Source organism: Mesoplodon bidens, assembly GCF_964165515.1.
Source record: "Mesoplodon bidens genome assembly, chromosome: 14".
In the NCBI taxonomy this organism is placed as follows: Eukaryota; Metazoa; Chordata; class Mammalia; order Artiodactyla; family Ziphiidae; genus Mesoplodon; species Mesoplodon bidens.
In genome coordinates this window covers 62,138,948-62,427,305 of record NC_138170.1, presented here as the reverse complement: position 1 = coordinate 62,427,305, position 288,358 = coordinate 62,138,948, and the positions used below count along the sequence as shown (strand labels likewise).

General features: G+C 39.2%; 2 protein-coding genes across 3 annotated transcripts; one reads left to right on the top strand and one right to left on the bottom strand.

Moving 5' to 3' along the window:
• The first annotated feature begins 52,474 nt into the window (after positions 1-52,474).
• RASGRP3 (RAS guanyl releasing protein 3) lies at positions 52,475-128,323 on the top strand. 2 transcript variants are annotated; one of them, XM_081254162.1, is made up of 18 exons: positions 52,475-52,885; positions 84,919-85,051; positions 88,089-88,280; positions 89,297-89,394; positions 91,204-91,271; positions 91,803-91,934; positions 93,363-93,510; positions 94,948-95,121; positions 95,506-95,622; positions 97,604-97,879; positions 105,836-105,913; positions 109,572-109,685; positions 116,276-116,391; positions 117,994-118,141; positions 122,873-122,909; positions 125,181-125,306; positions 125,653-126,017; positions 127,330-128,323. In XM_081254162.1, exons 3-18 carry the CDS (start codon positions 88,211-88,213, stop codon positions 127,336-127,338), a joined length of 2,076 nt encoding a protein of 691 aa, XP_081110288.1. In that variant the 5' UTR covers positions 52,475-52,885; positions 84,919-85,051; positions 88,089-88,210; the 3' UTR covers positions 127,339-128,323. The 2 variants fall into 2 exon arrangements, with proteins under 2 accessions (XP_081110288.1, XP_081110287.1); XM_081254161.1 differs by lacking the exons at positions 52,475-52,885; positions 84,919-85,051; positions 88,089-88,280; positions 89,297-89,394 and having other exon boundaries at positions 91,021-91,271; positions 109,569-109,685.
• A 13,936-nt stretch (positions 128,324-142,259) lies between these two features.
• On the bottom strand, positions 142,260-157,555 carry FAM98A (family with sequence similarity 98 member A). Its single transcript, XM_081254842.1, has 8 exons — positions 157,401-157,555; positions 154,156-154,304; positions 151,859-151,993; positions 148,185-148,369; positions 147,094-147,174; positions 146,419-146,535; positions 144,162-144,329; positions 142,260-144,066 (listed from the first exon to the last, which is right to left on the bottom strand). Exons 1-8 carry the CDS (start codon positions 157,451-157,453, stop codon positions 143,401-143,403), a joined length of 1,554 nt encoding a protein of 517 aa, XP_081110968.1. The 5' UTR covers positions 157,454-157,555; the 3' UTR covers positions 142,260-143,400.
• Positions 157,556-288,358: the final 130,803 nt, after the last annotated feature.

Sequence of the window (288,358 nt, the reverse complement as noted above, 5' to 3'; positions counted from 1 at the left end):
AAACCAAACTGTTTTTGCCCAGTGGGGCCACCAACCCACTATCTGGTCAGAATTGCAAACACAATCTAGAAACGGGTGTGGTTCTTTAATGAAGTTACTCACCCAAAAGATGTCTTCCAAACCGAACCTCCAAAACCGTTTGTTTTTCCGCTGCAAAACTAAGCACTGAAGGTCGGCAGCACCTCACCGCTGAAAGCCAGGGATGGTGCCAGAGCTAATGGACGAGGCGGCTGCTGGGACTTGTCCACAGGTTCTCAGTACCTGCACGGGGCTGAAGAGCCATGGGCAAAAGGTCCATCTGGACTTCCCTCCTGGACTTGCCCTCAACAAATCTGTTACCAACTCAGGTTTGTTTTGCCTGACGCACAGCAAGCCAAAATACGGAGACGCAGAGGTTTGCAGCAAAGAGAAAACTTGTTCGCAAGGCAGCCAAGTGAGGAAACTGGAGAACAAATCTCAAATCCGCCTCCCAGAGGGCATGGGCTCGGAGTATTTGAGGTAAGGAGTAAAGAGGCAGGCAGCGTGAGGAACCTGGTGGGGAGCGTCGGGAACGTGGGGAGCGTGAGAGGCGTGGAGCGGTGATTGGAAAAAGGTGCGGGAATCACGGTAATCATCATTCTGCGCAGGCGTAGCTAAACTACAGGTCTGTGTACTTTCAGGTCACCAGGTGGACACTAGCGCCTGCCCAGTTGAAGGGTCAGTGGTCCCATCTCGTCTTAACCAGCTCAACTGAAACAGACACAGCTGACTCCAAGTTTCTGGAAGACACCTGGGCCAAACATCTTACTGTTTAAGTTACTTGCCCCTTGGAAGACATGTAAGTCTTCTGTGGCAACAATTAAAACGGCCTTGATAGGTCAAGGCAGGTTACAGGTGAATTGGATTTAACTAACGATTACCCTCCGTTTCATCACCAGCTTTCACCTATCTTTGAGAGTGTAGGACAGCCATTGTTGAAGGAGTAACACTTATCTTCCAAGGCATTTATGAAGAGGGTTTTTCTTTTTTATAGATGACTAAGCATAACTAAAACATGCAATGCTTTCTTGTGAACAAACACAGAATATTGAATAGGACTCTGATTATCCTGATGCTTCCTCCCCACATGCTCCCCATGCCCACACATGTATTTACATAAGAATTCACTGAAGCCTGCATGAGAATTCCACCCCCTCCCCAAATACCCCTGAAGCCAGGCACACTCAAAGTGTGGTCCTCAGACCAGCTGTATTTCCTGAGAGAGCTTCAAAAATGCAGAATCTCTGGCCTACAAACAAGATACCCCAGATGATTCCTCTGCATATTAACTTTTCAGAAGCACTCTTTTAAAGAAGTGGGTTTTGTTTGGCTGTGTATTGGAATCACTTGGGGAGCTTCAAAAACTGATGGCCCTATTTCCAGAAGTTCTGATTTAATTGGCCTGGGGTGCAGTGGAATTCTTAGAACTGTTACTCTTTGAACGATGTTCCTTATCTATAAAATAAGGATAATGATACCTGCCCCTTACTACTTCACAGGAGTGTAGAAGCGATCAAAATAAGATCATATAGAAAAAGCTTTACAAACCAGGATTCATTGTGCGCAGATAAGGAATGATTATTCGTTGCCCCATGTCACTAAACACTTTAAAACCTTGACTCTTCTACATGATCCTTTTACTACAGCAAAGAATTAGTCTGGATTCCTTCTTCCCTCTTCCCTTCCCAGCTGCTTTCCTCCAAACCCGAGGCTTTCTTTTGATACACTTTCATTTAAACTCTCCACGTCTCCAGGATCTAGAGACCCTATTCCTTGCCCAGATACTGAAATAATTTTCTGGAGGAAATGGCTGCAATGGAGGATCAGAAACAAAAGATCTTGGAGGGTCAAACTAGAAAAGTTATATGTAAAATTTAAGAGTCATCTAAACCTTCTGAAAAAAAGGCATCGTATAGCACAGGGAACTCTGCTCAATATTCTGTAATAACCTAAGTGGGAAAAGAATTTGAAAAAGAAAAGATACAGGTATAAGTATTACTGAATCACTTTGCAGTACACCTGAAACTAGCACAACATTGTTAATAAAAAAAAAAAAGCATGGGATTTTGGAGGCAGAATCTATATTAGAAAGTGTGGGAGAAAAAGGGAATTAATCGGAGAACAAAATGGCTTTAGCTGCACAAGCTGGGTAAGTGTCATTTGAGACACAGTTTAAAAGTATTCAATTTTCAAGGATTTCTTGGATCGTCTCTTCTTTGGAGAAAAATGGCCACACTGACCCACATAATCTGAAGTGTACCTGAGGCTTTATTCTCCCACCTGAATGGGATCGTGAGATGTAGCCAGGGCCCTAGGAGGGAGGCCCTGCCATCAGTGTAGCTGAATCCTGGTGATTCAGTGAGAATAGGCCAGAAACCTTCTACCACCATGTAGAGTGAGAGGCAAGCAATTCCTGGATAGCATGGTAGGCTCGGTCTGAGAACACCCAACCTGTTTTCCTGGGACACCTTTCTTCCCAGCAAGGCCATGACACTGAGCTTGAGGACCAAGAAGCTGTGTGACCAAGAAACAATGTGTTGAACAGAAAAGCACTCAAATCATTCAGTGCAATTGCCATTCATGATTTTCAAGCTCTAATTGCAAAATTACTTAGCTGGACAAGGGCCGGGACACCTTTGGACTACTTTCACCTTTGTTCACTGAATTGAAAACACTGCAGTTTCTGCAAATTGTCTGAGAGCAGTTAAATGTCCTCCAAAATCTTCCCAGCCTGGTTGATGGGGCAGAAACTCACTTCCCAAGGGATATCACTCCTTCCCTCCTTTTCAAATCCTCCTTTGCATTCTCTTCATTAGTTCTCTGGACCAGTGCTGTCCCATAGAACTTCCTGCCATGATGGGAAGGTTCTATATCTGAGTTATCCTGTATGATAGCCACTAGCCACATGTGGCTATTGAGGACTTGAAAATTAGTTAGTGCAACTGAGGAACTGAGTTTTAGATTTTATCTACTTTTAGATAATTTTATCTAAATTTAAATAGGCACCTGTGGCTAGTGTGGACAGCACAGCCCTATGGTCTGACCATACACTGGCCCTCACACTTCACGAGGATCCATTCTCTCCCAATCCCCTCCTCCAACCTGTGGTTCCCCAGTGAAGTACTAGGCAGAAAGCTGTTTATGGCAAAGGAAACAATGTCTGTGGCTACGACAGCCCTCCAAAGCAAATTTACAATCAATGTTTAAGAAAAACAACAAACGAACTCACATAAATCATCTTGTCTTAGCTTCAGGGAGCACCACACACATTTCACTTCTGCCAAATATAATCAATCATTTTTGGCATAGCAGCAAACAGGGGCAAGAGGAGGATTACGGAGCCCTGAACCCCGGAGAAAGAAAGCCAAAGATACCTGCCAAGACAGAAAACTCCATCTCTAGCTCCTCTGGCCATCATTGCCATAACTCAGGTGTTCTCCAAGTGTGGGCCCCAAACAGCAGCATCGGCATCACCTGGAAACTCATTAGAAATGCAAATTCTCAGCTCTACCCCAGACCTACTGGACCAGAAACTCTGGGGCTGCAGCTCAGAAATGTTTTAAGAAGCCCTCCAGAGAATTCTGATGCATGATAATGTTTGAGAATCGCTGCCATAAATAACCGTCTGTTTGGTGGGCAACAGGTGCCCACTAGGCTCCAGAAATCATGGGACTTCTTTCAAGAAGATCCTATGCCCAATGAGCTCCCAGGCACAGATCTTGAGATAAAAGCTCAGTTTCATTCTCTTTTTCCTATTTCTGCCCCCCAACCCACCAGCTTTTCCTCAATTAACCAGCCTGAACTTCACCCCTCCAAGTGGACCCAAAGTAAATGCCTTTTTTCTCACCTTATCCAATAGTATTGGATAGTATTTTATTTACTGATGGTCTACAAGAGCACTCCACTAATTATTTTTCATACATTTCACATTTAATCATCATAACAACCCTGTAACCTAAGTATTAAGAGGTGTTGCTGGAGCTGGCCATTACCAGCTCATGAGAGCTAATCGGGCATATCTTTTCCCAGCTCACTGGTGGCTGGAAACTGGCCATGGTGAGAGTATTTACACCAAAGAAATTGGCAGATGGAGAGCAGATTATTAAACATTTACCAGTGCACCACTGAATGATCCTTTCTTATAAATGAGGGAAACAGGATCAATGAAGTTGAGTTGGCCAAGATTGCATATATAGGAATTTTAATCCAGGTCTTGTAACTCCCAAATCAGCCTGTTTTTCTTACAGGGCTCTCTTGGTGATACCTGAGTTTGTTTCAGTCAACTGGGGGGCATCCAGAAGGCACAAGGCTCCACCCTGGTGTAGGGCAGAAAGGGCTGTATCAGCTTAAACTGATAGAATTAGGTGGGGTGGAAGGGAAATGTATTAATTAGATAACAATAAACCACACCTTTGAGGACAGCCTTAACTATTTTTGAAATCATTCCCCTTTAAGAAGGTCTTTTATGTTTAAGGTTTTCTTGGCTCCTCTCTTGGAAAAATTGGCCACACTGACCTGCAGAAATCTCAAGTTTAACTGCGGATTTGTTCTCCCATCCTGAACAGGATCTTGAGACACAGACAGGGATTTTGATAGGGATTGTGCTGAATGTGTAGGTCAATTTGGAGAGCAATGCCATCTTAACAATATTAAGTCTTCCAAACCATGATCATCAGAAGTCTTTCCATCTACCTAAATCTTCTTTCATTTCTTTCAACAACTTTAAGCAGTTTTCAGAATGTAAATTGTACATTGCTTGATTAAATTTATTCCTAAGTATTTTATTCTTTTTGGTGCTAATATAAATGGAATTGTTTTCTTAACTTCAATTTCAGTTTACTTATTGCTACTGTAGAGAAATACAGTTGTATTTTACATATTGATCTTATGGGCCCCACTCCCAGCAAAGCACCTTCTGCCACAGTTGCACTAACTATCCCTGTCTGTGCCATCTCTTTCTGGTCTCCTTTTCCAAACATTAAAACTGCTACTTATTGATCCCTTCTTCTGTGTCAAGCCTATCGTCTGATTTTCATGAAGCCTTACTCCATCTCCATATTATAGATGAGGAACTGTGGCTTGGAGAGATTAAAGAAAGGCCCAGGGTTCCACAAGGAATATTACCCAGAGCATCAGCTGAGTTCCCAGCCCATGCTCCCATCCATCATGTCTCAATTGCCCACAGTCTTGCATACTCTTGCTTAGGAAGAAAACATACACTCCTCAGTTTACATCAGGAAATTAAAATGGGTGTAGGGGATATTCTCCTGCAGAGTCTCTTAGGGCAAGCCTTTTATCAGACTCCTGGTTACTTAGCATTAATGAGCCCCAGGTCACAGAGGCTGAAGCACAATGTCAGGCTCAAGGGTATATATCTCCTCCCATTCATTCATTCCTTCATTCATTCCCTCAATAAAGATTTTCTGAGTACTGCTATGTACTGGCTGGCATATGAGTTGCTAGGATCCAGCAGCAATCTTATAAACAACATTCCTGCCTTCATGGAACTTCCATTCTAGTGAGGGGGCAATAATAAGTATAACATCATGCTAGTAAAAACTCTCTAAAGTTAGATGGAGGGCGATGGAGACAGCTATTTCCTGTAATAGCAGGGAAGGCATCTCCTGGGATTATATTTCAGCAAAGGCCTCAGTGAAGTAAGGGCATGAAAGGCCTGCAAATATCTTGGGGAAGGAACTCTTCTGTCTTAGAGGAAGTACAAAGAACCTCAGGTGGGGGTGTCTGGGGAACTTTCGGGCCAGCAAGGCCAGTGTGGATGCAGTGGAAGGAGCACCGGGTAGAGCAGTAAGTGATGGCTTCAGAGAGGCAGAGGGAACCCTTCTCCTGTAAGAATTATGGAAGTTTTATGGAAATTATGACTTGACTTCTCAAACAGTGTACAACTCTAAGTACATACATTGGTGCAAAATTAAAACCATGAGTGTATTTTATTTCCAGAGGGGCTTGTCTAGGAAGCCTTCAGTTCAGAGGCATAGAACAGTCAAATGCAGTGCCCTAGCACCTAGGAAGCACAGATTTACTTTATTTGCTCTAACAGCATACATCCTCCCCACCCCATCCCCCAATGTACCCATATTAAAGATGGAAGAGCCAACAATGTAGAGAGGAAGTAAGGAAGGGTGGAGTAAAAAACAGGAAGACAATAGCAATAATGAGATCTCCTAGTGAAAAGAGCATGGAGACACAAACATCAGAGCAAAGTGGAGGGTTTGCACTAGAATCCATTAATTTTTTTCTTCTGTTTACTGTATACGGTCGGCCCTCTATATCACAGGTTCTGCATTCTAAGATTCAAGAGTTGAATCCTCTGGGATATGGAACCTGCAGATACGGAGGGCCAATGGTCCTATGCCATTTTATCAATGTATGAGGCATCTGTAGGTGTCCTGGAACCAATCCCCCACAGATATGGAGGGATGACTGTACTAATATCCAGTGAAATATTTACTTTTACTATATGTATGAGTGTGAAATGGGCATTCTTTCACATTTATTTTCTTGCTGTGTGTTTCGTACCAAGTTTTAACTGACTCCTTTTGCAACTGTAGAAGAAACTGTTCTTATGTATTGTTTTGCTAGTTGATTTGTCAGCTTTTGTAAAAGTTTATTCAAATTTATCTCACGTTATTAACTTTTGGTTTCCATTATTTGTTGGAAGAGTGTATTGATATCTATTTATACAGAATTCCATGTGGGATATGGGATTTCACTTACCAGTAAATTTGTTTTGTTTTATAGCCTACTCAGTACCAAATGTCACTGATATATTTCTTTTTAACCATGTGAATTTATTTTTTTTCAGGATTAGTAGAATATTCTTGCATAATCAAAACCAGTGATTTTCATCTGGATGTCTGTATATTGAATACTATATCTACAGAACCTCTTTAAAACTCTCTTTAAAACAAGTAAGATGAAAACTATTTCAATTTTTTCCTCCACATTCCCATCTACCAAATTTCCTTGTAAAACTGGCATAAGTTATCTGCCAGTAAATACAATATATATTGAGCTTTTATTGGATGCCAACTGCTTACTTTGGTCTTTACATCCTTATGAATTATATAAGCAGAGTTTGCACAGCATTCTCTGGAGGTGGTTTGGGGTTTTTGTTGTTGTTGTTGTTTTGTTTTTGGTTTTTGGTCTGGGCCAGTCCCTGGAAGCCAGCTGCTCAAGCCACTAGATACAAGCAAAGCCCTGTAGTCTCCTGAGCCCCTACCCATTGGCATCTCTACAATGGACTACAAACCTGCAGGAGAAAGGAAACAGATCTGGGTGGTGTTTGTTTTTAGTGTCAAGGAATGACATCACTGCCAGAGATTATGGCATTGGACAAGCTGGTGTGTGGGCTTGGATTTACAGCACAGAAAGGTCAAACTTTGGTTAACAGGACACATTGTTAGTACACAGAGAACACTATATGTGAGTTTTAAAAGTAGGAAACATTAACGCTTTTATGAGCTTTGTGTAAACTAGATGGTGTTTGTCAAGGCCAAAAAGTGTGCTTTATATAAAACTTACATGATATGCTTGGGCCAATTTTTTTCTTTTATTCTAAATTTGGTGATAATTTTCTTTTTTCTTCTCCAGTAGGCAAAGGCTCTTGCTGGGTTAAAATCAATGAGTTGGGCTTTGGCCAATTCCCTTATTTCCCTGGGCCTGAAATAGTCAATATAGGAGCTCACAGTTAAAATGTAGGAGCTCACAGATAAAAAATGACTTGGAAATGTCCAGTAGGGACTGAAAGGTGAATCAGTGATGTTCTCTCTCTATAAGGGTGTGTAAAGGGGCAGAGCTAGGGAGAACAGGGCAGGGGTTTGGGGTGTCATCAAGACAAGTGCTCTAATGGGCCAGATTCTCCCAACATTGAATACAGTCTCAGAGTAAAGTGGTTGCTCTGGAAGCGTATGATCTTCTTCAGGACCACAAGAGGACAAACTGAAGTTATTACTTTAAAATCAGAAAACCATAATACAAATTTCATGGCAAGTTAGCATCGCAGTTTAGTCCCTAAGCTTGAATAAATGGCATTTGGGACTTTGCAGTGGAAAACAGAGATTAATGATGGGCTTTGAACCATCTTTATCTGAGAGCACCACCACTGGATGGCAGTAACAATCCTTGGAGTTCCCCCCCCTCTTTTTTTTTTCCCTTCTACTCATTAGCTAGTCCATCTTGTCCACTTACAAATGCCATGCTTTTAGAGTTAACTTCTACCAGAACACCTTAATGTGATATGCTTCTGACTTGCTAGGCTAAAGTTCAAAAATAAAAAAATTAAAAAAGGAAAGATAATTATGTGTACTGTGGTCAAAACAGGATACAGAAATTTGGATGCCCACAAAACTCAGGCAATTTCTCCATCATTTAAGGTCAATACTCAATCACTATGTCATTTAAAAATCAAATTAGGTCCAAAGTGATGAGATATTGTTTACACAAGGTCTCATAGGGACTTCAAACTTCTAAATGCTAGGGAGAATAATGGTCTCAAAAAAGGACACAGGAGTTATATCTTCACTTGTTACCTTCAGAATTGAGCAAAAGGTTATTCAGTCCCTAGAGTGGACTTTCAAAAGAGGACTCACAGGCACTCAAAAGTCTCCATATCCAAAACTGAACTCATTATCTTAACTTCCAAGGTTACTCATTAACTCATTCATTTACTCAATAAATATTTATTGAATACCTACAGACCAGAGCTGAGTGCTGGAAATATAATAGCACCCAAGGGAATCAGAATCTCTGAGAATGGTATGAGGTCTGGTCATTTTACTTTGGTAATTTTTAATATTGATGTAAATTCAAACTTACAGAAAAGTTGCAAGAAGTGTATAAATAACCTCCATAGTTTTTACCCGGGTTCGCCAATTGTTTCCATTTAGCCCTATTTTCTTCTTTCTGTCTGATCTTCCACCTCTCCATGTACAATTCTTTTCTAAATCATTTGAAATTAAGTTTCAGATATTGTGTGCCTTTATTCCTGTTTTTGTCCGTGTGTTTCCTAAGAACAAAAACATTCTCTTATGTAAACACAATATATGATCAAAAATCAGGAAATTTAACATTGGTACAACCCCATTATTTAAAAAAGAGTCCATATTCAAATTTCATCAGGTGTCCCAATGTTTTTGTAGTAGGGTGGGGTTCCCAGGAAGCAAACTCTGGGATGGAGATCAGTGTGCAGAAATTTTTCTAGGGAGCACTCTCAGGATGAACACTGTGGAAAGGGAGAGAAGGAAGCAATAGAAGAAATTGCACTGTAATGTGGTCTCAGCAAAGGCTAGGCTAACCCTCTGGGGACCCTGAAGCTCTGATGTCCTTTAATGTCCTGAGATAAGGTGAGGGATTTGGGCCTTTATATTATACATTGACCAGTTATTAGATCTGAGCTGCCCTGGGGAAGGAAGCATGGGAACTTTGTTCAAGGCAGAACTCTCCAGCTTATAGTAATTTTTGATGACTGTCAGCCAATGGTGCCCTGAATAGCTGGAGGAATAAGTCCTTCAGTCTTTAAGGAGACAGAGTGGCACATCATAGCTTCCACTATGGTCCACCATTTGCGCTACTCAGATCCACTTCATATAAATTCTGGGAAGAGTTCCTCCAAGATTCTGTTGGATCTCTTTTCTTAGGGGAAATGGATAAGAAGGTTAATAGGATACATTATACCCCTGGCTGTAAGCAGCTGGAGCTCAAGCACTTGGGACCACAACTGATACTCATCATCTACTACCCATTCTAGATTGTCTCATTCTGAGCCACTGTCTTTGCCAAGTAGATGTTTTAGCTGTTGGCAAGACCCAGATCTTCATTTCTGAGGCCTCTGAGCTCCTGATCTCCATGCCTTTCTTAAGTATTACTGCTGTGTTTATCCATTTATCATCAAGATGAGCAAGGAAATGTCAAGAGGCACTCCAGTGGATCAGGAGGATACCATCACATTCTTCTCTGTCCCATTATATAGAGCAGCCCTCCTCCTTCTGATGATCAGGGTCCTCACTGCTACCTGGCTAGTCAGGTGGCAGCTTCAGAATCCCACATGAGCATCTGTTTTCTTGGACCACTCCTACCACTGTTGCAGGTTGAGTTTCCTGGGAAGCAGACTCATCGCACGGGAATTGCATTAGGGAGTGTTTTGGGGAACCATGTCTGTAGAAGGGAAGAGAAGGAAGTGATATTAGGTAGAAGAAGAAAATGGATTTTCAAATTCAGCAGACTCTCCATCTCCTTACAATCTTGTAAAGTTCTACTGTTTAAAGGTTTTCATTAAAACCAATCACATCAGTGGCATCAAGTAGTATCACTGGCACTTCTAGCCTCAATTTCTTGGGGAGCCTGAATTAGCTCCCCAAAGAATGAAACATTGGATGAACACCACAGAGATGAACATCCCTGTCAGGGTTTCCAAAATCCTTTTATTCCTCTGCAGGAATACCTTTTATTCTCTGAATTCAGTGGTTACACTTCAATAGGTTTCCCATAAAAATATTGTTTTTATTTATGAAATCATTTATCACTGGGATATTCTTTGGTAGGATTTTTCAGTAAGGTTTTTTAAATGCCTCACAAAAAAAGCAGTTCTTTGGGAATGTAACTATTGAAATAGAATCTAACAAGTACCATAGATGGAGACATGTTACAAACATTTGTACTTTCACCCAAATACATGGCCAATCTGTTCTAATATTTGTTTCTTCATATCTTCAGCAATGTTTTCTATGTGACTTCACCAAAAATGTGCTGACAAAGCAATGCTTTTGAGTTCGTTGGTCCTTTGTTTTATAATTACTTCAACCATCTTTTACTGTGGCAGGAAGAACCAGAGACACTGATGGCTCGTGGCTTTTGTTCCTTAATTGTAAAGTGGAAAACCTCAAAAGAGGCTTCTAAGCAATTATCAGTAGGTTTCATGAGATTTGTCAAGAACTGGGTTTGTTCCACATAACTTTAAAAATCTCCAAAAAACTGCTGAAGTTTGTCTTCCTGCTCTGAATGCTTAGCTTTTAAATGTCTGGTTAATCACTGGAATTCATATTATTAATAGATAAGATCTCAAGACATAATATGCTAGCCAACTAGGGAGAATTTTATCATGAATGTATATGTCCATTAATGTAAGTCGATGTAAATCCATATTTTAAATGGTCTTCTTGATAATTTTAGATTTGGAGGGACTCCTTCTTGCTGTTCTAATCGCATTATCATTCTTTTTTTTTTTTTTTTTACCATAATGCAGCTGACTTGTACTCAGAGTAGAAAGGTTTGCTCTGCCATTTTCTTTAAGTTCATTTTGCTGTTATCTTTCTTTCACCAGTTACTTTTTTGCAGAAAGCTTTTTAAACCATTTTTCCAATATGAGTGTTAACCTAGTTAAAATGAGATATTATCTGAAAATCTCCTTACTGGGCACATGTTAATGGAATGTCTGAAGACTTGCTAGAAGCAGTCAATTGACTGAGGCAGGACTGTCATCTCTTTGGCACTTTTTCCTCCCTTGGATATCTTAAAACCACTGAGGCTTGGACATTATAGCAATTAGCACATGCTGATGAACGTAACATCAATGACAAGTTTGAAAAGTATAGGATCCTGTGAAGCCATGTCTCCCCATTCTGAATTTGTGCAACTGGTTTTTTAACCTCAATGCAGAATTTTACCTTTGCTCCTATTAATTTCACTTTCTGTCCTTTGTACCTTTACTTTAGCCTGTCAAGCTCTTTTGAGATTCTGATTCTGATTCAGTATGGTTGCTATCTCTTTCAAGTTTGCATACCCTCTACGTCTTTATTTACAACTTTAATATACATATTAAGAAGGATATTTCTTTAAGACAAAGATAAAACAATACAAAAAAGCACAACTTCCTTCTGCTCCAGTTGCTCAGCCCCTTGTGGGGTGGACAATGGCAGGATGGTGTAGTCTGTACTCTCCACAGTGCTGCCTACCAGGGCACTTCTGCATTTCAGAGTCAGGCAACAGGAGTCAAACAACTCTTTGAATTTGTGTTCTCAAACTCCTCCTGCAGATCAGAGCTAGAGATCTTCAGAATTCTCTCCCCATGTTTCTAATCACCAGGCCTGCCCTCCATTTGCTCATGATTCCCTTGTAAGAGAGACATTTGAATAAAAGTCTTTCCCAGATTTACCTTTTACTGATTTTTTTCCCAATTAGGCAACAAAATTTCATTTTATTCACTGATATGTCACATAGATTATCCAAGCAGTTTGAAGCCAGTACGAGAGAGGAAAAAGGGAAGATTCTAGGATGACACCAGATTTCTGGCTTCAGTGGCTGCATTGAAGAAAGCTATTGCTTCTCACCTACTTCCCATGGGGAAAATTGAATGAAAAAGAAATGGAATCCAATCTTGAACATGATGAGTTTGAGATGCCCAGGAACATCCAAGTGGAGATGTTGAGATGCCATGAGATGGACCAGTCTAGAGCTGAAAAGGTCACTGGGATTAGTACTCTGCAATGTTCAGGTAGTAATTCTGAGGACACATTGAGTAAGTGCTCTCATAACTTCAGTCTCAAAGCAATTCTGGTCCTTGCAGTAAACATGGTGGTCCAGAAAGAGCCACAAGGCAAAAAAAATCCCTCTTTTCCAGGTGTGTCTTACTCTATGACAATAGGTAACACACATTAGGAATATTTTGCAAGCTGCCTTTGGAATTCATCAACCCCAAATCTAGACAAATGGAGATTGCTACCTGAAGAGTTACTTTCCGTCCTCAACCTACACAACTCCAGGGGTGAACTGCAAGCCACAATAGCTGGTTATGGTCACCACTCTCTGCTGCCACCTCCAGGTGGGCACATAGTCATCCATGTATTGTGCTGGGGCATGTCACATATATGGGGACTGGTTTGAGCAGCACACACCTGCTACTGGGAAAATGAAGCTGGCCAGGCCCCACACACAGAGATCAGAACAATCAGTGCCCACCTCCAGGTTCAAGCCATAGTAGAATCAGAGGCTCCTAACAGCATCAAAATTTCCATACGTGACTTGGGGGTAGCAATTCAGCTGGGAGGGGGAGCTAAGGAGTCTGTCATTAAGCTGCTTTTGCATAACAAACATCCTATTTTTACTTAGTTTGTATGTGAATTTGGGATGACTTTGGGTGTGGAGGCTAATGGATGTCATGGGAGCTAATGGCCCTCTTAAGACACCCTTTGGTGCTATGACTTGGACCACCAATTCTGCTATGAAAACCACGCCATAACTTAGGGATCCAAATAACCTATTAGCCAAAGAACTCTCAGACTTCCATATACCTTCCAGACTTCCTTGTTCCTTCTCAACCTTAGGATCCTTACCACATCTAATTCTTAGCAAGATGCTTTCCTCATTGAGAGGAAAAATTGTGCCTCTGCACCAGGAGAGCATCTTCCTGTTACACAGCACTTGACCCGTGTGCTTGTCCAGTAGGTAGTTATTGTTAGAATTTGAGGTGTACATAGGGAATTTGATATTTAGATGGTTTAAAGCAGGGGTCCTCAAGCCCCCATCCGCAGCCTGTTAGGGACCGGGCCGCACATCAGGAGGTGAGTGGCGGGCGGGCAAGTGAAGCTTCATCTGCTGCTCTCCATCGCTCCCCATCGTTCGCATCACTGCCTGAACCATCCCCTCCCTTTGCCCCCCCGCCCCTCTGTGGAAAAATTGTCTTCCACAAAACCGGTCCCTGGTGCCAGAAAGGGTGGGAACCACTGGTTTAAAGGTCATCCGGATGGTAAGTGGCAGTAGAATTTGAAGTTGGGTGTGTCTGGCTTCATAGTGTAGGCTCTTTCTACATTTTCCATGCTTTCTTTCCTAGAGCATGACTTGGATGAGCTTCAGAGCCACCCCAGCATACACAGCAGAAGAGGTGTCTAGTTCTCCAGATTGATTAGTTTAATGTCTTGGAGGACACCTTCATATAAGTTCTTGACTTCCTTCAGGCCATCTCCCCAATCCTTTTGGATGATCCTGGCCTATTCAAAGCATTAACCATGGCCCTTCAGAATTTCTGATGGCTCTGTATTTCGAATCGTGCCTTTTGACACTTAATTCTAATGACATCTGTGCCCAGAAAGCAGAGACCCACAATGCCCCACGGCCTGCCTCAACCACTCCAGCCCTAGTAAACTATCACAGTGGGTTTTATCAAAGATCTGCCCATCTCCCAAGTCTGCAGCAAATTTTGGAGGTGGTAAATATCCTTTATAATCCCCAGTCTTCATCCTCTGACCTCCTTCTCATCTACTTTCATCATAGTCATTTGTTCACCAAAGATGTAGAAAGATTATCTGATATGACAGTGGCTTACAGTTCTAATCTGGCTTAAGAGAGCACACCTCCCTGGCTCCCAACACCCACAGCCAGAAGGCCAAATTATATCAACTCAGTTCTGGAAAACGCCTCTGCTTCTACATCCATCTGTCTTTGCTTTGCTCCTTCCTTCTGCTTTATGATCTCATTTCTTAAATCCAACCCCCAATTTTGGTGTTTAGACTCAACTCTCCTTGCTCTCTTTTTCTCAGACCTGACACTTTGTCATTGGACAGTGTTTTAAAAATGGCTCCTTCATCTTAGAAACAGAAAGTAGCATGGTGGTTACCAAGGGCTTGGAGGAGGGTGGAAAGGGGAAGTTGTTGTTTTAAGGGTATAGAGTTTCAGTTTTGCAAGATAAAAAAGTTCTGGAGATCTGTTTCACAACAGTGTGAATATACTTAACACTTCTGAACTGTACACTTAAAATCTGTTAAGATTGTAAATTTTTTTTTTTTTTTTTTTTTTTTGCGGTTCACGGGCCTGTCACTGTTGTGGCCTCTCCCATTGCGGAGCCCAGGCTCCGGACGCACAGGCTCGGCGGCCATGGCTCGCGGGCCCAGCCGCTCCGCGGCATGTGGGATCTTCCCGGACCAGGGCACGAACCTGTGTCCCTGCATCGGCAGGTGGACTCTCAACCACTGCGCCACCAGGGAAGCCCAAGATTGTAAATTTTATGTTAAGTGTTTTTTACTACAATAAAAAAAATGCAGGGGCTTCCCTGGTGGCGTAGTGGTTGAGAGTCCACCTGCCGATGCAGGGACACAGGTTCGTGCCCTGGTCCGGGAAGATCCCACATGCCGCGGAGCGGCTGGGCCCGCGAGCCATGGCCGCCGAGCCTGTGCGTCCGGAGCCTGGGCTCCGCAATGGGAGAGGCCACAACAGTGACAGGCCCACGTAACGCAAAAAAAAAAAAAAAAAAGCAGAAAAAAAATTTTTTTAGCACCCAGGAAAAAACAAATGGTCCCTCCAACCTGATTTTTTCTGAGAGACACAAATTAAATTTGCTACAAATTTGAACTTGTTTTAAGGGAAGTTTATGCTATAACATGTATTCCAATATGGAACCTTGATGTTGGCTACGGCTATAGTCAGAATTCATGCAGTAATTATATAACTTGATCCTTTGGATCACTCTCTTGTATTAGTTAAAAATATATGTTTTGACCCCTGGATCATGGGTTCTCAAACTTCAGTGTGTAATAACAATCACAGGCTTATTATATATGCATATTCCAAGTCTTACCCTATGCCTACAGAATTAGAAATCCTCTGAGTCTGAGGAAAATCTGTATGTTAAATAAACTCTATATTATGTTGAAACAGGCTGTCATTGAACCACAGTTTGAGAAATTCTGCTTTAGAAGGTATGCTGCATTTAAGGCAAGGACCAAATATTTAATTTTATTTTTTCTTCTATGGGCTCAGTCTCAGAGATTTGTACTTAGTAAGGACTCCCATGTGGTTGAAAAAATACAGTAAAGAAAAAAAAACATTTTTCTGGACTTGTCCGAATAAAATACAATCTGTAGCATGTGGTTTATTTTAGAATTAATTGTGCATTAATATGTATTTGAGCAAGCCATATAATGAGCTATAATGTGATGTTATCTCCAAAAATGTGGCTTTAGTGTTTAGTGTTTTGAAATCCAGACTCTGAGAGACTCTGATCTCATATAGCTCTAAAAATGTCATTTCCTTTTTGAACTTTTTATCCCACTTCAGCCTCTAGATAGAAATGAAGCATTCCTAGTTTCAACTCACTTGCAACTTTCAATGTGTTCACAAGGAAGTATTGGAGAACATTTATAACATTCATTTCATCGTGTAGTCTGTCCACACAAGAATAACTGTGAATATACTTTTAAATACCATATACTTTAGAATTTAACTTTTTGTCTGAAGAAAAAAAGTGTCATTTATCTAGTGAGCAAAGCAATTTGGAGTTGCCTCATTCAGATTAAATTCATAATTTTAATAGTCATTTACATTTATGATATCATGAGGATGTGCAATGACAGTCTTTTTACTTACAAATTAATAAGACAATTTGTTCTTCATGTTCTGGAGGATTTTTGCCCATTAGATGGATGTTTAGATAAATGTCTGTGAAGGCTCTATCTAACCCTGAGAATCTGTGAATTTATACTGCCAAAGTAATTTTTGATACACTCAATATTACTTGGATGTAACGTGAAATGTAATTTGTTCCCCACAGAGAACATAGTTTTAGCCCAAAATTTGCCTGTACAAAGTGAATTGCCTAATAGTTTTATCTTCATGTATTTTTAGAATGATGTCATACTTTAGAAATATAAACATTCAAGTGGAAAACCAAACATTGGATCAGATAGTAACACCCCAACTGATTTGTCTTTTAACTTTTCTAAGGGATTAAGCTTTTATATATGCTCTTCCCTGCCCCCACCCCCGTTTTAAGGTTTCAACAGTAACACAATGGTCACCAAACGCATTGTATGAATACAACCAGGATTTGTGACATTCCAAAATGTCTTGAGAGGCTTGAAGGGGCAGGTCCAAAGTCACAGAAGCTTAGAACTAAAAGGACCTCAGAGTTGGAGCAGAAGAACATTTAGGTTACTGAGTTGCTCAAGAGTGTATAAGGGTGGAGAGATGACCTGCTTCTCTGTTGAGGCAGTGCACTTCCCACTGCTTTGAAGGAGGAAAAATTAAGCAGTTGTTTTGTCTGTTCTTCCTGTGGATAACACTGTCCTCACTATCCTTTAGAAATCCACTTGGTATTATGTCTACATGTTTCTTCTTTCTAGGTTGGTTACCCACTGTGGTAGACAAACTCTAGGGTGGCCACCATGATCCCCTGCCTCTTGGGATTCACACACTTTTATCCCCTTCCCCCCGAGTACAGGCAGGACCTATGACTTCCTGCTCACTAATAGAATGCAGCAAAGGTGATGCAATATACATGGTTATGTGTATATGATGACCTTACACATGACTATAAACCAACTTGATAGGAGACTCTCTTATAGTCTGCCTGGCCAGACATGACATAGCTGGGTCTACTGATTCAGAGTCTTACAAGGATGCAATCAAGTTATCAGCTGGGGCTTTGGCCTCATCTGAGGCTTGACTCAGGAAGGAGCTGTTTCCAGCTCATATGGTTGTTGGCAGCGTCCAGTCCTTGCATGTCGCTGGATTGAAGCCCTCAGTTTCTTGCTGACTGTTGGAGGGAGGCTGCTTCAGTACCTTGCCACGTGGTGCTCTCCAGAGGCAGCTCACAACATGACAGCTCGCTTCTTCAAAGCCAGCAAGGGACAGTCTTTGGGTCACATTGGCTACAACCAGAAGACTCAGTTATTTTATCTTTTTTATTTTTATTTTTTTAACATCTTTATTGGAGTATAATTGCTTTACAATGGTGTGTTAATTTCTGCTTTATAACAAAGTGAATCAGCTATACATATACATATATCCCCATATCTCTTCCCTCTTGCATCTCCCTCCCACCTCTCTAGGTGGTCAAAAAGCACTGAGCTGATCTTCCTGTGCTATGCAACTGCCTCCCACTAGCTATCTATTTTATATTTGATAGTGTATATATGTCCATGCCACTCTCTCACTTTGTCCCACCTTACCCTTCCACCTCTCTGTGCCCTCAAGTCCATCCCCTATGTCTGCTTCTTTATTCCTGTCCTGCCCCTAGGTTCTTCAGAACCATTTTTGTTTGTTTGTTTGTTTTGGGTTTTTTTAATTCCATGTATATGTGTTAGCATACGGTATTTATTTTTCTCTTTCTGACTTACTTCACTCTGTATGACAGACTCTAGGTCCATCCACCTCACTACAAATAACTCAGTTTTGTTCCTTTTTAGGGCTGAGTAATATTCCATTGTATATATGTGCCACATCTTCTTTATCCATTCATCTGTCGATGGACACTTAGGTTGCTTCCATGTCCTGGCTATTGTAAATAGAGCTGCAGTGAACATTGTGGTACGTGACTCTTTTTGAATTATGGTTTTCTCAGGGTATATGCCCAGTAGTGGGATCCCTGGGTCGTATGGTAGTTCTATTTGTAGTTTTTAAAGGAACCTCCATACTGTTGTCCATAGTGGCTGTATCAATTTACATTCCCACCAACAGTGCAAGAGGGTTCCCTTTTCTCCACACCCTCTCCAACATTTATTGTTTGTAGATTTTTTGATGATGGCCATTCTGATTGGTGTGAGGTGATACCTCATTGTAGTTTTGATTTGCATTTCTCTAACGATTAGTGATGTTGAGCATCCTTTCATGTGTTTGTTGGCAATCTGTATATCTTCTTTGGAGAAATGTCTATTTAGTCTTCTACCCATTTTTGGATTGGGTTGTTTGTTTTTTTGATATTGTGCTGCATGAGCTGCCTGTAAATTTTGGAGATTAATCCTTTGTCCATTGATGTGTTTGAAAATATTTTCTCCCATTGTCTTTTCGTCTTGTTTATGGTTTCCTTTGCTGTGCAAAAGCTTTTAAGTTTCATTATGTCCCCTTTGTTTATTTTTGTTTTTATTTCCATTTCTCTAGGAGGTGGGTCAAAAAGGATCTTGCTGTGATTTATGTCATAGAGTGTTCTGCCTATGTTTTCCTCTAAGAGTTTTATAGTGTCTGGCCTTACATTTAGGTCTTTAATCCAGACTCAGTTATTTTAACTTGCTGCATCTAATTGGTGTGAACTTGCACCCCATAATTTTTTTGTGTGTGTATGGTATGTGGGCCTCTCACTGTTGTGGCCTCTCCCGTTGCGGAGCACAGGCTCCGGACGCGCAGGCTCAGCGGCCATGGCTCACGGGCCCAGCCGCTCCGCAGCATGTGGGATCTTCCCGGACTGGGGCACGACGAACCCATGTCCCCTGCATCGGCAGGCGGACTCTCAACCACTGCGCCACTTGGGAAGTCCTGCACCCTGTAATTTATGTGAGGATTCTAGAGCTTGTGATTGCGTTCACCTTGACAACATCAATATAAACTCAATTTATACTTTTTTCATTAATTGTATAATCATATGTTTCAGGGGATTATGGAGTATACTGACTCTATTATGAATTCAAACTAATCTATTGTGTAAGCAAGGAACCTGTATGAACTATTAAATCAGCAACCAACCTACCACTTGGCCTTCACTAGACTAGAGTGTCTGCCAAAGCAATAAATTTTACCTTAGATAGGTAAATCAATTTCACTGCCATGTTCTCTCCCCTACTTCCTTCCCTTCTTCTTTCCAAATGTTGCACAAAAATGTTATATTTGGTCACCAATGCTCTTGGAGCCCATGGCAATCTCCCTCTGTCTTCAGAAGTGTGCCATGCACTGTGCCTACAATGATCTGTTTTCTTTTCTGCATATTTTCCTCCCTGTGATGGTTTTGCTTCTTCTTGCCTCCACCAGTGATTAGCTTCACAAACCACCTCATGGTTGAGTCCAAAGGTTTTTCCCCCAAAGAACACACAACTGACAGAAACAATAAAATGAAAGTGTCCATGTTTTAAAATTAATAAAGACTTTTACTACAACACCAATTAGAATTTCCTTTAGTTATTATGACATCAGATTTTAGTCTTGACAAAACTGATAAGCTCTAGACATTCATAACTGGAGAGTTTCAAGATCATTTTTTTAAAATCATCATTACATGGAAACTAGTGCTGTTTTATTTTAGGTGCATGGCAAACTGACAGAATAACAATCCAGTCCAAGGCCAAATCCATTGAGGGCAGTCTAATTTAGATTTCTCCACTGAATTTAAACCAAGGCTGGGCTTCTACTGGGAGATACTGAGAACTGCTTCATTTGTGCCAGGATTACTGTAATTTTGCAAGGTAAATTTAACATTATTAGGCTAAGTAAAAAATAAACTACTGATGAACACAATTTATGGAAATTAATGGAAAAGGTTCACCTTTATCTCACTAAGTCTTCTAATTCCTTCAAAGAGTTGTTAACTTTTATATTTTATTTTTATAACATAGAACTCCTTCCTGACTTTCAACCAGCTTTTCAATGTTCCTGCTAAAATTTAGAGACCCATCCTTTACTGATGTCCTTTTGATTAGTCATTCCAGCAGCTCTGATTTATTTTTATTAGTATGATACAACAGTTCAAGTCAAAGGAACACAGTTCCCCACAATTTGGTAATACCTAGAACTTCTGCACTTTGTGAACGAAGATAGGCTTTTTAAAAAAATACCTGCAAGGCATACAGGCTCAGATACATGCAGTGCATTCAGGTCATTTGAGAAGTAATATGCAGACTTCTTTCACATTTTCCTTGAGGACTTTTGCTTGGGTTTCCTTTATATTGTATACATTGAAATTCTTTGTAGATGACTGCAATAAAAAAATGTATTTTCCTCCACTTGCAAACCCAAAGCAGTTGAAGAAATTTGTGCATTACCTTTCCTTGCGAGGCCTTTGGCTTTTTCCCCTAATGCCTTTTAAGAGCGTCTATTGTTAATTTTAGATTAAGAGTACAGAGCCTTTCTGTTTCCATAAATGTTTTAATGCTTCATTCCTCGAGATGGGCTATATGGGGAGCTCTATGAAGTTGTTCTTTTTGAGAAGTAAAGTATTTCCCCACAAAAAGAGAAGGAAAGTTTCCAGAGAACAATGAAAGCCTGGTAATTGTACTCGGAGTTTCTTAGAAGAGTTCATTCTTCCCACATGGGAGGATGGTTTTGCTCCCAGAAACTTATTACCCCGTTGCCAGTCACTTTTCTGCCAAAGTCAACTCATGTACCTTTTAGCCACTTCAGTACACTGCAGCTGTTATATCCTGACCACCGTGGACTTCCTTCTTCCTTTCTGCTATTACAACGAGGTCATTCATTCCTTTCTCTCTCTCTCTTTTTTTTAAAAGAAATCTTTTCCTCCCCATCTGTGCCTGGGATGCAGATACTGTTGCTTTTCCCTCACCAGCTGGGGCTGCACTCATTGTTCAACCTATTGTTTCTCAAAGATAGGGCTTTGCATTAAGGCTACGAATGGACAAAAAACGGCTGGCTCAGAAAACTGTCATCAAATTACCCAACAAAAATAGGGAGTGGAATATTTTGTCTGCATTTAGAGACTTTTCTTTTAATTTCTTCATATTTTCTTTGTTTTGTTTTATTTCAGGTAGCAACGATTTTCAAACATCCACATTAGTAAATTCTGCTTTGAATTTATCCATTTTAATTACAATTAACCCCAAATGAGAGATTGCTTTTGTCTCTCCCTTAAATACCATCAGCTTGCTCTTTCCACTGCTTTTGCCTTGCTTTAGATAGCTTCCTCCAAAGTAACTGGGAAATTAGTATGTCTTTTTAACCTTTATGTGTAAGAACTCTTCTAGCCTTCTAAATAGGAGTCACGGCATTAAGTGTTTAAAGTTATCCTTATTTTTCCATAAAATAAAATCACTTGTCTCAAGCCCTTTTATTTTCATTCATTTTTTACTTATTTTAATTGAGGTATAATTGACATATAACATTATATTAGTTTCAGGTGTACTACCTAATGGTTTGATATTTGTGTATACTGTGAAATGATCACCACCGTAAGTCTAGTTAACATCCCCACCATTCATAGTTACAAAAAATTTTCTTTCTTGTGATGAGGACTTTTAAGATTTCCTCTCTTAGTAACTTTCAAATATGCAGTATGGTATTATTAACCCTTGTCACCCAGCTGTACTCTCAAATTCTTTTTAGAGGGTGGGATACTAATAAACAAACAAACAAAATAATTCTATAGGCTGGTGCTTCTCATACTTTAGTGAGCATGAGAACCATCTGCATCTGGAATTAAAATACAGATTGCTGGGCCCTGCCCTGGAGGCTCTGATCAAAGTGCTACTGATGCTATTGATCTGTGGACAGTGCTCTCAGTACTCAGCCCTTCCCCCGCCAAGAGATTCCTGGGTATTCCAGTGTTGCTTCTTTTTTTTTTTTTTTTTTTTTTTTTACGATAGTCCAGTGTTGCTTCTTAAAGTGTTACCCAATGTAAACCAATGAAAAGAAAAGCTTGTTGAGACGGTAAGTGTATAATGATTGACAGATAGATGATGGATAATAAATAGATAATAGAATCCTATGAATCCTATGTTATTATTTATTACTTAAGTAATAACAGTTTTAAAAATTCTACCTTTTAATAAGTTTTTAAAGCATGGCATACCCAGTATAAAAGTTAAAAGAGCACAAAATATGTATATCAGAAACTAAACTGTTCCCCCTTTCTAGATCTCCACTCCCGCTTTGCAGAATCAAGCATGTTTAAGTATCTTGTTAGAGTATGTGCACTTAACATTCTGAAAGAGGTTGAGAATTGCCCTCTATCAAATAGTCTATGCCAGTTTACACTCCCATCTACTATTATACGGATGCTTATTTCTCCACACTTTAATGGTAGCATACAATATCCAAAATTTTGATCTGCCATTCTGACATGTGAAAAATGACGTCTAATTTTTCTTTTACTTTGTGTTGCATATAATTATGAGAGAAGTTAAACAACTTTGAGTAGCAAGACTGTGGACAATCTATTAATTTAGTGCAAATAGCTGACTGGCTTATAAATTCGATGTCATACTTTCATCCAAGCAAAAGTATCTGCTTTTCTTGTTCACCTGATATTTTCCTTTTGTTGAATCTTGCTTCAAAAAGTACTGCTTCACCTCCTTTTGAATGAAAAGAAACAACTACGGTAACCCCCCTTGTCTGCCCCTTTCCTCAGTTCCCCCGGAAAATTTGATTTATTTGGCAATCCTTTGAAAAATGATGGCTTAGATGTAGATTTTTTTATGGTCTATAGAAAATAATACGTCTCTAAACCCAAGCTTTGCTTATGAGAAATGACAGCTTATAGCCAAACTGAGGTTATAGGAAATCAAAGAAAATATTGACTATGGTGCACACACCAAAGCTGAATTTTCCTTAACTTGTTTATTGGTATTCACTTGAAAGAAACACACACACACACACGCACACGCACACACACACACACACACACACACACACCCTAAGACGGCTTTTTGAAATCAAATGTATTTCCTGCCTTCTTCTTTCCTCCGGACTCTTACGACCAGCCTATTTATAGCCCAGGAAAGGAAAAAGCTCCGCTGGAGGCAGGAAAACTAAGTTCAGAAAGAATAGGAGGAAGTGTGCCTGCCATTTAGCCAAACAACCTTTAATTCAGTGAGCTCAAAGCTTAGCAGCTTCGCTGTCGTCGTTAGGCATAAACAGCTTGCAAATTCGAATTTTTTACTCTCCCCATTTTTGAACTGGATTTGGGCAATGAAGGTGAACGCAGCATTTTAAAAGAGAGAACAGGAATCTCTAGGTGTTTAGATACGTGGAAGAGAAACTTGTTAGGGGTTGGTGAAGCAGAAGGAAAGAGAAGATTCAACAGAGGGATGAGCTTGAAATGATTCCACACCTGCGAGTTAAGGTAAGTGTCCTTTTTAAGACCGTCTATTGTTGTGTCTACATGCATATTACGCACTGTGGATATTAGCCCCAGACGGTGCGTATAATTTGAGAGCGGACACTCATGAAGAGCTCATAAGCTTTGCTTATATCTCTGAAAAAATGTGGAAATCAGCCTCACTTGTGACATCTTCGGTTTTTAACAATAATGTTTTTAAAGTAGTTTTTTCCTTAAGATAGCTTTATAGCCACTAAGTTTTCTTTGATTTGATTATCACCAGGGGATTAAACAGTATACATAATTTCATTGAAGATCATTTTTGAAAAATAATTTCTTGATATTTGTCTGTTTTTCTACCCTTTTCAAAGTGCTGATGAGTGATCCATATACCATTTTGGGGGGATCAATACTGGTTTAGAATACATTTAATAGAGAGGCCCTCAAGCAAAAGTGGTCTATTTTAGAAAACTTATTTTAACTAAAAATTAAATTTTATATAAAATTATGTGAAAATTAAATTTTTTTTAATACAGAGCTTCTCCTGAACATTCATTTTCAGACCAAGAAAAACCCTCTAGAAGCACAAAAAACAGCACTTAATAACAGCTCCAGTGATAGAAACTGTTCACAATAATTATTTACATTTAAGTTATTATTTCAAAACATTCATTCAACATATATTTTCTGAGTGACCTGAAAAAATGTCCATGGGTTTGGAAGTGGAAAGGTCGAAACGGAATGGATTAAATCTGAGAGCAGCTGATGCTGCCCACAAAAACCTGTAAAGCTCCTAGAGACATTCCAACTTCTGTTAACGTTCTTTGCCATCAAACAAGTACGTTTGTTTAGATGATGCACCATATTTGCATTCACCGCTGATAATATCCACATTTGTGTCCTGGAGAAACGTGATTAATGTTACCATGATGTCAAACAAAGGAATAAGGTTCTGGTGGTTTATTGAAAAGGAAGAGCCAAAGGAAATGTGTTGCTGTTATTTTGGCTTATCCCAGTTTGAGACTGGTATGTTTAGAATCTGTCTTAAGAAGATAGCAAAGCTAGAAGCCAGAAAAGCTGAGCCAGCCAGATTGCAACTAGTGCAGGAGGCCAAGGCTCAGTTCTGTCTCAATGTGGATCGCATTGGCTGTTCTCTTTCATGGAATAATTTAAGGGTTATTTTCTTCTGATTAGAAAATTATAATTCATTCCATGGAAATAGCAAAGTATAATATTCTTGAGTAGAAAGAGCAATATTTCCTAGTTAAAATTAGGTTGTAAAAAATAGAGCGAAATAAAATTAATCTGGACAAATATGATGGGTCTGAAGAAAGAAATAAAACACTCTTAGCCCTTGTTTCCAGGATGTTCCAGTGCTGCAAAGTCCTGAATTCAGTGCTGAATCCATTTTATTATTTCCACAAAGAAAAGTCTGAGGTAACCTAATTAATTGCTACTCCAGGTGCATCAGCGATAGGGACATTGCTTACAATGATCCTGATTTCTGTTCATGTTGAATCTTTCCTCTTATAATTTCAAAACAACGTTCTCACTTGACACATTCATATGTTTACATGATGAGAATAAAAATGTTTTAAACACTATTGAAGGTTTAAATAATAGATAAAATAATGAGTTACGTATTTTATTCTAAGAATATGTATTTTTTCACTTTTAAAAGTCTGTTGTTGGTCATTGGTTTCTGGTTGCCCATAGATGCTTATAAATGTATCCATGAAATACCAGTTATTTAAAATAGGTTTCTTGGGAAAGGCTTAATAGTTTCATAGCTTTCTTTTTTTTTTCTTTTTTTTTTTTTTTTTGCAGTACGCGGGCCTCTCACTGTTGTGGCCTCTCCCGTTGCGGAGCACAGGCTCCGGACGCGCAGGCTCAGCAGCCATGGCTCACGGGCCTAGCCACTCCGCAGCATGTGGGATCTTCCCAGACCGGGGCACGAACCCGTGTCCCCTGCATTGGCAGGCGGACTCTCAACCACTGCGCCACCAGGGAAGCCCCATAGCTTTCTTGATATATTCTCAAGCTCCTGAGAATACAGTACATTATTAGAGTTAGCTAATTCTGAAAAAAAAAAAATTGCCAATTTTTTTAGCTTCTCTATTAATTAAATAGTCATTTATTTCTTCATTTCCTGCATAACTCCTATAATCACTATGTGTTTACAGGTTGCATAGTATAGCCACCCCGACTCTCACATAGAAATATAAGTGAAATCAGATTACTCTTCAGATAGAGTGGAGTTTTAAGAAATTTAGTTACCAAATGTAATCCACAACTTGTAGGATGTATTGAAGGGGGGGTGTGGGGAGAAGCATGCCAAGGCCAGGCAGCCATACCCACCTGGCCTGATGCTATGGAAGGAGGGGGAGTTGCAAATTGATTTTCGTGGGTCTATGAGCACCTTAAATCCAGATTAGTGGCCTCTGGATGTTCTCTTTCTCCTGTGCTCGCATCCTCTCACATCCTATATTACAGGTCAGCACAGCACCACACCACCAAAGCATATTTGTTAAGTTCTCCTACTTATAATATATTCTCTACCTTTGATAAACTCAACATTTACTTGGAGAGTGGGAATTATACAGAACACAAGGCATCCTATATATGGAACCAAATGAATGATGTAGATAATAAGTACAGATAAGGAAGACCTGATCCAGGCAGGCTTCATGCAGGGATGAGGCTGAGCTGAGCCTTGAAGGAAAGAGGGAGATCTGATGGGTATGGCAAGAGATAAGAGCATCCAAGACAAGAACGGAGCTGTGTGCATGGGAAGAGATAGGAATGTATTGATACTTGGGCTGCTGGATGAAATACAGGATTCCCACTGAAATATGAATTTCAGATAAACGACATATACTTTTTCTAGTAAGAGTATGTCCTATTTCACTGGTGTGTATGAGGCGTATTGCATGAGACATACTTATACAAAATATATTTGTTGTTTATCTGATTCACATTTAACTGAGTGTCCTGTGTTTTTATTTCCTACTGGCAACCCTACCAGGGAACTCTGTGTCAACCACCTTGATAGGAGCAGGGGCAATGCCCATACAGAACAAGAGAAAAGCATCTGGAGGAGGTTGAAGTCAGACTGCAGTGGGACAATAATGCCAGACTAAGGAAGTTAGAATCTAATTTGAAGACACTGGGGAGCCACTGAGGATTTTGAGAAGGGAAATGACATCAATAAGATCTGCCCATTTAAGGCAGGACCTTCTGGGGCAAAGAGCAGGTCACCAAGGTCTGGGTGCTGGTGACAACAGAGAGAAAGAAACCAACCAGATTGGAGACACATTAGAGAACAAATCCCACATGTTTTGTAAACAAATTGGATATGGTTTTAGGAGGAGAAGAAGTATTAGAGAGGATATTATGTTTTACTTAGAGTCCATTCAAAGAAATAGCCAAAGAGATAGAAGCAGGTCAGGGAGTTAGTGAGGGAAGCAAGGATTTTATTTTCAGACATATTAAATTTGAGGTGATGATGGGATAATCAAGTAGAAATAGTAAGTGGACAGCTGGAAATGGGAAACAGCTTAGGAGAAAGATGAGGGCTGGAAATAATAACAACGGCCAACATTGATGGAGAATTTTCTATATGCCAAGCTTTTTAATATACATTCTCTTATTTCGTGCTCAAAACCACCTATGGGCAGGTTCCATTGCTAGCCACATTGTATAAATGAGAAAACTAAGGCTCAGAGAGGTTCAGTGACTTGTCCTTGATTACCTAGCTAGAGACAGAAAATGGAAGCCAGGTGTGCATGAGCTCAAAGCCATGTACCCACTCATTCCCGTGGAGAATGTATCTGCTGTGGATTCACTTTCTCCATCTGCAAAGATCTAAGGGCACAATTGTTCATGCTGTAACCCAATTTTTGTTTGTTTGTTTGTTTTTTGTGGTACGCGGGCCTCTCACCTTTGTGGCCTCTCCCATTGCGGAGCACAGACTCCAGACGCGCAGGCTCAGCGGCCATGGCTCACAGGCCCAGCCGCTCCACGGCATGTGGGATCTTCCCAGACCGGGGCACGAACCCGTGTCCCCTGCATTGGCAGGCGGACTCTCAACCACTGCGCCACCTGGGAAGCCCTGTAACCACCTTTTTAACCAGATGCCTGGTCTTTGTTCCTCACTGCGGTAGCCCTCACAATTCTGCACCTTTTGGTTAATCTCTCTGAGGAAATGGGAATAGTTTATACACAGAGATTTTCTTATTGATTTTACTTATTTGTATATTTATTACTTAAATTGTTTTTCCCTTCAGTGCCTCATTTTTAGATTTCTCCTCGGTTATCTTATGAAATAAAGGTTATACCATACCGAAGAGAAAACAGGACCAAGAAGGGTGTTAAACACCTCTCCCTGTCCTTGGCTTCCCTCTAGTGGCAGAACCAGGTAACAATGCTCAGCCCAGGTCAGGGACAGTGCAGGTAGCCACTAGAAGCAAACTCTTTAGGAAACTAAGAGGTCACAGAATCACTGCAGAATCATCTGTGGGCTCCTAAAAGGTTTGGAGGCTAGTTGTGCTAAAAGATTCTGGAAAAGGACTTTGTGGAGTTACTTAGACTTTTACAGCTGGCTGGCCCAAAGGGCATTTTGGATAGGCCCGTTTTAGATTTATCTTAAACTTTGTAATCATTGAAAATATTTCACTTGTTTATCCTGTTAGGAAAGTACATATATCAAGCTTGGTTATTAAATTTTTAATGCACATCTGTGCCTTGATTGTTAAGAAATTTTCCTAGACATTTTATTCTAAATATTTATTTCAAAATACACAATATTTTTTCTACTAAAAAGTAAATAGTCTGGGGCTTCCCTGGTGGTGCAGTGGTTGAGAATCTGCCTGCCAATGCAGGGGACACGGGTTCGATCCCTGGTCCAGGAAGATCCCACATGCCGTGGAGCAACTAAGCCTGTGCTCCACAACTACTGAGCCTGTGCTCTAGAGCCTGTGAGCCACAACTACTGAGCCTGCGTGCTGCAACTACTGAAGCCTGCACACCTAGAACCCATGCTCCACAACAAGAAGCCACCGCAATGAGAAGCCCGCACATCGCAACAAAGAGTAGCCCCCGCTCACCCAACTAGAGAAAGCCCACGCGCAGCAACAAAGGCCCAACACAGCCAAAAATAAATAAATTAAATAAATAAATTAAAAAATATATATATATATATACATAAAAAGTAAATAGTCTATCTTTTAGGAATATATCCTAAGGAAATATTCATAGATTGAGGCAAAAATGTATGTAAAGGAAAGTTTATCTATTTGAAACAGACAAATTTTGGACAAATATACAAAATAAGGGAATTGCCAAATAATATTCCACAATATGGAATTACAAATAGCCATTAAATTACATTAAAATATTTAATGGCTTTGGAAACTCTTTGTAGTAAATGTTAGGTGAAAAAGAGAAGACAAAAAATTATGTACATGGTGTGATCCCATTTTCTTAAAAATATAAATGTATATATGAAAAAGAGTTAAGAACTAAAAATTCGTACACCAAAATGTTAACAATAAGAATCTCTGGGGCTTCCCTGGTGGCGCAGTGGTTGAGAGTCCGCCTGCCGATGCAGGGGACATGGGTTCGTGCCCCGGTCCAGGAGGATCCCGCGTGCCGCGGAGCGGCTGGGTCCGTGAGCCATGGCCGCTGAGCCTGCGCGTCCGGAGCCTGTGCTCCACAACGGGAGAGACCACAACAGTGAGAGGCCCACGTACCGCAAAAAAAAAAAAAAAAAAAAAAAAGAATCTCTGGTCAGTGAGGTAATGGTGATTTTTATTTTCTACTTTGTCTCTGGGATAGCATATACTACTTTTATTTTTTATTTTATTTTATTTTTTTAATTTTTATTGGAGTATAGTTACTTTACAATGTTGTGTTAGTTTCTGTTGTATAGTAAAGTGAATCAGTTATACATATACATATATCCCCTCTTTTTTAGATTTCCTTTCCATGTAGGTCATCACAAAGCATCGAGTAGAGTTCCCTGTGCTATACAGTAGGTTCTCATTAGTTATCTATTTTATACATAGTAGTGTATATATGTCAACCCCAGTCTCCCAATTCATCCCACTCCCCCCACCTTGGTATCCATAAGTTTGTTCTCTACACTGTGTCTCTATTTCTGCTTTGCCAATAAGTTTATCTGTACCATTTTTCTAGATTCCACATATAAACAATATTATACAATATTTGTTTTTCTCTTTCTGACTTACGTCACTCTGTATGACAGTCTCTGGGTCTATCCATGTACTTTTATAATCAGGTACAAAAACCAGTATGTTTTGAAAAAGTGGAAAACTAAGTCCCAGTGCTCTAATTGTTTGCTGTCATGGCTGACAGTCAGGTTTGTGCTAATTCAGCCCCATTTTGGCTTCTTTGCCTAGTAAACCACTGTATCCTGTTTGTGACAGCATAATTCATTGTAATGGAAAAGATTATGATGCACTAGTCTGGTCTATGACTTCACTGTATTCATGGGCAACAGGAAACAAAGACAGACACTTGTTTTTTTCATAATTGTTTTAGCAATAATTGACAATTGGAGGAAATGAATGGCAGAAAACAATTATGGGCAGACAAGATGGTCAGCAAATCAGACTGGGAAATGCAATGAAGCCTGTCTTAGTTCTATTAGTGTAACAATTTCAGAACATTACAAAGATATCGTTTTGTTTTCAATCTACTCCTGAAATCACTATTGTTTTTACCAGCAGTTACACAACTCTTTGCTGGCAGTAGTGACCCCCAATGTGTTTTTAATTCAGTAAGCTGGTAATCCCACATCAGTGATTTGGGACTGAATTTTTATGTATGTTAATATTCAGTGTCAGTATAAACTTCTCCATGTGCATGACGTGTCCAGTTACAATGCTGCTATAATAATAACTAGCCCCCTGTTGCCCGTACACAGAATCTTAAAAGTTTTGTTTTCCATTAAATTTTAAAAAATCAAATTCACGTTTTTATTTTCTGTGAAAAGATCCCTTGTCTTCATTTTAACAGCAATGGTGGGGGAAACCAACAATAAAAAGTCAAAACAAGTGAATTCATGATTCACTCTCCTGTTTCCGTGCTATGAAATGAGTACAGTTAACAACGACTGAGATGAAAATGAAGGATGTGTTATCAACTGGGAAAGAGCTAAGTAAGGCAGGTACTACGTGCACTGCAGTGACATTTATCAGTATCTCAACCAGTGACTTGTGTCCTTAGACATGACTTAACTGTCCTGTTGGGTATTATTAAAATGCTTTGTTTGGGAAAACTAAACATGTAGGGGCTGCTTTAATCTTTACTCCTGGTCATATTCTCCTCTGATTAGCCCAATTTGGAGTAAAATTCTGCAGCAGCTCTGACTTCCAATCTGAAAGACTAATTACTGGTCATGCAATTTGTTGGGGAGGCCTCTAGACCAAGCACTGTCCAATAGAAATATAAAGTGAGCCACAAATGTCATTTTATATTTTCTAGTGGCCACATTAAGGAAGTAAAGAGACAGGTAAAAATTAGTTTTAAGAATCTCATTTGTTGAACCTAATATATACAAAACATTATCATTGACATGCAATCAATATAAAAGATTGTTAATGAGATATCTTACCTTCTTCTTTGGTACCAAGTCTTTGAAATCCAGGGTGTGTTTTATGCCTGCTACATATCTTGGTTCAGACGGGCCTCATTTCATGTGCTCAGTGGCTTAAGGTGCCTAGCGGCTACTGGAGTAGGCAGTGCAAATCTCAACAGCAGAGCTGCAGTGCTACGCAGTTACATGAATGGCATGTGAAGTTTGGGCTGTGAGATTCTGCTGTCTGCTCAGGACTCACAGTCTTCTTTCTGATGTACTCAGCAGGCCACTCTTACATGTATCAAATAAAACTGAATCACTGAAAGGCAAGCAAAGGATTGACAGTTTCTAAGTTTTGGCCTCTTAGAACAGTCCAACTGTTCGTTGGACCAACTGGAATGCTGCGAGTAACGATGGATTTTTCAGTTGAGAATAAGGGTAATAGAGGTTTTAAAAAACTCTCAATTTTTGAAATCTGGGTTATATGATTATAAGAAACTTTATTTTATCATGATGTTTCCAAGTGAATTTAGACATGGTAACAGATATTACACAGCCTTAAATGAACTTCTAGAAAGCATTATAGATGTGCTCTTAATAATGCATAAAACTTAGTACAAAGAAAGAAATCTTTAGCAATTCACTCACTCACACACACACACACACACACACACACTTCTTCTACCATTGTGACCATTTCTGATGTCTTTTCTGCAGTCTGCATTGTCTTATTTGAAGGGTAGGAAGTATGCTTCAATAATCTTGTATAACTACTATGCCCTGGGGACTCTCATGCCAGTCAGCTGGAGTGACAAAGATAGTTCTGTGTGCTAAGTATGGAGATACAAAAATAGAACCAATGGAAGTGGATAAAACTAAAAGACACTGTAGGTTCTTAAGGCCCCGCCAATGGCAAGAGACCTGGAAACAAGGGCTTCTGAAGTCCTGGCAAGGAGTCACAGCCAACTGAAATCATCATATTTTGGGTTCATTTCTTATTCCATGAAGGTTTGATTACAGAGCTAGATTTAAAGCAATCAGAAAATTCTAAAATCAAAATAAAAGTTAAAGACATTTAAAATGTAAATAATGATCATCCATTGCGTGATATACAAATTGGAAGTGTTCCAAAAGCTTGTTTTTAAGAATGTTCTTGGCCCTCTGAATAAACTTTTCATTTTTCCCATAGAAGCAAAGTTGTAGAGTGACTAGTATGTGCACCTAAAATATCATATCTCATATACTTACAATGAAATCATTACCGTGTATTTACAATGTATTCACAATGTATTACATTAAATTATTATGCTTAAATCATTATAATTTATTATAAATGTGTATTAATTATTAAATTATTCCAATGCATTTACAATGAAATATAACTATTAATGTATCATCTCTACATTAATACATTATACCGTGCACTAATACTGTTAATAACTACATTACATTTATATGTTAATAATACATGAATAATTAACCCAAACAGAAAAATAATATATTGAATCAACTTACAATCTCCATCTACCCAAAGCAAAAGCACTGATAGAGAATCTAGGAAGTGCCAGGTGCTCTATCAGATGCCGGGACAAGCATAAAAGATAAATTGTATTTATTTTGTTTGCTAATGTCAGTAGGAAAGCAACTTCACTGGAGAAGAATGAGGAAATAGATGGAATTCTTTTCTCAGGAGACGGCCTTATTATCTGCGTGACTCTTAGGTGGCGAAGGCCTTTTCATTTGTGTCTAATTTTAACTTCTAAACTTTGGATTCTCCTTTTTTTCCCCGTCCTTAGGACCGAGTACCTCTAGCGCTGCTCTTCAGTGTGTAGCCATAATTAGGAGGTTTTTTTGGTTCCTAAATAGGGCGTGATTTTCCTAAGTCACATTTGGCAGAGAGGTAGAAGAGAAGGTAAGAGAAAGGTTGCTGTGAAAGTGAATGTAGGGACACCTGAGGAAGAGAATTCTACAAACTTGCTCCGTCCTTCTGGGGGCGCGGGCGGGGGTGGGGAGGCAGAGCACGGGGAACCAGGACCTGGATCATTCTCTAAATTTTCCTGTGCAGCTTCCAGAAGGGGAAAAAGGAGGGGAGGGAGGCGTGTGCAACTGACCTTTGCGTGTGGATTGTGCTTTCCGAGTCAGTCTTTCATATCTTCGTGAGCGCCATTAGCTGTTGGATCCTGCAGATACTACTGCTGCTTTTCCTTATCACTAGTAAATGAGGAGCAGGTGGCAAGGCTAGGCACAAACTGGTCTTTAGGCAAAAGGTCAAGAAGTCTGGGTTGAGTGGGGCCACCGATTGATTTCACAAATCAGCAAGAGAATTCAGGGACATACAGGTGAGTTGAGATTATCCCATTCCTTCCTTACCGTCACTATTGCTTCTATGTTTTTTTGCGGTACGCGGGCCTCTCACCGTTGTGACCTCTCCCGCTGCGGAGCACAGGCTCCGGATGCGCAGGCCCAGCGGCCATGGCTCACGGGCCCAGCCGCTCCGCAGCATGTGGGATCCTCCCAGACCGGGGCACGAACCCGTGTCCCCTGCATCGGCAGGCAGACTCTCAACCACTGCGCCACCAGGGAAGCCCTATTGCTTCTATGTTTGCTCCTTTTCCCCTTATTCAAGGACTCACTCCAGCTGATTTCCTTCCCTCAGGGTGCCCCCTCCCCACACATTCAACTCTCCACACGCCTGAGAGCAGTTTCGTCCCTTAGTATTCTCTATCCTCAGGGATTGGTTCCAAGACCCTTGCTGGTATGAAAATCCTCAGATGCTCAAGTCCCTTACGTAAGATGGCATAGTGTTTGCGTTTAAACTACACATCCTATACTTTAAATCACCATCTCAGATTATGTGTAATACCTAATACAATGGAAGTGCTATGGAAATAGTTGCTAGTGCATGGCAAATTCAAGTTTTGCTTTTTGGGATCTTCCGCAAAAAATTTTTTTGAACCCACAGATACAGAAGAACTGACCAGCTGTAATCTGTCTTGGGGGTTGTTGTGACTTTGTTGAATTAACATTTGTTAAGTAGAGCCCCAGGTGTAGGATGGTGAGCAAAACAAAAGACCACAAGAGAAATTGAAATGGAGAGGTTTACCCTGGGGGAAGTACTCAGCAGCCCTGGAGAGGGAGGTCAAGGCAGGGACAGGACCTGGGGCACACGCTTATATTAGGGTAGAATCCGTGGGTGGAATGCTTTGGGGTTCCTGAGCTAAGGCTCAATTCAAACCAAAAGAAGCAGGGTTTTGGTAAGCTCCACGTTAGGAGTTTGGGGCTCCTAACTAAGGGACACAGGGCTCTTGGAGGTAGGGGAAACTTTGATCACAAGGGTTATTGGGGAAGTCATATCAGGAAGTTAACTTACCTGTGACTCTTCTGGCTGTTTTCTAGGGCATGCCCTTGTATGAGGGGCGAGTGTCAGTTTAAGGCACCCAGAGGGCCACTTAGCCGAACAAAATGGATGCCGAGGCAGCAATACCATGGAGTAGCTTAGCTAAACACTCGGCAGGCAAACTGCTTGGGATCTTAGCCAAGTTGCAATAAATGGAAATACATTCCAAGTAGCGATAGTGGTTATAAGAAAAAAAGTGTATCTCACAGAAGCACAAGAAATGAAGCTGAGACTGGCAGGGGCCTCCCTCCAGAAACCAGCTGATAAAGGGTCTGAGACCTGACTGGAGAACTTGATGGTTCCTTACCTCCACTCCTCCTGGGAGGTTCTGCTTCTCTCTGTCTTTCTCTGTCTCTCTCTGTCTCCATCTTTCCCTGCTTCACCATGCACAGGGAGAAAGAGGATGTCCATCAGCTCCTGTTTGTCCTTTTTGTTCAAGCACTGATAGCTCTAAATTCCAAATTCTCTTGAGAAAGAATCTAATTATCCAGCTGACCTATACCTGCCTCAGGTGTCAATACCTTGTCTAGTCATTTATGGCCTTGGGAGTGGGGGGTCACTATACTAATCCTGAAGATGGGGGCAGTTTTAAGCAAAGAGGGGCTTGAGCTGGGACCGCCAAAGCTATTTCTTACACACCTGGCATTCAGGTGTAATAGGGCGTCTTATTTTTTCTGACCTCTCTCTCTCAGGCCCTAACCAATGTGTCTCCTAACTTTCCCTGAAAGTGCCATGTATTTTCTCTCCCTCTAGACTTTCCTGTGCTGATCTGGCCAGCTAGAGTTATGCCACCCCCTTCTTTTCTCTCAATTCAAAGCCTGCATATGCTTCCAGATGCAGCACAGATGTGCTCTCTTTGATAAAACCATCGCTAGTCTTCTGTGACATCACCTCTTCTGAAATACTATAACACACTGTCTCATTGTCTAATATATTTAATCACATGATGTTTGGTGGTATTCTTTCATTTATTCAGCCATTATTTGCCTATATAGTTAATTTTCCAGGAGTTCCTTCTCTCATCGACCTAATTATGAATTCCTTGAGGTATGAGCCATGTTTTGTGCTTTGAAAAACTCCCTCTGGAGTAGGTCAGTGTTCATAGAAGCATTATTCACAATAGCCAAAGAGTGGAAACAACCCAAGTGTCCATCAACAGATGAATGGATAAACAAATAATGGTGTATACATATGATGGAATATTCTTTAGCCATAGAAAGGAATGAAGTTCTGATATATTCTACAACATGGATGTGTCTTGTAAGTGAAATAATCCATACACAAAAGGAGAAAAATTGTGTAATTCCACTTACGTTAAATAACTTGAATAGGCAAATCATAGAGACAGAAAGCAAGTTAGATGTTATTGAAGGCTAGGGGCAGGGATGAGTGGAGAATTCTTCCTTAATGGTTATAGAATTTCTAATCTGGGTGGTAAAAAACTTTTGGAAATAATGGTAATGGTTGCACAACATTGTGAATGTAACATCCTTCTGAATTGTAAACTTAAAAACGGTCAAAGTAGTAATTTTTTGTTATATATATCTTACCACAATTAAAAAATAATAATAATGTAATATACCCAAACCAATGAATTGTATGGTATGTGAATTATGTCTCAATAAAGCTATTTTTTTAAAATTCCCTCTGGAAACCAGATACTATGTATAATAAGTGTGTAAGTAATACTTTTATCATTTGTTGTGAGTCATCACGACATTATAATTTGTAATGAGATTTGTTAAGACACAAATTTAAATGTGATAGAGGAGCAGATATGTCAATCATTTTTATCTTTTGTGGAGTACCTGCTATACAGTATTACACACCAATATACTAATTTTATGTTTGGTGAAAGAATGAATAAAAATATTAACAAGGTATACAGAATTTCTACTCATATATGTATTTTTTTCCACCACCAACTTACCATCACTGGGGTTTCATTCTTTAGGACTGAGACATTGTTTTCCAAATACCTGCTTTTAAGACATAATATATTAAAAGAGAAGTTGATTTGTGAACTAGATTCCTGCTTCTCCATTCTCTGGCCATTAAATAAAGCTTTATGCTCTTTCAGTCTCAAAAAAAAGACATAATATAATATACTATGTAGGTAAGATGGAACATTGTGCAGCCATGGGACAAATCATGTTTCAGAGGAATATTTGATGACATTGGAATCTTTGAGAATATTTATTGACATTGGAAATATTTATGATAAATTAAAAAGGCAGACTGAAAATCTATATGCCCATTTTAAATTTTATAAAAGATAGGAAAGATATTTATTAGTTAGTTACCTATTTCTGTGTAACAAGTCATTCCCAAACTAAGTGCCTTTAAAGAGTGGATTGCAATCAGGTGTCAGGTGGGGTTTCAGTCATCTGAAGACTTGATCTGAAGTAGGGACTTGAAGACCTACCTTTGAAGCACATCATACCCATGGCTGGCAGGTCAGTGTTGGCTGTTGGCTGGGACCCCCCCAGTTCCTATCCTCTTGGATTTCTCTGTAGGCTGCTTGAATATCTTCATGACATGGCATCTGACTTCCTTCCGAGTGAGAGATCCTTGACGATGAAAGCTGGAATGCTTTTTATGACCTTGCCTTGGGGGTTACACACCACTGCTGCTCTTGTATTCCAGTAGTCATGCAGGACCAGCCCTGGGTCAGCCTTTATTCAGCAAGGACAACACAGGGCACGTGAGGATCACTGGGGACCATTGGCAGGTGACCACAAATATACACTGAAATAAAAATTTTAAGAATGGTATGATTAGAGCTGATCTTATTTTTCTTTGTGCTTTTCTATACTTTTCATTTTTTTTTATGGTGAACATACATGATTTTTGGAATCACACACAGTTTATTTTTGTGTATGGTGTTAGGGAGTGTTCTAATTTTATTCTTTTACATGGAGCTGTCCAGTTTTCCCAGCACCTCTTATTGAAGATGCTGTCTTTTCTCTGTTGTATATTCTTGCCTCCTTTATCAAAGATGAGGTGACCATATGTGCATGGGTTTATCTCTGGGCTTTCTATCCTGTTCCATTTATCTATAGTTCTGTTTTTGTGCCAGTACCATATTGTCTTGATTGCTGTCACTTTGCAATATAGTCTGAAATCAGGGAGTCTGATTCCTCCACCTTCATTTTTTTCCCGCAGATTGCTTTGGCTATTCGGGGTCTTTTGTGTCTCCATACAAATTTTAAGATTTTTTGTTCTAGTTCTGCAAAAAATGCCATTGGTAATTTGGTAAGAATTGCATTGAATCTGTAGATTGCTTTGGGTATCCTTCAATTAGTTTTAAGTCTTCAGAAAAATAGTTAAAAGAAGTTGAGTCAGGGAGCATTATCTGATCCTCTTATCTGTGTGTGTAAACACACATACATACACTCATATATACATACTCTTACACTCATACATACACATATCCTACACCTGTGGAACTGAATGGATTAAAAATGGATCCATCTTTTTTGTTTGTTATTTAATGATAGTCTTTGTATTTTAATGGTGAATTCAGACAATCAACACTGTGGTTATTGAGGTATTTTTTATTTTCTATTTTCCATTCTTTTTCTCTCCTCTCCTGCTTTCTTTTGGATTTTTCAAGTTTTCTGTATTCCAATTTCTCCCCTCTAGTGTTTTGGGAGTTATGTAATCTATTTCTTTTCTTTTATTAGTTATATTTAAAATTTTAAAATACATATTTGATTTAGCAAAGCCTAATGTTAATATCTTCATATTAACATCTTCCAAATAACATAAAGAAATCTTCTTCTGAATAACATAAAGATCTTAGAAACCTTTAATTCCAATCTCAGGCTCCCATCTTTTATGTTCTTACAGTTGCAAATTTTAGTTCCACTTTTTATAAACAATTTTGTTGAGGTATAATTGATATATAATAAATGGCATATAATAAAATATATAATTTGATGTCTTGACATATGTATACATCCATATGTATCACCACAATAAACATAGTAATCAACCCCTTAAAAAAATACTGATTTGAGTTCACACACGAACATACCTGATTGCATGTAAACTTGTTTTACTTAAGGAGTTCTGTTGCTTCTGGACAGAAGTAACTATGATAATCACCATTCATCCAAGCCCACTAGGCATTCTGCTAAGTGCTTTACATTAATTATTTCTCATTTCTTTATTTATTGTCTTTAATTTTTAATTATAAATGCACTGCGAGTTTATTATAAGTGAATGTACTCAATATCAAAATGAATAGTATAAAAGAGGAAAGACTTGCAATCCTCTTTTTTTTTCTTCAGAGTAGATACATGTTTATTGCTTGTTGTCACCGCAAATATTTTCTATGCATTTGACAACATAAACGATTGTAATAAAAATGGGCCTAGATACATTGTGGGGTTGTTTTTTGGCTTAAAACAGTAATCATTTATGCTTACTGTTTTTTGCAGCTTGCTTTTTTCAATTATTACATCAAAGCCATCTTCCCATCCATCCTTCTCATGGCTGCATGATTTATTCAGCATTGATAATACATTGTGATTATTTTGATCAATCTCCCTTAATTTTAGGTTGTTTCCCTTTTATTATTGTTATTACAAGTGTTGCATTGAACTTGTCTTATGTATATCCTTGTTCATTTATTGAATATTTTTAATAGGCTAAAAGTCTGAAATGCAAAACAATGCATTATTTCCAAACCATATAGCCACCCTTTGAGTTGGATATTATCATTTCCCTTTTGCAGTTGAGGAATCTTACACAGATCTTCCTCTACTTACAAGGGGGTTATGTCCCAATATGTCCATCGTAAGTTGAGAATATCGTTAAGTGGAAAATGGATTTAATACACCGAACCAACTGAACATCATCGCTTAGCCTAGCCTACCTTAAATGTACTCAGGGGGCTCCCCTGGTGGCGCAGTGGTTGAGAGTCCACCTGCCGATGCAGGGGACAAGGGTTCGTGCCCCGGTCCGGGAAGATCCCACATGCCGCGGAGCGGCTGGGCCCGTGAGCCATGGCCGCTGAGCCTGCGCGTCCGGAGCCTGTCCTCTGCAACGGGAAAGACCACGACAGTGAGAGGCCCGCGTACCGCAAAAAAAAAAAAAAAAAAAAAAGTACTCAGAACACTTACATTAGCCTATAGTCAGGCAAAATTATCTAACACAAAGCCTATTTTATGTTGAGTATCCCATGTAATTGATTGAATACTGTACTGAAAGTGAAAAACAATGATTGTAGGGGTTCAGAATGGTCGTTAAGTGTATGGGTTGTTTCCCCTTGTGATTGTGGGGCTGACTGGGAGCTGCAGCTTGCTCAGCATCACTACAGAGTATCGGAGTGCACACTGCTAGCCTGGGAAGAGATCAGAATTCAGAATTCAAAGTATGGTTTCTACTGAATGCATATAGCTTTCACAGCACCATAAGGTCAAAAATTTGTAAGTTGAACCATGGTAAATAGGGGACCGTCTGTACTTAAAAGGGTTAAGTGACTTAGCTAGTGAGAGGCTGATGAGGGTATGAGAATCCTGATTTCCCAGTTCTCCAATGTGCCAACATCCTCACCACTCACCGCGCAGCCTCTCCTACTAGTTTGGAAAATGGTTAAAAAAAGGCAAAGTTTATTAATGTTGGAATTGTCAAGAAGATTACTGGGGATTTTCAGCTAATAGTAGTCCTATGGAATTAGAATGCAAGGGACATATTTCAGGCAAATTTTAGTTTCACTTGGCCCTGCAGTTGAGGACACTAACATAAGAGTTGAGGGGCTATTTTTAGCAGGTTACTTTTAAGCATCCTTGGAGGGGTTGTAAAATAGCCTGTCTACCACAGGCTGCTAGGAATTGCTTGCCTAATTTTTTGTTCTGAAGGAAAGGACACAGACCATCTAGGCCAGTAAGTTGGGTCCAAAACTGGACTCATGTTTATTTTACATAATAAGCGTGTTCTTGAATAATATGAGTTGAATTTTGGTTGGTTGAATGCCATTTTTTTTTTTTTTTTTTTTTTTACGGTACGTGGGCCTCTCACTGTTGTGGCCTCTCCCGTTGCGGAGCACAGGCTCTGAACGCGCAGGCCCAGCGGCCACGGCTCACGGGCCCAGCCGCTCCGTGGCATGTGGGATCTTCCCGGACCGGGGCACGAACCCGTATCTCCTGCATCGGCAGGCGGACTCTCAACCACTGCGCCACCAGGGAAGCCCTGAATGCCATTTTTAATGCACCAGGGGTACACATATTTCTTGTAATCCTGCAATGAGTGGCTTTCTAAAACAAAGAATGCTTTGGTAATGTGAACAATTTTCCCTTAATTCATGTTGAATATAACTTTTTTTTTCCCTTAAGGCAGGCAACCCTATGCTCAGTCATCTGTGTCTTAGAGTGTGTTGGCTGGTATAGCCATATTAGTTAATGGTAATGTGGAATATATATGCTGTTAAAATACAGACTAATATAGTCCAAACTCTCACTCCAAAGTCCCAAAGTAAATGACATGGTGAAAGCATATAAATTAGAAGAGGTGGTTTGTGATAAATACCCCATGCCAGAAGGAGTGTAGTTGCAGACCTTGGGTGCTCCTATCCTTATGTTTGGATTGTGGGCCCCATTCCTGCCTCACTGAGCTGGCATGTGGAAGAGGTGTCTCTTCAGTTACTATGGCCACAGTCCAGAAAATAAGATAGAAACAAGTGAGGGTGCGTGAGACCCCTTTTCACACTAGTACCATTGCATGCTTTGAAAGTATAGTCAAAAATTTCTAGTCCAACCTTAACATTTTTGTTCTTTTATCAGTTCACATTTGCTCATACATTTTTAAAAATCAATCAGCAGTTGATTCTACAATTGGAATGTCCTTTAGAGTTCATGGAATTTTTGGTGTATGCAGATAATAAGGATTAGCCAGAGAGAAATAGACTCCAGCTTTTAACTTTGGCCAATTTTAGTCAATTTGGCTTAAGATGCTTTGGTTTTTTAAAAAAATATTATTCTACATGAAAAGCAGGCAAATATCTTCAATACAAGTGATTTAGTTAATATGCCTGGTAGGATAGGATTCTGAAAATGAATAATGAATAATTTTGATGCTCTAAGTTGACATTTATCAGTCTTTTAAAGGCCATGACTCTTGCATTGCTTTTAGTTTAGTCTTGGGAAAATAACTGAGAATGCATAGTAAAATGAATAACTTTGCAATGCCAACAATCCCAGTTTTGGAGATCTATACTCTGGAAATAAAAGCACCAGAAACTAAGATATATGTGCTAGAATGTTTAGTGCAACACTGCTTATAGAGGCAAAACACTGGGAGCAACTTTAGTGTTCAGCAATAAGGTGAATTAACTATAATATAACTACACTGTGAAGGAGTATGAAACTATTAAAAAGAATAAATTAAATCTGTATTATTGATCTTGGAGCCAATATATATAACCATGATACACTGTTATGGGGAAAATCAAATTACAGATTAATTTTTTAATGGAAAAATAAAACCCTACATGTGTATGTATGTACATATGAGATACATTTCTCATAGGTGTGTGCTATCTCAGTGAGAAAGAGGGGTTCCATAATAATATATTTTCTTTATGTGTATCTCTGTATTGTTTTACTTGCTACAATGAGCATTATTGCTTTTTAAGTTTAAATATCTTATAAATTAAAAAACACACAAGCATCCTGTTTTTCTTATTTTGTAAAGGGAAACAAGACCATTCTTCCAAGTGATAATGTAGTTTTTCTGACCATTAAAATATATATTTAAAAAGAATTTATAGGCATTCAGATACCTTTTGAAGCCTCACCATTTATGTTGCTTTTCAGCTGTTTTAGCCCATGCTCTCCTGCTTTGATCTCTCACTACCATGTGTTTATTTCCACCAGCCAAGAAGCTTTGGCTGACCTTCTTACTTCCTATGGTTGTATTAAGGAAACAGCACCCACCTCTCAGCTCTGACCCCTCCCCTGCGCTTGCCTCTCAATTTGAGAGTTTTACCACAACATAAATGGATCTACTGCCTTTCACTGATAAGAATGGCAATCACCAAGAAAAGCCCTGAGAACAAACACTCCTTGTTTAATTAAAACATGAAGGAAAACTAGAAATGTCCCTACCACTTTTTTATGTGCTTCTAAAAGGGCTTTCTTAGTTTATTTCCTGTGATCTGCAAATAAGAAAACCCTGTAGCAAGAATATTAGATCCTCATTCCTCGGCAGGTTCCCACTCTGATTGTGGTTGCCTTTGTGTTTTTCCAGGAAGTCATAAAAAAGAATATCTTATCCAAAGGCTTTCTACACACAAAGATTATAAGTAAGGCTGAGATGCAGCCAAAAGTTTCAGCAAATAAAGTGCAAGTAAACCATGGCGATATTTAACCAAGTGTATGATAAAGACAGTGATACCTTAGGAAAGGATATGGAAATGAAGTTAGAAGCTCAGGCCTCACAGATTTATAATCTACAGGTGCTGATGGTTGGATTAAAACTTGAGCAAGCAGTTTGGCACTAAAGACTGGAAAACAGTGTGGAGAAAAGGGAACTCTCTTGCACTGGTGGTGGGAATGTATATTGATACAGCCACTATGGAGAACAGTATGGAGGTTCCTTAAAAAACTAAAAATAGAACTACCATATGACCCAGTAATCCCACTACTGGGCATATACCCTGAGAAAACCATAATTCAAAAAGAGTCATGTACCACAATGTTCACTGCAGCTCTATTTACAATAGCCAGGACATGGAAGCAACCTAAGTGTCCATCGACAGATGAATGGATAAAGAAGATGTGGCACATATATACAATGGAATATTACTCAGCCATAAAAAGAAACGAAATTGAGTTACTTGTAGTGAGGTGAATGGACCTAGAGTCTGTCATACAGAGTGAAGTAAGTCAGAAGGAGAAAAACAAATACCGTATGCTTACACGTATATACGGAATCTAAAAAAAAAAAAAAAAAAAAAGGTCCTGAAGAACCTAGGGGCAGGACAGGAATAAAGACACAGACGTAGAGAATGGACTTGAGGACATGGGGAGGGGGAAGGGTAAGCTGGGACGAAGTGAGAGAGTGGCATGGACATATATACACTATCAAATATAAAATAGATAGCTAGTGGGAAGCAGCCACATAGCACAGGGAGATCAGCTCGGTGCTTTGTGACCACCTAGAGGGGTGGAATAGGGAGGGTGGGAGACACAAGAGGGAGGAGATATGGGGACATATGTATATGTATAGCTGATTCACTTTGTTATAAAGCAGAAACTAACACACCATTGTAAAGCAATTATACTCCAATAAAGATGTTAAAAAAAAAAAGACTGGAAAACAGGACTTGTAGTCAGCTGACTGAGTTTGGATAATATGGTAAAGTGAAGAGCAGAAGTGATTAAGTAGAACATTGACATTGTTTAGAACTATGCACAATTTTGAGCAATTGGATTTGGTATCAAAATATTGTGGCTATTTATAAGTATAACCATGGTGTAAACATAAATTCATTCATTCATTCATTCATTTAGAAAGTGTCCACTGAGCATCATCCTCCAGTTCAGGCCAGTGGGCTGTGGTGTGAACCCAGGACAGCTTAGCTGACTCAGAAGGAGGCCAGTGTCTAACAGGAGCAAAATAGCAATGAGAGGATGGGAAGAAGTGAGGCAGAGGGGGCCTATAGTTTGCATATGAGAATAAGAGGGTTTGGAGTTTCTCACTACGCTTTTCCTATGATTCCTAGGAAGATCAAACTGTGCCCCACCTCTTGCACTTAGCTATCACACATTTCAAGAAAAAAAATAAATATAAATATTTTCTTTGCCTCATTTATCACTGAATCAGATTTGTATTTTATGCTTTGAAATAGCAATGATGCTGACCCTTAAATAGAAAGGAAACCATAAATCTGAAAACTCCCCTCCTATTATTTTCTACACACCAAATGATTCTCAGAATAATGCACAGAGGCGGCCTCAGGGATTTTATTTTAATTAATTTATTTATTACTCTAAGCAACCTTTTTCAAGAACTAAAAGAATTGTGGAAACAGCAGTGACATTTTAGAAGATTTAGATTTAGTTTAACTTTACCATGAGTCTGTGGTTTCTAGGGGTGAGATCTTCAAAGACTAATGAAATTTGCTTTCAAGTCAGGGTTTTGAAATAAAGCTATTGGGGGAAAAGTTATTATGTAAGTAATTATGCTAAGTAAGGTATTTTATGCCGTGAACGCTTAATTCTCCTTCCTGGGTTATTGAATACAGCTTCAGCTAGAAATCTAGTGTAGTCTAAGAAGCTATGCTAAGAAGTCTAAGAAGCTTAGATGGAGGGAAAAATGTTGCCATAAAGATAAATTTAAATGAATTAGATTGAATAAATGCAACTATACTAATATGTAATGTGTTTTTAAAAAGTAAATGAAATTTTATAAAAAGGAAGAAGAAAAGAAGAGATAGTCAGGAAAAAGAAGGAGACTGAAAGTGGAAGCCTATTTTTAATCTGGACTGATTTGTCCAGAAATTTGCGAGTTTCTTCAGGAATGGTGCATAAAAGGGGGGCGTAGAGGATGGGGTGTGAGGGCATCTTCTGCTGAGGCCTCCTCTGGTGAAGACTGTCCTCCTTATTCATTCTCCTCTTTATTTTTCTACAGCCCGTCTCCAATTTATGAAAGGCTTCGGTTCCAAAGGTTCACTTGTGAATCAGTTATTTGGAACTCAAGATGTTTTTAACCCACAGAAGCAGTATCCACAGAAGCAATGTTATAAATGTTATAAATGCCACTCAGTCTACCTCACGACCACTTAACCAATATCACTGGCTGAAATAGTGCACATTTGCAATGGACAATAGCGGCAAACTACTGTGGTGATGCCAGTAGTTAGCCCCCAAAGTGCAATACAATTGACTTGGCTGTTGTGCTTGAGGATACGCAGGTTTAACTAGAAAAGGACAAGCAAGTCTATGAAAACTTCTATGACAATAAATCATTTTGTGGGGTAAATGTGCAGGGTTTGGAGTCAGACAGGCAGTCACATCCAACTGTCTCCGTTGCTGCTTTTATCTGGGGATAATAACAGCATCTCCATAGAGCATTGCTGTGAGAATTAAAGGAGCATTTTTCAAAGATGTTAGCTTGTTATATACTGTTAACAGTATATTAATATAGTATGATATCAGTTTGGCCAAAAAGTTTGTTCGGGTTTTTCTGTACAATGAAAAACCTGAATGAACTTTTTGGCCAACCCAGTACTAATAGATACTGATTGTTATGATATATAATTATCATTATTCCTTATATATGGCTTTCTACATGTTCCACTTTTCTCCCAGAGACATTACAAGCCTTGAGAGCAGAGATTTTTGTCACGTACTTTGGTGAATCCCTAAATGCAATGCACATTAAACACAAGACACTGTATTTTCTCATTTATTGACAATGATTTGCTTTGTTCAAGGGCTTTGGAGATTAAAAGCTCTACTCTGATTCTTTCACAATTTTTTTCTTTCTATTTGTTACAGGCAGGTAGCCAGCACAGCTCTTATAATTGATGGTGATTCGGTATTTATTTTGGCTCACACATGGTTCAAGGGGTAGAAAAAGGGAAGAACAAGAGGGGTAGAGAAAATTCCCCATGATTCTTAGACAAATGTTGGATGAAAAAGAGAAAGAGAGAAAGGACACCAAAAGTATACATATCTGAGAAAGAAATGATCAGGTAGAATTTACTGAATTCAAAAAATAAGAGAGTAATGTTGCCTACAATGTCCCCTGAAAAGAAGGTGGGAGTGGGGATGCAGCATGGAATTAGTACCTCAAGTTGACCAGCAGGTGGTGTGTCACCAACTTGGAGCAGCTTGTTTGGAGTTTGGCACAAAGTAGACGGATGGCTGGGCAGCTTTAGGAGGGGGCAGCTGGCAGGGGCTGGTTCATGCTACCTGATCATGCGTGCATGGGATGGATACCATTTGGGAATTTCTACTTATGGGAATGCCTCTGATAGGCACAAAGGCCCATCAGGATGTCTCTGAGAAACTGAATCCAAGGTGTTCAAGCCAGACCATGTTTCCCTCTTCTTCCTGCAACTTTTGAACCTGGTAGTTCCATCACTTCAGTGATTTGCAATATTTATTGCATCCAGGACCAGCAGTAGAGAATAGAGACTTAGTTGAGAGGAAGTGTCTGGCTTTGTTAATGGATGGTGAGGCTTTCCTGCTCTTGGTCCTTTTTTCTTGATCATATTTCTTGTCAATGGCTTTCTCTTCTTTGCGTAGATGATTAAAGTACTTAAGTAGACCTATAGGTCTATATCTTTTTTCTTATATAAAAAGATCTCATTTGAAAATGAACAACTGATACACATTTGTCATGGAAACAGTAGAAAAAAGTTGATAAGCATAAAGAAGGGGGAAAAATTGCATGTGACCCCAACTCCCAGAGATAACCACTATTAAAAATTTGATATCTAAAGTTTCAGACTTCTAGATGTTCACATCTTTTCTTAGAAAAATGAAATCATACTGAATAAATTGTTTTGTAACTTGTGTTTTTCACTTAATCTATGCCAAATATTTTTCTACATTAATATATTTCAACATTATTTTATAATGATTCCATAGTACTACTCTTATGAATGTGTTATGATTTATTCTACTTCTGGCACATAGATTGTTTCAAATTTTTCACTAGTATAAACAGTGCTGTGAGAAACACCCTTATATATGAAAATCCATATTATATTTTTGGGATATATCTCTAGAACAGGAACTGAAGAATTAAATATTATACATATTTTTTAAAGTTTTGCTACATATTACAAAATTATCTTCCTCAAATGTTGTAAAAATTTATACTCTTGCCAGCAGACTCTGTTGGTGCCATTTTCCAAACCTCCTGCCAACACTGGGAAGTATCAAGTTTCCATCTTTGTCACGCTTATAGGTAATAAATGGTATACTATTATTGTCTAATTTGTACTCATTTTTAGAAAACTGAGTATTTTTCAGATGTATATTGGTCATTTATATTTCTTCCCTTGTGAACTATTTATAATATCCTTTGCCTAGTTGTTAATTACAAATGCTATTCATATGTTAAGGCTCTTAAACCTTTAACATAAAGGTTTTATTTTTTAATCTCATTTTGTCACTTGTGATTTAATTTTGGCTATGGTGGGCTTATTTCTGACATACACAAATTTTACATTTTATCCATTTAAATAGTAATTTTTTCTTTATGGTTTCTGCTTTTATGATCATAGAATAATTTTCATGATAAAAATATTTAATCATGATTAAAATGATTTTAAGGTTATAAAAACAATCACATCATTTTCTTCAAGTTTGTGGTTTTATTCTCACATTTTACTCTTCGGTTCACTAGGCATTTACTTTGTGTATGATGTGAGGTAATAATTGGATGTTTATTTTTCCTAATAATTAACTATTCAACAAGTTACTGAATAATTTTTCCCCACTGAGTTTAAATACTGTATTTAACAAATAAACATTTTATTATAGTACTTGTATTTATATTTCTGGGCTTTCTGTTCTGTTCCATTGCTCTGCCTCTTTTGGCATCAGTATCAAACTTTTAACTCTTGATTTTTTTAGCCTATTTAATACCTAGGACTGCCCCCCTGTTGTTTTCTAAAAATTTCTTTACCAGTGTCAGTTTTTTATTCTTTCAGATAAACTTCAGGATTTCTTTTTTAAGCAGTTCAAAAAATCTCTTTGAGATTTTAACCAAAAATTAATTATGTTTATAAATTAAATAGGGGAGAATTGACATCTTGACAATGTTGAGTCTTCTGGTCCCAGAAAATTGTATAACTCTCCATTTATTGAAATATTTCTATTTTCTCAATAGAGTTTTATAAAAATGTTTAATATGTTATTCACTTTTTTTGTCATTCCTAGAAATTTTTTTTTTGTTGTTACTATTATGAATGAGGTTTTTTTTTTCCCCATTATGTTTCCTATCAGGTTTTGGCTGTTATGTGGAAAATTCTATTAATTTCATGTATTTATTTTTTAACTGTTCACCCCACTGATATTTCCAATTATTTAAAAAGTTGATTCTGTTGAGTAGTGATTATAACATGTACAAGCTGGGTAATTTTGTCTCCTGCTCTCTCATAATTCTTTTTTGAGCTTCTTTTTCTTATCTGGTCCAGAATAGTATGCTAAATGATGGTAGTGACAATAAGCATCCTTTTCATGTTTGTTTCTGATTTTAATGTTAATACTTCTAGTATTACACCTTTAGGTATGATGCCTGTGTTTGGTTTGAGATACACAATCTTTACCATGCTAAGAAAAATTCTCCTATTTTATTTTTTTTAAATTGATATTTAATTTTATCAAAAGACTTGTTAAGATTACCTATTGTGCTAAACTGAAAGCTTTTTCCCATTGACATATTTATGTCACTATGCTAGTGCATTCTTTAATACTGAGATTTTTTTTTTTCATCTCAAGGGTAAACTATGTTTATACAGGAGGTTAGTCTGTGGTTTCCTTTATTATGTTTTATCAGTTTATTTGTTTGTTTTAAGTCAAGGGTATTATGTTAGCTTTCTGCTAGTTTTGTCCACTTGAACATTTTATATAGCCTGGGAATTATCTGTGGCTTCAAGCCCCAAGAGAACTTGACTGTGTAAGTAATTTGGACCAAAAAGTTTTCTTGGAAACAAGTTCTCAATAACTTTTACTTTTTTCCATGATTATTGATCTATTGTTTTTCAAGTTCTTTTTGAGTCAGTTTGCCTCTAATTAACTGTTTTGGCTTTGTGCACACTTTTTGGTATGTGGTGTTCTCATTATTGAAATCTTCTAAACATTCTATAGATGTTTTTTTCTTCTTTTCCAGTCAATGATTTTTTTAAAGAAGAGTTATAAAAATGTTCCAAGAGCTTGGCTCTTTTCTAACTTACACTTTTGTAATTGTTTTATAGTTTTACTATAGCATGGTCATAGAATGTGGACAAAATAATTTCTTTTGGGGGGAAATCACTTAGGATGGTTTGATGACCTAATATAAAATGTTTTTGCACACTTTAAAAATTATCTTTTCTTAAAGGAGTAGGCAGAAAATCCTTCTCTTTAATCATTCATTTATTCATTCAGCATGGTTTCAGCCATGTGTCTCCTATATGTCAGGCATTGTATTAGGCGTTGCAGGCTATAAAATGAATAAGTCATATGCTTTCTCTAAGGTAGTCAACGTTTAGATGCAACATAGATACATGAAGACCTAATTATAATACAGAGTAAGAAATGCAACAGCAGCAGAAAATACAAGAGAAAAATTCAAGCCCAGTCATAGGTTCTGGGAATATGAAGGTACCAAAGACATCACCATGGCCCCTGAGAGGCTTTCATTCTAAAAGTGTAAAAATAAATAAATAAACTGAAGGCAGAGACAGGCTTTTGGAGGCAAAGCGACTAATTAGGAAACCACTATAGTCATTCAGTAATAAATCAAGACATATGAGAGATGTAAGAAAACACAAAGAAAAGAGGGGATTTTCACACTTAAGGGGCAAGTAGAAGAAAAGTCCATATAGGAGGCTGAAGGAGGTAGGAGTAAAATTTTATGGTAGTCTCAGGAGAACATTTGAAACAGTTGGGTCAAATGCAGCTGAGAAGTCGAGTAAAATAAAAGCAGAGCCAATAGGCTTGGTGTTTGGTGACTTGGGGAAGGCAGTTTCAGTGAAATGGATGGGAGAAGCCAGACTGTAAGCAGGTTGAGACTTAACTGGGATGCGAGATGATGGAGACAAGGAGTATTTCCCCAGAAGCTTAGTTGTGAAGGGAATGAGTGGGTTAGGGCAGGAATTAAAGAAGCAAAGGATCCTTTTTTTAGGAAATAGAAAACCATGAGCATATTTAGATAATGAAGAGGGTGAGCAGACAGAGAATGAAGGCACGGTTGTTGGTAAAAAACATCCTAAACACTTAGGAGTTGCAAAATTAGACACAAACCCAGGGGGTGGATGGCCTCTGATTGGAGGAGGGCGACTTTTTTTGAGTTGAAGGAAATGATTGGTACCTGGAGACAGTTTGGGCAGGGAGGTGGGATCTCAGCATTTCTTCACGAGGCTGGAAGGTGTTATTGTAGAACCTTCTATTACATTCCTGGACCGGGAAGTTCCCGGGTCTTGGTCTGCAGTTGACAGTTTGCTTCATAGGTATGATTCAGGATCCATCTCTTCCTCTCTGCCAAAAGGAGAAAGGCATTTCTGTGTTTACGTTTCCTGAGTGTTTTTTTCTATTGGTTATTGAAGGCTTTCTCTCTTTTGCTAACGATGTGGTATGCAACAGATCCTCAGAACAATTAACAAGTCAATTGCAAATAAAGTAACTGATGGATGCCAAAAGGTCACAAAAGTTTCTGTAGTTACAAAGTAAAAATAAATCAAAATAATATTTTAAATCTTCAATAGGCCTCCTTTTCTGTTTCTGATTAATGATTGTCATATCAACATATGAAGAAAAAATGTTTATGAAGCTGACATGTATTTTAGCACATTGTATGTTGATGTCTTATTTCTATTACTAACTTTGAACCCTTAAAAAGAGATACATTTTGAAGCTTGTAAAAAAAATTTCATTTGTACTTTGGGCTCTCACATGTTGCTAACAAGTGAATCCCCTGAAAGACTGGTAAGACTGAGGGGTTTTTAGTCTTTTGCTGTTATTCTGGAAAAAGAGTCTATCTTCTGTACAGAGGGAAACTTCTGGTTTGATTAACACCGTAAATAATTATGAGACAAAATCCAGATATGAAAAATTGCCCACACAGGCTCTTCTATTGAGTAAGATCTCACTTATTAAAATCAAAGTTGAAAGTTTAACAGGCTCATTATGGTTCAGAAATCCCCTGGGACATTTTAACCTTTTAAAATCTTTTTTGGATGTTCAGTTTGCCAAAAGGGCTTACTCTCTCTGTCGTATCTCCACTCTACCCTGCTTGGGCACTGATTTGGGGAAGTGTCACTCTTACTACACCAAGAGGTCAGATACCCAAGGTTAGATACTACCCAAAGTCAGATAGTTTAAGGGCTTTCTTGGGAGAGAGGGACGAATAGGAAGTGGGGGTGGGGGTGGGGGGGGTGGGAAAAGCAGCTCAGGTGAGAAGCATGAATCCAACAAAGCATTCAGGATGGTTTGCCACTTTTGTGAGCAACACAGGAAACAGCAGGCTGGTCCCATTTCCTAGCATACCAAAGGGGGCAGCAGCACATCTGTAAAGTGCTTCGTAAATTTCTATAATTTCTGTTTCCACTCTCATTCCCGGGCTGGTAATCTCAACAGCGCCCCCAAATGTTGACACAATCCAACAGATAACTATGCGGAAGTTTGGTCTTCAGCTGCCTGAAATCATTTCCATTAGCTCTTTAGATTAAGCTGCGTTTTTGCTATTCCTCATTAACCCCACACACATCTGGCCTTCAGCATCACTGGGCACAGCAGCCCTGTCCTTTGAAACTAAACCTAAGCATCCTTAGGCTGCTAGTCTGCCCTCCTCAGAAGAGTCCACTTAGTCTGTGGCTCTTGCAACAAACTGGAGGCTGGGATGCTGAGAAAACGAAACCAAGATGCAGCAAAGTAAGTGGCAGATTGATGTAGTCTAGGGGCACCTGGAAAGAAGAGCTGCTGCCACCTGCTGTACTGCCTGGGGTTCCTTCTTCCTGCTGTTCACGTGTCCCAATGAAAACCTGAGGGAGATAAGAGAGCAGATGGACTGCCAGCCCATCCCTCCCAACGCCCTCCCCAATACAAACACGTCAACTTTCCACTTGCAGTGACCTGCTCTCCAGGGTGACCCAACAGCTGTTTGGATTTTGTCACTAAAAGAAAACAAATTATGGAATGTACTGCTCTACATGCTAATGAAATGGCTGAGCCAGCACAGGGGTTACGAGAAGGTTTGTGAATTAGGAGAATAATGATCTTCAGTTTCTGACCTCCTGGCATGCAGCGGCATTTATCAGGAGGTGCATGTGACTGGTTAAGACACAGAGCCCCAGCATGAAGGAAACAGCTGCTCGCAGAGTGCTCTGGCACTTGGCAGCTGAACAGGCAGGGTGCTGATGTGAGGAATACCGCGCCCAACCGCCCCAGTAAGTAACTGGAGAACTTTCTTCTGTGTGTGTGTCAGTGTGTGTGTGTGTGCGTGTGTGTGTGTGCATGTGCACACGTGTTTTGCAAGCTACTGACAATTTTTAATTTTGATTTTGATTTCCTTCTGGCACTAAAGGAGGTATTTTATTTGTTCCTGTTCCTAATAACCATTCGTCTTTTTACTGATTTTTTTTTTTTTTAAGAAACTGTTCTTTTCAGCAACATTGTTTTCTAACTTTAAGGATTAGTGAGGCATATTGCTTGATTCCTATCTAGGAAACAGCGAGTTTATTTCCTGGTATTCGGAATTTTTATGGTCCACGGTGTTTTAGGTTCAAAGCCAAGATTCAGGTTACAAAGTAGAGACTATTGAAGTGAGTTGATAACTAGATTTGATTTTAGTCAGTTTTATCATTGAAACTTTTTTTTTTTTAACCATTGAAAATGTTGTTTGAGAAATAGCTTGTGAATCAATTGTATGTCTGACTGGACCATTCCTAGTCAATTTTGAAGATTGTCTCATTTAACTATGTGTAAAAATCTGCAATACAGAAAGCTAACAAAATAATATTTAGATTAGCAATTATATTTAGATTTTAGGCATGTTTTCTAATTCATTGAAAGATATACTTTATAATTCTTTTCTTCTCATCTTCATTACTTTACAGCTTTTCTAGGTCACTTTCATCACTTTACAGCTAAAATTTTTAGTTGTCCCTGGTCTTCCTGCTTTTAGATACGGGGAAGTTCATGTTTTTATGATGGGCAGAGTCTTTCTTCCTTGTTTATGACCTGGATTATAAAGGTGTTGTCTGAAGCCAATTATCAACCCTAGGGTGGCGGGGGGGGGTTGTCCTGGCATCCAAAACTGAGAGGACTTGTTCTTTCTTTGGTTCATTCGGCAGTAATGGAGCTTTCTCTTGGGAAAGCAGCGAAGCAGGCACAACCCTGGAACAAAGCTGTTGTTCACAGGCTTTTGTCCTTTCATGGTTTTCACCAGACAGAATGTTTAAGAAGAAAGGAAAAGGGGAAAGGGAGAGGGCAGAACCCTGCATCAGTGATGTGAACCTCTGAAAGTGACAGGCCTCTGAATCAGACCCATGGGGGCAGGTAACCAAACAAGTTCACTTTTCTGGATTGCCTGGACATTAAAGAGGGGGGCAGAGAGTGGTGTTTTGGTTTGAATTCTGACCAAACAGTTATTTTGCTTGTGAGAAACCCAGGGCACCCTGAAGTGTGCTTGTTTCCCCAAGTTACTGACAGATTGTCACATAGGCTCAGGCTGTACAGTTTGCTTGCAATTTCTGCCTGCTACATGGAGGGAGCACTGCTCTCCCTGCACCCCTGCCACATCTCCTCATATATGGAGTATGAATTGAAAATGACACGCTGGTTCTATCCAAGTTTCCCTCAGCATGGTTGGTCTTGAGTTGCCACATCAGCCAAAGATCTGGAATGGAAGCAGATTCAGATGCCTGGCTAGTCTGGCATTGGGAGGTTTTTCTCCTTCTTTCCCTTAAAATGCAGGATTCACAAAACCTAGAATGTCCAGTGAGAAAATAATATTTCCAACTCTTTTGTTCCTCTTTATACCAGTTGGGCGAGGTCCTTGGGTCAGCATGTGGCCACGTGGCCCCGTGAGTTCCCTGTCTGACTGCAGGGCACCGGCTGCCCAAGGGGCCATTCTTTAGGGAGTTTGCTTCTGGTATAGTTTCCTTTTTTCTGAAGGCTGATAGTGGAAAAGAACTCTCAGGTGAAATTTTGTCTCCAGAATCATAGAGTCACACACCATAAAACTGAGAGGGTCTTAATGGCAATCTGAGTATCCTTTGAATTATAAAATATCTTGACCTTCAAAATATTAATATCAGAATAACAGAGATAATTATTTTACATGCAGATAGTATGTCCATAGAACCAAAGCTTTTAATTCGAGGATAGGAATTATAGAATGCACAACTTAATGCCTTCATTTCAAAGATGAGGAAGTTGTAGAACATTTTTCTGGGTCCCAGTGCTAGTGAGTGGTAGAGCTTGAAAAGAGCTCAAGGCTTCTGCTACTACTACCATCATAATATTAACACTAATAGTTATAACTTACACTTATTGTGCACTTTGCCAAATGATGTGCTGTACAAGTGTATTTATGTTCATATAATCCTCACAACAAGTCTATGTGCTTTATATAATTATTCCAGTCTTATAGCTAGAGAAACCGAAGTTCAGAGACTGTAGCCACTCAGCTATACGTGACACAGGCAGAAGTGACACCGAGATCAGACTCCAGAATCTGCACACATTAAACAAATAAAAGTGGAGCTCCTATGCTAATCTCACACATTGAAGCTTAAAAGCTCATGAAATGCAAATGAGACTATTTCAGCACAATACAATTAGACACGCAACGTGTGTTACGGCCCTTTCGAACTCTCCATGGCAGGAAGGGTGAGGTTTCCCCTTGGGACAGTCCAAGCCCAGGCTATGTAGCAACACTGACTGGCAGCGTGTTTTTCTCCGTGAGAGTAGTTCACTGATGGCCCTCACATTGGTCAGAACAGCAATTGAGAGCTTTTTTATTTCCCAAGAATGCACTGCTCTCGCTGCCCCTGCTGGCCTTTGCCTCGGTTTTTCCTGTCACTCCTTTCCTTTGGAGGACAGCTACTCCACCCATGCCCCACCCCAAACAGCCAGCTTAGTGGTGATAACACTAGTGTCAGTCCTGTTCATTGTGTGACTCAACCTGGAAGGTTGGTTGTCCAAAGAGGCTGTTGTTGTTTAGGACTTAGAAGCAACGCAGTCCTTCCCTCTCTTTGCTCTGTTTGTTCCCGGCTGTGAGAGAGGGTTGCTGGCCAGGGGACTGGGGGTGACGGGCGGGGGAGAGGAGAGATGTGCTTTTCTCTGCTGACTGGGAGGCTACCTGCACCTGCATTTGTCTGGGTGCACACTCCTCCCCACACCTGCCCCATAGCTGAAGACTGACCTTCTCACTTGTGGGCCATGAACCTGGGGCTTGCCTGGGTCATCAACCAGAGACAGAGCCCTGAGAAAAACCTACTTCTCAAACTCTTCTAAAAATTGAATTTAACTCTCTGTATTCCTCCATGTGGTTAAATGTCAAAATGAGGGCTGGCGATGAGAAAGAGCACTGAGTAAGTAGCAGAAGGGTCTTTTGGTTAATCAGGAGGAAAGTTTAGTAAGCAGAGCATTCAGGCATGTCTTTGAGAAAGTCTTCAATGTTTTTTCAAGGCTGTTATAACAAGATTACACATTTTGAAGACCAAGCTATTTGTAACAAGAAGAGGGAATTTTTCATCTACTTCTCACCTGCCTGATGCTTCTAAACCTAAGCCCAACTCAAGAGCAGCCAACAATACAGTCTGCTAACCCAGAGCCACTGGAAATTACCTCCAATTCTTAGCAATTGTTGTGGTGCAGTGGGTGTTATATGGGCACTCGTGAGATGGATTTAGAATCGCAGCAGAATCCACAAGTCATACTCCAGACCTGGTTTGAAGCAAAATAAAATGATTATTTTTGTGGGATCTTTTATAAGGGAACAAATTTTGCGATGCAGTGCTTGTCTTATTTATTTATTTTTTTGCCAGCTTGTGTTCCAAAGAACCTGTTCCCAAAGAGTTAACTCCCTTGGGTCCCACTTTCTCTTTGTATTGGTTGCTCATGCGCCCCCGCCGCCCCCACCCCCCACCCCAGAGTTGTTTAGCTGTTTGTGTGTCACATTCCCATTGTTTTATGGATTTGAAAGTCTGGGTTTCTTGCTTTCAAATGATCACAGTAGGGTATCTCTGGAGTCTGTGGTGTGTATCTGAGTTCGCTGTGCTTTCATCTTTTTTGAGCCCATCAACTCTATTGAGAAGACAAACTCCTGCATTTTTATGGAACTCTTCCAGTATTAGACACTTTTTTGCACGTTGCCACAATCCTAAGAAAGAGGAGAGACACTGTTACCATTGTTTACAGTGAGGAAACTGAGAATGAGAGAAAGTGAGTGACTGATCCATGGTCATGGGACAAAGCCCGACTAAATCCCCTGTCTTCAGACTCTGAATAATATCAATGGAATTGTTCTTTGTGATCATAGAGCTATGATCTGTGTTATCTTCTCACGGGTGAAAGGTAAATGGATGACTGATTCATGATGTGCCATCTCACACATGTCAATGATGATGTTTCCAAAGCCTTTGGATATTTGGCTTCAGAAACAGGGTCAGCTTGGTTACAGACACAATAATATTTGCTTTGGTAATATTTGTAAAGGAACTTAGTGGTCATTTTCCTACCCTGCAGACCCAATGTGGTTAAGTTGGAGTCATATCGACCTTGGCATGATGTAATATTCAGCTTTTAGAAGGGATCTTGTTGTTTTTTGAGATTAAAAAGTATAGTCTGACGTCCACTGTGCACTCCCCTTACCCAACAAAACCATCAGCATTCTTGGAAGTTCTGCCTGGTTATAGTACCCTTATTCCCATGGGAAAATAGTGTACTCTGACCACCAGGAAGAGAGTCCCTGCCACCATTTCCCTCTGCAAAGTTATCTGCCCACAACTGAGAGACTCTTAGCTTGCTAGACTAATTGAGAATCTTCACTACTAGTCAATTTTCTGTTACAGCAATCCAGTCCATTGTATAACAGCATAATCAGTACATTGGCAAGGCCCTAAAAATGACAGGGTGTGTTGCCTGATGATTTTACAGTGCAGCTGCACGTTATGATGGCTAGGGCTTAGAGGCAGAGGATGGGGGAAACAAGTGAACAGCTTTATGACAATAACAGCTATTATGCTTTTTCTTTCTAAAGTAGCTTTTTAAAAATATGGGTGTGAAAAATATCCTTCTTCAAATTTAAAAACTCCTGAATAATGTTTAATTCATAAAATGACTTGAAGAGCATTTTTCCTTAGTGATTACAGTGTAATAATCAGAACTTTCTGCACCTGTCAAGAAGAAAAAAGGGGAAATGTTTTTAAAAGAAAAGAAAAAGATGAAATAGTGGGTTAAAGGCTTACCTTCCTGTGTTATAGTCTGTGGAACCTGAAGTAATATAAACTTAATGCCCCTATTGTAAGTGGAAAATTCAACTCAATATATGAATGATTTACGTAGCTGCAAATATCCCATCATCTTTTAGGTTTCTCTGTGATCAAACTGGTAATTTTGTTTTCTGAAGGCTTCTCTATTTGCCAGTTGCTGCCTTATCTTTGCCCTTCACTTAGTGTTGGTTTAGGTGAACCTATCCCTATCTCACAAAATGTTCCAAGACCCTTGCATAGATCATTATGCCATTGGCTTACTTTAGTATTATAAGCATACTCAGAGTTTCGTCTTTGAATGTGTTCCAGGTACAATGTTTGATCGAGAACTAGTAAGGAGGGAAAATATCAATAACATGGAAAAATTAAGTTCATAGTTAATTACAGAACTTCATTTTAGTCACCACTTTGCTGATGTTTAATTGTTGCAAAAGTCACAGACAAGTAACTACATTGGAATGTGTCTAAGTGATTTTAATTGCTTCTCTTTTCCCCCTCTGAGGTATTTGTGGTAGAGATTTTAGCAACTGATGAGCTGGCTAAATGAAAGGAGAAGAACTCAGGCAAAGGGTCCATCAATCAGCCATGGAATCAGACTCCATAGTTTTTAAAAACAGAAAAGAAAAAGGGACTATTTAGTCACTCCTCTGATTTGTTTTGAGAAAGTAATATTTTTCCTTTCATCCAACAACTCAAAATGGGCTGAACCAAGTTTCCTTGGAGTCTTTTACTTAAGTTCACTTTGGGAATGTTCCACCTAGGTATTCCTTTTTAGGAATTGACACACTGTAAAACCACCCTGGTTTTGCAGAACTCTTTAGACCTAGGATCAAGGAGCTAGGAAGGACTAATGTTGTTTTCCAGCCACACTAACAACCTGCCCTGTAACTATGAAGAATGAACGTTCCCAAATCTCCAGTTAATATAGATTTCTGGAGCTCATAAACTATGCAAGAATTTAAAACAGTCTTAAAATAGAAGAACTGAGTATAATTTCCATATTTGATTCTGGAAAACTAATACCATGAGTTCAATTTGACTAAACTTCGGATTCTGCTCCACTTAACAGTTCTGCTTTTTAGAAGTAGATAGAATTTCATTTATGCATGGAATGACTGCCATTCAAAATCCTATAAGTTGACAGAATATTTTAGAGATCACTATTTTTTTATGGCTAGGACAGGGCTCAATCTTAATGGTGGTGCTCGAGATTTCTCTGTGGTCTCTTTCTGTCCCCGGTCACGTCACTCTGATTCTAAGATGAATCTGTCTCTTTCTATTTTCCTTCTGTAGTAGGCATTTAAACTGAATCTGCTGCTGGGAGAGGAAAGAAACTGGTGTTTATTTTTACAACACCCAGAGGCAGACACTACTGCTGACCCTTACAGAAGAAAAACTAAATTTCAGGGAGAATGAGGGCCTTGCTCAAGGTCACAAGGCAGTAAGTGGTAAAGCCAGAATTCTGGCCCTGGTCTTCCTAGAAGCAAAGTGCATGCCTTTTCTATTCTATCACACTGTCTATATCATTATGTTTATGTTAAAAACTGATGCTCACTATGGAAAAGCCATTCTATGGAGTCTGGATTCTGCTTTTCTCGTCATGCCCAATGCGTAGCGATTTCCATTAGAAGCATGCTGCAAGACAAAGAAACATCCTAGGAATCTGGATTCAAGATTGGATTCTGCAGTCTCATCCTGTTTCCATTGTTGAGGTGTTCCCTCAGCTGTGGTGCTCTGTACACTGGCCAGGTTACCCCTGCAGAGCTAAGCCTCTGGCAACACTCAAAAAATATTATACTGTCTCAGACAATGACAGGTATAAAAAAGATCATAACTCTAGGACCTGGCTGATTAACCAGCAGTGACAGTTTGCTTTACATTATGTTTGGTTTTTACAAGAAATGACACGATATTGGCACCAAGATGGCAATTACATTCACTCCATGAATTGTTTCTTGGGGCCATAGTTACAAATAGATAGAAGGGCCAAGCAGAACTTGAAGCAGGAACAGTGGAACATATTTCACCTTATTTTAATTCTCCATGTTTTAGAAGAAATACCTTCACACTCTCTTTGGAAGATGCAAGAACTTTGATTGACTTAAGCCACTGATGGTGTTATTGTGTAAGAATTAAGGCTTTATCTTTTTAGCTACAAGGATGACTGAGAAATGTGTCATGCATAAAATTCTGCAACTATTTGGAATACTGTCTCACATCAAGTTTGTGGAAGAGGCTAAGATATTTGAAAAATGGTTTAGGGTTGTAATCCTCATATTTGGAAACTTCACTCAACCAGAAGTTATCAAAACCTCACTAAGTACATTCTAGTTTATGGGACCTCTTACATGGAAGTCAGAATTCACATTTGGGTGACAAAAGTAAAGAAAAATCCAAACTCTATTTTCCTATGATTCATTTGGCAAGTATTTTTAAACATATGCTTTGCACTGCATATTGCACAAACATAAATAATGGCACAGACTTTACAGGACATTATCACTTAGTTAAGCACATTGATATTTTAAAAAATTATTATATCAAACATCTTACAAATATTTTTCTATAAAAGAGGTTTGTACAGTGTTCTATAGACGTCTGGAGAAAGGAGATGACTATATCAGGGTGAGTCAGGGAAGGTTCCTTAGGGTTGGTGACATTTGAACTGGGTATAAAAGGATAAGTAGTCATTGTTCAAGAATAAAAAACTATATTTTGAAAGATTCCTTTCCAGGAGTAACATGTAACTTGGTAGAGCTGAATCATAGGGTACATGTTGGAGGAGGAACTGGATAAAAGGCTCAAAGATAAGGTAGTTCCCAGGTTAAGGGTATTCTTTGCCCTTCTGAAGCATTTAGATATTTTTGAGAACAATTTAAAGTTAAAAAATATTTTTATTATAGAAAATTTCCAACATACACAAAAGTAGGCAAAATTATGAGACCCCATGTGTTCATTACCTGACCTTAACAATTTTCAATAGCCAATCTTGTTTCATTTATATCCCCACCCATGTTCTCTCCTTCCCATATTAGTTTTGAAACAAATACCAGACATTTCATCATTCTACCTGTAAATATTTTAGTATACATTTCTAAAAGATAAGTGCTCTTTTGAAAAATCCATAGTACCATTAATAAATGTAAAATAATTAGCAATAGTTCTTAATGATTATTGAAGATTGTCAAGTAAAGGAGTGATATGAATATATTTGCATTTTGGAAAGAAAACTCTGGAAGCAATGAGGAAGACAGGTTGGAGAGAAAAAATGCCAAAGGCCAATAGAGGACTACAGAGATGAATATGAATCAAGCCAGTGGTGAGGATGGAAGAATTTTCAGAATGTTTAAAAAGTAAAGTTGATAGTTCTTGAGAGCAATTGGATATGCGGATGAAGGAGAGGAGGGAGTTGAGAAAAATTTAACTTGTGTTAAACTTGTGTTAACTTGGAGATTTTAAACTTGTGTGGTCAGCATATGAATATGCCAATAACTGATGTAGTGTGGGGATTCCATGAAAAGAAATTTAGCCTGATTCTTCATTAGCCAGAGACTACTGGAAACAAATCCAAAAATATTTTCTTATTACCCTCAAACAAAACTTTGAGACTTGGACTATTTGGAGTAAGTTTGATTGCTCTACCTTAAGAAAGTCATTAGCAAAAATTGGAAAACATCTAGAGAATAGCATCTAAAATTCTCCAGGGGAGAAAGGAACCACTTGGACAGCCTGATAACTGACACCTCTTTGGTTTACATATGACTGATAGTTATAAAATCATAAAGGCTAATGAACATGACTTATTCACCAAATCCCCAAACACTAAAAGTTTGAAAGATGTGAATTTAAAAAAATGGAAGGACCCAACAAATAAAAGTCCAGGACCAGATGGTTTCACAGGTGAATTCTACCAAACATTTTAAGAGGAGTTAACACCTATCCCTCTCAAACTATTCTAAAAAATTTCGGAGGAAGGAATACTTCAGACTCATTCTATGAGGCCAGCATCATCGTGATACCAAAACCAGACAAAGATACCACACACACACACATACAAAATTACAGGCCAATATCACTGATGAACACAGATGCAAAAATCCTCAACAAAATATTAGCAAACAGAATCCAACAACACATTAAAAGGATCATACACCACAATCAAGTGGGATTTATCCTAGGGATGCAAGTGTTTTTCAATATCTACAAATCAATCAATGTGATATACCACATTAACAAATTGAAGAATGAAAACCATATGATCATCTCTATAGATGAAGAAAAAGCTTTTGACAAATTTCAACATTCATTTATGATAAAAAAAAAACTCTCCTGAAATTGGGCATAGAAGGAACATACCTCAATAAAGGTCATCTAAACACCCATATATAACACACCTCAGCTAACATATTCCACAGTGAAAAGCTGAAAGCATTTCCTCTAAGATCAGGAGCAAGACAAGGATGCCCACTCCAGCCAATTTTATTCAACATAGTATTGGAAATCCTAGCCATAGCATTCAGTCAAGAAAAAGAAATAAAAGGAATCCAAATTGGAAAGGAAAAAGTAAAACTGTCACTGTTTGCAGATGACATGATACCATACACAGAAAATCTAATGATGCCACCAGAAAGCTACGAGAGCTCATCAATGAATTCGGTAAAGTTGCAGGATACAAAATTAATATAGAGAAATCTGTTGCATTTCTATACAATAACAACAAGCTATCAGAAAGAAAAATTAAGGAAACAATTCCATTTAGCATCACACCAAAAAGAATAAAATACCTAGGAATAAACCTACCTAAGGAGGTAAAAGACCTCTGGCTGAAGGAAATCAAAGATGACACAAACAGATGGAAAGATATATGGTGTTCTTGGATTGGAAGAATTAATATTGTTAAAATGACCTTATTATCCAAGGCAATATACAGATTCAGTTCAATCCCTATCAAAATACCAATGGCATTTTTTTACAGAACTAAAACAAATAATTTAAAAATTTGTATGGAAACACAAAAGACTATTGGTGGGAATGTAAACTGGTACAGCCACTGTGGAAAACAGTAAGGAGGTTTCTCAAAAAATTAAAAATAGAACTACCGTATGACCCAGCAATTCTACTCCCGGGTATATATCCAAAAAAACACCCCAAAAACACTAATTAGAAAAGATACATGCACCCCAACGTGCATAGCAGCATTATTTACAATTGTCAAGATATGGAAGCAACCTAAGTATCCATCAACAGATGAATGGATAGAGAAGATGTGGTATATGTGTATGTGTGTATGTATATGCATATATATAGTGGAATATTACTCAGCCATAAAGAGGAATGAAATTTTGCCATTTTGCAACAACACAGATGGACTTGGAGGGCATTATGCTAAGTGAAATAAGTCAGACAGATAAAGATATGATATCACTTATATGTGGAATCTAAAAAATACAACAAACTAGTGAATATAACAAAAAAGGAGAAGACTCAGATATAGAGAACAAACTAGTGGTTACCAATGGGGAGAGAGAAGCGGGGAGGGGCAATATAAGGGTAGAGGATTAACAGGTATAAACTATTATGTATAAAATAAGCTACAAGGATATATTGTACAACATGGGGAATAAAGCCAATATTTTTAATAACTATAAATAGAGTATAACCTTTAAAAAATTGTGAATCACTATATTGTACACCTGTTAACATTAATATTATACACCAACTATACTTCAATTTAAAAAAGATTAGTTGACTGTAAAAAACATAAAAATAAGATATAAAATAATGGAAGGAACTTTTCACACTTTATGATGAAAATGTTCAAACAAGAAGTTGAAAGAATTGTATAGTGAATATCCATCTACTGCCAATTCAATTTTACCATTAATAATTTACTGTTTGCTTTTTCACATATCTATCCATTTATTCATTCCTCTATCCATCCATTGGTCCATATTTTTTTTCAGTATTAGTTGTAGACAGCAGTACACTCCATTCCTCAACATTTCATCATACATATCATTACTGGAGTTCAATATTTGTTTATGCAGAATTTATATTTTACACAAGAGAGATTAAATTTATACATTTGTTTTGCCAAAAGGAAAGGCTGTGATTCAAGAAAGATTAACAAAATTCATGGCTGATTGTTACTGGGTCATTAATGAAAATGAAAAGCTGTTTGAGAACCTCTTGATCCCCAAAAGTTGCCATATGGAGCAGACACACCCTCCCACAAAACAGCCTTTGAGGCACTGTCAAGTATTGACTTGGCCAAACCACCTGCCTCTCAGTAAATGTTAATTGGATTTGAATGTGAAAAAAATGAGACCCAGAAGCATAAGCTATTTGCCAGTAAGTGATAGAGCTGGTAGGAGAATAAATCACCTCTAATAGTTTCACATTGAGCATCACTCCCTGCCTGGAACAACTCTGCAGAGTAACAAGGGAACAGAGTGGATGATTTATAAGTAAAAACTGTAATACAGGCAATGCATTCTACATAGAATCATCCTGAGATTATTCAAGGGGAGCCAGTATTTGGACAATGGGAAAGGAAGTGAACTGTTCTCGCAAAATAGGATTCTTTATTCACATATTGAAAAAAATGCCTCTGTTCATAAATATTTATCCTCTGATATCCTCCAAAAGGAATTAAAACAGCTTATGATAAACAGCAAAAATAAAATAAAATGAAACAAGCATCAAAATATGACAGTTAGTAGAGTGAGGAAGAAGTTTAGACTTAGAAAGCTTTGAAATGTTGTAAATTGAATCAAATTCTGACATGTTAAATCTTGCCAGTTGGTTCAAGAATTGAAACTCAAGCTGAGATGATGTCTAGAAGATGTGTTCGTTCAAATGTTTGTTGTTGCTGAAGATATTTAAGATTCATTTGAAAACTGAAAAATTCAGTCAAATAGTCAGGCATTTGTCTACACAAAAAACAGACATTCTGATACTAGAAAAAAATTTTAAGTATTGATTGACTTTTTCAGTTTCCATTTTGATGTTATGACATCTGTCTATATCAATGGTTCTTAACTAGGAGCAGTTTTACCCTCCACAGGACATTGGGCGATGTCTGCCGGTTTGGGGCTGTCCCTATTGGGGGTGGGAGTGGAATGCTCCTAGCACCTCGTGGGTAGAGGCCAAAGATGCTGCTAAACATCCTACAATGCACAGGCTGGACCCTTGCAGCAAAGAATTATCTAGCTGAAGTATCAATCGTACCAAATTTGAGAAACCCTGATCTATATGAGTCAGTTACAAATCTTACTCTAACATGCCTTCCAAAAACTTTAGATTATTTACACATGACACTTCTTCTCCATAACTGCTGTTGAACAGTAAGTAGTGACAACCTAATACTCTTAATGAAATGCCACTGCATCATCACCAGGGCAAAAATAAGATGTAAAATGACTAGTCATTCAGAATAAAGTTCACGAAAAGCCAAGCTGAGTGGTTCACAACACAAGCTGACAGCACTCTTTGGTGTGCAAGAGCATCAAATGTTGTCAGGCAAGAATACAGATATTTACCTAACAGAGCAGTATTCCAAGGAATTAGGGCCTCGTTGTTTACTGGAGCAGGAAAAAGAATCACTAGATCCTAAGTCATGGGACAGTTCATCCTGGGACATCTCCCTCTGGGATTTGAGGAGTTCATTTCTCTCTTCCTTTTCTCCTTTTCAAAAACTCAGGAAGGAGATCTGAGGGTATTGGAAACAGGTAGATTAGATAAACTCCTGCTGCCAACCTGATGATTATATGCCTCTGATTGATGTTATTCTCCTTCCTCTTACGCTTACCAATTATATATACTCTACCTGTGTTTTCAACCATGTTCTCCTTCTTTCTTCATTCTTGTTACAACTGGCACCCATGCCCTCATCTTCAGTTATCTCTTCCTCCTTCTGAATCTATAACGTCTTCCTCTCTACTAGATCATCCCCATCAGCATCCCGGTATGTTCCAGCAACTCTCATCTTATAAAAAAAAAAACCCTGATCCCCACATCATCTGCCAATTTCTCTTCATTCTAATCCTAGACAAACCCAATAAACTCACATTCTACACAAGCTGTCTTTGTTTCTTTACCCCCCATTCACTCTTCAACTTACACCAGTGTGGCTTCTGCCAACAGCTCTGCTAAAGCTGCTCTTGTCAAGGTTACCAGTGATCTCCTTGTAGCAAAAATTTTAAAGCAGATAGTTTTCCATCCTTCTCCTATTTGACCGCCCAGTAACATTCAACATAGTTGATTGTTTTAACTTCCATGAGCATGTTCTTCTCTTGGCCTCATGGCACAAAATGATTTGTTTTCCTTCTACCCCTCTGACAACTACTCCTTAAGTTGCTTCCTGCTTTGCCTCTTCTCTCTGACCTTTAGATGTTAGAATGCCTGAGGCTTAAGCCCGGGCTCTTTCGTCCTTTCTCTTTATACTTTCTTCCTAAGGAATCTGAACCATTCTTATGGCTTAAATGCTATTCATATGGGGTTAACTCCCAATTTTAAATTCCATCTCAGAACTTTTCTTGGAGCTCCATATTTGTATAAATAATAGCTTCTTGAGACCTGCACACAGGAGTTTCACAGGCATGTTAACATTAAGGCATCTTAAGCATTGGATTTCTTCCAGTATACCTTCTCTCCATCCAGTCAACCTTCTCTAACTTGGCAAATGTAATTATGATCCAGCCAGTTTTTCAAGCCTTTCTTTCCCTCACATCTTTCTCTAAATTAATCTCTGGGTTTCAGCTCTTGGCTTAAGTATTATCTCTTCAAAGAGATCGTTCCTTACCACTCACCTAGAATAATCCCTCTTATTCTCTAGTTTACCATCTGGTTTGGATTTTCATTCATAGCTTTTATAACAATTTGTAATTATATACCAACTTGTCTGTCTATTTGTTTGACGTTGGTTTCCCTCAGTAAATTGTACACTCCACTGGACAGGGACCTGATCTGTTTTATTCGCCACTGGATACCCTGGCCCTGGCATAATGTCTGGAAGGTAGAGGTATGTGCTCAGTTGATATTTGTTGAGACAATAAAGGACTCGGGATTGGGATACTGAACATAAAACAGACTCTTTTTCTTTTCCTGAGAAGGTAAGAATCAGGTCCTTTGCTGTTAGAATTATATTTTTAATTAGATTAAAATATAGCATTTAAACATCACCCAGAGGGGGTAAAAAAGAGAAAAAAACAAGATATTTAATAAATGCCTGTTGATTGATGGATAGATTAACCAATTGAATATTTACTTAATTTCTTTGAATTCCCATTTATTTAGTTATAACATAGAAATAATACTATTAATTCTCTTTTCCAGAATTATTTTATAGGGCAAAGTTAGATTATTGCCCTTTAATCTCCTTTGAAGAAAGACATTAAACACGTACAAAGCCCCATTTGATATGGTGCAGAGATTACACATACTATCAATTTCTTTAGTCTGAGAACTGCACTGCACTAATGTCTGAACTCCTGTGGTTTGTGAGCCAACAAAATGTCATCGGTCTAAATCGTTATACGCCCTATTTGAAAGGACACCATTTGACAGTGTTTTTGTGAAGTGGCTAGAATTATATCATTGTCAATGCAGACTCAGAGCACTCCTCTCGGCTGCCCTGCCCTGTGGGAAGTGTCTTATGAAGCTGGTGGACCTCACAGAACAGTGCCTACCCCCCACTTCCCTGGCTGATGGCGTCTGACCAAGGTACTGAAGGGTAATGGAGGTGAACGAAGTGGTATGAAGGAAGCAACTTCACAGGGAGGAGTAGGGGTAGTATTTCTAGACCTTGACAGGGGCATAGATGCCTCTGCAAAAAGGAAACCTTATGTTTTTAAATTGGATATTAAGTCTAAGATGGCTCATGGACTCTTGGGAGGGTGTGAAAATTTCTGTATCTCACATTTTTGTGACTCTAAAAAGCTGGTGGTGAGAATCAGGAAATAATGTTGTGTTTCCTCTCCTTCCACATTAGGCAACTTCATCTGTTTTAAGATATAAAAAAATGACATCAAATGGTGCAACCTCAGGGAATACTGATTTTCCTGTGTCTTCTGAAATCCTCTAGGGCAATCATTCTCTGTGTGTTGGAGCAGTGGTTCTTTAACTTTTATTGATCACAGGCCCCTTTGAGACCCTCTCTCCAGAAAGAAGCTCACGGGCACAAAAACAAAATTCTGCATATGATGTCAGGGGCTCACGGGCACAAAAACAAAATTCTGCATATGATGTCAGGGGTTTTACAAATCTCTGATTCTTGGTTAAAAGCCTTGGTGTGGACTGAATTGTGTGCTCCCAAATTCATATGTTAAAGCTTTAACTCTCAATGTAACTGTATTTGGAGATAGGGCCTATTAAGGATGTAATTAAGGTTAAATGGGGCCTTAGGCATGGGGGCCTAATCCAATAGGGCTGTGTCCTTATAGGAAGAGACACCAGAGCTCTTGCTCTCCACCATGTGAGGACACAGCAAGAAGGCTGAAAGCCAGGAAGAGAGTCTCACCAGGTACTGAAATGGCAGCACCTTGATCTTGAACTTCCTAGCTTCTAGAACTATGAGAAATTTCTAAGCCACCCAGTCTGTGATATCTTGTCATAGCAGTAGGAGCAAACTAATACAAGTCTCTATCCTAGAAACTGCTCTTCCCCTCAAAGTAGCTATGTTTATGGTCACTGATTCATGAAGGAGTGGAGCTGGATGAGGGGCTCCCCAGTGAGCAAACTTTCTGTGTGTGGGAGAACTGCCCTGAGGGGTGTGTGGGAGCCTGGAAGCACAGGGACAAGATCAGCTGGCAGCACCAGGCCTGGCTCTCTGTCTGCCCTGGGCTTCATGAGTCCACACTACAGAGCAAAGTATGAAGGCCATGCAGAAGGATGATGTGCTCTTATGCTGGGCTTGGACATTTTCTATAGGTTCTCCTTCATTTCACTGGGCAGTTTGTCCATCTGAGCCCAGAAGCCTCCTTGAATTTCTTTCAAATATTTAATAAGAGGCAGGTATCCTCCTGAATATGATAATCCCTTTTTGTAAAGTAGAGAAATCTTTTCCCCCGGAGTTAAGATTGGAGCCACCTGAACCAAAAACAAATTGCTGGGAATGTGGGAAGTATTTGCTCCATCATTATCCCGCTTGAAAAAGCTGCTGCTGTCTGATGTGAGTGGAATTTGAGGACAAGGACAATGAGAGCTGCAATTCGTAGACTATTTGGTCCCAAACCTAGGAGAGCAGGGGCAGAGTCTCAAAGCCTGTAGCGGTGTTGAAGAAGTGAGTTTAGACTGGGGGAGTGGAGCATGTGCAGCTCTTTTCTAGAAGACTTAAAAAGAGAAGTCAAAGTTTGAGTGACCAAAGGTAACCAAGAAAATATGTGGGGTTCCACGTGATAAGAGTAAATGACTGGACAGGGTTTAGGATCCAAGCATCAGAGCCAGAGAGCCAGCTGTGCCAAGATGAATTTTGAGTTCCAAGGCTCTACCTTTTCAATTTCACCTTCACTACACATCTTTACTCATCTCAGAGGTACCCAAAACTGCTTCTGATGCCCAGCATCCACCAACCTGGGATTTAAAACCTCCATTATCATTTTAGACCCCTGAATACAAAAATTATTTTGACGAAGGGAGATGATTAGGTTGGAATAGTTTTTGCAAAATCAGAGTCAAATTCCCTTGAAATCAGACAGGTGAGCAGAAAGTCCACATCATCAATGCTGATTCATTTCTCCATATCTAAATGGCAAAAGAGCTGCTTTGTATCAGAAAACTCACACTTTCTTAAGCAGGTGCATTAGTTCAAAATCTGCCTCTGAAACATGCACTTTTTATGTCCCAGGGACCCCACCCAGTATGAGCCTGGATTCTATGGAAGCTCTACTGTGATGGCATATTTTCCTTTCTCCCATTAACTCACTGTTTAAACTTGGGCAAATTATGTTATCTTTTTGGTCCTGGGTTTCTCCTTTATAAAGCGAGGCTGTTAACCAGATAAACAAAAGGTCCCCTTGAAAAGTGGAAAAACATGTCTCTGTCTCTCCTGCACCACAAGCTGTTTTTCTATTAGAACTACAGAGTTTCTCTGAATAGACAAAAAAAGCTCCATCAGAAGACTTGAATGAGCAAAATGATGAAATCAGGTGTTTAGAGGCTAATCCTTGCAGCTGCACTGACTAGTAAATAACCCTCCCCTGATTGCTGGTTTCTTTCTTTAGAATCATAAACAACAACAAAGGAAGAATACCAGCTCAACTTGTATAGTCCCTAGTCATCCAAGTGACTCATTGTCTAAGTGCCGGAAATGATCTTGGGAATTATCCACAGGAAATTATCCTGAGAAGTCCATAGTACCTCTGAGTTACTTGAATCTGACAGGGAGGAATAAGCGGTCACTAATTGTAGTTAACAAATCCAAAGCAGCAGAGAGAGGAAGTGGGAGAGAGTGAAACTAGATACTTACTGTCCTGTGAGGAATCTGAAAATGTATTTGCCTCTAAGCATGAGTAGGTACATATTTTTTGTATAGCTATCCCAGTATACATTCTATTTTCCCATAATCTTTCCAGAATCTACAAAGTAAAGTGTTGAGAGGGCATTGGCGCCAAGTCCCATGCTCTTTGGGACTCGTTAGTGAACATCTGTTTTGTTAATTATGAGAACTTTTCTTTTTTCATTTCTTTTTTTTTTTTTTTTGGCTGTGCTGTGCAACTTGCAGGATCTTAGTTCCCCGACCAGGGATGGAACCAGGGCCCCCTGCAGTGGAAGCACGGAGTGCTAACCACTGAACCACCAGGGAATTCCCCAACAACTTTTCTGTAAAAGAAAAACATAGAAATCTGTGGAAATTGAAAAAGTTGGAGGTCATCTGGACATTTAAAGCATATTATAAGTGGAAATAAATAAGAATTTATTAGCCTGACCAGCCTTGACAAATGCTACAGAAATCCCCAAACTTACTTTCTTGCTTGGGCAAGGGTTTGTCTTGCAGTTTGAACCTACTTTTTGAATGGAAATAGGCCAGAAGGCATAGTAGTGGGCTTGTGACTCTTCCTTGTCTAATCCAAAAATAGGAACATTGTGAAGAGTCCTCCTTAGCATCTGTGATGTCACGGGGCAGCCTGGTGGGCCTGAGGTAGGGGCTTGCAAAGGCAAATGTTTGCAGGGCCAAGAAGATACTGGAATAAGTGATATGGATTAGGGACAAAAAGAATTCTCTTTGGGACAAGTGATATTTCACTTTCCTCTTAAGTGTACTAAAAAAGAAAAGGCACATAGTGGGATGATAAATGGCCATGACACTTGGCCTCAGATTGGGGAGCAACAGAGGGTAGTGGAGACTTTGGGGAATTGGGTTGCTACTCAGTTCCAAATACATGTTGCCTCGTGGGAATGCAGCCCTAAAGCCGGTAGATCTGATGTTTCCACAAGAATCTAGAAAACTGGATTGTTTTAAGTGGGAGTCTGGGTTTGTACATTTTTTGCAACTTTTGTGAGAGCCAATCCTGTGTGAGCCTAACAAAAAAGTACATCTATGAGTTAGATCTCTGTTTAGGAGGTCACTATTTTATAACCTGCAGATGCTGAGTGAGGAAGAACTTGTTAACATACACCATCTTCACTCTGGAGAAAAAGCTAACACTTGTGGTTTATTATTTGAATGTCTTTAAGTAGACTTTCTCAGATAAAGGGAAAAATGCAAAAGAGAAGGACATTTGAGAACAATGTTTATAATGTGTATACAGCCACTATAGTTTCATATTTAATTGCTGTAACATCAGAGCTAGAGTCCTTGGGTTATTACAGGAATCATGATTTTTGTTAAGACCCACAAGCATATCTATGTGGGATATTGCTGATGTCAAGCATGACATCTGTTCAGTCACCTTGGTGTGAATATGGTTCTCAATAAAAAAAACCCAAAAAACTCATTGGAAAGACTCAGGTTGTTCCATATTATAATGAAGATATGGAGGTTTGGATACATTATAAAACAGATGTTTGGCACTTTATAGACAACACATTATTGAATTTAAAACTCCTTATCCAAAATCAAAATTAGATTTTAGGAAAGAACCTATAATTACTGAAAAACAGAAACACTTTTACAAAACCTGGACTCCCTTCACATTACTTTAGATGCATGAAGGTACTATATTTTGGTCTTGAGCATTCTTTGATTTTTCAGTGAGATACTGCTTCAGATATTCCAGTACTTTTTGCTAGTCATTGATGTTTTTATCGTGGGTTTTTGCCTTTATCTCCCAAACCAAGTTTTACTACATTATTATGGAGTGGTAAGTTAATGATTGATTTAAACATTTTCTTTTGTATTTTTCTGTTTTTAAAATGCCTTAACTAATTTGTGTTGCATTTAGTAGTGAGGAAGTATCTTTTTACCACGTTCTTGGTGAATACCTTCAAGTTTTATGTGACTAATAGTTAAAGAGGGTCTAAGGTAAATAAATAAATACATGTCCAGTCTCCTGGACTAGAAATTAGAAGCAAAGAAGTCACTGAATATAAGATATTGTGGTGAGATAAAGACTGGCAAGGGTATAAAACTGTGTGAACATGTAGACTTGTGAAATCCCCACAAATTACCACAGAAGCCGATGAGGTTCTTGTTCTAATTTTAGCACCCAGCTCGGTTTCACTTACTATTTCAACTCTTCAACATCTTTCTTGTGACAAGTAGATCCATCAGCAAAACTTCTGGTGGAAATGTTTTTGTGTAATACCCACTCTCAAGAATTGTTTTTGAGGGTATTATTAACCTGACATTTATTTCCATTCTGCAGAAGAATGAATGCAATGTCAAGACTGGGATCCCATTCATGACTCATTGGTACACACGAGATACTGCTGGCATTTCTATATGTATTTACTGAACTCTCCTGGTCTCTTTGGGGGCATGTATGTGTCTTTGTATCCCCTTAAGTACATATCTTATGTGCTTGATTAATATTTCTTTAAAAAATAGACTGTAACTGACAATAAAAATATAATAGGTTGGGTTGTATGTCTAGAGACAACTAGGTCTATCCTTCCAAAATAATGAATATTAGAGTAGGTAGCTGATTACAGACTCTTCATTTTAAAAATTTTGGGGACTAAGGCACACTTGGTAGAAATGGAATTTAAACTAGTTCTCATTTCATTACTCAAATTTCCGGCCTATGCTGCCTTTCCCCCTTTTTTTCTTTCTCTCTCTCCCTTTCTCTTTTTTCTTTCTTCCTTCCTTCTTCTCTCCCTCCTCCCCTCCTTCCTTCCCTCCCTTCTTTCTTTCCTTCCTTTCTCTCTCCTTATCACTCTCTCTCTTGCAAAATTTGTATATATAGGTAAGACATATGTGACTTATGCGTTTGAGAGAGATGAAATATATAGGACTCATTTTATCCCATAAGTTGAAGGCACTTTTTGGTTACTTGCCAGGAAAATAATAAAAGTAGCTAACACTTATGAGAATATACTATGTGCCAGTGAATAAGCACTTTAATTGTATTAACCCATTTAATTCTCATAACAACCCTCCAACAGAGATACTGCTATTATCCTACCATATAGAGAAAGATACAGAGACAGAGTAAGATTAAGTAACTTGCCAAAGGGCACACAGCTAGAAAGCATAAGAGTTGAATTAGATCCCAATTGTCTGGCTCTAGAATCCAGGCTCTTAACCATTAAGCTATACTCAGAAATCATTAAATTAGTAAAATGTGTTAGCCTACACAGACTCCCCACAGGAAAAGGCTACATTGGATTATGTCACATAGACCATCACAGAAGACTTTTTTTTTTTTTTTTGCAGTACGTGGGCCTCTCACTGTTGTGGCCTCTTCCGTTGCGGAGCACAGGCTCCGGACGCGCAGGCTCAGCAGCCATGGCTCACGGGCCCAGCCGCTCCACGGCATGTGGGATCCTCCCGGAACGGGGCACGAACCCGTGTCCCCTGCATCAGCAGGTGGACTCTCAACCGCTGCGCCACCAGGGATGCCCCACAGAAGACTTTTTTATTGATTTTTATGGGAGTATGGTTGCTTTACAATGTTGGTTAATTTCTTGCTGTGCAGCACAATGAATCAGTCATACATACACATATATCCACTCTTTTTAAGATTTTGTTCCCATTTTGGTCACCACAAAGCACTGAGTAGAGTTCCCTGTGCTATACAGTAGGTTCTCATTAGTTATCCATTTTACACAGAGTAGTTCTGATCTTTAGAACATGGTAGTCTCTCTCCCTCTCTCTCCATGTTTGTTGAGTGAGTAAATAAACACATAGGTACTTTAAATTTAGTTTTAAAACCTCACCATTCTGTTGGCATTCCTGCTTTTCCACACCTATCTGCTTTTTTCAGTGTCATTTTCTTTGCAGCATTTTCTTTTCAGTGTTCTTTTCTCTGCTCAGTGCAACCTCACTCATGCTTCAAGGCACAGCTCAATTCTGTGAGTCAGAACTTGTTTTTACTTCTCTCATGACTCTTTCATAATGCCCTGTGTCATAATTTCTGTTCATGTGTGTCCCCTCTTTAGACCCTAAGGTCTCTGAGATCAAAATCTGTACCTGATATATACTTGTACCTCTGCCATGGTGTTAATCACACTGTCTGACACAGAAATAAGTATTTATTAAATAGATGAGAAAATGACTGGAAGAAGTATTTGGTGTATTTTTATTCTCTCTAACATAAATCTGTGCTACTACAAATCTGGAGGCATGTCTTGAAATTCCATTATGGGCATGTTAATATAAAAGAAGTAAATTCATTCAATAATCAAAAGAAAAAGTTTGAGACAAGAATAAGGTTAAAGATGAAAATTGGAGAAGAAACAAATTTGAAGTTTGAAGACCATGTTGGAAGAATCAGATGGCAGAGAAAGATAACCATATAAAGATAACAGACATACTTCAGTGTTGGGGGCTAGAAAGACAAGAGACAGGGTCTAGTTCTTAAGAAACTACTGGGGAGACAGAACCATTCAGTAACATAAATCATACAAAGCCTAAAGGAAGTCAATACGTTGAGCACAAAAGTCTGCCTGGAAGAATTGGGAGGGAGGAGGAGAATTCAAGTAGGCATTTGAGAAGTGAGTATGTGATTGCCATGCAGACATACTTGGGAAGGAGAGGCATTCTAAAAAAAAAGAAAGAATATGTGCAAAGCATGATGTCTTAGTTCAGCCTGCTATAACAACAGTATCATAGACTGGGTGGCTTAAAAAACAAACCACCTTCATGAGTTACTTACCTCCCAAAGACCCCATCTCCCAATAACATCACATTGGGGATTAGGGTTTCAACATATGAATTTGGGGGAGACTCAAACATTCAGTCCCTATCACATGGGCACTATAAAAAAGAAGTTCATTTTACAGCAAAAGGTAAAGCAAGAGTTAAGAAAGAAGAGTGAGGGTATGGGTGGACAGAGTGAGAGTCATTCATGAAAGGCTTTGTATGCCAAGCAAAGACTTTAGATTGAGTCGATAGGGGATGGTGGAAGAATTTTGGATAGGGGAGTTATGTGATCAATCCGATAATTTGGAAAGATTGATTTGGCATCAATAGAGAGGAGAGATAAACAGGAGGTAAGAGTCAATCTGGAAGCCTGACAACTAAGCATTGCAGTGGACCAGGGGAAAGGTAATGACAGCTTAAACCCAGGAGTGACAGTGGAGAGGAAAAGAAGTGGAGGTATATGAGAAACTGTCCAGGGATAGATAATCAGACTTGGACATGGAGGGATGATGAAAGAAGGTGCCAGAAAATCTGGGGTGAGTCCCAAGTTTCTGGCATGGAATATGGGAGAAAGGTTGAGCCATAAATCAAGGAAGGAAATATAGGAGATGTAGTGGTTTAGGAAAATGAAGAGGGCATATTTTTTAATTAATTAAAAAGTGGTATAATTCACATACCATTAGAATCTACATTTTTAAAGTGTATAGTTCAGTGATTTTGAGTATATTCACAGGTTGTACAACTATCATAACCCAATTCCAGAACATTTTCATCACCCCCAAAAAGAAACCCTGAACTCTTTGCAGTCACTCCCTATTCTTCCTTTCCCTCAGCCCCTGGCAACTGCTAGTGTATTTTCTGTCTCTACCTATTGGATTTACCTATTCTGGACATTTCATATAAATGGAATTTACAGTGTATGGCTTTCTGTGTCTGACTTTCTTAGCATAACTTTTAGAAGGTTTATCCTTATTTAAACATGTGTCAGTACTTCATTTCTTTCTATGGCTAAATAATATTCCATTGTATAGATATACCTCATTTTGTTTTTCCATCGATCAGTTCATGGAAATTTGGGTTGTTTCTACTTTTGGGCTATTATGAATATCAATGCTATGAATATTTGCGTACAAGTTTTTTGTGGACATAAGTTTTCAATTCTCTTGGGTATATACCTAGGAGTGAATTTGCTTGACCATATGGTAACTCTATGTTTAAGATTTGAGGAACTGCCAAACTGTTTCCCAAAGTGGCCGTCTCATTTTACATTTCCACTAGCAATACATGATGGTAAGATATGAAAACTTACCCCAACATTAAGTAAAACTTATCCAAAGTCACTCATTAGTAAAGAGCGGAGCTCAAACATGCCTCTCTCCAGAGCCCACTCTGTCCTCTACAGCACACCACACAGCGGGAGTCCAACACAGAGGTGGTGGTTGAATCTGTGGTTGTGGATGAGTTTACATGGAGAGTCTGAGGCAAAAGGAAAAGGCGTAGAGACCTGCGAGCCCTCAGCAGTAGGAGAAAGGTCTGCATATCAGACTGGAAACGTGTGACCTGAGGCACAGGAGGAAAATCAGGGAAGAGAAGATTCCAGGAAAACCATCCAAGGGGAGAATTTTAGGGAGGGTGTGGTCAAGAGGTAACACATGGCTGCTGAGGCTTAATCTAACTTCTGACAAAATGCAGTGACCTCTTCCAGAGTCTTTTTGGAGAGGTGTGCGGGTGCGGAGTGGAGGGAGAATTGATTTTGGTGGTCTGAAGAGGGGATGAAATAAGCCAATGCTACTTGGCTGTGAAGGATGGGAAGACAGGAGAGATGGCCAGTGGAGAGCTTGTGTTCTGTTTTTGCTTGAGGCCAGGAAAGACACCTCCTGTTTACTTAAACTGCTTGTTTTACAACTGTGTCAACAAAATCCTTGTTCCCATTTCTTTGCCCCCTCTAACTCTTTAACAGTGACTTTGTGAAAAGCTATTTTCCTCTCCCTCTATCTTTCTTTCTCCTCCTTTGCCTCTCTAGATCTAAAAATACCCATTAGTTTCATGTTTCTAGGAGTTACACAATTTCTGAAGGGTAATTTGGCATATAGGGAACCAGTGCTGTCAACCTCTGAACTTCTTGAGAATTCCAAAAGTTCTTTTCAGTATTTTTGACGGGTCTCCACTGACCTCCTTGTCCTCCGTCTGTAAATCTACTAGTAATCCATTTATAATATTGTTCTAATGGGGAAATATATTCTAAATTCTGAATAATGACTTTTCAAATATAGTTTGGGACATTTCGTAATTTTAGGGCTTCCTTTTTTTTGTTGTGTTAAATGCCCTTAAAACCTTTTCAAATGAAGTCTTTTTTTCGTTCTGATGTGGAAGGCAGAGTAATGTTATTTCTCTCATGTTAGGGATGATGAGAGTGAACCTTAGAGAAAGTAAGGTGAAATTAGTTAATGTCCTAAATGGGAGGAAGAGAGATATCACCATCTCCTGAGATTTGTTTTTCCTTTTAGAGAAAGGAAGAAACGTTTGCTGTAGGAGAAAAATCTGAAATAAAAGAGAATGACAGAGTCATTAAGTGGCGCCTTCTAATTATAGGCTTCAAGCTGTGTAAACTTAATTGAGAATACAGAAATAATTTAAAAAGCATTTTGGGGGGGTTACTATATTTTACTTTTAATTGGTTCCGATAAAAAGTGTGGCTCCAAATCCTTGATTCAGAAGTAATTTCAAACTAAGAATTTACTATACCATAAAAGAATGCTTTAAACATACTAGTTTCTGAACAAGAGCAAAATGTTTTCACTTAGATGATAACACTGTACGGTTTCACTGGACAAGGAGAAATTAATATTACATTTTCAAGTAGGTCAGTATCTATGTATACAGAAATTAGCATCAAAATGGCATAAGAAATCTAGTTTTTAAAGCCTATCAGTGTCAGTAGTAAAATTAGATAAAATAAATAATAAGGATGGTGATAATAAAGCATTGTACAGTCCCTATCTTTTTGTGGTGCATTCATTTACTTATGCCTTTTTTTTTAAGCCAAAAACAGTTCAGAACTCAATGCATACCTACCCAATCCCAATCATTTTACTCTCACCAGCTCTTATTCTAATATTGTCTTATGTGTGTTCTTATTCTTTTTTTACATGATGATAAGTTTTGATAGCAGATTGGTAATATCTATCCTATGCCCAATTCTAAAATCATGCTCAGATATTTCTAGCCACTTTGCTGTCTGACACCAGTGAATTTAGCTGGTATTTTCTGTTTTAGTTTTGTGACCCATAAAACTTAACACTCTCAGGTGTCTCCTCTTTGAGGAAGTCTTCCTAGATCTGTTTGGTTGAATTTGGTCCAACTCCTATGCTCCTACACCATCTTGGGCATGTGTCTCTGACACTGGACTTAACAGGCTCATTGTTTTATAATAACCAGTTTATAATGTGTCTCCCACACAGGGATTTGGGTCCTTGTGAATAGCTCTTTACGTCTTCAGCTCATAGCACAGTGCTGAACATTTAATAGGTATTCAATAATCATTGGCCTTTTAGCTCAATCAAACAAGCACCTTTCTCTGAGAGCATGGAGATACTTTTGAAAACAATCTTTCATTATGTTAGTGCTTCTTGCTGCATTCCTGTGTAGCAACTTAGAACTCAGGTTTTAAAATCCATTCCTGGTATCTTCAGAGACAGGCATCTTCCACTCCCAGCTCCAAGTGGTGATAGGTGAGCGAGAGATTTTGTCCTCCAGGCTGTGTCTTCTGTTCACATTCTCTTGCTTCTTAGAGGTTTTCTGGGTAGTGTCTTCATTCTCTTGGAGCCTCCTTTGTGTAGATTCTGTCCCCTGAGATTGTCATCTGGCCCCAGTGGGAGGATCCCGAGTTTTACTTAACCCATGCCAAGTACTGAGAATGTCCTCCTGCTCATGGTGGGTACATAGGCATGAGGATGCTAGTGCTGATACTAAGTACTAAATGGAAGTCAATAACTAGCTCAGAGCTCATCTCACAAGGCATCCTTTCATTTTTTTTTTTTTTGGTAACAATTAAATAGCAAAGTTTAGCTGCATTTTATTTATCGCTGGATTTCTGGGGTGGGGCCTAGCCTTCCAAAGTTCATTGGGTACAGTGCTCAGCACAGTGACTAGATAGGAGCACTCAATAAGATGACTTCCTCCTTCTCCTTCTCCTTCCTCATCATCACCATCATCATCATCATCATCATCAAACTCACTCTGAAGTAAATGAATAATCAAATGATAAGGGAATGTGACTTTATTTCAAGGCGTTTGGAACCAGGTCCTCCAAAGTATTAGTGCCACAAACAGGATTGTCATGAATATAATATTGGCATCTTCAGGAGAAGAAAATGTTGATCTTAAAAAAAACAAACAAATCTATTTTCCCAAAGTTTAAAATGTTAACTTCTGAGCTAAGCCTTTCCTAGTTATGGGCCTTATTTGGGGGATATTATTTACAATTTGAACACTGGAGTTGCCGTAGTAGCCATAACCCTTCCGTGTAGTTGAACGTGTCCATCTGGAAACCATCTGATTGCAAATGCCTCACATGTGTATATGTTGGTTCTCTTCCATGTTCGGCTACAGCCAAATGCCAGGGAAACACCTCCTTGGCTGGACTTTAGAATTCCATTGTATTTATTACTAGAGCTTCTTCAAGACTTTAATTTCTCATTCAACTCATGTCAGGTGGCTGTAAATGTGTTAGTTTGGTTGCCAATACTAAATACTGTTAACCAAGAAAAAAATAAATAAAATGCAGTTTAACCTTGTTACTTGTTACCAAAAAATGCAATAAGGCCTTATGAGATGCGCTCTGAGCTGGTTATTGACTTCTGTTCAGTGTCTGGTACCAGTTAGTCCCTGAATTGTCAGGCTTGCTGTACTAATGATGGTTATTCATTTGCAGACAATAGGGCCAGTGATAGAATGCCTAGAAGCTAAGCAAAGGGAATAGTAAACATTTGTTCTAAACAATGCCTAGAAATTGATCTAATAGGCAGCCTTAACAACAGCTAACATTTGTCTGGGTAGTGGAAAAAAATATAAATTTTTGGAGTCAGATGGGCCTAGCTTTGCAACTTAACTGGTAATATGATATGGACAAATAATTTAACCTCTCTAGGCCTCAATTTCCTCCTGTATGAAATGGTGAGACTAGCACTTAGCTTTCAGGGTGTTATAAGATTTATATAATAAACATAATATAGGTAATTAAAACATAATATAGGTAATTTCTCCAACATCATGTCTATCACATTATATGCCACCAACAAGTAATATTTGTAGAAATTATTGTTTTCTAAAAGCCAGGACAATGTTGATTATTAATGCTCCATTAATTTAGTAAAAGCTTTTTGTAAGAAAAATAAATAAACAACAAGAACTAACAATTTAAAACCCAGAAAAACCTCATTGTTACATTAATTACACCCATCTAAGGCAAGAATGAAAAAATTACTTTTAGATTTGAGAAATTCAGTATTACCCATGGCTATTCCCTCCTGTCAGCCTTAAATAAACTTCAGGGATATTGCTCCACTATCCATAAATGTGGGGTACTTTCTTCTATGGGTCACCATTATGGCCCATTTAGAATGTTTTAACTTTGCTGTAAGCACTGGGCTCATTTTCTAAGTTCATACTATCCCAGTTGCTTTGTGATAGAATCAACCTTGATAGTGCTGGCAATGAGACTGTGACAGAGCACGCTAGGAAAAGTAACTGATTGAAGGAAATAAAATAGAAAGATAAATTCAAAGAACTGAGAGGTGAAGTTGAAAGAAATGAGAAAGAAGATTAAAACAAGACCAGTGTAGAAGTACCCAAAGAATGCATAAAGAGTGAACAACAGTAATGTATCTTGTGATTTATGACCTTTTAAAAAGTAACAGGTCGCCTCCCTGGTGGCGCAGTGGTTGAGAGTCCGCCTGCCGATGCAGGGGATACGGGTTCGTGCCCCGGTCCGGGAGGATCCCATATGCCGTGGAGCGGCTGGGCCCGTGAGCCATGGCCGCTGGGCCTGTGCGTCCGGAGCCTGTGCTCCGCAACGGGAGAGGCCACAGCAGTGAGAGGCCCGCGTACCGCAAAAAAAAAAAAAAAAAAAAAAAAAGTAACAGGTAATGAGGGCATTGGAGACTGTGCATGGTGAGGCAGAGATCCAGGAATATTGGCTGGGAGGGTAGAGAACATGGGAATAGTGGCTGAGGTTGAAGTTGCCAGAATGAAATATTCTGGAGCAAGTCAAAGGATGGGAGGTAAATTATTTTTTTATTATAATTTCCCGTCCAATAATATCTTCTTCTTCCACATTTCAAGCAAAGCTAAGTGAGACTGGAGCAGAGACTCATGCCCTCATTTGGAAATCACCTAGAAAATGCCAACCATGCTTCAGCTCTGAGGTTCATACTTACAGAAACTTATATGACTAGACTCTAACAACAGAAACTCAGAATTGCCTGGTCCATACAGAAGAAACTTGCCATGTGGCTTGTTCCAGAAAAGTTACCTTAAATAATTTCAGAAACATGACACAAGTGAGTGATGTCACCCTAGGAATAAGGAACACTAAACTTCCTCTCAAAACACACTCCAGAAGAAGAGAAACATCAGCCTTCTACTCTGGATGGAAATAACCCCAATACTTCTGGTTTCTTTCTTCTGCTCTTCACATCTTTTGTTTATTTTCTCCTCTGGATAAATCTCAGATCTGTTTCCATCAGACCTTCCAGTGGATGACCTTATCTCCTTCTTTTTAGAGTAAATAGAAGTCACCAGACAGGAACTTCCTTGACTTCCTGCTATCAAAAGGATGAATATACCTGTATCTATACCCATTTTTTCCCTCTTTCATGCTGTTACATTGAAAGAGGTGACCCTCTGCTTTATCTAAGGTAAATCCCTCCACCTGTGCACGGTCTATCACTTCTGTCCTCCCAGAGACCTTGTTATATAAATTCTCTTTCTCCTGCCCCTTAAATTTCCCTTTCCACTGATTCTTAGCACTTAAACATGATCATGTAACAGATATCCAGAAGCTAACTCAACATTCCCCTTAAGAGGTCTCAGACATCTCTAACTAAACACATCCAAAAGTGAATTCATCCTTTGCTGCCCCCTCCATGAACTTAACTACCCCTACCCCCATCCCTCAATTTCTCAATCTCAGGGAAATGGCTCCGTCACCCAACCAAATGTCTAGCTGGAAATCTGGAAATTATCCCTGATTCCTCCTTTCTGCTGATTCCCCATAGCCAATAGATCAACAAATCTCATTGGACCTATCTTCAAAATATATTCTGTGACCAACCACTTCTCTCCATCTCCATTTCCACACACTGGTTTCTCTTGCATGGATGGTTATAATTGACCACCAACTGATTTCCCCACCATCAGTGTAGGTCTTTACTAATCTCTCCTCCATACTGCAGATGGAAGGATCTTTAAAAAATCCAAATATGATCATGCTGTTCTCCTACTCACCTTTAAAACAATGGTTTCTCATTGCCCTTCAGATAAAGTCCATACTCCTTAATATAGCTTACAATACTGTTCATGAGCTATTCCTACCGACCTTTTGGTCTCATCTCTTGTCTCATTCAATACTTCAGTCATTCTAAATGTCTTTTAACTTTTCTTGATTACCATCTTCTCACCCACACTTGGCCTAGCTAAAACTCCTCTGGCTCCTAGACTGTATTAGTGGCCTGCACCTTCATAGGATACTTTATGGTAATTACTTGTTTTATTCTGGGCTGGAATATAAGAGCAAGAATTGTGTTTGTCCTGCTCACCAATTTATCCTTCTCTTTGCTTGTCTGCAACTTCCTCTACCAGTCACTCTAGTAGCTTGCTTGATATCTGGTGTCTAATAGGTCCTCAGTAAGTATTTGTCAAATAAATTAACTGTCTTTCATAGTTTTGTCATTTCTCTTACTGAACTCAATAATCTTGATTCTCCTGTGGAGTCTCAGAGAATATAATGACAGCACTTTTAAAATCTCATGTCTGTGGTAAGAAAGGAAGATTAAGCTTGAGTGTTGCCAGAATAACAAACGCTATGACACCCTAGTTGTTAATCCTTAAAGTGTAAAGGTTTGTAATAATTACCACTCATTTTAACAAAGGATTTAGGCATTTGGAGAAACCCCATGTCTCCATATGAAGGTCATATGAATGTAAGAACATACACATGGTTATTTATCTCTACAGACAATATCTGCCATTAGGAGGGAAGAGTATTCAAGAGTTTTTGTTTGTTTTTTCTTACAATAGAGATAGTGCTATAGACAAGACTATCTTTGGAAGTTCTAATATGGCCAATATAATTTCAAAACTATTTCTTGAATAGATATAATATTTCACTTTATACATTGTGCAATTCTAGAGCCAGGAGCAAACTTTGCTGTTATTTTGGTGTGTTTCCTAGACACTGTCTGGGAATTTAGTCTACAACATCTCTGACAGTCAGTACCTTACTTTGGCTTGAGCACTTTTGGGAATGGGATTCCATTGCTGATGAGGTCACCTGCCCCACTACTAGATGCCCTAGTGTCACAGTATTTTTTCTCCTATTTCCTTCTCCCTTCTCTAAACTAACCTCTCTCTTTCTGTCACTTCTAAATGTTGATCTTCTACTTCACCTTAAGTCCTCAACTTAAAAGCCTTTAAATACTGGAAAGGAAGAAGAAGTGTGGACAAAGGGAGACACCTTCCCGAGCACCCAATGTTTTGCAGAATTGACAGTGGGTACATTTATGTTACCTCACTAACTTCTTAAACAATCTAGTAAAGTAAGTAGCGTTAATGGCATTTTACTCAAAGTAGTAAAATTCTCCCCATTTGTCTATCTAATGTTGAAATCCAATTTTTAAAAATTTCTATATGTTCTGAGTCAAGAACCTGGGATGTTAATTAAGATCTGTTCATGTATAGTTTCATGGAATTGGCTCCTTTTCACTATTTCTAACACTGAAAGCATAGTTCTTATTGTCCTAGGCAATCTCACAATGTTTTTGAGTCTTCACCAGTCATGTTAATGGTCTTTTTGCTGCATGAAGACATCATGGCCTTTGGAAATCACACCCAACAGAACTCTATTGCCCTTCTGAAGTGAGACCTTCTCTCTTAGAAATAATTCAAGCCCTGGGGAAATTTTGGCTTATTGCATCCTTTTCAGATTTGTGAGAAAATGTTTATGCTGAGGAGCAATAATTTTCAGTGCAGCCAGAGCATACCTATCAACACAAAAGCAACTCCTAAGCCATCAAGAGACTAAACAACCTGGACTAAAATAACATTGCCATTCTTGTTGAGACAGTCAGGAGTGATTTAGGGTCAGAGCTTGATGGTCACCACAACAAATTGTTTTAGAGATTTATTAACATTCCAAAGTCAGTGTTTAGAAATTCTTAATGAGTAATCCACCCATAGAAGTATATTTGGACTAAAATAGTATTTTACACTATGTGTATAAATTTTGGTTTGGTCACAGATCATTTTTAATAGGCTGAATGTTTTAAAAACAATTTGATCTTAAAAATATCATGGCACCAAATAACTACTTCAAATGTATTCTCTTTTTAACTAATTTTGTGGGTGACTTTAAACAAAAACCTCTTATAATTGAAGGGTTTTGGAAATGCTTTAAAACAATGTGGATTATTTAGTGTTTCTATTATTTAACTCTGGGGATTTCTTTCTGTTCTTTTATCAGGTTCTCCAAAGTACTTATTATTCGAGTTGGGTAAACTAGTTCAGCAGACTGAGTCCCCAATGCATTTTCCAGTGTTGATAACTGCTCTTAAAATACTTTCAGACCTGGATATCTACCTGTGTGAGACCAGTAAGTAAGTATTTCTTTAAACTATTTTAGATTATATAAGAAACTCACCAAAATAATTATGCCAGAAAAACTAAAAGAAACATGTCATGGTATTAACAAGAGTCCTTTGGATGATGAGATTATGGGTAATTTTTTTTCTTTCCTTTTTCATTACTGTTGTATTTTAAATGATGAATGTATATTGCCTTTGCAATAAAGAAGCTTTACTTTTGAAAAAGCAGTTGTAGATACAATAATATCCACACATATGAAATGAGATCTCAGGTACATATGCAGGTGACAGAATGCTAAGCAGAGACACAGACACATCTACTGATTGAAGAAACAGATTGCAACTGGAGAGGCCCACTTGGCTCTCAGGTACTGGCTTCTTTACAGATTACAAATATAACTCCAAATATGGTGACAGGTCTTTGGTGTCAGGTTATTTCTAACCTCTTGTGGAAAGTCAATATCTTCCCAAAACAAATTAGCTGAATAATTTTGGGTTTGACCTGAGAATTAGTTTAGTTACTCTAGGTTGTTTGGTTCTAAGTAATACATTTACTACTCAGTAACAAGAATTAACAAGATAAAAAAATGCCTGTTTATACAGGAAGGTAATCAAACCTGTCAATTGTCCATTGTTGACTCCCATCTGCTTACTTGTAATTCTTGGGATTGACAGAATTTACGTTAAGGAAATCAGAGAAATGCTGCCCCAAAATGTCCTGGAAGAGGTACCAAGTTCTTATTATGAATAGAGTATAGGCAGATCCTATCACATCTAGAAGGCTAGCAGAAAGTCTAGAAAACTTCTGTCCCAGTGATGTTTACTAAAAGCTAGTTTAAATAAGTAAAACAAACTAAAAAACAATCCCTTAAAATGTTATAGTATCCACTCATACAAATATATACATATTCAAAGACAAACTTTTTACCATTTTTATTTTATTCTTTCTTTATCCATCCATCCACTCATTCATGAGTTTAGCAAATTCTTTTTTGGGTATCTTCTATATGAGAGGTAAAAATCTTAGCAGTTGGGCAGTACACCAGGGAACTAACACAAAAATTCCTGCATTCATGGGGCTTACGTTCTTAGTGCTAGAAAGATTAAAAAGTAAATAAACAAGTAAAATATAGAGTATGTCAGATGGGAATATGTGTTATGAGGAAAAATAAATCCAGTAAGAGAGGTAGGGCATGCCAATTGGGAGGTGGGCTTGGAGGGAGAGTGTTTTTTTAAATTATGGTGGTCGGGAAAGGCCTTACCAATAAGGTGACTTGGTTAAGAGATGTAAGAGTTGGTTCTAGACAGCTTTAATAGTCCCCTTCCAGAAGTGGGACAGCATTGACCCAGTGTTTCCGTTATTTTTATGACACATGAAATAATACTCCTTTTGATTCTCTAAGAGTAGTACCTTTAGCACAAGAGTATGTTTGCACCTGATTTATACAGCTGTTGGACAGACTCATTCAGATGTCACTCTTCAGTAGTACCACTAAACTAATACAGCCACACATATGGGCCTTAGTTTTTTTTTCTATTCATTCACGTGTTTGCCTTCTGAAGTTGACTATGAGCCCATTGAAGGCAGGGGTGAGACAATGATATGTTCGTCTTGGCAGCCTCAATGCCTTGTCTAGTGCCTAGCAATTGTCAGGTGCTCCATGACTACCAGTTGAACAAATTAACTTTGAGAGTAAAATCGACATTGACTTTAAACTGTTCAAGAGTGAATTCCCAATGGCCACGTTTACCTCCTAAACTATCCACAGTGGGTAACTGTCTTACATCATGATGACCTCTCAATTTCTCTAAGCCTTATATGGAGCTGGCATCAAGGACTTGCTCTGTAAAATAAAATGATGGTATGTTTCCAACAGGGATACTTTCGGTATAAGCATCTCTTAGAGGTTGTTCCTAATCCCACTTTCCCCATGACAGTGCTATAAAATGGGACAGCTGTCATGCCCACATTTTTCTACTACCTCTGTGACAGATAATCTGGTTTATATCCTTTCTCTGAGATGGTGTGGAGTGCCATTTTTCACACAAGATTAGGGGGCAAAATTATGACAGCCTTATGATATCCCCACTTGGGAGAGCAATAAAAGGGAAAAAGGGAAGCCCAAAACTTTATTTTATAATGGAGTCCTGATTCAAGGCCATAATAATTGTATGGTTTTCGACTAGTTGCTAAATCTGTGTGAATCCCATGACCTTGTCTGTAAACTGGAAATAATAAACTACCTTACAGTATCTTTATGAAGATCAAGTTGTATAATATATGCAAAGCATTTGGTGTAGTGCCTGGTACATAATGTGGATGTTCAATAGATTATTGTTAATATTTTACTACTATTAATAATACTGTTACTATTAGAGAAGTTATGCAAATAAGATTTTTTTTTTACCAGTTGTTGAACATTTACATGATCCCTGAGGATAACGCTCATCAATATATTTGCTCTTTAAACTTATCTCCCTCTATATACTTGTAATAATATTAAACCAAGTAACGTTTATAACAATGTACTCTTGAATGTCTTTATCACTTAAGAATATGAAGTGTAACATGTTGTATCAAAAAAATTCTTCAGGGCTTCCCTGGTGGCACAGTGGTTGAGATTCCGCCTGCCGATGCAGGGGACACGGGTTCGTGCCCCGGTCCGGAAAGATCCCACATGCCGTGGAGCGGCTGGGCCCGTGAGCCATGGCCGCTGAGCCTGCGCGTCCGGAGCCTGTGCTCCGCAACGGGAGAGGCCACAACAGTGAGAGGCCCACGTACCGCCAAAAAAAAAAAAAAAATTTTTTTTTCAGCTGCTAAATGGGATGGTATTTAATAGGGAACATTTCCGTGGTTTCAGAGCATCATACATGCTAAGGAACAGATTCGTAGGCATTTTGCGATCATGGTGGTTCACACAATCTCTGTCACTTTGATGCTTTTCTTGCAGAAATATAGTCAGTGGTCATTATCTTTTCAGGTAGGAAAGGCATGCTTTAATGGATGGCAGAACTCTAGTCTGATATTTTTTTCTTCTTGTTTCTTTAGAGTCTTGAGACTCTAGGACAGAGACCACCACTAGGCACAAACATCACCTGCTTGCATGATCATGGAGATGGTCTACATGATGTTGAAAATGCCCCTAGTTTTTTGACAACGGCTAAATAACCATGGGGTCAAGTGGACTTGGGAAAGCGGCAACATTAGATGAACTGCTGAGCACTTGCATTGAGATGTTTGGTATGAGCCTTTTCTCCCTTCTGTACATCTTGCTACTCTTACTTCCCCCTGTTCAGATGTAGGTGTGGCTGTGGAACAGAATTCAATCTCCATACCTTGGTATTTAAGGCCTTTTTGATTGACCCCAATCTGTCTCCCCCGTATCACTGCCCTCTGCATTTCCTTCCCTTTACTGCCCACAGCTGATACCCCAGCCATACTATTCACTTAATGTTTCTGGAACATTCCCTGCATCTTTCTACCTCAATGCCTTTATCATATTACTTCACTGCAATTCTACTTCAGAGCTCATTTCAGATGTCACCCTAGATGTTCATAATATCATTCCTAATCTCCCCTGTCAGGAATGCTGATTGCTTCCTCCACTCTCCCACAGCCCTTTATGACTTTCTTATGGTACGTGGTATATGCTGCTGTGATAATTTCTTGGTCTTTTGGCTTAGACAAGAGTGAGTTGCCCAGAATGCTCCTGCATTCTGTCTTTGTGTATATGTCTTGTATCTCCTACTAGGTTGTATACTTTACAGCTATATGCCTTTTATGTTGTTCATCTACCTCAGCATTTTGGATTATTCCTTTTACAAACAGAGTCACAAAGGAGTTGTTTGTTGAACTGACTGTTATAGGAAGAGTTAAACCAGACAGAGAAGGGTTGCCAGATAAAATACAGGATGCTCAGTTAAATCTGAATTGCAGATGAGCCACATTTTTAGTATAAGTATGTCCTAAATAGTGCATGGGACATACGTATACTAAAAAATTATTTGTGGTTTACTTAATTCAAATTTAACTGTGTTGTGTATTTTTATTTGTGAAATTTGGCAACCTTACATCAGAGGAAGGGTGAGACCTACCCACTTAATTTGCAAGGAAATACCAGCAGAAGTAGGAGGAAAATGATAATTGGGTCTACAAGAAAATTTTGACACTGATGTTTCTCTACTGATATTAGAAAAAGAGAAAAGTAGTATGTACTGTCGTCTCCTCACCTCTCATTTTATTTTATTTTTTAACAGATGACAATGGAGAGCTGAATAATAGTTATTTGCCAAGAATAGTTCTACTTATGCACCGATGGTATTTATCTTCCACTGAGTTGGCAGAAAAACTTCTCTGCATATATCTTTTCAACTACTGTGTAATTTTTACAATCATAAATCAAGTTCTGTATTTAGATAGAGTGTCTAACCACAGCCAGTAAATTAAGATGAATAAACAGTCTTCAGTCAGTTATCCAGCTGTTTTGTGAATATATATAGATGTCTAGACAAAACATCTGGATGATTGACCAAATAGTTAACTATCCATCTGGATGTTTTGGCTCTGCTTGGAAATAATCACTAGATATAAAATGAAACAGGAGCTGTAGACTGGATGTTTCTAACTTGTCTTAAATATTTCTGCTGTTAGTGTAATGAAAGAATATTTAACACTGATTCAAGAGCTAATTTATTCCTTTTAGGAATGCAGAATGGTGGACCTAGAGGATACAGTTTAGACATATGGAAATGCCAGCCAAAATAATATGATCTGGCTCAGGCATAAACACCACCTAAATTTTCACATCTTCTCTTGCTGGCAAGACACAAGAAATATTCTAGCAGGTTTATTACAATTTGTTAATTGATATTAATTTTAAACTTTCTCCTGATATAAAAGCAAAACAAAAATCCATAGTTAGAAATCCCATTCTATAATAAGGGCTTTTAACAGTCCACCACTTTTGTACACGGTACAGTCCTAAAAGGTAGTTAAGAACCAAATGACTGAAAATGGCTACAAAACAGTCACACATTTATACAGAGGTTTTATTCTCCAAGATCTAATGTTTATTATATAACCACTAATGTTGGTTCTTACAGTCTTTGCCGGCTGCAAGCCAAGGGGTCCTGCAGATGAGTGAGAAGCCTTGCAGGACAAAGGGAGCCTCAGAGGGAGAGGGTCCATTGAGTACTATTAGGGCCAGTGTGGCTTCCATCTGCTTACTTCAAGCTTCCTCCACTTTCTACTTCTTTCTTCCAACATGCCCTCAACCTCGGGGCAGAAGGGGATGTTAGAGAAGATAAGGGGACATTCACCCTGAACAGAGGTCCCTGGAAGTGAGCAAAATACTAATACCTAGTGGTCCAAGGATTCCACAGGTCCCACTACTGAAGGGCAGTACATAGAGAAGGATGGAGGGAACTGCCTCAGTCTGGTCCACCCGCCTCAGGATGCAAACACTGTCCAAAAATGTGCCCACAAACAGCACTCTCATCATTAGCATGTCTGCTGCTATATGAAACACAAATAGAAAGGGATATTTAGGCACAGTAAAGTTTAATATCTGAAAGTACAGATTGTATGAAAGTTGAAACTGCCTATGAATTAACATTTCTTTAGATATTCCTCCCTTTGGATTCCTTGCTCACTGCATATCCATGGTGCCTGGCATATAGCAGGAGCTCAATATATGTTAGTTAAAAAGAGTATGACTAAATAGACTTGAAACTAAATCACAACACAACATGTGTATTAATATACCCAAAAATGACATTTTCAAATACTAAAGAAATTAGAGTACTTATATAAAGCATTAATCCTATATATAAAATCTTTGTGGCTAAAATGGTGTTTTTATGTACTATTGGTTGGTAGTATATTTGTAATTACAGTTGACAGTCATCACTTGGTAAGTGCTCAGGAAGGTAAAACTAATTTTATAAATGGCTTCTCTTCCAGACCAAAACAGTACATCCCAGAGCAATAATACATTGTGTCAATTATTTAGCGCTGATGTCACCAGAACACACTTTTCTCTCCATTTGAACGTTCACATAACCCTAATATTCCTAGTATGGCCCTCTTATTAGGAATTCATCTAAATTGATCAAACAGCTGCAGGTCTGTGCAAAGGAACGTGCAAGGATTTTTCTTTAACTAGTGTACGTATCGAAATGCCAGTGGAGAAAGCTGTGATGAATTTCGATTAAAGATCTGTTACTTCATCAGGTAAATATTTATGAATTTAATTGTCTTGTAGTTTCTAGTTCTGCAATTGTTGACAGTTTCCTTTTCACCATACAACAGACCAAGCCTGACAATAGAATCGACTCAAGTCCCCCTTTTATTGATTTTATTAAAACTGGCCCTTCTCTGTTCCTGGGAGTAGAATTCATCTTTCTTTTGGACTGTAGATCAAGCAGTGTCAATGTGCAGCTCTTAGAAAGAGTACATTCATTTTTTTCTACTCCCTCATCATGCACATTCCCACCTACTTGCCATGAATTGGGATAAGGGTTTCTTCTCAGCAATGGTTCTGAAGAGAGAGAAAGAAAGGCTCAGGGTGGGAGTGGTGGATTTGAGTCCTTGATTAAAGGCGGGAAGAGAGAGACTCAATGTGATGGATGAGGGATGGGAGATTGCTAATTTGGCTTGTGGTCTTGATGCATTGTTAAATGTAATCTGTAAAATGATACCATGGTTTCCATAGAAGTCTAGCTTGAAATCTTCCAGTTGTCAAAAATACTTGATGCCTTTCAGGTACTGGATTCTGAAGTTTCCCGCAGAGTTTAATTTGGACCTCGGTTTGATCCGTATGACTGAGGAATTCCGGGAAGTAGCTAGTCAACTAGGATATGAGAAACACGTCAGCCTCATCGACATATCCAGCATGTAAGAGTGGCACAAGCTTCTTTCAAACATGAGTCCACGGTTTGAGGGAGGGGGTAGTGATGACCCCACTTAACCTCCACCCATACCATTTCAGAATCAAGGTGTGCTTCTCTGAGGAAAGCTTTGGTGCAATGAGCACAGTCCCATCGGACAGAGTTTCTCTCTCCAAGCTTCAGTTTCTGTATTTGTAAAACGGGGATTGTACTTTCTCATGGGGTATTATGATCATCCAATGAATACCTGAGATAATATGTGAAAGCATTTGGCACATAACAGATACTCAGTACTTGGTTACTGAATCTAGTCTCCTATACCCTTGCCACTCATAGTGTGGTCTGTGGATCAGCAGCATTGGCATCACCTGGGAGCTCAACAGAAATGCAGAATCTCATGCCCCACCCTAAACCTGCTGAACTGGAAACTGAATTTTAATAAGATCCCCAGCTGATTCATATGCTCATTCAAGTTTAAGATGCTCTGAGGTCAGCCTGAGGCTGTACAAATGTTGACCATAGTAGTGCCATGAACTGGTTAGCTCAGTGATTAGGAACTTGGTGCTAATTAGGCTAGCATTTTATATTGACTAGCTAACTTTGTAGACAAAACTATTTTAGGCCTGTGAGTATGGTTATCCATATTGCAAATATGTGCTCTTGTGTCCTAGGCATTCATACTCTAGTCTCTTTTCCTAGAATACTTCTTCAAGAGTGATCAATGGTGAGTGATCAGGAGTTATTAAGGATGTTGTTAAAAATAAGGATTATTCAGCCTGACTCCTCTACTTACTAGCTGTGTGATCTTGGGTAAAATTTTAATCTCTCTGTGCCTATATTTTCTCATCTATAAAATTGGAGTAATAGTAGTATTACCTGGTAGAGTTGTTGTGAAGATTTAATGAGTTAATACTTGTGATTATAGTGGTGCCTAGGACATCTAAGAGTTTGATAAATGTTTATATTAAAAAATACAGTTTATTCAGATTATTCATTCCTAGTAAATCAGAATCTCTGGTAGTGAGGTCTAGGTCTCTGTCTTTATAACAAGCTTTTCAAATAATCCATATGTTGCTGAAGTGTGAGAACCAGCTTTTGATGGTTTCCATCACCACCTATATATTGATAAACTCCAAAATTTATATACCTAGCCCTAACCTCTCCCTCATGATCCAAACCTTACTGGCCACAGGAAATACCAAGTAAGGGATTCTGGATGAATCAGTGCAAACCCACACTGTATGGAAAAACAACTCGAAATTTATATTCTATTGGCAATGGGTCAGTGGTTTTCTCTTCAAATATGAAGGACTGGGCGTGTATTTTGCACAAGCCCCTGGAAGCAGGCCAAGAGTTACACAGTCAGTAGGTTAATAACTTCCATTGAGTGAAATGAGCTTTCAGCACATTGACCAGACTCACTCTTCTTTTATAGTCCTTCCTATGACTGGATGAGAAGAGTCACACAGAGGAAAAAAGTATCCAAGAAGGGAAAAGCCTGTCTGCTCTTTGACCATCTGGAGCCCATTGAATTGGCTGAGCACCTCACTTTTCTGGAGCATAAATCTTTTAGAAGGATCTCAGTAAGAAACTGGACATTTATTCTTCCAAGGATAACAACCACCATGCCAACTTTACCAAGAGCTGCATTTTCATACTCTGAAGTGTTGGCAGCCTCTGTCACTGTGCTCCACTGGAAAAGTGCCCTTAACTCACAGGAACAATCCTTTTTAACCAAAGATAAATATTATCCTGTCTTTATTTTATGGCTCAGGAGCTATATTTCTGTTGCTATTTTCAATGTCTCCTTTCATAGGATTAAAGCATGATTTTCTAAATATTCAGTGGAGATTTAACCATTCAAGGTTTATTTAGCTTCGTTGACTTCTCCCAAGTGAACATGTTTAGCTGTGCCCTTCATTTTGGAAGAAGAAATATTTATTTAGGTTGGGATACGTATAAATGCCTGATTATGGATATAGGTTGAAATAGGAATTGTAAGATTTCAGGAGAATCTCAACATCAGGTTGTTTCTTTCTCAGGGATGGATATCCTGGATTAAATTTTTCTTTCCTACTCCTCTGCATCCTTTTTCTTCCTCCTGACTGTGATCTCTTCCTAGCCACCTACTCACTATCCATTTGTTATGATATTTCCACAATGGTTCACAAACAGCCTTTGTCTTTGTCTAACCAAGCTCTGGGGAAGTCACTCCTTCTTTTCCAAGATGCCAAAGAATGAATTACGTTATTGCTTGCAAATAAGAACATGAGGTTAGAAGTATGGATTTCTGAAAGACTGATTCTTTTCACTAAGTAACCCTACTTGGTGAGGACCTTTTGATTCCCCACAAGCAGGCCATGAGAGGGAATGCCCTGCTCTGTTTATATGGTAGGAGGCTCATATGTATCTGATGACATCCATGCTGACTTCCTGAATATGTGTCAGCTTTGCCAAAGAGCAGCCTTACTCAATTTCTATTTTTTCTCTTTTCTTCTTGAAAACACATTGCAAACTTATTCTGACTTGAAATTATGATATTTATATTCATTTCCTCTTCTTTAATGTATGCCATTGTATCTCGAACTTGCCTGACCATTGGAATCACCAGTAGTGGGTGAAAAATGGAGATTCTTAGGTTATTCCTCTGGAACAGTGATCCTTTAGGTCTGACATGTTCCCCAAAACCAGTATTTTAGCAAATGCCCCAGGTGGATCTTATGATCCAGCAAATTTTGGACTCACTGGAATATGACTTTGAGTCTTGTCCCTTCCTCCTCCCATCAACACTGTGGTGTGTAATAAGTGTGCGTCTGGGTGTGGAAGAGTGAAATGCAGCAAAATGACATGTTAAAGATACAGATATATTCAAACTTGTAAGATGCCGTTATAAATGTGAAATGAAAGAAATCGTTATGCTGTTGTGAAACATTATCTCACCTCTTCCATGCAACATTCTAATTTATAATTTTTTCAAAGACTCCATTATAATTCAGAGTCTCTGAATCTTCCTTTACTAGTTCACTGATTACCAAAGCTATGTCATCCATGGCTGCCTGGAGAATAACCCAACCTTGGAGAGATCTATTGCTTTATTTAATGGAATCTCTAAGTGGGTCCAGTTGATGGTTCTTAGCAAACCAACCCCTCAGCAAAGGGCAGAAGTCATCACAAAGTTTATCAATGTTGCCAAGGTATGTATGTCTGTTAATTAGATTGGGATTCTCAAAGGATTCTAGATATTCATTCATGCTGTTGAGAAAAGTCATTGAAAAAATTTGGGGTTCACAATATAAAAGCCAATTAAACTACCCATAAATGTCTAATGAGCAAATATACTTCTCTCATGCAAGAAGATTGCTTTTAATTGGCCATATTTGGAAGCATTTAATGTAGCTATTTTTCTGTGTAATGATTGATATATTTTTCTAGTGGATTTCATTTGTACTTCATTTTGAATTGATACTATTTTCCCTCCATCCTTGTTGTTAAAGTGTATGACTTCATCTGTACCTCAAAAAGGTCAGAATAATTCAAAAATTGTTACAAAGTATTGAAGTTAACCTTTTTTATTGCAGAAGCTCCTTCAGCTCAAAAATTTTAACACCCTGATGGCAGTGGTAGGAGGCCTTAGTCATAGCTCCATTTCCCGGCTCAAAGAGACCCATTCTCATCTTTCTTCAGAAGTTACAAAGGTACAGTGGATCAGATCATAAACCAAGTAAAAAGTTCATTTGTAAGTTGTTTGGGGGTAGGATGATCCTAACAAATGTCACTCAGAAGGGGAAAGTTTTCTTCTTAGACAATAGGAGGTTACAGCCATACCACCTGGAAAAACAAGATTATAGGTGGCAGCAGTGTCCTAATAGGAATGCTTTGAACACCATTAACATATTGCAGTTGTAAATATTCAAAAAATATGTGTTTGGTGCTTACTATGTGATAGGCATTGTGAAATACATGGGGGTTACAAGGCAAATATGACAGAAATCATTCCTACCGTCCCGTCCTCAAATGAAGTCATTGAACACCTGCTCTCTTCATAGTACTGTGTTCAACACGGTGGAAGACACAAAGGAAGGGGGGACAGAAAGAAATCTTTTGTATAGAAAGCCCTCATATTTATAGCTCAGTTTTCAGGGATAAAAAAAAAAATTTAAGCAATGATTGTTTCCCAAACTGAACTTTTTCTGCCATATTTATTTCCAGACCACAATAATATTTTTCCTTATTGAGCAAAAAAGAACATTTCATCCTTATGAAAAGATTTCCTTGTAAGCGTGTACTTTGCTATATCAGTAAGGACACTTTCAGCTGTAAGTTAAAAAAAGAAAAATCTTGGAATTGCTTAAACAATAAGGAAATGGATCGTCTCACATACCTGAAAGTCCAGAGGCAGGGCCAAGTCCAGGCATGGTCTGATCAGAGTTCTGGCTCAGTTGCTCTGTATTCCTCTGAGTATGAGGTTTTTGTTTTAGTTTTAGTTTTTCATCGGATTGGTTTCCCTCCTGATTGGGCTGTCTGCAGCAACAGGAAAATTATGCTTTCTTGTTTATGAAAGTTAGAGATAGGGAAAATCTCTCTTCAGCTCTGCACCCATGGAATAAAAGACCTTCTTTTTTAGACAGATTGGACCATCCCAAATCACATGCCCACCTCTGGGCCAATAACAGTATCCAGAGGAATACAATGTACTGATTGGCTTAACTCTGTGTTCCTGAACCAATCACAAACCAGAGGGATGGAATTATGAAGATGGTAGATCAGAACCCATCCTTGGATCTGGGCATGGAAACAGCATCATCCGAGACACATGGGAAAGAGTAGACTGATCGAAAGTAGACACATGGGTCTATTGGGAAGGTATGGCTGCCGTTAGGCAACCAACAATAGCTTGTGCATATAAACAGGAGAATATAAACCACAGAAGCACTGCTGAGTGACCTCAAACACTGCACCCTTTCCAAGTATAATGGGGCTCATTATGTGTTTCATTTTCCTTTAGATTAGTATTGAATTTCCAGTAAAGAACAAAACATATTTTAAACGTTGTAAAGAATAAGAATTCAGTGGAGGCTCATATAAGCTTGGAACCACCAGTATGTCTTCAAAAATTATTTATTTGAACTCCTCTTTCTTACAGAAAAGAAAACTGAGGTCCCCAAAAGTGAAGTGACTTGCTTAAGGTCACCCTCCTAGTTAGTGGCAGAGTCCAAAACCACAGCTATCTCACACATCAGTATGACTATTCCTACCTCATACTGGCCCCTTCAAGTTATATCTTGAATGCAACTTTCTTGGAACAACTAGGAAATTTTAATATACTACATACTTCAATACAATATATGCCTGTATTTGTGGACTGTAATATTTCCATGAATTACAAAATACTTATATATACATGATGCTATTTAACATCTCAACACCCCTAGTAGGTAGGCAGAGGTGTGGGCTATTTCTCTTTTGCCGCAGAATGGAACAGGCTGTCCAACTCATAGCCAAGCCTAGTACATTTTTCTAACTTTCTTTTCCCTGGTTAATATTTCCCTGCATCAATGTTGGTGCAACTGATACTTCTTTCAGTAGGCGAGGAATTTCCTAGCCACACACTGTTGGGCCTGAGGGTGGGCAGAAGGGAAGGCTGTTTGAAAATACTACTTTTCCATCTGTTCCCAGAACTGGAATGAAATGATGGAGCTGGTCTCCTCCAACGGCAATTACTGTAATTACCGCAAGGCCTTTGCCGACTGTGATGGCTTCAAAATCCCAATCCTTGGCGTCCACTTGAAAGACTTGATAGCAGTCCATGTCATTTTCCCAGACTGGATGGAGGAGAACAAAGTGAACATTGTGAAAATGCACCAGCTCTCCGTTACCTTGAGTGAACTGGTCTCCCTACAGAATGCCTCTCACCACTTGGAACCCAACCTGGATTTGATCAACTTGCTCACGGTGAGTCCAACGGACTGGAGTTTGTGCTAATAACTCTCCTGCACCTCACTTCCCAGGGTATGCAGGAAGATCCATGCCAGCACTTCACAATGGGGGTGGGGGAGGGGTTGAATTCAGGGTCAGTAGCTGGGAAGAAATCTCAAAGGATGAAGGGAGGGAAACTCACACCTGTAACCCAAGCGACTTGAGACACCAATCTCCGAGCAAAGAAAGTTCCCTTTGCTTTGAGGGTTCCAGTCTCCGCCTCCACGGCTCTGGTTTCTGCAGTTCTTAGAGAGGCCCTCCAGCCCTGTCCTCTGCCTCATCACACTCATCTAATTCATCACCTCCTTCTATATGCCCTCAACTCATCGGCTTCTCTTGATCCTCACTGCACTGCTGTAGTTGAAGCCTGGAGTAATGCGGGGACCTCCTCTGAGATCTCCCTCCCCGTAACCCCCACCAGCCTCCCCAAACCACCAGATGCAGGTCCCAGTCTGCCACTGGAGCCCTTCACGACTTGTTTTCTGACTATCAGTTTCTCCTCGTTTGTTATCACCCGACCCCGCATCACACCTGCCTTTGAGGAATGTGGGACTTATACTTTCCACCACAAATTGCTGCCTTCTACTTTCTGGCTTTGCATTTTCTTGGAAAATTCCTTCCTTACCCACCCCCCAATCCCGCCATGACTAGCTTAAATTCAAAAGCCTCTGTCTTTCTGGAGCATTCTCTGTTTCCTTCCAAAGCAGTAAGGCATCTGTCACATGTGTTGCCCTTGTACTTTGTACTTTCTTATCTATAGGAGGTATCACTTGACATTAGATTTTTTTTTCTGTTTACCTGCCTTATACATCGCACCTCCCCAGCACCTCTCATAGTATTGCATAACATCTTAACGGAAAAACCTGAAAGAACTTTTTGGCCCACCCGATACCTGGCATATTTAGGAGCTCAGCAGATGAACTGGGTGCTGTATTTAGGAGTGGGTTGGAAGAAATTCACCTACTGCTCATACGTTTTGGCCTTGACAGCACACACCATTAGCTGGTCTCTAGGTCCTAGCACTTTTAGACGCACAGGTGTATAGTAGAGAACATTTCCCATTGGCTGCTTCTTTGTCAGGGGGAAAGAGGCATAAGCAAATTCTCTCACCCTTGCTTAAACAAGTGGAGGAGCTACTTCCTTGTTTGGGTTTATGACACTGTAGCATCTGAAACTTGGCTGCAACAGCGAATTAACTACTTTCCTCCAGTGGCCATGGGGAATGAAAACAAGAACCCCTCTGGAGCTCCGAAGGGCTAAATCCTCTAGGACTGCTGCATTGGGATAAGAGTGCAGTTCCTAGACCTTCTCACAAACTGTTCCTGGAACACAGAATTGTTTACTGGAGAACCCCTAGGTGTAGGTGATAATGGCAGCTGCATTCTTAGTGTAAAGCAGAAGTATCCAACACACAGAAGCACAAATCTCTTGGGGTTGAGTTTGTGTAACAAATAGTAAACACACAGACATTCTCTATTAGGGTGGGGGAACCTCACAATAATCCAGACAGCTGCCTTTATTAACCATTTGCCATGTAAATCTGTTTCCATGAATAAGTGACCAGAGTTGCAGCCCTAATCAGACTATAATCCCACAGCCACAGGTGATGTCTGCAGACCAGTCTCGGGGGGTAGCCTAGGCTCCAAGTGTCTGTGCTCAGGCTGCCTCCACAAGCTGGGGGAGAACTTCATGAGCAGCTGCCTATGCTGGGCAATTCCTCATCCGGATAAAAGATAATGATGGGGTAGGGAAAAGAAATTTGAATTGTAAATTAAGCAGGCAACATCTGGACAGATATTTGAGAAATACTAAAGGATTTTGAATGAAATTTTGGGGCTGCAGATGGAAAATCTGAACTCCAGAAGTAAAAGCTAAGAAATAATTCCTTTTTTGCTAGAAACGAAAGAAAAAAGAAAAAGACTCAATCTCTCAGTCTCTCTGTGTATCTCTCTCTCTCTCTCTCTCTCTCTCTCAGGAATTGAAAGAAAATTTAGAAGCCACCAAGCACCATATTTAGTCACAGCAGTGTTGTATAGTATAATGTAATATAGTGGCAAGAATCTCAGATGGGAGACAGCTTTTGGCCCTGCCTCTGCAGTTACTTAGCTTTGTCTCCTTGCTAACTAGTCTTGACTTTGGATTTTTCCTAAAGGGTTTTGTGCTCATTTGTAAGATCTCATCCAGCTTTAAACTTCTGTGGTGCTAGATGTAAGGAATGGTGGAGCCTTGGGACTAAGGAACCAAGTGTCAACCTTATTCTGTGGTTGCAGCCCAGTGGCTCATCAGGATAGCACAGTTCCGCAGATGAGCACGATTGTCAAGCCAGTTTCTATTTAAAGCCAAAAGCCTTCCTCTCTCCCCACAACCAAGGAGAAAGTTCGGTGCATTCATTCTTCCTGGCCCTAGGCAGATTAATCTCCTCAAAATGAGGATGGAGGAGACTCCCAGGAGGTGTTCACTGGAGCCTAGTGAGCATTTCATGAACCACATACCTGTTGAGATTAGAACCATACGTTGACTGCAGCTGCCCAAATGCATGTGAGGTCATTCTTATTAAGCACAGCATTGAAGGGGTGATTCTTTTTGCTCCAAGACTCTAGGTCAAGTTTCTGCCTGAAGTGACTGCTTCTAAACATGGTCCCAGGTGAGGAAGCTGATATATGATTGAGAGCCCTGGAAGAAAGAAAATGAGAACTCTTAAGTTAATGAACAATTACTAAATGCCTGCTCTGTGCAGTAGGCTGTATAGCAATGCTTGAACTTTCTGTAATAATTGATTACAGTTTTCACAGCACTTTTCACATACATTGCCTCAGTAGATTCGCACACAGACCCTGTGATGTAGCCTGGGCAGGTCAGAGGGTGTAACATCACCCCAGTCTCTTCCTATTTTAGAAATGAAGAAGCTGTGATTCATAACGGACAAAAGTCTTGCAAATAGCCAACTTCTGAATCCCAGTTTGCGGCTCTCTCTCTCTCTCTCTGATGGACATTTACTCTGTAATGTGGGAATATTGCTGACATTTACTTTATTTTGCATCTGTGAAAATTAAATAATCTCTCTCCCTCTTCATGGGTGTGTAAAAAAGAGTTAATTACAAACTAAAATCTATGCGAGCAGGGACTATGTTTGCCATTTTTATCATCGTAATCTTAGCCCCCTGAACAGTACTGGGCACATGAAGGAAAGAGGACTACACCACCAAACTGCTGGGATTTGGATTGTTCCCCTTTTTAGGGAAGATCTGGAGAAGACATTTTCCACTGTGATCCCAATTCTTATAACCAGGAGCTTTTAAACTGATGCTTCTTGTTTCATGGTATTCGAAATAGTCTGAATTTTTCATAGTATTTTTAGATCTATCAGTTACATTTACCATTCTGAGTATATGCAAATTACTGGAAAGCCCCTGTATTTTTACAATCGAAGAAGAAGAAGAAGAAGAAGAAGAAAGAAGAAAGAAGAAGAGCAGGAGGAGGAGGAAGAGGAAGAATTGCAAAAATGGTGAATGGAGATAGTTTGATGACCAAGTGTGTGTTATTTTACAATTCTCCAGTCAAGACAATGTCGGTCCTAAGGTGCAGACTAAATCCACAGCCATCTTTGCTAATAGGCTTGGATGTAAAAGCAACAACCTGAAACAGTGACTCAGAACATTTTTTAGAAACAAACAAGCTTAAAATATGTTAGACACAAATAAATATTTTTGAAACCCCATTGACAAGCTGCCTATATCATTTAAAAGGTGCGTAAGAAGTAGAACAGATCACTTTGTGCAGGGCCGTAAGGCCCAGAGGAGATCCAAGAAAGCAAGTAGGATCGCGGCTTGGAAAGCAGAGAGATGGCTAGAGTTAACCCAGAAGGCAGCTCTGCACTCATGGATGAGCAAGTGGCATTTGGCTGCTGCACTGATTGGGAGCCAAACCCTGCAGTTCCCATCTGTGTGGCCCTCTAAACAAATCCCACTGGACACCATTAGCTCATTTAATCCTCACAACAATCCTGGGAGGGAACTATTATTAATGATTCCCATTTTACAGATCAAGAGACAGACTCAAGAAGGTTAATGACTTGCCTAGGTTCATACGACCACTAATAAATGGAGAGCAAACATTGGGAGAAAACAAAAATATTTCCGTCATAGAGTCAGATATCTGTCCATCTGACATACGAAAATACTCAGGGATGTTCTGTGTCTTTTGAAAGAGCATCTCCCCTATTTAGTGTGTGGCTTATTTGGGTTTCTGGTTGGATGTTCTTGCACTGCTGGCGTCTCCTTTCCAGCAGATGCCAGTGCTGTCATCAGAGGAAGAGTCAGGAGGACAGGAACATACTCATCAAAGCTTCCTGACAACAAGGAAGTCAAAAGGAAGAAGTCAGTCAGTTTTCTGTCTATGTCGCATTCACAATGCAAGGTAGCAAACTAGGACTGGGATTATAGAGGTGGAATTACAAATGTACTGTCTCCTTTCGTGAAGCTTAGAGACCAGTAGAGTCTTCTGTTGTGGAATTTACAAAACAGTGGGCAACTGCCCATGGCAGATGTGTTTTATTTGGCCCACATGGAATCATAAAAAAAAATGTGTTATTAGTTGCCAGTGCTTAAAAATGAGGATATTTTATATAAAACTCTAGATTTCTGACTTCTCTTGACAAATTAGATGTGGCAATTGTCATCAAACTGACAACAATTTGACTTAGATGAGTAATGACTATCTCCCATTCATCAGTGATCACACCTTCCCCTATTGCTTCCCTAACCCAGAGATCCAGTGTCAAGTTCCACTTATCAGCACAAATTTTTCTTATTGTTGAGCTAAGAGGAGAGATCCCCAAGTTAATCATATCTGCAAAACTCTTTTACCAAATACATTGTTATACCAATGTCTCTATCACAATATCCTTTTCATGCATCTCCCTTCACTCTTTTATATGGTGGGCTGGTTCCTCAAAGCATTTGTTTGAGACATGGGGACAGTTCCTCTCCTGCAAAAAGGCAGGGCCCCTGGAGGTAGAAGTGACTGCTGTTCAGTGGAAGGTGGATACAGTGTGCATTCTTTGTGAGCATGATTTTCATGATCTGAAATGATACTGGGGCAATTTTATAGTAAAGTCAATTTTATTATGCTTAAAAAAACCTTTAGGGCTTCCCTGGTGGCGCAGTGGTTGAGAGTCTGCCTGCCAATGCAGGGGACACGGGTTCGAGCCCTGGTCCGGGAAGATCCCACGTGCCGCGGAGCAACTGGGCCCGTGAGCCACAACTACTGAGCCTGCGTGCCTGGAGCCTGTGCTCCGCAACAAGAGAGGCCGCGACAGCGCGAGGCCCGCACACGGCGATGAAGAGTGGCCCCCACTTGCCACAACTAGAGAAAGCCCTCGCACAGAAACGAAGACCCAACACAGCCATAAATAAATAAATAAATAAATAAAGCAAAAAAAAAAATTAAAAAAAAAAAAAAAAAAAAAAAACCTTTAGATGACAAAGTCTAGGTAATGCAATACATGACCAGATATATGAAATCCTTAATCTAACTGCTGTATTTAGTAGCTAGAATAGTGACTACTATAGTGACTACAATGGTCCCCACCATACATTAGGTGACCAATAAATATTTGTTGAATGAATGATGCAAAAATAATGCCAGTTTCTTTTTTTTAAAAATGAGATAGGGGCTTCCCTGGTGGCGCAGTGGTTGAGAGTCCGCCTGCCGATGCAGGGAACACGGGTTCGTGCCCCGATCTGGGAAGATCCCATATGCCGCGGAGCGGCTGGGCCCGTGAGCCATGGCCGCTGAGCCTGCGCGTCCGGAGCCTGTGCTCCGCAATGGGAGAGGCCACAACAGTGAGAAGCCCGCGTACCGCAAAAAAAAAAAAAAAAAAAAAAGAGATAGGACAGCAAGATAAATCCTTGAAAGACATCCTGTGCCTCTGAGTTTTCTCTTGCTCCTAAGCACCAGGCACTGAGCTGGAGATAAGGGATCCTTGATGTTACAGGCTAGGACCAGGGACAGGTGTATAAAATAAGACTTGGAAATGGAATAAAGCCTTTCACATTAAGCCTTTATCTTTAGACAAAATATGTCAAAGGAAAATTTTCATGCTTAAATGGTCAGAGAAAGAACAGGGCACCTGGTTCTCTTCCCTGTTGATAAAATGGTATGATTCATCGGGTTCTTAACATTGAAGGGCACGTGTGGGAATTATCCAGGCTTATTTTAAGTCTTATGACTTCTGTTTTAGGTAAATGGGACCATGCATTTTAAGGTTTTGCAGATTTTATCCATGCAGTTCAATCTTTGTATACATTCTTATCCTTGCCTACCCTGATCTTTCTCTCTGTCTTTATTTCTCCAAGTCCTCCCAGTTAGGTCCCAGTTCACAAGTTCCTCTGTGAATCCATCCTGATCATTTCTGTCCTCAGTGGCCCCCACACATAATAATAAAAGTAGTTGTGGGCTTCCCTGGTGGCACAGTGGTTGGGAGTCCGCCTGCCGATGCAGGGGACACGGGTTCGTGCCCCGGTCTGGGAAGATCCCACATGCCACGGAGCGGCTGGGCCCGTGAGCCATGGCCGCTGAGCCTGCACGTCCAGAGCCTGTGCTCCGCAATGGGAGAGGCCACAACAGTGAGAGGTCCGCGTACCGCAAAAAAAAAAGTAGTTGTAACAGCTATAATAATAATAACATCAACAACACCAGATTACATTTCCTGAGATTTCACTGTGTACTAGGCCCTGGGTGAAGTACTTTACATGCATTATTTCATTTGATCCTGATAAAAATCCAATTAGATAGGGACTTTTGTGATCATTTCCATTTTACAGAAGTGGAAACTGAGTGTCAGAGAGGAAATAACTGGCTCAAGGCCACAGAGCTAACCAGTGGCAGGCTCAGAATTTGAACTCAAACGCACCGGTCTCCAAAACCTCTCCCTCATGCTTTACACGCTGCCTCCCTGAAAAGTTCCTATAGCACTTAGAGCGGGGCAACTTCCTTCACATTTAGCATGTGTTGCCTTTTGTTGATGTGAATATATCTTTTTGTGTTCAGGTCCTGTTTAGTCAAATAAAGTGTCTGGCCCTTGAGGGCAGGAATGATTTTATACCATTTTATATCACCAGAACTTAGCACAATGCCCTGAAATAATAGAAACCTATTAATTGCTCCTTTATTTCTGCAGTTCTTTAGTCAAACCTCCAAGACACCATTTATTCCATTTCCAAGTCTTATTTTATACACCTGTCCCTGGTCCTAGCCTGTAACATCAAGGATCCCTTATCTCCAGGTCATTGCTTGGTGCTTAGGAGCTACTCAATAATTATCGAGAAAAATTGAGTCAAAGGTTCTTGTTGATGCTGATGACCACACCAGGTTTAACTTTTTTCTTTTTTTTTTTTTTTTTTTTTTTTTTTTTTTTCAGTATGTGGGCCTCTCACTGTTGTGGCCTCTCCCATTGCGGAGCACAGGCTCCGGACGCGCAGGCTCAGCGGCCATGGCTCACGGGCCCAGCCGCTCCGCAGCATGTGGGATCTTCCCAGACTGGGGCACGAACCCGTGTCCCCTGCATTGGCAGGCGGACTCTCAACCACTGCGCCACCAGGGAAGCCCTACTTTTTTCTTTTTAAAATTTCATTTTCCAGGACTTCCCTGGCGGTCCGGTAGTTAAGACTCCGTGCTTCCAATGCAGGGGGCGTGGGTTTGATCCTTGGTTGGGGAACTAAGATCCCACATCCTGCATGGCCAAAAAATAAAATATTAAAACTTCTTTAAAAAATTTCATTTTCCACCTCTGCATGCTATCTTTTTAATGTTCTACATTCACTCAAGTTATTAGACATTGAGCTTAAGCATTCAGTTTGGAAAAATTTCAGTAATGTAAATAAGTAAATAAATGATTCAACATCCTTATTTATCCCTTCTAATTTGTTGTAGCTTTCTCTGGACCTCTATCACACAGAAGATGATATTTACAAACTATCACTGGTGCTGGAGCCTAGAAATTCTAAATCGGTGAGTATTGTTTTCTCTCTCAGGTTCAGTGACAAGCACCATTATTTTTTATTTACAATAATTGGCCATTACAGTAGTGCTTTGTGATCTAAAGATTGAAGAATTTTAAAAATCTATATTTTTCCCATTTTACCAATGGAACAGCTTAGCCCTGACAGATAATTATTTCTTCACATTAGAAGCTAACAAAGAAGAACATCATTTCCAGTTACTCTGCTTTATTGTTGATCTTCCATGTTCCCTCTGAGAACCTGCCCCGCCCCAAAAAAAGAAGGAACAATAATTTGAATGACCATTCTAGGCTTTTTTTAAAAAAACTGATTCTACAAAAAATTAGATTTAATAAATTTTAAATACCCTAATCATAATTCACAAATTTCTCTACTAATGATTCATCCAGCTCAGAATTTCAGTATCACATTGGATAGTCTCACTTAATTGATAGCTGACTCTTAGTAAAGAAACATTATATAATGAGTTGAAGAAACTGCATTACTGAATGTACACTGCTCATTACTCTTAGCAAGTGGACTATAGCTCAGATATGCTTTGCACTAGTAAAAAAAATATCTGGGTGAATGTGAAATTTACAATGAGGATGAGGTTTGTATGTTGAAAAAAAATTTCTGTCTGCTTCTTATATCCTGAGATCTGTTTCCTTATGAAGGTCTCATTCGTTACCTCCATACCAGTTGAGTTCTGTGGCACGTTGCCAGCAACCCTAGGGCCTAAGTCTGTCCATCTATTAATACCTACTACCATTCTGAACCATTGAACTGAAAGAGGCAGAATGACTGTGAATGCTGTTCACAGTAAAGGCCAGGTGGGAGACTATGAACTTGAGTCTGAGTCAGTTGACCTGGTAGCATCTGTTCTTAATGTCTGTGGTGGTTCCATCACCATGCTCCCCTCCCTGCCAGCCCCAAGAAGCCCATCTCCTGGGGACACTGCAGAAGGCAGCCATGTGGGAAGATACAGCACAGGCAAAGGGAGGGGTTAGGACCAGACTCTTCAAAGTTAGCGTGATGAAGAGAGAGCTAGAAAGAAAAGTAATGTTACTGAAAAAAAGGAATTCGTAAGCCCCTCCCTCATTCCATAGCTTTGGTGTGATGAAGCTGTCCTGTACGTGCACACACAGCATTGTCACCTCCTGACACCTTCCTTTACCTATAACTAGGCACCTTAATTGCCACCTGTTGGTTGTTGGATGCCTGGCAGGTCATAATATATATGTTATCTCATTAACTCTGTTAAGGAAACAGAGTCTGGTGAGCATAGGTATCTTACACAGACCACAGAGCCAGTCAGTAGGAGAATTTGGACTGGTCTCAGGACTGTCTGCCTGTGCTTTTTCTACAGCGTGATGCTGCCCATTATTTTCCCACCACCCCTTGTTCAGAAACAGGGTAAGAATGACCATTTTAGCACACATGCCTGATTTGTGCCTTTTAGATTTACTTCGGGTTTTTTTTTTTTTGTGGTTTTTTTTGGTTTATTTTCAGGATCAAGTTTTACCAATTTTAGGAGATATTTCCATCCAACATAAAAAAGTCTTTTTATCTCTTGTAAAAGCAGAAGCTTTCAAAGCCCCTTCCAAGTGCTAAAATCCCATGAATCTATGAAAACACATTTCCTAATCCCTTTCTGTCTCTTCTCTAAGTGGAATGTCACCTTATTTTGTATTTAGTGTTTGACGCATACTGGTAACTAAGAACAATTTCCCGTCAGGATTATACTTCCTGAGAGCCTGTAGCTTTAACGTGCTTACAGTTAGCACTGGCCAACCTCACCTAGTTAGTCCCAGAGCTTCTCAACCTTATTCGGTTCATGGCACCCTTAGTACCTCATAATTTTTTGTGTTTTAATTCATGTCTCAGTTTTTTCATGCTACCTCTAAGTCAAAAGAAATACCTAACAGTTCCACTTATAGAATAGTTAGGTCCAAGCAACTAAATATGTATAAACATTGATGTTCTAATGGCTTATTACCTGCCTGAAAAAATAATACACACAGATTGAAAAAAATAACATTTTTATGTCATTCTTTTTTTTAAAAAAATTTATTTTTATTTATTTATTTATTTTTGCGGTACACGGGCCTCTCACTGCTGTGGCCTCTCCTGTTGCGGAGCACAGGCTCCGGACGTGCAGGCTCAGCGGCCATGGCTCACGGGCCCAGCCGCTCCGTGGCATATAGGGATCTTCCCGGACCGGGGCACGAACCCATGTCCCCTGCATCGGCAGGCAGACTCTCAACCACTGCGCCACCAGGGAAGCCCCTATTTCACTCTACAATAACCACAATTACTAATGGATATGTGTGCCTGTTGGGCACGGTACAATTTCTTAAATCTTGGAATCAGATTGGATACTGTCACCCTTATTGCTTGTTCCACATTGATTTTTTGCTTCACAAGGACATGATATCATTGATAGAAATATGGCACGAGCTGATGGGTGAATTGTGAACTACTTCAAGCTAGTAGTTCGTGTGCTATTGACAAATATTGAGTATTGCTGTGTTTCCCTCGGAAGTTTGAAATATCTTTTGGTAACCCTCTGAGTTCGTCGCAGTGCTCCAGAGGAGGGGTGTGCCTTGCTGTATATTTTGGGAACCAAGGTTTTAATCCTTTATTATATCAACAAGATGAAAGGCTTTACCGAAAGAGCTGAGATGTGTGAGCACGTGTGTGTGTGCGTGTGTGTGTGAGAGAGAGAGAGAAACTGTGTGTGGGAGTGACCATATTCATAATTTTTTGTCCTGTTTGTAGCTCACAGCAGCACCCACCTCACAACATTGGTAGAGGCTTAAATCCATATAGTTACGCCTCAAGTCCTCTTGCAAAAATGGTTATCCCCAACTCAGTATCAAATTTAAAAACAACCTGTTAATACAGGTTTGTATGCATGCACCAGCAAAAATATTTCATCGTATGAGATCCCTAGGGAGAGGATACGAAGTGCACAGCACTCTTGGCTCCCGATAGGATTGTGTTTCACACTTGTGTTGTGTAAACGAGTTATACATTATTGCTACCATCTTCTCCACATTATTAAGTGAAAATGTCTTGCAAGAACATGGAAGAACCTGTGGAGGAAACAAGTTCACCAAAGCGGGGCTCGAGAGAGCTAATGATTAGCCAAACCGTCAAGAACTGATTAAGCATATTAAGAGAGAAGCTGGTAAGATGACATAAACTTGGCTGTGCACTGCTGCCCACTTACTGCACACACCTAATTTATCACTAGCACTGACTATTAAAGAATTAGATAACTGGTGTTTTATGCACTTTGTATTATACGAGCAAAAAACTGTATGGATTGTTATAGAGATGTTTAAGGGTGTTTTAGTAGTATCTGGGGAACTTGGATAGGAGTTTTGGATGAGCTGGGAGAGCAATAGTTTTTTCCACCTAAAATAATACAATCTAGGCTGCTGTTAAACAAAATATGTATTTAGTTACAGATTAGATTCTACTGACAAAATATTCCATTAACAAAATTTTCATTGATGTTTTCAAACTATTTAAGTACTACATAAACAGAAGTTTTTACTGATATTAATATGCAAAACTTATATGGCTTTCTCACTGTCCCTGGTCCAAATTGCTCAAGGCCCCAGATAAAGTTGAAAAATATGTGTGTTTTCTGTCAGCAGCCTACCTCCCCTACGACGCCCACCAAGCCCGTGGTGCCCCTGGAGTGGGCCTCAGGCGTGATGCCAAAGCCAGATCCTACAGTCATCAACAAGCACATAAGGAAATTAGTTGAGGTAAGTGGTTGAGGGACAGTTAAAAGTGAGCAGTTAAAAGGAGGCCCCTTTCTCTTTCCAGAATATTCTCTGGTTGCCCAGGAATCATATGGAGTCCATGAAAACAGCCCTCTGGCAAGTAAGAGCGATTCAGCAGACACTTAGCTCTACCTGGCACTGGCTTCTGGGGAAGAACCTCCCAGGAAGGCCCCCTTTCCCCTTCCTGTCTGTCAGTTCTCACTTACCCAAATACTCTCAGCTACTTAGAACCCCTCACTTCCCTAGGCATTTGACACTTCTGTCATTGTCCCTGCAACCCAAGGGACTGTATGAGGATTAGAATCTACTCATTAAAACCCACATGGGGGGCTTCCCTGGTGGTGCACTGGTTAAGAATCCGCCTGCCAATTCAGGGGATACGGGTTTGAGCCCTGGTCGAGGAAGATCCCACATGCCGCTGAGCAACTAAGCCCATGTGCCACAACTACTGAGCCTGCGCTCTAGAGCCCACAAGCCACAACTACTGAGCCTGCGTGCCACAACTACTGAAGCCCACATGCCATAACTACTGAGGCCCATGCACCTAGAGTCCATGCTCCACAACAAGAGAAGCCACCCAATGAGAAGCCCGTGCACCGCAACAAAGAGTAGCCCCCGCTCACTGCAACTAGAGAAAGCCCTCAGGCAGCAACGAAGAACCAATGGAGCCAAGAATAAGTAAATAAATAAATAAGTTTATAAAAAAAGAAAACCCACATGGGTCATCATAAAATGCTGGATAAATTGGTTACCTGAGGGTAGGAAAAAATACTGTAAGTTGAGTAGTTTCTCCAGCTGTATATATTTGGGGGTCTGTGACACCGCACCACAACAGCATTTAGGTCAGAAACATCACTTAATGAAGGGCAAGATTGTGTCAGAGTTTTCCGTATTAAAAACAACAAAAAAAGAGTAGATGCACCAATGTGGGAAAGATGGAAATATCTCAGCCACTAGAAATTGTGATTGTTGATTAAACATCTCCCTTCATAGACTGGTACATCCTCAGATGCAATAGGAACAAGTCTTTGGGATATTATGTGCTCTTTGCTGGGAAAGGATGTTTACAGAAAAAGAATGTTCTATATCTTGGATCATCCATGGAACTATGAGGTGCTGAAAGAAAAGTTGCATGGGGCATGGGAGTCAGGAAGGGGAGATTAGAAAGGGTGAGGTCAACATCTTCACTCATTAGAGAAATGCAAATCAAAACTACAATGAGATATCATCTCACACCAGTCAGAATGGCCATCATCAAAAAAATCTACAAACAATAAATGCTGGAGAGGGTGTGGAAAAAAGGGAACACTCTTGCACTGCTGGTGGGAATGTGAATTGGTACAGCCACTATGGAGAACGGTATGGAGGTTCCTTAAAAAACTACAAATAGAACTACCATATGACCCAGCAATCCCACTACTGGGCATATACCCTGAGAAAACCATAATTCAAAAAGAGACATGTACCAAAATGTTCATAGCAGCCCTATTTACAATAGCCCGGAGATGGAAACAACCTAAGTGTCCATCATCGGATGAATGGGTAAAGAAGATGTGGCACATATATACAATGGAATATTACTCAGCCATAAAACGAAATGAAATTGAGCTATTTGTAATGAGGTGGATGGACCTAGAGTCTGTCATACAGAGTGAAGTAAGTCAGAAAGAGAAAGACAAATACTCTATGCTGACACATATATATGGAATTTAAGAAAAAAAAAATGTCATGAAGAACATAGGGGTAAGACAGGAATACAGACACAGACCTACTAGAGAATGGACTTGAGGATATGGGGAGGGGGAAGGGTAAGCTGTGACAAAGTGAAAGAGCGGCATGGACATATATACACTACCAAACGTAAGGTAGATAGCTAGTGGGAAGCAGCCGCATAGCACAGGGAGATCAGCTCGGTGCTTTGTGACTGCCTGGAGGGGTGGGATAGGGAGGGTGGGAGGGAGACGCAAAAGGGAGGGGATATGGGAACATATGTATATGTATAACTGATTAAATTTGTTATAAAAAAAAAAAGAAAGAAAGAAAGGGTGAGGAAGAGGATGAGAAAGCCATAAGGTCCAGTGGAGACCATGTGATGATATGGTAGTGACAGGCCAAACTTGGAGCCAGAGAAGGTGGGCAAAGGATCTGGGTGCATGGAGTTGCAGCTCAGGAAGGTCTAGAATCAGGAAGTGAAAGAAGTATTTTTTCTCCTTCTCTCTCCTCTGCTTTTTTCTGAATGTTCACTCCGTTCTCTGCAGACAGACTTTCCTTGCTCCACACGAGGAGCCTCTTTCTCCCCCACCCCTTTGTACCTTACCTCTTTTCTCCAATTCCAGTTTCATGGGGGAAGGTTGGCCCAGTTTGGTTAGATTGAGTACTGTTGATTTAATTGAATAAATGGCTGGGTTTCATTTGAATTTCCATAATGAATTTTATGCCACCAAAAATCTTGTACTCTTAGTATAAATATGGGTATTAAAGTATAAATTGTAAGCACTCCATAATAGTTCATTTTTAAGCAATTTCGATTATGGATAAGCATTGATAGTGCGACTTGCAAAAAAATTCATTTACCTATGGGTAAACTTGCAATGGGTGCTAAACAATCATATTTTTAATTAAGTAATTTGTTCATTTATACTTTGCCTACTTCCCAAAATACTCCTGAAGCAGTTGTGCCCTAAGGCAATACAGATAATATATAATAGAACAGGGGAATTGCCAACAAACACATGAAAGAATGCTCAACATCACTAATCATTTGAGAAATGCAAATCAAAACTACAATGAGGTATCACCTCACACCAGTCAGAATGGCCATCATCAAAATATCTACAAACAATAAGTACTGGAGAGGGTGTGGAGAAGAGGGAACACTCTTGCACTGTTGATGGGAATGTAAATTGATACAGTCACTATGGAGAACAGTATGGAGGTTCCTTAAAAAACTAAAAATAGAACTACCATATGACCCAGCAATCCCACTACTGGACATATATCCTGAGAAAACCATAATTCAAAAAGAGTCATGTACCACAATGTTCATTGCAGCTCTATTTACGAAAGCCAGGACATGGAAGCAACCTAAATGTCCATCGATAGATGAATGGATAAAGAAGATGTGACACATATATACAATGGAATATTACTCAGCCATAAAAAGAAACAAAACTGAATTATCTGTAGGGAGGTGGATGGACCTAGAGTCTGTCATATGAAGTGAAGTAAATCAGAAAGAGAAAAACAAATACCATATGCTAACACATATATATGGAATCTAAAAAAAAAAATGGTTCTGAAGAACCTAGGGGCAGGACAGGAATAAAGACGCAGACATAGAGGATGGACTTGAGGACACGGGGAGGGGGAAGGGTAAGTTGGGACAAAGTGAGAGAGTGGCATGGACTTATATATTCTACCAAGTGTAAAATAGATAGCTAGTGGGAAGCAGCCACATAGCACAGGGAGATCAGCTCGGTGCTTTGCGTCCACCTAGAAGGGTGGGATAGGGAGGGTGGGAGGGAGAAGGAAGAGGGAGGAGATTTGGGGATATATGTGTATGTATAGCTGATTCACTTTGTTATAAAGCAGAAACTAACACACCGTTGTAAAGCAATTATACTCCAATAAAGATGTTAAAAAAAAGAAAAAGAAATCACAGGGGAAAGAGAGATTGCTTCATTATAACTGGACTCTAAGTCAAATGTTTGCATACATGTGTTTGTAGGGAGAACTTACAAACTTTCTGAAAATCCAATTTAGCAGAGGGCAATGGAAAAATCTTTTTTATTTTTCTCTGATTATGAAGAAAGCCAGGGCAGTCCACTGGTTAGGACTTAGCACTTTCACTGACATGGCCCCAGGTTCAATCCCTGGTTGGGGAATTAAGATCCCGCAAGCCACGTGGTATGGCAAAAAAATTAAAAATTAAAAAATTAAAAGGTGAATATTAAAACATTTCATAAAACAGAAAATAGAAAGTTTTACTTTCAGGACTTGATGTTTCTTCTGTCTAGGGTTAATCACTGATAATTTGTAGATCATCTTGAATGATTTTATTTTCTCCCCCCATACACACACACACACACACACACACACACATATATACATGTATATCTTTGAGAAAGCTTGTTCAGTTATTTCCTTAGAACAATTCCTAGAAGTGGAATTGCTGTGTCAGAGTAAGCACTGATTGTCCTCCAGAAAGATTGTGGCTATTTGCTTTACCAACTTGATAAGAGAGTGCCTATCTTCTCATAACCCTAGGAAATTATCAATTGTTTTAATGTTTTCCAATTTGAGAGGTTAAAAAAAAAGTTTCATTAGTATTTCCATAATTACTAGCAGAATTGAATGTCTTTCCATGAATGTATTGTCCATTTGTATTTTTACTTTGGTGATCATCTGTTTTCCTTTTGTGTCTTTCCTCTTGTAAGTGTTGCAAATGATTTTCTCTGTCATTTACATTTAAATTTGTTAATTGAGCTTTTTTGATTCAGATATTTTGCATTTTATTTTAATGAAATACTTTTTTTATGACCTCTGACTTGGATGTCATCCTAAGAAAGGTCTTTCCTACTCAAAGATAATAAAACATGAAAAATATTTTTATCTATTTACCTTTGGTTTTTTATAACTTTATTTTTACATTAAAATATTTAAGGCATCTGGAATTTAGTTTGGGGGCAATTTATTTTATAAGATTATCAGCCATTTAACTCAACAGCAATTATTAGATAACCCATAATTTCCCTGTGGATTTGAATAGATATTTTTTGATATTCTGAATTCTTACATACATATGGATCTGTTTCTGGACTGTACTCTCTGCAGTAAGTTACGATACCATGTTGTTTTGACTAATGTAGCTTTGATTTCTGATAGGGCACATTGCCCCTCATTACCCGTCATTGTTTTAGATGAAATATAACTGACCTTCTAGGTGTTCTAGGTGCACAACATAATGATTCAATATTTCTACACATTACAAAATGATCACCACAATAAGTCTAGTTACCATCTGTCACCATACAATGATATTAAAATATTACTGACTATATTACCCATGCTGTACTTTCCATCCCATGACTCGTTTATTTTATAACTGGAAGTTTGCACCTCTTAATTTCCCTCATCTATTCATTCATCCTCCCACTCCTCTCACCTCTGGCAACCACGTGTTTGTTCTCTGTATCTATGAATCTGTTTCTGTTTTTTTTTTGTTTGTTCATTTGTTTTTTAGATCCCACATACAAGTGAAATCCTATGATATTTGTCTTTCTCTGCCTGACTTATTTCACTTAGCGTAATACCCTAAGGTCTATCTATGTTGTCAAAAAATGGCAAGATTTCATTCTTTTTTATGGCTGAGTCATATTCCATTTTATTTATATACCACATCTTCTTTATCTATTCATCTATTGATGAACACTTAGGTTGCTTCCATATCTTGGCTATTGTAAATAACGTTAGAATGAACACAGGGATGTATATATCTTTCAAATTAGTGTTTTTGTTTTCTTTGGAAAAAATACCCAGAAGTGGAATTGCTGGATTGTATGATAGCTCTGTTTTAAATTTTTTGAGGAACTTCTATACTGTATTTCATAGTAGCAGCACCAATTTTTAATCCCAACAACAGTACATGAGGGTTCCCTTTTCTCCACACCCTCACCAACACTTGTTATTTGTTGTTTTTTTGATCATAGCCATTCTGACAGGTGTGAGGTGGTATCTCTGTGTGGTTTGGATTTGCATTTCCCTGAGATGAGTGATGAGTGATGTTGAACATCTTTTCATGTGTCTGTTGGCCATCTGTAAGTCTTCTTTGGAAAAGTGTTTATTCAGGTCCTCTACCTATTTTTTAATTGGGTTGTTTGTGTTTTTGATATTGAGTTGTATGAGTTCTTTGTATATTTTGAATATTATCCCCTTATCAGAGATATCATTTGCAAGTACCTTCTCCTATTCAGTAGGTGGCCTTTTCATTTTGTTGATAGTTTCCTTCCCTGTGCAAAAGCTTTTTAGTTTGATATAGTCCCAGTTTTTTGTTTTTGCTTTTGTTTCCCTTGCCTGAGATCATTACTCCTCATCTTAAACAAACAATTTTAGGCTATTCTCAATATGTTCACTTCTATAGGAACTTTAGAATCAATTTATTCATTTCAAACAAATTCCCACCGGGATTTTGACTGCAATTGCATTAAACGTATACTTTGATTTTTGAGATAATTTAACATTTTAAAGTTTCATTTTCTATTGTCATGGTACTGGCATTTGTGAATTCACCAAGCCTTACTCCTACTCAACCCTGAGGTCTCAGTTTAGACCTTGCTTTCTCCAGGAAACATTTTAAAATCTCCCTTCCCCCTCTCCCCCAGCACTCTGTCTTTATCCTCAGCGTTGCACTTATCTCATTATACCATAAAGGCGTCTCAATTTTGTTATCTCCCACTAGATTCCAAGCTCCTTGATAGAAAGAATAATATGCTAGTTATCATTGCTTTCCCAATAACAATTCAGAGGCTGATTTGTAAATAGTCATTCAATAAATATTTGCCTTTCCTTTGCAGTCTGTGTTTAGAAATTATGACCATGACCAGGACGGGTACATCTCCCAAGAGGACTTTGAAAGTATAGCTGCCAATTTTCCCTTCTTGGATTCCTTTTGTGTGCTGGACAAAGATCAGTAAGTTTAATTTTGTTTTATTGTAATGCAACTGTCCTGAAGCAGAAAATTACTATGAAAGGAGAGCAGGGAAACCTTTAATTTACGTCTTGACAGAGTTGATCCTAGTGTATTGATGAAAGGTGTCTAAGGTGTCTTTTCACTGATATTTTTCTTGGTGTACACAAACATGACTGGCTGGATGGAATCACAGGGCAGACCACATCATCGGTGTTAATTAAGTACAAGTGCTCACTTGCAAATTAGCCCAGCTCTCCATTTCCGATATTACTGCTGCAACTTAGCTAGCTCATCAACCCCAAAACCTCCATCAAAAAAGAATAGAGACTAAATATAGTTAGATCTAGAATGGTGGAGTCCTCAGCATCAGTGCACCCGGAGGTAATCTTAAAAGTCATCAAGTAAGTAAGATCATTTTTTAGATTACTTACGATTTTCAGGAGAGCAGGTGATGGCTGCAGATAGCCAAGAAGTGTTTATACTTTGTTTTTTCCTTTGCTAGTTCAGAGGTTGTCTTGAGAAACAAAGGAAAAAAATATATTTTTCTTTAGCTTCAAATGATTCATAAGAGATAAAATAACTCCAGAGGCTAAAACCTGGATCATTAAAAATATATAATGATTTTTTAAAAAATTTGCCAAGAAACCCTGGCATTAATAATTTTATCACTTCATTTTTAATTATGTGAGATCAGCTCCTAGTTTAAAAATCATCTGTAATGAAATGCTCGATTTTATATTGGTTAAATGTCCAAGTTATATCACATTAAAATTCTCTAATATTTTTGTTGGTGTGAGAATTAAACGAAAATTAAAGCCTTGGTACTTAATCATAAACGTCTTAAAACCTTAATCCATCTTCATTGTATAACAGAGAATACTTTTAAAATAAACTTAAGTTATTAGAAACATACACTTCCTTTATAAAATAAAACTTAAGTTACCCACTAACTACCCACTTCTTCCCTCAGTTTGTTTCTGTCAGTGACATGTTCAAAGAACATGAACTTAAAATCACTTCCCAGTCTTCATTTTGTTTCTCTGCCAGTTCTTGTTTGGAACAGAGACTGTCCCAGCAGATATACTTTTTTTCCTAAAAAAACTTTTTTTCCCCTAAAAATGAAGGTTTAAAGTATTCATAGCTTACATAATTTCTTTTGTTAGACAGGCTTAGATATGTTGATTTTGAGAGGAGAGTGGACCATCCAGGAGAAGATTCTAACAAGTTGTCAAAGATATGGCGCCAAGATTCAGGAGAACAGTTAGGGCAAGAGATGTAGATTGTTAGGTCTTCAGCCCAGTCGTGTAAGCTGGAGTTCCAGGAGTGTGAGCACATTCTGATGGGAAAGTTTAGAGGAAGTTTTAAAACTTTCTGATGGGAAAGTTTAGAGGAAAGTTTTAAAGTGTGTGTGTGCTAAGAAAGCCTTTGACACTGAAAGCTGTCCTTTGAGGTCCTCTCTTTTCAGATGTGACAGGAAAGTGAACATTCCCCCCCACCCCCGGCTTTTGGCCAGAAAGATTTGGGAGGTGAGTGTTTTAAGTGTGGCAACTACTTAGCAACATGGTATTCAAAGATCCCTCTCTTCTTTGATTCTCTTCACAGGGATGGTCTAATTAGTAAGGATGAAATGATGGCTTACTTCCTGAGAGCTAAGTCCCAACTACACTGTAAAATGGGACCAGGATTTGTCCATAATTTTCAGGAGATGACCTATCTCAAGCCAACCTTCTGTGAACACTGTGCAGGATTTGTAAGTCTGTTTTCCATTGCTTTCTCTTGTATGTAGTGATTTGTGCAGTATTCTGAGAATGTGGGAAAATGATACATGAACAGAGTCCATTGTCTGCCTTAGATCCAAAGTAAAACATGATGGCTCCCTGAAATTAAACATTCAATTAAAAACAAAAGCAAGATCTGCAGATTTAGCTATGTTCTTTCTAGGAATGCAGGGCTGGAGAAGACAGGGAAGGTTGGTGAGGCGTATTAACTCAGGAGAGCAGTTTGTCTGTTAATACCTGCCAGGGAAAAGTTCTGCCCAGTGAGCCCTGGCATTCATCACTGAGTGCAATTAAGTGGTATATTTATTGTAGCCAGTTCCTCTCAGTTCTTGTTTCATATGGTGTCAGTCACTAGAAATCTATCATGATATGGCTCCATAATTCATAACTCAGAAAGGAAAAAAAATCTTTTCGAAGAGAAGATGGTTATAATAATAAATAACACTTACTCGGCATTTGACAGTAATAAAATATTTCCTGAGGCATTAGTGTAATTAATCCTCATAACTAGCCCATGAGGTGGGCATTTTACTCTCCAGAGAGGTCCAGAGAGGATAACTCAAGTTTCCCAGGATTTCACAGCCAGTAATGACTAGAGCCGGGACCCAAACTCAAGTGTTCTGGCTTTACCTACACCACTGCAACAAATGAAGGTTGTACACCTCACTTCCCCATATCTGATGATTCTTTAGCAACTAAGGTCAGGTTTGGCCCTGGTGTTAAACAAAGACCCTCGAGCTCTGAACATCTTCTAGTTGATATCCAAGTAATGTAAGATGGAAAATGTAGTACTCTACACAAGGGTAGCCCAGCAGCCAGGTGAGTGGCATTTGTCCAGATGCCAGCTCAGTTTTGTTAGCTTCATTCAGCAGTCATGTCCCCCTGTGGACCCATATGGAATTCGTAGCTGATATCATATACGCTCCCATTAAATTACATTTTTCGCTTTCAGTCTTGAATAACTGGCTTTGGGGAGCCAAAGGGCAGGAGTTTGAATTCAAGCACACCCCCTGCTGAGAACAGGTAGATTAGAGGCAGTGGTTACCTCAAAGATGGCCCCCCGTGATCATAGAAGCTGCTGTGATCAAGGGGCAAGGCAGCCTAACCAGCTCTCTTAGCCCACCCCAGGGAAGGAGAGGTTCTCCTACCAGCTACACCACTGGGATTGCATCACCTGACCATTTTATCATCAAACAAATACTTTTCCTTTTTCATGTATCTCTCTTCTGATGGGAATTTTTGCCTGTATCTAGACCTGAAAAATGCTCAAGTGGTACGGAGCCATGTGTAACTCTCTCCTGCAGAGTGGGGCCCAGGGAATCTGTTTGGCCCTGGCCCGGCACAGCCAAAAGTCAGGCTGAGACATCTGACCCATGGTGTGGTGTGAGAGTTGGTAGGTCCTTATCAAATCTCAAGGTCTTGTCTCTGCTCTCCAGTCCTACTGGATGTCTCTCCCTTCCATGGAGGCTCTGGCTCTATAGAAGCAGCAAGGTAGGCTTTCTTGGGAGCTTCTACACACTTCCCTCCCCAACTAATCAGAGCAGATTTGCTGGTGCTAGGTTTTTGATGCAGCTGTGATCAGGTCGAAAGCTCTGGACTTAGAGTCCGGAACTCTGACTTTGAATCTCAATTCTGCCCCTTATTAATCTATGTCCTTGACCAAATTATTGATCATCTTTGAGTCTCTGTTTTCCTATCTGTAAGAGGCGGTTAAGACTTACCTGCCATGTTGCTGTGGTGATTAAATGATATCAGACATGTTGCATACCACAGAGCTCAGAGTAAATCTTTCTCTTTTTTTAGTGTTCCTTTATGCTTTTGGAGTTTTATCGAAATTAACTCATTCAGAGTTTTAATAGCCCTTTTTATTTTTCAAAATATACTTAATTTCCTTGCTATAATTCGAGTTGATCTTTACTCACACACCTTTTTTAAAAAGCTCTTTGGTTTTCAAAGGGATTTATAAATATCATGCTCTAGCTGGGTCACTGAAAGGAACTGTGGGGGAATAGAAGGAACTATTTTTTAGTGCTTGGACCACCTGCTTTTGAAATAAATTCCATTTTAAGGGTAAGGAAGACAAATAGACACTGCTTGAAATACATTGATTTTAGAATTAGGATTCCAGAGCTGAAAGAATGTTGCTAATTCCCTTATTTTGAGCTCTGGAGAAGTTAAGTGACTTCCCTAAGGTCACATGGATCACTAGCAGCAGAGCCATGACTCATATTCAGTTCTCCTCACTCCCAGTGCAGTGCTCCTCCCACCACAATCACTGCAAGTCTTACAGCAGCCTGAGGTCTCTAAATCAAAGACTGTGGGAAGTACCTTCTCCTGTCCTTGGCTGGCACGCTGACCCAGAGCCTCTTCGTGACTCGTGTTGTCTCCTGCTCCTTAAGTAAGCATCAGCAAGCAACGCCCTGACTTGCCCGCCTCATGGGACTCATGATTGATTTTATCTTCTTCAGCAGTTTCTGCAGCTATGCTAATAACGTGCCATAGCCAGAGATTCGGATGCTTCTGAAACCTAATCCTTTCCTGTCCTAGATCAGCGGCTTTTGTTCTGATCACACACAAAACTCCCAGGAGCAATGGCTTCCTCTCTTTCCCGGAAGTGACACACTCTTCACATTTTTCTTTTCCTACTTACTAGCTATGAGATCTTGCCAAATGACTTCACCTCTCCGTAGCTTAGTCTCCTCATCTGTAAAAATGAGAAAATTATTATTACGTATCTCATAAGGATATTGTGAGCATTAAATGAATTGCTACATGGGACTTCCCTGGTGGTGAAGTGGTTAAGAATCTGCCTGCTGATGCAGGGGACACGGGTTCAAACTCTGGTCCGGGAAGATCCCACATGCCGCGGAGCAATTAAGCCCGTGCACCACAACTACTGACCCTGCGTTCTGGAGCATGCGAGCCACAACTACTGAGCCCACGTGCCACAACTACTGAAGCCTGCACTCTAGAGCCCGTGCTCCGCAACAAGAGAAGCCACCACAATGAGAAGCCCCCGCACCGCAACGAAGAGTAGTCCCCACTCTCCACAACTAGAGAAAGCCCGCGCGCAGCAACGAGGACCCAACGCAGCCAAAAATAAATAAATAAATAAATTAATTAATTAATTTAAAAACTGAATTGCTACACATAGCTTAAAACTGTGCCTTTCACGTAGCAAGAGTTCATTAAATGTTAGCTATCATTGTTATTTTTGTTATTACTATTACCAAGGGCTCTGTGAGGAAATGATTTCTCATCACTACAAAGTTTCCCAGATGTGGGACCTTGCAACTTATTTAACTTCCTGCATCATCACACTCATCTTTTATAAAAGGGAAGCAAACTGGATTATCGTAAAGATCCTTATAGCTCTGACAGATGTGATTGGCCTACCCACCCATTCCCTTTTCTGTACTGACACCTCCCCATCCCTTTTCCAGTCATCCTAGGCACCTGAGGCCTTGCTTCCAGTTAGTTGTCTTAATAATCCTTCCTGTCTCCAAGGCAAAGTGTTGCCCTGTCCCAAGAGACATTTGCATCTTAATAATGTTTTCTGAAGGACCAAATAACTTTTAAGGCTCAAAGGAATCACTCTCCACTGATGGAATTTCCTTGTCAGAAAGAGAGTAAGGAGCAACTTTCCCAAAGCCTTGAATCCCTTCACATCAGCAGCGACTCTCCTAGGGCCACGGTGCCCACACTCAGGGCATTGTTCCCCTATAACACATTGTGAACAACACTCCCATCAATGCCAGTAGCCCACCAGCCCTGTTTCTTTCAAAATTATTTTATTAGGTAGATATCAGCCACTTAGCCTAACCACTCAAAGTGTAGAAATGGAGCTTCTCCAACTTGAGCTAAGCCCGTTTAATTCATCAGCACTGTATGTTCCTGATGCCCCTGGTTCCCATGTGCAAGTGCTGCAGGAGGCCTGGGAAAGAATGTGGGAAGTCCCCTTCTTCACGGAGATTACAGTGTGGCAGAGGTTTGTGAAGACACCACCACCAGGATGATGCCCCTGAACCGCCTGGGCAAACACTCCCTTGTTGAACTGTAGGCCCTCACATCTCCCCTGAGACTCTCGTCACTTCCTACATCCTACTCCTTACTTGGTTGGCAGAATCTGAGCCTTTTCTGCATCTCCCACAGCCCCAGCACAGGCCAAACACGCAGCAAATGCAGAGAATAAATACACAAACAAATGCAAAATCTTCTCCTCTTCTGTATTCTTTCAAGGTAGAAATGCTTCTCAGAAAAGAATCAAGCAAAATCCAAACGCTTTAGTGGGATGCATTGCTTGGGTCGCTTAATTTACCATGGGGGGCGCCAAGAGCAGCTAGTGTGATTTTAAAAAGAGCAGAGGGAGCCAGGGACTATCAAAGGCAGAGTGACAGAGTCTCCCTGTGAGTTTTGCTGAGAGCGCATTATGCCAAAGTCCAATAAATGCACCAACGTCAGTTTCCCATCCCAGCTCCCGTTTGGTTCCCAGAAAGAAAAGGGAAGCAAAACTCCTGTTATTGCCCCAGCTGGGGTGGGCTGGGAGAGGGTCCTTCTATCTGACAGGAAGGGTGTCAGAAGCAGCTACATCCTGTTTGTGCTCTACCAGGCATCACGCTTCCCAGGACTTCCTTCTCTGTGGCCTTGTTTTCTTTCCAGATTTCTCTCCAGATTCCCTGACATTCCTTTGTCTTTTGTTACAGCTCTGGGGCATAATCAAGCAAGGATACAAATGCAAAGGTAAATGTTACTTTGTTAAATTTTTTATTTTATTTTATTTTTTAAATTAATTTGTATTGGAGTATAGTTGCTTTACAATGTTGTGTTAGTTTCTGCTGTACAGCAATGTGAATCAGTTATACGTATACATATATCCCCTCTTTTTTAGATTCCCTTCCCATTTAGGTCACCACAGAGCATTGAGTAGAGTTCCCTGTGCTATACAGTAGGTTCTCATTAGTTATCTATTTTATACATAGTAGTGTATATATGTCGATCCCAATCTCCCATTGTTAGAATTTTTAAATGTGACTTTTGGGGCAGGAATCATATTTGTCTGAGGGAAACTTTAAAGCTCTTGGCATCACAGAGAAATTGGGGCTTTGGGGCTACTGGTAACTGAAGAGTTAATGGTCCGGTAAAGGACTCCCTGAAGTTTTGGAGATCCCAGGCTGGAATTTTATCTCTGGTTACAAAGAGCAAGGAAACCACACTTATTATCCCCCACACATCTAACCCCCATCTCTAAGATGTCTTGCCCATCATCAGCACACATTTAAGGTGGGAATTCTGAGGAGGGCAAGCCTAATGGAAATACTGTATATAAGAACTTTGTCCTTCAAGGGAAAAAAAAACCCATGCTCATTTCTGTAATATATATGCATTTCCTTCTACTCTCACATAGCTATTCCTTTCTTTACTAAATCACAGATGATGATGAGAAAAGAGGAGATACATTTGCCCCTTTCAATGAATTTGTTCATAAACTTCCCCCATTTAATTGAAATTTATAGCAATTGAATAAATATATATTTGATAAATGCAATAGGAATGTTTGGCTACTTGTAGATATATGATTATTACACATTATTGGTGTTCAGAAAACTGCTGGATATTTTATGCAGACTATTTATACTGGTTCTTTTAAGAATCTGATAATGCTCTTGAAAAATATAATAAAGCCACAAAATGAAATACCTTAATCACAGAATGCCTTCAGATTAATAATGTTCCCTTGTGATGCCTTTTTTCTCTAACTGTCTTTCAGTATTTGGCCCTCATTTTACATGAACAGGGAACTTCCTTGAACCTCTATGGGAGCCACCTTTTAGTGCTCAAAAAACAAACAAACAAAAAAACCCTTCCCTTTTGTTCTCTGAATCAGTTGACTTAGTCTAACTTGAATTTTTACTTTCAAGCAGCAGAGATACTGGTTTCTGCCCCTTATCCCCTAGACACACACAGACACAAACAAACACACACACACACAATTTTGTGAAGATGAAAATCAATTAAACCCTAGGGTCTCTGTTCAGGTGGTATTTTCTCTTAAAGACATATAGAGTGAAAAGTCTAATTAAAATAGACCAGACATGTCATTGCAATTTGATCTTTCCCTGATGTTATTAAAAAACCATTTGAAACAAGACCATTTAGGGGAAAATGGGTATTGGAAATAATGAGAAAATTCCTCTTTGATGGTGAGAGAAATATACCTTATAAAATGATCATATCTGTTCAGTGATTCTAAGAGAAATGTAGGACCCTCATCGTATTAAGTAATCGTGTTGCTATCTTCCAAAGTGGCCAAAATTTTGTACCCCAAGTAGCAATTAATATCTACTTTCTTAACTAAAACATCTAATGGGAAGGCCACAGGATCTGCAGCATGCCATTTCCAAGCCATAGTCAAATCTGAGACATGTTTATTGAGCATATGCTCACCTTGTCTTCTGTTTCTATGCCAAGAAAGGAAGCAAAAGATATAATCGCTTGCTCTGGAAAAGGTTTTGGGAAATGAAGAAGAATACAAAATGCAGACAAATACTGAATGGAGGGACACCTTGCTGTAAATATTTAGAGGCAACTGTAGGTCCTGGGAGAGACTAGATGCTGAGGCTTCTCACCCTCATTCTGGCTCAGGGAGCCTCTTTGTGGGGAATCCACCTTGGTCTGGAGAAGAACCCCAGTCCCATGTAATTTGCATTTAGTTTTGGGCACAGGCAACTCCCCATTCAGGCTGCCCCTGCTTGTTGCTCCCCAGTACTTCAGTGAACTGTGTAGAAGAAGCAGCTGAACAAATATAAGAGAGAACTTTAGGAACCCCAGGAAGGGAAGAGAGCCCCACTGGCCCTTTTACTAGCCCTAGACACACCCTGTGGACCTGAGATTAAACACAGAAACAAGGGTGGGGGAGGGGAGGCGTGAGAGCCCAAACGCCAACCTGGAAGCCTGGTCAGCACCTGACATGTGGTTCACACTAATCACCTGTGATACTTTTGGTTGTTTCAGACTGTGGAGCCAACTGTCATAAACAGTGCAAAGACCTCCTGGTTCTGGCCTGCCGGAGATTTGCCCGGGCGCCCTCCTTGGGCAGCGGTCATGGGTCACTGCCTGGAAGTCCCTCGTTGCCTCCAGGTAATGTCCTCGACTTTCTTTCCTACTGCGATTTCTCTCTGCTCACCTTCCATGCCTGCACTTTGGTTGGGTTCTGGATCTAAAGCTAGTCAGAGCCATTATAAACATAAAGGTCTTCAGGGTGAGCAGCAGTGGCTAAAGACCCTTGAAACCTACACGTTCCTTTTGGCTTTTGGGTCTCAATAACATGCAGTTCACCTGAGGTCAATTTCATTTCGCCTCTGGTCTGTTCCTCTAGGACCTTGCCCGCAGGACTCCTGTTGTTTGCACCCACTTTGACGGTTTGCTGTGAACCAGTCAGATGTACGATTAATCACAATAATCACAGTAATCTTTCCCCTTCCAGTGCAGGATGAGGTGTTCGAGTTCCCTGGCGTCACAGCTGGACACCGAGACCTGGACGGCAGAGCCATCACACTGGTCACAGGCTCCTCTCGCAAGATCTCCGTGCGGCTGCAGCGGGCCACCACCAGCCAGGCCACCCAGACCGAGCCTGTGTGGTCAGAGGCTGGCTGGGGGGACTCAGGGTCCCACACCTTCCCCAAAATGAAGTCCAAGTTCCATGACAAAGCAGCAAAGGACAAAGGCTTTGCCAAGTGGGAAAATGAGAAGCCCAGGGTGCAGGCTGGTGTGGATGTTGTTGACCGAGGCACTGCGTTCGAACCAGACCAGGATGAAGCTGACATGGTTGAGACCAGACAGGACGGTGAGGTCAGTGCTGGTCAAACCACAAATAAAATCAGAAGAGGGAGGCTGAAAGAGGCTGAGATGAGTGTTATAGTGAGTCCACAAGGCGGCCTGGTAGTTTTGAAAGCAGAATGGTTGGGAATCAAGACATATCACTTTTAGTCTTGTCTTTGGCTAGTTATGTGACTCTGGACAAATGGTCTCTTCTCCTTGGACATCAGTTTTATGATGTATAAAACTGAACTGAATGGGTTCTAAAACTCAGTGAAGGTTTCCGTGTCTGTATACTGACGTGATGTCCAGGGACCCTTGACTGTTGCTTGTATCCAATATAACAGTACGCTATACCCATCAGCTTAGTTTTCCAAGCTAGAATCAGGGTCCAAACTCAGAGGAGGCAGTGGAAGCAAAAGACATGTAGATAGAGAAGGAGAGCTGGAAACTCTTGCCCCTACTTTAAAAAAAAAAAGGGGGGGGGCTTTTGACAGCATCATGGAGGAGAGGGTGGTGAATATCAGAGACATGGGGACCTCAGGGTTCTATATGTCAGGCTTTGCCTCCACACAAAAAGTATGTTCAGATCATCCAAAGCAAATTTGGAAACATATGGAATTTGTTAGAACAGCTGAAAATATAAATTGATTCAAGATGGACTTAGATAAATTTATTAGTCAACAGTCCATAGTGTATTAAGAAAAAGGATTTGGGGAAATTGGTGTCACATTCCTAAGCTAAAAGTAATGTCATGGAGGGAAGCCATTGCCTCCCTACTGAATCATTTTCATAAACAGAATATTAGGTTAGGTAGAGATCCTACTGGATCAAGCCAGTGCTCTTTTTTCTTATGACTGGTCCTCCACATTCCACCTGTCCTCAGGAGATCTAAGCGCACAATCTCCATAGTTTCCTATGATGAGAAAATCGCCAATGACCTTTAACCAAAATTCCTCTAGTTCCTTCCTCATCGAAGACAATTAGTAAGGATGCCGCACATGATCTTCAGTAGTATGAAGTTTATTGTAAGTTCCTGCTGAACCATTGTTTCCTTTCTTTTAACACCAACTTTTAAAACAGCTTTGTTGAGATATAATTTATGTACTATAAAATTTACCTATTTAAAGTGTATAATTCAATGGTTTTTAGTAATTTCAGAACATTTACATCATGTGCTGGGTGGACTACATGATCTTTTATTTCCCTCTATAAATCTTGAGTATACAAGGCACTGATCATTTGAGATGTTCCCTTGAAATTATCTGATAAATTGCTTTCTAGGAGTAGTCTTATTTTTTTAAATGAGATCCAGCCATACAACAGGTTCTGATTCGTATTGCAGGAAGGCTGACTTCAGGCTGAGGACATGAAGGCAACTGTGTTGGCATTTGGAAGGAGCAAGATGAGACGCTCTGAAGAACACTCCAAAACTCAGGAAGTTATCTGAAAAGATATCTGGACATTTACTGCCTTGTGACACTGTGGGATCTCCCTGATTGAACTATGGGACAGAGGACTTACCCTATGAACTATTTATTTCCTCCTTCCCTGCTCCTAGTGAGGTGCCACAAAGACTGTGTTATGTAGTTGGTAGTTTTCTCTCCTACCTTTCTCTAGAGCCATTTATATACGGGTGAAATGAAAGCTTTTGTGCATGTACTTGATATTCATTCTCTAAACTCGGACTTTGCTTTTTCTGTGAGAATGTTATTTCAGTATTTTTATAAACTTTTGAGGGGGGTGTTTAACGAGGAGTTGATTTAGGGGTCTTTTTGTGTGCTTTTTGGACGGGACCAGGACTTATTTTTTTGAGGGACAAGGAAGCTCTTCCAGACTTGGAAGGCAGTGGTTCTTCTAATGATGATCTGCTGCAAGGAGAAGCTGTTTACATTGTTCTTACCATATCAGTTGCTATTATAATGTGTAACAAGTCACACTTCTATAACCACATAAGTCTTGCCAATTCTGCATCACTAGGTAGCTATGACACAGCCATGAAAACGATCCTAATATTTATCATTGCCATGGGGGAAAATTAACTAAATACATGTCCCATCTCACTAGGTTTAGCCATCTTTCATAAGACTGCTAGTAAGAAGTATGAATAACAATTGGGCTTCCCTGGTGGCGCAGTGGTTGAGAGTCTGCCTGCCGATGGGGGGGACGCGGGTTCGTGCCCTGGTCCTGGAGGATCCCGCGTGCCGCGGAGCGGCTGGGCCCGTGGGCCGTGGCCGCTGAGCCTGTGCGTCTGGAGCCTGTGCTCCGCAGTGGGAGAGGCCACAGCAATGGGAGGCCCGCGTACCGCAAAAAAAAAAAAAAAAAAAAAAAAAAAAGAAGTATGAATAACAATTAAAAAAATCAATTCAAGTTTTTGGGAATAAAATTCAGGAGAAAAACAAACCATCCCTCAAACCCCTTACTGAAATGCAATTTTTAAAATTCAACCAGCAATTTTTAAAACCTCAAGATAGTTTTAAGAATTTTGTTTGTTATAAAAGAAAACTTTTTGGTTGTGAAAGAGAGCTCTCATGCTCTTCCTAAGAAATTGCCATCATATTAAGAAGAGTCATAGAAAGCAAATCATCACAAACCACCTTTGATTAACATTTCATTTAAACTTTTAAAGTATCAATATTTTGAATATCTTCCTTTGACCCAACATTACTAGATGTGGGTCTGTTTCTTACATGATGAGAGAAGAAAGAACTTGGTTGAAGATGTTCAAAAATAGAGATGGGTTTGAGCCTATGGGTGAGGAGAATGACCTGCTACCAAGGGCCCAGTCAGAAACTGGACCCACAGAGGTGCACTGGTCTGCATTTGGGAGTTTAAGTGTATATAATCCATGTAAGACTGAATTTGTTTCTTTTGGGGCAGTTGCTTCAATAAAAAAGTGCCTTTCTTCTCATTTTCCATTAGGTAAATGAAGACAGTTCTGTTCAGCAAACACTTGTTGAGTACCTGCTCTGGGCAGGTTCTGTGTTAGATGCACAAAGAGGAACAACTCTTCGTCTCTGCCCTTGGGAGCTGAGAGCCCATGGGCATTTAAGGCAAGATGACTCCTTAAAATAGAGTTTCAAATTCGCTACAACTGACTTAATCATGCCAAACAGATTCAGAGATCAATTTGCAAAGATATTGCAAGTTAAATGAAGTTATTAGGTGAGGGAGTTGTGATTAAGCTCGAAAATATAAGAACTCACCATTTGTGAGCACCTCAGAAAGCAAATAGCCATCCCCAGTGTTGGTTCCATGTATATATACTCTCTATTCCTATTCATAAATGCAATGAAATACATGTTAACAAAATTAAAAAGAGAAAATGGCAATTTAAGTACAAGAAACCCTTCTTGTGTGTGTGCTTTCTGTTGTTTTTGTTAATGAATGTTAAGACTATTCTTTTTCTTCTCAAAGCAGTTATTTCACTTGCCACTTAGTTTGGGTTATTTTTGATTTTTCACATATAAGAAGAGTTTTATAGGATCAGCCTTCCTGTTACAAAGATACTAAATGAACCTCGAGTAAAATCAAACCAAAAAATAATAAAACTAACATATTATGTGTATATATGTACATAAACTATTTTTGTATATGTGTGTATATATGTGTTTATATGTATACACAGGCATGCAAACCCACACACATACACACACACACACTACTATTATTACTTTGCTGAAGAGGAATTCGAGTCCATAATAAAGCTGCTTTATAATTTTGATTATATCATTTACTCATAACCAATGGTGACTCTGATGTTTCCAATATGTCAATTTCCCATAATCAATAAAATAAGTAAATTAGGCAAACCCATGGTGGAGCAAAAAGAACTATGATGGTTGGTTCCTCCAGACCTTCCTTTTGTAGGTTTGATGATCATTATCAAAGCAAAAACAAAACCAAACTCTTAACAGTGAATATTGGGAGTTCCCTGGTGCTCTTGTGGTTAGGATTCTGGGCTTTCACTGCTGTGGCCCGGGTTCAATCCATGGTCGGGGAACTGAGATCCCGCAAGCTGAATGGCACAGCCAAAAAAAAAAAGTTAATATTATTAGATACCAAGAGAGGAAATGTTAGATACTGTAACTGAGTCTTCACTGAAGGATGTGCAAATTGTATTGATGCTTTTTGAGATCTGCCTAAATCAGAGAGTGATCCTAAGTGTTCAAGTGATCCTTGAACACTTTATGTTGAGTGGCTGTTCCCTGAAGCAATAATGTCCCCAGATTTCCATGGTAAAACAGCCTCTTCAAAAGACATAGAGGTTTGCTGTTTAACAATGAAGGCAGGGGCTTCCCTGGTGGCGCAGTGGTTGAGAGTCCACCTGCCGATGCAGGGGACACGGGTTCGTGCCCCGGTCCGGGAAGATCCCACATGCTGCGGAGCGGCTGGGCCCGTGAGCCACGGCCGCTGAGCCTGCGTGTCCGGAGCCTGTGCTCCGCAACGGGAGAAAAAGACAACCCTCAGAATGGGAGAAAATATTTGCAAATGAATCAACAGACAGAGGATTAATCTCCAAAATTTACAAACAGCTCATGCAGCTCAATATCAAAATAACAAACAACCCAATCCAAAAATGGGCAGAAGACCTAAATAGACATTTCTCCAAAGAAGATATACAGATTGCCAGCAAACACATGAAAGAATGCTCAACACCATTAATCATTAGAGAAATGCAAATCAAAACTACAATGAGATATCATCTCACACCAGTCAGAATGGCCATCATCAAACTATCTACAAACAGTAAATGCTGGAGAGGGTGTGGAGAAGAGGGAACCCTCTTGCACCGTTGGTGGGAATGTAAATTGATACAGCCACTATGGAGAACAGTATGGAGGTTCCTTAAAAAACTAAAAATAGAACTACTATATGACCCAGCAATCCCACTACTGGGCATATACCCTGAGAAAACCATAATTCAAAAGGAGTCCTGTACCACAATGTTCACTGCAGCTCTATTTACAATAGCCAGGACATGGAAGCAACCCAAGTGTCCATCGACAGATGAATGGATAAAGAAGATGTGGCACATATATACAATGGAATATTACTGAGCCATAAAAGGAAATGAAATTGAGTTATCTGTAGTGAGGTGGATGGACCTAGAGTCTGTTATACAGAGTGAAGTAAGTCAGAAAGAGAAAAACAAATACCGTATGCTAACACATATATATGGAATCTAAAAAAAAAAAAGAAAAGAAAAAAAATGATCATGAAGAACCTAGGGGCAAGATGGGAATAAAGACACAGACCTAGTAGAGAATGGACTTGAGGACACGTGAGGGGGAAGGGTAAGCTGGGACAAAGTGAGAGAGTGGCATGGACATATATACACTACCAAACATAAAATAGATAGCTAGTGGGAAGCAGCTACATAGCACAGGGAGATCAGCTGGGTGCTTTGTGACCACCTAGAAGGGTGGAATAGGGAGGGTGGAGGGAGGGAGACACAAGAGGCAAGAGATATGGGGACATATGTATATGTATAACTGATTCACTTTGTTATAAAGCAGAAACTAACACACCATTGTAAAGCAATTATACTCCAATAAAGATGTTAAAAAAAAAGTAAAGAAAAAATCATGCTTTCTCACTTTTATTGAAAATAAGTATATTGAAAAAAATTGATATATATACGTATTAACTGTGTCTTCTGAAAACAGACTACATCTCCAGTTCTATCTTCTTCAATGAAACTATCACAAAAATTGACCATATGTTAGGTCACAAGGAAAACATCAGTAAATTTCCAAAATTTGGAAATAATAGAGATAAAACTTTATAATACTATAAAATTAGAACTTAATGGCAAAACCAGAAAAATAAAATCTCTAAAATCCAGAAATTAAAATAAAACAAAACCCACCTCTTCCAAATCTTTCAAACAACTCTTGAATCAAAGAGGAAATTGAAATTGAAGAATTTATAAGAAATGATCATGAAAACACTATACATACTTCCTACAGGTTCCACATAAGCACTACTCAGAGGAAAAGTTAAAGTCTTAAATATATGAATACATTAATAGACAAGAAAGGATAAAAATAAACCACTACTTTGCTCAAATCTAGACCCAAAAAAGGAAGAAATGAAAACCTAGTTAAAATGGCTAATTTCTAGGAAAATACAATCTGCAAAAACTGACTTAAGAATAAAAATTGGAGTCATTGAAAAGCTGCTTTTCAAGGTTATCATCAGACTCAAATAGTTCTACTAGAAAATTTTATCAAACTTTTAAAGTATAGATTAATTCAGTGTAACTTACATTGTTCTAGAACACAACAAAGAGTTCTAAAAACTTTAAAATAAACATAATATTGACACCAAAACCCAATAAGAATTGCCCCAAATAAGAAAACTGGAATAATCTCATTTATGAATATCAAGGCAAACCTGAAATATTTTAAGCACAGTGCAAAATATGAAGGTTCATACCAGGAATTTAAGAGTGGTTCAGTATTCACTTATCTATGAATGTGTGATTATGTTAATAAAATATAAAGAGGAAAATTATATGACCATCTTAATAAATGCTAAATAAACATTTGACAAAATTCGACACACATTTTGATTTTAAAACTTCTGAAAATAAAAATAGATTAAAAATATAGATGAAAACTTCTAAATGTGATTAAAATTTATCTATCTCAACCACAAACCAGCAAGATACTTCGAAAACACTGTAAGCATTGTTACTAAAGACTCATCTAAGATAAGAAGGCCTATCATCATTATTATCTAACATTCATTGCCTTTGAGAGGTGTTAGGTAATACAGAAGATAAAAAAGAAAACAGGAGTATAAATATTTTAAAGTAGGCAAAATAATTACTTTGAAGTGACCATATTGAGAAACTCAAGAGAATCAACTGAAAACTTACTACAAACAAAAAGAAAAACCAATAAGGTAGCTGGGCATTAAATTAATAGACAGAAATAACTGTCATAAATACAGACAGTAATCAGAAGATAAAATAAAAGACCTCATACACAAGTGACAAAAATAGTTAAGATATCAAGGAATAAACTTAATAAGAAACAAGCAAGCTAAACGTTAAAATGCTCCTGAGAAACACAAAAGAAGATTGAAATGAATGGAAAGGTACCAAGTTCTTGGAGAGGAAGAAAACATTGTGAAGATCTTAGTTTTCTTCCAAGTGAACCTTTGAATTTCTTACTGCACACCCCAAAAAACACAAAGAGAATTTTTTTTGCGTTAGCAAGTTGATTTAAAGTTCATAGGAAGAAAAACAAACATGAATAGCTAGGAAATATCTGAAAAAGAGCAATGAGTGAATACTAATTAGCCCTGTCAGATATTAAAACATAAAGTAAAACAGTTTATTACAAGGGTATGAATCAATAGAAATAGAATAACAAGTCCAGAAATATCAATAGAAGAAGTAATATGGTAATTAAGTATGCGATAAAGTGGCCATCTCATATCATTTCAGAAAAAAATATTACTCAAAATAATTTGAGACAACTGGGTGACAACCTTAACATAAACTTGGATTTATTGCTCAAAACTTATACCACAATAATTTCCAAATGAATGAAAGATTTAAATGGAAAAAATTATACCATATTATGAACTATGGAATAACTATTTAAAATTATTATCTTGGATTGGGAATGCCTTTCTAAATAGGACACAGTACCCAGAAGCCTTAAAAGAGAAGATTGATAAAATAGCTGTGTAAAAAAATAAATAAATAAAAAGTCTGAGTGGCTCATCCCACCAAAATCTAGGTCCAAAGATAAACAAAGAATGTTTTAGAATGTATGAAGTCATATCACTAACAGAACTAGTTAATATATAAAGAGCTACAAATGCATAAGACAAATTCAACATCCTTGTTTCAAATAAAACTGGCAAAGGAATTGAACAGATAATTCACACCAAAAGAAATCCAAAGGACTCATGAAACCACGTTACCCTCCTCACTAAAATGAAATGTAACTTAAAACTACTCTGTGATAACAGTTTTCACTCATCAGATTCAAAAATTTCAAATACTTTCTTCACATGAATGTGGGGAAATAGACATTCTATTCACACATCACTGCTGGCAATGTTAATTTGTGGAATCTTGATTGAAGACCATTTTGGCAATATTCATCAAAACTAGAATTGTATTTTGTTTTTGACTTAGTAATTCCATGTCTGGGAATTTATCCTTAAGATAATAGTGATAAGAATACCAATAAGAGTAGTAGCAGCAACTAACACTTACAGCATTTACTGTATGTCAGGCGCTTTTCCAAGTAGTCTACATAGGCTGATTCACTGAATCTTCGCAATAACCTGAGTTCTTACTGATAAGAAACCTGAGGCACAGAGAAGTTGAGTAATAGGCTCAAGGACACACAGCTGCTGGGGTTTGAAGCCTGGTGGAGCCAGGCTTCAAACCCCAGCAGTATATCTCCAGAATCCAGGCACTTGCTTGTGACCTCTCAAGATATGCTTGGACATAAGAGAAATACAAAATGAACTAGGCTTTTCAAAACAGTATTGTTTGGGATAGGAAACAACTGGAAATAATCCAGTATCCATTAATAAAGCCTTGGTTAAATAAATGATTACATCCACATAATGTAATACCATTCAGATGTTAAAAAAAAAGAAACTCTATGAATTGATATGGAAAGGTCTCCAAAATAAATATTAAGTAAAAATCAAGGTGAAAAACAGTATGTATTGCACGGCATCATTCGTGTACAAATGGGGAAAGGAATGAATATAATTAATTTAATCTCTTTATATGTTTAAAATATCTCTGAAAGAGGACACATGAACACACACACACATCCCCCTAACAAATTAGATGTCTGTAACAGTAGAACTGTGTGGCTGAGGGGCAAAAGTGAGGAGATTTCTTTGAATAACTCTTTTCTACATTTTGAATTTGGATCCATGTATTACCTATTCAAAAATTAAATAATAATAATAATAATAAAAGAATGGTATGGACCCTCCTCAGGGTCTGTGTCACAGAGGAACAAATTGTGGCAAGGGTGAACAAGGGTGACAAATGCCCCCTTGCAGCAACTTCATAAGAATGACTACAGAAGAATGCATAGCAACACATTTAATAGACACTTAAAGAAATAGAAAAATCATAGAATTGGTTATTAGCAGAACGGAGATAAGAACAAATTTTTTCAGCTCCTAATATAGTCCTCTTTCCAGTACATCACCCATCACTCTTATTTTTCCCATAGCTAAAATGACTTCAAAGATGGTGTTCTATATACTCCAAAGATAGTAGAGATATTTTCAAAAAGGGGCTGGTCTGGTGTATAACACACAGGGAGAGATCTCTCTGGTCCAGGATGATGCCCTAGTAATGAAGTATTCCTCAAAGCACACATGAAGACATTTATCAGTTAGTGGTCTTTAAGCCTTTCTGCTCAACTGCACATTTTTAAGTTTATATACAAAATGTTTTATCATAAATTTAAATGTTTTTGGTAAAATGAAATGAGTTTTGACTGTGATCAGAATGCATACCTCATGACATGATTTGGTAAAATCAGTTCTAACTATCTTATTTAAGACATAAAGACCCCTGAATCTGAAAGAAGTCATTTAACATTTTATCCATGAGTTTTAACCCAATGTGTCTTAATAGATTGGTTTTTGTAAGATAGTCTATTTATATATTTAAAAGAATTCATATAATTAACCAATACTCTTTTGGGTGTTCTGAACACAGAGTGTCCCTAGACAGGCCAGTTTGATCCTTAAGGGAAAATAAGTAAAAAGGGATTTAAATGACTAGAATGCTTTGAATAGATTTTAAAGGAGGCCTCCTTGACCCAGTATTTTGAATGATCTCTGTGATTGGTATCCAGAAGGTTTTAAACTCTGGGGCAATTCATAAGAGGAAGATGTGGGATGTATTTTGGGATTTTTTATTTTTATTTTTGCAAAGTGGGAAGGCTTATTTTCTCAGCTAGTTTTGAGAAAGAGTACTTGTGGAAGATGAGGATAGAAAAGGTATTCCTTTGCTAAAAGCAGTCCATTCAAGCAGCGTATCCCTTGCAATGACTGTGTATTCTTGCTTATACCATTTTGGAAAAACATTATGCCAAACCACAGACATCAACCTACCTTCTTATTTTAGCTTGATTTTGATGAAAACAAACTAAAAAAGATGCTCATCTAGAGGGAACATTCAAAAGAGATATAAGAAGAGTTCTGGGGCCTCCCTGGTGGCGCAGTGGTTGAGAGTCCGCCTGCCGATGCAGGGGATACGGGTTCGTGCCCCGGTCTGGGAGGATCCCATATGCCGCGGAGCGGCTGGGCCCGTGAGCCATGGCCTCTGGGCCTGCGCGTCCGGAGCCTGTGCTCCGCAACGGGAGAGGCCACAACAGTGAGAGGCCCGCATACCGCAAAAAGAAAGAAAAAAAAAAAAAAAAGAAGAGTTCTGTAACATGAGCCGACGAGTGATGAGTCTCCTAATCTTCAACTCACTCCCTTGGTTGTCCTTGATGATGCTGTTACAAGGCTGCTCTGTTCTACAGACACTAAATACATCGGAAAAGATTCTCATATTAGACCAAAAACAAAAACAAAACAAAACAAAAAACCCTAAAAAGCAAAAGAATGCATAGAGGACTGTCCATCATAGATTCTGTATGTGCGGGCAGTTGGGATATTTTAGGCTGTTTTGAAGTTGTAGAAAAGAGAACTGAATGCTATGCACTTCTTTACAACATTTGTTCCAAACTTGAACCAGGAAGGGAAAAGAGATATTCTCCCTTAGGTTCTGTTTAAGTTGTTCCTGAGTATTATTTACCTCTGTATTGATAATTGCTAAATACTGAGTGAACATTACATATCATACAATGTGGTAGGCACTTTATACAGATCATCACACTTAATCTGCACAGCTATTCTATGAAGGTGGGAATTGCTATCCAGATTTTCCTGATTGGAAGATTATTTATGGTTTGCTGGTTAAATAACTTGCTCAAGGGCACAGAGCTAGTGCACCAGAGTTCTGAATACAGATCACCTGCCTCCATGTGCTCTAAATGAATTGTTAGGCAAGTATTTCTTGCAATCACCCACTGCTTTTGAATTTTAATACAGGTACACATTTCCTTGCCCTAGTTTGTTACAGAGCAAGTGCTTCTAGGGGAGGCTTTCCATTACTTTTGTTTTTCCATAGTGAGCACTTCAATAACTGGGTAAGAAGTTAATTGATGGCAGCCCTACAAGATTTTAAACCGTTATAGGTCATCATCATTGTTAATAAGATTATAAAATAGCCCTCGCTCATCCCTTTAGGTTAGGGTTTACTTTCTACTTGTTTCATTCAATTTTTTTCATTAATTACTTTTTAAAAAAAGATTTATCTATTTATTTTTATGGCTGCATTGGGTCTTAGTTGCGGCACATGGAATCTTTGTTGAGGCATGCAGGATCTTTCATTGTGGCATGCAGGCTCTTTGTTGTGGCACATGGGCTTCTCTAGTTGTGACGTGCGAGTTTTCTCTTCTCTAGTCGTGGCGCACAGGCTCCAGGGTGCATGGGCTCTGTAGTTGTGGTGCAGGCTCTCTAGTTGAGGTGTGCCAGCTCAGTAGTAGTTGTGGTGTGCAGGTTTAGTTGCCCTGTGGCATGTGGGATCTTAGTTTCCTGACCAGGGATTGAACTCACCTCCTCTGCATTGTAAGGCAGATTCTTTACCACTGGAACACCAGGGACGTCCCTTCATTAATTTCTGATAATTGAGAATTAGTTAGAATGAAACAAGTTTCTCTGTACTTTCACATTAGTGTAGTTGACCTGATTGGTCTTCTATACCACACAACTGGTCTCTATTGAGAAAGGATTCTGAAGCAGGTAAGCCTTAGGAGACATTAGAGATGGTGTGGGCTAAGGCCCAAGTAAGTGCTGGAAGCTACGTACAACTATGAGTAAACCTATCTGCTCTGAGGATCTGATGGCACTTTCAGACTTTTCCCTAAGAAAACCTGATAAATCCTAACCATCTTGTAAATGCCTCATAAAAAACAGCATTAAGTTACAGTGAAACCTAGATAGTTTTACTCTGAATTCCTAAAGAATTCTGCAGTTAACACTTTTGGGTTTTTAAGGATATTCAATCACTATATTTTCTTGAAAACTTCTTTGGCTTTTTGTAACCTTTCAGAATACATTTCACCCAGCCAAGTTTTATATTGTTATTTTACCGTGTCCTTCCCATCTCAGTGAAACTTCCAGAGCTAGTCTCAACTTACTTTCTCGCCTCTCATTCTTTCCTCAAACTCCAGAAAACTGGCTTCAGCATTTATTCTGAATGTGCTCTTGAAAAGGTCAGGAGATGTGGATATTTTAAAGCCCAGGTTCGTTGAATCCCTGTAGCGTCTGGAATTGTTGGTTACTGAGCTCTGGAGCCAGAGAGCCTGTGTTTGATTCCAGCTCCCCTGCTTACCAGCTACGTGGATGTGGGCCATCTACTCAACCATCCTGGGCTTCACTCTCCTTATGTGTGGAATGGGGTAACAGTAGTACCACATTGCTCTTGATGAAGAACACGCCAACTGCTCTGGTTTCCTTTTACTTCTGTGACCCTTCTCCAACACCCCTTGAATGATATTCTCCAAGATTCCTTCCTTGGTCCAATGCTCTTTTTCCCCTGTTGAGTGATCTAATACAGAATCATTATTCTATTGAATGTTCCAATGCAAAAGTCACTGGATGCTGATCATTCCCAAATCTCCATCTCCAGGCATCTTCTTGAGTTTCAGATTGAAACCATCACCACCTCTCCCACTCTGCATATACCTTTCCCACTTATTATATTCTGATTACAATTAATGGTATTGTCATCCAGTCACACACCCACACAAAACTAGAGTCGTACTAAATTTCTCATTCTCACTCTAACCAATAAAGCACTATAATTTTATCTCCTAAATATTTCCTGAATTTGTCCTTTCTCCATCCCTATTATTATACTGTATTAGTTTAAGCTTTAAGCTTCTGTTTCCAATCTTTGCCCCCCCACCCCTTAAATCTACTCTCTACTTTTTAACCAGTGATTTATATAGAACCCCAAACTGACCACACTACAAGCCTCAGCATACTAAGGAACATAAATTAAGTCCAAGTTACTTAGGAAAGTATGTAGTGCCCTCTATTACCTGGCTCCTACAACCTTTCCAACTTTTCCTGCCAATTTCCACCTCATATGAACAATTCTGAACACCGAGCTAGGCTAGCGCCCTGGTATAATGTTCAGTTTTTATTATGCTATGCTACAATGACCTGTTTCTGACTCTACAACTGGTCATTTTCCAAGGCAGGGACTTTCTCACTTATCTTTGTGCTTCAAATGCCCAACACAGTGCCTGGAGTAGAGAAGGCACTCAAGTGTTTACTGAACTGCAGACTTTTCTTCTTCTTAAGGAAAGTATAACAACATAATTTAACAAGTACTGGTCATTTTCATAGATTTTCCTCAAAACCTTCCCCTCAAATTCCTAGGGAACATGTTAAATTTTTTTTTTTTTTTCTATTTCCACCCTAGGCTTCTTCATTTACATTTACTGGGCAGGGAATGATTTAGTAAGGAAGTTCTCACGCCAACAGTTATGTTTATGCAACGTCTTTAGCAACATAATTTTGCAGGTGACTCAAAGCACCCAAGGTGAATGAATGAGTTCAAACACTGACATGCATACCTGCTTCAATCAACGATTTGAACCCTACGAATACATTAACATATACAAATGTGGAAATGTAGCACTGAACAACACATAGCATTTCTTGTGACTATAATCATGTTAGTGATGATTGAGAAAAACAAGAAAAGCAGGGGAAAAAAGTTTTACATAACATTAGATACCCTGTGACGAATTTATTTTTTAATTTAGGTAAACGTAATAGTCCTTTCTGTTAAAAAAAACAATTGAATCAAATATTATCCAAATTACCTAAGGGGGAGATGATCAAATAATATGCACACATTTAAATATAGTACTACACAATCTGCAGTTGGTTGAATGCACGATGCAGAACTGTGGATACTGAGGGCCAACTATGGGACTTGAGCATCCTTGGATTTTGGTAACCACACGGGTCCTGGAACCAACCCTCCATGGATACCAATGGACGACTGTAGGTGAACTTCCAACTGCACAGAGGGTCAGAAATCCTAACCCCCACATTGTTCAAAGGTCAACTGTATACAGAAATGATTTTAAATGCCTTCCCTCAGCACGAATTTATTTAACTCTATTCCAGTTGGACATGATGAGAAGGAAGAAAATTCTACCTCTACCCCTCTTGAAGTTCTTGTGGCTGGACTAATAATAAAATTGACATAAGACAGATTAACAGGAGAAAAAGAAATTAAGATTTTAATTTGTGCACACTGAGGTCTCACAGAAATGGAACCTAGCCAAAGTAGGCAGCTTTTATACTTTTTAGACAAAAGAAAAAAAAAAATTGCGAGGAATTAACAGGATAAAGAAACTTAGGATTTGGGCACTTAATTAGTGAAAATTCTAAATAGAGTTTGGGCTTGGGGTAGTAAATTAAAGAAGTTACAAGGTTTGTTTATACAGGCTTCTCAACCCGAATTCCCTATCTCCAGCAATAAGGGTGTCCTTCTATCTCCAGGTGCAGGGAGTGTACCTTTCACATGAGAGACTTATTTCTTGCTTTCAATGAGAAAGAAAGGAGGGTCAGAGTGTCCCTCTTGCATTGGCCATTTCTTAAGTAACTTTAATTCAAAAATAGTCAGTATGCCATTGTGGTGTATTTTCGGAGTGGCCTGTCTGGAGCCCCAAAAGATACTAGCTCAGCTTGGATCCAGAACAAGAAATGAAAATGATACTGGCATACCTCTGATAATTTTCATAGAGACTGCTGACATCCTGTTCTAGTTCCTGAGAGAGGAGGAAACAAAGCACTAACAAAAGGTACTGTCTGTCTCAGTCTGTTTAAGAAATAATATTTTAAGAGTCCATATGTCAAAAATTCCCTCCTGAAAATTTTGTTTCTTGTTTCTCCAAGAAATTCCCACATTCCCTATGCCAGTAAGTCATTATTTTCCACAAGTAAAGTTATGAATGTGTATAAAATCAACACTCTATATAAACCTAAGAACTTTATTTTAGTATAACAAAACTAACCGGTGACTTGAAATATCCTCTTTCTAGAGAACTTAATATATGTCCAAGAAAAGAAACTAAAAGACAATTCTTTTATGGGTTTATAATGTGAAAAAAAAAGTTCTCATTTGAAGCAGAAAATAAAGTGCATTGGGAAAAATGTACATTTGTTTTCTTATACATGCTCACGTATGAAAAGTAATCACATGAAAATCACATATGAAAAGTAATTCACTAACCATAAAAATAAATCAAAATTATATGTCAAAAGAATGAAACATATTCATTAAGTATATTGTGGAGTCTGAGGCTAGAAAACAGATTAAAGCAAATGCTAAGGTATGTGTTAAAACATTCTAAGATATCATTTTAAGATATGAAACCTTGACAATTTCATTTCTATCAGAAAACTCCTATACAAACTAAACATATTTAACACCATAAAGCAAAGAGACGAACACTTAACAACTTTCAAGACAGAACTTAAAATCTTTAATGATAAGTAAAAGTATGTTAAATTGTCTTCAAGTTTGAACATTTTAGAATGGTAAATGCCAATCAAAAAATCTAATAAACAGGTAAAATTAACAAAATGATCAAGGCTTTTTAAAATGGTTTCAGCAATCAAAAGAATGTGCTTATCTCAACAGCAAACAGAATTATTTTTAATGGTAAGCCATGAGTTGATTCTTTACTCTAAAAAGCCCAATTTAGTAGGAAAAGGAAATACTATTTCTTTTTACAAACATATATTTATATTTTCAATTCACTTCATTCAAAATGTCGCTCATTCTTAAGAAGAATGGAGAAACAAATAAGCAAAAAAGCCCCCTAAAAGATCAGGGCCATTAATGGATCTTTGCCTAACACACTGTGCAGCAACAGCTACACCTAGGGGCCAGGGATAAGTAGTGAAGTTTTCCAGCTATAAAGTTATAATAAAAGGTAAATTTGGAAGTAGCTATTTTTCAACTTACTTAAGGTTCTAGAGTAAGGGTTATCTTTCACTACAAATTATGTTTCAAGGAAACACTTGAGAATCTTTGGGGAACAAAGGCCTTAGTTCAGAAGCTTGAAGCAAGCATCCTGTATAATTCAGTTTTAAAAAGTGGCTAAAATAAAACTCAAACCAAAGAGAGAACATACAAATACTTTATTGCTCACCTTTCACACAAAGCACACCTCCAGCCATTTTCTTTCACAGCTTGACAATATTTACGTGTACAAAAACCCAGCAAGAAGCGTCATGTAGATTTCAGTAAAGGTGAGTGTCAAACATCAACGCAGCCAGGCTTTTGTTTTCTGCAGCAATAATAAAGGGCCTCCTGCTCTAAGCAAAAATCTGTCCTCTTACTTGGTAGTGCATTTTTTCCATTACAAAAGAAGTCTCCTGCCCAAAGCAAACTAACTTGTATTTGCTGAGCCAGTGGTATTAACTCGTGCATAAAACAAATTTCAGTTTGCTGTTTCTTCTAGCAGATTTCAAGTAAAAATAAGGTTGAAGGAGGAACTTGTTTTGAATGGATGCAGGTCAGTTTGAATTGCTATACTTAACTAAATGCCTACGTGTACTATAGGTTCACAACTTAGTTTGCTTTTATAATCTTTACGGATTTTGGCCGTGTTCAAGATTTTCAGAGTTGAGCATATGGTACAGTATTCCATCGAAAGGATAAGGCTACTGAATGTGCTATCTGCAGAAGAGCTCATTTAATAGGAACTGACCTCGAAGTTCTATCATGAAGCAAATGTTGCATAACTTCTCAGAATAAAAAGCCAATCAGGGCAGAACTGTGCTTGGAAAATAGGCATTAGAATACTTTAAGGAAAATACATATAAATGGATTGTTAATATGAGGAAGGTTTCCTAGTTGTAAATCTAAAAAAATCTAGGAGAATCCTCATTTTTCAAAACTGCATATTGAAAACATGAAAACTACTTACTCAAGTAATTTTGTTCAGAAAAATATGCATGTTCTGACTGTGGAATTAGTCTACTGGTCAATTACAGGCAATTTTAATTACCTTTTAAGAAATTCTTCATACAAAGGAGAGATACTGTATGTGTTTCTCAAATAAACAGCATTATGTAAGTCCATTAAAAATAAAACAAAACCCAAAACGAACAGTATTGTATGAAGACCTACAAATGCTTATGCCAAGCAGGAATCTGCCTGTCACCTGTGGTCTCACATTAACTCAAAATCAATGCTGGATTCAGGATTCTGAAACTAAGTTTCTATTACTTGAGCTCTAGCAAAATGTAAGGTTCTGTAGCCTCAACTAGTATAATGTCTGCCCTGTCCAAATCCAGAATGATTATACTGATAACCTCCATGCTGGAAGTGCTGTTCAAACTGTCCCCCCTGGTGATAATTCTGGCTCCCTCTTCCTCCCCAACCTCCTCCCTGGCCTGCGCGTCCACCACCTCGGCCTCCGCGACCACCTCTCCCTCCGCGACCACTGCCTCGATCACCATGATGCCCTCCATCTTGGTATCTACTGTCCTGCTGATATCCACCACCCTGGTATCCACTTCCTGTATATGTAGATGTTTGGAAGCCACCATAACCACCACCCTGGTAGCCACCACTGTGGCCTCCGTGATAGCCACCCGGCTGGAAACCGGAATCTCGGTAACTACCATCTTGGTAGCCACCGCCCCCTCCACTCCCTCCGTCTGTCCAGCCTCCTTGATGCTTATTTCCTCTTCCTCCCCCTCGGCCACCGTGGTCATAGCCACCACGTCCGCCCCTCCCCCCTCCTTGTTCGTGACCTCCTCGCCCTCCATATGAGGCATGTTCATAACCACCTCTCCCTGCTCCGCGGCCTCCTGCTGGCTGCTGGGTGCCATCCTGCCTTTTCTGCCATGGTGGCATCTCCGGGGGTGGAGGTTCAATTTCATTGGGCCTACCTCCTCTGTCAGGAACCCTGCCCATCAACACCTATGGAATAAGAAAGACATTTAAAATTTTGAATTACTTTATTTTATAAACAGAAATAAATGTATTTGAAAGAAAATTAAAGGTACTCTAATCACCTTATTGATGGCACAGGCAGTCTTTTCTCTTATAGAGCCACTGCTTGTCCTTAAAATCTTTGACAAGTCTTGTCTTGCGGCCAAAAGGTGGGCAACAGAAATAGTACTTTTAGGAGATAAGACTGAGCGTTTTGGCTGGTAAACCTTCGCTAATTTTTCTGTCTGACTCTGTGAAAGAAAGTGTTCAAAGACAAATGTCAATTTTCAAGATGACATAGAAACATTGATATTAAATAAGATTTCCAAAATGTCTGATGATAATACTTATTAGGCTCCAGATGACAGAAGTTACATACTCACCATTGCTCCTATCTAGTGAAGAGCTAACTTAAGAGTACAGCTGAGATAAAGCCCTTTTACCCCCATATCCCCAAGGAATGATAGGGGGAGGGGGATATGGGGGTAGAAGGGCTTCCCTTTTAAAAGGACTGTGGGACAAAAAGGTTCCCCATGCCATTGGTCTCAGATCAAACACCTTCATTTTATCTATTTAAATATAAGAATGGAAACCCATTTCAACAATTTTGCTTTTTTAATTTTCTCATCTGCTTACTACAAGATAAAAAAAGTTACCTGTGACTAATTTGAACTAATTATGTTAACATGATACATATTTCTTGCAAAAGTGATCCCCATGTAATACTTTCCTCTATTATAAATAATAATTAAGAAAAAGAGTCTACTTTAACCATTTAGTAGAAGTACATTTAATGCATGTGTAACATAAGACCACAAAGGATGAATGAACAAAGGATATAAAGAGCAAGTTAGGGCTTTCCTGGTGGCACAGTGGTTAAGAATCCGCCTGCTAATGCAAGGTACACGGGCTCGAGCCCTGGTCTGGGAAGATCCCACATGCCACGGAGCAACTAAGCCCGTGCGCCACAACTCCTGAGCCTGCGCTCTAGAGCCCGCGAGCCACAACTCCTGAGCCCGCGTGCCTACAGCCCACGCTCTGCAACAAGAGAAGCCACTGCAATGAGAAGCCCATGCACTGCAACGAAGAGTAGCCCCCGCTCGCCGCAACTAGAGAAAAGCCCGCGCGCAGCAACAAAGACCCAACACAGCCAAAAACAAACAAATAAATAAATTTATTAAAAAACAAACAAACAAAACCCCAGAACTGTAGTGTTAATGCCTTGGGTCAATGCACACCCATCAATCATTACATGCTTTTCTAGCTGAGAGTTGCAGGTTTTTGTTTTTGAAGTATATGTATTATGCTGAGAGTAAAATGATTGTTTTTATCAAAGACAACTTAAGAAAGGACTGGTATTTCCTCAACAGTCCCAGAAGAGAACAGTTTATTCCTCATGTTACTACTGACTCACTGTGAGATCTTAGGCAAAACCTTCCATGTACCTGGCTCTCCATTTTTTTAGTTGCAAAATAAGGGGAGTTAAGACTGATCTCTAAAAACCCTTTCCAAGACTAAGATACTGTTAACTCAATAAATATCTACCCCATCAATTTAGCAGCTAAATAGGACTATGCTATGGTTTAAAGATTTTAGGTGAAACTAATGTATTAGGAAGATAACTGGAGAACTTAACTAAAGAAAAACATTTTCTCAATTAAAATTCAGAGAAAAATCTACTTTTAAAAATGAATGCACTATTAAGGGAACATCGAATACTAACATATTTGGACCAACCTCCACATAAATTCAAGAATTAGTTCCATTTCAGGGTTCTAAGAAGGTCAAATTAATCAATTGTGCCAATTAATTACCACTTACTGATAAAATAGTAGATATTTAATAAATACCTGTTGAATGACCAAGACCTTTACCTGGATTATCTTATTGAAGCTGAAATAAAACAGTCTTACCAGATTCTCCAGTTCTCCATAAATGGATCATAATATTTGGTCCTCCAAAACCAGTATTTCTAATTTAATTAATTTATTTAATTAGCAAGTTAAATCGCTAGCTTAAAGTACAGTAAACAAATAATTGTAAAATTTATTATTTTTAGTAATTTTCAGATACTCTCTCCTTTTCTCTCATAAATGGGAACTCCCAGTAGGGTTTATAACATATAGCTTTGTTGGAAAATACTAAAAAATTGAAAAATAAATGTTTTTATTATTGCTGAATGGCTGAAAGAATTGCTACTCAGTAACTCACTAAAGTAAAACTCCTATGTGTGTCTCCTATGTATTTCTCTTATAGTCTCCACTGTATCTAAACTGGGCTACGAATGTTTAAGGATCATGTCTATAAATACTCTGCTCTTTTAAGTGATATAATGTGTACCTTAGCTCTGTCAGACCAGCCAAAAGACTGGACAGTGACATCCAAACGTTTTATTAGCAGCTTTCTCCGAACTTCATATTCATTGGCTACGGCTTGGTTAATTGCTTCTATCTTTTCCTGAAACAAAATTAAAAAGACCAGTTAGAATTTAAATCTGCTTGATCCCCTATTCCAAAAGGGCAGAAACTGTATCTGTTTTATTAACAACTGAATCCCCAGCACTCAGCACAAAATGAATTAGGTTATTTAATGAATAGAATAAGAAGTTATAATAAACTAATGAAATGATAGGCATAACAATGCTGTCTCAAAACATAATAAAGAATATGTAAAGTACAAAATTCTCATTTAGTTTTCCTATAATTCACTGTGTGAAGCTCAGCCCAGTGAAATTTTTGGCTTGAAGGCAACCCATTTGGCAATTAGAAACATGCATCATACTGAACTTCAATTTAATCAGCTGTGTGAAATATTTACAAATTATGAAAGAAGTGCTTCTCATCTTACATAAATAAAATTATTTTGGATAAATCTTAAGATTAACAAAAATGATTCTAAGGATGTCCACCTAGGAAAATACATATTAGAAAATACAACTTCAAAAACACAAACATAAATATCCTGAGATAGGCAGATGGCTCCTTACAAAGTTTACTCAGGATGATTACTACTCACCCAGTGGGCCGGTCCCATTGGCTTCTTCAATAAAGGCTTTCCCACATGATTAGGTGGAACTTTTGCTAATGTTTCCTTTAACTGACACAAAAACATAAATGAATGAATAAACAAATCTAAAAGTAAAACACATCCTCCTCATCTTCCCAATTCCCATCATATCTTGCCATCAAAAGAAGATTCCTGACAGAGGCAAAGGTGGAGGATGTTTTGAAATGTACAAGACCCACACGATAAAGACACTCACTTGACCCACTCCTCACGTGTCTATGGAAGCATGAGTCCTTCACTGTACCTAGAACAGTGCCTGACAACAGTGGGCATTCAATGTGTATTTGCTGAATGAATGAATGAACACACAGAAAAATAAGGACTATGGATACACTGCTGCTCCCCTGTAGTTCAGTCAAATTTGTGCATCATGGCGTCCATCTACCCCACAATGCAAATGTACCAATTCTTAGAGTCCAGCAGATATGCATACAGAGAATAACTATGCTATAACAAATATCATTCTCTTCTGTTCATTAATTTTTAATTAAAATTGCTTGTTCCTAATCAATTATATAAAAACTCTTAACTGTTGATAACATGTGGTATAAAACAATTCTGACTTATTTTCACATACTAGATTATATTAGCAGTCAACATATCTAGTTTGCCAGTTGAAACACGTAAGACTCGAAGTGACTGGATTAAAATTCCAAAACATTTACATCCTTTTCTGTCCAGTCAATAGGGAGAATGGTGGTAACATTTAATGATAAGGACCTTAAAATTAATTGCATCAAAGTTCAATGATAAAATAACTTTTAAACAGATGCAAGTCCTAGTTCTTTTTACATTATTTCTAGCTTATTTCAGTTTATAAATCAAAGTGCAAAGTTTCCTTTTTGAAAAAGAAACATGCTAACATGTTAATACCAATTTCTCTTGAAGGTATCTAGGACTTAAAACCCAAAACTTATTTAGTAACAATCACTTAATAATATGCACATTAGGTTCCCATTAAGAGAAATTAACTTGTTTCATTTCAAACAACTGTAGGACTATGCCTTTAATACACTACAATCTGGTACTAAAGGTCTTACTTTTTTTTCAATCCCGCTGAAGAATTGGAACATAGTTATATTGGCTGGAGGTTTGGACATTCCTAGAGCAATACATATGCCTTTCAACTCTTGAAAGACCTCACTACCGCCTCCTTCTTGAGCTTTTTTTGGAAGAGTATTCACACAGAGCATTCTGGCAGCTTCTAGTTCTGAGATGAGGTATGCTGAAGTAAACAAAATAAGATTTCAAAATGAGATACAGCTACAATTAATAGTCATAAGTCTGGAGTCACAACTCTATAGACCTAATGATATGTAACTTGTAAAGCTGCAAGAATGGATAAAAACAAGAAAGGAAAACCATTTTTACCTGCAAATGACGTAACATATAAACTGGTTCTGTAATTCAGTATTTAACCAATATATGTTTAAAGCCTGATTTAAAAGCAAGCAATTCTTCTTTGAAATCAAAGGATCAAGGTAGATCACATCTGAAAATGTGGATTCTTGCATTTCACTATTAAGGAACCTCCAGAACAGGGGCTGGCATCTGTTAACAAATTTGCAAAAGGTGGCAGGCGGCCAATTTTTAGCAACAGTTAAAAAGTTATTATCATTATTATTATTTTTTTTAACTTCTCACAACTGATACACACCAGTGATGCAACTATCCTGCCCTCTTACCTTCCAAAACTCAGGTAGTCTGTTTAAGACCAGAGTGAAAGAACATTTTTAAGTAGTCAAAGCTTCACTTACAAGAGAAGGGGGAAAGGACTAAATTTCCAAACATTCCCTTTTCATGGTCTCCAGTAGCCTAAGGTCACCCTCCAGCTGTTCACAGAAAACCCTCTTCCATCTATATTCTTCTCAATATTCCCTTTCCTCCTATGTTCCTCATTCTCACCCCCTCCCCTGGGGAAATAAAAAAAACCCCAAACTTTCTAATCATTTCTGGACAGAGTCCTTTCGTATCAATATCATCCCCTTGTGTGTTGATTTCAGGCAGGTATTATGAGGGCAGCAATCTACTTCAAGTAATTCAGTTGAAGGTATAAATATTCAATCTTATTACTTTAACCTTCCCAAGGACATTTAACTTGTTACAAAAGATGTTTAATAATCATTTGGATCTCAGGATTTCAGGTTATGTGACAAAGTGAGAATCTTCTGACAATGTTAGGAAGATAGTTTTGGAAAAAGACATTTTCTGGGCTCTTAAGCCCTATTATAAGTATAAAAGAATGATCAGCTTGAATATCTCATTTCCTACACCCAAGGTGTAATGTGAGAAGTACACGGATCATAATTTTGGCAGATCATTTCTGAAAAGCTGCCAAATCCTATTCTAGAATAAACACAGCTAAGTTTCTGGAAAGGTATTCTAAATGGGTTTGATAAAATCTTAACATGTTCCATATAGCAAACTGTATGAGCTAAAAGATCGAAACAGTAAAACCCCAAGGTCATGAAAATAATCAACTGTTTTTGCAAATAAGGTTTTATTGGAACACTGCCACACTCTGATTCACTTACGTATCATCTACGGCCGCTTACATGCTACAACAGCAGGGTTAAGTAGCTGTGACAGAGACCTTATGGCCCACGAAGCTGAAAATATTTACTATCTGGCCATTTAAGAAAAAGTTTGCCAACCCTTGTTCTAGAAAAGCATATATTATATGATTTAATAAATTGGTCTCTAAATTTGGGACAACATAGCTCAGGCATTCACAAAATTAGTTTACCAACACAATTACCATTGAAAAACATTAACTGTAACTGATGTGTTCAAAGTACCAGGAAAGGCACTGTAGGTATTATGCATAACAAACAAAAAAGATCTCTACAGACAATCTAGTTAGGAATAAAGAATATATGCATCAAAGATATCTGACTAATTATACCTAAGGGAAATATCCTAACAACCACAAAGGCCAATGAACAGCCACAACAGTTCTTAACCTGATACATGAGAGTTTTTCAGCCACTACAGACTATTAGAGAATAGACTATTCTATTTTACTAACAATTCTAATGAGGTTGGTTTATTTTCCGCCTCAGAATGCAATGTATTAAAAGATTCAAATCAGTAAGGTAAGGGTGCTGGAAGAAGCAAGTAAAATTATAGCATCGAGATGTGACAACTGATGCTTGGAAAGATGAGAAATATTTATACAGCGCGAAAAGAGAATGAGTATATGTACATAAATGCATACTAGCATGAGAGAGAATACAAACTAGGGAATATTTTCAAAAGGGGAAAGAGCAGAAGCAAAGAAAGAGGAGGAAGGGAGCAGTGTGTATGTATGTACAAAGAATTCGAAGAGCAGAGTAACCTTTTGTTGATTTAGTCATGTAGTTGAGGAGCAAATAGTTGTATATTCTTGAAAAGCTTTTGAGGGGTGATAGCACATTAAAATATAATTATGACCCTGAGTCCAAAATAATAATGTTCAGGACACTCGCTTAAGAAACAGGAAAGAGTTAAAGGCATTTTTATAAATATTTATATTCCAAGTGGTTTTTATAAGTATCAGTACCAAAAAGACCAAACTGAGTTCTTTGGAAGAATTACCTATTCAGGGTCATTACTGAGCTTTCCACACAGCTGTTGTCTTCCTATGTAAGATAACATATTCTAAGTGCCAAATATCAGGTATTGGAAAGGAAAAGCAGTGTTACAAAGGAAGATTCAGTGAGTATACTGTGGCTGAGCCAGTTATTGAAATTATACAATTTGAAGGACAATGAATGCATGCATAAGAACTATATGCAGCAATATCAATATCTAAAGCAATATCTAACGTTACGTGTCTATTCCCTGCCCCCATACCCACCCAGTAACAATCGTTTGACAAAGGGGAAATTAAGAAAGTGATTTTGGAATACCTTAGTTCCTAAGTATAATGGCTGTGAATACACTTTTTTTTTTTTTGACTGAACCTTCAAAATTGGAGTTGCATCATTTTTCAGAAGCCAAAGTTCAGTTGTATCAGTTAACCAAAGTTTACTCTAAGTGTGTCTCAGAATGCTACAAAAATTCTGAGTCTAACATTACTGGTGGTGTTTATTGGAGAGTTTATATAAGGCAATAAAATTTGTGAGTCTACTTATTGTTTCTCAGGGTGAAGAGAGAAATAGTGGTTAGTATATTTAAAAAACATGGAAGGAGAGAATTTTTCATAAAAATTTACTTCCCAGAATGATCAGTAAGTACAGGAACAATCCAAATAGTATTCCAGAAATGTTTACATTGTAATTTGACATCTTTACAAACAAAACCAAAATCCCCAATTACGCAGCCACAAAGAAATATCAACAAAATACTTTAATTACATTTACCATTTACTGCACCTAGAATGGTTACTGTCCTCAATAAATTAATTTAAAAAACCTTCATTATTCCCACAATATCTTCCTAGTTTATTTTAAAATGTGTTTCTAGTATAGAACACTGAGGTGTGGTGATCACACACTTGCATAACCCTCCAGCACTACCTTTGGTCATGTTAGGTGAAGCACAGCAGGCTGAGCACCACACCAAATTTAAACCATAAACGAGTAGCAATTACAAAACGACACTGCTACCAGCGCATGGACCAATCATTAGCTTCTTAGTTAGAAATTTAACAAAGTTTTCTTTACACCAATTTATTAGCCATGGAAAACATAAATAAAAAGTAATGACTACATTCTAGTAGCCATGAACTTACTGAGCAAAAGGAGGCAGTTCTTCTGAATGAGGAGGCGCTTGGTCACATCCCCAGATGTCAGTGAAAGATATGGACAGTTCATCTCCCCTAGTAGCCCACTCACCTCAAGCTGGAATTCTTCAGCTTCACTTGGGCCTTTTAAGAATTAAAATAATCTTATTTAATAAAAATTATTGTTTTCCCCATTGGCATAGTAATTATATATAAATTGAAAATTTTAATAGCATTTTCCTAATACAAGTTCCTGTCTCTTCTAACTCATCCGTTCTCACACCACTGCCAATTTGCTTTCTTAAACAGTTTTCATTAGGTTATTGCCTTGTTTGAGAACCTTTAATGGCTTCCTAATTTCTACCTCATCCAATCTAATTTTTTCTGTTTGCCTTTAAAGATTCCTCATAGCCTCTCTGCTTGCCCTTCCCAGTATAGTGTTAGGAGTAGTTCCTACTACATGTGTATAGTAGTTACCTACAACCTCCACAAACATTCCCTCTATTTGTACCAGGCCGGTCTCCTCACTGTCCCAGGAATGGTTAGTCTCATTTCTACTTGTGTGTCTTCACTTAAGTGACTCCTGGTGATTGATATGCCCTCTACTCTCTCCTCCTCTATCAAACCTCACCTATCCATCAAAGCCCAGTGGTCTTGCTCCTTGATGAAACCTTCCCCAGGGCCTGCTACGCTCACTGATTTCCTTCCCCTGTGAACCACAAAGTGAAGTATTTAACTACTGTTGTAATCTCCAGTTGTTTCAGTTGTGCCTAAAATTCCCAGTTAGACTATATTTGAAGATGGTGAACATGATTCGTGTTTCTGTTTTCTCATAACGTGTCAAGTATAGCGTTTACTGGGTGAACCAAGGAAAAGCAATGCTTGTTCTTCTTTACTATTTTGATAGTTCTCTAACCAGTATTACAAAGGGGTAAAATTTAACTAACAAACTTTGAGAGTCACTTGATTTGAGTCCATTTTCTCACCTATAAAATGGGAAGAATGTATTATCAATGTTTTGCAAACTGTGTTCTGTGAACTTCAGTTCCAAAGAACTCCGTTAGAGGCAGCCGGGGAGGAGACAGCTGTGCTCAAAGTAGTCCCTCTCAACATCAACTACAACAGCCATACTTTCTACCTGTTTTATATTGACTTCTATAAGATGTTTTCATTTGAACAACAGGGCTCCTGGCTATAAACAGTTAACACCGTATAGGTGTTTTCAAGGGCACCTACAGTCTCTGAAATGTTAGGTCAAGAGGCAGGTGAAGAACACTGGCTCCCAAACTTGACTGCTGGGGACTGAAGCACTTACTGGTTGTGTGACCTCAGGAAATGTACTTAACCTTTGTGCTTCCTTGTTTTAATGTATAAAAGAGTAATAAAAGCTGCCTGGTAGGGCTGCCCTGAGGTTTAAATGAGTTAACACTAGTAAAGTGCTTAGAATATGGCTAGTGCTCAGTAAGTGTAAGCTGCTGCTACTACTGTTACACTATACTCTCCTTAATAATTAGAATTGGATGCCACTGATGTATACACATTAAATATACTAAATATGCAAGAGTGAGCTCTTCAAAATGGGATTCTGTGGGGGAAAAAAATAGGATTATGTGTATAGTTCTCCATAAGGGTGGATTAGCAGGTAGGCATTTTTCTTTATCTCCTGTTATGGGTTTACCTATGATAGGAGGGAACCAGGTTGTGGAGTATCAGATTCCAAGCTTTTGCCTCTTTTGCAGCATCAAAACTAGTGCTAAAGCAGTTAACAAAATTGGCAAATGTAAAACAGCTCTCAGCACCATAAATCTGATGGTGCTGGATCTAGTTTTGATGCATCTAGTGATACATTCCTATGACACAGAAAGCTTCTTAATAAAGTATTCTTTCTCCCTATGTATAACAGAATTAGAATGCATTTACTTTACATGCTATATGTACTGGAATTTGGTAGTCCTCAGAGAAAAAAGCCCCAATTTCTAGTTCTAGCCACCAATTTAAGATCTCACAACTTTTTACAAAGAATGAAAAGTTCATATATACTTGTCTCCATTTTTCTGTGTCTCAGTAATAGGGTCTTTTCAACTTCCACAAATTTTTAACAGTTGTATGACTACATTCCAGTTTTTCAACTTCAGAATCACCTTATCTCTAAAAACAATGGAGGAGAAAAAAGCATTTGGTTTCTTCACAAAATTTTTTTTAAATTTACAAAGAACTTGAAATTTCAGCTGTAATACTAATAATGTTCACTTGACAATACAAACTTTATTTTTACATTTTGCACCTAAAACTGAATGTTTACTTACTGTTAGTTGCTTGCACATTTTCGTCTAGTTTACAGAGCACTCTTAATTCAGACACCAACCAAGCACAGAGTTTGGTAAACTCGGGGGAACTGGCTCCAGCAGAGACTGCCTGAGACAGAGCGCCATCTTCTAACAATGGACCCTTGTAACTGGTGAGTAAGAAATTATACTTCAGAAGAATATAAAATCACATCTAATACATTACATCTTCTAACAATGGATCCTTGTAACTGGTAAGAAATTATACTTCAGAAAAATATAAAATCACATCTAATACATTACATCTTCTAACAATGGATCCTTGTAACTGGTAAGAAATTATACTTCAGAAGAATATAAAATCACATCTAATATATTACAATGTATTTACATTTTTATTTGTATAATTAAGCAATGGTTTAACAAAGATAAATTACAATGACCAGTCTCTAAACTTGCAAATATAAATTAACTAAACCATTAGAAAAAACAAGCTAATCCCCTCAAAATATGTGAATATTGAATAGAATCACATGTACTAAATTATGTCAACCTCTGTACATTTACTGAGAGCTCTTATTGTACAAAGGTTTACTTTCTTACTTTAATTGAATTAGTATTAAAACTAGATTATAAGTGATAACTAGTTATACTATAGTTTACTATTTCAGAATTAAAACTTAGGTTATATTTTCTAGAAATTTTTCCACAAATTAATTAGATTTGGTTTTTAATGATTTTCTTTAAAAGCAAAAGCTTTCCAATTATTCATTTATTTCCTCCTTCTATATTTAATGATAGTTAAGATTAGTTAAGACTTTACTAGTACCAGAGAAATGTGAAGATTAATTTAATAATTGCTGGGAGTTGATGTTTGGGTGAACTGGTGCAACTGAATCCCAATTCTTTGTAAGTGATTCAAATGCAATTTTTAAAAATTATTAAATGTTCAAACATTCATAAAAGACAATAGTAACAATGAACCTCAATTTAGAAAGTAGCTAGAATTAAAGATTTTATCATTCTCAAGGTAATTTTAAAATACATATTCTTCAGAAGGTTATTTTATCTTCTTTTAAATGTAAAATTGATAAAAGCACTTATTAAATATGATACATTATATGCTCAAGATAATTCGATATTTAGAGATGTAGAGATGTTAGAGAAATGATAACAGTCAATCCTTCTAAAATATAATTATGTTTATATATTTAATGGGACAGAAGAAATCTCACACAAAAAATGAGATTATATATAGCCTGGCATCTAGATTCAAAACCACATATTATTAGACAGTGTAATAAAAAAACTAGGCCTAGAAATTTCTCCTTGTGTTACACATTTAAACTCTATTAATATATTCTACAAGTAATTACTGAATTCCTACTGTGTACCAGGTTAAAAATAAATGGTCATTTATTTCTAATATTTCACAGTAAATCCTTGAGAAGTACACGTCATTCAATTAAGGCTAAATTTTAATGACTGAAAGCCACCAAACTAGGCAGTTATGGGTTAAAATGTATAGTCAAGTTTTCAGACTATCCATGGTTTACATTACAACCTATCTCCATGATTTATTTAACTAGAGTTATTATAGTAACAATGACTTTTATAGGACCCCAAAGAAGAAAAACATAGTTAACAGGATAAAAGAACAATAATGGGAAGAAATGGCATCCATCACCAACTGTTAAGGGACCTCTATCCGTGCAGAATGACTACATTTAAATGCAGTTTACCTCCATCCTCTCTCTCTACTCCTCCTTCAAGATTAATCTTAAGTGTCACTTCTTCTAGGAAGCTTAGGACTTGTTTCCTTTCCCAGTTTTCCTTCCCCATTTCCTCTCCTTTTCCTGGCCCTCCTCAGTTCTCCTCAAAGCGTATTTTCACAGTGTGAACTTCTCTTCTACCTCACTCTGTACCCTTAAGCGCTCAGATCAACACTGTCAACAGAACAAGTGTTCATCAAAAATGTTTACTGAATGGTTTCATGTGTGAAATTTAGCAGTTTAGTCTGAGAGGTCCACCAAAAAGACGCCTTTTTGCTGAATGTGACTTTTACTTAGGCTCTCATCAAAGAAATAAGCCGCCTAAAGTCCAGAATAGTCATGACAATTCAGACCAAGTTCCAAAGAAAAGAACAATAATAATTCATGTTGACAAAAAAAGATGACAAGCACTACCATTTCCTTTCATAAAAATCTGTTCCAGGACAAGTTACTTAAACGGGCAGATTTGGGGAACCCAAGGTATCCTTTCCTGAAGAAGAAAGATTTCCCCCAAAGGTTTCCATGGCGTGGAAAAACCTCGGGGAAGGTTTTGATAAGGGACTTGTTACTTTGTAAATATGGTTACCTAAATCTGTTTTTCTTTTTTCTTTCTTTCTTTCTTTTTTTTTTTTTGATACCATACCTGTAGGCAAATATTTAATCATACAGTTTCTTTCTGGAACCACATTTAGCCCAAGAAATTCTAAGTTCTCAAGTTTTAACAGAGTACACTGATCTGGGTGACCCAGTGAGATAAGAATCCCTATTTCCAGCTTCTAGATACAGATAAATTATGGTTAACTGTCACGAGGAGAGGCAAAATGCACAACAAATATGCAGGGACTTGGTGGGTGAAGATGCCCCTAAGGGTAAGGGCTAACGGTGGTTCAGTGAAGGAGTGTCAGAGTCAAGGGAAACTGCCAGTGGTTCCCAGGAAGGTGGTGACAGGTTAAGTGCACAAGTGAGCTAGCGGGCGGAACGTATGCAGCGCACGGACTTGTGGCTGAGGGCAGCCTGGGCACACGCATACATGACTGGGCAAAGCAGATTTTTTTGAGGGTATGGGGGTGGGGTAGGAGTAGGGGCTCAAAACAGGAGCAGGAAGTTTGGAGAACAAGTAGGGAAACAGAAGATCAACTTTGGCAACCTCCAGAGTGAGGGAGGAGAGCAGGAGAATGAGGCGCAAGGAGAGGAGCTCGGGGAGCGTGGTGGCGAGAACCAAAACCCAGACAATGACACGCATGACTGACAAACGCTGCGGGTAACTCGGCTGCAGGAAGCACAGGGGAGGCCTCGGGTGTCGCAGCTGGAGGGCCCCGACCTGGCAGGGCAGGCAGTGGACGTGGCAATGGGGTCCCGGAGCTACAGGGAGGCGACAGTCAGGAGCCACGGGGTGCGGCGTGAAGAGGCAGGTGTCTCTGACTGGGGCTGAGGAGGAGTTCCCGGGGCGCCGGCAGCGTGGGGTTTGGGAGACCCGTGCCCAGGCAGTCTTACCCGAGATCTTCCAACGACTCCAAGATGTCAGTCTCCATGAGGTCACACTCCATGCTACTGTGGTATTCAAATTTCCGAGTCGTCAGGGTCCCCTCTTCGCCGGTAACGCGTAAACTCGCGCATGCGCTGCCTCCCCGGAACTTCCAAATCGACAGCTGGCGCCTCAGCCGCTGCACTGCGCATGTCTGGAGCGTGCGCAAGAAACTTGGTTCCGCCTGCTGTCCCGCCCCGGCCGGCTAAAGGGTGGCCCGGAGTCACCGTTTGCACATGCGTATTACAGAATAGTGAAGCTAGCGGCCCCAAGAAGGGCAGGAGGACTGGCTGCGTGGCAGCTGGGCGTGGGGACTAGGCGAGTCGGGGAGCGCTCTAACTTCTCCTAATTGGGTGTACGCATGTGCGAATCTTGGGGCGAGGCGGGCGGGGTAGGATCGTCGTGGGTGGGGAGGGTCGTAAGACTTGGGTGGGTGCTGGCTGTGAAACTGAGTCTCGGGATGTGAAACTGAGTCTCGGGAGCTCAGCCACCCGAGTGGGTGTCTGCAGCCTGCTGGCATGTTCTACCTTTAGCTGTGGGTTATGGAGAAAGGGGAAATTCGTGCGCGCCGGTCTAATTTTTTAGCACAGGGGTAGACGGGCCAAATGCGGAAAATGGCCGATAACATGCCATTGTATTTCCTTGTGGCTGTAGTAGCTGTATTTCAGGGTTAGGGAGGAGTCAACTTTCCCTTGACACGAATGTACTCATGAAGTTGTTTCATTCCTTCCCTTTACATTCTTTACTTTGCACCTTAAGCCCTTCCCAGACACTAAGCATCTTATTTTAAAGGGGGAACGGAGGTAAGAGGAGGTTTTCACTCCGTATCACTCTCAAATAGAATAGATTTAAATTCACGCAGTGTAAAGAGTAAATTTTTGTTGTACCATTGTTGATTTGGCACTACTTGGCAGGGTGTGACACTTGGTTCACGATGGGTTGTGGTTTCTTTGCAGTTACTGGCAGGGTATGTGCTTAGAAATTATTGAAAAAATGAGAAAAATTGTTTTCAAAGTGATGGCATATTTAGAAAATTATATTTAACTATAAATTGGTATACACTGCACTATGTAGGCATTTTTTTAAGAGTTTTCACATTGATACCAGTAGATCTAATTTTGTAGTTCTCATTTTCGTGTCTAATGGATAAATGCTCCCTATCCTTAATAGTACCTTTTAAAATTCCTTATTTTGCGCCATCTGGAGTGGGGGGAAGGAATTAACATTTATTATGTACCTAGTGTGTGCTTGACATAGTATTACTTCCTTGATCAACATTATTTTATGCAAGCACCATAAGGCTGTGTAAGTATTACTCCCATTTTGCAGATGAGGACACTAAGGGCTCAGTGGCTTAATAGTCTGCAAAAATGGTAAGGCCAATAAGGACCTGGTTCTTGAGACTGAGGTATCTCTAAATCCGTATTTCTTCTTCTTTTTTTTTTTTTGCGGTACGCGGGCCCCTCACTGTTGTGGCCTCTGCCGTTGAGGAGCACAGGCTCCGGACGCGCAGGCTCAGCGGCTACGGCTCACGGGCCCAGCCGCTCCGCGGCATGTGGGAACTTCCCGGACTGGGGCACGAACCCGTGTCCCCTGCATCGGCAGGCGGACTCTCAACCACTGCGCCACCAGGGAAGCCCACCGTATTTCTTCTTATCTGACTAGTCAATTAAGGATTTATAAGCAAGATATGAAAAGATAGGAATATCTAGCTAGTTGAATAAACAACTTATTCAACTTATGTATGCTTGTATATCTTGTGTATAATTACCTTACAATAAAAATGGAATAATTATTCTCATGGGTTGTTGAAGGTGCTAAACGAAAAGTAATTCTTAGTGCAAAATCAATTTGGGGGGGGGCAGTTTTCATTCTTGACTCACTTTTCATTGTAAGTTATAACACATAGTATTTGTGAGTGAACAAATGATGACTCCCCTAAATATATTATTCTTCTCTACCTAATGCAAATTGTTAGAGTAAATGGAGTGTAGCCAACACAGTTTTTTTTTATTATTTAAAATAATTCTATAAAGGACTACTGCAATGAAATCAATGCTTTTAAAAGTAAATATTGCCATCATTTCTATAGGATCTACTAGGAATCATTTGCATTTTGTTTTGAATTTTTTTTTTTTTGTATTGTAACCTGGATATCTAAAGACCTTATTCAAGCTGAATTATATGAAAAAACTCTGATCTGGGAGTTAGGAACCCTGGCTTTTGCCTCAGTTCAATATAAGAAAGAGTTTTCTAACACTTAGAGTTGTCTAAAGTCCATCAGATTATCTCTGAGAGATGAGTTTTCTGTTTAGAAGGTGTTCAACTAGAAATAATGAATAATCTTAGTTTACAGTCCAGCCTTTCCAAATAGTCTTGTAAAGAGTAAAGAGAAAACATTTTATACTTATGAAAAAAATGTAATGGAGAAAATTGAAATGAAAATTGACTTTAGTTTTCAGAGGAACATCTTTTTATGTCATAACCTTAAAGAGGATTATAGGCAAAGTTTTGAATAATGTAGTAGTTAAATTTTTATACAGCTGAGATTCTTAAGAAATTTACTTCTAAAATTCATAGAAGGGTAATTTTTATAATGGCAAGTAAGTCGGTACAAACTTGAATATAAGATTCGTCATTTGGGCTTCCCTGGTGGCGCAATGGTTAAGACTCCATGCTCCCAATGCAGGGGGCCCAGGTTTGATCCCTGGTCAGGGAACTAGATCCCACATGCATGCTGCAATTAAGAGTTTGCATGCCACAACTAAGGAGCCTGCAACTAAGACCCAGTGCAACCAAAATAAATAATAAAATAAATAAATAAATATTAAAAAATATATATAGCACTTTCCAGTTTTAATGAATTTGCCCTTAGAATGACTCTCCAACAAGAAGAAAGTAAGAAAGACCCTAGATTTGCTCATGTTGCTCATGAAATTAAAGTTTGTGTATGCTACTAAAGTCCTTTTCAGCTTGCATAGTGAAAACAGTACTTTTTCCTCCCTAAATATTAGCATGTAGAATTAATCTTGTAGGGTCTCAAATACTCTTATAGGCATGCCTTGGAGAGGTTGCAGGTTTGGTTCCAGACCATGGCAATAAAGTGGATATTACAATAAAGAGAGTCACATGAATCTTTTGGTTTCCCAGTGCATATAAAATGTATGTTTACACTATACTGTGGTCTATTAAGTGTGCAATAGCATTATACCTTAATTTAAAAATACTTTATTGCTAAAAAATTCTAACCATCATCTGAGCATTCAGCAAGTCATAATCTTTTTGTTGGTGGAGGGTCTTGCCTTGATGTTGATGGCTGCTGACTAATCAGAGTGGTGGTTGCTGAAGGTTGGGGACCTCTGGCAATTTCTTAAAATAAGACAACAAAAAAGTTTGCCACATCAATTAAATCTTCCTTTCACAGATGATTTCTCTGTAGCATGTAATGCTGTTTGATAGCATTTTACCCACGGCAGAACTTCTTTCAAACCTGGAGTCTATTGTTTCAAACCTTGTCATTGCTTTATCAACTAAGTTTATGTAATATTCTAAATCATTTGTTGTCATTTCAGCTATCTTCACAGTCTTTACCAGGAGTAGATTTCATCTCAAGAAAACACTTTACTCATCCGTAAGAAGCAACTCCTCATCTGTTAAAGTTTTATCATGAGATTGTAGCAATTCAGTCACATCTTTGGGCATCACTTCGAATTCTAGTCCTCTTGCTATTTCCACCACATCTGCAATTACTTCCTCCACTGAAGTCTCGAACCCCTCGAAAGTCATCCATGAGGGTTGGAATCAACTTCTTCCAAACTCCTATTCATGTTGATATTTTGACCTCTTGCCATGAACCACAGATGTTCTTCATGGCATCTAGAAGGGTGAATCCTTTTCAGGATGTTTTCACTGTACTTTGCTCAGATCCACCAGAGGACTTGCTACTTAAGGCAGCTACAGCCTTACAAAAATGTATTTATTCAATAATAAGACTTGAAAGTTGAAATTACTCCTTGATCTATGGGCTGCAGAATGGATGTTGTGTTTGCAGGTATGAAAACAACATTCATCTTATTGTACATTTCCATCAGAGTTCTTGGGTGACCAAGTTCATTATCAATGAGCAGTAATATTTGGAAAGAAATTTTTTTTTTTCTGAGCAGTAAGTCTCAACAGTGGGCTTAAAATACTTAGTAAACCATGTTGTAAAGAAATGTACTGACATCCAGTCTTTATAATTCCATTGATAGAGCACAGGCAAAGTAGATTTAGCAAAATATTTAAGGGCCCTAGGATTTTTAGAATGGTAAAAGAGCATTGGCTTCATTTTAAGTCACCAGCTACCTTAATCACTAACAAGAGAGTCAGCCTGTCCTTTGAAGCTTTAAAGCCAGGCATTGACTTCTCCCTAGCTATAAAAGTCTTCTGGCATCTTCTTCCAGTAGAAGGCTGTTTCCTCTACATTGAAAATCTGTTGTTTATGGTAGCTACCTTCATGAATTATCTTACCTAGATCTCTGGATAACTTGCTGCAGCTTCTACATCATCACTTGCTGCTTCACCTTGCACTTTAACATCATGGAGATGGCTTTTTTCCTTAAAACTCATGAAGCAACCTCTTCTCGCTTCAAACTTTTCTTATGTCCCTTCCTCACAGAATTGAAGAGAATTAGGGCCTTGCTCTGCATTAGGCTTTAATTTAAGGAAGTGTCCTGGCTGGTGTGATCTAACCAGATCACTAAAACTTTCTCTATATCAGCGATGAGGCTGTCTTACTTTCTTATCGTGTGTTCACTGAAGTAGCACTTTTAATTTCCTTCAAGAACTTTCCCTATGCATTCACAACTTGGCTAACTGTTTGACACACGCGGCCTAACTTATGGCCTCTCTCAGCTTTAGACATGCCTTCCTCACTAAATTTAATCATTTCTAGCTTTTGATTTAAAGTGAGAGGTATGTGACTCTTCCTTTCATTTGAACACTTAGAGGCCACTGAAGGATTATTAACTGGCCTAATTTAAATATAGTTGTGTCTCAGGGAATAGGGAGGCCTGAGGAGGGAGAGAGACAGGGAAGAGCTGGTCAGTGGGGCAGTCAGAACATACACAACATTTATTAAGTTAGCCATCTCATATGAGCACAGTTTGTGGTAACTCAAAACAATTACAATCAAAGATCACTGGATCACAGATCACCTTAACAAATATAATAATAATGAAAAATTTGAAATATTGCAGCAATTACCAAAATGTGACACAGAGACACAACGTAAGCAAATGCTGTTGGAAAAATGGTGCTGGTAGACTTGCTTGAGGCAGGGTTGCCACAAACCTTCAATTTATAAAAACGTGAAGCACAATAAAGTGAAGCACAATAGAATGAGGTATGCCTGTTCACTAATAAAGAATGCTTTTTTTCAAATCACGCCTCTGGCTGTGATCGTATACTTTCTAAGCCCTGGCAATTTTTGAAAAATATCACAAAGTTTGAGAATAATATATTGCCTATATTTAAATTGAGGAAGATATAGATATCTATATATATATAGATATAAATCATATAGATGTGGATATAGATATATACAGACATAAACAGGTCTTTCCAGAATAAAAGCTCCAAACTTGATTTTTGTTCTTTCCCAAAATGTCTTCAGCCTAGCTGCCATGTTCTGCCAACCCATGAATTAGGCACATAGTGAATTACACAGACACTGGTCTAATTTGGATGCAGTAAGAGTTTATTAAACTCTAGCCCAGAAGTGATAAACTAGCATCCATATCAGGCCGGGAGTTGTGTGGGGTTTTGGCCTAAATAATAACTTGAAGAATTTTGAGTCATTATTTAAAAGTTTGGAGATATTATCTAAAAATCTGAATTTCTGGGTTTTCTTGAAAACATACATCAGATGACTTGGCAGCACCAGGTCCTTCATGCCCAACAAGGCAGCTGTTGGCTTGGGTAGAGAAGGCTGCCCCTTTTAGATGGGACATGAGTCTACTCATTCCTTGTGGTTTCTGGACCCTATCGCTCGCACAATACATCATATGCATGTACACCCAGCAATTTACTTTCCCCCCATGAGGGTTTGAGAAGTTCAGTTTTATTCTTTTACTCCTTAATCATGTTGACCACTTCTCTTACCCTATCTCTCACAGGGCTCTCCTTCTTCCTCCTCTGCCCATTCTAGTATAGGGGAAGAAAATTTTTTCCTCTACCCTCTTAGGTTCATGAATGGGGCCTACAAATTAAACTGACAAAGACAGATTAACAGGAGAAAAGGCACACAAATTTTTATTGATGTTATTATTATATATACATATTTTTAAAATTTATTCCTTTATTTCTTTATTTTTGGCTGCATTGTCTTCGTTGCTGCACACGGGCTTTCTCTAGTTGCGGCGAGCGGTGGCTACTCTTGGTTGTGGTGCGCAGGCTTCTCATTGCGGTGGCTTCTCTTGTTGCAGAGCATGGGCTCTAGGCGCATGGGCTCAGTAGTTGTGGCTCACAGACTTAGTTGCTCCTCGGCATGTGGGATCTTCCTGGACTAGGGCTCGAACCCGTGTGCCCTGCATTGGCAGGTGGATTCTTAACCACTGTGCCACCAGGGAAGTCCCTGTTGTTACTATTATTAATGCTCATGGTGCTTCAGAGAAATAAAGTGAAAACCCCAAAGAGATGGTTAGACTTCAGAGTTTATATACCACTTTAGTGAAGAGCGATACATAGTGAAGAAGTGACTAAACAAAGGGAAGGGAGGTTGAGTTTCTAGGGGGAATAAATTGTGGGAAGGTACAAGTATGGGGAAAGTAATGGAAGATCAGCATTATTTTAGTAAGGTTTATTTGTGTAGATTCATTCCACAACTTTCTTTCTTCTTCATGGCCATAAAACTCCCCCAGAGTGGAGATTTATGACACTCCCAGTTTCTTAGAAGTTTCTGCTTTTAGTCATTTAATGGAAGCTCTGCAAAGACTTCTTTCTGCATCTGTGGATTCTCAATTGACTTCAGCTCAAAATAATCTATATGCCTGTCAACTGAAAAAATTGCACAACCTAAAAGTTGAGACCTATGTTTTATTCAGCGGACTTGCTGAGGACTTAAGCCCCGGAGACATAGCTCTGAGGGACTGCTCTAAAGAAGAAAGGGAGGAGCCAGGGTATATAGGAGTTTTTGCAATAGAAACCAGGTAGTCAGCACATCAAAAGATTACTGTTAATTAAAGAAAAAACATACATCTCAAGTTAATGAATTTAGTGCTTTTCTATGTATGAGAAGATGCAAGAGTCTGGGCTTGATGAAATTACTCCTTTGATATGCACCTCAACTACCTAGAGCCAGTATCCTGTTCTTTTCTATCCTGAATCCCCTCAGGGTGTACCACTGGGGGCAGCTGCAGGGGCTGATGGTCACTACATCCTTTGTTTGCTGATATGGCAGGTGGCATTCTTTGTCTACATGCCAAACTCATTATTTTGGGGTGGCACATTCTGATCTACTTCACTGGTCATATGGAACGTCTGCTCTTCACTTAACACATCTTGCCATGCTACATCTCTATACTGTGTATAAGTTGTTTCCTCTGCCTGAAATCCCCTTTCCCTCATTCTCTGTTTGACAGATTCTTCCTGCCAATCTTTAAGACTCAGTTTGGGGGAAGCCTCTGACTGCTTTAGGCACTCATTGTTTACCTTCCAAAGCTTCCTTAGCACTTTGTCCCAGGTAACATTCCTGCGCCAGGCAAGTGCACAGATGCTCTTTGGTCTCTCTGTTGCTTTGTTTACTTTCTACCCTGTCCTCAAGGCTGAGCTCAGCTTCACTGTGCCACAGAGGTGTTCCTTGACTGTACCAGTTAAAATTAATTTCCTCTTCTGGATTTCTAAGGTAGTGTGCCTAGCTTGACTATCATAACCATCTGGAGGACTTAAATGGGCCCTGGGCCTCATCCTGAGCCCTGCCTCTGATAAGTCTTATGTCAGTATTTCTGGGGTTGGGTTTAGGAATCCATTTTTCTTGAAACCACATCAGATGGTTTCATAATTAGTCCTTGATAATTTAACATTTCTTAATGTTATATTTTTATGTTGCTTATTTAATATGTTCTGATCTTTTCTATCCAGTTGCTATACAACCATGCACATCCTACATATTTCTTAGTACACTGATGCATACACAATAGGCATGAAAAATGTAGATTAGTTGATTGACAAGAAAATTTTCCCTTTCTCATGACCAGATTTCGTTTTCTTCTGAAAGAATAAAGTGATTCTTTGCAGGGAATACATAAGTATACAACAATGAATTATGCTCTGAGCTCTTGGATCATCCTGGAACTCAGTCAATGCCTATTTAAAACTAGGCTATTCTGGTAGGACGATTTGTTCTCTACTGGCTTAGATTGTTATTAGCAACTTTGTCTTTCATCCTAGTGTAATGATCCATTATCATGTGGGGGTTTAGAATCCTCAAGGAGACTTTTCAAGCTCTCCCCTCCCTGTATAAGAGTTCCCATGAGAATAGCAGCATTGTGATGAGAAATACCAGTGATTGGGAGTGTGCTGTGAACAAAACGGGGGAAAGCAGGATAAAGGCTATAAATCACTGTCCTAGGGAGAGCTTGTCAATATGGCATTATGATTAGATTAGTGAACTTGAGGCTGATTTTGAATGTCCTCAGCAAATCTTAGTTTCCAGTTCTTAATAACAGTTATATACTTAACTTCTTTATTATCACAATAGGATCATTGTTTATAAACACGGTAGAGATAAGAAGAAACAATATTTTAAGCAGAAACATTTATATTCAAATCCCTGTGTTGGATTACTTTATGTTTTGGAGAATTTAGGTAAAGTCACATAAATTTGACTCTGAAGAGAAACTTGGGGCATCATTCTAGACCAGCCCTTCTAGACCAGCACTTCTCAACCACCTGCAAGAGAGAATTAAGCCCTAATGCTTAAGGCATCCATTGTGTGTGATAATTTGCTTCTCTCCTATGTGTCTACAATGCCAGCTATCTATGTAATCATACTGGGAGAAAAGAGAAAAGAGTCACATTTTCTCTAGGGCTCAAGTCTCTCCTTTGCTTGAGAAAGGCTAAATGATCTAGATCCCAGTGGTTTTCAAATTTGTGTGTTTATCAGAATTGACTGGAGGCTTTTTAAAACACAGATTGTCAGGCCCCACCCCTAAAGGTTCTGATTCAGTAGGTCTGGGATGAGGCTCAAGAATTTGCATTTCTAATGAATCTCCAGGTAATAGCTGACGCTACTGGTGCAGAGACCATAATTTGAGAAACACAGATCTAGAACAACTCTTACATTGTTTAAAAAGACTGATGCTAGTCAGTAGGAAACCCACACATACACAGCTGAAACAGTTTAGTGAAACAAGACATAAACTTTGCTAGCACCCTTTTGTTTTTTCTTTCCTTTTTTTAAAAAAAGGAAACTCTATTCCCTTTATTTAAAAATGCTGGTTGGGAGCCAGTAAATTGATCTTTCAGGTCACTAATAAACAGTCTGAAAAGCAGTGGATGAGAAGTCTGTCTTTTCCAGCTTTAGCATTTCACTCTATGGCTTAACCACCCTCATTTTACAGCTAAGTACAAGAGGCTCCAAGCACAAGAGCCTGAGATGGCTACTCAACTAAGGATTCAGACACATCTGGTGAGCCTAAGGGGAAGGTGTTTGGGACTCAATGAGCAAATACCTGAAGCTGAGTCTTGCCTTCAGCATCCTTTAGCAGTGAAAAACCGACATCCAGGCATTCAGCCAGATTGGGTAAAGAACTCACCCTAAGCAGAGGGCATGGCTCTGTAGAAACGTAGTCAGAGACACTGACCAGCATTCGTCCAGGAAGAATGGTTCTGAGCATGTTATAGGGCAATAACACCTATGTGGACTTTTGACTTGGCTCAAAGGAAGACTGGGCCTAATTCATAGAGTAGGAAAGGATAGATAAAGAAGAACTATAAGGAATTTTTTTTTTAAACCGTTATAGGGGTATGACAGACATTTAGACTACAAGGAAGCTTTGTTAAATGACCTGAAGACATGACGGGGTTGGGGGAGAGGAAAGGTATTTTTTCTTTTCTTTGCTCACTTTATTAATCAGAACTTGGACATAGGAAAATTATGGATGGCAACATCAGTAGTATGGGAACAACATCTCCACCAGAAGTGATGCCAGGAGCTATGTTAAGAGAGGAACGGATTGCTACCTGGATTTCACTAATGAGGACTCTCTTTAGACTGAGGATTTTTCTTAGGGAGATTCAGAACCTGTGATTGTTCCCTAGGCTAATGTGCCCTGGGCAGTATATTTATTTAGGAAAGAGAGTTCTCAGCTGTGTGAACTGACCTGCTCCAGGCCAGGAGTAACGATGAATTAATACCTGAACCCATACCCTCTGATTCTCAACTTAGTGCACTTGCATTTTTACTGTTATTATTATTTATTTGTTTGTTTACCTTTTGAGCAGAATGGACCCTGGAAGCACAGCTTGTCCCCCATAAGTCCCTGCCTGGGACTCTGACTATCCCTCCGTGTTCTCGAATCCAGACCCAACACGGAAAGCCCGGGTCCTGTGCGGGAGCTGTATGCGCATGAGTATGCGCATGCGCAGTTCCGTCAGCGCGCGCCGCCCTGGGCCTCCGGGACTTTTAAGCCTGTGAGAAGAGAGGCCTTCTGAGGCTCTCTGAGCCCCTCTGGCGTGGTTTTTGGAGCAGCGCGTTACCTGCAGGGCACCCCTGATGCGGAGCGGCGAAGGTCGTTGGAATCCGACCTTTCTTAGCCCCGTGCTGGGAGGACACACAGGGCCCCTGTGGAAGTCACGTTCCTTAGCGTCTCTTCTCAGCGGAGGGCGGAGTCCAGGCGTTCCTGTGAGATGTAACTTCAGGAAAACAGGTAACTCTGTTTCGAAGCGGGGTGGACCTTGGCATCGCGGCGTGTCCTTCAGAAGTCCCTGCTCGTGGCCCAGTGTATTCCTACAAGGCCTGGACCCGGGAACCATCCCAGGGCAGCCTGAACGCTGAGTCCTGCAGCCCCTGACGCGCAGCTCGCGCTGGGGCACCTGCCCTCAGGCACCGGGCTCTTCTGGCCTGTTGGGCAGGGCCTGCCTTCCCCCAGCAGGCCGTCCTCCTGGGGCTGCGGGTCCCCTCGGGCCGCCGTTGGTGAGGAGGTTTGAAAGAGGGTTACCCTCAGGCCCTATGTGGGCCTGCTGATCTTATTGGACTAGGGGCCTGTGTGACACTCCTTTGGTTTTTAATCTAGGGTGTTTTCCGTAGTAAAAATACTTCTCTGATTGTGAAGTAGAATTTACTGTAAGACACTCTGTTAATATAATAATAGATTTTTGGGAAAGCAGAACAGTACCTGACAGAATGCAGATATCTCTGGTGATAGCTCTATTCCAGGAATAGGCCCGCTATGTAAATTCTTTTAGGCAGTTAGAGGGGAGGGAGGTCAAAATTTCTTCCTGAGTCTTTTGGGCCTTGATTGTTTTCAGCTGGACATAATCCACATACTAAAGAGACATTTTGGGGTGGCAAATTTTGTTCCCCTACATCCCCTTTATAGTCGTTTGTTTGAATAAAGTCTACCTTACCATCATGACAAGTGTCATGAATAATTTTTTTTCTTTAACAGTACTAGGGTGTGGATGAGCTTTGGAGGCTGGGAGGATGATAATCCATGTTATTCAGTGGTTAACCAGTTGATAAAACTATTCCTTGCTATAACTTTGGAGATATCTAATAAAGTTTAGTTCTAGGGAATAAGATTGGAAAACAGAGTATTAGAAGCTTATTTAGGTTTCTGTTGGCTGCATTTGCAAGGTATTATTTGAAAGAGATGAACTCAGGAAAGAATTGCTATGTTTTCAGTCAGCAATGAAAAGGAGCAGAGAAAGTCCTCAAATTCAGGGACTTACTCTTGGAAGAGACAGTTGCTTCTCAATCTCAACTAGAAAAAGCCAGTACTAAAAAGGCTTCTGAGCATTCAAAGCCAATTAAAATTCAGTCTTGTGTCAAGCATTAAACTCTCCATGTTAAAGCAATGGAACAAACTCAGATGTTTCAGAGTAAGCATCCGCCTAAATTGTCTTGCCCAGTAAATCCCTCCAATGACTCAAGGAAAAGAGATTAAATGTGAGGCGCTCCCCCTGAAGCCTTATAAACAAGGTACATGTGGTTAATTTATGTGAGAGTGTCTTGAGGGCAAGAAAGCAAAGGAATGTAGCCATTCTGAGAACTCTGCCTGGAAAAATAAAAATAAAATTTGGGATGTAGAACTGACAGGAATCAGAAAACAAGAGACCTGTTGAAAGGAGTTAGTTTGGCAAAGGAACCACACACCTGGTCAAAGAAGCTGTGACTGATTTAGACTTAACTACAGTCCTGGGTCCTGAACCTTCCATGGACAGGAAGCAGCCTGAGAAAGCTCCTGAATACTCAGGGAGGGGCTTTGACCCAGTCCTACTTCAGGTGTGGCTAAGGAGGATGATGAATAGGAAGAGCCTCCCAGAGGGTGGACCTGAAGGTCATGGAGGCAGTTTCAGGGGCTTCTTCTGTGCCTTTCCCACCATAGTGACTCTTATTCTGCACGTCAAAGAGACATGTGACTCTTTCAGCTGCTGATACACATCCATCACTATTCTACACTCAGAGGCCAGGGAAATGAGTAGAGGGAAAACTGGAGGTGGATTTGAGCTATGACTCCATATGCTTCCACCATAAACGGCAGTGGGCATGACAGCATTTTGGTTCCCTTCATACTGGTGTATCTTACAGATCTGGGTATTCCCTTTACTCTATGTATAGTTATTCTGGAATACTGTACACTGGAATACTATACAGAAGCAAGAATGGGCAAACCATAACTACACACAGTATCAATGAGTCTCAAACATTGAAAAACAGAAGCAAGATACAGAGTACTAATGTGTGTCTATTTATAGAAAGATCAAAAACAGGCAAAACTAATCTATCATCTTTGATGTCAAGGTAGTAGTAACCTTTGGGGGGTTAGAGACTGAGAAGGGAAAAAACATGGGCTTCTCAGGAGTTTGTAAAGATTTATCCATCTGTACATCATAACTTATGTATTTTATGTTTGCTATGGTATAAATGTTACTTAAGTCTTTGTGGGTAGATCTACAGCTATGTATTAATTTCTTTAGGATATATACTTAAGAGTAGTATTACAGGGTCATAGAGTAGTTGTTTAATGTTATTAACTACCAAGTTTTCCAAAGAGGTTGTAGCATTTTACATTCTTACGAGGAATAAGTGAGAATTCCAGTGGCTTTACTTCCTTGTTATTGTCAATCCTTGTTATTGTTTGTCTTTTTCACTTTAGCCATTCTGGTAGCTGGTCTTGGTTTATCTCATTGTGGTTTAATTTTTATTTCCTTGTTGGCTAATGGTATCATGCACCTGTCTACCTACCATTGTGGATATTTAAAACAGGGTCTGGCACAATGTAAGCATTAAAAAAATAGTTAATGAATAAAGGAATCAGATATCAGGAGGTTCAGTATTATGCCTTTTATTAAATATGTTTCTGTGTCCTAAGCCACAATTCATAGCACAATGCAACATATGGCTTTTCTTCGTTATGGCATGTGAAGTTCCTAAAAGCAGGGTAGTTTAAAAAAAAAATAATAATTAATTAATTAAATTTTGGCTGCGTCAGGTGTTTGTTGCTGCGTGTGGGTTTTCTCTAGTTCCAGTGAGCGGGGGCTGCTCTTTGTTGCAGTACGTGGGCTTCTCATTGCGGTGGCTTCTCTTGTTGTGGAGCATGGGCTCTAGGCGCACGGGCTTCAGTAGTTGTGGCTCTCAGGCTCTAGAGTGCAGGCTCAGTAGTTGTGGCGCACAGGCTTAGTTGCTCCACGGCATGTGGGATCTTCCCAGACCAGGGCTCGAACCCATGTCCCCTGCATTGGCAGGTGGATTCTTTTTTTTTTTTTTTATTGGAGTATAATTGTTTCACAATGGTGTGTTAGTTTCTGCTTTATAACAAAGTGAATCAGTTATACATATACATATGTTCCCATATCCCTTCCCTCTTGCATCTCCCTCCCTTCAACCCTCCCTATCCCACCCTTCCAGGCAGTCACAAAGCACCAATCCTATTTTTCTCCATCCTGAATTCCCCTCAGGGTGTACCATCATGGCGGCTGCAGTGGCTAATGGCTTGGTGGTGGGCAACATTTGTTGTTTACTGGAATGGCCAGAAACAGTCTTTCTCCACACCACACTTTGCCTTTTAGTCAGACCTGCTCTACTGACTACCAGCTCAGACTCCTCATCCCCCCATAGTGATTCCACTTTGGGGCTCTTGATGTCTTTTCCCACCAGTGGACTACACGCTAAGCCACTCTGATCTACCTGGGTCATGTGGGGCTTAAGTATCTTCCAAGGGTCTTGGGGTCCTTGAATAAAATTGTCAACTTCTCCTGAGTGCTACGTACAAGGGGGTCTTGGGTGGGAGGGCCTTTATCAAGCCTCACAGGTTTCTCCCAGGACTTGGCTGCATGCCTGCCTTTTACTTGCATCACAAAAAGAGCTACCATTCAAATGATAGCCCACTTAACAAGACAGTCTGCTTGTAGATAAGTTATTCCTCAACTTTGGATCTGGAGGCAGCTGCCATAATTTAAATGTTTTCCTCATCTGAGGCACCAAACACCTTGGCCATGTGCTACCAATAATAGGGGATTTGAGGGCCTGCAAAAGGAGGCATGAACTTTTGAATTTGTATGTGTTCATGTTGAGTAGAATTTTCCCCAAATTCACACCAAAACAAATTGGTCCTCTGTCCTCTACCGTCTCATGTTTAGTTCTGGAGGCTTGCAAATTAAACTGACAAAAGACATGAGCAAGAGAAAAAAAACCATGCATACTCATGGGAGTGCTCAGAATGAGTAACTCAAAGGGGTAGTTAGAATTTGGGGCTTATAGACCATGTTAATATAGGAAGGTGAAAAAAGCATTGGGAAAACAAATGACTTCTTAGAATGCAGGCAGGAGAAAGGGAATTTATGGAAGACAAATGATTGTCTTCCATTTGAAAGATAAATGGGCTCTTAGGACAATAGATGGGAGATACAACAGTTTTGTGACAAGATCTTGTTGGGTGTAGTACCTACTCTTGAGTCCTAGTCTCAAGATTGGAGTTGCCCCCAGGGAAGGGATTGATGACAACCGAGTTCTTTTGGAAGCCTCTGCTTTTAGGCAGATGAGGGATTTCAGGAACTCACATGCCTTCAACTCAAAATAATTTTTATGCCACAGTGGCGTATTTTGGTGTGGCATGTCCTGATCCCTTTCAAAAAGGATCAGATCATTTGGGCATTATAAAATATAACTAACTTAAAAAATATAGAGAGGATAATTTCCTGTTCCTTTGAAGAAAAATATAATTCACTTTAAGAAAGTTCATTTAAAACCCCCTAGAAAGTCAACCATAATTAATTTTAATCCTAAATATATGTTCATCATGTCGACTGAAAAAAATGCACAACTGAAAAGTTGAGAATTATGTTTTATTCAGTGGACTTGCTGAGGACTGTAGCCCAGGAGGCAGCCTCTCATAGCTCCGAGGGACTGTTCTGAAGAGGTGAGGGAGGAGCCAGGTTACATGAGTTTTTTTTTTTTTTTTGCCGTACGCGGGCCTCTCACTGCTGTGGCCTCTCCCGTTGCGGAGCACAGGCTCCGGACGCGCAGGCTCAGTGGCCATGGCTCACGGGCCCAGCCGCTCCACGGCACGTGGGATCTTCCCGGACCGGGGCACGAACCCGTGTCCCCTGCATCGGCAGGCGGACTCTCAACCACTGCGCCACCAGGGAAGCCCAGGATATATGAGTTTTTGCAACAAACACCAGGTAGTGGGAACATCAAAAGGTTACTGTTAATTAAACAAAAAACATCTCAAGTTAATGAATTTAGTGCTTTTCTACGTATGGGAAGGTGCAAGAGTCTGAGCTCATTGAAATTATTCCTTTGATGTGCACCTTAACTATTGAGGGCCAGTATTTCTCCATCCTGAATCCCCTCCTGGTGCACTGTTGGGGACAGCTGCAGTGGCTGATGGCTTGTTGGCCACATCTTTTGTTTACTGATATGGCAGACAACATTTTTAGTCCACAGTCACAATGGGTCTTGGACAAAGGAGCTTTGCGACCTTAGAATTTCCTTTACTGTGAAACCTCAAGCCAGTAGCAGGAATAAATTCTTATGTCAGTGGACCTTGACTGATATCTCTCACTGGTCAATTCCATGGTGCCTCACAGTATAGGAGAGAAGAGGGGGCTGGTGGTCCACGTGGCACTTTGGAAGTGAAAATGCAGTTGCCTCACAGGATAAAAGCTTGGTTTCTTGCTTTTAATTTTTGTACTCCTTGATTTTTAGTTTTTAGTCATTAACATCTAATAATATTTTTTCCTGCTTGATAATTTTTATCTACTTGATGTCTTACCAGGTTGGTTTATTCTAGTCTCTACCAAGAACTGGATGTATAATATTTTTTTTAACCTAAAAGGTAAAATTTAGAGAAAGTATAGTTTTCAAGTTAATTGTGTGCCTGTGGATCCAGAGAAAACAAAAGATTAGTTGACTGAACCCTAATGAAGTGGAAAATATGTGTGTTTTGTATTAATAACTATGAGCCCAGAGCCTGTGTGGACACTTGGTTTTTATTATTTGCTGCAGCAGGTACTCAACAGTGGCTTTGGAATAGTTTCTTTGTTCTGTGGCCAATGAAGTTTTCCTGCCAGTGGCAGATGGCAATTTATTTTTAAATTGAGCTGGACAGGGATACCTTTTTTTTTCTTGGTTCTGGTGATGATTTTGGGAAGACAGACCTCTATGGAATGTTAATTCTGGCAGGTTGGATTTTTCATGTAATCCTAATTGGAAAAATTGGGAATAATGACTGAAAGTAGACCAATAAATACTTCCCACAGGGGAAGGATCTACTCAGAGTTGTTAATGATGTCAAGGTCTCCAGCATCTTCTATAGCTGATGATGGTTATAAATTCAGACTTCTCTCTCGTGCCTTATCCTGATAGATATGCTTTGAAGCCCCTACTCCCGTTGCTTCCACAAGGCCCTAAACATTCTTGCATAACTGGTATTTCATATTTATGTTTCCTTGATGACTCTCCTGAGCCAGTAACAGCATCTGCTCCCACAGTTTGCAGGGCATTAAAACAAGAGCTCCTCTCAGCACTCTGTGATCTATGACGGACGCTTCTTATCGACTGCATTTTAATAAGGTTCTCTCTCTGCTTCTAGGTAGCAATGTTTTCTACATTGTGGCATTGACAGATAGAGGCTCTCCCCAGCTCTGTTCAAAAATTCATAGGACAGTTAGTTTACAGCTTGAAATAATACATTACATTTTCTTTAGTCAGATTTGTTTTTATCAAAAGAGGAAGATTTGCTGTTTGCCTAGGAAGGACTGAATTGGTTCTGTTCTTTGTTAAAACACTGAATGACACTTTGGCAGTGCCTCTGTGTGTGTGTTTTATTCATTTTCAGATAAGAAGAAATTTACTGTGTAACTTACGCTACATAAAAACTTTTATATAAAACAATTCTGTTGATCCAAGCTGTGCTTTGAAATGATCATTCATTTTATGGGAATTTTATTTCTGGAAATGACATTCATAACCTCATATTAAATGACTTCTTATAAAGTTATTTCACAGCACTGAAGAAATAAGTCAGAGAAAGAAATGATTTAAGTATGTACATTTTCCCAAATGTATCCAAGAGCCATTGTTTGAGTATTGCTGTGGAATCTTATATAACAAAGGAATCTTAAACTATTCATCTTAGAAATTATCTTAGGGTAGTGTTATAGACTGAATGTGTCCACCTCAAATTCATGTGTTGAAATTCTAACCCCCAATATGATGGTATTATTAGATGGAGCCTTTGGGAGATAATTAGGTCATGAGGGTAGGGCCCTCATGAATGGGATTAGTGCCCTCATGAAAGGGACTCCAGAGTGCTCTCTTGCCCTCTTTCTTCCATGTGAGGACATAATAAAAGGCTAGCAGTCTGCAACCTGGAAGAGTTATCTTACCAGAACCCGATCAAGCTGGCACCCTAATCTCATGCTTCCAGTCTCCAGACTATGAGGAATAAACTTCTGTTGTCTATAAGCCACCCAGTTTATGGTATTTTGCCATAGCAGCCTGAATTGACTAGAAGAAGTAGCGTTTCCCTATATTTTTCACAGAACAGTAGTTTAGAGACCTGTCAGTAGGTTCAAAGAGAAAACATGGTGAGGAAAGCACATGGTCCAGGAGATTTATGAAGAAGGTTAAAAACAAAAATAGAAAGCTTTCTTTATTGTAAGATTTCACACCCCCTTTAAAATGTTACTGGATTGGTGTCTCCAAGAGACAGTTCAGTTATATTGTGCTTCACAAAGTTACTTGACCACAAATTATTTTTTTCCAATATATCCTTTTGTGAGGTTCATGATTAATCAAACACACATGGGTCTAGTGTGGCTTTAGTGCCTCAGTGGAAGAATATGGACCCAGAAGAGGAAACTGATCTACCCAAGATGTACCCAGATGGTGAAGTGCTGACTCAAGGCTGGAGCCAAACTCTCTAGTCTCTGTTCTTTCCATGACTCCCCATTGTCTCCACCTGGTTATGCTCTCTTACATGAAGACCACAATTAGAGTAGTTCCTATATAATTTTTTTCATGACACGCTTTTTGCAATATACATTAAAAAAAAAATCACTTTAGGCCAGAAGGGAGTGCCAGCATATTTTTAAAGCGATGAAAGGGAAAAACCTGCAACCAAGAATACTTTACCCAGCAAGGCTCTCATTCAGATTCGATGGAGAAATCAAAAGCTTTACAGACAAGTAAAAGCTAAGAGAATTCAGCACCACCATACCAGCTTTACAACAAATGCTAAAGGAACTTCTCTTGGCAAGAAACACAAGAGAAGAGAACAAAAGAGGAAGGGAAGAATAAAAAAATCACTTCATTTTTTTAGAGCAGTTTTAAGTTCACAGCAGAATTGAACAGAAGGTACAGTACAGAGGTTTCCTATACATCCCCTGCCCCCACACATGCATAACCTCTTTCACTATCAACATCCCCCACCAGAGTGGTACATTTGTTACAATAGGTGAAACTACCTTAACACCTCATTATTACCCAAGTCCATTGTTTACATTAGGGTTCACTCTTGGTGTTGTACGTGCTATGGGTTTGGATAAATGTATAATGACATATATCTAAAATTATAGTGTCGTATAGAGCAGTTTCACTGCCCTAAAAATATTCTGTGCTCCTTCTGTTCATCCTTTTCTCCCCCCTAACCCCTGGCAACCAATGATCTTTTTACTGTCTCCACAGCTTTGTCATTTCCAGAATGTCATTTGGTTGGAATCATACAGTAAGTAGCTGTAGGAGAGGAAAAACTGAACTTTTTTCCCTCTACCCTTCTAGGTTCTCCAGCTGGGGCTTGTAAATTAAACTGACAAAAGATAAATTAGGAAGAGAAAAACAAGTTTATTAACATATGCATTGTGCATACACATGGGAGCCCTCAGAAATGAGAAACTCTAAGGTGTGGTTAGAACTTGGGCTTATATATCATCTTAAACAGAAGAGCAGTAAATTTTTAGAGAAGTGACAAGACAAAGGAAAAGGACTTTGTGCTTCTAGGGTGGCAAATTGTGGGAAGGCAAGTATGTGGGGAAATTAATGGAAGATAAAGACTAGTTTTAGCAAGGTTTGTTATGTAGATTCCTCTTGTGCTGTCTACAGTTTTTTTTGGTGATTAACTTCTGTCCTTCCTGGTAGAGAGGGGAGGAAATTTTGGATTTTGCCCTTTCTTATAGGTGTATGGTCCTTATATAATTTTAAAATTTTATTTTAAATTTTCTAACAGGGGTTTAACATTTAAATAAAGCTAAAAGACTTAAAAAAAAAATCAACCTATTGGACTCACCCCTTCCTAATCCCCAGTCCAGTTTCCCAGAGGTAAACACTTTTAACTCTTTTGCCTGTTTCTTTTGGCATCTACCTCCATAGTTTAAAACAATACTGCAGTGTCTTAATATATTAATTCTGTACGTTATCTATTCATTGCTTATTATGAGAGATGAAGATTTAACACTTTGAAGTGATGTTTTTCCTCAGCCTAACTTCGTTGCTCTCTTTCACAATTTGTTTTTATTTGCTTCGTTTTTATGTACATGCAAATATATAAAAATATTTATATAGATATATTTTCACACATCTGCATATCATATATACACACAAACATGCATAGGAAAAAGTGGAGAGAGAGAGTGAGAAGGAGGGAGGTGTTACTGAACTGAATTTTTGTCCTTTTGCCTGCTTTTCAGCAAAGCAAATTTACTGACACCAGGTTGTGCAGCGTTTATTGCAGGGTCCACCAAGGGAAACAGGCAGCTCATGCTGAAAAGACATGAACTCCCTGGTGGCTCTCAGGCAAGGGTTTTTAAAGGCAAAATTTGGTGTGAGGGCTGCAGGATGCAGGACTTTCTTCTGATTGGTTGGTGGTGAGGTAGCAGGATGGTCTTTAGGGATCTTAATCATCAATCTTCTGGTTCCAACCAATCTGGGGTCTTGTGCTTGTGCTCATCATGTCCTCAACATCTTCAACCTGGGTGGGGTCTTAGTGCCTGAAGAACAACTCAAAGATTTGTGTCATATTGTTATGTATATCCCTTGAGGAGGAATTAGAATGCTGAACTATTGTTTCTTGACTGTTTTTCCTTTTGTTTCTGCATTCTCTCACTTCCCTAATTAATAACTGCTTGAGTCTGCTCTTTGGAACTCAGGGAAAGCCTAGGAGACTAAAGCCACTTTCTACAAACAAGAAATGGGGGACATGGAAGGGCTTTTGTACCTGGTGGGCTCTGTAGGGTCCTGCTTGGTTTCAGAGGGAGGAGTAAGGAGAGATCTTTTCAACCACTCAGGCAGATATATGTAACTTCTCTTAATACAATTTTGCATATGGACAAGCTCATCAGATAATTCACCAGATTCTCTTTTTCTCTGGAGACATTCCTTGAGCCCACACATTTCCTGTCTCTAGGCCTGGTGCACAGCCATCCTCTAAGAATATTCTCTGTCACCCTTTTAGATCCCTGTTTCATGGATACTAAGTCTGTTTCTCATTTTACTTACTTTGGTGAAGAACATTCTTCAGCCTGTCTAACAAATATCTTAAATTTACTCTTGTACTTGATTAATATTTTGTCTAAGTATAAAAATCTAGGTTGAAGACGATTTTCCTCAAAATTTTAAAAACATTGCTTCCAGATTCCATCATTGTTTTTGAGAAGTCTAACTTAGTCATTCTAATTGCCAAACCTTTATAACTGACCTTTTATATATATTTTTTTCCCTGAAAGCTTTTATAGTTTTTGCTTTAACCTTGATGCTCTGGAATTTCACAATGGCATACCTTGATTGTGGCTCTTGGCAGCCTTTTTCTTTTTAATTGTGGTAAAATACACATAACATAAAATTTACCATCTTTACCATCTTTAAGTGTGGTGTTCAGTATCATTAAGTTCAATCACATTGTTGTGCAATCATCACTTCCTTCCATCCACAGAACTCTTTTCACCTTGCAAACTGGAACTCTGTGCCCATTAAGCAGTACCTCGCCATCCCTCACTCCCCTCATCTCCTGACAACTACCATTCTATTTTCTGTGTCCATGAATTTGACAGTTCTAGGCACCTCATTGTATTAGTCAAGGTTCTCTAGGGAAACATAACCAATAGGGTGTGTGTATGTGTGTGTGTGTGTGTATAGAGAGAGTAAGATTGAGAGAGATTATTTTAAGTAATTCACTCACATGATTGTGGGGGCTGGCAAAGACAGCTGGTGGGAGGTTTGGGGAAGAATTGATGTTGCAGTTTGATTCTGAAGGCAGTCTGGAAGCAGAATTCCTTCTTCCTCGGAGGAAATCAGTCCTTATCCTCTTAAGGCCTTCATTGGATTGAATGAGGCCTTCTCACATTATGGTTCATTTAATCTCGTCTAAAAAGTACCTTCACAGCAACATCCAGACTCTTTGACCAAATATCTGGGTACTATGGCCTAGGCAAGTTGACATATAAAATTAACCATTAATATCGTATAAGTAGAATCATACAATATTTATCTTTTTGTGTTTGGCTTATTTTACTTAGCATAATATCATCAAGGTTCTTCCATGTTGTAGCGTGTGTCAAAATTTCCTTCCTTTCTAAGGCTCAGTAATATTCCTTTGTATGTATATACCACATTTTGTTCATCCATTCCTCTGTTGATGGACACTTGGGTTGCTTCTGTCTTTTGGCTATTGTGAATAATGCTGCTGTGAACTTGGATGTAATAATATCTTTTCAAGTCCATGCTTTTAATTCTTTTGGGATATATACCCGGAAGTGGAATTGCTGAATCATATGGCTGTCATTTGTTTTTAATTTTGAAATCCTGTTAGCTGGATGTTAGAATGCTTACATTGATTCTCTAGTTTTCTTATCTTTTTTCTCCTCCCATTTGGTTTTCCTTTTTATTCTACTTTTGGGAAGTTTTCCTTTACTGTGGTTTAAAACTACTCTTCTCCCCTTCTAGTTTCCTTTTCCTTCTTCTTCCTTCCTTCCCTCCCTCTCTTCCTTCCTCCCTTTCTTTCTTGCCCTTCATCTAAATATCTTATGTTGAACATGTACTGCTTTGGAGTTGAATCATGAAACAATTTTATTTTTGTCTACTACTTTTTTTTTTTATTATTCTGTGGGGCTAGTTTTTTCTTTGTCCTTGAATGAAATTTAAGGCCTCCTATAACTTTTCTCATTATTTTCAGATAACCAATGATGCTTTCCAGTCCCAAGTCATAGTAAAATGTTTAATCTTGATTTAAAGTTAAATCTTTTCTTTCTTCAGCTTAGGCTGCTGTAGATGGGAAATTTGAAGTCAGGAAAGGGAGGCTATAGTCACTTCTTTCCTCCTTTAAACCTGGCACTTTTATTCCTTCTCCCCCCATTGTTGTAATCACATTTTCTGATCTCCATCCCCATCCAGGGTAGGAATCCTGTGAAAGGATAGATGGAGAAGGAATTAGAGACCTGTCTATGGTGACATTAGGGTCAAGGTGTGTGGTTTCTTATAGGTAATACTTTCCTATATGCTTTTATGAGAAAACATAATCATTATTATTCTTAAAATTAAGTAGTCTATATTTTTGCAACCTCATTAACAGATATAAAATGTTAGTATTTAATACAACATAATACGTCACTTCAGTGATGTTGAATCATCTTCTGGGACCCCTTCCACAGAATCTCCACACGCTACCTGTCTCCAAGAGGGTTGACCTCATCCACATCCTCCACTACTGCTTGTGCCCACTTCTGTTTCACTCCTAACAGACTGTACTGTGGTCATCTGTTTCCCTCCAACAATTAGCTCCTTGAGAGGCCTGATTATCTCTCCAGGGCCTGGATTGTAGCGTTATTAAGGAAATTTCTGTCAAGTTGAAAGAATTCAAAGGGTCAAAGATTGAGGAAAAGAATCCCCCAAAGTGAGTGCTGATTCCAAAAGAGAGGCTGTCTTTTTGGGAAGCAACATTTCCTACCCTGGATTATGATCCCAGGTCCCATCCTTTCCTCCTGCTTCACTGAGTGGGGAGGGGCCGACAGTTTTTTCTTCTGTAAGCTCTGGGCTGCCTCCAGATAGGCAACATCGCCAAGAACGTTTTCCTCCTAATAAGGAAGTTCTGATTACAATGATCATGCTCAGATACCTAAACCATTGCTGGACTCTGACCTGCAGAAACACAGGGAATTACCGTATTGTGAAAAAAATCAGTCTGAAAAAAAAGATAATGAGATAGGCTTGTTTGTAAATATTTGGTTCACCTTTCTGAGAGACAAATCTTTAAGCCATAAAAGTGTACAGTATGTTTTATGGGTTTTATCTTCCTTTATAGGTCTATAAAATCAGAGCTTTATTGGTGTGAGCCCTCTGTGTGAAATAAATGATAGAGAAGCAGATGATCATTTTATTTCATGGTTGAGACAAGATGTGTCGGGCTTTATTGCGCCTAATTCCCCAATGAAAGGAGAGTTTTAAAGTGCATAGTTGTTAATTCTGTTTGGCAGATACGAACTGTAAACGGGTTTTAATCTGCTTTCTCTCCTTATTAAATTAGAAGTTTTCAGTGAGTATAGGTTTTTACTTCTCTTGCGGGGAACTTGAAAATAATTTTTTATATCTATCTTTCCTATTTTTCTGATACAGTTGCAATGTCACCTGGAGTGACCTGGGATACAGTATTAATTAGTTTCAGCATATCACGACTATTGGTATAAATGGCTTTTTTGGCTTGAATACAAAGATTAGCCGTCCTCAACATTGTCAAAACAGTGATTCCTGATAACTCCAACCAGAGAAGAGCTCTTCCACCTTGGTCCTATTCTCTTTCACTTTTTGTCTGCACTTAAATAAAGTAAATAAATAAAGTTCCTTTACTTGAGAGGCCTATGTAATAACATAACTAATTCCTGCCCTCTTTATCCCTTCTGTTCCTGCAGATGGGACTGCCTAACTGTGACTAATATAGGACAGAAAATTGATTTTACTTTTCATACCAAGTCTGACAAATAGTTTTTGGCTTTGTAGAGCATTGAGCCTGGAAGATGGTGAGGCCACACCTAGACTGAATATGAAACAGTGCTACAATTGGTTAGAGATGCCTTCCCAGATTCAGGAGTGGGATCCTAGTCACAGCTCATATTATTAGATTACAAAAGAGTGGGGTGGGGGAGGGAGTTGGATTTTGTTGAATTTTCAGGCAGGTTAACATTTCATAGGAGCACCATGAGGCCAAATTTACCCATTAGGAATGGGCTTCAGTTTTACTGACAGGTAGCCTCATTTCTCCCTTCTGAATTTCTCTAAGCCATCTGCACTTTCCAAGTCAAAAGCACTCAGTCAAAGTAGAACATATAGCCATGCTAGGAAACCTTACATCAGAAATGCTTTAGAGGAAAAGGAGCTCACGTCCAATGGGATATCTTATGGCAAGAGCCTTCACTTCATCCCAAACCACACCATGAAGTGTGCAGTCCAGTGAACACAGGCTACTGAAAGGTCTGGCCCAAGCTTGCATGCCTTTGCTTTTTTAAAGAAGGATGGGGTGGTGGTTGGCATGAGAGAGAGAGAAAGAGAGGGAAGGAGGGAGGGAGGCAAGGAGGGAGGGATGGAGGGAGGGAGATATGCTTTGGAAAAATAGGAGTATTGGTTTAAAGCTACTATCTACATTTGTGAGTTTTTTCTTTTTTCATTTTTTATTTTGATTTCTTAGGGAAGCTTTGGTCATTTACTGAACAGAGAAATCCAAGACGAGTATGACCTGTTTCTTCTAGTTTCATAAACTTTTTCTCATAGACGGACAAACTTAGTTTGCTTGCTGGCTCGTGACCCCATCTTTCATTATTTTATACTTCAGTGAATACCTCATATTTTTTCCTTCTCTTCCTTGTCCTTATGCTTTTGCTCATTCTGCCTCCTTTTCCTAGAATGCCCTCTCTCCCTGCCTGCTCTTCAAACTACTCCTTCCTGGGTCCACCCAATCTACCACATCTCTGCTAGCATGTTAAAATTTAGCTCAGGGATTGCCTTATCTGGATCGCTTCCTTGTTTCCCACTGTGGCATATGTTGTTTGCTTCCACACATCCTCCCTTCTTTCCACCAAATGACGCTCTGATTTTTTAGCATCAGGGGTGGCTGGGCCTCTTGCTGGATCCAGGGGTTGAATTTTGACTGCATTATGACAGTAGTACTAATTCTGTTCCGCTTACAAGTGACTGTTTTGGGAATGATCAAGTGATGCAATTCTAATTACCAACACGTGAGGGGAAGGTCTGCTGGGAGCTTCTGGGAAAGTATATTTCACTCTTCAAAAAGGATCCAAAAGGGATATTCTCCCTTCTAGTCTGTGAATGTTGCTGGTGAGGAAGTGATACGTGGAGCTGCGGCAAACACTTTGTGATCATAAGGGGTCAGGCCTGAGGGCAAAGGCCAATAGAATAGAGGAACCGAAAGATGAAAACAATTGGAATGCTAAAGATGCCACTGAGTGGCTGACTTAACCACCTGGAACTGTCTTTCCAGACCCCTTGATGTGTAAGATAATAAATCCCTTTGTTGTTGAATCCAGCTTCAATTGGGTTTTCTTTCATTTGCAGCTGAAATCATCCATACTGATACCCACTACACCCCTCATCTATGCTGCTTTTAGGACGTTGTGCAGTTTTCTGTCATCCACTTAGTATCATGTATTAGTTTGTTAGTTACCACATTTTGTTTATCCATTCATCAATTGATGGACATTTGAGTTGTTTCCACTTTTTGGCTTTTTTTTTTTTTTTGCCACACCGTTCGGCTTGCAGGATCTCAGTTCCCTGACCAGGGATTGAACCCGGCCATGGCAATGAAAGCCCAGAATCCTAACCACTAGGCCACCAGGGAACTCCCTTGGCTATTATGAAAAATGCTGTTAAAGCACATTTGTGAACAAATTTTTGTGTGGACATGTGTTTTCATTTCTCTTGGATATATTATATCTATATATATTATAGGAGATTGTAGAATTATAGCAATTGTAGAATTTCTGGGTCATATGTAATTTTATGTTTAACATTTTGAGGAACTGCCAATCTGTTTTCCAAAGTGGGGGATTTTAGAATCTCTCTAGTAGTGTAGGAGGATTCTAATTTCTCCACATCCTTACCAACACTTGTTATTATCTGTTTTTGGTTTTTAAAAAAATTTTAGCTATGTTAGTGGGTGTGAAGTGGTATCTCATATGGTTTTGAGTTGCATTTCCCTGATGGCTAATGATATTGAGTATTCTATCATGCTGTTTTAATTACCTGTTTCTGTGCCAGTCATCAGTGCTTACTGTGTGCCAGGTACCTAAGTACAGGTACATGAATGGACCTGAATCAAACTTAATTATAAGTTGGGGATATAATACTCATACAGTTATTATTAGGACCAAACAGTGGTTCACAGCTTGGTCATTAGAGTAAATCAACTTAGATTCTAATCCAGATTCTGTCTCTTACTAGCTGTAACTTCATATATTATTTAATGTTTCTTAGCTTTAGTTTCTTCATATGCAAAAGGAGGAAACGGTTATCTATCTCTCTGTACTGTTGGAAGGATTAAATGAGAAACTATAAGAACTTTTTTTTTTTGCAAGAATGTTTTTGAGCACAGTGCCTGACACATAATCACATAATCACTGAAAGAGAGGCAGCTCTTCCTCAATAAATAGATGTCAGTTCTTGTAGTAGACTGTGCAGTGCCACACCTAGACCCCCTTACTGCACCCACCCATCCTCTTGCTCTATGAAGTTTGGCTGCTTAGAACTCACTGCTGCCCCTTTTCTCTGGAGAATTGCCCTGGCAGAGTATTGCCCAGGGACTTAGCCCTACATAGCCCACCCACCCCCAAAGCACACAGCCAATGATTGATCCTTCACACAAAAGGTTCTTGGGTGTGATTTCTACTCCAGAGCTCTCTCCCCATGCATCAAGTGAAAGTCAGTCTTTGCCTGAGACCACATACTTGCTTGCTCTTTTTTTTCCAGCTTCACTCTTAGCCCTGCATGCTCTCTCTGAGTGCATTCCTTCGACAAATCATGTATACCCCAAACCCGATCTTCCATTCTGCCCCTTGGGAGCCTGTCCAAGACAGCGCTTTTGCCCATTACCCTAGTGCCCCTTATCCAGCACCCCTCCCTTCACCATCACCCCCTTTTCCCTTACCAGCCCCCCATGATGCTCTCACCCACATTCCACTGCCAAGAGAAGGGGAGAAGTAAGTTATGAAAGTGTGAAAAAGATAGAAATAATAAAAGAAAAAGAAGTAGGAACTATGGAGAAGGAAACAAGGTTTGAAGAGTTGAGGAATGCAGGAGAGAGGAGGAATGTTGCCATACACAGAGGGAAGATGAGTAAAATAAATTCAACAACAATATCAAAATCTGTGGCCCTGGGATGGCAGGATAAAATTCTTATTTACAACCCTCTCACAAACTCCTTTCTAAGAAGGATGTCTCCTAAAAATGGATTTTTGTTTTAAGAGATTAACTGGTGCATGTGAAGATGAGAAGCAGACAGGAAATAAATTACTCTGCATAAAATAGGAAAGCTGGGACTTCCCTGGTGGCACAGTGGTTAAGAATCTGCCTGCCAATGCAGGGGACACAGGTTCGAGCCCTGGCCCGGGAAGATCCCACATGCTGCAGAGCAGCTAAGCCTGTGCGCCACAACTACTGAGCCTGCGCTCTAGAGCCCACGAGCCACAGCTACTGAGCCCACGTGCAGCAACTACTGAAGCCCACGCACCTAGAGCCCATGCTCCGCAGCAAGAGAAGCCACCACAATGAGAAGCTCGCGTACCACAATGAAGAGTAGCCCCTGCCCGTCGCAACTAGAGAAAGCCTGCACGCAGCCACGAAGACCCAATGCAGCCAAAAAAAAGAAAAAAAAAAATCGGAATGCTGGGCTGGCAGGGAGGCTGGAGGATGGGGGAAGAGTGTAGAGGGGAAAAACGATGTGGTTGGTGACTGATGGGATTAAAACAGAGGTCAGGGGCTTCCCTGGTGGCGCGGTGGTTGAGAGTCCGCCTACCGATGCAGGGGACATGGGTTCGTGCCCCGGTCCGGGAAGATCCCACATGCCGCGGAGCGGCTAGGCCCGTGAGCCATGGCCGCTGAGCCTGCGCGTCTGGAGCCTGTGCTCCGCAACAGGAGAGGCCACAACAGTGAGAGGCCTGCATACCACACACAAAAAAAAAACAACAAAAAAAAAAACAGAGGTCATTGAAGGTGATTTTTATTTTAATGGTTTTTTTTTAAACCATAGGTGTTCAGTGTAAAACAACCTTCCAGTCTTCTCCAAGAAATAATTAATAAACATCTGTTTCTCAATGTGCTAGGTAGAGGTTGATCTGTTTTTGGAACAGTGAGTCCTGATGCAGGAAGGGGGACTGCCCCCAGGGAGCCAGTCTCAGGGGTCACAGCGGTACACCTGTCCTGCTTCTAAAGGAAAATTTGGAGAAAGAGAAGAGACTAACTGGGAGATTGTGCATATGTATTTCTTCCTTTAATGGACATGATTCACTAAGATAGCACCAGGAGAGAGGAGGATGAAGACAAAGAGGCAAGGGGCAATACAGTAAAAATCCCCCAAGCAAATGCTTGCATGTTTCATTGGGTCGCTCTAGGAAACCTGAAAATTTCCGTGAATGAAGATTCTGGTGTTGTTCCATGACTTGTATCTATTTCTGGGAACTTTACTGATTTCAGTGGCTTCTAAGTAATTAAAAATTTTTGTTTTCACCATGATTTCTTAAGTCCTATTATATACTAGCATGAGGCATCCGTCTACAAAGTTTTGGATGAGTCCTGCAGCTCCAGGAAGAAAAGAGAGTGGCGTGAGGACTAAGTCTGTCTCTCTTAGCTCTCCTGCAGCCCATTTAGTGTCTTTTGCTTCTAATTTGTAGGTGAGAACAGGGTCCCGTCAGCTAGCCCTAGCTCAAGGGGATATGAGAAGGTAAGTATTTTTAACTGTCCAGCCTCTTTGGTAGAGGATACAGTAAAGAAGCAAGATGCTAATGGCCTTTGGGTAGCAAGTTTATTCCATCTGCCAGAAAATGGTACAGAAGTCATCAGGAAAGTGAATAAATGTGTGATAACTGACTTAACCTAGCAAAGAACCTGCAGCCTAGGTGCCCTCAGGGAGGATCACCCCTGTCAAAGAATATGGAGAATTCCCACACACAGAGGGTTGAAATCTCAGAATTTAGAGAACTTATGCACTATAAAGGTGGGGACGTGGGGAAAAGCTGAAGATGGGCGGCATTGCTGGAAATACATATAGTAAGCAAACTGCCGAGATTGCTCCAAACACCCCCTACACACACAGGGAAGAGTTTAGTTTCTGGAGACATTCTTTTTTTTTTTTTTTTTTTTTACGGTATGCGGGCCTCTCACTGTTGTGGCCTCTCCCGTTGCGGAGCACAGGCTCCGGACGCGCAGGATTGGCGGCCATGGCTCACGGGCCAAGCCGCTCCGCGGCATGTGGGATCTTCCCAGACTGGGGCACGAACCCGTGTCCCCTGCATCAGCAGGCGGACTTGGAGACATTCTTTGAGACAGCATGGCGACCACGTGAAGCCTGCATTCTGAAACATGGGACCCTCATCCACCTCCTCCCTCCATGACCCCAGAATACTGAAACCAGGGGGATATACCCCAGAAAGAAAATGGAAGGATTCTTCTCTGAGGAAATTAAGAGCCCTGGAGAAAAGACTTTTAGACACTGACATTTGGCTTTTAATCTCTCTGTGGTCTCTACCTCTGGGCAAAAGCTCTGAGTCACTGCTCCAAAGCTGGGAGTAAAGATAGTTGTCCAATTCATTCACAGTGAAGCCCCCACTTTATGAGCTGTGCTCTGGGTGAGTCAGTAGCCTTGGCTTTTTGATTTGCTTCTCCTGAATGGAACTGCAGCCCTATGAGTGGGTGAGGAGTGTTGGAACCTCAGTATTCCTGGCCTACTGTGCTTGGGGTGGACCCTTCACCTTGCTTGTTGGAGGAAGGGCACCCTCAGCTCTCAGGTGCACTCACCTAGAATTGAGCCTCGGCTACAGGGAGCGAGCAATGCTGGCAGCATCCCCCTTCTGCGGAGATACCATGGCCTCTGACAGAACTGGGGGCACAGGAACCCCTGTGGGCCTGGCACACCTACCCAGAGTAGAACTGTCCTCATGCTGTTTGGGGATGAAGGAGGGAGTGGGTCATGGCTTGAGCGCCACAGACTCTCACTGTTCTTATCAAGATTTAGTAGATTTTTGAATAAGTGTTTCTTCATTTGCTATATGTCCTTAGGGCAATTTCAAGAGATTTTCAAATGGTTGTATTTTTATACTTTTCACCACTTAGGTTTGTTTTGCTGGGGAGTAGGTCTACCAAGCTCCTCACGTCCCAGTTCTGGAAATTGTCCTCCATTTTGGTGGTTCGTAGACATGCTGGAGGGACTTGTTTAGAGCATCCACAGCTCTACACATGTGGAAGAGGCATGACAGAGGCAGTTTATTTTTTTTAACTTTTTATTTTATATTGGAGTATAGCTGTTAATGTTGTGTTAGTTTCCGGTGTACAGCAAAGTGATTCAGTTATACATATACATGAATCTATTCTTTTTCAAATTCTTTTCTCATTTAGGTTGTTATATAATATTGAGCAGAGTTCCCTGTGCTATACAGTAGGTCCTTGTTGGTTATCCATTTTAAATATAGCAGTGTGTACATGTCAATCCCAAACTCCCTAACTATCCCTTCCCTCCCACCCTTCCCCCCTGGTAACCATAAGTTTGTCCTCTAAGTCTGAGAGTCTGTTTCTGTTTTGTAAATACGTTCATTTGTATCATTTCTTTTTAGATTCCGCAAATAAGTGATATCATAGGATATTTCTCTTTCTCTGTCGAGGCAGTTTTTTTTTTTATGGTGGAGACATAGAACTCTGAACCTGAGTTCCTTTGCCTCTTTCCAGACTTAGAAGTCATTGGGCAGATGGTATGGATGTTACAGTTCAGCTACATACTATAAATGAATATATGGGAACAAGATTTATTAATAACGAGTGTTCTCAGTCTTCTCCCACTCTTTTACTAGCTAAAGGTGATTGTCTTTCCTCACACAGATTCTTCCCTCCCTTTAGAGAGGAGATTTCTGTTTTTGTCAGCCTGATTCCAGGCTTTTAAAATTATCTAGAATTGGGAAAACTGGTAAAGAAGGATAAGACCAGAAAGATTAGAGGAAAAGGAAAAAAAGGAAGAGGTTAAGAAGAGCTGGATGAGAGTAGGAGAATGCAAGTGTGTGTGTGCCGGGCCTACCTAGCTAGTTGGGTGGAGAGAGAGTTTGTTGGGGTGGGGAGATGAAAGAATTGGCAAGAAGAGGAAAAGAAAAGAGACTGACAAAGTTTTGCTTTCAGTTATGGATGGATTTTCTTTCATGGTCCTTGACAGATGCAAGGAAGGTTTGTAATACTGTTCTAATTTTGTTTGGCTGGTGATCCATAGTCCTCTATATGCAGAGACTGGTCTATGTATAGCCCTTGTTCTTATTATATTTTAATAAGTAAACACTAAATATACCTTTCCCCTGCTTCCTCATTAGATTTCTGCCAGTGGTACTGATTATAAAGAATGCTGATCTTTATATCAGACTCAGGAGAAATGGAAAGAATCATGTTCTGTCTTAAGAAAACCATCTGATTGTTCTGCAGTTCTAAAAAAGATATAGAACTTAAAACATATGTATTTTTATTTCATTTACGTATTCAATTCCATAGTTATATGATGTGTGTTTCATTAATAGCTCTTAAAACCGAGGTTCTAAGATGCCATCCCAGCTAAAAGAATTCCAACCAAAGGGGTATGAAATGACATTCTGCCCATATTGCTAAAGAGAATAAATGCCATTTAAGGAGTAAATCAAGAGTTTTTTCTGGATTATTTCACTGGCTGATATGGGGGTTGGTGGGGAAGGGGTAACAACCATGAAGGACTCCTCCTATTTTACAACTTAGATAACTGAGGATGGTGTTGTTTCAGTAAGATATGAGTGTGGGAGAAACACAGTTTAGGGAGGTAGAAGAGATGGTGTTTGGAGTTGTTGGGCTCCCTGTGCTTGTGAATGTATAGATGTGGGCTTAGGGGATGCTTGAGTGGAAAATATTGATTTTGAAGTCAGTAACATAATGATTGCAGTAATATACAAAGGAATAAATACGATGATCGAGGGAGGAAGTGAATTTGTGGTACAGGAATCATCTTGGCAGAAGACAGAAGGAACAGAATGCTAGAGTGTGGAGAGAGGAAGAGCATCAAGCATCAGGGACTGAAAAAGCATTAAACAGAGCAGAGTATTTCAGGAACTCTGGGAGGAGAGTAGTTTGAATGATCTACTCTGTTCTGCCTCTTTTTTCATTTCTCTGGACTCAAACCATTGCTTAGTTCTACTATACTTAACAGACACCAGCTGGTTGATAGCTCTTCTGATTGTGGCCCACCTGGTGTCTTTGCTCACAAGTGATGGTTTAGAAATCTTGCCAAGGTGCATGTTCAGAGTATCATGAGCTTACCCTCCCGATGTGCAAATGGTTCACTCTGAAGCTTGAGAGAAATGCTCAATGAAATGGTTACTTTCTGATAACTCCCCCCTTTGCCTGACCCTCACCACAAAATAATCTCTCTGTAGCCCCATTAAATCCCTCAGTCACTTCAACCATTAGTTCCACTGATTCTCCACACTTATGGTTTCCTCTTAAAATTATGTTCAATTTGTCTTATCTTCAGTGAGAGGTTCTTAACTCTGCCTGCACCTGGGGAGACTTTAAAATACTGATACCCAGGTCATATCTAAGACCAATTTAATCAGAATCTCTCAGAATAGTGCCTGGATACTGGTATTACTTAAAGGTCCCTCATAGATTCTAAGGCATAGTTACGATTGAGAGCCAGTTTCTTAAACCTTTGCGTGGACGAAGTTCTAAGTTATACATCCAGATAGTGACCCTATCCTTGACTAGATAAAACTGGCTATTGACCATCTTGCTCTTCAGGAATGAAAATATAGCATCACATATTCTGAATTTGAGGAAGTACCCTTTCCATATATCAATAAAACTGGGGGAAAAAAAAAGAACAGAGGAAACACCCTCTGAATGCAGTTGTTATATTGATCTCAAGTTGGTACACTGCTTAGAAGAAGCTGAGCTCACGGGACAAGATGTTCTTGCCTGAATAAATCTTTGGCTCCCTGAATTCCTGCTGTCTTGTGGACATCCTTGTACTATTTCACCTCTGTTCTAGGGTGATGCTATTCAAGCTTTAAAAATCATTTTTTTCCACCAAACAATCTTTTCAAATGAAATTTTGTGCAGAAGCTGAATGTAAAGTGTACTTGCTCTAGTTGAGGCAAGGATGTGGGAAGTTTTCACTCGGCTATTGGCTCCTCCTGAGCTGCCCTGAGGCACTTTTGCTAACCCTAGGGTTACCAGAAACACAGATTGAAAATCACTATTTTAAGGAGATAACAGCAATATAGAGGACCAAAGAGCAAAAGATAACATTAGACAGAATGACCTGGCCTGTAGCAAAACAAGGCCACTTTCACTGAGTAGTTGTGAAAGGATCCCAATCTAAAATGGAATTGGAGGATGTGAGATGCGTAATCTCATGCATGCACCCTCAGAAGAATGGAATTTAAGAACTGAGAGACTGATTTCCCATAAATACCTGACTTCCAGAAGACCCAAGACTTATCTTCTGACCAATCAACATCTGCTAAGAATCTCTTCCCATCCACAACCAATGAATTTACTCCTTGGACTCCAGACTTTTCCCTCTTTACACTCCATGCTCATAAATACCGCCCACCCCAAATCCTTAGTGGACTTGACTGTAGCTTGCTACAGCATGCGTTTCCCGAATTGCATTTCCTCTGCTATCCCTGAATAAACTCAGTTTCTGGTAATTAGACTTTGCCTCAGTTTACCTCTTTATTTAGGTTGCCATAGTCAAGGCTATAGCACCCAATATGCTCAGTGGGAATGCTAGGTGTAGGAGAGGCATCAAAAAAAGGAAACAAATGCAAGAAAAGTAGAGGAGGATAGCAGGGTAGTGTGAAGATTGAAAAATCACATCGTGAGAGATACAATTGAAAGAACTGGAAATGTTTAGTTTGAAGAGAAAAAATGTGGTAGCTCTTCAGATATTTTTAGGACTGTCATGCGTAAGCAGGAAAGAAGCAACTCTATGTGGCTGCAGAAAGTAGAACATGCACCATTGGGTGGTAAGAAGCTTCAAGGGAAAATTAAATTTGGTTCAATTCAAGAAGTAAGTTTCTCACAGACAGACTCACAGACGTAGGAAACAAATTTATGGTTACCAAAGGTGAGAGAGAGGGAGGGAGGGACAAATTAGGTATATGGGATTAACAGATACAAACTACTGTACATAAAATAGATAAGCAACAAGGATTTACTGTATAGCACAGGGAGTTGTATTCAATATCTTGTAATAACCTATAATGGAATATAATCCGAGAAAAAAGAACCTGAATCATTTTGTTGTACACCTGAGACTAACAATATTGTAAATAAAATACAAAAAAAGTTTCTAATATTATAATGGGCCCTGCTTCAGAAGTTAGCAACTTCCCAGTGCCTGGAGATGTTGAACCATTTGACTAGATGACAAAGTCATTTGTTTACTCCTTCCATCCCTCTTTCCGTCTCTCACACACTAGAAGATTCACATTAAGTAAAATTATAATTTTCATCAAATAAAATTAAAATGTGAGTACCTGGAACTTCCCTGGTGGTGCAGTGGTTAAGAATCCCCTTGCCAATGCAGGGGACATGGGTTCGAGCCCTGGTCCGGGAAGATCCCACAGAGCAACTAAGCCTGTGCACCACAACTACTGAGCCTGCACTCTAGAGCCTGCGGGCCACAACTACTGAAGTCCACGCGCCTAGATCCTGTGCTCTGCAACAAGAGAAGCCACTGCAATGAGAAGCCCGTGCACTGCAATGAAGAGTAGCCCTTGCTCCCCACAACTAGAGAAAGCCCGCGTGCAGCAACGAAGACCCAATGCAGTCAAAAAAAAAAAAAAAAAAAATTGAGTACCTATGTATGCCACACTGTGACAGGAAGGGGGCAGGCACAACCTTTAAAAGAATGACAGCCATTGAGGACATGACAAAAACTAGTTAGAACCAACTAGTTCCAAGATGGCAGACGATTGACTTCCACTAGACCTTGAGCCTCAGTATACACTCACTGTAATACATCAGCAGGCTAAATGACACACCCCCAGGCACCAAGACAGTTCTGAGGCCATTCCATAAAGGGCCAGAAAGTAGGTGGTGGTCCATTCCTGGAAATCTCTGCCTCCTTCCCCAAAATAGTTGGAATAAGCCTCCTACTCATTAGCCTGTGAAATTACCCACCCCTATAAAAAACCGACACCCCCGTACCCTAGCACCTCTCTCGCCTTCCGAGTTGGCCCACACTCTCTCTTTGGAGTGTGTTTCTCCCATAGCCTCTCACCTTCCGAGATGGCCCGCACTCTGCCTATGGAGTGTGTATCTCCCTGAATAAACCTTTCACTTTACTATGGCTTGCTCTTCAATTCTTTCCTGCTCGAAGCTAAGAACTGACACTCGGTGGCGTCCCAGGGACTCGTCTGGGACCTGGAATGTGACTGTCCTCTCCGGCCCCACTTTCTTTCCTGCAACAACACAAGTGGTTCCTAACTGCAGTGTTGACAGAGAGATACATCACAATTAGCTGTGAAGTGTCTCACAAGAAATCAGTTTCTATTAATGTAGTACTAAAGCTTGTAAATGATTTGCTTTAAAATGAATGACACATTAGAATGGATTCAGTGTAGTACCTATACCACGGTCATTTTCTGCATTTTGTGGTAAATATTTGAGTTAAAGAAAGAGATGGGGGTTGTTTGCTAAAGTGTCTAAAGTTAATTATAACCTTTGTCATAACAAATAATTATAACTTAAAGTAAGTGACCAATACTGACTAGCTATCCCAGGTCTGATAAATAGAACTTTTATTATTAATGTCTGCTTAGATTCTTTTGTTGAGGTTGTAAGAAGTCTACTAAATATACATACAACAGTATCTTTTTAAAAAGAAACTTAGGGCTTCCCTGGTGGTGCAGTGGTTGAGAGTCTGCCTGCCGATGCAGGGGACACGGGTTCGTGCCCCGGTCCGGGAAGATCCCACATGTCGCGGAGCCTGTGCTCCGCAACGGGAGAGGCCACAACAGTGAGAGGCCCGTGTACCACAAAAAAAATAAATAAATAAAAAGAAACTTAAACTTTCCCTGAATCAGAGCATCGAATTTGTTAGTTTCCTGTGTTGTGGAAGAGAATCCACTAGATGGTACTGTTACATAAATGATCATACTTGGAACAATACACTGAAATTTTCTTCATTAAACAACTGCTCACTGAAATATTTTGTTTTTCGACTCAAACTATGCCAACTTGATTAATAGTGTAGCTTGGTCTAGAGTGAGGAAGTAAATTGTCACTATTAGGATTTATGGTAAGTTCCTTGCAAAATAAATAAGTAAGGTAATCAATTAGTAGTCTTCTAGCAGTTTGCATGCATGGAAAATTGTGCATCACAACATGCTATATTTTGTATTTGAAAATGACCTCCTTTCAGAAACACATTTTGGTGCTTATGAGAAGGAAATTGCATTTGGTATGCATTTAAAATTTCCTGATTTATAGATGGCAATTTATTGACTATTTGGTGTTTACAAAGTTTTGCCAGGAAATCAACTACTAACCTGGGAAAGTCTAAACATTACACACTATGCAATTAGAAGCAGATTTGATTTAATGGAGCAGCTACATGGAAGCCTCCTTGTACTATTTCCATGGAGTTCATGCTCTGGAATCTACCTTGGAGTTGGGCCATTTGAAAGCAAGCCATTTTGATACCTAAGTATCCTTGGAAGTAATCCAAGATGAACCTGCTTCATATAGAGTTCACTTTATAGTATCATTATAACAGAATGAATCTCCAGATCACCAAAGTATGAATTACATATGGAGAGTTCAAAGGCTTGAATGGAAAAGATAATTCTATATTTGTATTAAAATCAGCAATTAAATATATCATCAGTAAAGTCACTACAATTATTTAAATACTGGGAAATGTACTTATAGTGAGTTATAATACAGTAAGTAAGATAATATTACATTTTTCCTTTAAGCTAAGTCCCTCTAATTTAGGGGTTCTTAACTTGGTCCTTGGACCCTTGAGTGTTCATGGATAGAAAATAGGGGTCTAGGAACTTTGAATGGAAAAACCACAGTTAACTAAAATTCAGCATTTTCTCTAATTACAAATGTAGACAACAAATTATGGAAGTATAATCAGAACCCGTGCTTTCGACATCAACAGAAATAACAGTTATCTCCATATCACATTACAGTTGTAGCATCTTGAAATATTTTTCTTATTCATCACTACTTTAAAGTTATGGTGATTATTAGACTGTTGGATCTTAAGATGTTAATAAATGAGTTACTCTATAATAGTTTAGAAATATTTTAATTACCATATTTTAGTATAATTATTGTCCTTTATAATCCTATATATTTTACTTTATGCATTTAGAAATATTATTCTGACAAGCAGTTCATAAGTTTTACACCAGACCACCAAAGGGGTCTGTAATACAAAAATGTTCAGAAACCTTGCTCTAAATTGTGCTTTGAGATAGGACATTCTGTAAAAGCTGCACATCGTTTCTCTTCCTTAAAAAAAAAAATAGCATCCTTTGGACTGTACCATTTAAGGGTACTGAATAACCTAGAGGGTGGGTGACCTTGAATAGTATCAGAATCAATGATTATCCTTCCATTTAGCTATAGGAATTTAGAAGGTAACTATTTCAAGTAAGAGAATACTCAGGATTTCAAAATTTGTCAGAAAGTAAAACTTTTAAAATGCAGAGCAGTAGATTCTCTACTTTCTGTGGCAAATGCAATTGAGAATTGAAATAAATAGTGAGGAACCTGGTTTCTTAGTACTCACTTCCCCTGAAACAATTCAGGGGTTGAGAGACTAGACTGATGATTAAGTTCTCATTTAACACACAGGTCCTGGTAACCTCAATAAATTAAGGAACATTTAAGAAACAGGAAGAAAATTTCTACCAGGAAACGAATTAAAAGTTTGTGTGGTAAAAAATACAATACAATATCCTAAAACTATAAAATTGAGAAGAAAATCAAACTATAATGAATAACAATAGTAATTTCAAATTATTTGAATTTGGTAGACTCATCAGTAAATGTTATATCTGTAGACACACTTCTTACAGACATAGTAACTACCAGTTGTGACTAATACCTTAAATGTGTCTCCTTACACATTGCCCACTTTTAATTCCCATTTAACTATGAACCTTGGCAAAGGTTTATGTGACTAATATGTCCAGTGTATTCTCCCAATTCTCCCCATTTCTTGCCAAAAATGTCAGTTTAGATTTAACAATATATTTAAAGAGAATTTTAAGAACTCAGAGGAATTGAGGGAAGAAGTGAGAGATTTATTATTTGTCTACTTGGTAGAAAACACTACAGCACTTTTCCTCAGTCTTGTAAAGGCTTTTACATTTTATTTGTTAGATGTGAATGATAGTCTCTGTGTTTAAAGAATGACTGATGGTGCTAAGTGCTCCTCATTCTGCACCATTTACCAGTGGGAAAGTTAGAGCTTCTGGGTGTGGGGTCAGTGCCCTTCATCTGGAAGAATTTTTTGCTGGAGGAATCCAGGCATGAATGCGTAAATACATGAATGCAGGCTCATGCCAGTTATTTTGTTTTAGGAGGCCTCCCGTTCATCTGCATGTGGAAAATCAACAGGTCTGCTGCTAGGGCCCTGACCTCTCTCCTGCTCAGCTAATGGCTCACTCACTGGGAAGAACTGTTTCTGCTCCCTCAGGCTTTTCCTTCATCTCTCTTAGAAGCTTGTCTCCTCCCGTGCCTCAGTGGCACCACTGTTCCTCTGACATTGCACCTCAGAATCAGTGTTAACTTTTTATTTATGCCACTCTGTGCACTCAGTCCTTAGATCTTGATCAGATAGGGGTTTTCCACTTCTTAATCTATATTGCCATGTTAATTCTCCAGTCCCTGGTCATCTCTGACCTCACATGATATATAAAATGTGACTCTAGACCAATGGAACTGATTTTCCTTTGTGGCTTCTAGAATTCAATCTTATCACATTAGCTTAGAGTCATACCCTGCATCATTTTCCCTTCGTTAATCTCTTTTCATTCAGTACTAAATGGATTGCCAGCCATCTTGATTGTCACTGAGATTATGTGACAATTATGATTATTTTAATCCCTTAAATCCTTCAGTGGTTCTCTGTTTTTCTCTTCTTTATTAATGTGCTAGTTGCAGTCAACATTTGTCAATACTATTTTCTTCATATCCCAAGATACACTTTCCTGTTCTTTCTGTACCCCTCAGAAGTCTTTCATCTGTAAGCCATTGTTTAAGCTTTCTCCAATATCTTATTTCCATAATAGTCTAGAAACATGACCTCATATTCCAGATTTTAATCTGTACCTTTTATAAAATCTTTCTCAATTATTTAGAAGAAAATGCAGGCTAAAAAGCCTCAACCAGATAGGGTATTTCTCCTCAGTGCTAACACTTCTGTTACATACAAATGAGGATTCATAATTGCAACCATTTCAAGAAAGGATTAAGTCACCTATAAGTGTTTGAGTGGTGGCCTCTTCATGTGCAACTGGCCCTACCCCATGAAATATTTTATCAAAAACTACAGAGGTGGTTTCTGAAGCTAAAGTTAAATCTTGTGAAGTTGAGCTACAGAACACATCCACTGGGTTGGCTAGCAAGGAATCATTCTTTTCATACACTCTTAATCTTTAATAGCTTCTCTACATCCAGTTAGACAAATAATTCAACAGTGAAAGGATGTGGAATTTTGGAAAAATTTTGAAAACATTTTGGTTAAAGTGTATTTTCAGGGCTGGTGTCTTAGCTTAGACTGCTCTAACAAAATGTTATAGACCAGGCAGCTTAAACAAAAGACATTTATTTCTCAGTTCTGGAAGTTGGGAAGTTCAAGATCAGGGTGCCGGCAAATTTGGTTCCCAGGGAGAGCTGCTCCCCGTCTTACAGAAAATCACTGCCTTGTTGTGTGTTCACATGGCCTTTCTCTCAGTCTTCCTATTATTATAAGGACATTAATCTCAGCATGAGGGTGGGACCTAATTTAAACCTAATCCAAAGGCCTCATCTCCAAACACTACCACAGAGGATGTTAGGGCTTCAACATATGAATTTTGTGGGGACACAAGCAAAATTTACTATGGGCACATAATCAGCAGGACCCAGTGCAAGATGAAAATGTGAAGGAGCCCTTGTTTAAAAGCAAGAAAAGGGAATTCCCTGGTGGTCCAGTGGTTAGGACTCCACGCTTTCACTGCCAAGGGTGGGGGTTTGATCCCTGGTCTGGGAATTATGGACCCTGCAAGCCGTGAGGCGTGGTCCCCCCCCCAAAAAAAGAAAAATACCCAAGAAAAAAGTGCCATTGGAGGTACTAAAATATAAAACTTTCCCCTTCTGCAGTGTCTCTTGACCTGTCATAGTGTCTTTTTCTTGCTACGTAGTGTCACAGTCCCTTGAGCATGGGGATACTTGTTGGTTGAGTGCAGATCCTCACAGGTGCCTGGGACTGCACTACTGGCTGCCAGGCTCCCCTTCTTGTCAGCACTAGACCTCCAGGGGAGATCAATCTCCCTTTCCCATGGGATTGCTACCTTAACCAGCAGTGGACAGGTGATCCCTGAGTAATCACTCAGGGTGTATGTGTCACACTGGAATGTGCTAGGTACCTGGATAAGGGGTAAATGAGAAGGTTGCCCTCCTTGTCTCCTGCTAAGCTTGCTGTGGTGCTGCCAGCCTGGAAAGGGGATGGCCACCACCATGCCCTTCCCTGAGAAAAGGGTGTGTGCCCTCTTGTACGCATCAGCCCCCCCATGCCCACACCCTGGCCCACTGGGAGGTTGAGTGGGGCCCAGAACACCATGGAGTCAGGAGATGGGCAGTTGAGAACCCATCCCAGGGAGTCAGGGGGCAGCAGGACTGCCCCTAAGCCAGGCCTCCAGACCCCCAGGCACATGCTGCATTGTCCCATTGGACTTCACTTACACAATACAAATTCAAAGATAAAATTATTAAGAACTTTAAGATAAAGACTGCAGTGCCTTGAACTCCAAACAGGGGGCCCTTCTGGATGTGTGCCTCTGTGCTACTGTACTGGTCACACGCCCATAGAGGCGGCCTTTCGTGCAATCCCTGAGACGTGGCTGTTATGTAGTATAGTGTTTAAGATCAAGCTAGTAAATCTTCTAAGAATTGGAAGGCTAGCATAACACTGTATCACTCCTCATGAAAGGCTATGCCCCATTCATTGTCTCTGAACCCCATAGTATCCACTAAATTAGCATATGTGAAAAGGTTATTCATTGAACATTGATACATCAAGACAGTGAACCAACAACAGGATATAATCCAAAATTACATATGTTATCAAGGAGCATTCATCTAGCGGTATAATTTATACTTTAGACAGACATTTCCATTTTGCACACATGTGTTCCCATATTGGAGGCTCTCTTTACAAAGGTACCACTTAGATTATTTTTCCTCTGATAAATTGATCAGTATTTAGGAAGGAGGAGCATTCACAGATAGAATCCACAAGGAGGAGTTCTGAACTCATTTAAGCATCAGGATTTGCAGTTTCTATCTCAGAGTGTATTCACGAGTAAGATTGTCTTGAAGTAATGTAATTAGTTCCAAGGCAGAGTTTTATCAGCTGAGTCTTTGGGGAATGGTAATGTGTAAACTCTTATTAAAATGTTGTGGTGGGAGAGGGCACAATTCTGCATAAGTCAAATTAGACAGGTGCAAACAAAACCAAAGGCTTCCTGCCCTTGGGATTATTTGTTCTTTGGTTGAAGATACATATCATGTTGTGGATTCTCATCCGTGTTAAGAGATAGCAAGGAAAGAGTATGGACTTCTTTTAGTTTACAGTTAGCTCTGACAAATAGAGATATAAACCATGCAGCTCTCAGAATATGGTATTTTTCCCAGGGCATCTCTGGGGGGTGGGGTGGGCAGGGAAAGTTACTGAGTTATGTTTCTATATATTGAGTTCTCATATCAGGAAAGCATGAATTAAAGTGTATTGTGGGATGTCTTGTACAAATATAAATAAATGGATACATAAACAGTATACTGTAAACAGATGAGACAAAGCAATAGAAATGAAGGCTTATAAAGTGTATTGGATTGTAGACTTTGTTTTCCTGTCTCTATTTTTAATCTATATAAAGCCTCCTAGTCTCTTGAGCCAGCTGGAGAAATTAAGAGTAAGTGTCATATTGAGTCAGGAGTATGTTGGGACAATGGCTGGTGAAACTTGAAGGGAGGAATCATTCCTTTGATCTTTCTTCTTGGTGCTCCAGCCTGGCTTTGGGATAGGGATATATGTTGATACTTAGTAAAACTTGGCAGGCTCTACCTGGTGTGGCTAAATACTCATGACTTGGTTGGTTCTACACAGCTGGAGAGTTTGGATGATTTTTTTTTTAACTCTTGTTGTAAGGTTAGTAGAAGTGAATTGGGAAGGAGTGGTATAGTTTGACTGGTACTTCCCCCAAAGAAAGGAAAGTTGGATTAGACTCATAGCGTGAAAAACTAAAGAGGTCTTTCTTGGCAAAATAAAACCACCTACCCTTCTATCACCATTTCTTTACCTTGCTTTTATTTTTCACCATCTAGCTTTGTGTTGTGTATTTATTTGCTTTTAATGTGTTCCCCCCACTAAAATATAAGTGTCATTCTGAGGACACGACTTTGATTTGGTTTAGATTTATCCTTAGAGTGTAGAACTGTGCATGGCACAAAGTAAGTAGGTGCTCAATAATTATTTGTGAAATTAATGAATCAATGAGTCTGTAATGTCACATGATTTATCTTTTTAAATCATATTTTATCATCTTTTGATTGAGATCAAAATCACGATGTTGTAATGCTGCTCCTCCTTTGATATTGGGAAATAGGGAAATTCTCAACGTTAACTAGGCTGATAATTAAGGTTTCCTCTACTGAGGGAGCCTCCTATATCTCCCTACTTGAAGTGGGGGCCTGCAGATCAGCAGCACGTGGGGCCCCCAACCCAGCGCTCTTGAATCAGAATCTGCATTTTCACAAAATGCCCAGGTGGTTTGTATGAATAGTAAAATTTGAATGGGTGACTCCACAGAATGGGCCTTTAACCAGGCATATAATTAGATGAGAAAGTTTGGTTTCTATTTACTCCCGAGCAAAGCAAAAGAAGAAAGGAGGCTGCAAATGGGATGAAATGGAATGTTTTACAGTGCCTTTTACTCTTTCTGCCTTTATATCATCCTAAATACTTCTATATAAAGTCCTTTCAACTATAAATCTTTGTTGGTGCTTTTCATTTCTTTTCCATCTTAATTTTTTTTCCAGGTTTCTTATGTTGTTATAGTTTCATCTACTATGTCATAAGCAAATAGAATGCTTTGTATTTCACATATGAATGCACTTCTTTCAAATAATGGCCTGTCTTAAAAAACCTTACCTCTCTGTGTATAAATATTTTCTTCCTCAGCTTTCTTAGATGTCAAGAAAAAAGTCCATATTATAAGTGAGATTCTATCCTTCAAACAACATTTTATAAAGGATCCTTTTTCATCTTTGGACCATTGCTTACAGCAGTGCCCTCCTTGGACCTGGGGTCTCTTCTTTAGTGGCTTTTCAAGTATTAACTGACAGTGCTTGAGTGAGAGTTATGTTCAGAAACTAGGTGCTGTGTATTTTAATAAACATTACCTGAACTGTATCCTCAGGAATGGTTAACTTCTTTTTTTTTTTTTTTTTGCGGTACACAGGCCTCTCACTGTTGTGGCCTCTCCCGTTGCGGAGCACAGGCTCCGGACGCGCAGGCTCAGCGGCCATGGCTCACGGGCCCAGCAGCTCCGCGGCATGTGGGATCTTCCCGGACTGGGGCACGAACCCTTGTCCCCTGCATCGGCAGGTGGACTCTCAACCACTGTGCCACAAGGGAAGCCCAGGAATGGTTAACTTCTAATGGATATAATTGAGAGTCAGACAGAAGGTCACTCTTAGAGATTAGGGAAAGGAAAATGCCAATAGTGGTTTAATTTTTTTTTTTTTTTTTGGTTACAAATGTCCTGGGTCAGCATTTTAAGATTTTTGTGTTAAGTGTTAATACATAGAATAAATTATCTTCCTTCCCCCATTGCTACCATCTTATCTCCACATTGAAATTAGTTTCCTTGATGAAGGAAAGTTTACTTTATAATTTCCTCTGTGGGGTATCTAACACAGTATTGTGCACTTCATAGTGTTCAATACAAATTCATGATTTGAAATTTGAAAAAAGAAAGAATTAGCTGCAAATAGAATTGTGAATAAGCAAAAGATCTAATAAGACAAATAAGCCATGCATTTAGTAGACAGAAGCACAAATCGAAAGGGTGGTTTATGGTGTTTTCTATGGACATTTTAAAGTTGCATGAATCACTATAATTAGCAATCATTAGAAATGTTTTACATTGTACAGCCAAAATATCTTTATTTTTAATATGTATTTAGGGTTAACTATAGGACTGGTTATCTGTTTTCTTTTGGAAGCTATATTTGTGCATTCATCTAGGTAAAAATTGATAATGCCAAGATAGCATCATTTTGCTTCATTCATATTCCCTAGTGATGATCATATCATCTTTCTTCAGCTGAATAACAAAAACCAGTTTCTTTGTTCCGTCTTGAAAGGTGATATGAAATGAACTCAGCCTGCCTTTGTTTGTCTATATCCTGTGCCGAATTAGTCTTAGTGAATAATATAAAGTCAGGACAGGCTCCCTTTTCTAGCTTTTGGTGGTGCTGACATACACAGAAACACAGTGCTTTATATTTTGCAGGTTTAAGAGAATACTATGTAGAGTACAGCCTCACAAAAATAAGGTTATACAAGTATGCAGTAAATTAAACAATGCTGACATGGATGTGATAAGATATAGGTAGGCAACATCAAACTGTTAGGCTTACTGTTGTAATTTATTTTTGAACTGATGCAAAATGTAAAGTACCCAATTTTCATGTCATTGGATTCTATTCTATTCTAACTCGCCCCCCACCCAACCCTGTTTCATCAGGTCCTTAGTTATGTTCCAGTTTAACCCTGCCTGTGCTTACTATTTATGTTAGGTATATTATGTATAATTATAGATACAAAGTTTGACCCAATTACACTTTGGGGCTGATAAGAGAAAATCCGTGATGTAAATGAAACTCTTTGGGGCAAGTTTTCATTAAAAACAAGTCCCAAAGCTATAGCAGAGGAAAAGCTATTTGAATTTAGTTTTTCCTTTTCCTCTTCCTCTCTGTATTTACTTTTTCACTGCTGAGAAATAAGAAAGATCAAAAACAAGTGTGTTTGAATTGCTTTTTCCCCACCTGGTATGGTAAAATCAAAAACCAAAATATCAAGGATCACAAACGGATGAAAGGGCTTGGTACCTCCTAAGCCAAAGAGAATAGGAGGGGGCCTGGTGATGTAACTTAGGGTCAGGAAGGAAAGAGATGGTCTTTTAGTATAATATGATCTAGGAGATCACTTCCACATTAGTGGAGTAAGAACCTTTGAAAATCCGCTCCTCTATAAAAAACAATGAGAACATTGACAAAAATTATCAAAATCAACATTTTCAGAACTCTGGAAATTAATCAAAGGCTTGCAATAATCTGAGGACCATTTATTCAAGAAAAATGTTTAAATGTTGGTAAGAACAGTGAGTTTTGTGGTGTTTTGATTTTGCCGTATCCTATCCCCCTCTAACTGGCCTTGAAATCATGGTAGCTAAGAGAATCAACAGCCTAGTAGTTACTGGGAGGGACGGAAAAGGTTTGAAGATTCTTAAAAAACCCCATTCCCAGATAATTGTCATCATATGGCTTGTCTGTCAGTTCCCTGGAAACCTCCTTGGCAGGGCTTGTCTTTATATGACCTAACTGGTTCAATGCTAACAGCCTTTTCCTCTGAAGCATTTGTTGAATATAATCAACGGCAATTATTTAGAATTGCAGCTGCCTGATGTGGTGATAATATTTGGGCCACACAGGAACCTGGTCAAAAGCTTAAAAGGAAAAGCTGGGTAATGAGATGTTCATAGGGGTCTTTAAAAAGATCTGACATATTCCTGGGAATCTAGAAGGCCACACACATGCAAAGCTGTGTGCGTGTCTAGGAATAACCTGAGAAGGCTCTTATGTCTCACTTCTGGTTGACCTGAAGTTCTGCTCAAGCAGGAAGTGAAGACTAAGGTAGTAAACTACCTGCCAGGCATTGAAGGCATAACCCACACAGAACCCCTTAGCAAATGCTAGGAGACTTATTGGTTCTAGACATTTAAAAAAATCTGTATCCAATTGTTAGCTGGTCCAAAGCTAACTGAGCAGAGACATCAGTGTCCACATCTGACAAACAATACAGATTTTTATAGAATTAGTCCAGGAAACCTGTTAAATAAACAGCAACAGCAAAAAACCTTGGGGAGAAGATCTGATTTTCAGAGTTGCCATATTATTTAAAATATTTAGTTTTTGCCATAATATATTATTTCAAGGCATGCAAAGAAAAGGAAAGTATGGCCCATGAACAGAGGGATAACAAATCAATAGTAATTGACTCTGAGGAAGCTCAGGTATTATTAGAACACCATAAATTACTGGATAGACTTTAAATCAGTTGTTATAAATATGTTCAAAGCGCTAAAGGAAACTTTGTCTACAGAATTAAAGAAAAGTATGGGAGTAATGTCTTGTCAAATAGAGAATATCAATGAAGAGGTAGAAATTATAAAAATGGAATAGAATATCTGGAGTTGAAAAGTACAGTAATTGAAATTAAAAAAAAAAATCACTTGAGCTCAACAGCAGATTTGACCTGGCAGAAGAAAGAATCAGAAAATTTGGAAATAGGTCAACTGAGATTTTATAGTCTGACAAACAGAAAGAAAAAAAAAAAGAATAAATAGAGCTTCAGAGATATGGGGAGACCATGAAATATCAATATATCAACAAATGCGTAATGGGAGTACCAGAAGGAGAGGAGAAGGAAAAAGGGGCTGAAAGAATGTTTAAGGAAATAATGTCCAAAAACTTACCAAATTGATAAAAATTATTAATCTCCACATCCAAAAAGTTTAACAGGGTCCAAGTGGAGTAAATCCAAGGAGATCCACATCTAGACACATCCTAATCAAACTCTTGCAAGACAAACACAAAGAGAGACTACTGAAAGTAGTGAGAGAAGCAGCTCATCACACACAAGAGGTGTTCAATATGAGTAACAGCTTATTTCTTAGAAGAAACCAGGGATGCCAGGAGGCAGTGGTATGACATATTCAAAGTGGTGAAATAAATACTGAGAGAACTTGTTGCTAGCAAGCCTGTCATACCAGAAATACTAAGGGGATCCTTTAGGTCAGCAGTCCCCCACCTTTTTGGCAGCAGGGACTGGTTTCGTGGAAGACAATTTTTCCATGGACTAAAGGTGGGTGGCTGGTTTCGGGATGATTCAAGCACATTACAGTCATTGTGCTCTTTATTTCTATTATTATTACATTGTAATATAAAATGAAATAATTATGTAACTCACCGTCCTGCAGAATCAGTGGGAGCCCTGAGCTTGTTTTCACTTGCCACTCACTGATAGGGTTTTTTTTTTTTTTTTTTTTTTTTTTTGCGTTATGCGGGCCTCTCACTGTTGTGGCCTCTCCCCTTGCGGAGCGCAGGCTCCGGACGCACAGGCTCAGCGGCCATGGCTCACGGGCCCAGCCGCTCCGCGGCATGTGGGATCTTCCCGGACCGGGGCACGAACCCGTGTCCCCTGCATCGGCAGGCGGACTCTCAACCACTGCGCCACCAGGGAAGCCCACTGATAGGGTTTTGATATGACTCTGCAAGCTATTGATTTATTATGGTCTCTGTGCAGTCAGTGATGAGCTACTAATGATGATCTGTATTTGCAGCCACTCCCCATGTATTTGCAGCCACTCCCCAGCGCTAGCATCACTGCCTCAGCTCCACCTCAGATCATCAGGCATTAGATTCTCATAAGGAGTGTGCAACCTAGATCCCTCACATGTGCAGTTCACACAGTAAGGTTCTCACTCCTATGAGAATCTAATGTCGCTGCTGATCTGACAGGAGGTGGAGCTCAGGCAGTAATGCAAGTGATGGGGAGTGGCTATAAATACAGATGAAGCTTCACTCGCTTGCCCACTGCTTACCTCCTGCTCTGCGACCCAGGGGTTGGGGACCTCTGCTTTAGGTTAAATAAAAGGACCCTGGAAACTAACTTGAATCCACATGAAGAAATAAAGGGCACTGGTGAGGGAAATGATAAAGATTAGAGATTTAGAAATAAAAGGGGCAGAGACTAGAAATGTAATAGAGAAATCAATGAAACGGAATTTTTTTTATAAAGATCAAGAAAATTGACAACCTTTAGCTAGACTGACCAAGAAAAAAAAGCAGACTCAAATTACTAAAGCCAGATATGAAAGAGAAGTCACTACTGACCTTAAGGAAATGCAATGATTATAAGGGAATATATAAATGACTATATCCTAACAAATTAGATAGCTTAGATGAAATGGACAAATTCTTAAAAAGACACAAATTACTGAACTGACTCAAGAAGAGAAAGAAAATTGGAAAATACTTATAACAAGTAAAGTGATTAGACATTTAATTTAAAAACTTTCCACAAAGAAAAGTTCAGGCCCATGTGGCTTCACTGGTGAATTCTGCCAGATGCTTAAAAGGAATGAATACCACTCCCTTACAAATTAAAATATAGAAGAAGAGCGAACACTTTCTATGGTAGGCTAAAAAATAGCCACCCCCCCCCCCCGCCACAAGATATTCATGTCCTAATCCCTGGAACCTATAAATGTTACCTTTTAGGTAAAGTCTTTACAGATATGACTAAGTTAGGAATCCTGACACCAAGGTAGAGATTATTCTAGATTACATCAGCCCAATGCAGTCATAAATGTCTTCATTAAAGAGAGGAAGAGGGAGGGAGATTTTAAACACAAGAGAAGAAGTCAATGTGATGATAGAGGCAGAGATCAGAATGGTGCAGCCACAAGTCAAAGAATACTGGTAACTACTTGAAGCTGAAAGAGGTGGGGAATGGATTTTCCTTTAGAGTTCCCAGAGTGAGCATCTGCCAACATCTTGATTTTAACTCAGCAAAACTGCTTTTGGACTTTTGACCTCTGAAAGTTTAGGAGAATAAGTTTTTGTTGTTTTAAGCCACCTGTGTTGTGATAATTTTTAACAGCAGCTATAGGAAACCAGTATACTTCCCAACTCATTTTGTGAAGCTGGTATTATCCTGGTGCTAAAACTGGACGGAGACACAGAAAAAAGAAAACAAAGACTGATATCCCATGTGGATATAGATACATAAATCCTCAGCAAAATACTAGCAAATTGAATCCAGTAATATATAAAAAAAATCATACAACATGACCAAGAGGGATTATCTCAGGAATGCAAGTTTGGTTTAATATCTGAAATCAATGAATTATAATATATTAATAGAATAAAGAACAAAACCCACTAATCAACTCTCTAGATGGAGAAAAACATTTTGACAAAAATCCAGTACACTTTAATGATAAAAACTCTCAGAAAAATAGGATTAAAGGGGAATTTCCTTAAACAGATAAAGGATAACCATGAAGAAACCACAGCTAACATCATATGTAATGGCAAAATGCTGGACACGTTCCTCTTAAGGTCATAAGCAAGACAAGAATGTCTGCTCTTGCCATTTCCTTTTTTTAATAGATTCTTAAATTATTTATTTATTTAGGCTGTGCCTGGTCTTAGTTGCAGCATGTGGGATCTTTAGTTGCAGGCACGTGGACTTATTAGTTGCGGTATGTGGACTCTTAGTTGCAGCATGCATGCAGGATCTATTTCCCCAACCAGGGATCGAACCCGTGCCCCCTGCATTGGGAGCATGAAGTCTTACCCACTGGACCACCAGGGAAGTCCCTGCTCTTGCCATTTCAATTTGACGTTGGATTGGAAGTTCTAGGCAGGGTAATTAGGCAAGAAAAAGAAATAAAAGACATCTAGCCTTTTGGCCAGAACTGCCATCTTCCAGTAATTTGCCAACATGACCAACACAGAAGGAAAGAGGAGAGGCACCCGCTCGCTATATGTTCTCTAGGTCTTTTAGAAAATATGGAGTTATTCCTTTGGCCACATACATGCTAGTCTACAAGAAAGGTGACATTGTTAGACATCAAGGGAATGGACACTGTTTAAAAAGGAATGCCCCACAAATGTTATCATGGCAAAACTGGAAGAATCTGTAACGTGTCCCCAGCATGCTGTTGGCATTGTTGTAAACAAACAAGTTAAGGGCAAGATTCTTGCCAAGATAATTAATGTACATATTGAGCATGTTAAGCACTCTAGGAGCTGAGATGGCTTCCTGGAACATGTGAAGGAGAATGATCAGAAAAAGAAGGAAACCAAAGAGAAAGGTACTCGGGTTCAACTGAAGCACCAGCTTGCTCCACCTAGAGAAACACACACTGCGTGGCTTGTGGAGTCTTAGTTTGACGGCAGTGAAAGCACCAAGTCCTAACCACTGGACTGACAGAATTTCCTGGAGAAGCTCACTTTGTAAGAGCCAATAGAAAGGGCCTGAGCTGCTGAAACCCAATGAATTCATGGCATGACAGGTCTAAAAAAAATAAAAGATCTCTGGGCTGTAAAAATGTTTTTCTTAACTGAGTTAAAGTGTGGTGTCCACACCCCCAAAGAAATATTTAAAGCATACTTTGTATCCTAAAAATGAATGAATGAATGAGCGAATGAATAAACAAATAAATGATATCCAGATTGGAAAGGAAGAAGTAAAACTACATCACACCATATACTAAATTTAACTCCAAATGGATCAAAGGCCTAAATGTAAGAGCTAAAACTATAAAATTCTTAGAAGAAATCATGAGTAAATCTTTGTGTCTTTGGATTAAGTAATGGTTTCTTAAGTATGACACCAAAAGTACAAGTGACAAAAGAAAAAGATAGACAAGTTGAACTTCACCAACATGAAAAGCTTTTGTGCTTCAAAGGGCACCATCAAGAAATTAAAAAGATAACCCACAGAATGGGGGGAAATATTTGCAAATCCTATTTTGATATAGGGACTAGTATCCATAATATAAAATTATCTCCTATAACTTAAAATGACATGACAAATAACCCCCCAAAAAATTAGTAAAGGATTTGAACAGATATTTTTCCAAAGAATATATACAAATATCCAATAAGAACATGAGAAGGTGCTCAATGTCTTTAATCATTAGGGAAATGCAAATCGAAACTACAGTGAAATACCACTTCTCACTCACTAGGATGCCTATACTAATAATTTAAAAAGGAAAATAATAAGTGTTGGCAAAGATGTGAAGAAATTGAAACCCTCATACATTGTTAGTGGGATTGTAAAATGGTACAGCTGTTGTGGAAAACTGTTTGGCAATTCCTCAAAATGTTAAACTTAGAGTTAACTTATGATGCAGCAATCTACTCCTAGGTATATACCTAAGAGAATTGAAGACATATGTCTACATCAAAACCAGTACACTACTAATGTTCATAGCAGCATTATTCATAATAGCCGAAAAAGTGGAAACAACTCAAATATCCATAAATTGATGAGTGGATAAGCAAAATGTGGTATATCTGTACAATGGAATATTATTTCACAATAATAAAGAATAAAGTGTTGATACATGCTACATCATGGAAGAACCTTGAAAACATTATGCTAAGTGAAAGAAGCCAATCACAAACGGGTGCACATTATATGATTCCATTTACATGAAATGTTCAGAATAGGCAAATCCATTGAGATCAAAAGTAGATAGGTAGTTGCCAGGGGGTGGGATAGGGTGGGATGAGGAGAGTCTGCTAACGGGTGCAAAAAATTTTTTTATGGTGATGAAAATGTTCTGAAATTAGACAGTAGTGATGGTTGCACAACTCTGTGAATATACTACCAACTTCTGAATTATGTACTTTAAAAGGGTGATCAGGGCTTCCTTGGTGGCGCAGTGGTTGAGAGTCCGTCTGCTGATGCAGGGGACACGGGTTCGTGCCCCGGTCCGGGAAGATCCCACATGCTGCAGAGTGGCTAGGCCCGTGAGCCATGGTCGCTGAGCCTGCGCGTCCGGAGCCTGTGCTCCGCAACGGGAGAGGCCACAGCAGTGAGAGGCCCGCGTACCGCAAAAAAAAAAAAAAGAAAAAAAAAGGGTGATCATATTACATACATTATGTATGTAATATCTAAATATTATACTAGGAGGATGATAGCTAACTTTGATACAGACCTATGAGGGATATGGGCAAGAGATTAATTCTTACAGTATTAGATAGCATAGAAACAAGCTATCAAAACCCCCAATTTATTCAGAGGGGATCAAAGAATACTAAAGAGAAGAGGAAAAAAAGCAAGGTGCCACTTCAAGATTTCTTGTTCCCTCACCCAGGACTCAGCTTTCTCTTCTACCCAGTATCACAAACTTGTGCAAATGGGCCTGTGTAATACAATATGTATAAGGTAAATATTCAACCTGTTGCTACTCACATACCCTAACCCTATACTTTCCATATTATTCTTTACCATTCTTTTTTCTTTTAACATCTTTATTGGAGTATAATTGCTTTACAATGGTGTGTTAGTTTCTGCTTTATAACAAAGTGAATCAGCTATACATATACATATATCCCCATATCTCCTCCCTCTTGCATCTCCCTCCCACCCTCCCTATCCCACCCCTCTAGGTGGTCACAAAGCACCGAGCTGATCTCCCTGTGCTATGCGGCTGCTTCCCACTAGCTATCTGTTTTACATTTGGTAGTATATATAAGTCCATGCCTCTCTCTCTCTTCGTCCCAGCTTACCCTTCCCCCTCTCCGTGTCCTCAAGTTCATTCTTACGTCTGCGTCTTTATTCCTGTCCTGCCCCTAGGTTCTTCAGAACCATTCTTTTTTTTTGTTTTTAGATTCCATATATATATATATGTTAGCATACGGTCTTTACCATTCTTTACACACATGTAGTCAATCTCAAGACTCATGAAAGAAACTTCTCCCTTTTTATTCTGAATTCTTGTGCACTAGCAAATATTTTAGAAGTTTAAACAATATGTCAACATATTTTATACTTATTTTAACTGAGAAACATAACTAGATTTAAAAAAACAGGACAGTTTCCTTTTCTAAATTCTCATTTATATCAATCAGGGTTTAGTGAGAAAAACAGAAGTTACCCTAGATGTCTTCAAGATTTTCAAGGAGAAAATAATTTTTTTCAGGGAATTAAGTACTTACAAAATTGTAGGAAAGGCCGGTATAACAATCACTTTGCTGTATACCTGAAACTAACACAACATTGTAAATCAACTATAATCCAATAAAAATTGGATTAAAAAATTGTAGGAAAGGCCAGAAGAAGAGAAAGAGGAAGTTGGGGGGGGTCTTCGAGAAATGAGAAAATTGTAGGCAGCTGCTGCCTACATTCCAGCTGAAGCCTGATGGTAGACCATAAAGCCCAAGAAGCAAGCTGTTGTTGATGCCACGGCTGCAGAAGTCTGAAATGCTGTGTGAGGAAGAGTAGATTCTGCCTCCCTACTGCCTTCCAAATCTTATGCAAGTGCTTGTTTTTGATGGAATCTCAGTTGGAATCCTACTAGCAAGAGATTCTGAGAAATGTAGTTCCCAAGCTTCTAGCCCCTGCAGTACCAAGAGAATATGTACAAAAGAGTGCTGGAATGTTACTGATCGATAGCCAGTATGACATGACTTCAGAAGCCAAAGCACTGGTCAAAATGAACTTTGGGCGAATGATGCTTTAGGTTTAGCAGTTGACTCTTTGTTCTTGGAAATACTAGAGAATTTACTACTGCATTTCTGCCTTATATTATATTTCTTATGTCTCTGGCTACCTGAATTAAACCCAGAACATATTTGTCTTAATGTCTCCTTTCTGCTGTAACAAGTTGCCACAAACTAGTGGCTTTAAACAACACAAGTTTGTTCTCTTACTGTTTCAGAGGCGTAAAGTCTGAAATCAGTGAAAAGTCAAAGTGTCAGCAGGGTTGGTTTCCTTAGTAGGCTATGGGGGAATGAGTTTCCTTGCCTTTTTTTAGCTTCTGAAGGTTGCCTGCATTCCTTTACTTGATTCCTTCCTCGAATAACTCTGCTCTCTTGTTTCCATCATCACATTTCCTTCTCTCCTGTCATCAAATGTCTCTCTGCCCCCCTCCTATAAGGACAGTTGTGATTATGTTTAGGTCCCACCTAGAAAAGTCAGGATAATCTCTCCATCACAAGAATCTTAATCACATCTGTAAAGTTTCTTCTGCCATAGAAAGAAACATTCACAGGCTCCAGGGATTAGGACCTAGATGTCTTTGGGGGCCATTGTTCAGCCTACTACAACATTTACAAAATATGTGCTTTTCTTTTTAAAGACACATCCTTATTCCTATTTTGTGCCAATACTTTCCTGTCCAACATGTAAGCTACCAGGCTTATCCCATCACTATAACTTTGGATCTGTGATTTTACAGAAAGGGTACTCTGGCATATAGTGCTCTTTCTTTGATGATCCTTGTTTATATGGTGCTGAGTACTTCAACTTTACAGGCACAAAAGGCTCTGGGGCAGCGGATGCATTAAAAAGAACCCTTAATTCTTTCAAATGTCATATCCTAATTTTGCGCCAAAAGAAGTATTACCTGTTTTCTGCTAAACGCTTTACTTTGTTCTATTTCTGGTTGATTCTTGGCTCACATATCCTGTTTAGTGGCGTCATGACTTTATTTGCTGAGGCATGGTCTACAGCTGTACTATAGTTGGAGCCTGATTAAAGGACTGGGACCAGTTCTGGGCTTTTTGTTCCTCAGGACCTAAAATGTGTTCCCTTGTTCCACATTCTTGGATCTTGCTTAACAACTTGGCCCCAATTTTCCCAAGGAAGGATTCCTAGTGCATTTCTCTCCTTCCAGTTTTAGTTCTTATGGTTCTTCTATTGGGGATGAGGGTTCCTTTTTGAGGCCTCAGTCATAAAGACAGGAGAGTAGTAGATGGATCTCTGTGAACCTTTCTATCAACTGACCAATGATTTCACTCAGATTACATGAGAAGACACTTTATTAGAGCAGGATTCTATTTCCAAAAAAGAAAGATGGCATAGAATAAGAATATGAAATATGGGAATTCCCTGGTGGTCCAGTGGTTAGGACTCTGCACTTTGATTGCTGAGGGCCCGGGTTCAATCCCTGGTAGGGAAACGAAGATCCCACAAGCTGAGGGGTGTGGCCAAAAAAAAAAAAAAAGTCTATGCAATAATTGGAGGTGAACAGTGGCAAATGCCAAATAATATCTCAGTTTTGGGGAACTGTACTGTCTCTTTCATTTGAACATGGAGAGAATAGATGTTCTAGAAATACAAAGTAAATTATGCATGGTCTGTATATAGATGAAAAAAGGCCCTGAAAAACAAACTAGAAATAATAACCAATTCTATGCACTTAATTCTTGTTTTCTTACTATATTACCATTTGAAATGGGCTAATGTAACCTACTAATCTTAGGTAGAATTGCTGATTTTCTAGGATAGTGAAGTAATTAGATAGTTGTTTTTATCATAGTTTTTATTTTTGCCCCTACCTGAAATAGAGTAAACAAAGGTCTCATTTATGTCAACAAAACACTTTATGAAGCTGAGTAAATGGCAATGTCAATAAAACACTTGAAGATTTGCTTCCAATTCATTGTAAATAATTGAGGTGACAAAAATCTCTTATCAACAGTTCCTTCCTGAACTAAAGCTTTGGATTAAGTAAAATGTACTAGCACACAATTTTCTTGCATCCCTATCTCACCAGTTTTATCCTGTAGTAGCAAAATGACATCCAGACAACACAAAGATTGGCAGCAGTTGGAAAAGGAAAGGCCTCTAGTGTTTGGTTATACAGTTGGATACTCGCCAGCATCTAACATCAGACTACTTTTTGCAAAATCGCCAGTCTATCAGGCAAGTTATCCAAAGCTACAGACACAGAGGGGTCACTGAGGTGTGAGCCTTCCCTGTTAAAGCAGTTTTTTAAGGGCCAACAAGGAAAGGCTTCAGTGTGGAGAATTTCCTTTGTTCTATGAAATAATCAGATATGCAGGAATGATCCTTTATTTACACTGGGAGTTTCTAACAGTAGATTCTGATTTTGCTATTAGGGCTCCTATTTCTCATTTATCCTAAGATAATTTGAAATTCAAAAAGAAAGGAGAAGAACTGTGAAAAAGCAGAATGTCTTGAATATGCTACTGATGTAAAGATTAACCTTTAGTACAGGGCATCTGCTATGGCACGGCTCTATGCAGAAAGTCTGTTTACAAAAGAAGGCATTAATCAAGACATATGAATCCATTTATAATGTCTTTGCACTGTTGCTGACTTCAGAGTGAGCTAGTGAGTGAGACAGCTGAAGCCTGACAGCTAATTTAAACCCGAGGTCTTCACTGTCCAGAGATTTATCAGAGTCAAGCAGCCAGTATCCTTTATGACTTGTACCTTCTCCGTTTTAAGAGGTAGTAAATGAAAAAGACTGAAAAAGGAGGTGCCATCTATTGCAGCTGTGTAAACTCACATAAACACCGTGCCCTGGGCTTTCATTATAACACTTTCTTCTTAGCTAATTACTGTCAGCATTAAATTACAGAGTCAGGAAGCCCCACTCAATACCAATTCATTCATTTCAGGACACAGTTTGGCAGAAAACCTGTAGTGAAAGGCCAAACCTTTATCCACTAAGCCTTTTATTTGTGATTAAACAAAAGTCTTGACAAGTAGTATAATTTGCAACAAGCAGGGCTACACCAAGGGCCGATTAATAGTTTAAAAAAAAAAAAAATTAGCTCTAGCTTCTAGTCCACTTGACAGGATTTATCATTTTGCATATCAAAAGGCACAACTGTGGTCAATTATTTTTTTCCCAGTTCAAGCATTGTACCTTTCATCCAATGAGTAACATGACTTTAAAAAAAATAACCGTAACCTTTTACACCCATCAGATCTAAGTTGTTGTCTTTTAATACTGTACTGGAGAGGTGAGATTTTTGGTGGCATTGGTTTTTATAATATGTTGATTGAAGAGATTTACTATGCTGACCCTTTTATTTTTTATTTATTTCCTTTTTGAATTTTATTTATTTTTTATACAGCAGGTTCTTATTAGTTATCTATTTTATCCATATTAGTGTAAATATTTCAATCCCAATCTCCGAATTCATCCCACCACCATCACCCCCCACTCCGCTTCCCCCCTTAGTGTCCATAAGTTTGTTCTCTACATCTGTGTCTCTATTTCTGCCTTGCAAACCGGTTCATCTGTACCATTTTTCTAGATTCCACATATATGCATTAATATATGATATTTGTTTTTCTCTTTCTGACTTACTTAACTCTGTATGACAGTCTCTGGGTCCATCCACATCTCTACAAATGATCCAATTTCGTTCCTTTTTATGGCTGAGTAATATTCCTTTGTATATATGTACCACAACTTCTTTATCCATTTGGCTGTCGATGGGCATTTAGGTTGCTTCCATGAACTGGCTACTGTAAATACTGCTGCAATGAACATTGGGGTGCATGTGTGTTTTTGAATTATGGTTTTCTCTGGTTATATGTCCAGTAGTGGGATTGCTGGGTCACATGATAACTCTATTTTTATTTATTTATTTATTATTATTTTTTGGTGGTACGCGGGCCTCTCACTGTTGTGGCCTCTCCCGTTGCGGAGCACAGGCTCCGGACGTGCAGGCTCAACGGCCATGGCTCACGGGCCCAGCCGCTCCGCGGCATGTGGGATCTTCCCGGACCGAGGCACAAACCCGTGTCCCCTGCATCGGCAGGCGGACTCTCAACCACTGCGCCACCAGGGAAGCCCTAGTTTTAGTTTTTTAAGGAACCTCTATACTGTTCTCCATAGTGGCTGTATCAATTTACATTCCCACCAACAGTGCAAGAGGGTTCCCTTTTCTCCACATCCTCTCCAGGATTTGTTGTTTATAGATTATCTGATGATGCCCATTCTAACTGCTGTGAGGTGGTACCTCATTGTAGTTTTGATTTGCATATCTCTAATAATTTAGCAGCTTTTCATGTGCCTCTTGGCCATCTGTATGTTTTCTTTGGAGAAATGTCTATTTAGGTTTTCTGCCCATTTTTTAATTGGGTTGTTTGTTATTTTAATATTGAGCTGCATGAGCTATTTATATATTTTGGAGACTAATCCTTTGCCTGTTGGTTTGTTTGCAAATATTTTCTCCCGTTCTGAGGGTTGACTTTTTGTCTTGTTTATGGTTTCCTTTGCTGTGCAAAAGCTTTTAAGTTTCATTAGGTCCCATTTGTTTATTTTTGTTTTTATTTCCATTACTCTAGGAGGTGGGTCAAAAAGGATCTTGCTGTGATTTATGTCAAAGAGTATTCTTCCTATGTTTTCCTCTAAGAGTTTTATAGTGTCCGGTCTTACATTTAGGTCTTTAATCAATTTTGAGTTTATTTCTGTGTATGGTATTAGGGAATGTTCTAATTTGATTCTTTTACATGTAGCTGTCCAGTTTTCCCAGCACCACTTATTGAAGAGGCTGTCTTTTCTCCATTGTACATTCTTGCCTCCTTTATCAAAGATAAGGGGACCATATGTGTGTGGGTTTATCTCTGGGCTTTCTATCCTGTTCCATTGATCTATATTTCTGTCTGTGTGGCAGTACCATACTGTCTTGATTACTGTAGCTTTGTAGTATAGTCTGAAGTCAGGGAGTCTGATTCCTACAGCTCCGTTTTTTTCCCTCAGGATTGCTTTGGCTATTTGGGGTCTTTTATATGTCCATACAAATTTTAAGATTTTTTTCTAGTTCTTTAAAAAATGCCATTGGTAATTTGATAGGGATTGCATTGAATCTGTAGATTGCTTCGGGTAGTATAGTCATTTTCACAATATTGATTCTTCCAACCCAAGAACATGGTATATCTCTCCATCTGTTTGTGTCCTCTTTGATTTCTTTCATCCATGTCATAGTTTTCTGAGTACAGGTCTTTTACCTCCTTAGGTAGATTTATTCCTAGGTATTTTATTCTTTTTGTTGCAGTGGTGAATGGGATTGTTTCCTTAATTTCTCTTTCTGATCTTTCCTTGTTGGTGTATAGGAATGCAAGAGATTTATGTGCATTTAGTTTTCATCCTACAACTTTACCAATTTCATTGATGAGCTCTAGTAGTTTTCTGGTGGCATCTTTAGGATTATTTATGTAGAGTATCATGTCATCTGCAAACAGTGACAGTTTTACTTCTTTTTTGATTTGTGTTCCTTTAATTTCTTTTTCTTCTCTGATTGCTGTGGCTGGGACTTCCAGAACTATGTTGAATAATAGTGGCAAGAGTGGACATTCTTGTCTTGCTCCTGATCTTAGAGGAAATGCTTTCAGTTTTTCACCATTGAGAATGATGTTTGCTGTGGGTTTGTTGTATATGGCCTTTATTATGGTGAGGTAGGTTCCCTCTATGTCCACTTTCTGGAGAGTTTTTATCATAAATGGGTGTTGAATTTTGTCAAAAGCTTTTTCTGCATCTATTGAGATGATCATATGGTTTTTCTCCTTCAGTTTGTTAATGTGGTGTATCACACTGATTGATTCGCGTATAGTGAAGACTCCTTGCATCCCTGGGATAAATTCCACTTGATCATGGTGTATGATCCTTTTAATGTGTTGTTGGATTCTGTTTGCTAGTATTTTGTTGAGGATTTTTGCATCTGTATTCAACAGTGATATTGGTCTGTAATTTTCATTTTTGGAGTATCTTTGTCTGGTTTTGGTATCAGGTTGATCGTGGCCTTGTTTAATGAGTTTGGGAATGTTCCTTCCTCTGCAATTTTTTGGAAGTGTTTGAGAAAGATGGGTGTTAGCTCTTCCCTAAATGTTTGCTAGACTTCACCTGTGAAGCCATCTGGCCCTGGACTTTTGTTTGTTGGGAGATTTTTTATCACAGTTTCAGTTTTTTTACTTGTGATTGGTCTGTTCATATTTTCTGTTTCTTCCTGGTTCAGTCTTGGAAAGTTTCACCTTTCTAAGAATCTCTCCATTTCTTCCAGGTTGTCCACTTTTTTGGCATAGAGTTACTTGTAGTAGTCTTTAATGGTGCTTTGTATTTCTGTGGTGTTCATTGTAACTTCTCCTTTTTCATTTCAAATTTTATTGATTTAAGTCCTCTCCCTCGTTTTCTTGATGAGTCTGGCTAAAGGTTTATCAGTTTTGTTTATCTTCTCAAAGAACCAGCTTTTAGTTTTATTGATCTTTGCTATTGTTTTCTTTGTTTCTATTTCATTTATTTCAGCTCTGATCTTTATGATTTCTTTCCTCCTACTAACTTTTCGTTTTGTTTGTTCTTTCTCTAGTTACTTTAGTTGTAAGGTTAGATCGTTTATTTGAGATTTTTCTTGTTTTTTGAGGTAGGCTTGTATAGCTATAAACTTCCGTCTTAGAAATGCTTTTGCTGCATCCCATAGGTTTTGGATCGTCATATTTTCATTGTCATTTGTCTCTAGGTATTTTTTTATTTCCTCTTTGATTTCTTCAGTGATCTCTTGGTTATTTAATATAGTATTGTTTAGCCTCCCTATGTTTGTGTTTTTTACATTTTTTTCCTTGTAATGGATTTCTAATTTCATTGTGTTGTGGTCAGAAATGATGCTTGATATGATTTCAATTTTCTTAATTTACCGAGGCTCGATTTGTGAATCAAGATGTGATCTCTCCTGGAGAATGTTCCGTGTGCACTTGAGAAGAAAGTGTAATCTGCTGTTTTTGGATGGAATGTCCTATAAATATCGATTAAATCTATCTGGTCTGTTGTGTCATTTAAAGCTTGTTTTTCCTTATTAATTTTCTGTCTGGATGATCTGTCCACTGGTGTAAGTGAGGTGTTAAAGTCCCCCACTATTATTGTGTTACTGCTGATTTCCTCTTTTATAGCTGTTAGCATTTGCCTTATGTATTGGGCTGCTCCTGTGTTGGGTGTCTATGTATTTAAAATTGTTATATCTTCTTCTTGGATTGATCCCTCGATCATTATGTAGTGTCATTCCTTGTCTCTTGTAATAGTCTTTATTCTAAAGTCTATTTTGTCTGTTATGAGAACTGCTACTCCAGCTTTCTTTAGATTTCCATTTGCATGGAATATCTTTTTCCATCCCCTCACTTTCATTCTGTATGTGTCCTTGAGTCTGAAGTGGGTCTCTTGTAGACAGCATATATATGGATCTTGCTTTTGTATCCATTCAGCGAGCCTCTGTCTTTTGGTTGGAGCATTTAATCCATTCACATTTAAGGTAATTATCGATATGTGTGTTCCTGTTACCATTTTCTTAATTGCTTTGGCTTTGTTTTTGTAGGTCCTTTTCTTCTCTTGTGTTTCCTACTTAGAGAAGTTCCTTTAGCATTTGTTGTAGAGCTGGTTTGGTGGTGCTGAATTCTCTTAGCTTTTGCTTGCATGTAAAGCTTTTGATTTCTCCCTTGAATCTGAATGAGATCCTTGCTGGGTAGAGTAATATTGGTTGTAGGTTCTTCCCTTTCATCACTTTAAATATATCATGCCACTTGCTTCTGGCTTGTAGAGTTTCTGCTGAGAAATCAGCTGTTAAGCTTATGGGGATTCCCTTGTATATTATTTGTTGTTTTTCCCTTGTTGCTTTTAATAACTTTTTCTTTGTCTTTAATTTTTGTCAATTTGATTACTATGTGTCTCAGTGTGTTTCTCCTTGGGTTTATCCTGCCTGGGACTCTCTGTGCTTCCTGGACTTGGGTGGGTATTTCCTTTACCATGTTAGGGAAGTTTTCAACTATAATCTCTTCAAATATTTTCTTGGGTCCTTTCTCTCTTTCTTCTCCTTCTGGGACCCCTATAATGCGAATGTTGTTGCGTTTAATATTGTCCCAGAGGTCTCTTAGGCTGTCTTCATTCATAAGCAGATTAAAACCCTTCTGCATTTCCTAAAAACACATTTTGATCTGACCACCTGCATGATGAATTGTACAATAATGGAATTTTAAAGGGTTAGGATAGACCAGAGAGCAGACAGCAGAAGCAATAAGAACTACAACTCTGCAGCCTGTGGAATGAAAACCACATTCACAGAAAGATAAACAAAATGAAAAGGCAGAGGACTATGTACCAGATGAAGGAACAAGTTAAAACCCCAGAAAAACAACTACATGAAGTGGAGATAGGCAACCTTCCAGAAAAAGAATTCAGAAAAATGATAGTGAAGATGATCGAGGACCTCAGAAAAAAAATGGAGGCAAAGAGCAAGAAGATGCAAGAAATGTTTAACAAACACTTAGAAGAATTAAACAACAAACACCTAGAAGAATTAAAGAACAAACAAACACAGATGAACAATAACTGAAATGAAAAATACTCTAGAAAGAATCAATAGCATAATAACTGAGGCAGAAGAACAGATAAGTGACCTGGAAGACAGACGGTGGAATTCACTGCTGCGGAACAGAATAAAGAAAAAAGAATGTTTTCTGGGATATAAAAGTCTGTAAAGCTACTAACCTTCCTGGGGGTTAGATTTGTTTGTTTGTTTTTTTCTTTTTTTTACTCTCAGCTGCCATTCTTCAGACTGCTTATTTAGGAAAAAGAAATCAAATGTACTAAAGCCCAGTGTATATGGTTGACAGTTTGGTATAGTTTCTTAAATAAACTGATTTCCTGATTGTACAGAAATAAGATTGAATGAGAAATTCAAAATCAGCATATCTTAAACTAGGGTAGGGTGATATTATTAATCCATAAGAATCTGTTTCTTCTCATCTTCTCTGCTTGGGTTTTAGGACATAGGAAATGCTTTTGGTGGAAACGTTCGTTGTTGCTTTCAGTGAATAGTTCTTGTGGCCTTAATGGGGTCAGAGCCTACACTAGGCACCTTCTCACTTATGACCTATTTATTTAATTCTCACAAGGATGGTGTGAGTTAGGGATAATCTCCATTTTATAGATGAGGAAAGTCAGGCTACAAGAAATTAAATATCTTGCTCAAGGTCATATGCTGCTAAGAAGCAGGGCTTGAATTCAAGCACAAGTGTACTATCTTGAAGACCCCTTTTTTTCCTGCTACACCATTGCCTCTTCTGCACATTGGAATTATCAATAGGGGAAGATTATATTTCTGTTGAGCTTATCATTACCATTAGCAATGGTCAGTGTTTAAATGCAGTGCCCCTAGCAAAGTTTCTGGAAGAATAGCCTTCTCTTTGTCAATTGCCAAACCAAGAAAACTCTAGTTTTCTTCAGTTCATAGACTGTTTCGGCAGTGTTTACACTTGTGAACATACAAAACAAAAAAAAGAAGCACTTGAGGAAACTATAACTGAAATGAGTGGGTATGGAAATGTCATGGTTTGTCATGTCCTTAAGATTTTAGATGCCTGAGACTTGCAGGGATTGGGGCCTGGTAGTTACATTTGTAATACAAATAGCATCATAGGTAAGTGTCTGCAGTGCTTTAGTCCTGCCCCTTCTGTCTCAGGGCTCAGTGAAAGGTAATCTTTTGACTAAGATGGATTCTATTACTGCAAAATAGTTTCTAACAAGGCATTTATCTATGTTACAGATATGTTTTGTGACTATTCCATTTTTCTAAAACTAAATCAGAAAGAGATAGCCTTTGTGAGTGTCTACAGAATGCCTGGAACTGTGTTGGATGCTCAGGGAGGGATCAGCACTGAACAGGACATAGTTTCTAGATGTAGTTCTATAGCAAATGGTAGTGCAGTTGGACAGCCAAAATAGGCAGATGTTACAGTGATAGGTGCAATAATAAAAAAGTACGCAACATAGAGCTATTAAGTGCGTTTTAGGAAATCTGGGTATAGGAGCTGAGGAAGGCTTTCAAAGAAAGTGCCTTTAAAGCATAAAAAATGATTTGCTAGGCAGAGGAAATTGCAGGTTCAGAGACAGGCAAGAGGATGTGAAACAACATAGCCAAAATGCCATGGGTCCAGGGTAAGAGAAGGTGGGTAGAAAGGTTTTACAAGATAGCAGAAGATGCTCGTGGCAGGTTATGAAGAGACTTGTGGATCATGGAGTTCAGACATTTGAAGGCCACTGAGAGCCCACTGAAGGGCTTCAGGAGGAGATCACCATGATCAAATTTGTGGTTGGGAAACATCAGTCAGCAGTGTGGGGACAGATTTCAGAGCAGCAATATCAGAAGCATGGAAACCAGTTAGCACCTCATGCCGCACAAATAGATTAAGGAAGCACTGGCATTCTTAAATAATTGCTAAATTTGGTGGTGTTACTGCTGTAATGTTTTAATATTTTTAAGTGCCTTAAATGATCAACTTAGATCTTTAGGTGGCTTCCCCAGGGAAACAGCAGCTGAGACGGAGATCTGCATATAGAAGGTACATTGGGAAGTACCCTTAGTATCAATACCTGTAGGGGAGTAAAGGATGCAGCACTGGGCAGAGGGAGGAGTTGAGCAGTGACGCAGTCACGCAGAACCAGTTCATGGGGTGCTCAGGAGCTGGTTGGCCCTTAAACACAAGGGAGCTAGATCTTTATATCTCTGAGGCCAGTCATTGGATATAGACTGTCCCCAGGAACGGGGGAGACTCTTGTGGGGTGGGCAATTCCTGGAGTGGGACTCAGCTAAGAACCGTCAGTTGCAGCAGTCTGGCAGCTGGGGGAATGAGTGCTCAGATGAAGCAAGGCATCCACTATCACTAAAGATGTAAAAATTCTCCTGAGAACATTCTTATAGAGTAATCATGCTCAGAGAATAGCTCTCTTAGGCCTTTGCACTTGCTCTTCCTCTGCCTGCAGTATTCTCTCCCCAGCCTTTTTGTGGTGCTGGATTTTCTTGTCGCTTGGTTTTTACTTCTAATACCTCCACCAAAAAGGCTCTTCTGTTCACCCTCTGTAATCTGCTCCAAGCCCCAACAGTCACTGTCCAGGACGTCATCCTGTTTTCTTTTTCTTTATAGCAGAACAAGATGAATACAAATCTCATTATCTGTCTCCACACTCCTAGATTGTGAACTCCAGGGATCTGCATCCCCTGCACCCAGAACAGTAGATGCTCAATCAATCTTTGCCAAATGAATAAATAAAAATTAAATTTAAGAGAATGGATATCAGGAGAGGTGGAATTTTCCAAATGAGGGATCCTGAGGAATTCTTATCTTTTGCTTTTGACACTGTTGGGACTCAAGTCCAGGAAGAGGGTTTGTGTCTTATCACTCTTCTACAGTTTTCAGTCACCCACAGAGAACTACTGGAGAATATCTCTTGATCATGTTAAGATGGATAGGCCTCTGGCAAGAGCTTAGCTCTTAGATCTCACATTGGGTATCATTTGTTTTTTTTTTTTTTTTGCCTGTGGGATGTTTGAGGGCTTTTACTATTCTAAAACAAAACTATCTTAGAGGAACATAAATTATCTATTAAAGAGATTTTTGGAATTTTAGCATAAAAATCACGTGTGGAATTTGTGCAGAATTGACAAGCCACTACTCCTCTATAATCACCTAACCCATTTTCTTTCAAATAGAAGCAAACTGAAAAATGTAGTAATTTTCAAGTGTAGAGGCAAAAAGACACTTAGTACAGCTTGAAGATTCAAATTATTCTGGAAACAACACTGCTGTACTTGGCTTTAATTTGAACTTCAGCTCTTAGAAACAGATTTAACATCTAGCTTCATGACAACTGCTGACTTCAGAAGGGCCTGTGCAGGGCAAGGCATAGAGGAAAGAGACTTCTTTTCACTTTCTTTTGATTTCTTCTGCCTGCTTCATCCATGTCACTGTACCTTATATGGTGATCCTGTCCAGGAAGCACTTACTGTGTTTGTTTGAGAAGAATGGAAGGAATCTTTGGAAGTCATTTATTCAAGTCCTTGTTACTAGCCAGGAATAAATGGACATCAATAACATAAATTCACTTAGCTATATTTAAATATTTAGATTCTTTACTAAAATGTTTGGTCTTCTGATTCAATTAAGAGTTCAGAGAAGAGACAGGAAAGTGTTTGGGTAGTTATCAAAGGTGCTGAGGATATTTAGGGCAGATCTGCAGTATCTTCAAGCAGCAGAAAAGAGAGTAAAGAACCACAGAGTAAAAGTGGGGCCAATGTGTATGCAGATTTGGCTTTATTAAAGGAATTCCCAGTCAGTGATTAGAGAAGCTCAGGGTAGAAATGGAATGCCTCAGAATGTGGTGAATGCTCAGTCCTCTAAGTGTTCAAAGAAACCATGGATAGCTTTTGCAAAAGAGATTCCTGAAGGAATTCAAGAAACAGAAGCAAGATGATCTTGCAGCCTTAAAGTTCTGTAAGCACAAAGAGGGTGACTTTTTATGATTTTGTGTCACTAGGTGGTTCTTTGTTGCCATAGACGCTCTACACGTTTTTATCATAATTGCTATTCTCTTTGAAACCAAGCTTTCCTTTTGACCTCCGCATCTTCCCAGTCACTTAAATCTGAGTCTAAATAAATACAGATCAATCTCTCTCTCTTTCCCGTACATATCCCTCCCTCATCCTCAGCCTGTTGGTTTTTTAAGTTAAAATAGTCTTTTATTCAGTCTTTATTTTTATTAAAGTTATACATGCACATGTAGCAGCAGAATCGGCCCTAAACTGGCCCTATTCTAACAAGATACTGAGTTGCTTTTCAGAGAAAACAGAACAAAACTGCAAGTCAGGCAGCTGAAGCATGGGCAGGGGAGAAAATTTTGACTTCAAACAACACCCAGAACCAAAATTTCTACCCCCCACTCTCCCCCAACAAGGAACCAAAGGACCAGGACACGATCAGAACCTGAACACTGAAACCCTTTCAGAATTGAAGGTTCTGTTGTCCAGGAAGATCTGGGGCTGACATCCTCTTTACCATACCTTAGTAGCATAAATGGTCAAGTTCCAAAGACCTCCAATAGAAACCTGCCCTGTCAGCATTTCCACATACCAACCCTCCTTTCTGAACTCATACAAGTTTGATGCAACCTCAGATTGAGGGAACAGATTTGAGCCATACCTCCTGTCTCTTTGTCTCTCCACTTTGCAATAAAGTTTTTCTTTCCTCAAAAGCCAATGCTATAGTATTGGCTTATATGCATGTTGGGCAGCAGGCCCTTTGCTCAGTAATACACATTTCAAGAGTTAAATGATTTTTTTTGGCTGCGCCATGAGGCTTGCGGGATCTTAGTTCCTGACCAGGGATTGAACCCTGGGCCCCCTGCCATGGAAGTGTGGAGTCCTAACCACTGGACCACCAGGGAATTCCCTAAGAGGCAGATGGTTTTAGACTTGTGAAAACAGCAAGAAAACCTACTCTTCATTTCCTCTGTCTATTTAAACTCTTTTGGCTGTTTCATCTGGTGGGTATATATCATTATACTTCTACATAGCAGGTTCATATTTCTAGCTCTTAATTTTTCAGATTTAGGAATGATATGTTGACTTCCCATGATAAGGATTTAGTTCCTTCACTACTTTCACCATCTCTTCTCTCATCTCCTCCCTCATTATATTATAACTTTAGGTTAAAAGCATTATTCAGTCTTATGTTATTATGACTATTTGAGTTGAAGCATACAGTACGCACTTTCCATCCCAACTTTTTATTTTCCCGCAGTTAATAATTATATTTTTTGTTTGTGTGTATTCTTTATTTTCTTTGTATATACTCATCATTAATTCAACCCAAAGCTCTTCTATATTTTTCTCAGTCTCTTCTCAATTCTTTCTTTAGGTGTATCAGTTAATTTATCAATTTCATTTTCTTGAAGAAATGCTCTCCTAGAATCTTTGCTTGTTTTGACATGCTACAGTCTGGACTGGTTACCTCTACAGCTGGTGCACAGATGACTTTCTGAGATTTCCTGTTCTCTAGTGAGCCTTATCCTGCATGGAAAGAGCCCCCTTTTTGCTGTATCCCATGTTTTCCTCCTTCTTGGTTGACTCCCTAATTTTGATGGAGTCATTATCTTCCAGAGAAAGGGTGCTTGGAGGTGAAGTTTTTTGAGACTTATTTTAAGACTTTGAGAAGAAAATGTTTTTATTCTACTCTCATACTTGATTGATAATTTTTGGCTGGGGGAATTCTAAAACAATTTTTTCCCCCAGAATACTTAATTGTAGGGTTTTCAAGGTTAATGTTAAGAAATTAAAAGCCATTCTGATTCCTGAGACTTTGTATGTGTTTTTCTCCCTCCCACTCCTTGGAAGCTTGTAAGATTTTCTTTTTTCTCTCAGTGTTCTGAAATTTCACAATGATGTCTATCTTTATTTGTTTTGCTGGCCTCTTGGATTGGCCTTTAAAATCTCAAAAATGATGACCTTTAGTCTTGGCTGTTTTCTTGAATTATTTCTTTAACAATTTCTTCCCCTCTGTTTTCTGTTTTTTCTTGTTGAAAACTCTACTATTTGGCTGGTGGATCTCCTGGACTATCTCTAATGTTCCTGTCTTCCCACTCATGGTTCTTGTCTGCTTGTCTTTTTGCTCTCCTCTCTGGGAGATTTCCCCATCTTCATTTTCTGTACTATCTGCTGAGTTTTTCATCTCTACTGTCACATTTTTAATGAGTTTTGCTTTGACTCTCCTTTTCTCTTTTTTGTTTTAATAGCATTCTGTTTTTATTTCACGGATATATCTCTTTTTATTTCTCTAAGTTTATTAACATTAGTTTTCTTCCCCTTGATCCTTGAAGAGTTCATTTCTTCCAAGTTGTTTTTCTTAATTAATTAGCTAATTAATTAATTTTTGTTTTCTGTCATTCATGATAGGTACTTTTCTCATGTATCTAATAATCCTCATATATAAGAATAGGAAATTAGACCTGATTAGAAAATCTCAGTGCATGGTTGGTGATTGTCATCTATGGGATGCACCACAGGATGTTCTGGCTGGACATTTTCATTGAAGGACTTCTCATGTCAGTATCTGTAGCTTCATTTGGGCTGGTCAGATTCACCAGAAAAGAATCTTTTCATCTCCTGTTTGGAGGATATTTGTTTGTTGTTATAATTCTGGAAGCCAAAATGGGAAAGAGAGTTTGATATCTTAGTGTTGGATATGTAAACATTAATTTTATACCTGCATTTTCAGTATCATACTCCTATTCTTATTTGTGTCAGAAGTCCTCCATTGTGAAGATCCTCTATTTTACCCCTTTCAGAGAATAAACCTCCTTTTGAAGGGAAGAAGGGCTTTTGGTGATCTGTGTTTCAAATAGACTGCCAACCAGTCCTTTTACTTTCAACTCCATTTCTAGAAGTACCTGGTGCTGCCAATTCCTGAGCCTTTGGGGGATTCTGTATTATAAATAAGCTTGCTTCAATCTACCATTTTACCCAGAAATCTCATTCCTGTTATTACTACCTCAGAAATCTCTCTTTTATCTATATTCTATTCAAGGTCACAGTCAGTATCTCTATTATGTTTTAAATGTATGATAGCAGTAGGTTTTAAAAATAACTTTGGGGCTTCCCTGGTGGCGCAGTGGTTGAGAGTCCGCCTGCCGATGCAGGGGACACGGGTTCGTGCCCCGGTCTGGGAGGATCCCACATACCGCGGAGCGGCTGGGCCCGTGGTCCATGGCCGCTGAGCCTGCGCGTCCGGAGCCTGTGCTCCGCAACGGGAGAGGCCACAACAGTGAGAGGCCCGCGTATCGCCAAAAAAAAAAAAAACCAAAAAACAAACAAACAAACAAAAAAATAACTTTGTTTTCTGTGGTAATATTAGCATAGGCTTTTTATGTCTTATCTTCTTAATCAATGAGCAGCCTAAATTTCACTTTTACATGTCACCTCCTGCTCGTAAAATGGCAGTGTCTCACTGTGTCATTAGGTACCGATTTTTATCCTCCCTTCCAGGCTTTCTGCAAAAGAACCATATCTTTCTGGGCAAGTATTCCATTGCACACTACACTTAACCCAGTAAGTTTGGATTCCTTATGGTCCCTTTCCTGCTTTACGACTGTCTAACTCTCTTTGCTTCTCACTATTCTTAGAACCTGAAAGTCCCTCCCTACCCTTTTCTGATGATCACAATCTTACTTTTCCTTCACCACTCATTTCCAGTGTTACCTCATTCATGTGATCTTTATCTTAATATTTCTTCATTTAATCATACTTTTGTTGAATCAGTGTATATTTATTGAGCTCCTACAATGTACCAGGCAAATGCTAGGCTATGAGGATAGAAAGGAAAGCAAAGAAGACATTGTCTTTGCCCTCATGGATCTTATAGTGCAGTGGGAACATGATAGAAGTAGGAGTTAGATGTTACATAAATAATCGCACAATAAATATATAGTTATAAGTTGTGATGGATATTATGAAAGAAGAGTATGAAGTCTTATGAGAGGAACTGATTGTCTCTGGGAAGTCAGTGAAGGTTTCCATGACTAAGTGATAATTGAGCTGTGAGTAGAGGATGAGGTAGGGGCAGAGCATTCTTGGTAAAGGGAAGAACAAGTGGACATGTCAGATGGTATGAAGACTAAGGAATATTCAAGGACTTGAAGGAAGGCCAGAGTAGCAGACAGCAAAGAGAGAGTGGGAAAGTGGTAGATGGTGGGTCAAGAGAGTTAGGCAGGGGCGAGCTACAATAAAACAAGTCCTTGTAGTCTAAGAGCTACATCAAACAAGGCCTTGTAGTCCAAATTAAGGAATTTGGGCTTTACCGTAAGGGTAATGAAAAGTTTCTGGAGTGGTTTGAGTTGGAGAACTTAACGATTAGATTTGTATTTTTACAAGGTCATTCCAATTGCAGCATGCAGAATATATTGGGTGGGTCCAAAATAGAAGCAGGGAGGCTATTCAGGAGGCAGTTATAATTCATACAAATGGGACATGGTGGTGGCTTGAACTCAGTTGATGGCAATGGTGTTGGAAAGAATGTTTGAGAAGTATTTAGGAGGTAAAATTGACAGGACTTGTTGTTGGACCTCATCAGATGTGGCTGAGAAGGGAGGAGGAAGAATCAGGAAGGATTTTTGAGTTTCATGGCTTGTTCAATAGCGAAAATCTTGGTGCTGTTCACTGAGATGGGGAACAATTTTGTTTTCTTTTAGGACAGTAAAGAACAGTGCCAGGCAGAGTGTGCTATCTTGCATGTGTTTCATCTTACTGCACTAAAATATGAGCTTGCTGAGGAAGGGAATATGCATTAATTATCTCTGTTTTTGCTGCCCCTCCCAACTTGTCCCCAAAGTATTCAGCCCAGTGTTGATACTAGTGGAAGAGAGAAATAATGCTTGACCCTGGTTTGGGGAACTGAAATATGACTGAGAGTTTGGACTTTTTTTTTTTTTTTTTTGGTGGTACGCGGGCCTCTCACTGTGGTGGCCTCTCCTGTTGCGGAGCACAGGCTCTGGACGCGCAGGCTTAGTGGCCATGGCTCACGGGCCCAGCCGCTCCGCGGCATATGGGATCTTCCCAGATTGGGGCACGAACCTGTGTCCCCTGCATCGGCAGGCGGACTCTCAACCAGTGCGCCACCAGGGAAGCCCCATAATTTTTAAATGTAACTATGACCTATGGAACATTTGGTACATACTTATACAAAGAAAAATAGTTGTTTGTCTGAAATTAAAATTTAATTGGGTTTCCTATATATTTGGCTGTTAAATCTGGTCATTCTACTTTGGGGCAAGATAAGCATGGGATTCTCAGAAGAGGATGCAGACTGGATTAGAGCTATTTCTCTAGCCACTGTTTTGGCTGGATCAATCACCAGATCATTTTGGGGGAAAATCTGGAGGTTAGATGAGAACCCACTGCATATTTCTTACACAGTTCATTGTATTTTAACTATGAATGGTGAGTTGAATCAAGTTCTCATTAATAATTAACATTAATTTGGCACTTGTTAATTTGGTCACTGTGTTAATGTGCATTACTTACATTATTTTATTTAATTGTTACAACAATTCTATGAGAGGGAAACTATTATTAATCTACTTTAACAGATGGGAACAGAGGTTTCCCCTCCAAATTGCAAAATAATTCACACCATAAAATTTACTTGTTTAAAGTATATAATTCAGTGATTTTTGGTATATTCACAAGGCTGTGCACAGTCTAATTTCAGAACATTTTTATTACCCCCAAAGCAGTCACTCTCATTTCTCCTCTTTCACTGGCTCCTGGGAACCATTAATCTGCTTTGTATCTCTGTGGATTTACTTATTATGGACTTTTCATATAAACGGAATCATACATATAAATGGAAGTGACTGACTTCTTTCACTTAGCATAAAATCTTCAAGTCTCATCTACTTTGTAGCATGTATCAATGCTGCATTCCCTTTATTTTGTCTGACATGAAAATTGCTTCTCCAGCTTTCTTTTAATCTCCATTTGCATGGAATATCTTTTGCCATCCCCTCACTTTCAGTCTGTATGTGTCCTAGGTCTGAAGTGGGTATCTTCTAGACAGCATATATATGGGTCTTATTTTTGTATCCATTCAGCCATTCTGTGTCTTTTGGTGGGAACATTTAATCCATTTACATTTAAGGTAATTATCGATATGTATGTTCCTATTCCCACTTTCTTAATTGTTTTGGGTTTGTTATTGTAGATCTTTTCCTTCTCTCGTGTTTCTTGCCTAGAGAAGTTCCTTTAGCATTTGTTGTAAAGCTGGTTTGGTGGTGCTGAACTCTCTCAGCTTTTGCTTGTCTGTAAGGGTTTTAATTTCTCCATCAAATCTGAATGAGATCCTTGCTGGGTAGAGTAATCTTGGTTGTAGGTTTTTCTCCTTCATCACTTTAAATATGTCCTGCCACTCCCTTGTGGCTTGCAGAGTTTCTGCTGAAAGATCAGCTGTTAACCTTATGGGGATTCCCTTGTGTGTTATTTGTCATTTTTCCCTTGCTGCTTTTAATATGTTTTCTTTGTATTTAATTTTTGACAGTTTGATTAAGATGTGTCTTGGCGTGTTTCTCCTTGGATTTATCCTGTATGCGACTCTCTGTGCTTCCTGGACTTGATTAACTATTTCCTTTCCCATATTAGGGAAGTTTTCAACTATAATCTCTTCAAATATTTTCTTAGTCCCTTTCTTTTTCTGTTCTTCTTCTGGGAGCCCTATAATTCAGATGTTGGTGCATTTAATGTTGTCCCACAGGTCTCTGAGACTGTCCTCAGTTCTTTTCATTCTTTTTTCTTTATTCTGCTCTGCAGTAGTTATTTCCACTATTTTATCTTACAGGTCACTTATCCGTTCTTCTGTCTCAGTTATTCTGCTCTTGATCCCTTCTAGAGTATTTTTAATTTCATTTATTGTGTTGTTCATTGTTGCTTGTTTCCTCTTTAGTTCTTCTAGGTCCTTGTTAACTGTTTCTTGCATTTTGTCTATTCTATTTCCAAGATTTTGGATCATCTTTACTGTCATTATTCTGAATCCTTTTTCAGGTAGACTGCCTATTTTCTCTTCATTTGTTAGGTCGGGTGGGTTTTTACCTTGCTGCTTCATCTGCTCTGTGTTTTTCTGTCTTCTCGTTTTGCTTATCTTACTGTGTTTGGGGTCTCCTTTTTGCAGGCCACAGGTTCGTAGTTCCCGTTGTTTTTGGTGTCTGTCCCCAGTGGCTAAGGTTGGTTCAGTGGGTTGTGTAGGCTTCCTGGTGGAGGGGACTGGTGCCTGTGTTCTGGTGGATGAGGCTGGATCTTGTCTTTCTGGTGGGCAAGTCCACGTCTGGTGGTGTGTTTTGGGGTGTCTGTGGCCTTATTATGATTTTAGGCAGCGTCTCTGCTAATGGGTGGGGTTGTGTTCCTGTCTTGCTAGTTGTTTGGCATAGGGTGTCCAGCACTGTAGCTTGCTGGTCGTTGAGTGAAGCTTGGTGCTGGTGTTGAGAATGAGATCTCTGGGAGATTTTCACCATTTGATATTATGTGGAGCTGGGACGTCTCTTGTGGACCAGTGTTCTGAAGTTGGCTGTCCCACCTCAGAGGCACAGCACTGACTCCTGGCTGGAGCACCAAGAGCCTTTCATCCACACGGCTCAGAATTAAAGGAAGAAAAAATGGAAAGAAAGAAAGAAAGAGGATAAAATAAAATAAAGTTATTAAAATAAAAAATAATTATTAAGAAAAAAAAATTTTAAAGTAAAAAACAAACAAACAAACAAAAAATGGATGGACAGAATCCTAGGACAAATGGTGAAAGCAAAGCTATACAGACAAAATCTCACACAGAAGCATACACATACACACTCTGCATTCCTTTTAATGGATGCATAGTATTCCATTGTATGGATACAGCACATTTTGCTTATCCATTCATCAGTTCATGAACGTTTGCGTTGATGAACACTTTTTGGTTGTTATGAATAATGCTTCCATGAAGATAGAGACTTGATACTCAAATTACTTGAGTAAGTAATTTGCTCAGTGTCATGCAGTTAAGAGATGAAAGATCTAATATGTGAAGATTTAAGATGATAAAGATCTAAGATGATTCAGAGGCTGAACTTGTAACAACTTTTTCATGTTACTTTTGACATTCTCACAAATCCAGCCTTCATGAAATATCACATTTTTATGCAACTTCTTGGGTCCAGATTAACTTGTCAGGCTCTTACTGAGATCCAGAGTGGGTATAACCAGGTAAATGGCCCTCTGCTTGCAGAATTTTGCCCTAACAACATACATTACTGCCTGGAAATGCAACATGTTACATATTTCCATATTACAGCTCAAAGAAGGAAGATGAGAGGAAATCTCTCTACATTTCCCTGTTCTTTGTCTCAATTCCAAATCCTCTATGTATCAGTGCCTGGGTTAAAAAAAAAAGTAATCTAAAAGAATACTTTGTGGTTTCTTCTGAAGCTTCACAAAGTTTAATACCTCCTCTCAATCTTTCTCTCTTGTGTTGTCAAGGAACTGAAAATAAAATCAAGAAAATAAGTGCCAGAAAAACAAACGAACAAACAACTATAAAGCAAGAGAGAAATGGTTTGAGGGCCACTGCTATTTTATTGCTTGTGTCAATTTTTCTCTTTTTAGCCATCCACCTGCGCAAAGGCCTGCAGCTCATACAAGTAAGAGGCAGTGTGGAGAAGAGCAAACAAACCAAAGAGAGCATCCAGTTTTATTCCTTGGTAGCCACTTGTGGAGTTCCACTGACTATAAACCATTCCAAAATGCAGAGAGGAAACACTGTACTTTTTTTTCTTCTTACAGCTTCAGCTAGTCAATATTTAACAATTCTGCTAGGAAACATACGTGCTTCATGTCAATAACAGCTTCTTTTACAAAATGCTTTGTTAGGGAGAGTGTTAAAAGAGGAGTATGTTTGAGCCCAACTGTTTAAAACAAAGCGCACTGTGCCAGCTGGTTAGAAGGGAGGCAGCCTTCTCTCAGAGCCTGATTCCGAGCAGGGGCAAGCAAAGGTAAAATCTTGAGTTAACATTTCTATTAAAAACAGGGATTATTATTTCAATCCCGCTGCTCAGTGTTCTTTCTTTCTCTATTTTTTTCCAATTGAAAAATCCCCAGTCTGTCAAAAAAAATTATTTATTTTTGGCTGGGTTGGGTCTTCGTTGCTGCACACAGGCTTTCTCTAGTTGCGGCGAGTGGGGGCTACTGTTTGTTGTGGCGCGCGGGCTTCTCATTGCGGTGGCTTCTCTTGTTGCGGAACACGGGCTCTAGGTGCACGGGCTTCAGTAGTTGTGGCTCACAGGCTCAGTAGTTGTGGCTCGTGGGCTCTAGAGTGCAGGCTCAGTAGCTGTGGTGCATGGGCTTAGTTGCTTTGCGGCATGTGGAATCTTCCCGGACCAGGGATTGAACCCGTGTCTCTTGAATTGGCAGACAGATTCTTAACCACTGCGCCACCAGGGAAGTCCTAAAAATAAAAATTTAAAAGAATCTTTCTGGCTCCCTACAACAGAGGCATGTAACTCAACCACACATTAAAGTTCCTATACAATGATTCTGCTCACAAGGCCCCTGGATCCTTCAGTTTGCTTCCTCACAGCAATGGGTGCGAGGAACCCTTTGCTCGAATTCCAGGGGGTTATATGGTTGGGGCAAACCACTTAACTTTCCAGTGTCTGAATTCTAACTTGTGAAATGAGCAAAACAGACTTATCCACAGGGGTTTAAGGAAACTAATTAAGGTTTATAAAGACCTTCTTGGGGCTTCCCTGGTGGCACAGTGGTTGAGAATCTGCCTGCCAATGCAGGGGACACGGGTTCGAGCCCTGGTCTGGGAAGATCCCACATGCCGCGGAGCAACTAGCCCCGTGAGCCACAAATACTGAGCCTGCGCGTCTGGAGCCTGTGCTCCGCAACGAGAGGCCGCGATAGTGAGAGGCCCGCGCACCGCGATGAGGAGTGGCCCCCACTTGCCGCAACTAGAGAAAGCCCTCGCACAGAAACGAAGAGCCAACACAGCCATAAATAAATGAATAAATAAATAAATAAAAAATTAAAGAAAGCAAAATTCCTTTAAAAAAAAAAAAAGACCTTCTTGGATGAAACACAATGTAGTTGTTACTATAAATGACTACGAATTTCCATGTCATCTCCTGACCCCAAGGGACCCAGTGTGCTTCATGCATATGAGTCTATTTAAATTGCACAATTCCCTCATGAGGCAGAAAGAAGGCAGATCTCAGCATTCATATTCTACAGTGGGAAACTGGAGACCTTGGTGGTTAAACTGAGCCATTTACATTCTTGTTGCCCAACTAACAGTGGGATACATTTTTTTCCCCCATAAATTCTTATTGTACTTTAGGTAAAGTCTTGGAGAAAACTTGATTTTACGATTTAGATTTGTCTACCAAGACAGCTGTGTATATATTTTCACTAACCAGTAATTTATGTAAGAGGAAAGAGTGTGTTGATGTACTTATTCTGTGATGTCATAGCATATGGATAATGTGGAGAAGACATGCATTGAAAGAGCAAAAATTAAAAAAAAGGATAATTCAACAGAACAGTTTGGAAATGACTACTAAATTTCTGTGTGTCAGACACCAAAACTTATATACACACATACACAGCCTTTGGGGAGTGAGAATGAAGAAAAAGTATAGCGTGTATATCTTGTATTTCTATAATGAAAATTACTCTCCAAAATGGCAGTTTAACTTATCTTGATGGAGTATTACCAGTATATTAAAAAATTTCTATAAATTACTCAGTTGGCCTTTATAATACTTGCCTGTCCTACTTTAAATATCTAGAAGTTATATTCTGCTTCTAATTGGACCTGATACAACTGGTTAGAAAATAATAAATCTCTCACTTTGGGGAAATATAATAACTCTTCTGGGCAGTTTGAGTGTCATTTAGTACATTGGATGAGGTAATTTTCTAAATAATATCCTAAAATTAATACACATTTGAAAGAGAATCATTTACCTTTTCCTTAGTGGAAGGTTCAGGCCTTACAATGAAATGCAATGGCTAAATCTAATTAAAACACCAGCCATACCAGTCATTTTTTTTTTTTTTTAATGCTTGATCAGTTCCAGTCTTGGAAGAAACCCTCAGTAAGCCTTCCTCTTCAGGGGGTGCAGCATCCTGATAGCTCTGATCTATGCCATTTACAAAGTTTGGATTCAGTATTCCATTTAATCCTACTTCTTTCCTGAACAAGCCATGGAATTCTAGAGTGAATGGGGTTGTGTCTTTTGGGGATATTTATTTGTCTCTTTACCTTTTCTTTTTTCCTCCTCCATGGGATCTGGTGACTAAAATGTCTTAAAGCTGATATGTGTGTGTGTGTGTGTATATATGTGTACACTCACACATATCCCTTGGGGTTGAGTGATGGCATGGAAATTTGTAGTCATATATATATATATATATATATATATATATTTATACTGTGTCTCTGTCCAAGTTTGAATGAGGAGAGATTGGTTGAGAAGGTAGGTTGCCCTTCTGTGTGTGTGGGGGTATTGACGCGAGGAAGAGGTAAGGTTATAGACCAGAATATGCTCTGTCTTGGTATATGTTCTTTGAACACAGTGTGTACTCTGTTGTTAGGTGGAGTGGTCTGTCAGTGTTGATTAGATCTTGTTGGCTGATGTTGTGTTTGCACAATATCAATATCCTTCTATATTCTTACTGAATTTCTGTATAGTTCTATCAATTTTTGGGAGATGGGTGTGGAATTCTGCAACTGTAAATGTGGAATTGTTGGTTTCTCCATTCACTCTATCAGTTTTGCTGCAAATATTTTGTAGCTCTGTAGTTTGGTACATACATATTTAAGATTGCTATGTTTTCTTGGAGTATTGAACCATTTATCATCACATAATAATGTTCCTCTCTTTGGTAATTTTCTTTTTTCTGAAGTCTGCATTATCTGATATTAATATAGCCACTTCTGCTTTCTTTTGATTAACGTTTGCATATTATATTTTTCCATACTTTTATTTTCAGTCTGCCTAGGTCATTATATTTGATGTGAACTTCTTATAGACAGCATATAAGTGGGTCATGGTTTTAAATCCACTTTGCCAATCTCTGTCTTTTAGTTGGCATCTTTAGATAATTTACATTAAATGTGATATGTTAAGACCTAAATCTATGTTACTTTTTTTTTTTTTTTTTTTGCTGTATGCTGGTCTCTCACTGTTGTGACCTCTCCCGTTGCGGAGCACAGGCTCCAGATGCGCAGGCTCAGTGGCCACGGCTCACGGGCCCAGCCGCTCTGCGGCATGTGGGATCTTCCTGGACCAGGGCATGAACCCGTGTCCCCTGCATCGGCAGGCAAACTCTCAACCACTGCGCGACCAGGGAAGCCCCGCTATGTTACTTTTAATTTTTTGTTTGTTCTCTCTGTTTTCTTTTTCCTTCATTCCTGTGGGTTACTTGAACATTTTTAGAATTACATCTTGATTTATCTATAGTGTTTTGAGTGTATCTCTTTGTATAGCTTTTTTAAGTAGTTGCTATAGGTATTACATATATATATATATATATATATATATATATATGTGTGTAATTTATCACAGGTTACTGGTGTCAACATTTTTTCAGCTTGGGTGAACCAGAAACACCTTAGTTCTCTTTATGTCCCTGTACTCTCCCCCATTTATAATTGTCTGAAATATTTCTTCTATATGCATTTAGAACAACATCAGTGCTATAATTTTTGCCTCACTCATCACACATAATTTAGAACACTCAGGAGTAGGGGAGTTGTTTTAACCATATTTTTTTTTTTTTTTTTTTTTGCGTTACGTGGGCCTCTTACTGTTGTGGCCTCTCCCGTTGCGGAGCACAGGCTCCAGACACGCAGGCTCAGCGGCCATGGCTCACAGGCCCAGCCGCTCCGCGGCATGTGGGATCTTCCCGGACCGGGGCATGAACCCGTGTCCCCTGCATCGGCAGGCGGACTCTCAACCACTGCGCCACCAGGGAAGCCCTTAACCATATTTTTAACCATATTTTTGCTTAGCACATTTTCTCTTCCTTCCTGATGTTTCAAGTTTCCTTCTTCAACTGTTTCCTTTCTATTTAGAGAACTTTAACCATTCTTTTATGGTAGACCTGCTTCCAACAAATTCTCTTAGTTTTTCTTCATCTAAGAATACCTTGATTTCCTCATCATTTCTAAAATACATTTTAGCTGGATATAAAATGATAAGATTCTGGGTTGGCAATTCTTTTTCTTTTTTTTTCATCACTTGAAAACTGTCTTTCCTTCCAGTTTCCATGATGAGATATCTGCTGTCCTTTGAATTGTTTTTCCCTGGTAGGTAAGGTGTTATTTCTCTCTTGCTGTTTCCAAAACTTTTTCTTTTTTTAATTTTCAGAAGCTTGACTGTGATGTGTCTTGATGTGGATTTCTTTGGATGTATCCTGTTTGTGGGTCACCGAGCTCTTCTTGAATATGTAGATTTATATACTTTGTCAAATTTGGGAAGTTTTCATTCATGCTGCCTTTGAATACTTTTCAGCTCTATCTTCTATCTCCTTTCCTTCTGTTGACACAAATATTGGATTTTATTTTAGTCCCCGAGGTCCCTGAGCCTCTGTTCGTTTATTTTGTTTCAGCGTGTATTTTCTCTGTTTTTCAGATTGGGTGATTTCTATTGTCTGATTTTAAGTTCACTGATTCTTTCCTCTGTCTTCTCTGTTCTGCAGTTGAGCCTATTCATCGAATTTTTTATTTTGTGTATTGATTGTTTTAGTTGAAAGTTTTTCATTTGTTTCTTTTTTATATCTCCTATTCCTTTGCTGAGACTTTCTTTTTATTCTTTCACTTTTTCAAGTTTGTTTTGTAGTTGCTTGTTGAGGCATTTTTAAGATGGCTGCTTTAAAATCTTTGTCAGATAGTTTAAACTCCTCTGTCATCTTGGGGTTGGCATCTGTTGATTGTGCTTTTAAATTAAGTTTGACATCTTTCTGGTTCTTGGTATGATGTATGATTTTTTATTGGAACCTAGATATTTTGGGTAATATAAGACTCTGGATCCTATTTAAACCTTTGTATGTTTGTTCATTTTTTAAAAAACCTTTTATTTTAGCTGGCTTCTCTGACACTGCCCTGGCCAGAGAACTGGGGGGACACCATCTTATTACTGCTAGGTGTGGGTAGAATTCCAGCTTCCTCTCTCAACCTCTGTTGACAACTGAGATGGGAGGACTCCTCATTACTGCTGGGTGGGGATGGGAGTTCCAGCTCCCTCCTAGGCCTCTACTGTTTTCTCACGGGCTGGGAGGAGGAGGGGCACTTTGCTACTGATCTTCACATGGCCTCCACTGACTTCATGGGACTTGGGGATGAGACCTCATTACAACTGGGCAATGGTAGAAGTCCTGACTCGCCACTAGTACCAATCTGACAGTATCCCACTGGGGAAGGAGAGAGATGCCTTTTGCTGCCAGGTGGTGATGGAGGTCCAGTCTCCCCAGACACCAAGGGAGAGGACAAGTTACCACTGGTGGAAATTAAAGTCCTACTTCCCTACCTGGCCTTCTTTGACACCACTGGCCGGGAGTATTGGGTATTGGCTTTGTTACAGTCATTGGTATTTCTGGGTTTCTGGCTTCTTAGTACCTAGCCTGGGATATATGTGGCAAAAAGAAAACTCAAGATGCTCACCACCGAATTGTTTCTTAGATCATGAGAGCTGCCTGCTTCTCTCCATCTTTCAGAGTCTTCTTATGTTTGTTTAAAGATGTCCAAAGTTTTTAGTTGTACTTAGTGGGAGGAATAGGAAATGTATGTCTACATCACTTTTCTGTGGGTCATAGACTTTGTAAACTGTAAGGAACCTAAAAGACATTTAACATTGTACCTATAGTCAACAGTGCTGTAGTGTACACTTAAAATTTTGTTAAGAGGGTAGATCTCATGTTTAGTATTCTTACCACATACTTACCACACACTTAGATATCTTAAAGATATCTAAGTCCAATCCCATATGTTCCAGATGGAGTTCTGAACATTAATTGTGTTTTTAAGACTACCTAGTTAGTTCTTGGCAGAAAACTAGACTAAAATGGAGGTGTCCTAATTCTTAACCTGTTGTTATTTATGTTTCACTATATAGCATCATGATTAGCTACTGAAAAATTATTTTTGAAACATGAAAGAGAACCACATCAAGCAAATTTTACCTGTGCCCTCCCCCCCACCAAAAAAAGCCAGCAGGGCTTCCCTGGTGGCGCAGTGGTTGAGAGTCCGCCTGCCGATGCAGGGGACACGGGTTCGTGCCCCGGTCTGGGAAGATCCCACATGCCGCAGAGCGGCTAGGCCCGTGAGCCATGGCTGCTGAGCCTGCGCATCCGGAGCCTGTGCTCTGCAAGGGGAGAGGCCACAACAGTGAGAGGCCCGCCTACCGCAAAAAAAAAAAAAAAAAAAAAAAAAAAAAGCCAGCAAAAATTGTTTCACGTAGCAACCAAATAAAGAAAGGAGAACAAGCTAATATCAGTATAAAAAGTGGTGGCTAAAGAAAGATTATGAATACTCTGGAGCAACAGGGTATAGCTCATAAACTAGATCCTATGCTGCTTAGGTTAAACCAGTTTGCCAAAACAAAACAAAACAAACAAACAAAAAACCATATCCTGAGAATTTTTCCTAGCACAATGTTCTCTGTTATGACATATTTTTTAATGTAATTTTGTTAATATAGAATGATGGAAATTTTTTTGGTTCATGTGTGATTTCCCCCCCAATGTATTAATATTTTGAAGTGATCAGGGACAGACTTTCTCACAGTTCAAGAGAAAACTTAGGGAATTCCCTGGCGGAACAGTGGTTAGGACTCTGTGCTTTTACTGCGGGTGGCACGGTTCAATCCCTGGTTGGGGAACTAAGATCCCGCGTGCTGCATGGTGCAGCCAAAAAAAAAAAAGAGAGAAAACTTATAGGTACTTAGGTAATACATAAAAGACCCTAAGAAAAACGTCTTAAATCTTATAAATATTTCTTCTCTGAGTGCAAATCGTAGTTAGTTTAGTCTTCAAGAACTACTACATTTTCTAAAACACAAAGCCCTTTGTTAAATCTGTGAGTGCAGATGAAGAAACTGTAAGGACATCACCTTCTGTGTTAAAATTGATTGTTGAAAAGGCTATACACTGGATCAGATTTTTAATTTTGATGAAATTGGTCTCTTAATGACCCAAATCTGAAAGAGAAATTCCTAAGATTTAAGGAATAACTATGATATTGGGTGAAATGCTGTTAAACCAGACTGAAGGGTCTAAGCTTTTACTCTACTTGCAATCTAATATATTAACCTGCCACAGGATATATATGCCTTATATGTGTGTGTGTATAGTATATGTGTATATATATGTGTGTGTGTATAGAAGAACACAAGACCCTTGGGTCAGAGGTGCAGATGGTTTATTACTCACAGCAGAAATAGCCAGAGCAACATCTTGTATCACTTCCCCATCCCCCAATTCCCCACAGGGAGATGCAAATGAAGGCCAGATACTGCCTGCCCATACAGTGGGTTTTCATTACAGGAAACAAATCTTGAATTAGGAGACTGAGCTTTTATCAGAGTTGCTGATGACCTGTCCATCCTCTCCACTGGATAGCTATTACTCATATCCCTGGAACATATTTAAATGTTCTCAGGGAAGAGAAGGGGGACTTTACTATTCTGGAATGTCTCTGGGGAAGGAGATGTTCTCTATCCTGGATTTGCTAACCAGTCATCCCTGAACAGAGCTTGTCAGTGCCCTTTGCTCAGAAAGCCTGGACTATGTAAGAAAGTAAGGAATCCATGGAGAATTATCTTGCAACAAATGCCAGTGGATATTTAACTGTGGTTAGTATTTGTATTGGATTGATATTGGTTGTGTTATTGCTCTGCTTACGAAGTTGCACAGGTTTAGCGTGAACTCTTCCAAATGTAATTTTTTCCCATAAACTCTCTAATCTTTAGTGCATAATTTTACAGAAAATAAAGTTTAGCAGGAACACATCATCATAGCAACAATATCTATTACCTTCAAATCTGGAAAGAAGATGAAGAGTAGATTTATCTTTTCCCTCCTCTCACTGGAAGTATTGGAATGATGAGAGAAGAGTAAATGGAAGAAATCTGAGGAAGGGAAGGGTCCAGGATTTCATATGAATTGGAGAGACACTCTAAGACCTAAGAATGTCCATTCACTTAGAGGTAGATTTACAGTGAAGGTAATAAAGTTTAAGCTTCAGATACTCCCATTGTTATAGGTCCTTTCCAATGCCACAGGACGTGCCCTGGCACAATCATTTCACATTATCTTGTGTTTCTGTAAAATTTTCAAAAGAAACATATTTTAACTGCAATCATTTAAGAGAGCTGCTTTTCCCGCTCTGGCTTCTCCTGTGTTGGGTAGCAGTGGACTGGCCAGTGATTTTTGTGTGTTTATTAGTTAAGGGAAAATTGAACTGAGGATATAATGAGATTAGATTTAGTGGGATATATTTAAGCGGTTTGCAATATCTATAAATATTTATGTTATTGTTAGCTGGACCAGTGTAGAAATTGTCTTCAGGAATACTTCTGCCTTCTGCTGTGTAAGCCAACTGGAGTCATTTTAAGCAATTACAAAGCCAGAGGCCACATGATATGAGAGTGTCCTATGGTAACTGGCATTGGAAATATGGGGCTGCTGCAGGAGAAAAAAGATTTGAAAAATTTGGAACCAAAAGCCAGAAGATGGAAAATGCTTCAAATCTGATAGCTTATATATGAAAGAACTTTGATAGAGAATCCCAAATTTGATAATATTCCCCCAAGTTTATATATTACCAAGAATGAGTTTTGAAGATAGAAGAAATTCTCAATGATAAAGCTATCAATAATAAAAGAAAATTTTGATAAATATGCTAGCAGACTAAATTATTTTTCTAGTCTCTCCACAGAAAATGATTTAAAAAAATTGTCATCATATTAAGAGGTGAAAGACTGTGGCCAAAAATGTAGGGAAAAAATAGAAGTGTGGGCAGTTAATTATTAGCTATTATAATTCTAAATATTATGATTTTGTGGTATTTTCTGTTCTTTTAATACTTACGTTTTGGTTTCTTTTTTCAGTCTAAATAAAAATTCATGTTCGTAATTAATTTTGTACCATAACTTTGTATTCTTAAAGACAGTCCCTCAAATTGTATAAATTTTATGTTCCACAAAACCCAGATCTACCCCTGATCCTCTGCGACATGCTGTCTCATGTCCTTCAATCTCCTCCAAATAGATGGAGTGATCACTTTCAGAAAAGACTGGAGTTCATGTATTCTTCAAGAGACTGTTTATAGCATCAGCTGAGCTCTTTCTTGTGTTTTACTCACCCCACTACCTGCATGCTGTGACTCAGTCTATGATTAAGCATGAGATATCCAGCTTTGAAGTTATAGCTGAGGGGACAAAACAAACAGTAACCCACACTATATCAGAGAAAAATTATTGGGACAAAGCAGCTCAGATTGAATATGAATAGCATGAGAAGAAATGACAATGCAACTATGAAAACAGATTTCAGCACCAGTAAAAGCAAGCATGAACAAAAATAAAAAGGAACAAACAATAAATTCAGCCTGGAAGATACCATGACCCAGAACAAAAGAAAATTCCCCACAGTGCTCTGTGTAATTTAGCAGCTTAATAGAAGTGACATTCATGTACTGTCTCAGGGAAGGGGTGATAGATATCATAATGAGGATGCTGTGGAGCACATAAGACAAATTGAGGACCAAACCAACACATCACAGAGCCAATAAAGTGATTAGAAACATCAGGAAACAGACTAGCATAGGTGAAAATAAAAATGCTGATGTAGACAAAAGGCTTGAGATAACCATAATGAATGTAGATGAAAAAGAATAAGATATTTAAGGAATTAAATGTAAAGTAATAGACACAGAGCATAGGCAAAGACATTCAGTCCAGTGCAAGGATGATGGATGACCCTGAAATGCATAATTAAACAAATGGAACTGAAAATGTATTCAGAGACTGATATAATAGAAGAAAAGTTCCATGAAATAAAGAAAGAACTGAATGAATAAATTGGAGAAAGATACTGTATTCTAGGAAAAAATAATAAAAAGCAATTGACATCTAGACATAACCTGGTTAGGTTGAACTTCAGGGATAAAGAGAGAATTCTTAAGGTATCAAATCAAAGTAGAAAAAGAATATCACATACAAAGAGAAAAATTACATGCTGTCTTCAAGGTTTTTTAGTATAGCAATGAGTACCATATTGAAAAAATAGTGGTCTAATATTACAATATTCAGACAGGTTGTTTTCAAGTGGAAAGGAAACATACATTCTCACTAGTGTATCAAATACTTCAGACAATAAAACACTCATGAACCCTTTCTAGAAACAACTGGATGAGATTAAAGAAACAGAACAAAACCAAACCACCTGTGGTAGGCAGAATAATATCCCCCTCCCCACCAAGTTGCCCATGTCCTTACCCTCAGAACCTGTGAATATATTACCTTATATGGCAAAAGGGACTTTGTAGATGCAAGTAAGTTAAGGATCTTGAGAGGAGGAGACTACCTTGGATTATCCTGGTGGTCCCAATGTAATCAGAAGTTTCCTCTTACGTGAAAGAGGGAGATAGGAGTGTCAGAATCAGAGAGATACTTGAAGATACTATTGTATTGACTTTGAGGTTGGAGGAACAGGCCATGAGCCAAGGAATGAAGATAGCTTCTAGAAGGTGGAAAAGGCAAGGAGATGGATTCTCTCCTAGAGCCTTCAAAAGGAATGCAGGCCTGCAGACACCTTGACTTTAGCCTAGTGAAATCCATTTTGCACCCTGATGTACAGAACTATAAGATAACAAATTTGTGTTGTTTTAAGCTTTGTTTGGTATTTTGTTACAGTAGCAACAGAAAAATAATATACCACCAAGCCAACCAACCAACCAAGTAAAGACAAAGAAAGAAAGAAATCTCTCAGAGTTTAGGATGGAGCCACCATGGTAAAAGGATATGGCAGTGAACATTGACTACCTTTGAATATGGAACTAAGACACATTAACTCTAGGAATTATGGTTTCAGGATAGACAATAATTGTATGGTCTGTTGGTGGATTAGTTGACATATTAGCTAGAATGTAGTTAGGATACTATAATGAGAAACCTAAAAGCAATTTGGCTTAAATAAAATAGAAATGTTATTTCATTCTCACAAAATTCTGGGTAGACAATTCAGGGCTGGTTTGGTGGCTGAGGATATTGGGGTTCCAGGCTTCTGCTTTGTTATTCTGCCATCATCAGCTTGTGGCTTTCATCTCATATTCCCACATGGATGCTTCAGCAGCCACCGTCAGGTCTGCGTTCCAGCCTGTGGAAAGGTGGAAAAGGGATCTAGGCAAGGCCAGTTTCCTTCTCTATCAAGGCTTGGCCCAGAAATTGCGTACATCACTTTTCCAACATTTTGTTACCCAGAATTTGGTCGGTTGGCCACACCTACCTGCAAAGGGGACAGGGAAATGTAGTCTTTAGCGGGGATGTTTTATACTCAGCTCAAACTTATATTACAATTGAAAAAAGGGAAAATGGAGATTGGGGAAGAAGAAGCAGTTTTTGCCACACTTGATAATGTAAAAATAATGATATAATCTGAGCCAAAGAGTGAGGAGGGAAACAGAAGGTGTTATGATCTGCTTACCACCCTCACATTTTTATAGTAGGAAGTCAGTCCACCGGAAGCATCTAAAGTTGAAACACATATTGAAATTATTTCAACTTAAAGCTTTTCATAATCACTTTTTGACCTAAGAGATTTTTTTTGAAATACTTCTTATAGTGGAGAAATATTTAATATTCAGGAATACTTCAATTTTACTTCATTTATTTATTTTTTTTTGTTAAATAAAATTTAAAATATTTTTTAAAGTTAAAATAGCATGCATATTATGATCTCATTTTAATAAAAGTCAATCTTTTTGCATATAAGAATAGACAGGCAACTAGAATAATATTCACATAGTGTTAATTATGGCTATTTATAGGTGATGGGATTTTAGGCAATTTTTTCTTTCTGTTAGACTTTTCTGTACCACTTTAATTTTCATAATGAGCACACATCATTTTAAACAAAATGATGAAGTCTTTGTTCTTAACGAAGATACAGTCATTACTAATGTGAGGAGGAAGGGATTTAAAAAATTTTATAAGAAGTATCATGAAGTGTCTTTAATTAGTGCAATAAGACAAGCTTGAATTTCTGAAAATCTCTTTAACAACTCTTCTTAATGTATTAATTATATTTGCTGTTTTACATATCTCCTTTCTGTTTTCCTGTCATGATTAGCAGTAAACCCCTCAAACTCAAAAGTGAACATTTTTAGATAGCAGTAAAGTAGAGATGTTTTTATTCTAGAAGTTCTTGCGGGACTTCCCTGGTGGTCCAGTGGTTAAGACTCCACTTCCACTGAGGGGCCGAGGGTTCAATCCCTGGTCTGGGAACTAGGATCCCACATGCTGTGCGGTACGGGGCGGGGGGAAGGGTAGAAATTCTTGATAGGGAAGGATCTCCAAGAAGCAGAGGGTGTGGTGATAGCCCTGAAAAGAAAAGGACTCAGACTGAATTCTGTGGATTGTAGAAAGAAAGGGACAAATCCATGGATCTACCCTGGAAATGGTAAGAGAAAGTCAACCCTGTCGCCCTCTAAGAGCCACACCCTTACCTCAGAGCCCCTGCTACTCTGAAAATGGTGTTTCCTACATATAACCTTATCTTGGGGTTATTGGGTCATAGCTTATTGGATCAGGAGTGGGCACTTAATCTAGGGCAGGCAGTACTTCAGCTGGCTGTTGACAACCTAGATGGTTTGGCTTGAAGATACGATGTGTGCAATTTATGAGTTATGCTCACTTCACTGATTGGTTTCACATGAAGCAGACTCAGAGATGATCAAAGTACAGGGAGGTCCTCCAGGAAGCGATCTGGAGATGTACGTCTGGGAAAGAGGAGGGAAAAGGAAGGGAGGAGAGGAAGGGGAAGGGAAGAAAGAGAAGGAAGGAAGCAGGAGTGGGCATAGGGAGCAGTTGAATGGTGATGCAGTCTCAATGCAGGGCTCAGCAGATCCTATAGGGAGTTCTGGACCTGGAGTGACCCTTCAGAGATGTCCTGAATCAGGACAAGAGGACTAGGCCTTTATGCTCTCTAAGTGCCAGCTGCTCAGGAAGGGGATAGTGCCTTGGATGAGGCAACTCTCTTTAGCTGAGGCAATCTGTATATCTCTGTGGGGGGCTGACGTCTGGGGGCTGTCTGCCAGTAGCACTAGCTGTGGCTAGGGGAAAAATCCCTTTATTTTGGAAGGGGATCTGGGTGACACCTCCCAGTATTTGTCCACTACAGTGCTTTTCACCTTTTTGCTGGCAACCAGAATCTCTGTTTTGGGATTTAAAGTAGGTAATGTGTGCATTATCATTGTCCATGGAAGAGAGTGAAATTCATGGTGAAGAAGGGGCCAGCAAGGCCATCAAGAGGTGTAGGGAAGTTAATGTCATAAAACAGAAGCTGTGAGGGACTTCCCTGACAGTCCAGTGGTTAGGAGTCCACGCTTCCAATGCAGGGGGTGCGGGTTCGATCCCTGGTTGGGGAACTAAGATCTCACCTTCCATGCGGTGCAGCCAAAAGAACAAAAAAACAAAAAACAGAAGCTGTGAGCACACAAGGAAGAGCTTGAAGCAGGCCAGAGAGCACAGAATGGTGTCACCAGCTGGAGTTAGGATGTTTGAACTCCTGGGGCTGAGCCCTTAGAGACATCTCAGCTCCAATGTGGTTCCTGATTTTCTATAGATGAAATTTTCCTTTAGATATATAGCCCAAAATCTGAAATTCCATGGTGACCTAAGTATACATAATTCCTTGTAGCTTGATCTACATAAATGCAAGGAACTCAGATCGAACCAAGATATATAGGCCATCCTGTCTTAGGGTTTATTTATCTTTTTCACCATTTCTTAATAATAGGACCCCAAGTTGTGCAGGATGATGAAAGGTACAGGTCTACATTTAATGGTCTTTTATCACATTGATCTTGTGCCACTTCTGTGTTCCTGCCCCATGTCATTTATTCCTACATTACATTGTGTGCTGGAACAAAATATTATCACATTAGGTATTTAGTTAATAAGTACCCTGGAAGTATTTAGTTAAAGAAATGAGATTGAGCATTATTTGTTATTGACCTTCATAATAATATCAATAATATAAACATTTATTGTGTACCTATTACATGTCAGTGGCTATGCAAAGGGCTTTACATACATTATTTCAATTAACACTCGAATATCATATGATAGGTAAGTTCCCCCCCACCCCCCACCCTTTTTGCAGATGAGGAAACTAATGGTTAGGGGATTAAGCATCTTGTCAGAGGTCACAAGGCTAGTAAGTGGTACAGCCAGGACTTAAATCAGACAGCTTGCCTCTAGACTATGTACGTAATTATACACTGCTCTGTACTATAGATCTAAAGGGTTGTAATCCTTATACCCCCAGTACTGGGCTTTTGATGGAGTAATGGGTGGTGGTCTGCCAAGCTCTGTTCTCCTCACCCAGGGGCTGCTCTTTCTGAAATTCAACCCTTTGAGATTCCTTCTTCAGGCTTCTCTCACAGCTGGCCTCTTTAAAGGGGCAGAAATATCTCAAGACACCAGACACTTGAACTAATTCTCACCAAGATATTGGATTGTTGAAACAGTTTAATTCTGTAAAACCTACCTCAGATACTGGATGTCTGGGAGTCAAGGGTACACTGAAGACAGGAGACCAACTTGAAGCCACCACAGGCAAATTTCTCTTAGAGGTATTTTCCCTCCCACTGACCCTGTTTAAAGAAAAGCTTGTGCGTAGTATAAACTTTAGAGTGCACAGAAAATAACACCCAGAGTCGTGCAGCAAATGGCAGCTGAATTTTAAAAGCTGAAATACAATCCAAGCAAGGTTTATTGTACTTATTTTACTTATTTTGTAAATCAACATATTAAACTCAATAAAACATGCTCAAATACAGTTTTGGGAGAATGGTGGTGTTTCTGAGCTCTGTTTCAACTTCTCACTGTCAGTTTTCTTTCATTGCTTTAAGCAAGAACCTTTAGGCGGTAGCACAGTAGTCTCGTTGTTACCTTGAATGCTAAAGCTTGTGCTGCGTGGTTGCCTAGCAACCCTTGTCTCTTTTGTGAAAAGATATTTTTGTAGTGTACAATGCAAAATTTTGTATTTGTATTTATTGGCGACTTAAAATGAGATTCTTATTTATGTGTTAGAATACAACAAATTCCATGTGGGTCCGTCAAATCTCTGAGTAGTAATTATGAGACAGTGAAGCCGTATTTGGTGAAACGACAAGCAATAACAGCCCCACAATCATAAAGACATTTCAAAATCCTGCTGGAAAGCATAAAGGACTCAAAGAATGTGCAGTTCTAATGGAACTGCATGTTTCTTATGAAATGTTGCTTTTTTAATATATAAATTGTTAGTGCTCTCATGAGCTAAAGGTACTTTTATTGAAGATAATATCCTAAAGTTGCTTATCACTTAAAGCTATAGTAATGATGCAGAACAATATAAAACATGTATAGAATATTTTTCATTGTTTTTTTCCAGAATTTATGAACATGATGATCTGCCTTTTTTTCCCCCTCTTCCTGTGGAAACTCTTAGGCTTTCATGTGATTTACATTCTAATTTTCATCTTTGAACTTGTCTTTCCTTGGTCTCTCAAGGGTTCTGAAGGTTGATAACCAGAAGGATTGAGAACTGAACCTCTATAAAGTATTCATGGAAGAAGCCATGGTCTTCCTAAAGTCAGGAGAAATTAGATTCTGATCTGCAGAGGTAATCTTATGGCAAATATTTAGCTGCTACAAACATAGATGTTAAGTTTGTGTAAATAGTGAAACCCAAATATAGAGTTGAAGTGGAGTTTAAGGTCTTCATCTATGCAAAAGGTTCCTAATTAAGTAATGCCAGGATCAAATAGAAGAATATTTTTAGAAATTAATGTGATCCTTTTAGTAATATGGAGTTAGTATGAAACAGTACTCAGAAGATTTTAAATACTCTTACATTTGACAAGACTTTTGTATACGATGGGTTATATAAATGACCAAGTTAAGCAGGTTCTCTCAATGGCCTACCCAGAGGGGAGAAGCAATGGACCATTCATTTGCTAGTAGCTCCTTTGGAACGATTTCTCATCTGCAATGTGAGAATTTTATTTACTATACCTTCTAAAAGTAAGACAGGATTTGAATAAAGATGTAGAGGGAAATTCTGTTCTTGCAGTCCTGACCCAGAGTTTGAACTGAGCTGGGCTTGCCTTTTAGGGGCTGTCTTACTGGGGGCCAGCCACAGAAAAGATTCAAGAGGGTCCCAGGTGGCAAGAAGGTGGCTAAATTAACTGATATATTAAAAAGACCTGAAGTTGTTGGTTATTTCGTCATCTTCTAATCTGGTGATCAACATACCCATGATTTAGGCAAACCGTGAGTGCATGTGTGTGCGTGTATGTGTATATGTGACCTTGCTTTTCCTTCATTCCCTATTTTCAGGTTTTGAAATTAAAAATTTTTTGTCCCTTAATCCTGCTCTAGATGTTCATTTTGACTAACTCTTACAGGTATGGAAATGTGTGTGTGTGTGTGTGTGTGTGAGTGTGTACGGGTATGGCTAGAGTGAGGCAAGGATGTGAGCTTACTGTGTAATTCGAAGCAGGGTCCATCGCTTCTTCCTTTTGAATTGACTTATGGACACAGTATGTCTTTGCAAAATTATATCCGTAGGAAGTGTGGGTGAGGAAGGATCTTTTAAAATATATATTTATTTACTTACTTGGCTGTGCCAGGTCTTAGTTGCGGTGTGCGGGATCTTTTTACTTTTTTTTCTTTCTTTTATTTTTTTAGCTGTGCATGCAGGATCTTTAGTTGTGGCATGCGAACTCTTAGTTGTGGCATGCGGGATCTAGTTCCCCGACCAGAGATCAAACCCAGGCCCCCTGCATTGGGAGCGTGGAGTCTTAGCCACTGTACCGCCAGGGAAGTCCCGAGGAAGGGTTTTGAATTTGAGAATTGCCTGATTTTTCTTCCTTCACACTTAAGTAGGGAGAGCCCTGTATGTGGCAAGTCCTATTCATGGAGTCAGTTGTTCTTTTGTATCTGCATCTGTCACGGAGGAGGAACTGCTCAGAACAGAAAAGAACTGAGAGTCAGTTGAAATTTCCTGGTCAAATGTGCCTCAATATTAGTTCCTGAATTTCATGAACTCATTGGCTCTTCCATAACTGACAGGTGGACCTCAGACTTTCAAGTCTTTCCACTTTTTATGTACTTCTTAGAGTTCTCAGGGGAGGTCTTCCGTGTTCTCCCAAATTGACCCTTTTGTTCCCTTCTGCTATGAGACTAGTCTGTGTCATGCTGTTGCTGTCAAGATACCTGCAATGTGATGAGATGTTACTGCCCTGCCCTGGGACCCTGCCTGTCCAAACTGGTGGTCTCCTGCAGCCACCATGCTGCTTAGTAATCCCTTCTGTTGGTGTTGATTCCCCCCCAAGAGTCCAGCTACAAAGTGTCTTGGTCCTAATACTATTGCACCATCCTGGCAGCTTGCTCAGACCAAAGGAATTGTAGTAGACTGCTGTTTATGCTTATCCAGTTTCTTATACTCTTCGTCCTACCATTTATTTCTTTGTGGACCTACCCCCCTCTTCCATGTGGTCTAGTGGGAATGTTTATCACAGTGCTTTGCACACACATGGCCTACAGGTGTCTCCATGATGGAAGCTAGGATGAGCTGACTCAGTCTCCAGGAAATTTGCACCTTGCATAGAGGGACACATTGTTGGAAGGAAGTTGTTATTCCAGTGGTATTGCCTCAAAGAGACTATCTGTGAGATTTTGACAGTGGTCCTGGAGCTACTCTGCTTTCTGTCCTTTCTGGCTTTAGGTGGATCAACTTTCCTTCTATGGCTAAGATATCCAGAGTCTGTTTTCATTGCTTAAAACCAATTAACTGTTCCTGATACCACAGGAGAATGTTACCTCTCTGATCACTTAGGGTTAGTTGCAACAGGTTAGTTGGCCCTTAAGGAGTTAGAAGATTTAATGAGATGCCTATTTAAGTTATGACTACAACTTCTGTGTTTCCAGAGGATATGCTGATTTCTTAGGTGAGTGTGGTGGGAGGCTCAGGTAACATCCAAGTGCTATAATCAAGACAACTGCTTCCTTCTAACCCCAGGTCCTACTACTGAGACTCTCTTGAACAGTGGTTCTCCACTGAAGGAACAATGTCTAGTGGGTAGTCACCTGAAGATATGTCACTTGAGAAAGTATATTCAGTTCTAGGTCCATCCATGTCTCTACAAATGACCCAATTTCCTTCCTTTTTATGGCTGAGTAATATTCCATTGTATGTATGTACCACATCTTCTTTATTCATTCATCTATCGATAGGCATTTAGGTTGCTTCCAAGTCCTGGCTATTGTAAATAGCGCTGCAGTGAACATTTGGGTGTATGTGTCTTTTTGAATTATGGTTTTCTCTGGGTAATGCCCAGTATAGTGGGATTGCTGGGTCATATGGTAGTTCTATTTTTAGTTTATTGAGGAATCTCCATACTGTTCTCCACAGTGGCTGTATCAATTTACATTCCCACCAACAGTGCAGGAGGGTTCCCTTTTCTCCACATCATCTCCAGCATTTACTGTTTGTAGATATTTTGATGATGGCCATTCTGACTGGTGTGAGGTGATACCTCATTGTGGTTTTGATTTGCATTTCTCTAATGATTAGTGATGTTGAGCATTCTTTCATGTGCTTGTTGGCAATCTGTATATGTTCTTTGCAGAAATGTCAATTTAGTTCTTCTGCCCGTTTTTGGATTGGGTTGTTTTTTTGATATTGAGCTGCATCAGCTGCTTGTATATTTTGGAGATTAATCCTTTGTCCGTTGATTTGTTTGCAAATATTTTCTCCCATTCTGCGGGTTGTCTTTTTGTCTTGTTTATGGTTTCCTTTGCTGTGTAAAAGCTTTTAAGTTTCATTATGTCCCATTTGTTTATTTTTGTTTTTATTTCCATTACTCTAGGAGGTGGGTCAAAAAAGATCTTGCTGTGATTTATGTCATAGAGTGTTCTGCCTGTGTTTTCCTCTAAAAGCTTTATAGTGTCTGGTCTTACATTTAGGTCTTTAATCCATTTTGAGTTTATTTTTGTGTATGGTATTAGGGATTGTTCTAATTTCATTCTCTTACATGTAGCTGTCCAGTTTTCCCAGCACCACTTATTGAAGAGACTGTCTTTTCTCCATTGTATATTCTTGCCTGCTTTGCAAGTTGCAGGATACAAAATTAATGCACAGAAATCTCTTGCATTCCTATACACTAACAACAAAGGATCAGAAAGAGAAATTAAGGAAACAGTCCCATTCACCAATGCAACAAAAAGAATAAAATACCTATGAATAAACCTACCTAAGGAGGTAAAAGACCTGTACTCAGAAACCTATAAGACACTGATGAAAGAAATCAAAGATGACACAAACAGAGAGATATACCATGTTCTTGGATTGGAAGAATCAATACTGTGAAAATGACTGTACTACCCAGAACAATCTACAGATTCAATGCAATCCCTATGAAGTTACCAATGACATTTTTCACAGAACTAGAACAAAAAATCTTAAAGTTTGTATGCAAACTCGATAAAACCCAAATAGCCAAAGCAATCTTGAGAAAGAAAAACGAAGCTGGAGGAATCAGGCTCCCTGACTTCAGACTATACTACAAAGCTACATTAATCAAAACAGTATGGTACTGGCACAAAACAGAAATATAGGTCAGTGGAACAGGATAGAAAGCCCAGAGATAAACCCACACACCTATTGTCAACTAATCTATGACAAAAGAGGTGAGAATATCCCCTTAGGTTTTGGTAAGTGTCTGATTGCTCTGTCACTGCACTTTTGATTCATTCATTGACCCAAGAAATGTATGGAAGAATTTATCCTAAAAAGCTTTAGGTATCTGGGTTTTTAATTTCTACCTCTTTTACGGATTTCTAATTTTATTGCATTCTGGTCAGAAAATTTGTTTTATTAAAAGTTGTATTGAGGTTTCCCTTAGTACATAACTATATTCTCATTAAAAAAATATTCCCTGGGTCCCCTGAGGGATTACTTTTGTTTTTTTAAGGACTCATGAAGAATTTATAAAGTTTGATAATAGTATAGACCAGAAAAGCTGAATGATACCATAAATAAGGATAATGACATATTTTTTCCCTCAATCTGTACATATTACTCTGTTGCCTTCTGGCATTTAATGTTGCTGAAAAGTATGAATTTAGCCTTATTTTTTTCTTTTGCAGATTTTCTATTTCTGGCTAATTACTTATAGACTTTTTTTTTTTTTAAAGTGCAATAGCTTCACTTTGTTTCTAATAATGTTACTCATAATTTTGACTTATATGTGTAAATCCTTTCAATCTGCAGATTCCTATCTTCTTTTATTTTAAAAAATGGTTTTCTATTACACTCAATAGTATTCCATTCTGCCTACCCTGCATTTTTCTTTAGGACTACAGTTCAGATGCTAGATGTCTGTTATCTTTATTTCATACCTATCATTTTATCTCTATTCACTTTTACGTGTTTTCCCTTTGCATTCTATCTTCTTCCTGCCAGTCCTCCACATCACTATTTTTACTAATACTGATCTTACTTCCTACTGCCACTAAAGTGGTTTTCATTATGTGATGCTTTTTAAAATTAATCTTATTTTTCCTCTTTATTTTATTTTATTTTATTGTCTACCTCTTCATTGATCTCATGAGTCTCTTCCTTGATGTTCATTTTTGTAAAGTCAATGTCCTCTTTGATTTTCGAAGACCTTGAGAAAATCTTACCTAGAAAAGTTTTCTGTTCTATAAAGAAGTGTTGCTTGGAATAACTGTTCTCCCAATGTCTGTTCTTCATCTTCCTTTTGCTTATTGGAGCTTTTTCTTCTTTCTCTTCCTCTTTTTTTTCCTCCTCTTCTTGTTTTGGTGTAAACTCTGCACAGGTGCAATTGTTTGAAACTTCACATTATTCATCCCCTCTGAATGGGGCAGCTTTCTTTGACCTGTTACTTACTCTAAATCATTCTTCTCCTACTTCATTTGGGAACTTAAAAATTATGCCACTGGACTCTGAGGTGGAGAGTTCAACTCTGTTTAATTCTTCATCTGCTTGAGGGACAGAGGGACAAATAAGGAGTCTTAATTCTGGTGTGTGTTGTCTTCACATTCTTTGCCATTATATATGATGAATCCTCTGTCCTGGGACCCAGCTCCCCTTGGCTTCTGTTCATTTTACACTTCAGTGTCAGTGGTTCACTCTGTAGGAGGCTGGGTGAATAGGAATCCGTGGGACTCATTGTTAAGACCTTTTGTTTGTTGGTGTAGAGTAACATTTAATTAAGCCAGGCAGAACTTTTGGCTTCTGTATATTGTTCCTCCTCATCTGCAGATTTTTTCCTTCTTTTTTAATATTATTTTTAAATTTAATTTTTACTTTATATTGGGGTATAGTTGATTTACAATGTTGTGTTTGTTTCACATGTACAGCAAAGTGATTCAGTTATACATATACCTATATCCATTCTTTTTCAGATTCATTTCCCATATAGGTTATTACAGAATATTGAGTAGAGTTCCCTGTGCTATACAGTATGTCCTTGTTGATTATCTATTGATATTTTATATATAGTAGTGTGTATATGTTAATCCCAAACTCCTAATTTACCCCTCCCCCCCACCTTCCCCCTTTGGTAACCATAAGTTTGTTTTGGATGTCTGTGAGTCTGTTTCTGTTTTGTAAATAAGTTCATTTGTATCATCTTTTTAGAGTCCACATATAAGTCATGTCATATTATATTTGTCTTTGTGTATCTGACTGACTTCACTTAGTATGATAATCTCTAGGTGCATTCATGTTGCTGCAAATGGCATTATTTCATTCTTTTTTATGGCTAAGTAATATTCCATTGTATATGTGTACCACATCTTCTTTATCCACTCCTCTGTCGATGGACATTTAGGTTGCTTCTATGTCTTGGCTATTGTAAATAGTGCTGCAATGAAAATTGGGGTGCATGTATTTTTTTTTTTTTTTTTTTTGCTGTACGCGGGCCTCTCACTGTTGTGGCCTCTCCCGTTGCGGAGCACAGGCTCTGGACGCGCAGGCTCAGCGGCCATGACTCATGGGCCTAGCCGCTCCATGGCATGTGGGATATTCCCAGACTGGGGCACAAACCTGTGTCCCCTGCATCGGCAGGTGGACTGTCAACCACTGCGCCACCAGGGAAGCCCCATGTATTTTTTTGAATTATGTTTTTCTCTGGATATATGCCCAGGAGTGGGATTGCAGGATCATATGGTAGTTCTGTTTTTAGTTTTTTAAGGAACTTCCATACAATTCTCCATAGTTGTTGAACCAATTAACATTCCCACCAACAGTGTAGGAGAGTTCCCTTTTCTCCACATCATCTCCAGCATTTATTTTTTGTAGACTTTTGGATGATGGCTGTTTTGACCGGTGTGAGGTGATACCTCATTGTAGTTTTGATTTGCATTTCTCTAATAATTAATGATGTTAAGCATCTTTTACTGTGCTTTTTGGCCATCTGTATGTCTTTCTTTGGAGAAATGTCTATTTAGATCTTCTGCCCATTTTTTGATTGGGTTGTCGTTTTTAGTTTTGTTTCCTCGTATTGAGCTGTATGAGATGTGTATATATTTTGGAGATTAATCCCTTGTCCATTGATTCATTTGAAAATATTTTCTTTCATTATATGGGTTGTCTTTTCATTTTGTTTATGGTTTCCTTTGCTGTGCAAAAACTTCTAAGTTTAATTCGGTTCCATTTGTTTATTTTTGTATTTATTTTCATTACTCTAGGAGGTGGATCAAAAAAGATATTGCTGTGATTTATGTCAAAGAGTGTTCTGCCTATGTTTTCCTCTAAGAGTTTTATAGTATCTGGTCTCACATTTAGGTCTTTAATCCATTTTGAGTTTATTTTTGTGTATGGTATTAGAGAATGTTCTAATTTCATTGTTTACATGTTGCTGTCCAGTTTTCCCAGCACCACTTATTGAAGAGTCTGTCTTTTCTCCACTGTATATTCTTGCCTCTTTTGTCATAGACCGATTGACCATAGGTTTGTGGGTTTATTTCTGGGCTTTTTATCCTGTTCCATTGATCTATATTTCTGTTTTTGTGCCAGTACCATACAGTTTTGATGACTGTAGCTTTGTAGTATAGTTTGAAGCCAGGTAGCCTGATTCTTCTAGCTCCATTTTTTTTTTCCTCAGGGTTGCTTTGGCTTTCAGATTTTTTCTTGCATACATAGCTTGATCAGAAAAAAAAAGTATAAAACTTCCCCACTTCTCTGGCATATAGTTATTGCTCAATAAATATTTGTTGAAATAATGTATGCAGTTTCTCCTAATGATTGCTCACAACTCCTGTCCCCATTTTTACAAGCACAGGACTTTGGGTAGGACATGTTAGGACTTTCTTACTTTTTTAAGGGTAATCTGCGTTTTTCTTAATAGGTGTGGATCAAGCATACTTGGTTGGTTTCTATGCATACTTCTTTGACTTAGTTTGAGTTTTCTTGCACAGACATTCATTATGGTCTCTGTTATGATGTTTTCACCATTCCCTAGTTTCATCATGGGTGACATTTTTCTGGCTCTAGTTTTGGTTGTTGTTATCTTTCATTTCAGTGAGTTTCTGAGAAGGGATCTAAATAAATATGCATTCATTCTATCACCTTTTAGCAAAAATTATCAAGTTGTTATTTTAAAACAAAGTATAAATAATGAAAAAACTGTTCCCCTGGGACATGTTTAAAAAACTGTTTGAGATAGATGTCACATTTCTAAGTCTCCTTGTTGCTAATAGTCTGCTGTTCTGATTTCTGCCATTCCAGAATTCATGAGGTCCTCAAAGCATGACTATTTAGCAGTTTTTTGACTCATTTTAAAATTTTGACTTTTGGGACCTGTGTTTCTGTGACATGTAACTGTTCTTTCAGCTTTTTGACCCAAGCCTCTTTTTTTTTTTTTTTTTTTTTTTTGTGGTACGCGGGCCTCTCTCTGTTGTGGCCTCTCCCACTGTGGAGCACAGGCTCCAGACGCGCAGGCTCAGCGGCCATGGCTCACGGGCCCAGCCGCTCCACGGCATGTGGGATCTTCCCGGACCGGGGCACGAACCCGTGTCCCCTGCATCAGCAGGCGGACTCTCAACCACTGCGCCACCAGGGAAGCCCGACCCAAGCCTCTTAATGCCTTGGGTTTAGCTAGTTTTCAAATTGTTACCTTTTTTGCATCCTCACTCCCAGTTTCCTGGATTGTATCCCCAAGTCTACCATTTCTCATGGTCTGGGTGCAGAACTTACTTGGAAGGATGACCTACCACTCCATATTTACTTATTCTGTTTTTTTAAAATTTTCATTTTATTTTTTTGCATTTCCTTTTTTATTAATTTTTTTCCAGTTGATTAAAGCTACCATTTTCCCCAAATGGATGATACATTGTTTCCTCACATGGTTTGATACAGCCATATTCACATAATAATATTTGTTAAGAATTGATTTATGATTTCAGTGTCTGAAATTGTCCACCTAATATATATTTTTTGCATTTGCTTTCATGTCATTGGGAACAGGAATGATAAGGCCAGAGCAGTCTTGGAAGCAAAGTGGAAGAGTCAGATACTTGACTCCAAGGCCATGCTTTGGGACCTGAGGGTGGTGGAGGCTCCTGGGGCAATCTCTGCCCAGGCTCTGCGGGGCTCTCTCTGCCTGTTGTGGATCAGGGCCCCCAGGTCCAGCCTCGGCTCTCCCTCCTCTGCAGTTTTTGTCATCCCTAGCTGTGTTCTCCTGCTCTCTGCCCTCCATCTTGTCTTCCACACCACCTCATCATGGTGTCCTTTGCACTTAGCTCGTTCTAAGGACCTAGATGCACAATTTTGTGTCTGCCTTCATCAGCTTCCCACAGGTATGAACAGACAGGCTGGCCTTGTCCTCAGGCAGTCTATCCTTTGGTAGGGACCCTGGTGGGGGGGTGTCCAAAGGAAGGGGGAGGTGGTTCCACTCTGTGATATCAAGAAAGAGATTGTTTTTAAGGCACTTCTCTTCTATTTCCTTCTCTGGGAAGTAACCCACCCCTCAACCACTCTCTCAGAGTTTATGATCCCTCTTCTTTGGGGCTTCTCAGCCTTCTATATTTTCAGCTAGCACAGCCCTTAACACAATGGCTTGGGGTCATTTGTCTGGGGGTCATTTTACCATGATCTCTATCCCAGTGACCATCAAAGAATATGGCATAGAATTATAATATAATTGAAATATTATAATGTAAATGAAATATAAATGTTTCCTGGATGAATGAATGGCAGAGACCATCTCCATCCTTTGGAATCTTTTGACTTTAGGAGGCTGACTGAGGCACTTAAATGGAGGAGGAGGAAGAGGTAGAATATTTACGGTGGGAAAATCAGGTTGTATTTCATCCAAAGTGTGACATCCAGAGGTCTCAGCCTGAAGTCAGCCGAAGGCATAGACATAAGGGATACCCAGGAAAGGGATTTCTGATTATGGGGTTCTGGGAAGGTGAAGCACATGGGCTTTGAGGTGAGTTAGGAAGGAGGGGGTGAGATGCATGTGGGGTTGGGGTTATTGGCTCTGAGAGGGCAAGGAATGGTGACAGGAGAAAGGAGCCTCCAAGCAGGAGCTACACAAGTTGCAGGCCAGTAGCTCTGTCTGGTTAAGTCACCTCACCTCTGATTAAGTCGTCTCACGTAATTACCATTTCTTTTTTGTAGTGAGAACATTTAAGATTTATTCTCTTAGCAACTTTCAAGTATATAATACAGTATTGTTAATTGTAATCACCACACTGTACATTAGATTCCTCAGAAGTTATTCGTCATACAAATGGAAGTTTGTGCCTTTGAACAGTAAGTATCTCCCCATTTCACCCATCCCCTCATCCCTGGCAACCAGCCTTCTACTCTGTTTCTGTGAGTTCAACTTTTTTATATTCCACAAGTAAGTGATATCATAGAGTGTTTGTCTTTCTCTGTCTGACTTGCTTCACTTAGCATAACGTTCTCAAGTTCCACTCATGTCCTTGCAAATAGCAGGATTTCCTTTTTTCTCATGGCTAAATAATGTTCCTATATACATATATTACATCTTCTTTATACATGCATCCATAGATAGATACTAAGGTTGTTTCCATATCTTGTGAACAATGATGTAATGAATGTAGGAGGGCCAATATATTTTTGAGATCCTATTTTCATTTCCTTTGGATATATACCCAGAAGTGGAATTGCTGGATCCTTTGGTAGTTCTATTTTTAATTTTTTAAGGAACCTCCATACAGTTTTCCACAGTAGCTGCACTAATTTTACATTCCTGCTAACAGTGCAGAAGAATTCCCCTTTTTTTGTGTGTTCTGAATTCACAGCTTTTAAAAAAATTTATTTATTTTATTTTATTTTATTTATTTTTGGCTGTGTTGGGTTTTCGTTGCTGCATGCAGGCTTTCTCTAATTGTGGCGAGTGGGAGCTGCTCTTCGCTGTGGTGCGTGGGCTTCTCATTGAGGTGGCTTCTCTTGTGGAGCATGAGCTTTAGGTTGTGGGCTTCAGTAGTTGTGGCACGTGGGCTCAGTAGTTGTGGCTCCTGGGCTCTAGAGTGCAGGTTCAGTAGTTGTGTCACACGGGCTTAGCTGCTCTGCGGCATGTGGGATCTTCCCAGACCAGGGCTCCAACCCGTGTCCCCCGCATTGTTAGGTGGATTCTTAACCACGGTGCCACCAGGGAAGTCCCCAGAATTCCCTTTTATCAACAGTCTTGTCAACATTTTTTAATTTCTTGTCTTTTTGATGATAGTCATTCTAATAGGTGTGAGGTCGTATCTCATTGTGGTTTTGATTTGCATTTTCCTGATGATTCAGTGATGTTGAACACCTTTAAATGTACCTGTTGGAAAGATGTCTGTTCAACTCCTCTGTCTATTTTTTAATTACAGTTTTGGGGGGTATTGAGTTGTATGTGTTCTTTATATATTTTGGATATTAACTTATTATCAGGTACATGATTTGAAAAAATTTTGTCGTATTCCATAGGTTGCCTTTTCATTTTTTTTTTTGCGGTACGCGGGCCTCTCACTGCTGTGGCCTCTCCCGTTGTGGAGCACAGGCTCCGGACGCGCAGGCTCAGCGGCCATGGCTCACAGGCCCAGCCGCTCCGTGGCATGCAGGATCCTCCCGGACCGGGGCACAAACCCGTGTCCCTGCATCGGCAGGCGGACTCTCAACCACTGCGCCACCAGGGGAGCCCTCCTTTTCATTTTTTTGATGGTTTCCTTTGCCTGTGCAAAACGTTTTAGTTTGATATAGTTCCGCTTATAATTATTATTGTTGTTTTATTATTATTGTTATTTTTGCTTTCATCGCCTTTGCTTTTGGTGTCAGAACCAAAAAATCATTGGCAAGACTGACCTTAAGCAGCTTACTCTCAGTGATTGTTTTCTGGTTTCAAGTCTTACATTTAAGTCTTTAACCATTTTGAATTGATTTTTGTGAATGGTATAATATATGGATCTAGTTCAAATTTTTTTGCAAGTGGCTATCCAGTTTTTGTTGCATCATTTATTGAAGAGACTATCATTTTTCCATTGGATATTCTTCTTTGTCATAAATTAATTGAAAATATATGTGTGAGTTTATTTCTGGGTTTTCTGTTCTGTACCATTGATTTATATGTCTGTTTTTATGCCAATACCATGATGTTTTAATTACTATAGCTTTGTAATGTAGTTTGAAATAAAGAAGTGTGATGCCTCCAGTTTTGTTCTTCTTTCTCAAGATTTCTTTGGCTATTTGGGGCTTTTTGTGGTTCCATATGTATTTTAGGATTGTTCTATTTCTGTGAAAAATGCCATTGAAGTTTTGATAGGATTGCAATGAATCTGCAGATGGCTCTGGGTAGTATGGACATTTTAATAATACGATCTATGAATAGGAAATATTTTTTCCTTTATTTGTGTCTTCTTCAATTTCCTTCATCTTATAGTTTTCAGTGTACAGATCTTTCATCTCCTTGTTTAAATTTATTCCTAAGTATTTTATTGTCTGATAATTTGTAAATGGGATTATTTTCTTAATTTCTTTTTCTGATAGTTCATTAATGTATGCAAACACAACTGATTGTTGTATATTGATTTTGTATTTTTCAACTTTTCTGAATTTGTTTATTAGATCTAACAGTGTTTTTGGTGGAAACTTTAGGGTTTTCTATATATAATGTCATCTATAAAGTGAGAAAATTTTACTTCTTCCTGTCTGATTTGGGTGCCTCATTTCTTTCTCTTGTCTAATTGCTTTGGCTAGGACTTTCCATGTACTATGTTGATTAAGAGTGGTGGGAGTTGGCATCCTTGTCTTGTTCTTGATCTTAGAGGAAAAACTTCTAGCTTTTCACCATTGAGTAAGATGTTAGCTATGGGTTTGGCATATATGGCTGTATTTTTTTAAATTGTTTTTTAATTTTTGGCTGCACCATGCAACATGCAGGACCTTCCCCAAGCAGGGATCAGACCTGTGTCCCCTGCATTGGGAGTGTGGAAGCTTAACCACTGGACCGCCAGGGAAGTCATATATGGCTTTATTGTGTTGAAGTATGTTCCTTTTATACCCAGTTTGAGAGTTTGTTTGTTTGTTTGTTTTTGTGGTACGTGGGCCTCTCACTGTTGTGGCCTCTCCCGTTGCGGAGCACAGGCTCCAGACGTGCAGGCTCAGCGGCCATGGCTCATGGGTCCAGCCGCTCCGTGGCATGTGGGACCTTCCCGGACTGGGGCACGAACCCGTGTCCCCTGCATCGGCAGGCGGACTTTCAACCACTGCGCCACCAGGGAAGCCCTGAGAGTTTTATTTAATCATGAAAGTATGTTGAATTTTGTGAAATGCTTTTTCTGCATCTACTGAGGTGAATATATAATTTTTGTCCTTCATTTTGTTAACTTGGTGTATCACATTGATTGATTTGCAGGTGTTGAACCATCCTGCATCCCTGGAATAAATCCCACTTGATCATGAAGTGTGATCCTTTTAATATACTGTTGAATTTGGTTTGCTAACATTTTTCTGAGGATTTTTGTGTCTGTGTTCATCAGGGATACTGACCTGTAATTTTCTTTCTTTGTGGTTTCCTTGTTTGATTTTAGTATCAGGGTAATGCTGGCCTTGTAAAATGAGTTTGTAAGTCTTCCCCCCTCTTCAGTTTTTTATAAGAGAGTGAGAAGAATTGATAATTTTTCTTTTAAAGTTTGGTAGAGTTCACCAGTGAATCCATCTAGCCCTGAGCTTTTGTTCTGTTGGAAGATTTTTGACTACTAATTGAATCTCCTTATAAGAAATACATTTCATAAGGCTATAGCTGCCTTAGATAGTGATTTCTGTGATGGATCTGGGCAAAGTCAAAGTCAATTGAAAACCTTTGGAAAGGATTCACCCTTCTCGATGCCATGAAGAACACTCATGATTCATGGCAGTAGGTCAAAATATCAATATGAACAGGAGTTTGGAAGAAGTTGATTTCAACCCTCATTTGTCCCACGATGCTAGGAAGCCTCATTCCTAGGTCAGGTGAGGATTTTGTTGATAGGCCATTTATGTGCTATATTTGGATTAGGCCCTGTTAATAACCTAAATATTCTCTGGATCATGTCTTACTAGTCTATTATGATTCAGGAAATGTTTTCCCTTGTTGCTTCTTTCTGTATCTAGAGTTGAACTAGTACAGTTAACTTTATATAGAGCTATATATTTGATCAATTGCCTCAAGATGTTTAGCCGTCATTAGTTTTGTCAGACCTGGTTACACATTGCGTAATCAAGAAACAACAATCTTATAAGATAGCCTGGATATAAATAATATAGCTAATAACATTAATAAGGTCCTAAGTAGGGATTTAAGCCATGAGCTTCCAGAACCAAACCAGAACCTTAAAAGATCACCAAGACCAGGAAGTGGATCTCTTAAGGCAGAAATTTGATTTTTCATGTGGATCTTCATAAACATGTTACATTAGAGGATTAGGTGGTATGAAAATGCAACATTCAGTTTGAATTATGGTACCGGTGCCTCCTTGAGATGCTGTAAGGATATAGAGGGCCATGTGATTTTGTAATACTGCTTTTCTCATCATAGAGACCTCAGAATTCAGGTTTGAATTGGCCTGATTACTGCCATTTAAGGCCAGTTGGGTGAATTTTGTTAAGGCTTTGATGTGGGCAAATACATCTTCCATTCCTACTGAAGGCAGAAAAATAGCTGCTAACTGATCATACCAATGAAATACAGAACTTTTGATCTATCAGCCTTGTATTAATGGTAACCTTGGCAGAGTCATATCTAAATTGGCATACGTGTGGTCTTGAGCCCAGGGGAATTCTAGGGTACGTCTTCCTATCCATCGTGGTGGAAGCCAGGGTCGCAAATTGGTGCTGTAAAGCCATTAAATTCCATTAGATACAACCCAGTATATTTCTGTTTGCCTGACCCAGGCTGTTCCATAGCATTTGTTACCTTTAAAAGAAATGATATGTTGGCATTTTTATAAGGGACCCAACCTAATTTTCTAGTGATTTTAGGCTGATTACCTTTAATATGATTTAATTGTTCCCACCATGGAGGGGGGAGGGGATTTAAAATTAAATGACCATAGCCTGGTGTTAGCCATCTAAATCTGTCCTAAAACCAAGGGAGAGTCTCTCAATAATTGAGAAGTTATATTCTTTGACTGAAATTTAGCTCATTGCACTGATTGAGCTTGAGTAACTTTAAAAGAAAATTCATATTTATGGTCAGTGTCAGAGTGAGTATGATTGATTGGCCAAGTGAGGGGATCCCATGTAGTAACATCAGTAGTGGCCCAAACAGAACTACTTCTTCTGAAATAAATTTTCTAAGGGCCATCCAATCAGAGCCTTGGAGAGGAGAAATCCACAAATGTATACCAGGAATAATGGACATAAGTAATTGACCACAGACTCAACAATTGGATTGATTTCTAAAATTTGCAAAGGGTTGTGCGCATGATAGAAAAACATTTGATTCATATGCAAAAGTCCAAGAAATAAAGAAAACACTATAAATAGTCATTCAGGTCAGGTCTGGCATCTTGAGATACCTGTCTACTTCTGATGCTGTCTTCTTCTTGTCCTGTTTTGTGTGTCATTTCTACTCTGTGTGACTATTGTTTTAAGGTGAGTTTGAGGTCACCCGTTCTCTCTATAGATCATTCTGGTGCAGTGGCCCTTTTTTAAGTGGGAAATATAAATCTAAGAATTAATTCCCTTTAGTTTCTCTGCCCATGAGCTAGTAAGAGTACCTGATAAGGGTCCTTCCATCTAGGATGGAGAGAGTCCTTTAAATGATGCCTTCCAGTATACATAATCTGTTGGTTGCAGGTCATGGAGCATTTTATCTTCATCCAAAAATAGATTACTAGGATAAGCTTCAGAAACAAATATAGAATGTCCTTTTAGTAATTCAATTAAACCATACAGTAATGCAACATAGTAACAAGGAGACATCTAGGAAGTGAGTCTTAAGCAGTAAATTCAAAACCTCAAAGACAGTTAACAACATTAAAATTCAATACCCACTGAAATGTAATTTTTTTTTCTCTAAAATTACCCTCACTTCTATCAAACACAGCCAAATTAAGACTAGTTTATTTACAAAATAAGTCTGGTGTCAGTAAACTTGGCCTGGTTATTTATATGTGTAATTGATCATGTACCTTCTTTTAATATTAGCTTTGTTGGAATGTTTCATGAGGAATCTCTGATTGAACTTTAAAAGGCCATTTACGGCCAGAAAATCCATGCCAAAGACTTTCCATCAGATTCCACTTGCAAAATCTACAGATTTGGATGGGTTGCTCTCTTCTAGAGGTACCCCAAATATCTTACAATTCCTGCACCTGCCAGGAAGTGGCTTTCCTTATTCACCTGTTAAGGCTGCTGGGAACCCTGTAAGCAAAGTACTAGGTTGTTTCTCCAAGGGGCTTTATGGCTCCATAAAGTCTGCCTTAGTTCTTTAAATCTGCCTGGTCACATCTAATTTTTGCGTATTCTCCAGCCAAAGCCATGGTAATATAACCAATTTCTCCAATTATGTCCTGTTGTAAGGAGAACAGATTCAGTTGAACTTACGCAAATAATTATTGCCATGCCAAGAATACTCATTAAGTGTTTCAAAATTCTGGAGGGATAAAGTAGAGAGAAAAGGTAAGCATTTCATTCAGTTCTGCCTGTGAAGGTCTGTAAGTCATATTTAGCTTAAGGGGAAAGGTTTCCTTATATCTAGAAAACAAAGATTAAAGCCAGTAATATTTCAGACAAAGTCATAAAAATTATCAGTCAGCTCTATGTAACTAATTCTTGTTGATTTTTATCTTCTTTTAACAGTTTTATGAAGCCATCAGGTTTTTCATTAGAATGCTTTAATTTTCTTACCCAGTTCAGTGGTATGATCTGAAAGTTACCAGAAACCTGTATTTTTCTTCTTTCTATGAGTCTTCTTGAAGATGAAGCATTTTTGTAAAAACATCAGAGTAAAACAGTAGCTGTATATAAATGACAAAAGACAAAAAAAATGCATGATTAAAAGACCTGATTACAATGCAGTTGTCAAATTGTTTATTTTTATGATGTACGATAATATAACTAGAATTATGACTAATAACATTATACCAGGACATATTCAAATTTTAGAAATTTCATGTATTTTCTAGAACATTTATATTCATGGCATTTACTCACACAGTATAACCTGAAAAGGTTTATTGCCACTGATTTGACAATGTCTGCATGTAATTTAACATACCAAATAAGCCTAATTAGTTTAATATCTCTCAATGAGATGTATCAGGTGCCCTCTGAAGCATCCCAAGTTTAGCTAGGGGTCAAAAGAACTTCATTTAGAATTTGATTTGAGGAAGTTTTTCAAAGATATCAATAAGTTTTAAAAACACTTGGTTAAATAGGATCAGAGGTCACTGTGAAACAAAACTGTGAGTGCAGTGGCTAATGATTTGATCCTTCTTGATCTGGATGGTGGGCAGCATTCCGTGTTTTACAAAGACTTCAGTGGAGGAAGTAACTGCAGATGTGGTAGAAATAGCAAGAAAATTAGAATTGGAAACAGAGCCTGAAGATGTGACAATTATTGCAATCTCATGGTAAAACTTTAACAGATGAGGAGTTTCTTCTCCTGAATGAGCAAAGAAAGTGGTTTCTTAAGATGGCATCTACTCCTGGTGAAGGTGCTGTGAAGATTGTTGAAAGGACCACAAAGGATTTAGAATATTACATAAACTAAGTTGTTCATACAGCAGTAGGGTTTGAGAGAATCACCTCCAGTTTCGAAAGTTCTACTGTGGGTAAAATGCTATCAAACAGCATTGCATGCTACAGAGAAATTGTTCGTGAAAGCAAGAGTCCATTGATGCAGCAAATGGCATTGTTGTCTTATTTTAAGAAGTTGCCATAGCCACTCCAGCCTTCAGCGACCATGAGTGTTGTTAGATAATGGTTAGAATTTTTTAGCAATAAAGTATTTTTTAATTAAGGTACATTTTTTAGACAGTGCTATTGCATTTAATAGACTACATTATAATGTAAACCTTCCTTTTATATGCACTGGGAAACCAAAAAATTCATGTGACTTGCTTATTGCAATATTCACTTTATTGCAGTGGTCTGGAACCAAACCCTCAATATTTTGAGGTATGCTTGTATTTTCTTTCTCTTTGTTGTAATTCTCACTTGTTTCATGCATTGTTCTCCTGACCTTGGTGAGCCTGTTCATGACCATTATTTTGAACTATCAGGTAAATCACTTATCTTCATTTCATAAGATCTGTTTCTGGAGTTTTGTCTTGTTCTTTTGTTTGGAATATATATTTTTATTTCCTCATCTTCTTTGAGTCTCTGTGTTGTTTTTTGTGCATTAGTCCCCTCTTCCAGTCTTGACAGAGGGTTTTATGTAGCATATGGACCTCATCAATCAGCTGAGCCTGAGTTTTTACTGTCTCTCAAACGTTTGTGATTGTCCACGCTATCTTCTTTGTTCTTGGAGCCTTGCAGTAGCGGAGAGAGTGCCATGACCTGATAGTGTCCAAAAGGGGAGGATTGCAGTCAGCACCTAGTTTCAGGTTGATTGGAAGTCAGACCCTCAGATAGCAGCTGGGAAAATATGTAGTTAGACCTCTTCTAGGGAAACACTGGGAGATGGGTGTTTTTACACTTGCCTGGATATATAGCCAGTCACGGGGGAATGTCCTGTGTTCATTAAGAAGTGCCTCTTTGCTTGCTACAGTCCTGTGGGACTTCTGAATGCAAACCCTTTTGACTATCAGAGCCAGGAATTCTAGGGGCCTGTCTCTTGGGCAGCAGCCACAAAAACTGGAACATCAGATGCATTTACAAGCTCCTTCTAGTGAGATACAGATGACTTGCAGCAGGGTATAGGGAAAAGGCAAGGGAGGTGTCCACGTGCTTTCACAGTCTCCAGAGCGAGTGGCAGTCAGCCCCTAGATGTGTGCTAAATTAGAAGCCTGACCCTCAGGCAGCTGTTTTTAATATATACAAATAGTCCCTTTTCAGGGAAACACTGGGAGGTGGATATGTTTTGTCTGCTCCCTCTGCGCTGAGCCTGAGGGTATAGGCACACTGAATCCTTGGAGCCAGTTAAGAACTGTTTCTTTGTTTTCTGTAAACTTGTGGGTCTTGTGGATAAAAATTGCATTGGATTTCAGAGCTAGGTGTTTTGGGACCCCATCCCTTAGGTGAGAATCTTAAAAGTTGGGATGCTAGATGTTGAGTCCAAACCTTTTGCTCCTCAGGGAGAAGCTGGGAGTTGGGAGTTCCCTCCCAATTTTATGGTGTTGTGCTGGGGGTTGGGGTTGATGGGTATTTTCTTGTTTGCTCCATGTGTAGGAGTTGCTGAGCTAGCTTTTGGATTTCTTTCAGAGGGAATTGCTCCGTGTGTAGCTGTACATTCAGTGTGTCTGTGGGAAGAAGGGAGTTCAAGAGCCTCCTGGTGTTGCCATCTTGGACTGGAACTAGTCATGGGCTTTTCTGGAAGTGTCCCAGACAGCTGGGGAATCTGGGTGCTCACTCACATGCCCTTACTTTCCCCTGGAGGAGAAATCGTGGTCTGAGAAGGTGTCACTTGGCACTGAGTGGTACCACGTTGGGGGAGGTGTAACATGGGTACTGTTCCTCTTACCCCCTCCAGTGTGTCCAAACTTGTATTTTTTTGTTCCAACAGTAAGCTGAAACTTTTCCACTGGAAATCTGGACTTCCACAAAGATTCTTTCATTCGTGGATGATTATCTAAGACAGTGTCTTCCTGGGGCTCCCAGACCACAGCCTAGAGGATCAGGAGCCAGTTCACAGGCCACTGCAGGGTCTGCAGCTGGGGTCCAGGTCTCTGTGTGTGTATTATCCCATATATGGGTGGGTGAGACTCCTCCCAGTTTCCTTGGAGTTCAGTGCTGGATTCCACAGCTCCTGCATAAGCACGTTTGTTCAGGAATGGATGCCAAATTGTTGATGAGGAAACACTGAGGGACGTCTTATTCAGCCTTGTTGCTGAATTTACTCCCCTGCATTTACTTAAGTTCCCTTGAAGTTGACCCAATCCTGTTTTTTTATAGCTACAGGAAAATGACTTTTGTAGAAGGAAGTTGCCAAGGACAGGTGTAACTGAGATACAGAGACCTTGTGGAATTTTGTTTAAACTGATTTTCTTACCAAAATTCCTTGAATGTGAAAAGCACAACACAGACCTCATTCTTTATAATCCTCATTATCCAATTAAAATAGTCTTATTTATATTGAAAGGAGGACTACATTGGGTTTTCCTTAATTCAATCTCACTGGTATTTAGAGTATGTAGGAATGTAGAGTGATATATAGAGTTGTGACCCAGTGCCTAGGTTTTCTTGAAGAATTTGTCAATGCTTTTATCAGTGATTTTAAGTCAACCATTTTACTTGTCTATTCAGTACCTCTGATTGCCTGTTTATGGAATTGGAAACTTTTAAGTACCATGATTTTTGTAACCTAATAGAGGTTGTGATGATTGATGAGATACTATAAATTCACCAGATGTCCTCATCCATGAAGAAAGCCCAGCATTCTGCATACCTGGCTAGAATTTCTGATTGTTTCAGTTTAGTAATGAACCAGAATTTCTGTATCCTGTTGGTAGTCAGTCCAAGAGGAAGTTACAGATTTTCCTGAAAAATTGAAGACTGACAAAATGGTGGGAAATTGGACATTTAAAAATTTAAGTTATGGTATCCTTTTCAAGATAACATATTTTGTACTGATTAAGTTACTTAGCCAAGTAACCTAAAAGATTCTTTATACTTTTTTTTTGTTTGTTTTAAAACTCTTGTTTCAGATTTTTTTTTTCCAGTTTAAGTTTTCATGTCACTCAGTGATGAGAATATTATTCTGGACTTCCAATTAAAGTCTGAATTCATAGTAATCAGAAATTGAAGAAACTTTTATGCATTTCTGTATGTGTGTTTTGTTTTTTAGTTATGTTTTTTTGTTTTCATTTTATAGGAATTGCAATGTTGTACTAGATATTCTCTCTGCCTAGGATGCTTTTATTCCATGATCATACCTGGCTGGCTCCTATTATCATTTAGACTTTAGAGAAACCCTCCTTGACAATCCAGTTAAAATAGTTATCAATCACTGATCACTCTCACTTTTTCTATTTCAGATCTCTGCGTAACACTATGGCCATTGGGTATTTCCTTTCCCTTCCCTCTTCTTCCTTTTCTTTCTTACATCCTCCCTTTCTTGAACTCTCTAGTTTTAGAAGTCTTTCCTTGTTTAGATGTCTCCCAGCATCACTTAATGTTTGAATGAGTATCTGAATGAATGAACTACTACATCTTTAGGAAAGATGTTTTTCTTTGTACAATCCCTTATGAAAGTTTTAAATAAATTCCTTCTCATTGAGATTGTTTGCTTTTTCCAAATTTATGGCTTTTCTCTTGATTCCATTCTTGAGTCCATTCTGAGCTCAATTTCTATCCTCCTTTTTCTTTTTTTTTGTTTTTTTTTTTTTTTTTGGTGGTACGCAGGCCTCTCACTGTTTTGGCCTCTCCTGTTGCGGGGCACAGGCTCCAGATGCACGGGCTTAGCGGCCACGGCTCACAGGCCCAGCTGCTCCACGGCATGTGGGATCCTCCCGGACCGGGGCACGAACCTGTGTCCCCTGCATCGGCAGGCGGACTCTCAACCACTGTGCCACCAGGGAAGCCCTATCCATCCTTTTTCTTATTTTAACTGGGCACATCTAAAATATTATTATTTCAAAAGAGTGGATGTGATTCTTCTCACATAACAGAAGGGAGTAACTAACTCAAAGCAACGACTAATTGGTGAATTATTTTTTGAGTTTTGGATTGCATTATATTCTTTTAGCAGTTCACATATTCAGGTGATAAAGTCATGCTTAGTATATGCTGGGCACTGAGGATATAAAGATGAGAAATGCAAATTACTTACCTTTGAAGAGCTCACGTATTGTTGGGGAAGGTAGACTTATAAACACATAATTTCATGAGTTCTAAAAGGTGTCATAGGACATATGCATTATTCTTAATAATTGCATGGGTATTTTCCAGGAAGGTGAGAACAAGGAGAACATTCTCAAGCACATGCCCAGTGGTTTCTTAGGCACCAGATTCTACCCAACTCCAGATCATTCTCCACACTGATCCTTACCCTGTGCAGGTACTTATAAGCAATGAGGATACTGCTAAGCAGTGTCTGGCATATGGTACACACTCAAAAAATATTCAGTGAATAGATGAATAACTTTCCCCTTTGGGTAACAAGGGTCCATCAGAATTTTCCTAGTGGGGGGTATATACACGAGTAATGTTTTTTTTTTTGAAAGAATCTCACATTGACATGTGGGTGGAAAAAAAAAAAAAAAGCTCTGGGGAGAGCTTGGTGCCAGTGGGGCCTGCTATGATAATCCAGGAAGGAGTCAATGATTCTGGCTCTCCTTGAAACATCTGAGCACCTGCTATGATAATCCAGGAAGGAGTCAATGATTCTGGCTCTCCTTGGAACATCTGAGCACCTGCTATGATAATCCAGGAAGGAGTCAATGATTCTGGCTCTCCTTGGAACATCTGAGCAAAGTGCATTGGCAGCACATATGCAAAGTAGGGATGGGGTGTTGGATTCAGGAAAAAAAAAAAGTGGAGATGTTTAGAGGAAGGGCAAGAACTCTTCTATTCATGGACAATTGTACACTGCAGATAACTTTTCTAAGTTACTCAGAAGTGTTCAGAAGCAAATACCCTTTGAATTCGAATCATTGGATTGTTAGTGTTACTCTCTGAAGTTACAACTTACAAAATAAAATATTTTGCTGTTTCCCCTAAGACCTGACATTTGTCAACCTTGGCTCCTGCTTTAGGGCAATTTGGCTTAAAAAATTTTTTTTTTCCTAAGAAAGTAAAGCACTGCCATTCAATAAGAACTTGTCTGTGATGGAAAAGTCTCTTCCCTAGAATTTCTCTCACATTGACAGAGATTGAACTCAGGGTAGAATCCATTTGTCAGGGCAAGTTTAGAGAAAGGACTCCTGCTCTTGGGGCTGCCATGCAAGTCCCTCTCAGTCTTAAGATTCTGTGGCGATGCTTAGTACCTGATGTAGTGGTGCTTCCTGAATCTCAGTCAGATAAGATCTCTCACATACATGTACCATCTGTATGATTATTGTTGTTTTCATTATATAGACTTCAAATTAAGCCAAGTATATTAAAAAAAATTAGGCTAACTCTGCTTCACCTTCACGGAATCAGATTTTGTGTGCTGCTTTTCTTTTTTTCTAATGCACGTTAAGGTAAACTCATAAAATAAACCACGATTATTCTTGTATTAAATAAAATGATATTTCATTTCCCTAATGATACAGGACTTCCATATTGGGAAACTCTTGGATAGTGTTTTGAGCTTGCTGTGACACAAACCTTTGAGAGCAAAAGTTCTGGCTAAAATCTGGAGGTGGGAAAAGAATAGTGAATGGATCCAGAACATTTACCCACTGACTGCTGTCTCAGTCTTCTGGTCTATTGAGGGGGAAAGTATGAGGGTCTCAGTGAATGAAGAGCCAAGAGTACACATCATCTTTCTTCCTGGAAAGAGGAAGTTAAGCCTCAGCTTTGGGTGGCCAATGAAGAAATGATACTGGAGGCTGAGAGATCTGATGTATCTCTTTCACACAGACAAAGAATGGCACAAAAAGCAGGGTGACAGCATTGCAGGTGGTGCAAGAATCTGGGAGGGACCCCCAGTGGATGTGAGACTTGTGTTTTCTTTGGGAACTTGGCCTCCAATCTGATCTTGGCTGTTGGGAGTGACCAGATCTTCAGATAAGTGGGGTTTACTTGCTCACCGTGGCCAAAAGGCAGAGACATGTAGGTTTATAGCTCATTCAGATGAAGAATCAGGATTCACACTGACCAAGACATCACTCTGTTATATATGTTTGGTAGTTGAGGAGCTAAGTAAAGAAAGACTACTTCTTTTAGCAGCAACTACAGGGAGAAGGCAGAATGATAGAAATGCAGTTACAGTGGCACTTGGATTAATAAAACCCATGGGAAACATGCCCTTTTACAAGGAAATCATCATGTTTGAGAAAATACAAAACAAAAACGACTATAAATCACCAAGTTGCTCTACATGCTTTTACTTGACTGACAAAAACAAACAAAAAAACACACCAACAAATAAAACATTTAAGTAATCAACCGAAAACCTCTGTTTCACAGTTTGTGTTGACTGCGCACAGTTTGAAGTGAATAAAGAATTTTATGAGGGCTTCCCTGATGGCGCAGTGGTTGAGAATCTGCCTGCGAATGCAGGGGACACGGGTTTGAGCCCTGGTCTGGGAAGATCCCACATGCCTCGGAGCATCTAGGCCCATGAGCCACAACTACTACTGAGCCTGCGCGTGTGGAGCCTGTGCTCCACAACAAGAGAGGCCGCGACAGTGAGAGGCCCGCGCACTGCGATGAAGAGTGGGCCCCGCTCGCCGCAACTAGAGAAAGCTCTCGCACAGAAACGAAGACCGAACACAGCCAAAAATAAATAAATAAAAAAATAATTTAAAAAAAAAGTCTTAAAAAAAAAAAGCATTCTATGAGAAAAATTCGTTTGAGCCTCCAGTCTCATCTTTCTGTATCTTCCCCAGCATACTGCCTGCATACTCCAGCACAAGCCCCCTCCTGAATTCAGTGGTCACTCCATCCTTTCCCCTCAAGGTTCAAGACCTTCTTTCATGTCTTCTTCTTCCCCATCAAAATTGAGAGGCATCCAGAAACCCAGACCATTTATGCTTACTGATTATTAATGGATTATGTTTTAACTCAACATATCTGTGAGTATGCTCCATGGACCACAGTTTTTCAGATGTCAGTGGGCTCCATGTAACCAAAAGGAAAACATTATGGGTCAAATAAGTTTGGAAAACTCAGCGTTGAACAACTTGAGTAGGTTTCATTACTGCAGGACTTCTCAGAAACTGAAATGTGTATATGGAAATGATGAAACATAAGAGAGGTATATAGTATTCAGTGTTTCCCAAACTTATTTTGCCATAGTAAACATTTATTTTGAGCATCTCCAGGAATTTATGTCATCTGACACACTCTGGAGAATGCTGTTTTAGCTGAAACTCATCTAAGTGTGCCTAAGCAAAGTATATCTAAGCAATCTGTTTATATTTCATAGCTGTAATAGATTGAATAGTGGCCCCCAAAAGATGTGGACAAGTCCTAACCCCCAGTACTTGTGAGTGTGATATTATTTGGAAATAGAGTCTTTGCAAATGTAATTAAGTTAAGGATTTCAAAATGAGATCATTCTGGTTTTAGGGTAGGCCCTACATCTAAGGACAGCGTTCTTATGGGAGATAGAAAAGGAAATGACACAGATACACAGGGAGAGAAGGAAGCAGAGATTGAAGCTTTGCTGTCATAGCCAAGGAACCAGTAGAAGCTGGAAGAGGCAAGCAAAGATTCTTCCCCAGAGCCTTTGCAGGAGGCATGGTTTTGCTGATAATGATTTCGGACTTCTAGCTCCAAAGCTGTGAAAGAAGAAATTTCTCTTGCTTTGAGACACTTGGTTTCTGGTAATTTGTTGTCGGGTCCTAGGAAACCAGTATAATGCCTTTTACTTCTAACTGTGAAGTGTGGTGACTTAGGCTTTGATTTTTTATTTTTTATAAAAGATTAGGGTTCAGTGAGTAGTGGGCATATATATTTGAGGGCAGAGCCTGACTCTGCTTTTTGATTACTTAAAGTTGATTTAATCTTTGGAGGTGGTTGGTTGAGGGAGTTGGGTATATAAGTTGGGAGTAGGTGTCCGTCTAAAAGACAATTCCTTTCCTTTTGGGCCCGTTTTCAGCGTTTTCCTGTCTTGGCAAGGGACTCCTTCATCCTTCCTGTTTTCTTTACCTTGCATACCTGATCAATCACAAATCCTGATAAATGTTAACTTCCAAATATTTCTCCAATCCATCATCTTACTTATCTGTTTACTGCAGTACCTGAATGTAGGCTACACCACCTCTTGCCTGAGCACTGGAACCTCCTCCTCTCTAGAATATTTTGCACCCAGAGCATATTATATATGCCCCTCTCTCTCCTCACTTTAAATACTGTCATGGCTCCCACTTCTCTTAGATAAGTACCATCCTTGTGCTACAAGGCCTGCTCTACTAACTCCCCAAACTCATTTCACACCCTGTTTGACTCTGCTCTCTTTCCCTATTCTATAGGATAGAGAAAGTTCATATTGTTGAACCCAAGCATAACTTCTATTCTTGTCTCCATAGTCACCTTATTTGTGAACCCAGTGAGCAAGCATGGGTTGGTGGGGAAAGGAAGCTAACAACTTTATAGAAAGCCTCCTCCGTGGTAGAGGCCCTTTGATCATCATTCATACGGAACAAAGATATTCTTGCACTGTGAATCCATTCTGATAGGTCCATGTACAGGAGATAGGAGATTTCCCAAATCTCCTTTTCTTGAATCTCCCAAGAAACTTGATCCTTCCAAGTTCCTGACAATCAGCAGAAACCGTTAACCACTATCCATGACTTGATATAAACTCTTACCTTAGATCTTCTTTGCTCCTAGGCAAAGTTGCCCATGGGAAGAACTGCTCAAAGGCCTACTCACTGCAGCAGTCCATTTCTGGTGCTAACAGATTGGATAGAAATAATTGTAAGCCAAGCTTAAAATGCCCTTTTAGTCAAGTGGACCTAGAGAACTTCTCTCCAGACTTTAAAAGTAGGTTGATAGAGAGGTGGTTACACAGTCTTTAGGAATGAGACTTTAGGAGCAGCCACACCAGGAGGGGGAGCCACCTGCTTATGCTTTCAGGATGTGCTCAAGCCAGATATCATAAATACCTCGTCCATTTGATAATTGGGTGCCGCAGGGCATACTTATATTTGTGGGTTGTTAAAATCAAATAGCACCTAGTTTCGTGTCTCCTGGTTTTCCATTATAAGACGTTCAGTTTCTACCAGTAGAAGGCCAAGAGTGGTTTCTAAAAATGAGAATAGTTATCTAACAGAGAGTGCGTGATTTTATTATAAAATCTTTGAGTCCACTTTCCCCGCTGGGGATAGCTATAGGCTCCTTACAATGTGCTCTTCTGCTGTAGACAATTTATGCATCACTGGATAATTTGGGTCAGAACTCTAGGGGCGCCCTGAATCCCACTCACTGCAGTCTATGGGATCTCCCAGTTAATGGCATAGAGAGAATCCTAGTGTGGATCTTTTTTTCCCCTCCTTCCTGCCTTTCCCTTTGCCTTTCTACTTTCCTTTACATATTTATGAGCTCTCTCTACCCCAGTCTGTCCTGCCTGACTGTGGAAAGACCCTTATTTCTCAAACTTCTTAATGCAGTCCCTGCCCTTTTCTCCCTACGTCCCAAGACTCCCGGATATAACTTTTATAATTCTGTCACTTTTGACATTTTAATAGGTAGCACTTAATTCATTTTTTTAGTACTGTAACTCTTCCTTATTCTGGAGTCCTGGAACACATCACTAATTCTCCTACATCATTTGACCTTTGTCAGAAACTTTCGCAGTAGGAGAAATGTGTTGAAGCCACATGTCCCCTTTGCTAATGAAAGTGTCATATTAAGTTGAATTTGCCTTGGGATTTGGGTCATTGCTGAAACAGCGTCTTGGAACATGTAATAACTGTAGGGAGCCAGGATTTCTGCTTCATTATTATTTGAGAGATGTTCCCTCTGAGAACAGGACATGTGTTTCTTCCTATATAAACCTTTCCCCAGGAAGGGACCTATAGGCCGTTTGGCCCATTGCACCAACAAGGCCTTGTCGCAGGAGGAAGGACACTCTCTAGCACCTGATCCCAGCTGGTTTAAAGGCCTGGAGACATGGGCTTGCCCTTGCTCCCTGGGCAGAGTTAGATTCATGACTTCACTCTTCATGGTTTTACCAGGTTATTACACTCCATTTCTCTTTCTAAAATCCCTCCTCTTCCTTAATTTCTGTTCAGACAAAAATGCCATCCCCCATTACACATCATTTTACCATATTTATGGACTAAATTCAAGTGCCGCCTATTTTTTATGAACTTCTCAGCTGTGCTTGTTTCTCTCCCTGGGAACTATCATTTCCTTTATTACACTTTTATTCCTTGTCTTGTCTCTCATTCCCCTCACTTTAGATATAACTGTGACCTTCTGAATCCCCAGACTTGGTATGTCATCTTCAGGGAAATCTCAGTAGATTTTTGCTACATATGTATTTTTTTTTCCACAGTGGAATAATAGGATTTTGTACATATACTCAAAACAATGGTGTTCCTTCTTCTCCCTGGCAAAGCTCATAATATAAATTTCTCTCTAATTTGCTATTCTTGTTTGCTCCTTGGTGTCTTTTTTCATTATTAGTTCCATATTTCCTTCAGTACCTTAGGCACAGCAAACTTCTCAGTTGAATGAGTTAGCATTTTTCACATTGAGTTTTACACAACTGTATCTCACCTGTGTTTCCAAGCTCATTTTATTTTATTTTTTGTATTGTTTTATCTTTGCTCACTGATATTTGCAACATCTCTTAGATTAGTAACATCAGGAAAATCTCACTAACTTGATGATCACTCTTTCTCCTGGATCTTTATTAAGATATAAAGATTTAACACCAATTCCTCAGTACCGTACTAGTCATTTTGGTTTCACACAAGCCTTTGAGGCAGAATGAGAAAGGATGCTGTAGGTGTGTTGGCCTGTTGTATTAATACCTTACCTTGCATGTCATCTGGATCTGCTAATTTATACATCCTCCTTAGATTTTCTAACTCTTCATTCACTTCTACTTTTCCATAAGAAATTCTTTTGATAAGATTATCATCACTTATTAACTGTCCATATTTAGAGTCTTTCAGAGTTAAAGATGGACTCCTTCTGCCTCCATAAATTGTTGTAGAGGGTGGGAGATTAATCAACATTAATTGAGTCTTATTATGTTTAACCATGTTAATATTCCATTCAATGGGAAGCACCCCCATATTAGGAGATTTTCTAACCTCCTTTTAGTAGATTTTTGAAGGTTAGGTGCAGAGAGGTTAAGCAACTTTATTATTGGCACATGGCGAAAAAGTGGCTGGGCTGGGATTTGAACACAGGCCTCTCTGGCTTCACAGTCTAGGCAGCATCTAGTGCACCAACCAACTATGGAGGGTCCATCAGACAGGCAGCAACACTGCTCTGTGGCCTGTTGGCTCTTCGCCAAGAGTTTTGGTGTACCTGGTGAAAATGAAGAGAAAGCATCCGGTGAGGAAGGTAGTCAGGGCACCACTGAGAATGAAGCAACCACAGTGTGCTCTGGGAAGGAATTCAGGAATTCCACAGGGGAAGGTGGCGTCTAAAAGGCGTATCTAAAAAGTACCTGTGTGCCACCTCCTCCCTTTGTGATCTCCCTCTTACCATTCCCCCACAACTTAACACACACCTTCTGACTATGCTTGGCTCCCTGGGTCTGCTGCAGGAAACTTTTAGCCTGTTTAATATGCATATTATGATATTATTCTTTTAAGATCATGGATCTGTTTTCCTACCACTGTCTCTAGTGAGACATGAATTTGGAAAGACACAGCTATATCACTTTCTCAGGAGAAAGGTAACAGAGCAGTATAAGGAAAAGCACAGAGAAAAGTTATGGTAAGTGTATCCAAGCTTGCCTTTAATGAACTTGAGGGAGGGATTTTGTCCAAATGGGCTCAGTGCCTTGGATACCTGCTCCCTGTTGTTGGTTTGGCTACAGCTGCTTTATGAGATTCTCTCAGTCACCCTCCTGCCACAGAGCTTTATTTTCTGATCTACATTGACCCTTGGGTGGCCCCCATGGAGCCTACCTTGTCTGGGGCTTGGGACTTGTTCCCCTGGGTCTCAGCATTGGACCAGTCCTTCCAACTTCCATCCCCACAACAACTGCTTGGAACTAACCCAGCCTAGGTCAGATTCTTGGTCAGCTCACCCAGAGGAGAGGTCAGGTTGGATAAAGGGTTGGTCTCTTGGAACAGGGAGGAGCCAAGGGCCAAGTGCTAGAGATGGTGTGTTCTGTAATAGTCATTCTCAGGTTCGTCTAGATTAAATTACAGTAGCTCAACTAATCAGCATAGGCTGTTGAGCACTTGCTGCCCTGGAGTCCTATGCTAGGCATTTAAAGTGATATAGATGTCCCAAATAAGGTTGCTGGATTTAGTAAATAAAAACACATGACACGTAGTTAATTTGAATTTCAGATAAACAATATCTTTTTAGTGTAAGTTCCAAATATTGCATGGAAAGTTTTTTTCTAGATTGCATAGAAAGTGTCTGGGTGTTAAAGCACAATTGCAGCTGACATCCCCTACACTGAATGAATTTGGAACATTGCATGGGACATATTTATACTAAAAAACTGTTTGTTGTTTATCTGAAATTCAAATTTAGCTAGGCATCCTGTATTTTACTTGGCAAACCTAGTCCCAAAGGAAGATGCCTTAACTCATGTAGTAAATACCTTGTTGGGAAGATGGAGTCAGTGAAGACCTGCAGCAGTCCTTGGCAGCTCATAATAAAGGCCAGATGACTGCTGTGAACAAGAGGAGAGTCAGGCTTAGTTTAACCTGCTAAATTGTTGTCATGGCCAGTGTAGACCCTCCTCTGGCCCGTCTGTCTATCTTTTATAAAAGGGATGTGTAGTGCAGTAAGAATGTGGTCTGTTGTCTCAGTGCTGCCAACTTTAGAACTGTTGGCAATCTGTGAATTTTATAGTGCATAAGTATCAGGGCAATGTTTTCAAGGAAGCCCATTCTGGGTGGATAGTCTAGCGCTTTGATGCTGTCCTCTTATTTAGGCCAACTCCAAATTCATGTGTGAAATTAACACCAGGAAAACATGAGCAAAACTCCAGCCTTGTAATTTTCTGGGTAACTGAGATTGCTTTCGCATAAATATTTATAATTTTGTTTTTCATCCGCAGGTTTGTATTTTCATCTTTTGGCATTAACTAATAAGTTCCCGTTTTCCGGTTGTGCCAGGCTAGAAAATCACCTATCAGCAGTGCTGAAGTAAAGATTTAGGCATCACAGGGGATGTTGTACTAAATGACTTCTAAGGTCTTTTCTGTTTTTTTTCTTTCTTTTTGATAGGAGAATTTTAATGTTTTTCATTTATCATTGTAAAACAAAGGACAATTTTATAACTTTTTTGTACGTAGCTGTTACATGTAGGCAATCCATCTGTTTTTTTTTTGAATTTTATTTTATTTTTTTATACAGCAGGTTCTTATTAGTCATCAATTTTATACACATCAGTGTATACATGTCAATTCCAATAGCCCAATTCATCACACCACCATCCCAACCGCCCTGCCCCCCCACGGCTTTCCCCCCTTGGTGTCCATACGTTTGTTCTCTACATGTGTGTCTCTATTTCTGCCCTGCAAACTGCTTCATCTTTACCATTTTTCTAGGTTCCACATGTATGTGTTAATATATGGTATTTGTTTTTCTCTTTCCAACTTACTTCACTCTGTATGACAGTCTCTAGATCCAACCATGTCTCTACAAATGATACAATTTCATTCTTTTTTATGGCTGAGTAATATTCCATTGTAAATATGTACCACACCTTCTTTATCCATTCGTCTGTTGATGGGCATTTAGGTTGCTTCCATGACCTGGCTATTGTAAATAGTGCTGCAGTGAACATTGGGGTACATGTGTCTTTTTGAATTATGGTTTTCTATGGGTACCTGCCCAGTAGTGGGATTGCTGGGTCATATGGTAATTCTGTTTTTAGTTTTTCAAGGAACCTCCATACTGTTCTCCATAGTGGCTGTATCAGTTTACATTCCCACCAACAGTGCAAGAGGGTTCCGTTTTCTCCACACCCTTTCCAGCATTCGCTGTTTGTAGATTTTCTGATGATGCCCATTCTAACTGGTGTGAGGTGATTCCTCATTGTGGTTTTGATTTGCATTTCTCTAATAATTAGTGATGTTGAGCAGCTTTTCATGTGCTTCTTGGCCATCTGTATGTCTTCTTTGGAGAAATGTCTATTTAGGTCTTCTGCCCATTTTTGGATTGGGTTGTTTGTTTCTTTAATATTGAGCTGCATGAGTTGTTTATGTATTTTGGAGATTAATCCTTTGTTGATTCGTTTGCAAATATTTTCTCCCATTCTGAGGGTTGTCTTTTCGTCTCGTTTATGGTTTCCTTTGCTGTGCAAAAGCTTTGAAGTTTCATTAGGTCCCATTTGTTTATTTTTGCTTTTATTTCCATTACTCTAGGAGGTGGATCAAAAAGGTTCTTGCTGTGATTTATGTCAAAGAGTGTTCTTCCTATGTTTTCCTCTAAGAGTTTTATAGTGTCCAGTCTTACATTTAAGTCTCGAATCTATTTTGAGTTTATTTTTGTGTATGGTGTTAGGGAGTGTTCTAATTTTATTCTTTTACATGTAGCTGTCCAGTTTTCCCAGCACCACTTATTGAAGAGACTGTCTTTTCTCCATTGTATATCCTTGCCTCCTTTATCATAGATTAGTTGACTATAGGTGCCTGGGTTTATCTCTGGGCTTTCTATCTTGTTCCATTGATCTCTGTTTCTGTTTTTGTGCCAGTATTGTATTGTCTTGATTACTGTAACTTTGTAGTATAGTGTGAAGTCAAGGAGTCTGATTCATCCTGCTCCATTTTTTTCCCTCAACACTGCTTTGGCTATTGGGGGTTTTGTGTGTTTCCATACAAATTTTAAGATTTTTTGTTCTATTTCCGTAAAAAATGCCATTGGTAATTTGATAGGGATTGCATTGAATCTGTAGATTGCTTTGGGAAGTATAGTCATTTCACAATATTGATTCTTCCAATCCAAGAACATGGTATATCTCTCCACCTGTTGGTATCATCTTTAATTTCATTCATCAGTGTCTTATAGTTTTCTGCATACAGGTCTTTTGTCTCCCTAGGTAGGTTTATTCCTAGGTATTTATTCTTTTTGTTGCAATGGTAAATGGGAGTGTTTCCATAATTTCTCTTTCAGATTTTTCACCAGTGTACAGGAATGCAAGAGATTTCTGTTCATTAATTTTGTATCCTGCAACTTTACCAAATTCATTGATTAGCTCTAGTAGTTTTCTGGTGGCATTTTTAGGGTTCTCTATGTATAGTATCATGTCATCTGCAAACATTGACAGTTGTACTACTTCTTTTCCAATTTGTATTCCTTTTATTTCTTTTTCTTCTCTGATTGCTGTAGCTAGGACTTCCAAAACTATGTTGAATAATAGTGGTGAGAGCGGACATCCTTGTCTTGTTCCTGATCTTAGAGGAAATGCTTTCAGTTTTTCACCATTGAGAATGAGGTTTCCTGTGGGTTTGTCGCATATGGCCTTTATTATGTTGAGGTAGCTTCCCTCTATGCCCACTTTCTGGAGAGTTTTTATCATAAATGGGTGTTGAATTTTGTCAAAAGCTTTTTCTGCATCTATTGAGATGATCATGTGGTTTTTATTCAATTTGTTAATATGGTGTATCACACTGATTGATTTGTGTATATTGAAGAACCCTTGCATCCCTGGGATAAATCCCACTTGGTCATGGTGTATGATCCTTTTAATGTGTTGTTGCATTCTGTTTGCTAGTATTTTGTTGAGGATTTTTGCATCTATATTCATCAGTGATATCGGTCAGTAATTTTCTTTTTTTGTAGTATCTTTGTCTGGTTTGGGTATCAAGGTGATGGTGGCTTCGTAGAATGAGGAGTGTTCCTTCCTTTGCAATTTTTTGGAAGAGTTTGAGAAGGATGGGTGTCAGCTCTTCTCTAAATGCTTGACAGAATTCACCTGTGAGCCATCTGGTCGTGGACTTTTGTTTGTTGGAAGATTTTTTTTTTTTCGTGGTATGCGGGCCTCTCAGTGTTGTGGTCTCTCCCGTTGTGGAGCACAGGCTCTGGATGCGCAGGCTCAGCAGCCATGGCTCACGGGCCCAGCCGCTCCACAGCATGTGGGATCTTCCCAGACCAGGGCATGAACCCGTGTCCCCTGCATCGGCAGGTGGACTCAACCACTGCACCACCAGGGAAGCCCTTTTGGAAGATTTTTAATCACAGTTTCAATTTCATTGCTTGTGTTTGGTCTGCTCATATTATCTATTTCTTCCTGGTTCAGTCTTGGAAGATTATACCTTTCTAAGAATTTGTCCATTTCTTCCAGGTTGTCCATTTTATTGGCTTAGAGTTGCTTGTAGTGGTCTCTTAGGATGCTTTGTGTTTCTGTGGTGTCTGTTGTAATGTCTCCATTTTCATTTCTAATTTTATTGATTTGAGTCCTTTCCCTCTTTTTCTTGATGAGTCTGGCTAATGGTTTATCAATATTGTTTATCTTCTCAAAGAATCAGCTTTTAGTTTTATTGATCTTTGCTATTGTTTTCTTTGTTTCTATTTCATTTATTTCAGCTCTGATCTTTATGATTTCTTTTCTCCTGCTAACTTTGGGTTTTGTTTGTTCTTATTTCTCTTGTTCCTTTAGGTGTAAGGTTAGATTGTTTATTTGAGATTTTTCTTGTTTCTTGAGGTAGGCTTGTTATAGTTATAAAATTCCCTCTTAGAACTGCTTTTGCTGCATCCCATAGGTTTTGGATCATCGTGTTTTCATTGTCATTTGTCTCTAGGTATTTTTTGATTTCCTCTTTGATTTCTTCAGTGATCTCTTGGTTGTTTAGTAATGCATTGTTTAGCCTCCATGTGTTTGTAGTTTTAACGTTTTTTTCCCTGTAATTGATTTCTAATCTCATAGCCTTGTGGTCAGAAAAGATGCTTGATATGATTTCAATTTTCTTAAATTTACTGAGGCTTGATTTGTGACCCAAGATGTGATCTATCCTGGAGAATGTTCTGTGCACACTTGAGAAGTGTAATCTGCTGTTTTTGGATGGAATGTCCTATAAATATCAATTAAATCTATCTGGTCTGTTGTGTCATTTAAAGCTTCTATTTCCTTATTCATTTTCATTTTGGATGATCTCTCCATTGGTGTAAGTGAGGTGTTAAAAGTCCCCCACTATTATTGTGTTACTGTCGATTTCCTCTTTTATAGCTGTTAGCAGTTGCCTTATGTATTGAGTTGCTCCTATGTTGGGTGCATATATATTTATAATTGTTATATCTTCTTCTTGGATTGATCCCTTGATCATTATGTAGTGTCCTTCCTTGTCTCTTGTAACATTCTCTATTTTAAAGTTTATTTTATCGGATATGAGTATTGCTACTCCAGCTTTCTTTTGATTTCCATTTGCATGGAATATCTTTTTCCATCCCCTCTCTTTCAGTCTGTATGTGTCCCTAGGTCTGAAGTGGGTCTTTGTAGACTGCAATTATATGGGTCTTGTTTTTGTATCCATTCAGCCAGCCTGTGTCTTTTGGTTGGAGCATTTAATCCATTCACGTTTAAGGTAATTATCGATATGTATGTTCCTATGACCATTTTCTTAATTGTTTTGGGTTTGTTTTTGTAGGTCGTTTTCTTCTCCTGTGTTTCCCAGTTAGAGAAGTTCCTTTAGCATTTGTTGTAGAGCTGGTTTGGTGGTGCTGAATTCTCTTAGCTTTTGCTTGTCAGTAAGGCTTTTGATTTCTCCATCGAATCTGAATGAGATCCTTGCTGGGTAGAGTAATATTGGTTGTAGGTTCTTCCCTTTCATCGCTTTAAGTATATCACGCCACTCCCTTCTGGCTAGTCGAGTTTCTGCTGAGAAATCAGCTGTTAACCTTATGGGAATTCCCTGGTATGTTATTTGTCATTTTTCCCTTGCTGCTTTCAATAATTTTTCTTTGTCTTTAATTTTTGCCAATTTGATTACTATGTGTCTCGGCGTGTTTCTCCTTGGGTTTATCCTGTATGGGACTCGCTGTGCTTCTGGACTTGGGTGGCTATTTCCTTTCCTATGTTAGGGAAGTTTTCATCTATAATCTCTTCAAATATTTTCTCAGGTCCTTTCTCTCTCCCTTCTCCTTCTGGGACCCCTATAATGTGAATGTTGTTGCGTTTAATATTGTCCCAGAGGTCTCTTAGGCTGTCTTCATTTCTTTTCATTCTTTTTTCTTTGTTCTGTTCCACAGCAGTGAATTCCACCATTCTGTCTTCCCGGTCACTTATCCGTTCTTCTGCCTCAGTTATTCTGCTATTGATTCCTTCTAGTGTAGTTTTCAGTTATTGTATTGTTCATCTCTGTTCTTTAATTCTTCTAGGTCTTCGTTAAACATTTCTTTCATCTTCTCGATCTTTGCTTCCATTCTTTTAACGAGGTCCTGGATCATCTTCACTATCATTTTTCTGAATTCTTTTTCTGGAAGGTTGCCTATCTCCACTTCATTTAGTTGTTTTTCTGGGGTTTTATCTTGTTCCTTCATCTGGTAGATAGCCCTCTGCCTTTTCATCTTGTCTATCTTTCTCTGAATGTGGTTTTTGATCCACAGGCTGCAGGATTGTATGTTCTTCTTCTGCTGTCTTCCCTCTGGTGGATGAGACTGTCTTAAGAGGCTTGTGTAAGTTTCCTTATGGGAGGGACTGGTGGTGGGTAGAGCTGACTGTTGCTCTGGTGGGCAGAGCTCAGTAAAACTTTCATCTGCTTGACTGCTGATGGGTGGGGCTGGGTTCCCTCCCTGTTGGTTGTTTGGCCTGAGGCAACCGAACACTGGAGCCTACCCGGGCTCTTTGGTGGTGCTAATGACAGACTCTGCGAGGGCTCCCGCCAAGGAGTACTTCCCAGAACTTCTGCTGCCAGTGTCCTTGTCCCTACGGTGAGGCACAGCCACCCCCCGCCTCTGCAGGAGACCCTCCAACACTGGCAGGTAGGTCTGGTTCAGTGTACCCTGGGGTCACTGCTCCTTCCCCTGGGTCCTGATGTGTACAGCACTTTGTTTGTGCCCTCCAAGAGTGGATTCTCTGTTTCCCCTAGCCCCGTCGAAGTCCTGCAATCAAATCCTGCTAGGCTTCAAAGTCTGATTCTCTAGGAATTCCTCCTCCCGTTGCCGGGCCCCCAGGTTGGGAAGCCTGATGTGGGGCTCAGAACCTTCACTCCAGTGGGTGGACTTCTGTGGTATAAGTGTTCTGCAGTCTGTGAGTCACCCACCCAGCAGTTATGGGATTTGATTTTACTGTGATTGCACCCCTCTACCACCTCATTGTGGCTTCTCCTTTGTCTTTGGATGTGGGGTATCTTCTTTGGTGAGTTCCAGTGTCTTCCTGTCGATGACTGTCCAGCAGCTAGTTGTGATTCTGGTGTTCTCACAAGAGGGAGTGAGTCACGTCCTTCTACTCTGCCATCTTGGTTCCTCCCTAAGGTCTTTTCTGTTTATGAGATTCTGTTATTCTGTTTCCTTGGTGACTCAAAATAGAATTATATACTGATTTTCCTGTAGTACTCAAAACTTGTAGTTGACAACGAAAGGGATTAGAAATATTGATGATCACACCTGTCTTTTGTGTAGGTTTAATCAAGTGATATATTACTGAAATTTGTCTTTTGTTAATAATGATTTAATTGCTTAGCAACTGTTTATATAATGTTGGCCAATGAAAAATTCAGAATTCAGGCTGTCTAAGCAATGAACTGGTCTGAAAGATAACAGCATTATGACTGGAAAAGAATGAGATATATAATATAGGAGTCATTCAGAGGAAGATGTGATAGAAAAGTCATTCTCAAACAGCGGATGATGATCCTCATGACTCAGAGTCATCTGGGAAGTTTAAAAAAACACAGGTTGCGAGAACTCACCTTGGAAATTCTGATTAGTAGATCTGGTTTATGACAATGGAATCATCTCATCCTTCCAAAAGCTGGGCTCTGGGCTTCTACCTGCTTAACAAAAACTGAGCACTCCCACACTTGCCAGTATCTGTGAGCATGCACGTGGGATGGGGTTATCTTGGGAAGCAACTCTTTCTCAGAGTCCCAAACATGATTTTGGGCAGCCCATCCCTCACCACTGCCCTCCAATTCCCTTTAGTTTCTCTAGCACCTGTCACTTACTGTGCCAAACTCTATGCATCTCATACCCTGCTTCTCCTGATGCCTGGTCCCTTCTCCCCATGCATCAGTAAAATCTAGAAAACCACTCATTAGAGGAAAAAAAAAGTTCCTCCATGCCCTACGTTCCTTCTTACCCTCATAAGTAAGCCTTAAGGTGGCAGATGGGATCCTGAAGAGAAAGATTAACTTTCTGTTTGCAGTCTTTTGGAGCTACTATAACAGAATACCACAGACTGGGTGGCTTATAAACAGCAGGAATTTATTGTTTATAGTTCTGGAGGCTGGAAGTCCAAGATCAGGGTGCCAGCATGGTCCGGTGAGGGCTCTCTTCTGGGTCACGGCCTTCTATAGTATCTCATGTGGTGGTAGGTGATAGGGAGCTCTGTGAGATATCTTTTACAAACATTAATCCTATTAATGAGGGCTCCACCCACATGACCTAATCACCTCCCCAAAACCCTACCTGTTAATGCCCTCACCTTTGGAGGTTTCAACATATACGTTTTTGGGGAAAAAAAATATTCAGAGCATAGTACTTACCAATGGATCATGCCAAATTGGAAGGTGCTTCTATACTATTATATGTATTTCAGTAGATTTGTAAATCTGCAGAATAGTGTTTCTTTCCATTTTATAGTTTGGCCAATAAGTGGTTCACATTGCTGCAGGTTGAAATTAGTGAGTAAAGATTTTTTGCTTTTAGTGTGGACCTTCCCCAAACCACCAAATATACTGCTTGCATAATG

Bases quoted from the DNA above. Each gene is read 5' to 3' on its own strand.
- RASGRP3 (XM_081254162.1), top strand. From the start codon at position 88,211: ATGGGGTCAAGTGGACTTGGGAAAGCGGCAACATTAGATGAACTGCTG. The intron at 105,914-109,571 runs GTGAGTATTGTT...TTCTGTCAGCAG, and splicing joins AGCCTAGAAATTCTAAATCG to CCTACCTCCCCTACGACGCC. The intron at 116,392-117,993 runs GTAAGTTTAATT...TTCTCTTCACAG, and splicing joins TGTGTGCTGGACAAAGATCA to GGATGGTCTAATTAGTAAGG.
- FAM98A (XM_081254842.1), bottom strand. From the start codon at position 157,453: ATGGAGTGTGACCTCATGGAGACTGACATCTTGGAGTCGTTGGAAGAT. The intron at 147,175-148,184 runs GTAAGACCTTTA...TTTTTGTGTCAG, and splicing joins TCAGCGGGATTGAAAAAAAA to TTAAAGGAAACATTAGCAAA. The intron at 144,067-144,161 runs GTGATTAGAGTA...CTTATTCCATAG, and splicing joins CTGCCTGTGCCATCAATAAG to GTGTTGATGGGCAGGGTTCC.